This window comes from Poromitra crassiceps (assembly GCF_964638095.1).
Source record: "Poromitra crassiceps genome assembly, chromosome: 21".
Lineage (NCBI taxonomy): Eukaryota > Metazoa > Chordata > Actinopteri > Beryciformes > Melamphaidae > Poromitra > Poromitra crassiceps.
This window is the reverse complement of record NC_139638.1, coordinates 11,949,538-12,212,309: the sequence shown is the minus strand read 5'-3', so window position 1 is coordinate 12,212,309 and position 262,772 is coordinate 11,949,538. Positions and strand designations below refer to the sequence as shown.

The following is a 262,772-nucleotide window of genomic DNA, read 5'->3' as shown; positions in this document are numbered from 1 at the left end:
AATGTCTGTTTTGCTATAGTAACTGACTGATTATTTGTCAGCCATGTTGTTTTGCTATAGTAACTGACTGATTATTTGTCAGCCATGTTGTTTTGCTATAGTAACTGACTGATTATTTGTCAGCCATGTTTGATCACCTGACTTTAGGCCTGCAACTAATGATTATTTTCATTATTGATTAATCTGTCTTATTATTTTGTGGAGTAATCGATTAGTCGTTTGGTCAATAAAATGTGTCAAAATGGTGAAAAATGTCGATCACACCCAAAGCCCAAGATGACATCCTCAAGTGTCTTCTTTTGTTCTGAACAACAGTTCACAACCCAAAGAGAATCAGTTGAAAGGTCCTTGCACAAACACCCCTCCACCCCTCCCCACCCCACCCCTCCTCACCCCTCCACCCCTCCCCACCCCACCCCTCCTCACCCCTCCCCACCCCACCCCTCCACCCCTCCCCACCCCTCCTCACCCCTCCTGACCCCTCCACCCCTCCTCATCCCTCCCCACCCCACCCCTCCTCACCCCTCCCCACCCCTCCTCACCCCTCCACCCCTCCCCACCCCACCCCTCCTCACCCCTCCCATAAAAAATAGAAACCATAAAATATTCACATTTAACTCATTGAGTGCCAGCCACTTTTGGAGAACGGACGCTCCCAGTGCCAGAGTTTTCAGAGCGTTTTCAGTGATTTCTCGAGGCCCACAGAATATTGTGTGATATTACTATGTAAACACTGAACACGCACAAAGAACGAACTGGCTCTATTGTAGGGGTCGACCGATTATCGGTTTGGCCGATTATTATGGCCGATATTCAACATTTTGCCGATTATCTGTATCGGCATTTTCATTGGCTGTTTGCCGATATAATAATTTAATAAAAAAATGCGCTAATTTGCAGCTGCTGCGGCTGGAAGGAGCCTCTCCTACAGTACTGTAGTTCCCTCTGTGTGATCTGGAGCAATGTCCCTCCCACAGCGCTATCTGATTGGTTACACATCGAGCAATAGCCTATCAGAGCGCTGCTCAGAGATTAAATCTGACACCTCAGTGCTCCAGCCTGCACAGAGGCAGGCCGTCTGAGCTGTGCTGCCTCTGTGGAGCGGACTTGACTAGTTGGCTGTTGCGACTGTGTGACAGTCACAGTGTTAAGGTAAAGCTGCAGATATTGCCATGCCGAAGTTGTACTAAAGTTAATATACATAATAATTACCTACGCTGACATTTCAAAAACACCACGATCTTATGAGCGATTCGTATGAAGCGCAGCCTCGCACAGTGCAAAGTGTGTGGAGATAGGTCTGTCTATAAGTGAGAGAGATGAAGCAGTATCATTGAAAATGCGCGCATGCACTTTGTTGCAGTGATAACGATAAGATAACAGAGATTATTTGTGTACTGATAGCATATATCTTTGAGTAACGTTGGTGCCTGCTGTGCAAGTGCAACTCAAACTTATCACCGTCCACCGCTGTTGAAGAGGGCAAAATAGCCTAGTAACCTCACAAAGCAGTGTATGGGGCACTAGTTTTTAATTCCATAGTAGCGTGCGTGTCCACGGTGTAGCGTCGCTCTTTTTGAATCAAATGGCCATGGTTGTCAGTAGCGAAGCTGTTTTATTGATCCAGTCGCACTGCATGTCCGAAAAATACATTGGCAGGCAGGCATGTCTGGGCAAGCAGAGCGGACTTTTTTTCTGCTCTCTCTGACTCTCTCTCTGCTTGGAACAAGGAACCGAATAAACTAGGACGAGACATTTCGTCAGTGGACTCTAGAATGAAACAAGGAACCGAATAAACGAGGATGAGACATTACATCAGCGGATGCACGGATGAACGTGTTTGTTTCAGTATTCTCCTTTGAGAGCCTGGGGGTGAGGTTAGTGTCAGGTGTAAGCGGAGGGAAACCCTCTATTATTTTGTTACTGTAGTGAGTCGGTGTTAGTTTGTTAAAAGTATAAGTCCACAGCTTTATCTTGATATTATGCCCAAGTCTCCACTAGATTGAACACACACACACACACACACACACACACACACACACACACACCACTTTGCTTAATGTTAATAGTTGACTATTTTCAATTAATATTGCAGTTGGATAAACTGAAGAAAATGCATTTTAACAATGGGTCGTGTTATTCAAAATTTTGACACCAAGATTTTCAATTTTACCGCAAATGTATATCGGTTCCAAAATATCGGTTATCGGTCTGCTTGACTCGCGATAATCGTATCGGTATCGGCCATGAAAAACCCATATCGGTCGACCCCTGCTCTATTGTATCATCAGCAAAAAAATGTTTATTGATACCATTTTCCGTTCTTTAGTTATGAGCCGGAGAAGATAGGTCGTTTTGAGCAAATACAGGCGTTTCAAATTATTAGCTGAGATATTCCGCCTTTTGTGAAATGCAGCATTTCAAGCACATTCACTGAGTCTGAAGATAATATTTTCTGATGTAGTAACGTGGTGTAGTTGTGTGATGCCCTGCGTGCCCCACCCCCCTCTCCCCCCCCCTCCCCTCCTCAGCTGCAAACTCCTCCCCACACTACACAGCCTCACGCACCCACTCTATTTTCGGAGTGCTCCGTTTGTGTGTGCCGGGCGGCTCCCAGCGCAATAGGGAAGAGCCAAACCGGACTGCTGAATGGTTTGGCGTCGGGTGCTGCTTTTATGGTGGCTAATCGTGTGGAGAAACTATACAGACAGACAGACAGAGACAGAGGGGCTCAGTTGTGTGTGCGGATTGACTCCTGTTCGCAGCCAACGTCAGCTCCAGACAGAGCGATCTATATGGCTCTGGCTGCAGCATGCATCGGTTTCTCTTTGATCACGGCTTTTTCCTCCTGTTTCTCAGGACCTGTCTCTAATCTGGAGAGCACTGTCGCCACCTAATGGGTTTGTAAAATAGGTTATAGACCTCCAATAGCTACAATATTTGTACAGGAGATGCAGAAGGCTTTGATCGACGTCCCACCGTCAAAAAACGCATTGGACGTCGAAAGACGTCCTTGGCACTCTACGTCACTATTTAATTGGACGTCGAAAGACGTCCATGGCACTCAATGAGTTAAGAAGCTGGAATGAGAGAATTCTAATAATTTTCTCTGAAAAGTTAGTCCAAACAATTAATCGATTATAAAAATAGTTGGTGATTAATTTTCTGACGATCGACTTCGACTAATCCATTAATCAACTAATCGTTGCAGCTCTACCTGAGTTCAACAATGTGGTCGTCACAGTACAACTTTTACTCTGTGTGTGTGTGTGTGTGTGTGTGTGTGTGTATGTGTGTCAGGTGAGGCTCAGCACCAAGCGGACTCCCTCCTACATGTTAGATCCCTACAACAGCAAACCGCTAAGCCACGCCCGCTGCCTGGATCTGGCCAATCACTGTTTGGGATTCAATGGCTGGTCCACACGCATTATTACTGTAAGAAACATTGTGTTTGTTGTCATGGAAATCGTGAGGAAGATGGTAAAGGTGATGATGATGAATGGAATCTGGCCAGCTTTACCTGATACTAAAGAACAATACCAGCTTCCATTGTAGAAAGACCAAAGAATTTGGTAACACTTTCTATGAAGGTTATGCCTATAATGCATGATTCATAAGATAGAATGCATTTATAAGGCTTCATAAAACGGTATAAATGTTTATAACAAGGTTTATAAAGTATAAGTGGTGGACCATAATGTATTATAATAAACATCAATAATATGCTATAGCACGATTTTGTGAACTTTAAGTAAAATTACAGCACTAGATTATTAGCAATTGTATGATACCAGGAACCAGGAAGTGCAGTGACTTCTGGGTAAGACCACAAAAAGACATCATCCCTGCGGTACTCCATTACCTTGTCGTTTTTAAGTAACATTAGAGGAATTAGGTCATTTAAGTGATAACCATGTTGCAGTCCTTCAATGTAGGATTTGAATCTAACTGAACACACATGCCATGGTCTCTACTCTCTTGCCAGGGTATTATAATACATACTTTTTTGTTATTAAACTTAGTATTTCTATCTAATTCAAAATTCAGGCATTGTGACAATACCACTCCTTAATAGGTTGAGGCGATGTCTCGTCATAGCTGGCTCAGCCTGGCTGGGGGCGTGGTCAGGGTGGGGTAAATCCTCCCATCCTATCCATTCAGCAGAGGAAGTATTTAGATGCTAGCCCAGCCCAGGCAGACACGATCAGGGATTTAACCCCCGCAGTAAACGCACATCTGAACAGACGTCTATGTACCTGCTCTAGAATCCCCAGTCCTGTAGTGTAGAGCCGCAGCACCGTCCTTTGGTGAGTCAGCCCATTGAGATATATGGGTGGTTTTACCCCACTCGCGCGCCAGCCGTATAACATTCTGTGGGCGTTCCCACACATGCGGACTGTCTCTATGGGAGAGATCCTTGTCTTCCTTTTTGATTGATTGATTGAGTTCTTTATTGATAATGAATACACAGTATATACAATATACATATATACATACACAGGCCCACCATTATCAAAAGGATAAAAACGCAATAAAGCTGACAGCTTATTTCCATTGCGGTCCTCATGATGACTGTTATAAAATGTGTACTGTTGTGTGTATGTCTGGATGTGTGTAAGTGTGTGATAGTGTGAGTGCCACAAGCACTTGTCAGAGTCTGAGGGTAATGCGTGGGTGTGCCTGCCACGCAGGGGGGAGAATGATATGGGAAAGTGGGGCACAGTGAATAACCAATAAAAATAAGCATAAAATAAGATAAAAGACAATTTGTGCTATTAAAAAATAAACCCATCAAATCCTAATAAAAACATACATTAAAAAATAATCAAATAAAATAAATAAAATAAAATGAGATCTAATAACATATAGGGTCGAGTGAGACACCGGCTCAGTTACTGGCTGGCCGACAACAGGTCGCCCCCCACCTCAGACACCTTGGCTACCATCAAATCCATCCTACATGTACCTATACTGGACAATATTTTATAATATACTATAGCATTACATATCATTACCATACAATATTATATACTATATAATAATATAGATATAATATAATATATAATATAATAATATAATACCACAATATAACACAACACATTAAGTCCAGGTTCTGTTTCTCCTGATCCAGTTCTTGACTTTACCTTTGAAGGAGGGATAGGGGCTGATTGTCTTAATCTCAGCTGGGAGACTGTTCCAGGCTACTGCCGCTGAATAAAGAAAGGAATTTTGGCCGATGCATCTTTTACATTTTACTGGGACCAAATCCTCAAGTCCTCAAGGACGCTGAAGCAGGGTCAGGGTTGAACCTGGCTGGTCTGGTTTCTCCTCCTCAGCTGAAGGAGCTCCCCAGTGAGGAGCAGGAAGAGGAGGGGCTCCCCAGTGAGGAGCAGGAAGAGGAGGGGAGGGGAGAGACGAGGCTGCATTATGGCTGCCTGCTGGAGCTGTCCTTCCCTCTGCATGGACACACAGCCAGAGGAGCAGCTGTGGTGGAGGAGACCTTCACTCATACTGCTGAGGAAGGCAAGTTGGTACCTGATGTTTCTCTGCTCCAGTTACAGTCATCTCCTATCTGTCTGCCTGACTACCTGTCCGTCTGCCTGTTTGTCTGACTACCTGTCTGTCTGCCTGACTACCTGTCTGTCTGTAGGTCCAGAGGTTCTTCTACAGAAACGGTGTAAACTCCAGAGGTTGGTCAGAGAAAAAGCCTTGATGCAGGCATTCAGCCGAGTGCTACTGATACTACTGGGTAATACTACTACAACTACTACTGCTGTTGTTATGCCTCTTGGCGACAGCCGGGCCGGAGGCATTTTCTGATGTTCATTAACGTCATCTAGTTATCTGAGGTACGCCTTGACGGAATTTCTTAAAATTTACCTCAACCGCCCAGTTGGACTGAAGGATGAACTGATGAATGGGCAAGGGGAAATGTGTAAGAGTCTGGACAGACATGGATGTTGACTGCACTTGTTGGCGGAGGCATATATTTGCGGTGCGATCGTTCTAGTTATTACTATCACTACTGCTACAGGTGCTAATACTGCTATTGTTATTACTTTCACTATCACAACTACTGCTACAGGTGCTACTACCTGCTGCTTTATCAACAGTCTTCCCAACATCTGTCAGAACATCTACACCCTGATGTCTGCGGATGATGTGGTGATCTTCACTGAGGCCAAAAACCTCAGGGAGGTCTCCCATGGTCCTCACATCTGCAATGTCACGACATTCAGAACTGGCTGACTGAATCTTGTCTCCTATTGAATGCCAAAAAAAAGTTTGTATGATGTTTAGCAAACGTCCCCAAAATGTAACACACTCCAGTGTCTTCTTAAACGGTGAAGAGCTTGATATCGTGACAAGGTTCAAATCTCTTGGGGTCACTCTTGACTCCACTTTGACCTTTAAGAGTCACATAAAAAAGATGTCAAACTCCATCAAATAACCTTCAGAATTTCAGGCACATCTGGAATAATCTGACAGAGGATGAAGCTAGGCTGTTCCTGGTGTCGATGATTTTCTCACGTATAGAATATTGTCTAACTAGCTGGTCTCTAGCCGGAGATACAACTATCAAAATCATAGAGTCTCTGTACAAGAAAGCCCTGAAAGTCTTTGACAAAAAAAAAAAAAAATCCTTCCATCACTGACATCTTGACAAAACACAAGTTCCTAAGCCTAGAGAACCTAATACATTTTAAAAATGCCTGTGTCATATTTAAGATCCTATACGGCCTAGCACCGCCCCCATTAGATTACCATATTAGACGGTTAACCAACAGTACCGCCAGGGCCACCAGGGCCTCTGCTAGAGGGGACTGCACGATCCCCTACAGGCGTAAAACCTTTGGTCTGACTGTTCTATCAATACAGACATACAACATTTGGTCTGACTGTTCTATCAATAAAGGGTGGCAACTTTTGGAACAGTTTGCCACATGAAATGAGAGAATGCCCCACTCTTAGCACCTTTCAAACACTACTAAAGGAATGGCTCGCGACAAAACAAACCTGCACACATTCATAGTTGAGCAGCATGTGTTATGTCTTATGCTTTGATGTTTTATGGATAGCAGTGAAATAATTACTGTAATACTGTAATGTATTTTATATCATGCATTCAAGCATTATTGTGATTTGTACATGCATGTATTTTCCCCCCATTATGCAATATGCTTTTGCTATTGCTAGTACTATATTAATTTGCTATTAGCACTACTGTCATAGTTAGTTAATCAAATCAATCAATAATTAATCAAATGTTTGTATGTCTTTAGATGTTTTATGATTCCAGGTAACATCTTCTAAGGGACAACAGGGAAACTAGCCTTGGCTATAATCTGGCTTGTTTACAAGCTGTTTTGTAATACATTGCTGTAATGCATTGGAGTCTTGTTCATTAACTTGCACTGTCCCTTCGCAAATAAACAAATCAAATCAAATACACTATAACCAATAATACTACAGAGATGTGTAACTCTGCCTGTCTCTCTCTGTCTGTAGGTAATGGTAAAGTGGTGGTAGAGGTGAGAGAGGATGGAGACCAGTTCCAACCTGAACAGATAGAAGGACTCGTCCAGGTAAACTGGACTAAACTAGACTGGACAGGACAGCATGTTTTAACTTTTTTGCATGGATCATAATGGCAGACTCAGTTTTCTGTCGGCTTTGCTCAACTAGAGACTGAGGCCATGTTTAGACGACAACACTCTCTGCATAAAACGGCAAACTGCCATTGTTGCGTTCCGCGTTACACACAGCGTTTGTGATAACGATTAATGTGCTGAAGCCGCAAAGGTCAGCACCGCAACTCGGATCAGTTTCAAGTGAGACAGAATGAAACGGAAACTTCTGCTTACAACCTTCACAATGGCAATTAAATAAAGTAATAGTGTAGCTCCACGTTGCAACATTTTTGTGTGTGATCCGAAATACACAGAACACAGACATTTAAAAGTACATTTAACCCCTTAGTGAGTCGACTGTTCTGTTTTTTATTTACCAAGTAATAAATTATTGCTTTTATTTTGAAGGGAAAAACGCCTAGCTTCCAGTATTCTGTCTATTTCTAGCAGGATTGATGCAACCTTAGGACTAAACTTTAACCACATCATAGAGTGACACAGATGGTTACAGTACAGAATAAAAACCCAGTAAAGCCCTATAAAAAGGCATGTTTTCTTTCCAGTCCTTGGCACTTGAGGAAATCGATGCATCTGGCCATGAGTTGTAGGGTTGTGTAATTAATTAGTAATGATTTGCGCAAACAATTAATTAATATGCGTGAACGTTAAGAGTGGGCAGTTATCACCCATGTAGTTTTTGCAACTCGTTATCAGATTTTCAGGCCCCAAGAACGCCGTTGCCATCTAAAAGGAAGGCCCAAACGTAAAAAAGGTTTGCCGTTTTATGCCGTGTAAACATGAGAACTTTCTCGCAGCTTTCATGTTAAGACTGGGTGGAAACTATTCCTGCATTGCAGGAAAAAAGTCATTTGCTTGTAAACGGATAAAACAGATAATAAATCAAATAATGTAACGTTGCTCGGGACATCCATTTTCCTGCCGTCGTCGATGATGGTAATTATGGGTAATGCATTGCAGTAACAAAAAGAAATGACTACCTAACCAATCCCAAAAGCAGCAGGTCAGAAAACAAGGAGGCTTGGTACTAACATATGAGCAAATATACTTATCAAACAGAGGCAATTAGAAATAACTAATTAAAGGAAACTGTACTGCCACAATTCCCAACAGTCTTTCTGCTTGTCGGTCTGTCACTGTGTGTGTGTGTGTGTGTGTCTGTCTCTCTGTCCCCACCTCTCCATCTCTCTGCCCCCTCTCTCTCTTTGTCCCTACCTCTCCCGCTCTCTGACCCTCTAACTCTCTCTTCATGTCTCTCTCTCCCAGGTGAATGAGCTGTCCTGGAGTGAGCTTGTCCCTGAGGAAGAGGAGGAGGAAGAGTGGGACCTGACTGTATCCTAGAGACAGAGAGAATTATGGGTGTTTGGAGATAATTGATGAAATGGGAGTCACGTTGGAGTCATCCACCAGCAACAGTACACTAGAGGGCGCTCATTACTGGGGTTGTGGTTACCATGGTGATGTCAGCAACCAATGGATTGTCGTGGTTGAAAAGCATCTTTGACCAATCAGATTGCTTGGTGGACACTACCTGTTGTATAATCTGTGGACCAGGCGGCAAACTTGGGGTTGGACAGATGCAGCCTATGCTGAAGTGATACTAAAAGCTCTAGTTCCTAGAATGGCCACTTGAGGCGGCCTCCAAAAGGGAGTCGTTTCCCGTTCACCGCCATGTTAAGAATCCTGACTTTACAACAGGATTAAACATGTTTAGAGCCTTGTTCAAAACACACTTTTTGTCTATATAGCTAATTTCACAACTGTACGGGGAATGAATTTTATATACCTCACCCTTTTAGATTAAAATAGATGATAGAAAACACTATGTTTTGGGTATGATTGACAGGTGGCCTGTCCAGTGATCGCGCAGCTTGCCGATCACGGACCAATAGCATGTGGAGCTGCGGCTCTGGGAAACCCCTGGTCTTGTGCCGTCACGTGTGAGCTGCGCAAGAACCTCAAGATGGCAATGGCTTCAAAAACATATGGGTGACGTCATTGGTGACTACGTCCATATTTTTGATACGGTCTATGGACAGGCCAACAGCACTTTGTATACATCAGCGGTTCCCAACTTTTTCAACTCAGGGCCCACTTGAAAATCTCAAAACGTTTCGCAGCCCACCTCCGACCCCATGAAAAATACACAGGCCAAATAATGCTTTCTCAAAGCCCTCTTTATTTTCCACAGTCACTAACACAGCATCTAAAACATGTTGCAGCATTTTCAGTGTTAGGCCCAATTCAGATACAAGCCGTAGAAACGTATAGTCGTCCGGCTGTAGTACGTCTATAGTATAGTATACGTACAGTAGTCCGGCTGTAGAAACGTATAGTAGTCCGGCTGTAGTACGTCTATAGTATAGTATACGTACAGTAGTCCGGCTGTAGAAACGTATAGTCGTCCGGCTGTAGTACGTCTATAGTATAGTATACGTACAGTAGTCCGGCTGTAGAAACGTATAGTAGTCCGGCTGTAGTACGTCTGGGCTGGGCGGATCTCACTTCACCTTCTCCCCTTCAAAACAAGCATGTGTGCGAGTGAACCAGGAAAAGACGAGTGCTGAGGCAGGCAGGCTGTCATTGACAAACTAACCAGAGCATTTTTATTGTGAAGAGAACAGATAAGCTATAGAGCCGCGATGTTTTGAGGGAGAAGAGAAGAGAAGAGTGAAAGTGTGTGTGTGTTTGGGGGGGGGGGGGGGGGGGCGTCTAGATTGGCCAGCAGAGCGTGACGTAGGGCTGCATCCCCCAAAAGTGGGATCGCTCTGAGTACGACCTCTGCGTGTTTTTCACGGATACCCCTGCATCGCCCACTGCCGGAGCCTATCGGACTACCCCCATTGACTATGAATGGAGCGCGGGGGGCCAATGCGAGCAGGGTACCTTACCCTAACCCTAACCCGCATCGGATTGTGTCTGAAAGGGCCCTTAGATTTCAAGAACCTGTCCATCAAGCTGTTTTCCCCCTTCTTTTTTTTACTACAGTGTAATGATTTGGCAGCCCGCTTGCAATACCTCCGCAGACCATACAGTAGTTTGGGAATCCCTGGTATACATGTTACAGTGGAACATAACAGCTGTCAATCAAAGTGTCCTGCCCCTAGTCCAGGTTGACATGATTGTGAGTCAGCTCTTCAGCTCATTTTTCACTTAATGATGTTTTGTATTTTATCAAATCATATATCTTGGTTGGTTTGTATTTGATCAAATCATATTTTGGTTAGTTTATTCTCTATGCTGAATGTATTTTTTCTAAACATTAGACTGCATCGCTTTGTGACCGTAAACAGTGTTGTTTTCCTGTTTGTTGTTTTGATGTTAAAACTGGGCTGAGAGAGCTTTTCAGTGGTGCTTATTTTGTTTTAAATGTGGACATGGAGTTTACTTTCTACTGTTTCTCCTTATTAAATCAAAGAGCCTATAGTTTGATCTGTCTTGCCATTCTTTTTACACTGCATGGAAAATATTTTAACTGTTTTTGTTCATCAGTAAACTTTATTATGGAGTACAGCAGTAATTTTTACTTCTACTCATAATGTACAATGTATTATGGATTGCAAAATGATAGTATGATGCACACATTATATAATGTGGTGGTGGTCTGGGAATGAATGCATATTGAATTTATTTTCATGTCTACTGTCTAGTCATTTACATGACCCCTCCCTCATGGGATTATTCAGACACATTATTATTATTGTTCTTTTTGCATGTTTTTTTGGGGGGTTCCTATCTGGAGGCAAACTCCAGACAGAAAGGCCCTTTTGACAAGCCCACCTGGGGAGCACTGAGGACATGGGGATGGGGACACACCCTCAGCATCCCAGCCAGGAATCAAACCCATGACCTTCTTGCTGTGAAGCCACAGCCATCTGGGAGAACCCTTCACATGTTGCTGCTCCACATTGTTGGCAATGAGCGATAAAGTATGTCAAAAACGAGTTTTGCAGGTATTTAGTTATTTCTTTGGTTACTTTAATCTCTGTAGTACATCACACAGTGAATAATTATTTTCATAAAACAAAAGGAACTATATATTTATTTGTATATGGATTTCTAGAAAATATGTGGAATGTTTAAAGCCATTTTTCTCACGTTTTACTTTTAGACACACAACAGGTTAAAATACTCATAACCTTTGATATGAGAGAGCAATCTCAGACATTCACAAAGTTAGGTGGGGGAAGGGTTCCAAATTTAATGGAAATGTGCAAAAAACAAAATGTCAACTTTTCAGGGGTTTTGCAGGCCACCCCACACATATTATGCCACTTACTTTCATGGTGGTGCTTTTTGTTATGAATAGTAACTACTTGTGGATTCTCTGTTTCTGCCACAATATATAAATATGCCAATCTACTGTATTCTTGTAACCTGTTATATTCATGTAGCCCTCCAAAATCAAAAATTTAATCAAAAACAGCACTCACAGATGTCTATAAAGTTTAAACTTTTAATGCGCACAGCAGCAGTAGTACAATGGACGCGTTTCAGCCTCACAGGCTTTCCTCAGCGTTGCTACAAACAGTGGGTGTGACCCTATAGAAGCCAGGGCCATGCTGAATGAAACCAGCTGTTAAAAATGCATGCATCAATCAATCAATCAATCAATCTCAAACATTAGGGTATATCTAGAACAGACAGAGTGGTCAAAAACATACATAACAAATAAATAAGATGACCACACAGCTAATCAGAATACATCGACATGACTATTAAATCACTCACAGATCCTAAAATAAATAAATCTGTGAACAGGTATTCAAGTATAAAGACAAATATAAAAAAGAAGTAGCCTAGATAAATATGGACAATTGTAGATATACAAGTGTCAATCTGTATAAATGGTATCTGCCACAACGATATAAGTAATACCAAAAACACATTAGAAGTAGCCTATGAGAAAAATATAAGAAAAATTTAAGAAAGCCCCTCAGTCTAAACCTGCTTGACTGCCCTCCAAAATCAATCTGATCCTGGTGGATTGCAAAACAAAATATCTAATTCAAATCTGGTTTACAATTTCAAAAAAACGGCCCATGGAATCCAACCGTAATCCAGCCTGGACCAGACTAATGGAATCTTCTTCACACATCGTGTTGACTACTACAGCACAAAACTCCTGGATAATCGCCTCTTCTCATTGACAATGACACGCTGAACAGCCAATAGCTGATCAAAACGATGACGCTGATCCACCAATCGCAGCCGCCACACGCGGAGGAGGGTGCGCAGAGTAGCGCAGAGCGCATTTCATTTCAGCACTGGGAGCTCTCCGTCTGCACGATCCTGCCTTCCTCCAGCCAGCCCCACTCCACACACAGCCTAGGCGACTGACGGTAAGAAGAACACAGCACAGACCACACAGTCACTGCGACACATCAACCACTATAGCAGATAGAATATTAAAACAAAACAATTAATTGTAGGTTAATTGTGATCTCAACACCCACCAGCGATGGATTATATCTGCGACGCCGAGGCGTCACTTCAGTTTGGCTTCCTGAAACCTGTTGACATCCTTGAAATGGGATTAGAATGTCATTCAGGGAAATAAAGCCAGGACACAGGCTAATCGTCTCGGCTTATACTATAGCGATGACAGCGAATGTGTAGCGTTAACGTGTTGGCCAGACATAACACTGCTGGTGTAGGCGTTGTTTTCAATCGTATTAACGTGAATTAACAAGGCAATGAATCCGCTGTTATCTGCCCTCAGATAGATAACCATGATTATGTTGTACTGTATGTAGCCTAGTCGTTTAATTGGGAGCTACTAGATATCAATAACGTATAAACTAGCCTGGCTGGCAGGAGACCTGTCATGTTCGTGTCACTTGCTTACTAGACTCTGGAAGGAGAGTCTAGCAAGCAAGTGAGACGAACATAGCACAGTTCCGAAAGGGGCTGGCAAGAGACCTGTGTCAGGTTAATTATCATTAGTTAGCTACAGTAGCACTGCAGCTAGCATCACTGCCTTATCTGACTGGCTGCAGTAACATTGTAGCTAAAAGGCTCCTGCATAAATATTTGTAGGCTATTTGGCTGTTTTATCTTTTAAATCTCTTCTTAAAAAGCACTTATATCGCCAGGCCGTTGTATAATTTACTCTTATTTGTATTTATTTTTTACAGTAGGCTATGTTCTTGTTTTCTATCTAGCCTACCTATCAGTTTTTAACTTGAGAACAAAAACATTCTAAATTGAACCCCATCTCACTTTCTGTTGCAGTGTTTGCTATGGACAGAAAAGGAAAAAAACAACATTAAGGTGGAGGAGTGAGTGACCATTCCGTGAAAACCATCTATACGAGGGATCAGCCGAGCAGCATTTTGGTAAACAAACCTGGGTGGCAACGGCAATGGAACCCTATGGAGCCTGAGTTTGAGCGTCTGACTCTAGGCTGACCCTGTTTACATTTTAAAAACTGCGACAGGTCACACAACTTTAACATTCTACTCAATTCTACTCTCACTCAGAATGTCAAAATATAGCCCAAGCGATGTGATGTATAGTTTTTGAGATATTAACATTTGTTTGGCACAACTCATACTAGTTAACTGCCGCAGGGTTCCGCATTTCTGGGTGGCAAGTGACGTCACGCTGATTTGTCCTATAGTAACCTTGCAAGCAAGCTGGATTCTCTCGCAAGATCTAAAATCCCGCGAGATAATCCATCTTGGCATCAAGCTCGGCCTTAGCGTGAGTGGCTGAAGCCGCCGAACACCTAGCCTCAACGCCAGACTCGTCATCAGTCATTCTTCCTTCAGAGTCTCGGGTCCGGACCCCCTATATCCACTGCAAGCCCGGCTAAATGGCTGCACGCGATATACACATTATCAATCACAATAAAACTGTACTCACCCACAATGTTGTTATCCAAGATTTGGGTGCCATAACACTCCCAAATAGTGCATAGTTTCCAATACCAAGCCCTTTATTGACATGCCGGAGCCGATGCTCAAAATTGTTGACTGCAGTACACCCTCCCAACCACTGATCATCATCAGGTCGAGTGGGTTCCTCGGGCAATGATGGATCGCTATTCCTCCCTCGCCTGCATACAAGTCCCAATAGACTACATGCACAACTTCTTTACTTCCTGAAATTAGTACAGCTTCTTTATTTCCTGTCCTACACTATTGGATGAACTGATTAATCAGTTGTGCCTGATCATTATTGTGACTGCAGCACACCTGACATTAATCAGTTCATCCAATAGTGATGACAGGAAATAAAGAAGCTGTACTAATTTCAGGAAGTAGTGGAGTTGTGCATGTAGCCCATTTCTCCTGCAGGGACGCAAGACAAATTTCTGACTTTGTCCGACAATAAAGTGAAATCTAATCTAATAATCTAATCTAAAACAAACTAAAATCTCCAAAAGATCCCAGGCTACACTTTTGGGTAGTGGTCACACCACTACACCACCAGGTCCGCTTGTTCTTGGCTTTTGTAGATAGGGAAAGCTACATGGTGATGGTCTCATTTAGTGCAAAATTCAAATTTTCACATCTTGGTAAGAATGACGAAATCAAAAACATATGGAGGTATTAGATCATTTACAATTTGTCTTTATTATTATTATTATTATTATTATTATTACTATTATTATTATTATTATTATATAAGTCAAACTTTATATCAGTGGGATGATGTAGTCTGGGGTGCAAGGAGGGAGAACAGTGTAAGATGATTCCTGTGGAATTGGGGGCGGGGCGATCTATTATGTAAAATCACCAGTATGTGAAAATTTTACAAAGAATTGGCATGCTTTCTACAGATGTAGGTAGTAGTTATTTGCGATGTGATGGATTAATACAGTTAGAAGTTTCTGCTCTATTCCCTTTCCATTGGCGTGAATAGTGATACCGGCCCATTTGTGGAGGTCCTCCCTGGGCCAAAACAAATGGAAATGGCTAAGGAAACCATAACCCATAGCTTAAAGTCGAGCTTTGATTGATTGATTGATAACTTTATTGAAACAATAATGGCTGAGTTTCCCAACAAAGAAGCTTCTTAAGAGTTAAGAAGCTTCTTAAGGAGTTAAGAAGCTTCTTAAGGAGTTAAGAAGGCTCCAAAGAAGTGTTTCCCAAACGCCTTCTTAACAGAAGAGAAAAATAAAAAAAATAGAAGGCTCTTAACACTTTCAGTGCCACGGCCCTTGGGCAAAAGGTTGCTTGCTGTGCCACATAGGCCGCAATGCATTTTAAAACAGTCATATAATTTCTTTAATAATTACTATGTAAACACTGAACACGCACAAATAACGATGAGACTCTCTTCTATCACCTGCAAAAAAAAGTTTATTGATCCCATTTTCCGTTCTTTAGTTATGAGCCGGAGAAGATAGCTTGATCGAACGAAAAACAGAGCTTTTTTTCTACGAGCTGAGATAATGAGCCTTTTGTGAAATTAAACATTTCAAGCACATCACTGACTCTGAAGCTAATTTTCTGATGTAGTCACACCTCAAAAATAATTTCCTTCAATAAAACAGTGAAGGCAAGGGAATTTTGTTTGGAAGAATAATATTTTTAGCTGAAACCAGCAGCGCTGGCGCCTGCATGCGCTGCTGGTTGCAGCTTCTTGCTGATCTTTTGCTGCTGGTGGGCATCGGATATTCTGGCTTGCGTTTGCCAACCCTGTCCTGCTGTCTGGGTCTGTGTTGTGTACTTGGCTCTGCGTGCCCACCTCCCCCCCTCCTCCTCCCCCCCCCCCCCCCCCCCCGTTGTGGGAGGAGTAGTGTCTCTCTGCTCTGCTGTTTTCTCGTTTTCTCTGCCTGTGCTCAGCACTGAAAAAGTCAGCTAGATCCTGCTTTTTTACAGCCGCGTGTACCAGCTCCCATGCTTCGAGTTGAGAATAATAACAAATCCACGGCTGATCATGTGTTGCAGCGGACACGGAGGCTGTTGCAGCGGACATCGAGGTGCTCAATTGTGATAGCAGATTGGCTGCTGCAGGGGCACAGCTAAACGTTGCTTCAATGAAGCCGCTGCATACGGACGGATGCGATGCGATTTCCTTCCCCCCAATGACTTCTTCTGTGTGTTTCACTCCACGTTCTCTCATCTGGAGAGCGCTGTCGCCACCTAAGGGTTCTGTAAAATAGGTTAGACACATTCAATACCTCTGAATATTGTAAGAGGCGATGTAAGAGGCATAGATCGACACCCCCCGTCAAAAAAAAAAAATCGAGTTATGACGCCATTTGGCGTCGCTGGCACTGTACGGTAAATTTCTAATGACGCCATATGGCGTCGCTGGCACTGAATGTGTTAAGAAGCATCTTAACTGGAGCGGCTCACTAGATGGCACTCTGAGCCCACCAGTGGGCCACGACTCAGTGGTTGAGAAACACTGTTGTAGAATAACCTAATCATGGTCATGTTAAACTTTATTAAACATTATTTATTTCAGACATGGACTGCAGTTAAAATTGCTTTATATACACAGCATACAACAAAACAGAGAAACACTACAGAATTTAAGCGACCTTGGGTTCTGTGAAAGGTGCTATATAAATCCACAACATTATAAAAGGAATCCATTCTGATTAGAGGAATATAGCCTACGGTAAAACATTTAAAACACAAGTAACCATACATACAGGGAAGATTTTCAAGTGTTCCCTAATTTTAAACACTAAAGGGTGCATGAAAGAAAGGAAAAAGGGAAAAACACAAGAGGAACAGTGGACACAAGTATCTCCTTTTGCCTGACGCGGCTGGATCTGCCAGTGTTTTGTCATTAAGAAGGTGTTAAGAATGCCCCAGACCCTTCTTACAAAACCTTCTTAACGAAAGATCATCTTAGCGCTAAGAAGCTTTTGGGAAACGCAGCCTTCTTAACGGAAGATAATTGGAAGATAATTTTAGGCTAAGAAGCAATCGGGAAACACGTTGGCTTCGTTGGCTTCTTACGGGAGCCTTAAGAAGGGTCAAAGAAGCTTCTTAGCGCTAAGAAGCTTTTGGGAAACGCATGCCTTCGTAAAAAAGCAATTGGGAAACGCGTTTGCTTCTTAAGGCGGCCTTAAGAAGGGTTAAATTAGCTTCTTAGCGCAAAGAAGCTTTTGGGAAACCCAGCCAATAGCAGAATTGTACAAGACAATACGACAAAAACTATTGATCAAAAGGAATAAAACACAATAAAGCCCAAGGGCTTGTTTCCATTGTGGTCCTTAGTGTGGGACAAGTGGAGTGAATATGTATGCAGGTAAGAGCGCGTGTGTGCAACACAAACAATGAAAACATTTTACACACAACCATACATTCAATGATAGATTAGTCATTGACTGAATGGTTATTTACATAACAACCAAAAAATGCATCAATCAATAAATAAAAAGATAGAGACCAGCTCATATAATAAAACAAAGACCTACCTAGGGTTTAAAACATACGGGAGATAAAAGAAAAAAAAGAAAAGGTTAGGAACCCAATTGGGGGCCAACCAGCCATTTTTTCAAGGCAAGCTTAAAAGAGAACCTGGAATTAAGGGTCTTTATACTCTCAGGGAGTTTGTTCCATAAAATAGCTGCTGAGTAAGAAAAGGTACATTTACCCTTTAAGTTTTAAATTTGGGGAACAATGTTGGAGGTGCTTCCTCTTGTGGAGTAGCCATGTACCTCACTGACTTTACAAAAGTAGTCAGAGAGGTAGCGAGGAGCCTCCCGTTTAAAAATCCTGAAAACCATGCACAGTTTGATCTGGGAAACCCTCTCCTCCACTCTGAGCCACCTAAGGCTAAGGAAGTGAGAGGGGAGGAGATGGTCTCTGGGATGCAGTTTCAGAATAACCCGTATTAATTTATTCTGGGAGGTCTGAAGCCTGTTTTTAAGTTTAATGGTGATTCCCGTGAACCAGGAGGAGCAAGCATAGTCGAAGTGACATTGAATCAGAGCATTTGCCAAGGTTTCAAGGGCTGAACCCAAAGATGACTTTTCTTTTCTTTTAGTTCAAATACCTGGGTATGCAGTGCACCTATTTAATAATGTATGCAAAGAAAATCACAAAAATCTAATTTCTTTAGTTTTTCACACTTTTTCACAGCAAAAGTTCATTTTTCAAGATTTCATTGATAACAGTAATGTACAGTTTGCTGACGTCACCTAGTACTATAATGAAAGAAGGGCTTTCCGCACACTTAAATTTGCACTAAAATTCACATTTATTGTGAGCTTTCGGTCAGCAAGACCTTCATCAGAGCATACAGAACAATCAATGACAGGCTAAGAACAGGATCAGGATTCACACTATTGAGAAGATTAACAAAATCAGTCAGCTCATTACTGGTCCCTTGGAAAATGCAAAAGACATCGTCAAGATATCTAAACCATTTGAGGATTTTGTAAAAGAAGGGGTTTCTGTTAATGTCAGAAACAAAGACAGCCCTAATATATATATATATATATATATATATATATACACTGAATATTGTGCAAAAGAAATTCCTTTGGGGCTTTATCCACTTTTTCTTGAATTCAAACATTGTGTGTGTGTGCTTCTGTGTGTGTGTGTGTGTGTGTGTGTGTGTGTGTGTGTGTGTGTGTGTGTGTGTGTGTGTGTGTGTGTGTGTGTGTGTGTGTGTGTGTGTGTGTGTGTGTAGGTGAATATGTCCCAGGTGAAGCAGGTGGGCTTGCTGGCAGCAGGCTGTCAGCCCTGGAATAAAGACGTGTGTGCTGCTAGTGGCGACCGCTTCGCCTACTGTGCTACTCTGGCCATTTACATCTATCAGGTGAAGTGTGTGTGTGTGTGTGCGCGCACGCGTGCATAGGACTGTATATGTGTGTGTTGGATGTTTTTGTTGTAAACATGTAAAAAAATATTTACATGTTTGTTTTTTACTTGGGGGTTGAGAAAACTCTTCGACCTCGTGGGTTTCTGAAAGCAAAAGAAAATCCACACGAGAGTGAAAAAAGTATTGTGATCACGGTAAAACCAGACTGTTTGTCTTGTTTGTTTTGGGTCCTACATTTTGAGAGCTGTGGCTCTGTGTCAAACGCCTGGGGCCCTATTCTCCCACAGGCCTTCGGCGCTAAAACGGGCCTTAAACGCAAAAAAACGTGCCTTGCGCCTGCCTCGGGAAGATATCAACATGACTTTAGGCTGCCAAATGCGCTTTAGGCAGAATGGGCGTGGCGCACTCCCTGAATGGGCGAGAATGGGCGTTTCGGCCTTAAATACCGGCCTAATGATATCTTCCCACCTGGCGTAAATTTAGCGCTTTGCGCTTTTGAAAACCAGGCCTATTCAGTGCGCCAGTTGCGCGGAGCGCTCCTCTGCCTCTCCTCTGTCACCATTCTCTGTGTCACTCCCTCTCTCTCCTCAGTCTGACAGGCACAATACGACTCTCTCTCTCTGACTCCCTCGCTCAGACAGACACAACACACGTCCCATAGGAAAAATAAGTTGTAAGTTCACTGCCTGGCATGTGAAATGTCCCAGCATGCATTGGGCTACTCCATTTCGCTACTAAATAGCAACCAAATGAGCCGAAATAGATATAAAGGTAGATCTAAATAATGTGTAATGGTAACACAACCTGCAATTGTAGAACATTTCAATATTGGACCAAATAAAACATCGAAATGAAAACACCACCCTATGTGAAACATATATGTCATATTGGGGCTATATATATCCCTTGTAGATTTAACGTGATTTAGATGAGTGACAGTGTAACGCGGTTCTACTGTCATGTCCTACTGTGATGTCCGCTCCAATAAATTGGCTCTACTTCACATTTTAGTTTTACAATAAAAACACATTTATGCAATGACTTTACATAATGTAGGCTATATTTATGTGCATCATCCTACCTGCAGCAGGGGAGAAAAAACGATATCTTTCTGGACAAACTTTCACCAATCTAATTAATCTCATCATATAGGCTATATTTTTCTAGCTGATGCGTTTAGAACATTCTTTTCACTTTCATCTTGCTATAGTGTAGCGTATTTACATGCTTGCAGTATTTAAACTGCAGTTAGATTGGTTTGAGAAGCATAATAATATGGAATAATAGCCTATATATGGAGACAGACAGATGGGATGAAGGTAGGGGGGGGGGAGCAGAGCGCTTGGCTTGTCTGGTTTTACTGGATTTCTCCGTGGAATTGGAGCTTAAAAGGCAAGCTTGTGACTCTTTACTGCACTTCTCCAATGAGCAGATGGTGCATAATTTTACACTTAAAAGGCGTGGTTATAATGCTTGAGGCCGCGTGTAGCGCCGACACCAAGATATCGAGTGCGCTGGTCCACACCCACTAATCTGGGCTGCGCCAGGCCCTAAACGTAGTTTCTACGCCGATGCAACGATAGGGCCCCTGGTCTCACGCAGTCTCCTGCGAGCTGCAGAAGAACCCCAAGATGGCGACGGCCACACTTCCATACTCTAGGCTTAAAAACAGGAGTCCAAAAACCAATGGTCACATGACACTGACTGTGATGTCACTGTCTTTCTATGGTTTAAGCACCATGATTGGCTCGAAGGTCCAAGCACCGCCCAGCCAGGAAACTAGAGGTGGCACTCATGTTACTTGACTATGCATGACACAATATACATGATAATAATAATGTAATATAATACGTAGTACAAAAGACTATAATAATACATGACATGTCCTCGGCTACACCGTAGAGAGAGAGAGAGAGAGAGAGAGAGAGATCAAATTCTTAAGTACTTATTATTATTATATTTATAAATTATTATTATTATTATTATTATTAGACGCATTTACATACTGATGACATCGTCCATCACCCCAACCCTAATTGCATACGCCCATACAACACAAAATTTCAATATGAGATTATACTTCCTGTTTATGGTCATGCCTTCCTGTAACCTTTTCATAGTGGGAACACACAACTCTTTATACACAGCGTACATATTTTAACAACTGTGCAATACCTGATATCTGATGTATGTATACAGCTTATTTATACGTAGCTAGCTTATTTATGCATATTTACATTCATATACTGTACATAATTTCCTTTCATACACATATTCAAAATATACTTTTCTTTCCATACACTTATTATTATTTAATTGTATATAGTAGTAATGTAAATGTTTAGCTATCCTTTGTTATTCTTGTTTGTTTTAGGATGACCATACATTTTTCTTTTGTGTGTGAGTACATTGAGAGTTAAGCGAACCGGAGCCTATTTCCTTCATCCTTCACATACTTGGCCAATAACGCTGATTCTGATAGCATAACGCAAGCATTTTGCGGGGACACACCTGGTTTGGCATGGTGGAAAAACCGGCGCAAAAGTGGCTGCTATCGTGGCCAGACCGCAAAATGGCAGTCTGCACTTGTCCGACGATAGCATAGACTGACTGACGGCACACAAACCGGCCTGCAAGCGCAAAAAGCAGATAGCGCTTGACGACGACAGGGCCTATAATCTACTTTTGACCCTTAATCTCCAACCCACCACCAATTACAACACATTACCTCACTAATGAACTGCGTTCTCACTGGCTATTGGTCTCCACTCACCTCACCCTTAACTGGGCTCTCATTGGCTATTGGTGGTATTTGATTCACACATACTGTACCCAGTGGTGTAGTCTACCTTTTTTCAGAGGGTATACTGACTCTGACCCCCCCCACCCACCCCCACCCCCCCATCCTGTCGGGGGCCGTGGTTTCGGACGGAAGTGGGCGGAAGTTCGACCAATTTTTGGTTGTTGTTGTTCCTCCCCAAATTTACAGAATAGCTTCAGCTAGTGTCCTCTAGAGAGAGAGTGGCGTCAGCGGAGGACCATAATGCAAGACTCATTAGCCAATGAACAGCCAGGAATGGGTCTCGCGCTACTTTTGCATGCTAAAATAAAGCTGATAATGTACAATTTGATTCAAGGGATGAAAAACCCTTTCAAAGTACAACACAAACTGTCTATTTTGCTGCAACTCGACAGTGCTGCTGCTTTTACTCAAGAGTTCCAGGACCTTACTTCCTGGAAAAAAACTGATCCATTGCCCCACGTGATAGCCACCCGTCAAGCTCTCTCTCTCTGCTCAATGCTGTAACACCATTTTATTTTGAAATTCAGTTGACTTTGCCATTTCCCACGGATATTATCGCGTTTTTCTTTCATGGCTTGACAGAAAAGTCTGCCTTCACACGCCTAGTCGGCTTGAAAATAGAACTCACGTAAAAATCGGCGCAGCTCAGGCGAGGCGTGGGTACACGGAAGGTTCACGTTGAGGCGCCCTGTGTACACAGCCTCATTGACTAAAAAGGACGCCTATTTAAAAGCGTGGGTAAAGGCAAGGCTTGGGTGCTGTGTGTGAACGTAGGGTAACACACAGAGCGCACAGGGTGAATTTTATGAATGGAAATTGAAAACGATACGTATCATAGCGCATTTCCCAGTGCGCATACGCAAATCTGAGTCATTTCGCAGTGTGTATACTGCGTATACCTGCGTAGCACGTAGACAACACCACTGACTGTACCACAAGTAACACGTCCTCATACCGAAACGACAGAATAGGTATATTTGCACTGACTCCCAAAACTATTATGCTCGAATCAACACAGCTACTTCCTGGTTAGGGGAGCACTGAGTCAGCATTAAAAACAGAACACGCCAGGAGCCCAACCCGCTTCTCTCACTTGCCGCCAGAGGTCGCCGCTACTTCTTGGTTACAGCTCACGACTCTGGCACTGCACACATGCATTTACTCACACGGCACAAGAGGTCACAAATGGCAACATTGTTCATTTTAACACCCTGGGAAATTGACCAATATTGTTGTTTTTCTTACAAGGATGGTCTGACCACTGGACTTACTCAAGACCTTGCAGATGTTGGGTCATCGAGAGCCAACATGCCAGCTCAGATCAGTCTACTCTGTACATATTTAATCTGTAAACTCCTCACACTAAGAGATCATCCTTGCTGACCGGTCATTGATTCCAACCAAGCAAGATATGCCCTTTTCCATCCATCTATCGTCATGGAAACATGAGGTCACTGGCAAACAAGATGGATCTTTGCCTTTGTCAGTAGAGGGAATATTGTGAAAGCAACCTAATGTGTTTCACAGAGACATGGCTACAGTACTATTACAGTACTACAGTACTACAGTGCTACAGTACTACAATACTACAGTACAAGGCAATACACTTAAGTCATTCAAGTTGATGTACGTTACATGAACATGAGTAAAGGAAAAAGTATCGGCTACATCAGGGGTTCCCAAACTTAAAGGATGGCTTTACCGATGTTGTGCTCGTTATTTGGGTGAATTTAGTTAGGTAAAATAAAATATTAATAATCCAAAAATTATTAACACATTGACTGCCAGCCGTTTTTTTTTGCTGTAGGTAGCTTCTGCCAAGCCGTTTTTTGAGGATTCTGGCTCATTTTACAAGAGCCGAGGATTATTTTCTGCTTGGAGTTTGTGAACATACAATATCTCAAAAGTACTAATAGAATGTGTACTTTCTCTGTCTAAAAGAGTTAGTTTGTAGAGTTAGTAGTTATGTAAGCATTAGCAATTGAATACAGCATGGTTTTAGCGTCAGAAAAAATATTCAGAGATAAACGGCTTTTTGTGAAATTCGATCACTTTAACCATTCATTTTTGGCATCAGTAAGACCTAAACAATAGTTTTGAACAGTAATTTCCTCCATAACAGCAGGAAACTCCCCTCTGCTCAACTCCTCCCTCCGTGGGCGTTATTCTTGGCTGCAGCGCCCTGTCACAAGCACTTTCCTACCTGTGCAAATGCACTTTCTCATACTCTCGACCTCTCAAATAAATTTCTGAATAGAAATTAAATTACTCTAAATTAGAGCGAAAAAGAAACAAAAAAGAATGGGTTGAAAATCCCATTCTAAAAGCCTTTTATGGCTGTTTCCAATTTGCAAAATAGCCTGCTGCACCACAAGCGTGTCACCAGTCTCACTGCCCCGCTGCCGCTGTGCGGCTGTGCCTGGCTGTGCCTGTCTGCGTGGCCGCTCCCCGAGGAAGCCCGGCTGGACTCGCCCGCCTCCCGGAGCCCTGGCCGAGAGCTCCGATGAAGCCCCTGCGACTCTGGTCATATTTACGCTGCGTGCCTCAAAGTGTGCTCCATCCGCAATCCACCATGCACGTTTGCAATCCCGCACCGCCAGCAATCAGCGCGGAAACGAAAGCGCCTCCGCCAATCCATTTTCATGAGAATGGAATCCATTTTCATGAGATGGAAATGGATCACACTGCTTTTTGCTTGCCTTCCTACTTCCTTGTCGCCACTTAGTGGGTCGGTGGAATGGGTTGTACACGTTGTACACGTCCAATACTTATATAAGATATGTAAAAGGGTTAGATGCACAACCCCCCGTTAAAAAAAAAAAATCGATGCCAAAAACGTGTTTACACGTTGTTGGCAGTCAACAGCTGGATTCTGAAAACGTGTTTACACGTTGTTGGCAGTGAATGTGTTAATATTTCATAAAATTATTAAAATATCAAAATATGTAATCCTTGATAAGGATTAACCTAGGGGCACCACCTGCGTTGCAGGACCTAACCTGAATCACCTTTAGTCTTATCTGAAGTGGGGGAGTTTCTAATCCTTAAGCAACAGTTCACCACAGCTATCACAAAATCACTCTGAAACAGTTGAATTCTATCAAAAGTTGACACTATTTATTATATATAAAATAATAGAGAGGTATTAGCAATACAGTCAATGAATTTCAGTTATAACTAAGTTATATTCTAAAACACTTCGATGCATTGGGGGAGAAAGCGTGATGTTATGAGAATTTGTCTGCAGGGAAAGTGTAAGGCACCGGTTGGACACTAGGGGGAGGCAGAGTGTGTGTGTGTAAGTGGGTGCGTGGCTGTGAAACTATGCCGATCTCTACCCAAAATGGCGGACCTGGAGTGGTACGCCCGACACAAAATGGATGACAAAGGGGTGTGTGTTCGACCCCAAGATGGACGACACAGGAGTGGGTGTGTTCGACACAAAATGGAGGGCACAGGAGTGTAAGCTCGGCACAAAATGGAGGTCAGCCGACCAGTAGCTATGTGTGTGTTTTTATAGGGGAAAGGTTCGTGCACGCGCTTACGCACGTGCCCGTGAGGGAGAACTAACGCTGTTTAGATGGAAAAAGGCCGCGAGGTGCTCACTTCACCACGGTTAGGTTTAACCAACGTTTAACTGGTGAAATGAGTTCCCCTCGGCTCATAGGCTATCTTAGACCCGCTTCAGCGGCTCGGTGAAGAGTTAGATGGCTAGCGTTTAAACACTCGGATTCAGTAATGCATGTATGAGCACAATTACAGTCAGACACAACAGTCACAGATTAATTTACAGTATCATATCAGTCAATCATGTATATCTATAGATATATATCGTCTAACTCTAAACAATTCTAAGCCCTGACTTGAGTGATCAATTCAGTCTCTTACTTGGCGTGCGCGCTCAGTCCTGCACACGCGTGTGCAGTGGTTTGTTATGGTCGGTCTCGCAAGGTTCCTCCGGCGCGGAGGGGGGGATGCTCGTCTAGCGTGCGTCCGCTGTCCCGTGAAGGAAGGAGTGGAGGAGTGAGAGCAGGCAGTCGAACTCAGCTGGCCACGTTGGGTTCTTGGATCTGCTGTCGTCTCGGTGGAGAAAAGGGGGATCTCACAGCTCGCTTCTTCGGGTTGAAGGCACTCGCCTGGTCGAGGCGATGCGGGTCGGGTTCAGGATATCAAAGCTAGCTTAGCTCTGATGTAGGTTTCGTCAGGCCTGGTTGCGGCCTTGCTGCTCAGCTGCGAGGAGGGGGGAAGGGCGGTTTGTCTCGAGTTAAACCACACGTCCTGCCGTAGCGATGTGCCACTTAGAACTTCTTAACAGAGAGAAGGGGGTTTGAGACCCGGTCTCTCTGGGTTACATGAGATCCTGTCTGCAGCTGAGGCCACGTAGGAACTGAAGATTTTCGGCTTCAAACCTGTATATAATGTGATATGCAGGGCGTGTCTTTGCTGTAGTTGAGGCACACCGATTGGCTCATCTTATCTCACTGCGGGGGAACAAAAGAGTCGGCTCGGTCCCCTGTAGTTTTATCAGAGGTGTGTTATTCAACTAGCCCAAGCACATGGGCAGTGTTTACCTTCTCTCTCCGTTTGTAATATAAGCACATGGGCAGTGTTTACCTTCTCTCTCTGTTTGTAATATAAGCACATGGGCAGTGTTTACCTTTCTGTTTACCTGAAAATCTTCCGGGGCCCACCCAACCCTTTAATCATAACTCTGAATTTGCCGCCAATAGTCCTGATGGTGGCGGTACAGCGACCGTCTAAAGTTTAAAACTTTGAAAATTCATAACAAATCAGTCATATGTGCTACGGCTTTGCAACTTTCACTGAAATGTGGGCCCAAGTGAGGAGAAACCTTTGTACACTGCAACCTATAGCCAATTATGAAGTCCAAAGACTGCAGATTATAGAACGCTCATCCATAAGAGACTTGAGACTTGACTTGGACTTGTGACCAAAGACTTGAGACTTGACTTTGACTCTAGCTCAAAGACTTGAAACTTGACTTGGACTTGACGTGAGCATCTCTGTCAGTGCCCGGCCACGACCTATTGCTGCACAGCAGCTATAATTTTATATTATATTTTTTTATTTCATTCACACAGAGCATGTAAACTTGGGCATAAGGAACATTAATCATCCGTCCACATACAAAAACATTTTGGCAAAATACCCAAAAGCAGATTGCCAACCTTTTCTCCGCCTTTACTCATCAGAAGTATTTGCATGCATAACACATTTCTTGAGACCAAATGTGATGAGCAACAACAGAAGAAATCAATCCACAAACTATTAATGCTAGGCTGTGAAACATGCTACCTTATCTGTAAAGGGGAGACTGGTGGGTACCAATTGAACCAATTTTCATTCAGATAAATTGAGCTGAGAGGTCAAGGGACCCTTTTCAAATAGTTTTCCCTTGCCAAAATTGTTTGTTTGGAGCATTATTTATTCCGCTTCCCGACAAGCTAGCATATTATGCTTGATACCAATGGATGCCTTCTTAGGTCTTCTAGTTTATTCTGTTAACAGGATCTCCACTGTAGCTTTAAAAATGACCCTGCTACAGCCATTTGTTTGCCGTGAAAATCGGGAGTGTTGGCAGACCACTCGCTGCCCACCTGCAGTACCTCCATGGCCCACTAGTGGGCCGCGGCACACACTTTGGGAATCACTGGACATTATTATATTTTTTATGGTTATACTCTTTGCCTTATGATTATCATGTCTAAAAGTCATAGTCCACCAATCATTTTATTTAGCAGAACACCACTGCATAGCGGTTTCATAAAACTATGCCATTCCAGAACTGTTCTTTATCTCTCTACTTTTTGTCTTTTGCCTTCCTTCTCTCTCTCTGATTCCCTCTCTGTCTTCTCATAGTTGGACCAGCAGTACAATGAGTTTAAATTGAGATCCATCATGTCAGAACATAAGAAGACCATCACAGCCATCAGCTGGTGTCCTGACAACCCTGACTTGTTTGCCTCAGCCTCCGCTGATAACCTGCTCATCATATGGAACGTCGCAGAACAAAAGGCCATAGCAAGACTGGACAATACCAAAGGTAGGTGATGACAGATAGATCAACTAATGACAGATGCACAAATACATCTTCACTATAACATCTTTTGTTTAATGTATAACTAAAATGTGAACAGAAATCTTTGAAATTGGTGCAATATTGACCAAGATCTTGCATCAGACCGCTACAATTAGGCTATGCGATAATTCCCATAGATTTACATCCCAGGTGTTATACACATTAGCATAGCTGCAGCATAGACTTACAATGGAGACCTAGGCATTTAGATACATGTAGGGCCCTATTCTCCCACAGGCCTTCGGCGCAAAAACTGGCCTTAAACGCAAAAAACGTGCCTTGCGCCTGCCTCGGGAAGATAGCAACATGGCTTTAGGCCCTGAAATGCGCTTTACGCGAAATAGGCGTGGCGCAGTCCCAGAATGGGCGAGAATGGGCGTTTCGGCCTTAAATACCAGCCTAATGATATCTTCCCTCCTGGCGTTAATTTAGCGCTTTGCGCTTTTGAAAACCAGGCCTATTCAGTGCGCCGGTTGCGCGGAGCGCTCCTCTGCCTCTCCTCTGTCGCCCTTCTCTGTGTCATTCCCTCTCTCTTGCTCATCAGTCTGACAGGCACAATACGACTGCTTGAAAAAAAGTTTGCCGGTTCTCTCTCTCTCTGACTCCCTCGCTCAGACAGACACAACACAAGTCCGATAGAAATGCAACAGCCACACATGTGAAATCTCCCAGCATGCATTGGGCTAATCCATTTCGCTAATAAATAGCAACCAAATGAGCCGAAATAGATAGAAAGGTAGATCTAAATAATGTGTAATGGTAACACAACCTGCAATTGTAGAACATTTCAATATTGGACCAAATAAAACATTGAAATGAAAACACCACCCTATGTGAAACATATATGTCATATTGGGGATATATATATCCCTTGCAGATTTAACGTGATTTAGATGAGTGACAGTGTAACGCGGTTCTACTGTCATGTCCTACTGTGATGTCCGCTCCAATAAATTGGCTCTACTTCACATTTTAGTTTTACAATAAAAACACATTTATGCAATGACTTTACATAATGTAGGCTATATTTATGTGCATCATCCTACCTGTGCAGCAGGGGAGAAGAAAAGGTAGCAAAACGATATCATTCTGGACAAACTGTCACCAATCTAATCTCATCATAGGGATAGGCTATATTTTTCTAGCTGATGCGTTTAGAACATTCTTTTCACTTTGATCTTGCTATAGTGTAGCGTATTTACATCCTTGCAGTATTTAAACTGCAGTTAGATTGGTTTGAGAATAATATGGAATAATAGCCTATATATGGAGACAGACAGAGGGGATAAAAGGGAGGGGGGGAGATCAGAGCCCTCAGCTTTTCTGAAGCCGGACTGGATCGCTCCGTGGAATTGGAGCTGAAAAGTGAAGCATGTGATTCGTTTACTGCACTTCCCCAAGGAGCAGAGAGTGCATAATTATCTGCATAAAATAAAATACAGCTCAGCATTCAACACCATAGTACCCTCCAGGCTGGTAAGCAAACTCAAGCATCTGGGACTAAGCACAGCGATGTGTGACTGGATCCTGGACTTTCTAACAGACCGCCGCCAGGTGGTGAAAGTGGGCAACCTCACTTCCTCCCCACTGACCATCAGCATAGGCGCACCACAGGGGTGCGTCTCCAGCCCCTTCTGGTATGACCTCTACACCCACGACTGCGTGGCGACTCAAACTTCAAACACCATCGTGAAGTTTGCAGACGACACGGCGGTCGTGGGGCGGATCTCCAGGAGCGACGAGACGGCCTACAGAGAGGAGGTGGAGGCCCTGGAACAATGGTGCCAGGACAACCACCTCTCTATGAACGTCTCCAAGACAAAGGAGGTCATTGTAGACTACAGAAGGGCGGGGGGGGGGGGGGGGGGGGGGGCGCACACCCCCCAATCACCATCAACGGCACAGTGGTGGAAAGGGTGGACAGCTTCAAGTACCTGGGAGTCAATATCCACCAGGACCTGACATGGGCCAACCACACCGCCACTGTTGTCAAAAAGGCCTAACAGCGACTACACGGACGCAGGCGCCTGAAGAAATTCGGGCTGAGGCCAAAAATCCTCAGGGACTTCTACAGAGGCACCATTGAAAGCCTGCTGACTGGCTGCTTCACCACCTGGTATGGGAACTGCACCACCATGGACTGCAGGGCGCTAAGAAGGGTGAGGCGCGCGGCCCAGCACGTAACAGGATGTGAGCTGCCAAAACTACAAGATCTGTACAACCAGCGGTGCCTCAGGAGGTCCCTGAAGATCATCAAAGACACAAACCATCCCCACAACAGTCTGTTCTCCCTGCTACCCTCAGGGAGGAGATACAGGGTCCCAAGAGCACGCACAAATCGCTTGAGGGACAGTTTCTTCTCACAGGCCACGAGACTCCTTAACATATACAAATAGTGTAGTAGCCGTACTGTACCGCACTGTAGATGCTACCATTATGTATGACTAATGTTCAATAGTATGTTTAATTAGGTATACGCTATTTGCACCTAACAGAATGTTATTATGTTTAATTATGTTTAAAGTATGTTCATGCCATTTGCACTATGGGCAGTGAACATGCCACTGTCTGTGGCGTGTCTTACTGCTTTATTGCTTGTTGCCTCTTGTTTTTTATTTATATATCTTTTATTTTTTGCACTATGTTGTAACGGAGCCTACAGCACAAGAATTTCACACGTGATACTTGTACTACGGAGTGACAATAAAAATCTTGAATCTTGAATCTTGAATTTTACACTTAAAAGGCGTGGTTGTAATGCTTAACTCATTGAGTGCCAGCCACTTTTGGAGAACGGACGCTCCCAGTGCCAGAGTTTTCAGAGCGTTTTCAGTGATTTCTCGAGGCCCACAGAATATTGTGTGATATTACTATGTAAACACTGAACATGCAAAAAGAACAAGGAGACTCTATTGTATCATCAGCAAAAAAAAGTTTATTGATACCATTTTCCGTTCTTTAGTTATCAGCCGGAGAAGATGGGTTGATTTGAGGAAAAACAGCCGTTTCAACTTAGAAGCTGAGATAATCACACTTTTGTGAAAGGAAACATTTCAAGCACATCACTGACTCTGAACCTAATATTTTCTGATTTAGTGACACCTAAAACATTTGAACAGTCATTTCCTTCAATAAAACAGCAAAAACAAAGGAATTTTCATAGCAAAATATTATTTTTTAGCTGCAACAGCAGCTCTGTGGGATCGTCACTTTGGCTGTTTCCAAAGTTTTTATTGAATAATTCAAAAACCCCTTCACCAAAAAATATAAAAATTTACATACGGCAAGTAGAGACCATGAGTGACTATGCCAGAAAGAATGGGCAGGATTCATCCATAGGTGGCGCTATACACGTGTGTACAACATGTGTAAGCATTTCAAAATGCACAACTTTCTTGAATAATTCAAATTCAAATCCCCTTGACCAAAAATGTTCAAAGAACAGTTCAAATGGTAACAGAGGCCGCCGGTCCCATCTGTTTACCAGTAGTACCATGGTCTTCATCGATTACTCTACGCTGAGAGGAAAAGCACGCCGTGCTAACAGAGGCCGCCGGTCCCATCTGTTTACCAGTAGTACCATGGTCTTCATCAATCACTCTACGCTGAGGAAAAGCACGCCGTGCTAACAGAGGCCGCCGGTCCCATCTGTTTACCAGTAGTACCATGGTCTTCATCAATCACTCCACGCTGAGAGGAAAAGCACGCCGTGCTAACAGAGGCCGCCGGTCCCATCTGTTTACCAGTAGTACCATGGTCTTCATCGAACAGTTCAAATGTTCAAAGTACAGTTCAGTTATTTTGAGAAAAAAAGAAAATAAATTTGTACAGTTATGTATGTACTATGGGATGCTGCAACGATGCAAGTCCAGTTCAAAGTTATTGTTATGATGTACAGTTATGGATGTGAGTAGTCCAGCTGAGTGTGGTAAGCTATGAAACACACTCCTGAGTGCAAGGCGACATCACAGGTCTTGCACCTTATTTTGGTCTCGCTGCGCTTGCCCCTGCTTGTGCAGACCTTACACCTTCTTGCTGGTCTTGCCTTGCTGGTGGGCCGCAGGTAATCCAGAATGTGTTTGCCAATCGGGATATTGAGCCTGCAGTCTGGGTCGGTCCTGTATGGTGCCCTGCGTGCCTCACCCCCCTCAACTGCAACTTCCTCCTCCTCCTCCTCCTCCTCCACAGGTAGCTTTGAGGTCCATGACTTCACCACCCTCCGCATGAACTCCAAGAGGGTTTTACACTCCCCTGGGTTCCTGGCTTTGTAGAGGATGTAGGCGTTGAACATGCACACTTGGAACAGATATGCTACAAACTTCTTGGGCCAGTTCAGTGTCTTCCGGATGAAGGGGTAGTAGGCTATGTTTTGGTCCAACCTATCCACCCCATTCATGGAGGAGTTGTATGCTACAACACACTCTGGCTTGAGCTGAGCCACTTTGCTTGTCTGTCCCTTCTGCCACACGTCCACGCTCTGCATGGTGTCTTTGTGGCACGTTGTCACCATCTTCACCAGCCGTTTGTCCTGCCAAGCTAAAACCATCACCCTCTCATTGTGACGCACAACTTTTCCCCCCACCCCCAGCTCAGCCTTTGTCACCTCCCTGATGATCGGAGGTTCCCCCCTATTTTTCCTCAGCGTTCCACACACATTAGTTTGTGCTCCCAGTAAACGCTCACACAGTGCAACAGAGTTGTAAAAGTTGTCCATGTAGAGCGTGTAACCATGACCTGGCAGGCGATCGAGGAGCGAGAACACAGTGTCTGGCAGAGTGTTAGGTACCCCAACATAAGGCTGCATGTTGAAGCAGTACCCTGTGGCAGAGTCACACAGTATATACGATTTGATGCCATACTTTACCGGCTTCTGTGGGTTATACACCTTGAAAGACAGACGGCCCCTCCACAGCATCATACCCTCATCAATACAAATGTTTTGACCTGGTTGGTACAGCTCCTTGAACTTGTTGACTAAATAGTTCAACACAGGACGGACTTTAGTCATTTTGTCTGTCGCATCCTGTGCTGCACTGTCACTGTAGTGAAGGAAGCGCCAGATCAGTTGGAACCGGTTCCTTGCCATTGTCTTGTTGAAATAGGGAGTTGCATCTATTTCGTCAGTACTCCAATACAATGCAATGCTTGGTTTCTTTATGTAACCAGTGATGAACGTGAGTCCAAAAAATGTTTTCAGTTCTAGGACTGACACTGGTTTCCAAGCATTACCCCTGCTATGTGGCAGACTGTCCGGGTGTGCTTGGAAATACTGAGTGGCAAAATTGTTTGTCTGGTCCACAATGTGCTGGAGCAGCTCATCGGTCAGGAACAGCTCCAGGAAGTCAGCTGGCAGGCCGGAATCCAGCTCCGCAGCAGCATTCTGGGGTCCACGCGTTGCACTGAAGGGGATCGGGTTTGGTTCCCAGTCTGCCTGCTGCCAGCCTGCATCTTCCCCACCTCTGCTCGATGCAACTGTAAATGATTGAAATATATATAATTATCAAATACATTTTTTATTGCTTGGTTATGTGTATATATATATATATATATATATATATATGTATATATTTTTTTACCTTTCTTCCTTCTACTGCATGTGGGAGTGGGAGTGGGTGTTCTCCTCGATGTAGGAGCTGTAAATTATTAAAATATATATATAAATTATCATAAATACATTTCATTATTGCTTGGTTTTATGATGTGTAGGATATATATATATATATATTACCTGTCTTCCTTGCACTGCCCGTGGAAGCCGTGGGAGTGTCTCTGCTCGATCCACAGTCTGTAGAAATATATAGGCTACAATTATCAACCACAATTGACCACAGTTTTATTGCTGTAGTTTTACTGACTATAATGCCTGAACCTGCTCAATCCATGATCTGTGGAAATATATCTACCATAAATATACATTGTGTTATTGCAATGTTATGGCTATTTAGAAAAAAAGTTTTACCTGCTCTGCTGCGTGTGTCAGGCGACGAATCTCTGCTACCTCCGTCAGGCGACGAATCTCTGCTACCTGCAGATCCATAATCAGGCAACCACTCGTCGGATGAATCTGGATCCGGCTCACTGAATTCATCCGAAGTATCTGAAGTTTCAGTTGTTTGCTGAGATGAAAATATGTCCGATTCTTGACCAGTATCGTCTTCTTCATCTCTTTCTTCTGCACGCTGAGAGGAAGCGCGCACTCCACCATGCTTCACTGTGGTGGGTGGAGAGCTAACGCTACGCTGAGAGGAAGAGCACCCCGGTCTAACGGCTCTGGTGTCTACATCGATCACTTGTTCTTCTGCACGCTGAGAGGGATAACGCACCCGCCTACTCCTAGCTCTCCCACGCTCTGTGGTGGTGGTAACAGAGGCCGCCGGTCCCATCTGTGAAGAGCGCCCAGATCTAACGTTAGCTCTGGTGGTGGGTGCCGTGGCAGTAAAAGAGGCCGCCGGTCTAACGTTACCTCTGGTGGTGGGTGCCGTGGTAGCAACAGAGGCAGCCAGTCCCATCTGTGCATCGATCACTCTACGGGGTGCCGTGGTAGCACTAGCAACAGAGGCAGCCAGTCCCATCTGTGCATCGATACGCTGAGAGGAAGAGCGTCCAGGTCTAACGTTACCTCTGGTGGTGGGTGCCGTGATAGCAACAGAGGCAGCCAGTCCCATCTGTGCATCGATCACTCTACGGGGTGCCGTGGTAGCACTAGCAACAGAGGCAGCCAGTCCCATCTGTGCATCGATCACTCTACGGGGTGCCGTGGTAGCACTAGCAACAGAGGCAGCCAGTCCCATCTGTGCATCGATACGCTGAGAGGAAGAGCGTCCAGGTCTAACGTTACCTCTGGTGGTGGGTGCCGTGATAGCAACAGAGGCAGCCAGTCCCATCTGTGCATCGATCACTCTACGGGGTGCCGTGGTAGCACTAGCAACAGAGGCAGCCAGTCCCATCTGTGCATCGATCACTATACGGGGTGCCGTGGTAGCACTAGCAACAGAGGCAGCCAGTCCCATCTGTGCATCGATCACTATACGCTGAGAGGAAGAGCGCGCTGGGCTACCGTTAGCTCCACCAAGCTGCACCGTGGTTTCTGCAGTGGGAAAAGTTTTTTCCTGGTCGCCACCAGAAGTGGTGGCACCGGTATCACCACTAGTGCCTTCTCCAGCGATCGCCACACGTTTAGGCACAGAATACAAGCTCTCTTGCAGAGTAAGCTGCTTGTACTTCTCGGGTTTCCTCTTACGCTTTGCCATGTCTGCCTCATCAAAGGATCGCCGCTCACTACAAAGGACCACCGCGTTTCCGTTTCCCCAAACGACTTCTTCTGTGTTTCTACTCCACTTTATCTCATCGGGAGAGCACTGTCGCCACCTAATGGGTTTGTAAAATAGGTTATAGACCTCCAATACCTACAATAATTGTACAGGAGATGCAGGAGGCTTTGATCGACGCCCCACCGTCAAAAAACGCATTGGACGTCGAAAGACGTCCATGGCACTCAATGAGTTAAGGCTGCGTGTAGCGCCGATACCAAAATATCGAGTGCGCTGGTCCATGCCCACTACTCTGGGCTGCGTCTGGCGTTATGCGCAGTTCATAGGCCGATGCAACGATAGAGCCCGTAGTGTAGCAGTAATGTTGGGATAATGTACATTGCCTGCTAGTGTACAGTAAATGACACCTGTGCTACAGCTATGCTACACTAGATTGACTTTATAACTTATTTACGTCATTGGACACATCGGGACAAGTGCAAATGCCTGACTTGAAAAATAGCATAACGCACCAAGCTTGCCTAGACCGGAAGGTTTACCAAGCTTGTCAAGACCAAAAGGAAAGTTTCCAATGCAATAAAGAGCCAAAGTAACGACTTGCCTGACTGGTATCTCGTGGACCCATTGCGTGAGATTGCATGTCGCATGCATGTTCCTTACAAGCACATAAACACTTTGTGTGGTTAGTAGCACCACGTTGTATTATCGAATGTCTAATATACCGGTATATGTATCCACTGTTTTGTTTTTCTTTGTTGTTGTTTGTTTTTTCTTTCCTTTTCTTTTCCGGTATCTGAGCCTGTTCCGTATTGTAAAAAAAAAAGAAAGAAAATAAAATATTGGAAAAAAAAGAGAGCGAAAGTAACGTCACTTCCTGCTTTTCTCTGTTTGTGTGTGTGTGTGTGTGTGTGTGTGTGTGTGTGTGTGTGTGTGTGTGTGTGTGTGTGTGTGTGTGTGTGTGTGTGTGTGTGTGTGTGTGTGTGTGTGTGTGTGCGTGCGCATGCATGCTTATTTCCCTCTGTCTCATTCCCTGATATGCTTAACATGAAGAGTTGTTTAAGGTTAGAGTAACGTGAGCATCTCTCTCCTCTTCTTCAGGTATCCCTGCATCTGTCAGTTGGTGCTGGAACTCAGCTGATGGAGTGGCCTTTGCCTCGCATCGCGGGCCCCTGTATATCTGGCTCTATGGAGCTCCTGACCCAGGGCTCACAATACATAAAGAAGCCCACTCCTTCCTTTCTGATATTTCTCTGTTCAGATGGCACCCCACCAAGAAGGGCAAACTGGTGTTTGGGCACACGGACGGGAGTTTGTCAATATTTCAGCCAGGTATGTGGACATATAAACAGATGGGAGGCAGGGAAACAAAGGAAGACAGACAAACAGACAAAGAAACAAACAGGCACTAAGACAGACAAAGAAACAAACAGGCACTAAGACAGACAGACAAACAGGCACTAAGACAGACAAACAGACAAAGAAACAAACAGGCACCAAGACAGACAGACAAACAGGCACTAAGACAGACAGACAAACAGGCACTAAGACAGACAGACAAACAGGCACTAAGACAGACAAACAGACAAGAAACAAACAGGCACTAAGACAGACAGACAAACAGGCACTAAGACAAACAGACAAACAGGCACTAAGACAGACAAAGAAACAATAAACAACACTACTCAGAAGCCAGATGCTTTGGTTTAAAGCTGAAAACATGTGTTTTGGGGCATTGTTACCCTTTAAACAGGTACTAAAATGTTGTGTGCTGCATTCGGTCCTTAATAAAAACATGATGTGATTGAAACCCATGAACACACACACACACACACACACACACACACACACACACTCACTCACTCACTCACTCACTCAGACACTCATTAGCCTGCCTGTCCTGTGTGTGTAGGGTTGAAGAGTCAGAAGCATGTGTTGCGTCCAGAGTCGCTGGAGGGGACAGATGAGGAGGACCCGGTCACCGCTCTGGAGTGGGACCCTTTGTCCACTGATTATTTGCTGGGTAGGACATGGTATTAACTATGAATATGTCTTTATTTAGCTTGGTTCAGTGGTTATGAATATGTCTTTATTTAGCTTGGTTCAGTGGTTATGAATATGTCTTTATTTAGCTTGGTTCAGTGGTTATGAATATGTCTTTATTTAGCTTGGTTCAGTGGTTGTCGAACCTTTTCTGTCATACCCCCCTTTGGAGGAAGACAACTTTTCATGGCCCTGCCCTGACAAAATGGGCAAGTTTAACTTTATTGAAATAACATCAAGATCATGACCATTCCTTTCACCTTTCTTTCAGTAATGTATGTTGTGCAAATACAAGAGCAGCTTCCACTTCAACTTTATCAAACCACTTTTTATGTAAATGGCAAATAAACTTGACATTTGTGAGTAGATGCTCCATCACGCTGTGTGCCTTTTCCAAAATTGAGGACAAATCAGAATCTGAATCAGAATCAGAAAGACTTTAATGATCCCCGGGGGGAAATTGGGACAATGAAAATGTGCAATTACTTTGCTGGAACCAAGGGTCTGCGGGAGGTCCTACAAGGACATCAGGACATTTACAATTGTATCCTACTTTTGATTTTGAGCTCAAATGCATATTTGATAGAGAAATTGATCTACTTTTCCTCATCTCTCCCTAGTGTTTAACCTCCATAAAGGTATAAGGCTGGCAGGTTGAAGCATTAGCCAAATATGTCTCCTCCTCTCTTCTCTGCTCCTCTCACCTCCTCTCTCTCCAGTGTCTAACCTCCATAACGCCTCCTCTCTCCAGTGTAGAGGGGTGCACGGAACTGTTTTTTAATCCCGCTCCCGCTGGATTTCTGACCATTACCACCTGCTCCCGCAATGTGTGTGTCACTGACCACCCCTTAACACGACCGCCTGCTCCCATCCGCTATTAAAAAAAAGCAGGGTCTCGCAGTACTTAATTGAACTGGGCTCTCTCAAACATCACATCATGTTTTCCTATGTAGCGCTGTTCAAACGCTGTTGCTTTAACAGCCTCATATTTCTTCTTATCTGCCTCAGATGCTGGTTAAACTGCTGAAACATCATCAGCTGCATCTCCAATCCCATCACATAGAAGAGTGAGTTCACCTGATCTTCCTCTCCTTGAGTCATGAGGCGATCTGAAATCTGTCAACTCTTCTTATCCAGCATGGCCATTCTGCTGGCTTTGAACAGTTCAATGTCTCTGGGTGTAACTGAACAGCCCTCGCTGCCGTCTCCAATTTTATTCCCTCGTTTCACGCTGAGTAAAAACTTTTTGTTCTCCTCTCACATGCTGCCTAGCTGTGCTGCTCAGTGCAAAGGGGACAGGGTTGCCTAGCAACTTACAGGCTGGGCAGTGCTCGCACTGATCGTCTATGTCCGAGATGATGACTTACTCGGCAGTAAACGAGGAGAGACTGCAATCGGGGGACCTGCTGTTTATTTTTTGACCGCCCGTTACCGCCCACGCCAACGTGATTACCGCCCGCCCCCGCGAGATTTACGTTGAGTCCCGCGCAACTCCCGTCCCGTTGCACCCCTCTCCTCCCGTGTCTAATCTCCATAATGCCTCCTCTGTCCTCCTCTCGCCTCCTCTGTCCTCCTCTCTCCTCCTCTCCAGTGTCTAACCTCCATAATGCCTCCTCTCTCTCCAGTGTCTAACCTCCATAATGCCTCCTCTGTCCTACTCTCTCTCCAGTGCCTAACCTCCATAATGCCTCCTCTCTCTCCAGTGTCTAACCTCCATAATGCCTCCTCTCTCCTCCTCTCTCTCCAGTGTCTAACCTCCATAATGCCTCCTCTCTCCTGCTCTCTCTCCAGTGTCTAACCTCCATAATGCCTCCTCTCTCCTCCTCTCTCTCCAGTGTCTAACCTCCATAATCCCTCCTCTGTCCTCCTCTCTCTCCAGTGTCTAACCTCCATAATGCCTCCTCTCTCCTCCTCTCTCTCCAGTGTCTAACCTCCATAATCCCTCCTCTGTCCTCCTCTCTTTCCAGTGTCTAACCTCCATAATCCCTCCTCTGTCCTCCTCTCTCTCCAGTGTCTAACCTCCATAATGCCTCCTCTGTCCTCTCTCTCCAGTGTCTAACCTCCATAATGCCTCCTCTCTCCTCCTCTTTCTCCAGTGTCTAACCTCCATAATCCCTCCTCTGTCCTCCTCTCTCTCCAGTGTCTAACCTCCATAATGCCTCCTCTGTCCTCTCTCTCCAGTGTCTAACCTCCATAATGCCTCCTCTCTCCTCCTCTCTCTCCAGTGTCTAACCTCCATAATGCCTCCTCTCTCCTCCTCTCTCTCCAGTGTCTAACCTCCATAATCCCTCCTCTGTCCTCCTCTCTCTCCAGTGTCTAACCTCCATAATCACTCCTCTGTCCTCCTCTCTCTCCAGTGTCTAACCTCCATAATGCCTCCTCTGTCCTCTCTCTCCAGTGTCTAACCTCCATAATGCCTCCTCTCTCTCCAGTGTCTAACCTCCATAATGCCTCCTCTCTCCTCCTCTCTCTCCAGTGTCTAACCTCCATAATGCCTCCTCTCTCTCCAGTGTCTAACCTCCATAACACCTCCTCTCTATCCAGTGTCTAACCTCCATAACACCTCCTCTCTCTCCAGTGTCTAACCTCCATAATGCCTCCTCTCTCCTCCTCTCTCTCTCTCCAGTGTCTAACCTCCATAATGCCTCCTCTCTCTCCAGTGTCTAACCTCCATAACACCTCCTCTCTCCTCCTCTCTCTCTCCCCAGTGTCTAACCTCCACAATGCCTCCTCTGTCCTCCTCTCTCTCCAGTGTCTAACCTCCATAATGCCTCCTCTGTCCTCTCTCTCCAGTGTCTAACCTCCATGATGCCTCCTCTCTCTCCAGTGTCTAACCTCCATAATGCCTCCTCTCTCTCCAGTGTCTAACCTCCATAATGCCTCCTCTGTCGTCCTCTCTTTCCAGTGCCTAACCTCCATAATGCCTCCTCTGTCGTCCTCTCTTTCCAGTGCCTAACCCCCATAATGCCTCCTCTGTCCTCTCTCTCCAGTGTCTAACCTCCATAATGCCTCCTCTGTCCTCCTCTCTCTCCAGTGTCTAACCTCCATAATGCCTCCTCTGTCCTCTCTTTCCAGTGTCTAACCTCCATAATGCCTCCTCTGTCGTCCTCTCTTTCCAGTGTCTAACCTCCATAATGCCTCCTCTGTCCTCTCTTTCCAGTGTCTAACCTCCATAATGCCTCCTCTGTCGTCCTCTCTTTCCAGTGCCTAACCCCCATAATGCCTCCTCTGTCCTCTCTCTCCAGTGTCTAACCTCCATAATGCCTCCTCTGTCCTCCTCTCTCTCCAGTGTCTAACCTCCATAATGCCTCCTCTGTCGTCCTCTCTTTCCAGTGCCTAACCTCCTCTCCACCTCTCACCTCCTCTCTCTCCAGTGTCTAACCTCCATAATGCCTCCTCTGTCGTCCTCTCTTTCCAGTGCCTAACCTCCATAATGCCTCCTCTGTCCTCTCTCTCCAGTGTCTAACCTCCATAATGCCTCCTCTGTCCTCTCTCTCCAGTGTCTAACCTCCATAATGCCTCCTCTGTCATCCTCTCTTTCCAGTGCCTAACCTCCATAATGCCTCCTCTGTCCTCTCTCTCCAGTGTCTAACCTCCATAATGCCTCCTCTGTCCTCTCTTTCCACTGTCTAACCTCCATAATGCCTCCTCTGTCGTCCTCTCTTTCCAGTGCCTAACCTCCATAATGCCTCCTCTGTCCTCTCTCTCCAGTGTCTAACCTCCATAATGCCTCCTCTGTCGTCCTCTCTTTCCAGTGCCTAACCTCCATAATGCCTCCTCTGTCCTCTCTCTCCAGTGTCTAACCTCCATAATGCCTCCTCTGTCCTCTCTTTCCAGTGTCTAACCTCCATAATGCCTCCTCTGTCGTCCTCTCTTTCCAGTGCCTAACCTCCATAATGCCTCCTCTGTCGTCCTCTCTTTCCAGTGTCTAACCCCCATAATGCCTCCTCTGTCCTCTCTCTCCAGTGTCTAACCTCCATAATGCCTCCTCTGTCCTCCTCTCTCTCCAGTGTCTAACCTCCATAATGCCTCCTCTGTCGTCCTCTCTTTCCAGTGCCTAACCTCCTCTCCACCTCTCACCTCCTCTCTCTCCAGTGTCTAACCTCCATAATGCCTCCTCTGTCGTCCTCTCTTTCCAGTGCCTAACCTCCATAATGCCTCCTCTGTCCTCTCTCTCCAGTGTCTAACCTCCATAATGCCTCCTCTGTCCTCTCTCTCCAGTGCCTAACCTCCATAATGCCTCCTCTGTCCTCTCTCTCCAGTGTCTAACCTCCATAATGCCTCCTCTGTCGTCCTCTCTTTCGAGTGCCTAACCTCCTCTCCACCTCTCACCTCCTCTCTCTCCAGTGTCTAACCTCCACAATGGCATCAGGCTGGTGGACAGCGAGGCATTGGGCTGTATCACCTCTTTCTGCTTTCCTTCGGCTGCTGCATCCGTTCAGTGTCTCGCCTGGGTCCCATCTGCGCCAGGCATGTTCATCACTGGTGGTAAGGAGTGTGTGTGTGTGTGTGTGTGCGGGGGGGGGCGTGATGTGTGATCACAATAACTGACAGACAACACATGATAGACTTAATTTGGAGCCCCTTGCTGCATAAATGTGGATATATATTTAAAGTCCTGGGGCCGGATTCACCAATGTGTTCTTAACACTTTGAGTGCCACGGCCCTTGGGCAAAAGGTGCTGTACTGTGCCACATAGGCCGCAATGCATTTTAAAACAGTCATATAATTTCTTTAATAATTACTATGTAAACACTGAACACGCACAAATAACGATGAGACTCTCTTCTATCACCTGCAAAAAAAAGTTTATTGATCCCATTTTCCGTTCTTTAGTTATGAGCCGGAGAAGATAGCTTGATTAGACCAAAAACAGCCCTTTTTTTCTACGAGCTGAGATAATGACCCTTTTGTGAAAGGAAGCATTTCAAGCACATCATTGACTCATTGCTAATATTTTCTGATGTAATGCTGCAGCTGCCTGGGTCTGTTGTATACTGTAGTGTCCTGCGTGCCCCACCTCCCCCCCCCCCCCCCCCCCCCCCCCCGTTGTGGGAGGAGTATCTCTCTGCTCGGCTCGGCTCTGCTGTGAGTGCGTTTGCTCTGCATGTGCTCAGCAGTGAAAAGTCCGCTCCGCTAGATCCAGCTTTTTTACACCCGCGTGTATGTCACCATGCTTCCAGTTGAGAACTCCACGGCTGATCATGCGAATGGATTGTTGCAGCGGACACGAGGTGCTCAATTGTGACAGCAGATTGGCTGCTGCAGGGGCACAGCTACGTTATGCTTCAATGAAGCAGCTGCATACGGACGGATGCGATGCGATTTCCTCTTCCCAAACGACTTCTTCTGTGTGTTTTACTCTATGGTTTTACTCCACTTTCTCTCATCTGGAGTGCGCTGTCGCCACCTAAGGGTTCTGTAAAATAGGTTAGACACATTCAATAGCTATCATATTGTAAGAGGCGATGTAAGAGGCATAGATCGACACCCCCCCGTCAAAAAAACAATTTCGAGTTACTGACGCCATTTGGCGTCGCTGGCAGCCTACGGTAAATTTCTAATGACGCCATATGGCGTCGCTGGCACTCAATGTGTTAAGATAGATCTTAAGAAATTACATAAGAGGAAAATTTAGGAAGTTCCTAAGAAGGCTCTTAAGTGCAATTCCTCAATATTTTCTTAGGAACAGTCTTATTTCTTACGAACTTCTTACATTTTTCTACTTAAGAACTTCTTAAGATAGGGTCTAACTTAATAAACTTTTTGAGGCTAGGAGATGAGGCTATAGGAGGCAACACAAAGTGCTTACATCTACAGTACTGTACCTATTTACAGGTACAGTAGGACAACTATAGGGCAAAGATTTAAACATTTGCTGGTGTTTGTTGTCTGTCATGTCTGTTGTAAATAAGCCTCTCGCTAATTGTCTTTGCTAGCTTATTGCTAGCAAAGACAATTAGCTAGATAGGCAGTATTATATTTCTCAACAGTAACTACAACTTCTACAACATAAATAAACAAACGGAAACTATTCTAAAACTTAAATGGTCTTTACTGAATGTTCTCAGTCATTACAGCATTACAGCAGTAACAGAGGCTTGCTGTCTCATCTTACGTTGTTCTTCTTCGTTGGTTTTATTCTTCTTCTACTGAACATGTAGGCATTCTGACGTTAATTTAAGAAATACTGCCACCTAGTGGCCGCTTTTAGATAAAAACAAATACAACAGACAGAGTGACCCAACACCAAATAAAGATGTACAATACATGTTCATCTTAATGTTAGGTGTAGCTGTGTAGACTTTGAACTAGAACCTACTTGTCTAAAATGTGTTTAAATATGATATTAGAGGCTTAACTTTTCACTGTAGGAATTTTAAGACAGGGGAAGGACTGTCTTAAAGTTAAGAAAAAAATCAAGAACAAATCAGAGAACTTTTATTTCAAGAATACCATTCTTAAGTTTTTTCTTGGGAAGAAACATAAGAAGAAAGTTAAGAAAATACATACGAACATTTTTTGAGAATAGCATTTTATCCTATTTTTTTTCTTAACACGTTGAGTGCCATGGACGAGATATCTCGGCTTACATAATCCAACCGTTGAGTGCCAAGGACGAGATATCTCGGCTTACATAAACATTTATTTTTTTTGACGGTGGGACATCGATCAACCCCTTTTACGTCTCCTACACCAGAATTGGAGGTATTGAATGTGTATAATCTATTTTACCGACCAGCTAGGTGGCGACGGTCCTCTCCCGACAGAGAGAAAGTCAACCAAAAGCAGCCGCCTCCCGCGGCTGCTTCCTCCATTCTCAAGGAAATGGCTTGGCGATTTTACAGTCAGAAACGAACGAGCCTCATTCTCATACTGTAGGCGGGGACGCTTTCGCGCTGCTGCGGTGGGGGGTTCCAGAAATGGACTGGGTGGGCAGCATAAAGCCTAGAGTCGCACGGGGCTTCATCGGGGCTCTCAAACCCAAGAGACGAGTGAGCCCTATCCACACTTGCTGCCAGGGAGGGAGGCTGCTCAAACTCGCTGCCAGGGAGGGAGGCTGCTCAAACTCGCAGCAGCAGCAGCAGAGCACTCGCTTGTGACAAACGCAGGCTGAAAGCCACTAGACACGCCCACGGAGGGAGGAGTTGAAGGAGAGGGCGTTCGGAACTATATTGTTTGGATGTCTGATCTCTCACTGATGCCAAAAATAAATGGTTAAAGTGACTGTTCTGCCTGTTTGATTGAATTTCACAAAACTGCGATTATCTCAGCTTTCAGTCTCAGACGCTAAAACCATGCTGTACTCAACGGCTAATATCTACATAACTACTAACTCTACAAACTAACTCTTTTAGACAGAGAAAGCACACATTCTATTAGTACTTTTGTGAACTTTGTGTTGACAAACTCCAAGCAGAAAAGAATCCTCGGCTCTTGTAAAATGAGCCAGAATCCTCAAAAAACGGCTTGGCAAAAGCTACCTACAGCAAAAAAAAAAACGGCTGGCAGTCAATGTGTTAAGACCAAAGTTAAGAAAGAAATGGCACTTGAGAAGATTTTCTTTCTTAAGAAGGTTTTGTGAATCTGGCCCCAGGGTTTGATTCCTGCCTGGGTCACTGTTGACACTGGGGGTATCTCCCCATACCTTCAGTGCCTGGTGCCCAGGTGGACTATTTCGTGAGAAAGAGCCTTTCTTGTGGAGTTTGCATGTTCTCCCCGTGCTCCACTGGGGATTCCTCCATATACTGTATAACCCCCCACTAAAAGCAGAAGTCTGACTAGCGGCGGTTGGAAGAAGTTGGTCCCCGGGCGCTCCACTGCTCCTAGCCTGACCGTAATGTCATCAGTAATGTCACGTATCATCGGCAGGGTCACTTATGGCATCAGACATGATATAAGTTCTAGTTTCGGCTATAAATACAACCAGGGAACATGGGACAAGCGGCCTTACATTAAGATGTCCATGTCCGGACAGATCAACTCGCCTGTCTGTATTAACTATTCATTTTTTATTTGGTCTTTGTCTCTCTCAGACTCCCAGGTTGGAGTACTGAGGATATGGAACGTCTCTCGCTCCACTCCTCTGGACAACTTTAAACTGAAGAAGACTGGATTTCATGCTCTGCACGTCCTCAACTCCCCTCCTGCCAAGAAAGGTAACATTTAGCCATCATGAGAGGTGTTATTCATTTCAAAGGCTCACCAAACTGGAGGGGGGGGTCTACACTCATTGCCTTTATTTTAGAAGCAGCACTTTGACCAATTATAGATACGTCATCCTTCTGTTAAATTTTTTTCGATTATAGAATGATCCCTCACTTGGATAAGCTAGTTTACCCCTTTATGCCTTCAACCCATGACACACTTGGGACCACCAGGAGGTTGTTACCCATCGTTTGATTTGTTTAGTATGTGAAAACTGTCTTCACAACATGAGAGTGTACATTTAGTGAATTCAAGGTTTCTCTAAAAATGGAGGATGTAACCTTAACTCTCAAATCAGGAAATGTTTAATTCTGTGCAATCCCAACAACCCCAAACATAAAAAGTCATTGTGCCAATGTGCCCTGGCTAAATTCCCACACAGGCCTCCCTTCAGTCACCCGTTCTTAATTGGCACATTGGTAAATGGCCTGCATTTATATAGCGCTTTTATCCAAAGCGCTTTACAATCAGTAGATAGTCTACATTCACCCATTCATACACTGATGGCGGCAGGCTGCCACGCAGGGTGCCTACACACCATCGGGAGCAAGGAGGGTTGAAGGCCGGCTTTACCGTGGGGAATATGAATATATATTAATTCTTAAAAAATCTTAAATTTCGAATCCGTTGAAATTTAAGATTTTTTAAGAATTAATATATATTCATATTCCCCACGGTAAAGCCGGCCTTTAAGTGTCTTGCCCAAGGACACAACGACAGCAGCTGGGAGGGAGCGGGGATCGAACCGCCAACCCTTGCGTCATTGGCCGACCCGCTCTACCTCCTGAGCTAAAGCCGCCCCATGTCCACACTAACTCAAATTAATAACTCATTAACTAGGGGTGTCACGATATTTCGTCGCACGATATATCGCGATATCGAAACGTCACGATATGCGTATCGTCAGAAAAAAATTATATCGTAAAAAAAAAAAAAAAAAAAATTGCTCCTGAATAATAATAGAACAAATTTAGCAGAATCAACACGCATGAGTGAGGGGGTAGACTACTACTGGCATGGCAAAACAGCTCAAGGGGTACATAAGATTACATAAGTTTAGGGACCATTGCATGAGTTATTTAAGAAATAGATTGTATACTTTATTTTTCTTTCACCATGCAACAAACATTTAGTTTGTGACAGTGTGACACATTCTATTGCAAGAGAAGCATTATCTTCCATGTTGTTTTCTAGTTATTATAATAACAATTTCCAAAAACAGCATTTGTTTTGTATTTTGTGTATTTCAAATGAAAGACTATTTTTCCAGTATTTTCCCAGGGCTCCCTTGAAAAGAGGTTTCGATTTCAACGGGACTCACATGGTTAAATAAATGATAAATAAATACATAAAAATAATTTACTTTTGTTAAAAAAAATATTGTTAAAATATCGTATCGTATCGTTATCGTGAACCCAATATTGTGTATCGTATCGTATCGTGAAATTTGTGTATCGTGACACCCCTATCATTAACTCAAATCAACTCTCAATAATTGTCAAACTAGATGAATGATGAATAGTTTGACAGTTATTGAGAGTTGATTTGAGTTAATGAGTTATTAATTTGAGTTAGTGTGGACCAGTGACATCACTGGTCCACACTTTAACACTCAATAACTGTCAAATGAAATGACAGACTTCAAAACCGTTTACAGTTTTCTGATATAATACTGATGTTCTAATGATACAAAGCTGGTTGAAAATGGGCGGAGTGTTCCTTTAAGTTTACCCCCCCCTTCCCCCGATATCTAGAAAGGTGCTATATAAATGCAATAAATTATTATTATTATTATTATTATTATTAATATTATGAATGCTAAGCAACCCATAGGCGTCTGACTTCACATCATATTGTACCATATTGTATCATATTGTACTCATATTGTACTGTATGCCAACACAAGTACTGTACTGTATGATTGAGACTCAAGAAATGTCAGGGTTTCTGTGATGTGAAATCACTTGTCTAATAAAAATAAATGTCACAACATCCTGAATTCCCTCCTTTTTTTTACTCTCTTAGCTCTTAGTTCCTGTTCTCCTAGTAAGAGTCAGTATACCAGTTCCACCAGTGAGGCAGTGCCCCCACCAACGCTTTCCCAGAACCAGTCGTTCTCTCTGCCCCCGGGCCATGCTGTCTGCTGCTTCATGGATGGAGGGGTCGGACTCTACGACATGGGGGCCAAGAAATGGGACTTCCTAAGAGACTTGGTATATTTTAATATCCTTTATCTTGTTATGTTAATAGATGCTTCTTCTTATGTTGATGATATCATTCTTATAATTGTTATTAGTATTATTATTATTATCATCACAATTAGTAGCAGGGCTGTAGTACTCAAGACCATTTTCTGACAGTAATGGTCTCATTTCAGACTCATAGTTAATATGACTCGGCCTTGAATCAGTCTCGGATGAATTAACGTTACATAATGTTATTGTTTGTGTAATTGTAATCTCCTCTAATGGCCCATTTCCACCGCTGGTATCAGCGCGGCCCCGCCCAGCTCGTCTCGCTTTTTTGTCTCATTCCACCGTCAAAAACCTGGCCAGCCCGGGTCGAGTCGGGGTTGAGTCGTGCTAGTTTTGGTCCCTGCTTTGTTGAGGTTCTAGCGCTGTGGACCCGGTACCATACGGTGATGTGAAAACACTGCAGACGACTGATTGGTCAGGCAGAATCGTGTCTACTCTATCTACTGTCAATGCTGGATACCAGTTTAGTGGGGATTACCTTCTCTTCTGTTATTTCCATCAGTCTTTTGTGTTGCTGCCTTCGGCTCTGGTGAAATAAAAGCGATCTCCTTACTCAGCTTAACATGATGGTGGTTTTCAATTGTTTTATAAGAGAAAAAAATCCGCTTCTCAGGAAGCCCTTTGTAGCTGTCTGCAGCGTCGGCTCCGCTAGGCCGCAGGCGGGGCTTTGGTGAAGCCGCGGTCTTGCCAGGTGAGAGGCCGCCGGGGTAGAGGCTTCACTCTGTAGCGCAACCCCCATCCCTCGTGCCCGTCCCTCGCGCAGCGCATATGAGTTTGACTAACAACAAAGTGATATCCATTCTCCTGGCCGATTGTCACATTTGCCCATGTACACTGTAGGTCATTTAGAGGCACCAGTATTTCATAAACAGTTTAAAAGTTCTGTGGATGGATTTAATTGTAACGTTATATGTTATAGCCTACTTCGGAATATGGGCGGAGGGCAGATATGCGGTCGCTATGATGACCAGGTGTGGGCGGGGGCAGATGACCAGCGGTGGAAGCAAAACGTCCATCGGGTTGAAACAAGTAGAGCCGAGTCGTGACGAGCTGTGCAGGGCTGTAGAATGTGGTGGAAATGAGCCATAAGAAAGTAACCCAGGGCCGGCTCACCCTACAGGCAAAACAGCCTCCTGCAGGGCCGGCTCACCCTACAGGCGACACAGCCTCCTGCCTGGGGCCGGCTCACCCTACAGGCGAAACAGCCTCCTGCCTGAGGCGCCAGTTCAGCTAGGGCGTGTAGCCCCTCACAAAACAACAACAACAAACAAACAGGGCCCGCCCCTCCTTTTCTGCACAATCAGTGCCTGAAATTGGCCGCAGGATTGCGGGAATCCCGCATCTGTTGTCACCGATGTCTATTATATTAGCCATGGTGCAGAATGCTGCATGCGATTGTTGGACAAACGGCTTGTGGCTTGTCACAGACAGGATCCAGGCGCAGCGTTAGTACAGCTGCAACAGCTGAGTACGTCGGGGGTGGTGAGTGTCTGAGTTTCACTTCACCTGCCTTCTTCTCTCAAAAGTGAACGAGGAAATTACATTTTTAAAAGGCTGTATACGCTGCTTTAATTTAGTTAACCAATTTTATTAGTTTTGTTTCTGTTTGACATCTGCTAGACTAGCGTTTAACTCATTGAGTGCCAATGACGTCGATCGGCGTCAAAGTAAATAGTAACGTTCAGTGCCAATGACGTCGATCGGCGTCAAATGCGTTTTTTGACGGTGGGACGTGAATCAAAGCCTCATGCATCTCCTGTACAAATATTGTAGCTATTGAAGGTGTATAACCTATTTTACGGACCCATTAGGTGGCGACAGTGCTCTCCAGATTAGAGAAAGGTCAGGAAAGCAGCAGGAAAAAGCCGTGATGAAAGAGAAACCGATGCATGCTGCAGCCAGAGCTATATAGATTGCTCTGTCTGGAGCTGACGTTGGCTGCGAACAGCAGTCAATCCGCGCCCACAACTGAGCCCCTCTGTCTCTGCTGCATAGTTTCTCCACACGATTAGCCGCCAGAAAAGCAGCACCCGACGCCGAAGGGCCAAACCATTCTCAGCAGTCCGGTTTGGCTTTTCCGTGTCGCGCTGGGAGCCAGCGCACAAAAATGGAGGCTCCGAAAATAGACGCTGGGTGCGTGAGGCTGTGTGTTAGTGTGGGGAGGAGTTTGCAGCTGAGGGGGGGGAGAGGGGGGTGGGGCATGCAGGGCACCACACAACTACACCACGTCACTACATCAGAAAAGATTAGCTTCAGAGTCAGTGAATGTGCTTGAAATGCTTCATTTCACAAAAGGCTGAATATCTCAGCTTCTAATTTGAAACGTGTGTTTTGCTGAAAACAACCTATCTTCTCCGGCTCATAACTAAAGAACGGAAAATGGTATCAATAAACTTTTTTTTGCTGATGATACAATAGAGTCTCCTCGTTCTTTGTGCGTGTTCGGTGTTTACATAGTAATATCACACAATATTCTGTGGGCCTCGAGAAATCACTGAAAACGCTCTGAAACTCTGGCACTGGGAGCGTCCGTTCTCCAAAAGTGGCTGGCACTCAATGAGTTAATGCTGATTGCTTTCAGTCGTCTGGAGCCTTGTTTAAACATTTCTTGATGACTGCTGATTCAGATAAGGTGAGCTTTCATTGACAAAACACTCGGACGATTTTTAATGTGAAGAGAGGGCGAGAGAGAGAGAGCAGATGGTGGGAGTTCAAACATGCAAGTGAGGAGCTTCTGCTGCTGTGATCCAGAGATGTGCACAGACCGTTTAGGGGCAAAAAGGGGCACCCCCTCATATTTATTTATAAAAAATAAAGTGACATACAAGTCAGGCCCGGATAAACACAGAGTAAGTGACACACTGCTCCCCTGCTACCAATTTACATGTAAAAAAATAAATAAGTAAATGGATAAATAAATAAAAATCTCTTTATTTTCACACAATTTTAAATAACACAATTGATCAATGAAATACTGCAATTTATAGATTCATTATGCTATAACTTATTTGTACTGATATTTATGCTTATGTTAACCCAGTGGCACTCATATTCTGGTTTATTTCAAGGAAAACATTTTGGCTAGTGGAAATTCTAATTGGCTGGTAACTTTAAAATCTAGCAGCCATATTGGCTGGTATTGCCAAATCAAGTCTCGGCTACGGCACCAATATGACTAGAGCCGGCCCTGAAGTAACCAGCAGCGAATGATAAAGTTTTCACAATTGATAAAGTTATGTGTTCACCGAAAGCTTTAGTGACTACTTATTGTAGATATTGCCAACTACGCCATCAATGATTTTGTTTTGATGAAATAAATAAATAATAAAAATCACCATCTGTCCTTCTCTCTTTTTTGTCAGTACTGTACACAACCAGATGGACTGTTAAAGTGCTGAGTGCTATGCAGTTTTAGTATGACATAAGATTATTTCAATAATATGATCTCACTACTATATATAAGGCGAGGGCCAAGGCGTGCTGCTCGTGGCGCCATACACAATTGCAGGCAAGCATGCGAGGCACGCTAGAAATGAGCACGCAATATTTCTAGTTAAATTTAAATGTCATGCCAAGTAAGAATATTGTCAGTCAAGCAATGATGAGAGCAGCATATGGCTGTGGAGCAATATGAAAAAGTAGGTGCAATAGATGAATCCACCTCTAGTTCAGTAAAGATGCAACTACTGTACATTATGAACATAAATAAGCTGCCTACAATTATTGTTGTCCTCAAAACATGCTAACTTTGTTTAAATGGTTTTAGAAACCTCCCTTCTATTTTAGGCAATAAACAAAGATATGCTATTTTAGTCAATAAATACAATGAATAGCCTTGGATAACACAATGCGATGGTATTGCTGTCGAATTGGACTAAAAGTTTTGTGGTCCTGGGGCCCTATTCTCCAACAGGCCTTAGGCGCAAAAACTGGCGTTAAACGCAAAAAAACGTGCCTTGCGCCTGCCTCGGGAAGATAGCAACATGGTTTTAAGCCCCGAAATGCGCTTTACGCCAAAGAGGCGTGGCGCAGTGCCAGAATAGGCCAGAATGGGCGTTTCGGCCTTATATACCGGCCTAACGATATCTTCCGCCCTGGCGTTAATTTGGCGCTAATCGCTTTTCAAAACCAGGCCTATTCAGTGCGCCAGTTGATGACTGATGGAAAAAAGTTTGCCGGTTCTATTATTGTGCGTAATTGCGCGGCCTCTCCTCTGCCATCTCACTCTCTGTCCCCCCTCTCTCTCTCTCACTCCCTCGCGCATCAGACAGCAGACAGGCACAAAGCCACACATGTGAAATCTCCCAGCATGCATTGGGCTAATACATTTCGATAATAAATAGCAACCAAATGAGCCTAAATAGATAGAAAGGTAGATAGAAATAATGTGTAATGTTAACACAACATGCAATTGTAGAACATTTCAATATTGGACAAAATAAAATCTTGAAATCATAACACAACCCTATGTGAAACATATAGGTCATCATGGTGGTATATATATCCCTCGCAGATTTAACGTAATTTAGGAGATGAGTGACAGCCGTAACACGGTTCTACTGTGACTTCCTACTGTGATGTCGCTCCAATAAGACGACCTACTTCACATTTTCTTTTACAATAAAAACACATTTATGCAATTACTTTACATAATGTAGGCTATATTTATGTGCATCATCCTACCTGTGCAGCAGGGGAGAGAAAACGATATCATTCTGAACAAACTTTCACCAATCTAATCTCATCATGACATAGGGATAGGCTATATTTTTCTAGCCAATGCGTTTAGAACATTCTTTTCACTTTGATCTTGCTATAGTGTAACGTATTTACATGCTTGCAGTATTTAAACTGCAGTTAGATTGGTTTGAGAAGCATAATAATATGGAATAATAGCCTATATATGGAGACAGACAGACGGGGATGAAAGGGAGGGGGGGAGCAGAGCGCTTGGCTTTCTGACCGGACTGGATCGCTCCGTGGAATTGGAGCTTAAAGGGAAACTTATGATTTGTTTACTGCACTTCCCCAATGAGCAGATTGTGCATAATTTTACGCTTAAAAGGCGTGGTTATAATCCTTAAGGCCACCTGTAGCGCCGACACCAAAATATCGAGTGCGCTGGTCCACACCCACTAATCTGCGCTGCGCCTGGCACTAAGCGCAGTTTATAGGCCGTTGCAACGATAGAGCCCCTGGTCTCAACTCGGATTCAGTCTTGGCCTTGAGTCAGACTCAATTAACCAATGACTCGATCTGGACTCGACTACAGCCCTGATTAGTAGTCGTAGTAGTATCATCATTATTATCATTAGAATGAGCCTTTATATAACGACTAATAAATGGTTAATTAATCACGACTTAATATCCATTAATTATCACTTAATGGTTGATGTCCTATAACGACAAATTGATTCATTTGCTGTATTTTTTATTATTAATGAATAATGTGTATTGTTTAAACCTGAATTAATGACATGTTAATATATCAATTAATTTATGTACTGTATCATTTTAGTATTCTTAAGACATTCTAAGATTCCCATTAATTTGTTATTATTCACTTAATTACTGAAGTATTTGTAAATGCTTAACACATGATGTGTAAAGTATAAAGTTGTTTACTTAAAGGGTTAACAAGTGACATTAATGAAGACTGTTAACCATTGAGTAGTAATGGTAGTACAGTATTTGTAGTAGTATTCTGTATTAGTATTATTAGAACATTACAAGATAATAAATCATTATGCCTTTGTGACATATTAGTCAATACATATGACTTCTAGCAAAACCTCTTACAGTTTATTTATCCATGAGATACGGCCTACAATAACATCCTTAATATATGTTTTTATCTATTTTGTATTCAGGGTCATGTAGAGACCACCTTAACTCATTCACCGCCAAAGACGTCTTTGACGTGTTATCAGAAATAGCCCTCCCCGCCAATGACGTGTTTGACGTGTTTTTGGTTTTATTACTGCAGCGCTTAGTTCAAACACTTACCCAGCCTGTGACACAGACACAGGTCCCTAACCTCAAAGTCAAGCCGACAGCACGTTATCAAACACATACCGCAGCTGTTGTTTGAAACCAGAAAGAAGGAGGAAAGGAGGAAAAACAGAGAAACGCGCTTCCTTGTACAGAGGAAAAAACGCCATTGAAACGCCTCTCGGCGCGCTGCACTGCTGCCTTGCTGCAGGGCGAACCTGGATTGCCTAGTCAAACCCGTGACGAACATGATCGATCCGGTTCCAGCAGCGCCTGGTCCCAAAGCCAAGCCGCGGACCCGTTCCTGTGTCGTGTCGCAGCATTCGTCCCAGCCCGAACGAGAGGAGGAAAACGAGCAGCAGAGGAGGCAAAACGCTGATGGGGAAGGAGGGGGAAGGAGGTGCGATCTAGCAGCAGCTGTGGACAGAACTCTCTCTCTGTGTGTGTGTGTGTGTGTGTGTGTGTGTGTGTGTGTGTGTGTCTGTCTGTCTGTCTGTCTGTCTGTCTGTCTGTCTGTCTGTGTGTCTGTCTGTACACTCACTCACACTGAGCAAACTGTATTGTTGAATGTAAAAAAAGCACTTCATATATATATATATATATATATATTTTTTTTTTTGTCATTTGTGTCATAATGAATAATATTTACATGTCTGATGTCAATACAGTTCAAAATAAAAGAATTGAGAGCGAGTTCTGCCTGATATTGTGTGCTGTACATAAATGCCATTTTCTGCAATTTCTTTTCTCAGAGAGACCTTTTGGGTGAAAACAGGGTGTATATAAATGGCTATAAGTAGAGTACAGAACATGCTAAAAGCTCACTTTTTTTTCCCTGGTGAACCCAGAGACGTACATCTTCATTTTGAGGTATTGCAAATCACTCTGGTGCTAATAGATAATTTACTGTGGGTCTTGAAAGATGACCAACAATTATGAAAATCTTTGGCCTGTGCTAAATATTGGCAGTCCTAAACTGGCGGTGAATGAGTTAATATATGTTTTTATCTATTTTGTATTCAGGGTCATGTAGAGACCACCTTAATATATGTCTTTATCTATTTTGTATTCAGGGTCATGTAGAGACCATCTTAATATATGTCTTTATGTATTTTGTATTCAGGGTCATGTAGAGACCATCTTAATATGTCTTTATTTTGTATTCAGGGTCATGTAGAGACCATCTTAATGTCTTTATTTTGTATTCAGGGTCATGTACAGACCATCTTAATATGTCTTTATTTTGTATTCAGGGTCATGTAAAAACCATCTTAATATGTCTTTAATTTGTATTCAGGGTCATGTAGAGACCTTCTTAATGTCTTATTTTGTATTCAGGGTCATGTAGAGACCATCTTAATATATGTCTTTATGTATTTTGTATTCAGGGTCATGTAGAGACCATCTTAATGTCTTTATTTTGTATTCAGGGTCATGTAGAGACCATCTTAATATGTCTTTATTTTGTATTCAGGGTCATGTAGAAACCATCTAAATACAGTATATGTCTTTATGTATTTTGTATTCAGGGTCATGTAGAGACCATCTTTGACTGTAAGTTTAAACCAGATGATCCCAACCTGCTGGCCACGGCTAGTTTTGACGGGACCATCAAAGTCTGGGACACGAACACATTAACAGCCGTCTACACCTCTCCAGGCAATGAAGGAGTGGTCTACTCCCTCTCTTGGGCTCCTGGTGGGATATACACAAACACTCTCTCTCTCTCTCTCTCTCTCTCTATCTCTCTATCTCTCTCTCTCTCTCTCTCTCTCTCTCACACTCACTCACTCACTCACTCACACACACACACACACACACACACACACACACACACACACACACACACACACATAGTTGGACCTCTTTGTTTTTGTTTCGTTTTTTAGTTTTTCTGAATCCCCCCCCATTTTCTCCCCAATTGTGCCGCTGCTCCACCCTCTGCCGATCTGGGGAGAGCTGTAGACTAGCACAGTTTACCAACCGCTTTTGTGGTGGGGACATTTATTTCACTCAATTTCACGCAGAAAACTTTGTGAGACTAGGCTGCCAATATTACAGCAGTATCAGACTTTTATGTAAGAATCCACCCATCCCTTGTAGCTGATGAGATTGTAGATCCCCATTTGAATCGTAATTGTGCATGTGCCCCAGAGACTTTCGCCAACCAAGCCGGATAACTTCCAGGTAGCCCTCTGCTAGCTGGAATGTGGATAAAATAATTAAATCGACTTTACAAATGTTATCGGATGGAATGGATCAAATTCTGATCGTGATTAATCGAGTAATTTCACAGGGGTTGTGTGACACTTACAACAATTTATCCACTCTTTTACAGCCGCAACAGTTGTGGCGGAGTAGGCTACGGCTAAGCTATGACAAATGCCGCATTCACGTGTTCCTCGGATGGTCTCATTTCCTAAGTTGGGAAGTCATTCTTGCGACTTCGGTGTGTTCATGAGCTTTTAAGTGGTAATGTGGAAACAACATGAACGCTCCAAAGACGATGTGCTTTTTTTATATTTCTTTTTATTAAGAAAAATACATAAGAAAGAAAACCACAAAAAAGAAGAATGACTGAAAAAATAAAACGTTAGGGTTGTGCTACAACCCGGGTTTTACGAGTGAGAACGAGAGCTCTCACTAGTGCCTAAAATGCTGCAACGCAGCCCTATGGAAGACTGTCATTTTGCTCCAAAATTACTTATCATTAAAACCTGACCACCCACCCGTAGGTGGCGTGGTACCCCCTGGGGCTGACACAGATCCACGTGACTACGTCACGTCCTGTCAGCCCAGGGCTAATCACTCTAATTTCTTCCAGCCCGCTGAGATCCGACGCACCCCGTGACGCATCGACACAGCAAGGCTGGGTAGTGAGAGCTCTCGTTCTCACTCGTAAAACCCGGGTTGTAGCACAACCCTAACGTTTTACTTCGTTTCGAACTCAAGCTCTCACTAGTGCCTCAATTCAACCGACCTTGCTGCCGGGAGCACCCAAAGGGCGACCCGAAAGGCACCGGTGAACCACGGCCATATGGCAACGTTTATGCCTAACCGAATGACATATTAGAGTGGCAACGATACTACTTTCTTGCCACCGACAGCACCGCGTGCGCGAACTGCGAACCGGACACGTCGAGACTATAGTACCTGACAAAAGTGTGATGAGAGGACCATGAGGCCACGGCACACATGTCCTCCACCGACACACCACGCAACAACGCAGAGGATGTCGCAACACCTCGCGTAGAATGCGCCTTGATACCCTCTGGGGGAACCTTGCCCACGGCAGAGTATGCCAACGCGATCGCCTCCACTATCCAGTGTGATAAGCGATCCTTGGAAAGGGGTCCGCCCTGGGCCCTTTGCCCAAAGCAAACCAACAGCTGATCTGTAATGCGTAATGAACGCGTCCTGGCCACATAGGCCGAGAGCGCCCTTACGGGGCACAGCATGAGCAAACGTCTCTCCTCACCCGTCTCTAACTGAACGGCGGGGGACAGAATGCTGATAAGTCTATGACCATAGACCTAAAGCTGACATTAATATTCTTAGGTTGGTAAGCCGGGTTAGGTCGCAATGTAACCCTGCGCCCATCATTCCCAAAACCACACAGGCCTGCTGCACCGAGAGGGCAATCAGGTCACCAACTCTCTTTCCTGACGACAAGGCCAGCAGCAGCGCGGTCTTTAAAGACAGAACCCTTAAATCGGCGGAGTCCAAGGGCTCAAACGGATGACCCGTTAGCCCGTCCAGCACCGTAACCAGGTCCGATTTGGGAAAAAACGCACCGCCTGGGCCAAACAGACTAAAACGAGCCGGAGGCGCTGTTCCCTCACCCTGTCCAACACCTGACGGATCAGGGGGGGTCGGGGGAAACGCATAGAGCCCCTCCCTCGGCCACGCGTGCGCTTTTAGCGCGTCATGACCTAACGGGGGCTGTCCTCCTGGATCGAGAACCACAGTGGGCAGTGTGTCGCGCGCCGCGATGCGAGAGATTGACGCAGGCGCGACCAACCCTGGCCCAAACCTGTTCCATCACCCGAGGGTGGAGGCACCACTCCGTATAACGGGGATTGCCTCGAGACAGCAGGCCGGTCGTAACTCCGCCGTCCTGGCAGATAGACCGCTGACACTGAAAGGAGACGGGGATACACCCACAGGTGAATCCCCGCTATGGTTCAGCGCCCCCGACCGCACACCGCCCTGTTTGTTCAGGTGGGCGATCGCTGCCCTATTGTCCGAGCGAATCAGCACATGGTGCCCATGTGTGAGCCGCTGGAAGTGTTACCTCCGCAGGCCGGGGGGACTGCGGAGGCAACGTTCTCTTTCGAGTCTGGCCGCACGCGGACTTGTCCGGCAGTGCGGTCCCCAAGAGAGCTCCCAACCAACAATGGGCCCACGGCGCCATTGATGGTGGGCTTGTCCTGAAGCAGAGCCCGGCGAATCGCCTTCAGCTCTAGCACGTTTATGTGGCGAAGCTCCTGAGCCTCCCACCGGCCGTTCGCCGAAAAATGCCCGCAAATCGCACCCCCTCCCCAGAGGGAGGCGTCTGTGCGAATCACCATCCTGAGCGGGACAGGGCCCCACCGAGTACCTCTCGAGAGGTAACGGGGGTCCGCCCATATAGCCAGCGCCTGCCAGGCCTGATCTGTCAGAGGAACCCTGCGATGACGGTCCCCGGCCGAGTCCAGGCGAAGCCTGAGAACCATATTTGGACCACGAGAGCATGTGTAGCCTCCCTAGCGGGAGCACATGCAGTGCTGAGGCCATCAGGCCCAACATCACTGTGCACTGATGCACTGACACCGAGGGCACAGACCTAACGTCCTTGGCTTGCTGTCCGAACCGTGCGAGCCTGTCGCTCTGGCGAAAGGCGCGCAGGAAGTATAGCTCGAGCCCCAGGAAGGTCGCCGCCTGCGCTGGGACGAGGCAACTCTTCTGCCAGTTCACCAAAAAAAACCAAGCCAAAGGCTGGCACTGAGCCCAGACCTTGGCGAGCTGTAAGCCCTGCTGGACGCGAAGCGCCAGCAAGGAGCGGTACGTCTATTGTAGCGGAGGTAGCTCGCGCCCAATGTACTTAGCACACAGATACTAACTGCACGGGTGCACGCCAGCTATCTGCAAATACTATCGTTCTGTGCTAAACAGTACTAAATATTGCTATATGCACGCTATATGCTGCTATATGCACTATATAGCAGGCTCCCGCAGGGCGCACCCTATTAGCGGGAGTACTGCTTAAGCAAGCTAGCAGGCTAGCAAGAAGCACAGGCTAGACAGTAAGCAACCCGGAGGCTAGCGAACGTGCGCGTGCAATGGTAACGTAAGCGGCAATAGCCCATCCCGAAGGGGAGGCACCAATACCCACAACCTGTTAACCCGAGAGAACAGGCGTGGAAGCCACTAGCTAAGCTAGCATAAGCACTGAGAGACAAGCGTGCGCTAACACAAGCCTGCGCACAAGCCGGTGCAGCGAGTCTCTACCCTGAGTAACACGGGGAAGCAAGCGTGACCGCAAGCAGAGGCCAGCGGCCCGCGAAGCTAGTCAATCTCAGAAGAAACTCCTCAGAGGGAGTTACAATCTAGTAGATGCACGAGGCAAGCAACACTTAGCAGACAAGCAAGCTGGCTAAGATGGCGTAAGTACTGAGAGAAGCGGCCCACACAACGGGGCGAGCTCACCTAGCTAGCGTAATTGCCCAGCTAATATCTCAGAGTGCCCCCTTCGGGGCCGACGCCAGTAAAGCTACACTACATTGATGTAGGTCCCAGCAACGCCTGTGCGGCGTGCTCCTGCCCTTAGGCATGCACACATTAAATTAATTGTGCCGGTCGTAACCGGCCAGCGTAGCCTCACAGCTAATACAGCACCTAGCTGTTCCCCCCCTCTCTCTGCTAACAGGAATAACGGGGTTACCGTGCAAGCTAAAGCCTGCAACGGTAAGATAGCTGGAGTGCTACACAACGCTAGATACTGGCTTGCACGGGAGCAAGCTAGCTATCTAGCTAACTGAAGAGCATGGCTTCTAGCTACTACTCTCGCTTAACGCGCGCCCTACACAGAGGTAGCTGGCGCAAAATACTTAGCACACAGACACTAACTGCACGTGTGCACGTTAGCTATCTGCCACAAAACCGGGTGCGTTACCCTGTCTGGGGACGCAGCCAGATAGCTGGAGTGCTACAAGGTAGTCCAAGCTAGCTGCACTGAGCAAACTAGCTAACTATCTAACGCGCGCGCTCTAAAGCCGGCGTGCTACAAGCTAGCTGCTAGCTGCACGAGACACTTAGCTAGCTAACTATCTAACGTTACTCCAGCCGGAGTAACGCGCGCGCTCTAACGCTAGTAGCTGGCGCCTAAAGTACCTAGCAAACAGAAGCAACCGCACGGATGCAAAGCTATCTATCTGTGACAACTGTGCTAATTAGCCTGTTGTTCTAGTGCTAACGGTACAAGCTATTCTGCACGTATGCAACCTAGCTAAGAGTTTTGAGTGCAGACCTGAGTCAGCGCCCAAGCCTACACAACGTTACCCCAGCCGGGGAAAACGTTCACATGAGCTGCACGGCGGCAGCTAAACAACAGTTAACTAAGGAAGATACTCTTAGCTTAAGATGACTTGTTCCGACGCCGCAGGGTGAAGGGTACAGGGTCGGGTCCCCGAAGCCTGCTTTATCCCGTCCACGCAACCTCTTGAGGTGGGCAAATCAGCCGGAACGAGCCTAGTATCTAAGCTATGTAAAAGAGCTAACTCAAAGTTAACCGCGGAGCATTTAGAAACACGTCTTCTTCAGCGGGTGGAAGAAACGGAAAGTGATTAGCCCTGGGCTGACAGGACGTGACGTAGTCACGTGGATCCGTGTCAGCCCCAGGGGGTACCACGCCACCTACGGGTGGGTGGTCAGGTTTTAATGATAAGTAATTTTGGAGCAAAATGACAGTCTTCCATAGGGCTGCGTTGCAGCGTTTTAGGCACTAGTGAGAGCTTGAGTTCGAAACGAAGTAAAACCTATACATACACAGGCACATTCTCTCAAAACATCCCCTCCCCACAGGACCCACAAACCCACAAAGATATTAGCTCGCAGTAATATATATGCCCTACAGCAAAGAAAACACACAAATGCAACCTAGCTATCATGGCGACGTCCATGGTCCCCACGCAGGGCTTTAATAAATGCATTCCACGCCGTCATATTTTCTACTTTAGCGCCATGCATACGGGCCACCAACATCTCCATGACAGCCAGGTCCACAGCTGAATATGCCAATTGTTCAAAAGGCAGAGTATTAGTCAGGTTCCCAATGTTCTGATTTCAACCTTCGTTCAAAATTTTTGGAGAGTTTGTAAACTATACATTTTTGGAAAGCTTAGAGTGTGACGAAACCCAAAACCAATGTTGCCATTTTTTTCAAAGTCTCTATGGTCGCCATCTTGGCCTTTCAAAATGGCGACCACCGAAATTAAACGCCTGCACTGGAAACCCTTATATGGCCCAGCAATGTTATTTCCTATTATCTTTTATGACTGAAATGTCATCTATAGGCCTTGTGGATTAAATTAAAAGTGGTTTCTAAATTTGCATCTTGAGCAATTTGAGTAATTAGCATAATGAGCTAATTAATCGCCAAATCGCTATAATTTTGCTTCAAGTTAACCTAGAAAGGCGATCTAAGAGTCCAAGTCCATGTTTGCCATGTCCAGAAATGCATCTATTACCATAGTGCAGACATGCAACATTTCCTAATTTGCATTATTTGCATAAGGTATGTAAAAATTAGGTCACAATTAGGAAATAGCTAGATCTTTCACTTTTAGTCATCTTAGAATGATCTTTCTTTGATATTGGGTCACCATATACTGATACGCTTGGACAACACTGCCACGGTGGCGTATATCAATCGCCAGGGCGGTGTCCGGTCGCAGGCCTTGAACGTACTAGCGACGGACATCCACGAGTGGGCTCGTGTTCACCTGCTATCCCTGTCGGCGGCCCACATTCGGGGCCACCTCAACCTGGGCGCAGACTTGTTGTCGCAGGGCAACCTGCACAACTCTGAATGGGTTCTCCACCCACAGGTGGTGGAACAAATTTGGGCCAAGTTCGGTCAAGCCGGCGTTGATCTTTTCGCATCGCGGCTCGCACACCATTGCCCCCAGTGGTTCTCTGTCCTCGGGGACGACCCACCATTGGGCCACGACGCGCTGGCGCACGTCTGGCCGGGGAAGGCCCTCTACGCGTTCCCCCCAATCCCCCTGATCCCACAGGTGCTAGCCAGGGTGAGGCAGCAGGGCCTGCAGCTCATTCTGGTAGCCCCACATTGGCCGTCACAGATCTGGTTCGCAGACCTGATTGCTCTGGCGCAGGAGGCTCCGTGGCTGTTGCCACGTCGAGTGGACCTTTTTACCATTATTTATACAGGGAGAGTCTCACTGAGAGCAATGCTCTCTTTTTCAGGAGTGCCCTGTTCACATTCTCACACACATTCATACCTGGAAGCTGACCAGTACAACCACAGTCTGATCTGCTGGCCACTGATCAGCTCCACTGGAGCAGTTGGGGTTAAGGGCCTTGCTCAAGGGCACCTCAGTGGTGGTAATGAGGGAGGGGCAAGCACTGCCTTTTCACTTTCCCCACCCAGATTTATCCTGCCGGTCCCGGGGATTGAACCGACGACCTTCCGGTCACAAGCTCGCTTCTCTAACCATTGGGTCACCACTGCCCCTACTGTCGCAGGCGGGCGGGGAGATTCTGCACCCTTCCCCACACAAGTGGAAGTTGGCAGCTTGGTTCCTGAAGGGGAACGGTTGTTAGCCCAGGGCCTACCGATGAACGTGGTACAGACCATACAGAGCGCTAGAGCTAGCTCCACTCGTGCACAGTATACTCACAAGTGGCGGTCCTTTGCGCGCTGGTGTGCGGAAAAGGACCTGGATCCAGTATATTGTGGCATACAGTGGATTCTCTGCTTCCTCCAAGGCAAGTGGGCCAGTCACCACAGTCCCTCAAAGTATACATGGTTGCAATCTCTGCCTGCTACATAGAGATTGAGGGCAAGACAGTGGGAAGCCTGTCTTTGGTTTCTCGCTTTATGAAGGGCGTCCGCAAGCTTCGGCCCCATATGAGGAGCGTCTTCCCTAAATGGGACTTGGTTACGGTGTTGGAGGGTCTCTCGGGACCTCCCTTCGAACCGATTGACACAATCAGTCTGAAACACCTTTCGCTGAAGACGGCATTGCTGCTAGCTTTGTCTTCCGGCAAGAGTTGGTGACTTGATTGCCCTGTCGGTGCAACAGTCATGCATGGTGTTCTCTGATGATGAGCGCAGGGTCACGCTTCGCCCCAACCCCACTTACCAGCCCAAGAACATTAGGGCCGGGTTCAGGTCTATGACCATAGATCTGGTAGCGTTTAACCCTCCTTACTCGGATCCAATGGAGGAGACTCCAGGCGCTTTGCCCCGTACGGGCGCTTCTAGCCTATGTGAATATGACGTGCACATTACGCACTTCTAACCAGCTCTTGGTATGCCATGTAGCTCAGGCTTTAGGTAAGCCTCTGTCCAAGGAGCGCTTGTCGCATTGGATAGTTGAGGCCATTACTCTAACCTACTCTGCCGTTGGGAAGATTCCACCGGAGGGCATTAAAGCTCACTCTCTGCGGGGTGTTGCTTCATCTTGGGCGCTATTGTGCGGTGTATCGGTAGAGGACATGTGTGCTGCGGCATCATGGTCAACCCATGACACCTTTGTGAGGTATTATAGCTTGGACGTGGTAGGCACGACGTTCGCTCACACCGTCTTATCTTCTTCCCGTGCGCTATGCCATGACGGCCCTTTTTCGTCCGAAGGTCGCACCGCGGTGCTTCGTTGCAGCAAGGACGGTTGTAGGTAGCATTAGTGAGAGCTCGAGCTGAAGCGAAGTAAAACGTAGGGGTTGTGCAACAAAGGTTTTACGAGTGAAAGCGAGAGCTCTCACTATCCAGCCTTGCTGTCCGGGTATATACTTGGCTCAATGTTGAATGCTTGGAGTGGGGTTCCCTGTCTGGCAGGCCGCTACAAAATGGCTTACGGTCGCGTCCAATCACAGACAGGGATCGGCCAGGTGATCCCTTCAGGTGCGGCTGCGGTGTTCCACGTCACCGTCATGTCACCTGGGTGGTTCGAAAGGTTAACTTTTATGGAATAAAAGGTAAGAGCATTCAAGTCTGTGCACTATGCGTGCTAAAGTACAGAAGCTTTCAGATGACTCCAGAGTAACGGAGGAACGACAGAAATGCTTGGCTAGGTTTGTGTGTGCTGCCTACTGCCCAAAAGGGATAAACATTAAGAAACATTCCAGAGCTGCGGTGGCACATGTTCTGCAAGTATATGGCAGAGAGTTAAAGGCTACCACCTACAGAGGGTGCCTTGGAAAAGCACATTGCTAGGGTACATGTGCAAGCTCATGTTTGGGGACAGGCAAGCGTTGAGCAGCAAGTACCTTTAAATCCTCTCAAAAATGGCTACTTCAAGGCTGATAAAGGCCAGTTAAGACCCACTACCACTGATGTGCTACCAGCTCCTGAGTCCATCATTGAAATGGTGAGATGCCGCTGCAAAGGAGATTGTTCAACACAAAGATGCTCCTGTAGGAAGAGAAACTTACAATGCACTGACCTTTGCCTTTGCAGTACACAATGTGAGAACGATGAGGACTCAAGATCTGAAAACCGGGATTCAGATGGCAGTGATGCTGAAGATCTTGAATGAGATGGGTTTTTAACTAACAGAAGTTAGTTATAATTGCAAATGATGAATTTCAATATGCCTTGACGTACAGAGATTTTTGTTACAATCCATTTGTTATGGATGCTTGAATTCAAATTATAAATATATTTACTTTATATTATATCCAATTGATTTTCCTTCCCTTTTTCCTTAAAGTGTTTTGAACATTTGTCGTTTTTAAAATCCAAAATGGAATTGACTAAAGCCAAAATATAGATGTCCATTTCAGCCTAATTATATAATTTATGCTAATTATGCTAATGAACAAAGGTTGCATGATTTAGTTATGGCAAGACATTAATTTCTAGACATCAAAACATAGACTTAGACTCTAAGATAATCGTTCTAAGTTGCCCAAAACAGAAGATTTCCCGATTGTTACCTTTTTTTAACCAAATTTATACTAATTATGCTAATTAGGAAAGGTTGCATGACTGCACTATGGTAATAGATGAATTCCTCCACATAACAAACATGGAGTTAGACTCTTAGATCATCTTTCTAAGTTAACTGGAAGCAAAATTATAGCCATTTTCCAGTTTTCGGCAATTAATTGGCTCATTATGCGAATTACTCAAATTGCTCAACATGCAACTCTTAGCAACCAAGTTCAATTTCATCCACTAGGCCTATAGATGACATTCCATTCATAAAAGCTCATAGGAAACTACATTGCTGGGTCATATAGGGATTTCCAGTGCAGGTGTTTAATTTTGGTGGTCGCCATTTTGAAAGGCCAAGATGGCCACCATAGTGACTTTGAAAAAAATGGCAACATTGGTTTTGGGTTTCGTCACACTCTAAGCTTTCCAAAAATGTATAGTTTACAAACTCTCCAAAACTTTTGAACGAAAATACATAAGGACCTGGACTATATGGGGAGCCTTCCATCTATGAGCTACTTTTTTTTGCGGCAGTAAGGGGCTGTTCACGCCATACGCCGAAGCAACGCTCAACCTACGCTGAACCCACAAGTTTCATTTAGGCATCCTTGTTAACAGGCGAAGCCGTTCACACAAGCCGCATGCGTCATGCTCAAGGCATGCTCAAGCCTTGCTGATGCCTTGCTCACGTGATCGTTCAGGATTCAGGTCATTTTTCAAGCGTGACGCGTGAAGCTTGAAGCTGCCATATATATATATATATATTTTTATAGAGTAGCTCAAATTCAATGCAAGGCGACAGTAAACGCACAACCACACACATGGAGGCACTAACTGAAATGACTAGTCCATGGTCTTGTCTGATTATGGCTTGGATGTAACCATAATCAGTCTATTAGAAAAGACTTGGTTGGTTCATATCGTCGCTGTCGGGTGGAAGCCTTGTATCTCCAAAACCACAACTTTTCAGGAAATGAAAAAAAACCTGTGTTCTTAAAATAACTGAAGACCACGTCATCAAAGTTGGCACGATGTCTTCATTATGATCCCTTACTCGCTGGATGTGTCATTACATTATTAATATCTTACCTGAATAAGCTCAAATGGTGTTACAGGATTATCATTCCGACTTCGAGGCACTTTCTCCGGAGCGAGCAGCCTTGCGTAGCTGCAACCTTTCTGGAGCACACAGCCGTGCGCAGATACCTCCAGCAGCCAGCTCAAGCCTGCTCCCATGCCGACTGAGAGGCACCGTCTCGGGGGAACACAACCTCTCACTAACACTAACATTAGTCTCGTCAGAAACCACTTTGATCTGCATAGTTTAAATGAGTTTGCAGCCTAGGGATAATTTGAAAACATTGTATTGATCTATTTACATTAGACGAAGCCAGAAATAAACAAAATGAAGTCAGAAACAAATGGCGCCGTTGAGTTCTGGTTTAACATCTCTGCTTTCCGGGTATTTTCCTCCTGCCTGGGGGTCTTGAGATGGAGGCAGGGGCGGAGGTTTGAGGGACAGTTTGAGGGTGAGTTACGAGACTTAGTTACAAGATCATTTTAATGCTTTTCCACTGGCATTGATTTATGACAAAAACATAAAAACGTGAAAAAATTGATGTATGGGTCTCCGCCCGAGAGCGATGAAATTGTTAATCTCTGTGTACTCTGTGTGTTTTGAAGGAGGGGCTAATCTCTCTGTGTACTCTGTGTGTTTTCAAGGAGGGGCTAATCTCTCTGTGTACTCTGTGTGTTTTCAAGGAGACCTGAACTGCATTGCAGGGGCTACATCTCGTAATGGCGGCTTCATCTGGGACGTCAAGAAAGGAAAGATGATCACTCGCTTTAATGAGGTTACTTTAACTGTTTCACTACCTGACTCTTAGTTAGGGGAGAGGGGCTGTTTCACTACCTGAATCTTAGTAAGGGAAGAGGGGCTGTTTCACTACCTGACTCTTAGTAAGGGAAGAGGGGCTGTTTCACTACCTGAATCTTAGTAAGGGAAGAGGGGCTGTTTCACTACCTGACTCTTAGTAAGGGAAGAGGGGCTGTTTCACTACCTGACTCTTAGTAAGGGGAGAGGGGCTGTTTCACTACCTGACTCTTAGTAAGGGGAGAGGGGCTGTTTCACTACCTGAATCTTAGTAAGGGAAGAGGGGCTGTTTCACTACCTGACTCTTAGTAAGGGAAGAGGGGCTGTTTCACTACCTGACTCTTAGTAAGGGGAGAGGGGCTGTTTCACTACCTGAATCTTAGTAAGGGAAGAGGGGCTGTTTCACTACCTGACTCTTAGTAAGGGAAGAGGGGCTGTTTCACTACCTGACTCTTAGTAAGGGAAGAGGGGCTGTTTCACTACCTGACTCTTAGTAAGGGAAGAGGGGCTGTTTCACTACCTGAATCTTAGTAAGGGAAGAGGGGCTGTTTCACTACCTGACTCTTAAGCCTGGATTATGCTTGACGCTTTGGCCGGCCACGGAATCCGACGAGGAAACGTGTGGAGCTTGTATACTCTGTGTGGGTTTCTGCAGGCGGAATTGAGCGCGAGTCTTGAAAACTCCACTTTGTCCGCCCGTCCGCGTCCGCGTAGTTACAAATTTCGGCGTGCGCACGGCCGCTCGAAAACCGTCCGCACGGAGCCTTGCGGAGGGGCGTGTCTGCTGATTTGACGTCACTTTTCCGCGCGGACACTCGCGTTCCTCGCTGATGCGGAAAGCATAATGAGACCTTTAGTAAGGGAAGAGGGGCTGTTTCACTACCTGACTCTTAGTAAGGGAAGAGGGGCTGTTTCACTACCTGACTCTTAGTAAGGGAAGAGGGGCTGTTTCACTACCTGACCAAATAATTGTTGAATCTTTCATATTGATCAACAGCCTCATCGATACCTATCATACCTATCATCGGCTGCAGATACAGTACATTCTAATCTTTCCGTGTTGTGGGGCAGTAAAAAGCTTATGTATTTGACCTTTAATTTACCTTTTAGTGATGACAAGATGCTGTGATTATACATGTCTTTATTTCCATATGAGTTTAATATCATAATTATTAGCAACATTTGTTCCACAATAGCTGAAAAATATAAATACAAATAAGTGTAAAAACTTGTTTTTTCCTCCCTCACTCTCTCTCCCTCCCTCTCCCCCCTCTCCCTCTCTCTAGCATGGTAAGAATGGTATATTCTGTATATCATGGAGCCATAAGGACTCTAAGAGGATTGCTACCTGTAGTGGAGATGGATTCTGGTCAGTGCGTCTTCCCCAACACACCTGTACCTCTTCCCAAACACACCTGTACCTCTTCCCCAACACACCTGCATATTGTGAACAATTGTTCCATTACGGGGGGGAAATAGTACATTTGTCTTTCAATCAGCGTGGGTTGCAGTCTGTGTGTTTGATATTGTTTTGACTACAGCATCACCAGTCTGTGTGTTTGATATTGTTTTTACAGTACTACAACATCACCAGTCTGTGTGCTTGATGTTTTGACTACAGCATCACCAGTCTGTGTTTTTGATATTGTTTGACTACAGCATCACCAGTCTGTGTTTTTGATATTGTTTGACTACAGCATCACCAGTGTGTGTGTTTGATATTGTTTTGACTACAGCATCACCAGTCTGTGTGTTTGATATTGTTTTAACTACAGCATCACCAGTATGTGTGTTTGACATTGTTTTAACTACAGCATCACCAGTCTGTGTGTTTGATATTGTTTTGACTACAGCATCACCAGTCTGTGTGTTTGATATTGTTTTGACTACAGCATCACCAGTGTGTGTGTTTGATATTGTTTTGACTACAGCATCACCAGTCTGTGTGTTTGATATTGTTTTGACTACAGCATCACCAGTCTGTGTGCTTGATATTGTTTTGACTACAGCATCACCAGTCTGTGTGTTTGATATTGTTTTGACTACAGCATCACCAGTCTGTGTGTTTGATATTGTTTTGACTACAGCATCACCAGTCTGTGTGTTTGATATTGTTTTGACTACAGCATCACCAGTCTGTGTGTTTGATATTGTTTTGACTACAGCATCATCAGTCTGTGTGTTTGATGTTTTGACTACAGCATCACCAGTCTGTGTGTTTGATATTGTTTTGACTACAGCATCATCAGTCTGTGTGTTTGATATTGTTTTGACTACAGCATCACCAGTCTGTGTGTTTGATATTGTTTTGAATACAGCATCACCAGTCTGTGTGTTTGATATTGTTTTAACTACAGCATCACCAGTCTGTGTGTTTGATATTGTTTTGACTACAGCATCATCAGTCTGTGTGTTTGATATTGTTTTGACTACAGCATCATCAGTCTATGTGTTTGATGGTTTGACTACAGCATCATCAGTCTATGCGTTTGATGGTTTGACTACAGCATCACCAGTCTGTGTGTTTGATATTGTTTTGACTACAGCATCACCAGTCTGTGTGTTTGATATTGTTTTGACTACAGCATCATCAGTCTATGTGTTTGATGGTTTGACTACAGCATCACCAGTCTGTGTGTTTGATGTTTTGACTACAGCATCATCCGGACCATCGATGGGAACATCCTCCACAAGTACAAACATCCTGCTGCTGTATTTGGCTGTGATTGGAGCCAGAACAACAAGTAAGACAAGGCTAATCAATTCAATTCAATTGGGCCAGATTTTAAAACTAGGATTATGTAGAAATATTTTTTTAAAGCTTTTGGTAATGACACACTTGACACAAATGCAAACGAATGCAGTACAAAAAATTGCAATGTTTATTGTTTCACTTTTGACAAATCAAATAATAATAATAATATAATTCCGGTAGCCGTGCGGACCTGATGGCCCTTTGAGTCTCGAGCTCTCCAACAGCGTCCCACTAATTACATACATTTCAATCATTTAAACACCAAGCACATTCGTCTGGCATCCTATTTATGAGCTGCAAGTTAACGATGACTCCGAAGGGTATGAAAACTCTGAAAGACGAAGATATTCAGTCAATCGCCGAAGTGGTGAGAACCTTGCTACGTGAGGAGCTAGATGCTACCATGCAGCAGTGTAATCGCAAGCAGGTATCCAGCAGGCTTGATACCATGCAATCAGAGCTAGCAACAGTGACCACAAGGATCCTTTCAGCTGAAGGGGAACTGGCTACGCTGAAAACCAGCACCAAGAAAGACTCCTCTTTCCTTTCTACCGTTCAAGAAAAGCTGGTGGGTTTTGAGTTTACGGGCTACCAGAGGACACGGAGAAGGACGCTCCAGTGCAATTTCTGGAGTCGATGATTCCAACTTGGTTTCCTGCCCTGAAGCAACTACACCCAGAGATTGAGCGAGCCCACAGGATTTACAGAGCTGGTGGCCCCCCGAAAGATGGAGAACGACCCCGAGCTTTCATATTTTGCTGTCTTCGTTTCGCCACATGGCAGCCATCCTCGGCGAGGAAACATCCCCCCTCTATCGGTAACCGGGTGCTTCGGTTTGCCGCTGACTTCAGTGACTATACCGGTAATCGCCGCAGATCTTTCTCACGAGCCATGGCATTTGCACGTGAAAAGGGGACTGATTATTTTCTTCTATATCCAGCTACCTTCAAAATCAGACTGGGACAGGACACCCACCTCTTCTCCTCACCAGCGGAGGCGGAGCACTTTTTGGAGTGGCGCTACTCAGCGAGACACATCGTAGCCCTGGAGGATACAACAGCGGATGGACCCACTCCACCGATAGATTACTGGCGGAGGCGGAGCGTTTTTGGAACATGGCTCTTCACCTAGACACGTCAATGCCCTGGAGGGGGTTGTGGTGGATGAACGTACGCGCCTCAGCCTCGCCAATGCCCAACCGTCCAACTAGCCTCTTAAACACCTAGCTTTGTTTAGCTGCTAGCCGGCCAGTTGCTGCTACAGTCCTTGTTGAGGCTTGGGCAGGCCTCCAGTTTTGTCCTGTCTCCCTGCTGCTGCTGTGGCAGGGAGGTGGGAGGAGCAGGGGACATGCTGGCTCCAGGCAGGTCTCACCCCCTTCAAGTAATTCTGAAGACTGAAAAAGACACTACTCTTGACAGTTTTGTTGAACTGGGAAGGATTTTAACAAAGGGTTCTCATTGGCCCATCACGTGTCTTTGGTGATGGTTCTGGCCAATAATAGTGTTTTGGAGTTGAAATGGGCTCAACCCACTCTCGAGTTTCAGTCCCAAGGGGCATTGCCCTCTATCGTTGCAACGGCCTAAAAACTGCACTTAGTGCCAGGCGCAGCGCAGATTAGTGGGTGTGGACCAGCGCACTCGATATTTTGATGTCGGCGCTACATGCGGCCTTAAGCATTATAACCACGCCTTTTAAGTGTAAAATTATGCACAATCTGCTCATTGGAGAAGTGCAGTAAACAAATCACAAGCTTCCCTTTTAAGCTCCAATTCCACGGAGCGATCCAGTCTGGTCAGAAAAGCCGACCAAAGCGCTCTGAGCTCCCCCCCCTCCCTTTCATCCCCGTCTGTCTCCATATATATTATTCCATATTATTATTAGGGATGGGGCCGATCCGATCCAATATCGGTATCGGGTGCCGATATTGGCACTAATTCACGGATCGGATTGGATTGAGAGAAAAAAATCCGATCCAATTTTATTTTATTTTTTTCCCCTTCTTTGCCTTATATATTTTCTTAATTTTGTCTGCTTTTTGCAAGGTATATATATATATTTTTTTTTAAATTGGCCAAATCTTTGCCTATACTGTATATTCAAGAAAAATATTGGTATCGGCATAATATCGGTATCGGCAGATATCCAAATTCAGGTATCGGAATCGGATCGGAAGTGAAAAAAGTGGATCGGTGCATCCCTAATTATTATGCTTCTCAAACCAATCTCACTGCAGTTTAAATACTGCAAGCATGTAAATACGCTACACTATAGCAAGATCAAAGTGAAAAGAATGTTCTAAACGCATTGGCTAGAAAAATATAGCCTATCCCTATGTGGCCTATGTCATGATGAGATTAGATTGGTGAAAGTTTGTCCAGATTAGAATGATATCATTTTCTCTCTACCTTTTCTTCTCCAGTGCTGCAGATGATGCACATAAATATAGCCTACATTATGTAAAGTAATTGCATAAATGTGTTTTTATTGTAAAAGTAAATGTGAAGTAAGCCAAGTCTTATGGAGCAGACATCACAGTAGGACATCACAGTAGAACCGTGTTACGGCTGTCACTCATTTAAACCACGTTAAATCTGCGAGGGATATATATACCCCCTGGATTACATATATGTTTCACATAGGGTTGTGTTTGGATTTCTGTTTTACATATATGTTTCACATAGGGTTGTGTTTGGATTTCTGTTTTATTTTGGCCAATATTGAAATGTTCGAGAATTGCATGTTGTGTGAACAGAAACATTATTTCTATCTACCACTTTAGGCAATTTAGGCTGATTTGGTTGATATTTCTTGTTGAAATGTATTAGCCTCAATGCATGCTGGGAGATTTCACATGTGGCTCAACAGCCTCTGAATGACAGGGGCTCAAAACTATGATATAACAACTTTTTTTCCATCTGTCTTTGTGCCTGTCTGACGCGCGAGAGAGAGGGGGAGAGAGAGAGAGAGGGGGGGAGAAAGTGTGAGATCGGCAGAGGAGAGCTGTGGGGAGAGAGTGTGAGATCGGCAGAGGAGAGCTGTGACAGGGGCTCATGCCTGTCTGACGCGTGAGGGAGAGGGAGAGAGAGAGAGAGAGAGAGAGGGGGAGAGAGTGTGAAATCAGCAGAGGAGAGCTGTGCGTAAATACGCACAGTAATATCCGTGGCGCACTGAATAAGGCCTGGTTTTGAAAAGCGCTAAGCGCTAAATTAACGCCAGGGGGGAAGATAAGATTAGGCCGGTATTTAAGGCCGAAACGCCCATTCTGGCCTATTCTGGCACTGCGCCACGCCTCTAAGGCGTAAAGCGCATTTCGGGGCCTAAAACCATGTTGCCGAGGCAGGCGCAAGGCGCGTTTTTTTGCGTTTAATGCCAGTTTTTGCGCCTAAGGCCAGTGGGAAGATAGGGCCCATTGTCTCTATTTTGTTTACCATCTGGCTCTGGGACAATGCTTGACCAAAGATAACCATTATGAACTTTTACAACAGACTACACTTGCTTTGAAGCTGGTCGAGGTGTCACCCCCTGCTGTCTTCAAGGAGTGACTGTTCTGTGGAGACAGTCATAAAATGATCAGGAATGTAGAGGTTTCAGGCTAGAGAGGAAAGCATGTTAAGTCATGGAATGTTCAGTTCACATATTGTCACTCATTATGTACAGCCCAATCGGTGTAGCACAACAGGCCAGGGCAAGCTCGTTTCAATACCTGAATAACTGGAACCGGAACTCAACTCGCCCGGCCATGCCCCATTATTAGGAGCGCTATTATCCCAATTTTCTTCCACAATGCTGACCAATTGTCATGAAAATTGAAAGTCTGTCTTGAGAGATTAGTATTAATTGAACACATTTGTTCCCAACAGAGCTCTCTGTAAGTGGCTGGAATCTCTTACATTGAAGTATTCCTTATATGTATGTTAGTATTCCTTTTGTTATGAGAGTTAATAATAATAATAATAATACATGGGACTTATATAATGCTTTTCAAGGACTCAAAGATGCTTTACACTATACACTAAACACAAGCATGGGGGGACTCGAGAAGGTGGCGGAGAAGAGATGGGTCTTGAGGCGGGATTGAAAGTCGAGTTCAGTTGTTGACTAATGTATATTTTAAGATTGAATCAACATATTGTTGAATGTGATAAATCAGACATGTACAGAATCTTTTTTCTCAAAAGGTTTGTCTATATTTTGGGGGACTGAGAGAGAAAGGAGAGAGGGTGACAATTTCACCCATCACATATCTCCTTATCTTTTTCTCTCTCTCTCCCAGGGATATGATAGCTACGGGCTGTGAGGATAAAAATGTCCGTGTCTACTACCTGGCCACCAGCTCAGAGCAGCCTCTCAAGGTGTTCACTGGTCACCTAGCTAAAGTATTCCACGTCCGCTGGTCTCCACTCCGAGAGGGAATACTGTGCTCTGGTTCAGACGATGGGTGAGTATAGTCACAAAGAGGTAGATATTAAAGGTATGTATATTTCCTTAGATTAAATGAAATTATAATTGGAAACTAGGTCGCTCAGTAGCAAATAATAATACTATGTGCAGATTAGAAAGTGTGCTGTACAAACTGATTTACTGTACAGTATAGCTTAATCCAGAGCACAGCAGTATGTGCATTAATGGGAACATTTGTGAGTGAAGAGAGAAACTTTCCCTGAACTTCTATATCTTGTTAACCAATGGGTGGGCGGGGGCGTCCGGGTAGTGTAGCGGTAGATTCCCTGCCTACCAACACGAGGGTCACAGGTTTGCGCCCCCATGTTACCTCCGGCTTGGTCGGGCATCCATATAGGCACGGTTGGGATTGGCTGTGTCTGCGGGTGGGAAGCCAGATTGAGGGTATGTGTCCTGGTCGCTGCACTAGCGCCCCCTCTGGTCGGTCGTGGCGCCTGATCAGGGTGGAAGGGAACTGGTTGGGAATAGCGGGATCCTGCCACGTGCTACGTCCTGCCAGTGAAGCTCCCGCTGTCAGGTGAAAAGAAGCGTCTGGCAACTGCGCATGTGTCAGAGGAAGCATGGTGCTAGTCTACGGCTCTCCCCAGATCGGCAGAGGGTGGAGCAGTGACCGGGGCAGCAGGGGGAATATAAATACATAAATAAAAAACAACGGGTGGGCTTCTGGTTTGTCATGTGACCACATCCTCTGTTCCTGTATGGCTCAAACTATGTGTTAGTAAAAAGTTTGCGTTTTCTCTGCTTGTTCAGCCATGGCGAAATCTCATTGTATCTCTTTGTTGATGTTGTCCTTTGTCATGATCTTATGTCTCCGTTTCTGTGCAGTACTGTTCATATATGGGACTATACCCAGGATGCATGTATTCATGTCTCTTATGTCTCTCCGGTTCTGTTCAGTACTGTTCGCATATGGGACTATACCCAGGATGCATGTATTAATGTTTCTTATGTCTCTCCGGTTCTGTTCAGTACTGTTCATATATGGTACTATACCCAGGATGCATGTATTAATGTTTCTTATGTCTCTCCGGTTCTGTTCAGTACTGTTCGTATATGGGACTATACCCAGGATGCATGTATTAATGTTTCTTATGTCTCTCCGGTTCTGTTCAGTACTGTTCATATATGGTACTATACCCAGGATGCATGTATTAATGTTTCTTATGTCTCTCCGGTTCTGTTCAGTACTGTTCGTATATGGGACTATACCCAGGATGCATGTATTAATGTTTCTTATGTCTCTCCAGTTCTGTTCAGTACTGTTCGTATATGGGACTATACCCAGGATGCATGTATTAATGTTTCTTATGTCTCTCCGGTTGTGTTCAGTACTGTTCGTATATGGGACTATACCCAGGATGCATGTATCAATGTTTTGAGTGGGCATACAGCTCCAGTCAGAGGCTTGTTGTGGAACACAGAGGTGCCTTACCTCCTCACCTCAGGTACATTTAAAGCATAAAACATCACATTTTCAACATGTTCCCCCTTCATGTTTTTTTTCCCTCGAGCTTACAACAAGCATGTGCCATTAAATGCCTACTACTGTAATTTGTAAAATCAATTTTTAAGGGCAGATTTTTTTTTTTATCTTGTGAAGACAAGTGCATTTTTTCCCCTATTGTAAATTATATTCATGAGACTGTTAGTTATATGGGATCCATTGTTGTAATGAAATGTATTATACTATGTTACATTGAATTGTAATATCTTATATGGTGTTGAATTTTAGGTTTGCACTATTAGTGTTGTAATGCATGGAACTGTATGATATTGATAGTGTATGATATATGACATACAGTATATTATGATATTGTATGCTTTTGTAGGTTCTTGGGATTATACGATCAGAGTGTGGGATACAAGGGATGGAACATGTCTAGACACAGTCTACGACCATGGAGCTGATGTCTATGGTAAGACTGTAACATATGTAGAACAATTCTCCTGTGACTGGCCTGTGTGTATTTAGTAACACCAATTAACTTTCATTATGGGCTCATAAGTTGCTATAGTCATTCATGGTGCTTTCTCACTGGGAGCGATTGCTTTCATTCCCTGCCGAGTACGATTGCCCCCCTCCCCTCTCCTCTGCTAGTCAGCTTTCACATTATAAAATGTATTCCGCGCTTGCTTGCAGAGTACACTTGCGTCATCACCTAGGCCTGGAATGTATCCTCACCCGTGTGTTGTCTATGTGGTTCGGTACGTTTGGCGTTTACATTCGCAGGTTTTCCGTCCCCGGGCACGTCCAAGCGTTCGCAGACCACCTTTTCAAGTGGACCCTGTCACGGTTTGCTGTTCCGCACCCGGGTACGGAACACAACGTTCACACTCATGAAACGAACCGCACCTGGGGTCAATTTGGGGACAAGTGTGCTCAGAAACGTCCCGGGTCCCCAACACCTTTAGTCATACACATCTAAATTATTGATGTTTCCTAATGATGCTTTATAGCTGTTTTCCTGTTGTACTGAGGGCCTTGCACTGGTCACACACATTGTCTGATACATCAAGTCACTTAAGCCTCACACCCTGCAACATTTCTCTATAACATCTTGCACTACAACTTTGCCATTTTCTCACACAAAGAGAATGGAATGGCAAGTAAATTTACATGGCTAATTGTGTGAGTTAATTGGGTGGGACATGAGGCTTGTTTACATGTACAATTGCAAGTTGATTGGGGTTTCTAAAGTGTGTGATGGAATCTATGCACATTTTGTGCAATGTATATTAGGGCTGCTCGATTATGGCAAAAATCATAATCACGATTATTTTGATTGATATTGAGATCGCGATTATTTAACACGATTACTCATTGACATTGAGAACATCATGAATTTATTGAACATCTTTTTAACATTGGATGTCTTTGGATTTTAGATATAATTGAAAATAAATAAATAAGTGAAAATAAATAATGAAAGTGCAAAGATTTAGAAATAAAATAAAAACCAAAATAAATATACAGTGTAGGCCTACTATGTTGCAGTGAACTGCCACAACCAACTGCAACTATTAATCTACATTCAATATGTTGGTAAACATCTGAACTAGTAGTCCTTAAACCTCACACTAGCCAAAATAGTGTCCAGAAAATGACGTGTGATCTGTGATCAATCAGTGAAAACGGTATTTATTTACCGTTGTTTAATTAAGTAGAATGAAAACAGTCGGGACATTTGTTGCAGACAGCAAATTAGTGCTTTCATATTTCATCAAAACTAACCAAATGAGAACGCTATTGAGTAACATTCGTTTACATTACATTAAATTACTCATTTGGCAGATGCTTTTATCCAAAGCGACTTACAATAACATGTTTAGGTTCATAATAGTGCGGCTATTGTTAATGTTTATCTGTGAGCTCGTTAGCTGTTGAATATGCGGTCGCATTGTAAAGAGTGTCCTGAATCGATGACTGTGTTGTGGTGGCAGGAGTAACTAGATGGGGCTTTGTCTTTTTGTTCGTTTAGCGTTTATTGCTTGGTCATAGACAACTTTGTGAGTGGATTTCAAGTGATTAAACAAAGAGGGAGAGCGGTCGTCTTGCGGGGTGCAGCCGCGACCGCGCATATCTTACATACTGTGTTTGGTTTGTTCCAAGTCTGACTCGGCGAAAATAGTGTTTCCACAACGCATACGTTATTTTACCTCTCTTCTCGACCAGCGGCTCTCTTTCTGTGACTTCTGTCATCTTATTCTTGTGCTAACAAGGAAATAGGCGGGGAGGAGAAACGTGCCGTGGCTCTTCACCATGACAGGCATTCACAACTCGAGCTGAAACAAAACGGTGTGCTTTGGGCTTTGGGGGAGGGGCCGAGCAAAGGAAGGGGTGCGCTTGATTTACAACACAAGACAGAACGAGAGTGACAAGAGCCGCAAAATCGTTTCATGTCGATTATCTTGTTTTCATAATCGTGGAAAGCCCAAATCGTAATCATGATTAAAATTCGATTAATCGCCCAGCCCTAATGTATATGTATTTTGATAATAAAAAAATACTATATCACAATCGCACCATTGTGACGAAAAGAGAGCTGAGCCAGAAGGCAAAGCTCTCGATCTACCGGTCCATCTTTGTTCCTACCCTCAACTATGGTCATGAAGGATGGGTCATGATCGAAAGAACAAGATTGCGGATACAAGCACCAAAATGGGTGGCTGGCATCTCCTTTAGGAATAAGGTGAGAAGCTCATTCGATCGTGAGGGTCTCGGAGTAGAGCCGCTGCTCCTTTGCATAGAAATAAGCCAGTTGACGTGGTTCAGGCATCTGGTAAGGATGCCACCTGGTCGCCTCCCGAGGGAGGTGCTCCAAGCACGTTCAGCTGGGAGGAGATCACGGGGCAGACCGAGGGCTAGGTGGAGAGATTATGGGCCCTATCTTCGCAAAAGCGGTAATCTAGCGCTTGTGTGTGTTTAACACCGGGCGCAGCACAAATTGGAGGCGTGCCCAAGCACACTGCTATCCTCCCTGCCCCGCAAAATGCCTGTGCGCTCCCCGCTAAAGCAGAAAATGGGTGTGCTTATGGGAAGATTTATGCAGGCCACACTGATTGTTTTGACTGACTTACATCAATCAAACCAATCATATTGCCTCTCTCACTCCCTTTATACCGTTTGCGGGTGGGGAGAACCCAACACATATTCATCATAAAATTAAAAAAAATCACCTCATAATTTTCACATAAATCACCCAAATAGTTATTTTTCAATGTACACTTAACGGAATATCAAACAGGTGTTGTCTATTAATTTTAAGAATGGTATTTAACTGTTTCTGCAAATGAATTTGAATTAATTTGCGCAGTGCATGCTGTAATCTCCATGCATAATTTGGACATCTCAACACCATCGCATCATATACCAATAACACTTTATCAAATGAAATACTCTGGTTAATCTATTTTGTTAAACTTTTATCCTTCCAAAATCATTCATCAAAAATAGTTTGCCCTTAAACCTGCTGCTTGCTTCGCTCCCCTGGTCAGCGCAGCATCTTCCCCTATGCTTGCTCTCTCTCCCTCTTTCACTCACACACACATACACACCACACCACATAAGGGTGGAAGTGAGAATGCTGTCTGAAAAAAATTGATATTCAATTCTCAATTCTCGAATGAATTGTTGGACTGTTGCGGAGAACAGGCGATATACCGTAACAACATGAAAGCATGGAAAACATTATGGTAGTAACACACACACACACACACACACAAACACACACATTGTTCCCATTGTATTTGAGCCGCGCCGACATGAATTGCACACTTTCCCCCCTTTCTTTTAAGAAAGGGGGACGGCACGGTGGCTCAGTGGTTAACACTGTTGCCTCACAGCAAGAAGGTCCCGGGTTCGAACCCCGGTCCGTCCCAGGTCCTTTCTGTGTGGAGTTTGCATGTTCTCCCCGTGTCCGTGTGGGTTTTCTCCGGGTGCTCCGGTTTCCTCCCACGATCAAAGAAAGACATGTATGTTAGGGTTAATACTCCTGTCAGTGCCCCTGGCCAAGGTACTGGCAAAAAGAACTGGAGTTGGTCCCCGGGCGCTGCACAGTGGCTGCCCACTGCTCATAGTTCTAGGAAGGTTCCTAGTAGAGGATGGGTCAAATGCAGAGGATGAATTTCCCCCAAGGGGATAAATAAAGGATAACTTAACTTAACTTTTCATAATGTCCTAAAACAAAAATTGGTTGGGTTGGTCTGACAACACGGGCGTCTTTTCTTTTCTTTTCTTTTCTTTTCTTTTCTTTTCTTTTCTTTTCTTCTCTTCTCTTCTCTATTCTCCCCTCCTCCTGGTTAAAGGAATTCAGTGGTTTGTGGGTTGGGTTGGGTTAGATATTTTTGGACTGTTGAGAAGTCCAAAAAAGTGTGTGTCCTGGACGCAGGCAAAGATACTGGTTCACTCTTGGTCAGCGGAGCCTTATTTTTGTGCTTAGAGGTGCTTATCAGAAGTCTTAGCGAAAAGTCTTAGCATAACACAAGCATTTTGCGGGGACACACTCACATTGCGTTGGCGCACAGACCCCAACGCAAAACTGGATGATATCATGGCCGTTGCGCAATTTGACAATTGCACGAGGCGGACCATGGCATAAGACGCATGGAAGATAGCATAAGACACGCATTACGGTGCACAAACCGGCCGGCAAGAGCAAAAAGCAAATATCGCTTGTACGAAGATAGGGCCCATATATCTCCATGCTGGCCTGGAAACGCCTCGGGATTCCCCAGTCAGAGCTGGCTAATAAGGCCAGGGAAAGGACTGTTTGGGGTCCCCTGCTGGATCTGCTACCTCCACGACCCCATCCTGGATAAGAGGTTGAAGATGGATGGATGGATGGAAATAGTATATCAATACGGATATTAAAGGATATGATTTTTCGCAATAATAATGTGCTCCTCCATCTCCCTGTAGGGCAGTGTTCCCAAACTGGGGTACGTACCCCTAGGGGTATGTGGATGTACTACAGGGGGTACTTAAAAGAAAGGGGGGAAATGAAAACATGTAAGAATAAATCAGGAAAATAAATTAAATTTTAAAATAAATCTGCTCAGGAGGCACTAATTGCAACTATTTCACTCCATTTCTTATATTGTAATGTTATATTATTCAAACGGTGGGTTATCATCCATTCATTGCTATATATATGCTAAAGTTTTATCTTCTCTTGCCGTTTTCTAAGCAAAATGTAGTCAGGTAAAGGGGGTACTTGGATTCAGAAGTCAGAGAAAGGGGTACTGAAGCCCAAAAAGTTTGAGAACCACTGATTGGGGATGGGGGAGTGAAAGTAAGTAAGTAAGTTTTATTTGACAATTTTTTAAAGCACACATAATACTGTTTCACAGAAGACAGACATTATGAGAACACACACAAAAAACTGCAGAGGATAAAAACACAACAAAGCCACAGGCTTTTTCTATTGTGGTCCTCTGGGGGAAAAGGAAGGGGGATGGCTGACAGGATTGTCAGGTGCAAATACAATACTTACGACTCACAATACATAAATACAAACCTACATATAGCAATTAACATAAAATACATAGTTATCAAATACAATACACATTCTCGCCCTGATACAGTACCTACCTATTCTACGAGAGTGGATGCCAACCATTTTTTAATAGCCGTTTTAAAACTGCTCTGTGCCTCAATAAGTTTCAGTGATGCCGGAACTTTGTTCCATTCAATGGCAGCAGAGTACAGAAAAGTGTACTTACCTACTAGAGTCCTAAATTTGAAAAGTCTGTTGTGCTGCCTCTGGTGCCATAGCTGTGGATGTCCCTAAAACGGTTAAAGTAGTTGTAAAGATATTTGGGAGTGGTTCCCATACGGTAGGGGAATCACCCCCCTTGCTGCTCTATCATCATTATTTCATCTACTTATCCAACTCTCTCTCTCTGTGTCTCTAGGTTTAACATGTCATCCGAGCCGTCCATTCACCATGGCCAGCTGTAGCAGAGACAGCACAGTTCGTCTATGGTCTCTCACACCTCTCATTTCTCCACTGCTGCTCAACATCCTTACTGACCAGCCATGGGACAAGGTCATAGGAAACACTGGTAAGGACATTCTATTATATTCTATTCTATTCTATTCTATTCTATTCTATTCTATTATATGCTATGCTGTTCTATTCTATTCTATTCTATTCCTGAGCCTTATTTAACTAGGCAGATTGTCTCTCCAGACAGAGCTATGGTTCCTGGCGCGCCCCCTCTGCTCTGTGGTAAAGTGTCCAGAGACATCAAACAGGAGTTGGACAAACTGAGTTCAGACATCAGGGTCAAGAAGCTACGCTGGTTTTCTGAGTGCTTTTCGGTAACTACATTTCAAACACTCTTTTATCATTAGAGAGCAAATGCCAATAGATTGGCCATCATTATCATTAGTGGTGTTATCTATATCTATCTACACTACACTAATGCCGGCACTGTCTGTCTCTTTCTCTATCCTTCGCATATCTCGAGAACCTTTGGTGTGATCGACTTGAAACTCAGGGAGTGCACTTAGTGGGAGTGGACTGAGTGCAGAGCACTGTTTTTGTGCAATGTGGACGCGAAACACGTTCAATAATATATTTGTGTTCAATTCTGCCCCACCCGCATTAACAACGAAATGAGCGTTCCCTCAGTCACAGCTCTGGAGGTGGGCGGAGCGACCAGGGCACAGCAGCAGTCTCTCAGAGGAGAGGTCAAGTATGCCGACTCGAGCACCTATAGCAAGGAAATCATGCTGTAGCCTATCATCTCTAAATCTAAAGTAGTTCTCTAAATAAATCATAAATAATAATCTCTACATGTTGGCTGCTCTAAACACTGCGGTGAGTGACTGTAAGTGGTTCAGAGCAAGGCTGACTGTACTGTATGGCTGGCTTGGCTGCCTGGCGTTTCATTTCTTAAAACACTACTGGACATGCTATGATCATATCATTCCATGAGTTTTTCCAAATGTATGCTTCAAAAGCTCATGTTATCAGAATTCCAACACATGAAGTTTGAAAAATGGATGTTTGCATTTTTCTACTTGAAACACACACCTGCAATTTGCAAAAAGGGCGGCTGTAGCTCAGGAGGTAGAGCGGGTCGTCCACTAATCCCTTTGGATAAAAGAGGTCGGTGGTTCGATTCTCGGCTCCTCCAGTCTGCATGTCGAAGCAAGGGAGCTGGAAGGTGGGTGCTGAGGGTACTGCAGCACCCCCTGGTGGCAAGAGATGGGATTTTAGAAATTGTTGGATTTGGCTGTCTTGTGTTTATACCAACAAAATGCATTAAAAAACAGTTTGTGCTTCCCAGCTCTAATCTTATTTCATACACTCTCTCTTCAAAAGTGTTTGATTTTCATCATAATCTGGTTTTCCATAATAATAAGTTCAGTGTTTATGCCTATGTTGCTGTCTGTTGTAGTGTAAAAACGACTAAAGGGAGAGCAGGTGCTTACATGAAAGTGAGTGAGAAAAGGAGAAGATACTGAATAATTACATCACAACAGTCTAATCCTAATGTTTTTTTGTTTTCTTGAATATATATATATTTTTTACAGTTGTGTGTTAATACATAGACAATGTGAGACAAAGAGGGAAAGAAAACAAAATCATAAAAACCATGGAAATTAGACAGTGACAACAACAAAAACAAGACAAATCAAGACAAAAGAAAACAGGAGGCTACCAGACATATTATGCCTTTTTTTAGATATGCGGTATCTTTTCAAAAGTCTAATCCTAATGTTAATTTAAAATTAAATATTCTTCTAAATATGGATGAAAGTCCAAAAAACGTTGAATTTTCTTCGACGCTGCCCGCACAGCACCCCCTACTTAATAATAGTTCCAGCGCGGCTGTGTCGAAGTGTCCTTGGGCAAGACACTGAACCCTAAATTGCTCCCGTTGGTGCACCCTGCGTGGTAACCTGCCGCCATCGGTGTGTGAATGGGTGAATGTACCTACTGACTGTAAAGCGCTTTGGATAAAAGCGCTATATAAATGCAGGCCATTTACCAGTTACCATTTGTATTGCAGGTGTGTATATATAAGGCTATATATAAGGCTGCAGCAGGCAGCAGGTGATAGACAGATAAAGTCTCTCGCTCCTTTTCCCATTTCACGTTTTCACGCCGGACGTTTCAAAGAAATCTTTGGGCTGTGAGAGTGTTGACTGATCTGTGGGCTGTGACAGTGTTGACTGATCATTGTGGATGGAGCAGACAGTAGCATGAGAGGAAGCAGCCTGCGTATGTTCCCAATTCATGAACATACATCTATATTTGACATTGTTATTCATGCTATTTCCTTTATATTCTAAGATTGGCTATAGCCTACTGTTATGGAAATTAATTTCTCACTCCTCATCCCGCATAAACAACATTTTCAGCCAATAAGAAAACGATGACCAATTATTTGATTGAAGCCAGGAGTCGGGAAGTTGTCTTAAAATAATGTATTAGCCATAACATATACTCTTGTAAACTTCATTACAGGAGGACTGCGATCTTCTCAGTATACATGATGTATGGAATACAGAAGGTCATAGAATGCAGTGAAGATTCGACAGTTGTCATGTAGCTCTTATACAGTAGGCTGAGAGGTGAGAGAAGAGCAGGGAGGGATGAGCTGAAGCACACACGACAGCACATTGTGTGGTGTGTGTGTTTCTGTGTGTGTGTGGCAGCAAGGTCAGCCACGTGTGACATGACATGTTGCTGTGGGCAGAGGGTGAAATCTGCTTGTAGCCCCCGTTCACACAGTACGCCAAAGCAACCCTCAACCGAAGCTCTACCTACGCTGAACCCACAAGTTTAATTTAGGCGTCCTTGTTAACAGGCGAAGCCGTTCACACCACCTGCGCGCATGCCAATGCTGACGCCTTGCCGAAGCCACGCTCACGCCACGCTGAAGCAAACGCCAATTTTCCAAGCATGAAGCCGCGCCGCCGCAGGCATGAAGTCAATGGGAGTTGTGGGCGGCTTCAAGGCGCTGAGAGGAAAAGACAAGGCTTCTTGTGTGAACAACAAGGCGTATGTTCAGCTTGTGCCTGCTTCAAGCTTCAGTTCTACTTACGTTCGGCGTCCTGTGTGAACAAGGGCTTGTATGCAGAAGCAACAGATACGCTGTCTGTAGATGGTGTCTGCCTATTTCCTGTCCATATGACGTGCATTTATCTAATAACTCATACCAATAATTATATGTATGCAATTATAGCTTTATTGAATTATGTAATGACTTAAATTCTATAACACCTACTGAACTTCTTTTGGCAGTGTGCCTGTAATTAATAGTAGACTGCAAATAAAATGTAAATAATAATAATAATAATAATAATAATAATAATAAAATGCGGTGATGACGGTAATGACTCATGAGGTAATGATTTTGGGACAGTTCCCGGGACAATGGTGAAAAAAAGGTAGTTTCAAGCCCTCGGCTCATAGTCTCTTTTCTGATCAATTCCATTATTTGTTTTGTTCTCATCCAGGTACATTCTTCTGTTATCTCACATCACTAAACCATCTCACAGGACACCTAAAGAAGGAGTTTGCAGTCATCTGACTACAAACTCCTTCTTTAGGGCTTATAAGTATTGTCTTGGCTGAACATCACTCCAACATTAATGTTAGGAAATTCCCCTTAACAGTTTAGTGTGTGTGTGTGTGTGCGTGTGTGTGTGTGTGTGTGTGTGTGTGTGTGTGTGTGTGTGTGTGTGTGTGTGTGTGTGTGTGTGTGTGTGTGTGTGTCTGCATGCGCCTGTGTCTGTGTTTACACTCCACCAGCCTCCAGGCGGCAGTAGTAACATGTGGGACGGTGTCAGTAATCAACGGACATGACGACTCACTGCTGCCACCCAGCTACAGCAAGGGAGTCATGCACATGAAACACCTGCTGAGATTCAAAACGGTAAGTCACTCTGATTCCCCGAGGCTCTGTTAGAAATGTAGGGGATGGTATGTGAAGAAGCTTCTCATCTACCCTCATCATCCATTGGGATCCCGGCTGAGCCAGTCACATTTGCCGCATAGCAATGACCCCTCTATTTCAGGCGTTCCCAACCTTTTTTGGCTTGTGACCCCACTTTGACGCTAGAGACCCCAGACATTTTGGTACAACATAATATAATATAATATAATTATATAATATAATCAGTGACAGCATCACTGACATAATCAGTGACATCATCAAGATGTCACATGTAACAGTACTTTGACTTTTTTCTCAGAATTCTGATTTTTGATCTGAGAATTCTGACTTTAATCTCAGAATTCTGACATTAAACTCAGAATTCTGACTTTAATCTCAGAATTCTGACATTAAACTCAGAATTCTGACTTTTTTCTCAGAATTCTACCATTAAAATCAGAATGCGCAGCTCCAAATTGACAGCTGCGAGGGGGAGGATACCACATGACGGCCGCAAGAAGGGTCGCAGGCGGAAACTCTATAGCGTGGGGCAGTCGGTAGAGCCCTAAGAGTTTTGTACACAATTAAAAGATCTTAACTTAATTCTAAAGGAGGGGCTTAGGGTACAGGCTTCAGACATCTCACCCTAAGTGACGCAACTTCAATCTTTTGCACAGCATCAGTCTTCCCAACCTGTGGTACCTTCCATGAGTCCCTGTCACAAGTAATAAATACTGGTAATTAGGGATGTCACAATATATCGTCCCACAATATATCGCAATATCAAAACGTGACAATATGTATCGTTGAGATGAAATCTCATATCGCGAGAAAAAGAAGCTGAACATGGTGGCACTGATCTGCATCTGATTGCATGCTCGCTCTCCTTTTCATTGCTTTGTTTGAACAGACGAGGGACGTTACAGACACGGAGGATGAAAATGGTGAAATTACTCAAATTAGCATGGAGGATGCCCCCTCAACTTACAAATCGATCGCAAAAAAGTATTGTTAAAATATCGTATCGTATCATTATCGTGAACCCAATATCGTGTATCCTATCGTATCGTGAACTGAGTGTATCGTGACACCCCTACTGGTAATACATAATAATAAAAAGTGCTCTGAGAATGCATTATTTGGCCTCCGTACTGTTTACGTTCAGATGTGGGCCAGAAACATTTTTGAGATTTTCAAGTGGGGCAGAAAAGGTTGTGCACCTCTGCTCTAGAAATTACATGGCTTGGATGAAAAATCACCCAGCAGTGTGTTTTTACATCACACCCCAAACACACCTGAAGCGTATGCGACACTGAAGCAATGCCTCGCGGAGGCAGTTTCAATTTGGCATCCTTGTTAACAGGGGAGACTGATCACACCAGCTGGTCTCATATCCTGCAGTGACAGTTTCGGCGTTGCATCTATTTTTGACGCGTGACACGAGCAGCCGTGTGCAGCCAGGCATGAAGTAAGTACAAGTTGTGACCGGCGTGGAGCAAAACAGAGCAAGGCACGGAGCAAAACAGAGTGAGGCACGCAGCAAAACAGAGCGAGGCACAGAGCAAAACAGAGCGAGGCACGCAGCAAAACAGAGCGAGGCACGGAGCAAAACAGAGCGAGGCACGCAGCAAAACAGAGCGAGGCACGGAGCAAAACAGAGCGAGGCACGGAGCAAAACAGAGCGAGGCACGCAGCAAAACAGAGCGAGGCACGGAGCAAAACAGAGCGAGGCACGCAGCAAAACAGAGCGAGGCACGCAGCAAAACAGAGCGAGGCACGGAGCAAAACAGAGCGAGGCACGCAGCAAAACAGAGCGAGGCACAGAGCAAAACAGAGCGAGGCATGGAGCAAAACAGAGCGAGGCACGCAGCAAAACAGAGCGAGGCACGCAGCAAAACAGAGCGAGGCACGCAGCAAAACAGAGCGAGGCACGGAGCAAAACAGAGCGAGGCACAGAGCAAAACAGAGCGAGGCACGGAGCAGAACAGAGCAAGGCACGGAGCAAAACAGAGCGCTTCTGGTGTGAATGGCCAGGCTTCTACTCAACCCTTCCTTGACGGGCTGCTTCGGAGACGCTTCTGGTGTGTCCCAGCCGTCTCTCATGCCTGTCTGTAGAATAGATGCCCGCTGTACACAGCACAGAATCACAGAAGTAGCTTGTAGAAGATCTCTCATTTAGGGCAGTTATCTCATTGACTATCTTCATAGACTACATGAATATGAATGATTCATTTGTTCTATTCTATTCTCTTGTAGTCTGAGGCCCAAGAACTTACTATAGTGAAGATGTCTAAGTTTGGCGGAGGTATTGGAGCTCCCAGTGCAGAGGAGAGGCTGAAAGAGGCAGCAGAAATCCATCTGAGACTGGGACAGATCCAACGATACTGTGAATTAATGGTGGAGCTGGGACAGGTAGGTGTGTGCATGTGTAATTTTACCCCTCTCTCATCTCGCATGTGTCCTAATATCTAACAGCCCAAATACAAACTAGTGAGGTTTCTGACCAAATTTCAATCAGGAAGGCCGCCATATTCACGTTACCTGATCAGCCCGTGACATCAGTCAATAATAATAATAATAATTCATTTATTTTATATAGCGCTTTTTCCAGACCCAAAGACGCTTTACAGAGAACAAGAGACAAGCAACAGGGAACAGAAACAGACAACAGATACAGGTAACAGGCAACAGTTACAGGGAACAGATACAAATGACAGTGGCGGTTCAGGGCAAGGTAGTATGGAGAAGCAGAGGGGGGGAAGATAACAGGAGGGAGGAAGAGGGGGGGGGATGGGGGGGCGGAGGGTGATGGTTTGGAGGAGGTGGTCAGGGGTAGGGGAGGTTGTAAGCTTGGGAGAACAGGTAGGTTTTAAGTCGGGTTTTGAAAGTGGGGAGTGAGGGAGAGTCTCGGACGGTCTGGGGGAGGGAGTTCCAAAGTCGGGGTGCGGCACGGGAGAAAGCACGGTCACCGAAGGTTTTGAGTCTGGATGGGGGGATGATGAGGCTGGCAGTAGAAGAGGAACGGAGTGTACGGGAGGGGCGATGGGGGATGAGGAGGTCAGTCAGGTAGGGGGGGGGGCTAGGCTGTGGAGGGCTTTGAAGGTGAGGAGGAGTAATTTGAAGTCGATGCGTTGCTTAACGGGGAGCCAGTGGAGAGAGTGGAGGACAGGGGTGATGTGATCACGGGACCGGGTGTGAGTGAGCAGGCGGGCAGCTGAGTTTTGGACCATCTGGAGTCTATGGAGGGAACGGGAGGTGATGCCAGTGAGGAGGGAGTTGCAATAGTCCAGGCGGGAGGAGATGAAGGCATGGATGAGGGATTGAGCAGCAGGGGGGGAGAGGCAGTGTCTGACTTTGGCGATGTTACGGAGATGAAAATATGAGGTTTTGACAACGGAGCTGACATGGGGATCAAAGGAGAGGGTGGGGTCCAGGATGAAACCAAGGTTGCGTGCCAGGGGGGAGGGGGTGATGGTGGAGTCGTCAATGGTGAGGGTGATGGGTCCGGTTTTATTGAGGGTGGATTTGGTGCCAATGAGGAGGAGTTCAGTTTTATCGCTATTGAGTTGGAGGAAGTTGTGGGTTAGCCAGGTTTTTATTGCGGATATGCAGTTTTCGATGTGGGTGAGGGGTGGGTTCTGGAGGGATTTGGTGGTGATGTAGAGCTGAGTGTCGTCGGCGTAGCAGTGGAAGTCCAGGTTGAATTGGCGGATGATGAGACCAAGGGGGAGTATATAACAGAGGAAGAGCAGGGGGCCGAGGACTGAGCCCTGGGGGACCCCCTGCTAAACAGAGGAGAGGGTGGAGGAATGACCGGAGAGGGAGATGAATTGTTGTCTGTCGGTGAGGTATGAGGTGAGCCAGTCCAGTGCGGTGCCCTCAACACCCAGTTGGCGCAGCCTTTGGAGGAGGATGGAGTGGTTCACAGTGTCAAAGGCTGCGCTCAGATCAAGTAGAACTAGGATGCTGAGGGCACCGGAGTCAGCGGAGGTGAGGAGGTCATTGATGACTTTGGAGAGGGTGGTTTCGGTGCTGTGGTAGGGACGGAAGCCAGACTGTAGGGGTTCGTAGAGGTTGTGGGAGTGAAGGTGGGAGTGAAGTTGGGTGGCGACGATGCGCTCGAGGGTTTTGGAGAGGAATGGTAGGTTGGAGATGGGGCGGTAGTTGAAGAGGTTAGCAGGGTCGAGGGTGGGTTTTTTGAGGATGGGGGTGACAGCGGCGAGTTTGTAGACAGAGGGGACGTGACCTTGGGAGAGTGACTGATTGAAAAGGGCAGTGAGGTGGGGGATGAGGGCGGGGAGGCAAGCCTTGGTCAGGGGGGTGGGGAGGGGGTCGAGGGAGCAGGTGGTAGACTTGGAGGCGGTGATAATGTCGGTGATGAGGGAGGAGTCAACAGGGGAGAAGGCAGCGAGGGAGGGGGGAGGTCAGGGGGAGGGAAGGTGATAGTGGGGGGAGGAGGGGCAGAGGGGTTGGCGATGGAGGCAGTCAGGGAGGAGTGGATTCTGGAGATTTTGCTGTTGAAGGCGTGGAGAAATGAGTTGCAGAGTTCAGGGAGGGAGAGTGTGTTATTGTCCGGGGGTTGGAGGAGCTTTTTGACAGTGGAGAAGAGAGTGCGGGGGTTCCTGTTGGTGGTGTTGATGAGGGTGGAGAAGTGGGCAGATTTGGCGGCTAGGAGTGCATCACGGTAGGAGGAGAGGTGCTGTTTGAGGAGTTCCGCGTCAAGCCCAAGCATGACGTCAGTTGTCGTCAGTTCATCCCGTGCAGTATGACGTCAGTTGTGACGTCAGTCATCGTCAGTTTATCCTAGTATATATAGTGAGGGTTCTACGTCACCCTCCACTCTGGCGGATCATAGCAGCAGTTGGCCTCATGGCAGCTCGGGGGACGAGCCATCCTCCGAAGCTGCCGTTTCACTATTCTATTTTTCACTATTCTTTCGCTGCTTCTATCCTGTTCTTAAGTCGCCATTAATTCATGGGTTCACTCAGCGTTGACTTTCACTGTCAGCATGTCGGGATTGGGAGATGAGCAGGATGGAAGAACGGGCAGGAGGAAATAGAGCAGTTCGTGGATGAAGACGAGTATTTTTGACGATGATAGCCTACTCTGTTCCTGCTCGGGAACGCTGGCATTCATTCGTTTCCGCGGCTGAGAGGCTCTCAGCTGGCAGACCCGAGCAACGGCCCAGGACACATCTCAGATGGTCACGAGGAGACTGAAGAAGGGCCCAGAAGCAGGAAGCAGAAAAGGAGGCGACCCGGCCTCCCGTGGACGCACAAGGGCGAGGAAAGGAAGTGAGCCGCACACCGCTCCTCAATTAATTTATTAATATCGGTTCGGGTTTGAATTTACAGGCCTGTTAAACAGCAATAAAACACAAAAAACAAGCAGCAAATGTATTTATTATAGTGAATGAACTCTTCACAATCTTTGCGACCCGGACAGGTTGTTATATTCCGTCCTATAGACACGTTTCCTGGGCACTTCCGGTTTGCTTCCGGACTCGGCCGCGAGATGTATTTCTCTTCCGGTCTTTGTGAATACAAAGAAGCGTAACGTACTAGCGTAGTAGCCATAGTGACCGCCGAAAAAATGCAAACTTGGGATCATTCTCCGAGTCTCCTGTCTAACGAAAGAGTGTCTATCCCACAACCGTTGACAGTGGACACATGAGAAGATAATATGTGTAAATGTCCGAACGTAACTACAGGCAGGATTATAGCGTATTTTGAGGAATCAATGGAGGTGGACGGCAACGCGATGAACAATCTCAAAAGCTCCGAAGCGTCAGCCAGACTAACGTTAGGTAAGGTTGCAGTCCTCTCCTCTGTCACAGTCAGTCAGACTAACGTTAGGCTACAGTCCTCTCCTCTGTCACAGTCAGTCAGACTAATGTTAGGTTACAGTGACAGTACTCTCCTCTCTCACAGTCAGACTAACGTTAGGTTACAGTCCTCTCCTCTCTCACAGTCAGCCAGACTAACATTAGGTTACTGTCCTCTCCTCTGTCACAGTCAGTCAGACTAACATTAGGTTACAGTCCTCTCCTCTGTCACAGTCAGCCAGACTAACGTTAGGTCTCTCTCCATTCAAAAACAACACAGTTTGCCTTTGTAACCAGGGCACGAAGGCCCGGACAAATAGTATGCAGACAACGCCACTCTGGGAATTTCACCCAGAGAATATCACATCAATGAGTCAAAGAGAATACCCAACATCAGGTTTCATAAAAGGAATGGAGCAGAGACGTGCATTTCCAGGTTCAACAAAATATGTTTTTATTTATTTTGTTGTTCAGATGACCTGCCAATTAAATGTTTCAAATCAGCTGCAGATTTGTTCAGGCAACATGCCAAGTAAATGTTTCATAAGCAGCTGCAAGAGAAGAGTAGAATTAAAACAATTTCTTTATTATAAATCAGATTAAAAATGATCAAAATAGACTAAAATTACCAGTACAGCAGGGGGTGCCAATGGAGTCCACAGGTGGAAGGGGGGGTGAGTGAGGGGGAAGAGGGTCAGGGGATTGCACCACCACCAATAAACCAATAAGGCACACTCACTGCAAAGCAAAACACAGGTTAGAACGCAAAACAAAACACCACAAATTATAACATGCACTAAGGGGACCCAGGATAAGCCCACACCCAGTGACCAACCACCTGCAGAACCATGGCGCCCTCCATGCTGTAACTGGCAAGATGAAATCTCTAAAATAATGATCAATTGGGTTAAACAAAATAAACAATCAAAATCAAATAAACAAACAACTGAAAAGAACAAAAACTACAGGACAAAAACAGCAATTGCAGAGCCTCTCCTCCACCAAGTGCAGCAGTCTAAGCCATGTGGAAGGCCACCCAATCGTCAGGCCCCTTATTCCATGGCCTACGAGCTACGGAAACCAAACCACATTCATGGTGCTGCACGAGGTGCATGGAGACTGGCTCATGTCCGGCTCATGTCACAGTAGCTCCTAACAAGACAGACATACAGTTAGTCATTACTACTAATAATAAATTAAAACCAAGGACATTACAGGCAGTCGCCGTACCTTCATTCACTACAGTAGCACGCACCAGTCGGTGCCGCACGTCTCCCTGCGCTGCCACTGTGTGAAGAAAGATCCGCCCGCCACACGCCTGCAAAATGTCAAACATTAACACCAGCCCACACATCTCAAAAGAAATACATTCTTAAAAGCACATACCATATGATCTGGTTCTCCCTCCCTCAGCAACATCAAGCAAGCCTGCCATTGTCAAGCCATGTCTCCCTTTTAAATGGGCTGGTTGATTAGTGTTAAGGTGGCTCACCTGTGTGGCTCACCTAACGAGGGATCATTAGGGGTGTGGCAGAACTGCAGGGGAAGCCTAAGCCTACCCCACTACAATCTACCCCCCCAACTTCTATCGGTGTCCCACCGATAAAACAAAAACAGGGACATAAGGAAATCAATTCCAGGTCCTAAACAGCAAAAAGATCCTATTACCAGACCCAGGGAACCAAGAGGTTGCAGCAAGCTCCTGAGCAGGTTTTCCTTCAGTCCAAAGATGTATCACTAGGTCCCACTCTTGATCCTCCAGACCCATGGCAGAAGTCCAGAGCGCGATGCAGAATCTTCCCCAGAAGAGGTCGCTCTTCTGAGTGGAATCCCAGGCCAACTGCTGTTTTTGTCCTTCATTCACTACAGTAGCACGCACCAGTCGGTGCCGCACGTCTCCCTGCGCTGCCACTGTGTGAAGAAAGATCCGCCCGCCACACGCCTGCAAAATGTCAAACATTAACACCAGCCCACACATCTCAAAAGAAATACATTCTTAAAAGCACATACCATATGATCTGGTTCTCCCTCCCTCAGCAACATCAAGCAAGCCTGCCATTGTCAAGCCATGTCTCCCTTTTAAATGGGCTGGTTGATTAGTGTTAAGGTGGCTCACCTGTGTGGCTCACCTAACGAGGGATCATTAGGGGTGTGGCAGAACTGCAGGGGAAGCCTAAGCCTACCCCACTACACCTTGATCACTGCAAAACATGACATGCCGTGTGTAGCCTCCACACAATGGGGCTACACACGGTAAATCATGGTAAATACGCAGCACAATACCTGCCGTGGTAAACAGAAGAAGACTGGGATATTAACTTTAAGGCGACTCACTTCTAGACTTTAATGAAATTGTATTCACTTACTATCTGCTCAGTGGATTACCATTTTACAATTTTGGAGCCGAAATTGTAACATAGCAACGTTGGTCCACAAACGTTGCTATTTTAACTTTTTTTTTTTTTTTTTTTTTTTTTTTTACCTTTATTTATACAGGGGGAGTCTCACTGAGAGCAATGCTCTCTTTTTCAGGAGTGCCCTGTTCACATTCACACACACATTCATACCTGGAAGCTGACTAGTACAACCACAGTCTGATCTGCTGGCCACTGATCAACTCCACTGGAGCAACTTAATTAATTAAACTTAATTAATAACGTTAGATGTGTTTAACAGAGCTGTATATCGGGTCTAGCAGCTGATCAGCAGCTCAGACAGCCTCAAACACGAGGTGATTGACAGCTCTATAATTAGCAAAATATCAGTGGGTGCATTTTATTTTGCCGACTTTCTGAAAATTAGATTAAAAGTTGCAATACATTTGGATGGAAACCCAGTCACACAATCTAGTTGCTGCAACTTGAGATGGTATTGGATATGCATCGTGTGCTGATGCTCAAAACACTGTCGATCCAACCACTCTTTCAGGCGTTTCTGTGTATTGTGACAGCCACGCACTGCACAATGTGTTCCAGAATAACCCATTGTTAATAACGTCTGCTAACGTTAGTGTAGCTGTTGTTAGCGATCGTTGTAAAAAAGTTCGGATATTTCGGCTGCTGCCTTCTGATATATCCAACTCGCATTCAGAACGGTCTCAATAGCCTACTTCTCATCATGGGAATATTTGCTTTACTTTTAACTGAGGGGCAGAGGTAGGAGCGTTAGCCTCAAGTACTTGTCATGCATGCCATTTGCTAAATAAAGTCTCTTGTTAAACTTTACCGACCGGTCTCGCATGATTGAAATACAAACATGTGTCCTAATATCTAACAGCCCAAATACAAACAAATGCAAGTCAAGTCAAGTCAAGTCAAGTTTATTTGTATAGCACATTTCATACACAGAGGCAATTCAAAGTGCTTCACATAAAATGGTTGACAGGAAAATAAAAGAAAAGAAGAGAGTAAAATGGACATTTAAAAGCATCACAACAAAACTTTAAAAAAAGAGTATAAAAAGTGCATTAAGCAACTTCATTAAGCACATAGAATGGTTGACAGGAAAATAAACAAAAAGAAGAAATAAAATGGACATTTAAAAGTATCACAACAAAACTTTAAAAAAAGAGTATAAAAAGTGCAATAAGCAACAGGCGCAGCAGTTGCAGAAAGAGCTAAAACTTATAGAGGACTCATTGGGTTTGCATAGTAGCTGTCAGCAGTTAAAAGCGACGGTAAACATAAAAGTCTTTAGTCTATTTTTAAAAGTAAGTAAGGTTGGGGCAGATCTGAGGTTTTCAGGCAATTTGTTCCAGCTAGCAGAAGCATAGTGGGTAAATGCAGCCTTCCCGTGATTTGATTTGATCCTAGGGACAGTTAATAAGCTGGACCCTGTTGACCTAAGAGTTCTAGACGGTTCGTAGCGTGGGAGCAATTCAGCTATGTATTTTGGGCCTAGGCCATTAAGTGATTTATAGACTAATAACAGTATTTTAAAATCTATTCTCTGACACACTGGCAACCAGTGTAAGGACTTAAGAACTGGAGTGATATGATCAGCTTTCTTAGTCTTCGTTAGAACTCTAGCAGCAGCATTCTGAATGAGTTGAAGTTGCCTAAGTTCTTTTTTGGAGACACCAGAAAAAAGGCTATTGCAGTAGTCTAACCTACTATAAATGGAGGCGTGAATTAGTTTTTCTAGATCCTGTCTGGACATGTATCCCCTAATTCTTGCTATATTTTTAAGATGATAAAAAGCTGATTTTCTAATTGACTTAATGTGGGAGTTAAAGTTGAGATCGGAATCAATAATAACTCCAAGATTTTTGACTTGATCCTTAGGCTTCAGGGATAGAGACTCAAGGCGTACAGTGATTTTAAGCCTTTGTTCTTTGGGGCCAAACACGATCACCTCAGTTTTGTCTTTGTTTAGCTGTAGGAAATTCTGGCACATCCAGTTATTTATTTGATCAATGCACTGGCACAATGATTCTATGGGGGCATAGTCAGCTGAGGAAAGAGTTATATACAACTGAGTGTCGTCTGCATAGTTATGATAGGCTACTTTGTTTTTTTGCATAATTAGGCCTAGAGGGAGCATATAAAGGTTGAGGAGAACGGGCCCCATAATGGATCCTTGAGGCATCCCACAAGTCATCCTAGTTAGGTCAGATGTGTAATTGCCAATGGAGATGAAGTACTTGCTGTCTTGAAGATAGGACTTGAACCACTGGAGGACCGTACCCGATAGCCCAACCCAGTTTTCCAGTCTGTCCAATAAAATTGAGTGGTCAACAGTGTCAAATGCAGCGCTAAGATCCAGTAGCACTAGAATTGAATTTTTGCCTGAGTCTGTGTTCATTCTGATGTCATTTATGACTTTGCAAACATGTTTTCTTGTTTGTGCATACGTCTAACAGCATTTCAGACAACTGGGAAACCTGCAGGCGTGCAAATGGGAAGGATAGTCCTGTTAATCTGAACCTGTCTAGTCTGTTGTTATTGGACATGCTTACTATTGTCCATAACAAAAATAATTACAATGGATTAGTTATGCACATCCAGGAACCATTCCAGGCAGGTGCTGGATCCAGAAGCAATGTAATAGCTAAGAAAGAAAGTATGCAATGCATGTGTAGTGGGGTAGGCTTAGGCTTCCCCTGCAGTTCTGCCACACCCCTAATGATCCCTCGTTAGGTGAGCCACACAGGTGAGCCACCTTAACACTAATCAACCAGCCCATTTAAAAGGGAGACATGGCTTGACAATGGCAGGCTTGCTTGATGTTGCTGAGGGAGGGAGAACCAGATCATATGGCGTGTGGCGGGCGGATCTTTCTTCACACAGTGGCAGCGCAGGGAGACGTGCGGCACCGACTGGTGCGTGCTACTGTAGTGAATGAAGGAGCTACTGTGACATGAGCCGGACATGAGCCAGTCTCCATGCACCTCGTGCAGCACCATGAATGTGGTTTGGTTTCCGTAGCTCGTAGGCCATGGAATAAGGGGCCTGACGATTGGGTGGCCTTCCACATGGCTTAGACTGCTGCACTTGGTGGAGGAGAGGCTCTGCAATTGCTGTTTTTGTCCTGTAGTTTTTGTTCTTTTCAAAACACAGTATAACAACAAAAATACATATGGTAGAAAAAAAACAAAGTAAACCAACTGACCGAAAAATACCAGAATGACACGTCTCTGCTTTACAAATCCTGCCGACTAACGCCAGATTGTAACCAGGGCACGAAGGCCCGGACAAATAGTATGCAGACAACGCCACTCTGGGAATTTCACCCAGAGAATATCACATCAATGAGTCAAAGAGAATACCCAACATCAGGTTTCATAAAAGGAATGGAGCAGAGACGTGCATTTCCAGGTTCAACAAAATATGTTTTTATTTATTTTGTTGTTCAGATGACCTGCCAATTAAATGTTTCAAATCAGCTGCAGATTTGTTCAGGCAACATGCCAAGTAAATGTTTCATAAGCAGCTGCAAGAGAAGAGTAGAATTAAAACAATTTCTTTATTATAAATCAGATTAAAAATGATCAAAATAGACTTAAATTACCAGTACAGCAGGGGGTGCCAATGGAGTCCACAGGTGGAAGGGGGGGGTGAGTGAGGGGGAAGAGGGTCAGGGGATTGCACCACCACCAATAAACCAATAAGGCACACTCACTGCAAAGCAAAACACAGGTTAGAACGCAAAACAAAACACCACAAATTATAACATGCACTAAGGGGACCCAGGATAAGCCCACACCCAGTGACCAACCACCTGCAGAACCATGGCGCCCTCCATGCTGTAACTGGCAAGATGAAATCTCTAAAATAATGATCAATTGGGTTAAACAAAATAAACAATCAAAATCAAATAAACAAACAACTGAAAAGAACAAAAACTACAGGACAAAAACAGCAATTGCAGAGCCTCTCCTCCACCAAGTGCAGCAGTCTAAGCCATGTGGAAGGCCACCCAATCGTCAGGCCCCTTATTCCATGGCCTACGAGCTACGGAAACCAAACCACATTCATGGTGCTGCACGAGGTGCATGGAGACTGGCTCATGTCCGGCTCATGTCACAGTAGCTCCTAACAAGACAGACATACAGTTAGTCATTACTACTAATAATAAATTAAAACCAAGGACATTACAGGCAGTCGCCGTACCTTCATTCACTACAGTAGCACGCACCAGTCGGTGCCGCACGTCTCCCTGCGCTGCCACTGTGTGAAGAAAGATCCGCCCGCCACACGCCTGCAAAATGTCAAACATTAACACCAGCCCACACATCTCAAAAGAAATACATTCTTAAAAGCACATACCATATGATCTGGTTCTCCCTCCCTCAGCAACATCAAGCAAGCCTGCCATTGTCAAGCCATGTCTCCCTTTTAAATGGGCTGGTTGATTAGTGTTAAGGTGGCTCACCTGTGTGGCTCACCTAACGAGGGATCATTAGGGGTGTGGCAGAACTGCAGGGGAAGCCTAAGCCTACCCCACTACACATGCATGACTGAAGAAGAGCAGTGGTGCTTGAAGCACCACATTATGCTGCTATACAATAATGCAATAAAAGGGAGCTAGATTGTATACTTTCTTTCTTAGCTAATGTCGACTACAAACATAATGTTTGAGCATGGAGAGGATTATATGTGTACATTATAACATTGCTCATTTGGCCGTTGATGGATTTTGGACTTGTTTGAGACCTGAGGCAAAATTTTCTGGACATCTGCTGATGGATCTGCATCTGGTGGATCAGATGGATCCACCAGGATCAGATGGCAGGGAAGGCTGCCACACAGACCTGGTAAACCCAAAGAGATTCTCGCAAACCATTCAGTGTTCTTAGCTTTAGTTATAATAAATGATAGCCATAATATTTAGCATTGTTAACATAAATATTCAAAGATCAGGCAGTTGAAACACAGGTGAAGTCTGTCCATATACAACATTGTTGTTGCCAGCTTGCCAGGTTGCCAGCCTGCCAGGTTGCCAGCATAACTGGAGGGAAAACCAGTCTCCATTGAGGTCAGTGAATGGAGACTGTGCCATCTCATGCTGGACATGCTCTGAAGTTGAAACTGTAGAGCATGTTGGCCTTCTGGCCACATCACAATCAGTGATGTCAGAGCAGGTAGTTTGCCTTTGACAGATGATGCCAAACACCCACTTCTACATAACTGATTGGGATGTGAACTGTCAGAACTGCCACATGCTTTACACTGTAAAGTTTACAGTTTTAACCCATAGAGAGTTTTCTGCACTATGCCATTTAATGTTGATTTACTGATTAGTGAGACATTGAAATGGTCCCTTACACATCATCCTGACAATATAGTTTTTTGTTAGTTCATGACCTACATAGTGAATATTCCAAAAAAATATATATACAGTATTCTAATTGTATTGGTGTTGCCTGTGTCCAGACCTTCCAGTCCGCCCACTCCACACAGTTGGCTGCTTGGTCTGGCTTCGTCATATGAAAATGCCTTTTTTTTGGTTGACAGAATGATTCATTAGCCAATCAGCATCAATTGGGTGCCAACACCCATAGTGCCTCCACCCATAATAATACAATAGGGTTCCAGTAAGTGGATGGAGTAGACGCACTACGTCTAGCTCCTGCATCTCTTCTTGTTTAAACCTTTAAACACCCAACAACTTCAACTCGACATCAAGTGGAGGCCTTCACATAGTGGTCATATAGCATAAACATGCCACTAAAAAAAGCATCCAAAGACGTTACAACCGACCCTCCTGGGGAAACCAGTAGCGAGGTGAGCATGGCATCTATTGCCAATCTCTCATCGACAAGCCCTCTCCACTGACTTTAAGTCAACTATTTCTGCACTGGAGATCAAGCTGGACCGCATTCACACCACAGTATCAGACCACGCTTTGAAGATTACTGCTCTCGAAGTCAACGCTAATTCACAAGACGAATGCCTGCTAGCACTTGAAACAAGCTGTGCTTCACTGACAGAGAACAATGCTAAATTCGACACAACAATATCAGAGTCATCGGCTTGCCCGAATCAATTGAGTGTCCCCATCCCACCTCTTCTCTGAGCTGCTGGCGAAGGTCTTCGGGGGTGACCTGGACACTCGGCCTGAGTGCGACAGGGCCCAATGGTCACTCAACACCAAACCGATGCCGGAGCAGAGACCAAGGCCCATCACCATTCAGTATCAGCTTAAGGAGAAGATCATCCGTGAAGCCCGGACCAGAAGAGGCAAACTACTCTATCGAGGGACCCCCATCACCGTCTATGAAGACTACACTTCGGAGGTCATGCAGCAATGCTCCAGCTATTGAGAGGTGATGTCAGAACTCTACAACCGAGGCTTCGGAGGAACTTGGCATTGAATTATCTGATATTATATGGGATAGGAGTCTGTCTGTGATACAACTCTGCTCAGTTAGTAGTAGACACCAACTGATCCAATGTGAGGTCACTCACCATCTTCACTATTCTAACCGTAAGTTGCACAGGATTTATCCATCTGTCTCACCACTATGTGTCAGGTGTCATGTGTCAAAGAGCACTCTGTCTCATGCTTTCTGGTTCTGCCCTTCACTGACCGGATTCTGGGCCAGGGTATTTGACTGGTACTCTAAGGCCTACAAAATAACCCTTCAGCCAGAGGCAAAACTTGCCATCTTCGGCTGCTCGGAGTCCTCTTTGGACTTCCCTACGGCTGTGCAACAGTCTCTGACACAGGGGACAATCGTTACCAAGAAACTCATCCTGCAGGAGTGGAAGTCCCCCTCTCCACCCTCTTTTCAGCTGTGGCTGACGGACATGCTCTCTGTTATACGGATGGAGAGACTCAGCTTCCTGACTTGGGAGATTTCTAGTTGTTTGGGACCCGTTTCTGGCCTACCTCGACGAGGTCACGGGCGATGGGTGATATGCCCGGCTGGTCTCTCATAGACCCCTTCTTGTGCAGGATCCCATGCAATATATACAGTATATACATATATACTTACATATATTGTAAAAAAAACATTCACCACGCTGTAATATTGGAGTGTGTGTGTTTGTTTTTGTTTTTGTTTTCTGTTCGAGTTTGTTCGTTTTTGTGTGTTGGTGTTAAATAAAGGGAGAAAAGAAAACTGAAACTGATCTTTTTGTTGCATATTATCATTACTTGTTCTTGTAAAATATATATATATAATGATTGCTTGACTACTCACCCATGTACAATTGCACCTTGCTTTGCAATAAAAATATTCTTAAAAAAAATACAATAGGGTTCCAGCACCCACAGTGCCTGGACGGGCCTGGACCCATAATAATTGTATTGATGTTTATATAAATAGGATAGTATGGAGAATCAAAATGACTCTCTTTCTTCTCTTTCAGTGGGATAAAGCATTATCAGTGGCGCCAGGTGTCTCCATGAAATATTGGAAGAAACTCATGCAGAGGTAAGTCCAGTTTCATGTATCTCATTTTCAGCTTTTTCTAATAAGATGCATATTTAACAAATAGCATACACTGTTTTTAAAGCACAAGGGTTATGGTTAGGGTTACGGTTACACATTTCCATTGCTTAACCAGGGGTCAAAGTCTGAGACTGTGGGCCTTCCCTCAGAAAAGGCTTGGAAAAATGTGACCCCCCCCCCCCCCCCATCCCATCGCATAGACACTCAAGTCAACAATTGAGCCAAGATAGCCTGACATACTTCAGACTACACCAAATACATTCGTCTGTCTGAAGGCATTTCTCGGTTCTGACTCTGGGAAAGTGGGAAAAACAGTCAAATTCCCCCAAATTATCTCTGAACTATCTCTTTAACAGAATCACACACATTTAACCATTTCTAGACATGAACTCTGGACTATGTCCGTTGAATCAGGTCGGGACATTCCCCAGAGTTACCCTTCCAGACAAGAGGCATTGTTGTTTCCAGTCACAGCAGAAAAAGCCACCACACAAAAAAGTCCTTTCAAAGGTTTAATACCTGTTGTCTGGGTAGGGCAGCAGCACAGCAACAAACAGTTTCGGCACACAGGCCTTCCTCAGTGTTGATGTGTTGTTTTCTCACATCAGGAAAATCATCTGGTGTAGAATAGAGAGAGAGAGTGTGTGTGTGTGTGTGTGTGTGTGTGTGTGTGTGTGTGTGTGTGGGTGTGGGGTCTGACGTAGTGTGCTGCAGGAATCACAGTGTTAATGGGAGACAGACTTTTAATTAAATTTTTCAATGTAGACTACATCAGAAATCTATTAGACTACACCAGAGATATATTTCAGAAAGCAATTCTCCACTCCATCAATGCATTATTCAGGTGATAACGTGGGGAGGCAAAAAGTGAGCGCCTATTCTATGCTGTTTACACATCGCCCAAAACCTGGAGGTCAAATAGTGGTCACACTTACATTACAAACGGTGGAAAAGGTGATTTTACAACTGGCATTCATTTATTTCTCCCCACAAAAGTCGTCTCCCATTTTATTTTGGCGATAGGGTTACGATGTGCCAAAAAGTGAGCGCCTGTTTGCACATCGCGCAAAAGTCAGCTGTCAATAGTGATCGCGGTAACATTAAAACGCTGGAAAATGCGATTTTACAAGTGGCATTCAATCATATCCGACCCGTTTTCAATTTATTTCTCCCAATAAAATATATGTCTCGAATATAGCCTAATGCAGCACTATAATTTTCTTGTTGCATTTGCACGATTCAAACTGGCATATGGAGGAAAAGAAACAATGAAACTTTTACTTGTTTAGGGGCTGTGCACACTGGATGTGTGTATTTCAGATCAGAACACTTTGGAAATCATCTTGAGAGCGCTTCCAATGCGCACAGACAGTTTTTCTTGTTTTGTTTGTTTTGTTTTCCCCTGCCGTCGCGTGCAGTACAGTTCAGGACGCTACGATCACACGGACGGTAGCTAGCTAGTTTCGTCTGTTGTTGTTGATTGTTCGCACTGTAAACATGAAAGGGGTAGGGTCTACTCGCCAACACACAGCAACTAAAATCCACCAGAAAGCAAGATGACAAAAGTTAGGCACACAGTGAGATCCTTCTGAAGACAAAAATTGTCAGACATTCAAAAATATTTGTTAACCTATGAAAGGACATTTGGAGTGCTGGCTTTTTCTCTCTTTAATTAACTCTTTGCTTGCTTGCCCTGCACCCAGTGAGTTTTTTATCCATTTTGAGTGTGCTCGCTACCGGTGAGTTTTCTATGGGAATTATGTAACCTAATAAAACCATGACAAACAAATTCTCATTTTCAAATCAAGGTGTGTTCTTTTTTCAATGTAGGCTATAGTTGAAAATAAATGTGGCATTCTAAAGAGGCGGGGGATGAGTGTGTGCACGCGTGAGGTCGTGAGGTTTTGGAGAGAGAGGGACATCCATGCCTTGCATAATGTATCCAAGTGCGGATTTCCTGCACTGCGCAGAGAATACTGTGTGCGCACAAGCGCAGTGGCGTAAAAATTGAGAGCACCCAAGAACATTTTTTCAAACCCCTCTAGAACGCTTATTTTGGCACGGGCAATGCCCAAACCCGTGTTTACGTTCGGAACATGGCGATGGTACCTTCGCCAGAGTGCAAAATGACACTTGCTGGAGGCAGATGATAGGCTAAGAGATGCGCAAAGGCCAGTATTTAGCATGGACACGCCTGGGCCACGCGTACACCTGTGTATGCGCTTAGATTCCAGCGCAAAACTGGATGGTGGAGGCAAACGATAGCTTAAGACGCAGAGAAGATAGCAATAAGAGGCGCGCTGAGCAAACAATATCATTGTACGACGATAGGGCCCTACAGGTGCAGGCTCAACATTTGGAGGGACAATAAAGATTTGACGTGAAATTAACTAAATCACAGATGAGATGACTCATCCTTGTATTACATGAGATGGGGTCTTGAACTAAATCAGAGATGACTCATCAGAGATGGGGACAGGGGCTCGGCCAGGGATTTTGGGCCCCATGAAAGGGTACCGTATCGGGCCCACGGTTGAAAAATTTTGGCCATTTGAAGCCCAATTTGGAGGAATATCTCATTTTAAATTAATATTCAGATTAGACTATTGTAATGTCATTATTTACCCTTTCTCACTCACCTCCATATCATCTATACCTGCTCTCCTTGCCCTGTTGAATTATCATGCTCTCTGTTTATCTCTCCCTCTTTGCTCTGACTACCCCAGAGTGAACAAAGAAATACTATCGGTAAACTAATGACTTAGAAAGAATATTGATACACATATGGAGTCCAACAGGAGTCTGTTATTATAGACTGTTGTAGGCCAGGGACAACTGATTTAGTATGAATGGCTTGAATTTTTTTTTAAATCCCTGCATTGATTAAATATTGGCTAGAAGAGGAGCGAAATGTAAACACTCCAAAATTTCTGTGAAGTAACAGCCTATTTCACTATGGACTAACCGCTTAATTTCCAGTAGGATATACAAAAGTTGAATAACATTCACTAGGACGGTTAGGATAAGACAAGAGTATCACTATAAACTCTCAGATCCTGTAAGTCCACTGAGTAGGAAATTATTATGTAGGACTAGTATAGTATAGCCATCACAGGAAAAAATAAAAGGCTTCTTGCAGATTTGGACAATATCACAGCATCATGTTCGATTTAACATACATTATCTTTAATATCACAATCAAATTCATTCATATCCATAATGTTTATTACTCTTATGGAGCACAGGAACGTTTTGGAGAGTAGATGGAGAACGGAGATGTCATGTCAGATCCAAAGAGATTGCAAACTGGTTTGTAACTAATTGAATTACTACTTATTTTTCATTCTCAGGCTTTCATATATTTCTGCTTACTTGTAAAGTGGAAAGCCCTCCTTCTTATAAACAGAATAAGGTATAGCACTCCATGGTTTTGTAGAAATGTGATTATCTAAACAGCTGTTCTAATCATTCTGATTGTGATTCCATATAGCACAAACGTTACACGCGGCCAGGAAACCGCATCAAACTATTTGGAAATACTTGGTCGGGGGAGGGGGTGAAATACCTTAAATGTCATGGCTGAGTTTCAGAATTTAAGCGACCTTAGGTTCTGTGAAAGGTGCTATATAAATCCACAACATTCTTATTATAAAAGGAATCCATTCTGATTAGAGGAATATAGCCTACGGTAAAACATTTAAAACACAAGTAACCATACATACAGGGGAGATTTTCAAGTGTTCCCCAATTTTAAACACTAAAGGGTGCATGAAAGAAAGGAAAAAGGGAAAAACACAAGAGGAACAGTGGACACAAGTATCTCCTTTTGCCTGACGCGGCTGGATCTGCCAGTGTTTCGTCATTAAGAAGGTGTTAAGAATGCCCCAGACCCTTCTTACAAAACCTTCTTAACGAAAGATCATCTTAGCGCTAAGAAGCTTTTGGGAAACGCAGCCTTCTTAACGGAAGATCATTTTAGGCTAAGAAGCAATCGGGAAACGCGTTGGCTTCGTTGGCTTCTTACGGGAGCCTTAAGAAGGGTCAAAGAAGCTTCTTAGCGCTGAGAAGCTTTTGGGAAACACATGCCTTCGTAACGAAAGATCATCTTAGGCTAAGAAGCAATTGGTAAACGCGTTTGCTTCTTAAGGGGGCCTTAACCCTAGAACACTAACGTGATTTAAAGTCACACCATCACTAACGTCGGGTGTATTTCACCCGATGCAATATACCCCATAAAACATACTTCTCATCAAAATATCTTAAAGTACAACAATACATGGCAAATTGAGGTAGCCTACTCTTCTTTTGTTTTTAAATGTGAAATATCACAAAAAACACAAAAAAGTTTATTATGGGGGACACTATAAAAAATATGTCAAATTCGGGAAAAATGAGGTAATCGTTATAAAAAAATCCCCCCCCCCCAAAAAAAAAACAGGAGCTCCCAACTTCTCCTTCGGTCCACCCATTCATGGGACTTGTGTGGTGAAAAAAAAAAAAAGTCACCACAATACCATTGTAACTAACGCGAAGATATTTTACCCTCTATCACTAACGTCGGGTGAAAATCACCCGAACACGTAGCCGGTAGAAAAAACCATGAATGGGAGCAGGGAAACAAACCTACATTCAATGACGTTAGTGAGCATCCTGAAGGTACCTAAGGACCCGCCCACCTCAGACAGCAGCAAGACAATGAAAATCACGTGAATTCAATTGTCCGGGTGAAAATCACCCGACGTTAGTGTTCTAGGGTTAAGAAGGGTTAAAGAAGCTTCTTATCGCTAAGAAGCTTTTGGGAAACCCAGCCAATGACAACTTTGACCATTTCATTTGTTTAATTGGCTCTCTTGCCTTATTTAGACATGATGATGCTGCTGCTGCCATGATGCATTTCTGATAGAATAAAATATTATATTAATGACGATAGGTTAATAATTTAATACTGTAAACAATTCCAGAGTCTTCAATGTTTTTAGGGCCCCTGTCAGGGCCCCTGTCAGTCAAGGGCCCTTGGAATCGTCCACAGTTTCCGATACAATCCTGCCCCACTGGATGGGGCATACGACTTGGTCACACTTAAGTCGCACACTGACTTGAGACTCATCCTCAAAAGTCTTGAGACTCAACTCGGAGATTTGGGACTGGTGAACAATCACTATTATTTATTTATTTTGGTGCATTAACATTAAGGAATTGTCTACTAATCAATGCTGATACTGTATGCTAATAGAGGGAGTGAGGATAATACAGTTCTTGCTATGCAGTGTTCTCAGCAGACCGGATTGCATGCAGCAGATGATAGCAGGCTCATTACAACTTGGATTTGTGACCAAAGACTTGAGAGACTTGACTTGGACTTGCCCCTCAAAGATTTGAGACTTGACTTGGACTCTCGCTCAAAGATTTAAGACTTGACTTGGACTCTAGCTCAAAGATTTGAGAATTGACTTGGACTTGCAAAAAACAACAACTTGTGAGCATTAATGAGGATTCATGAATGTGTCATACAACTATACAACTGTTCTTGGGTTAGGTATGTGTTGTATGGGAGTTCATGTAACATAACGTGTTCTTTAACGGTATCTGTTAGGTATGTGTTGTATGGGAGTTCATGTAACAGAACATGTTCTTTAACGGTATCTGTTGAATTATAACCTGCTTATGTCCCAGGAGAGCTGAGCAGCTGATGGCTGAAGATAATGATGATGCTATCCCCTACTGCATTGCCACAGGAGACATCAGAAAACTAGTGACTTTCTTCACTGGCAGAGGACAACTTAACGAGGCATTGCTAGTAGCACAGGTATAAGAGGGAGGGAAGGATTTAATACGTTGGTGGGGTAATGAGATACACAGTAATAGTGTTTATTGTTGGGAGGAAATCTATATATTTTCTTTAAATACTAGCTGAGCAAAGCACAAATCCATAGACTTGTTTTTTACATTCAAATTGGTCAAAGTATGGAAGTCCAATGGAGGTTTTCGGGATTTTTTTTTGGTCTTTTTAAACAAGAATCAACTTTGTCAACCAAGGACCAATTGGGGGTCCAGGTAGTGCAGCGGCAGATGCCTTGCATACCAACACAAGGGTCGCAGGTTCGAGCCCCTGTGTTACCTCCAGCTTTGTCAAGCGTCCATACAGTGCACATTTGGCCGTGTCTGTGGGTGGAAGCTAGATTAAGGGTATGGGTCCTGCTCGCTGCACTCCTCGCTGTCAGGTATTTTACAACTCTCCCCAGATCGGTAGAGGGGGGTGGACCAATGACTGGGACAGCAGGGGAATTGGCCAAGTACAATTCTAGAGGGGGAAAAACAGTAAAAAAAATGTGTCTACCAATTAAGGCATGATAAACACACACACACACACACACACAGTTTTGACAGTTTGCGCAGCAAATGCTGTCTTTCTAACAAAAAAAACATGGGGAATACTGGTGATAAAAAATCATGATGGCTGTAGTGATCAATCAATTTTATATTTATATATAGTGCCAAATCACAAGCGTGATCTCAAGGCGCTTAAATAACAACGATGATGTTGTCTATGTTGATTTTGCTTATTCCTAGGGAGCGTGTGAAGGGAACATCCATGCACCTCAAAGCTCCTCCATCATCCACACAAGCAATGATGTGGACAACAGACAACAATACCAGGGGTACGTAAACACACACACACACACACACACACACACAAAATTTGTGTAAAGTGTTAGAATACATAGAATAAGCTTCCCTCGTTGTTTACAGTCCGACGACGTCTCATATGCAGTTATGTTTATAGAGATTAGACAAATTGTTGTCTGGACCTAAAACACCTACAATCTAAAACACCTACAATCTAAAACACCTACAATCTAAAACACCTACAATCGATTAACTCAACTCACTCAATTTTTGCGTCAATCGGACTGTAAACGATGACCGCGGTGTACAGACTCTACACCGGAAACCCCAAAATATCATCCTTCTGGACTGGACTTGAAACTATAGGGCTACCAATATGGGTTTCACTGAATTGGTATCAGTATACAATATTTTTGCTGATCTTCAATATCTTAAGTGTGTTCAACTGTGCAATAACGGCCTCAATTGATGCGCAAGATGGCGCACACTGGCGTGTAAAGCAGAGGTTTAGTTCTCGTTTCTTTTGCAAAGTGTAACAAGAACGTCTATTTTTGTGCAGTTTTGTAAACGCCTAAATGTGCGTAATTTTAGAGCCGAAGAACTCTTTGCTTCAGAGCTTTGGAACTCTCTAGTGGTAATGCCCGTATGCGACTGTGAACGTTGCTGCCTGGATACGCTAGCCGGTAGGTGGCTAGGTTAGCCTTCGCTCAAACGAACGGAGTGAGTGGACGTTTACAACACTAGAGCCTCGGAAAGAGTGGACTTTCCGGCGAGAGTGGCCAAGAACTCTCTGTTATCCAGAGCTTGGACCCTACATCCTCCCTGCTTCATCTCACACCTGCTAACCTGGCTGGGTCTGTCTGGGCTCGGTTAGCCCGGTGACAGTCTGCCTCCCCTCAGCTAGCTGGATAGCTTGCTAGCTAGCCACCAGCTAGCCGCCCGGTCGGATGGCTCCCCGGGCTCGAGTGAAGCCGGAGATATACACCACCGTCGATGGCAAGGTTATTGTGGAGGATGAACTACTTAATTTCCTTGCTGTTAAAATCAAGACGCTAAGTCAGGATGAAATTGTTCTCCTGACTACTAAAACCTTTGGCTCTGAAGGGATAGAGGCATCTAAGAAAGTGCTGTTTGAGCTGTGCCCTAACTCTCCGGTATGTTATGTTGCTCATAAAGGAGCTCAAAGGGACGCGAACAACATAAAAAGTTGCCTCAAACTATTGAACGAGTTTGGGGAGAAAATACCCAGATTTGTTTCCCACTACTTGGATGAGTTGCCTCCGGTAACTTTTTCTAACATGGATGTCTCGAGCCTACTCGGGAAAATGGAGCAGATGTATACTGAGGCGTGCGCTTTGAAATGGGTGGTGCAGCTTCAGGCGGACGTCAGTGAAGAGTTTCGAGCCATCACCGTGGAGATCAATAACCGAGTGGGTGCACTGGAGTGCCCCACTGACCGGCTGGCTGACCCGGGGCGGGATGGAGGTCCAGCTGAGATTGCGGACTGGGTACCTGGAGCTAGTGTGAGCATTGAGGCTGCGGGCTTGAATGGCGTTGCTACGGAGAAGAATGCTGCTACGGCGGGGGGCCCCGGCCTGGATGCAGGTATAAGAGCTGTGCCGGTCTGTGCTCAGGATCAGCGAGGATCAGAGAGGAATGGTCCTGGTGGGCTGGCGCCACTGCCAGTTTCACTGAAATGGGCCAGTGTTGTGAGGAACGGCCGACGCCAGCTGGGCTCGGAGAAGGCTGCTGTTCGGGGTAGGCTGAGCACCGCCCCCCCCCCCCGGTCGGAGAAAGAGGCCCAATGCGGTTCCAATCGTAGGCACTGGTACTGTGAGTAACATTAAAACTGTTAAAACTAGACTGGTGAGTGTCTTTGCCAGCAGGTTCTCGCCTGACCTAGACGCAAACGTCCTATCTGCACATCTTGGACATACTGGGCCGTGAGGTCACTTGCTGTAAGATCGACACTTTTCACAGTAGATTCAGCTCAGTCAAAGTCTCGGCTGAATGTAATGAGATTGGGGATATGTACAATCCAGAGCTGTGGCCAGATGGGGTGCTGGTGCGTCGCTACTACGAGCCCCGTAAGACCAGAGTCCTAGGATTGGGCACTACACCTGCTGCGGGGGGTTCTGGCGTCCAAGAGGGTGCTCTGACCTCATCTTGATTCTTGTTAATATGCGTGTTGGACCATACAATTGTCGGGGGCTACGCCTTAGCAGTGGGGCTGGAGACATAGCAAGACGCTCTGTAGTTGACAACTTGCTACAAGAATGTGACATTTTATGTTTACAGGAAACCTTTTTACCCAGGCAGGACCTGGGTAAACTGAATGCTTTAATGATAACTTTTACGGGGCTGGGGAATCCACAACTGACCACAACTCCTGTTCTGATAATGTTAAGATCACACTCTTTAGGGCTTACTGTACCCCTATTTATACTGCCCCCTTGTGGGTAAAGTTTAAGAAGGCGAGCATGCATAAACTTCAGGTTGCCTATAATGACTGCATGCACATCTTGCTGAAAAAGCCCAGGTGGAGCAGTGCTAGTGACCTGTTCTGTAAGGCGGGGGTGGCCACTTTCCAGGCGCTCCTGAGAAATCTGAGGTACAGGTTCATCTGTAGATTGAACGTGTCTCAGAATGCCATTATTAAGTTGCTCACTGATCCTGGGCTAAGCACTGTGAGATACCAGTCACATATGTGGAAATTCTGGTATGATTCTCTTTTTTAATGTTTCTTTGTTCTTTTGTTGTGCTCTTGCGTGCTTTTTGTAATTGTGTATGTGACATCTATGGACCAAGTGTCTGTCAATAAAGGTTTGATTGATTGATTGATTGATTGATTGATTGATTGATTGATTGAATGTTTCACTTATATAGATCGGTACACAACTGTACAATATCTGACTTATAGCCTTGTTTACAATCGAGTGTGGTTTACGTATACAGTACTTATATTGTACATTATACACATATTTATAACAGACACTTTACATCACACTTAGTAGTGCAACTATATCCTTTATTCCTAATGCAATTAATGTAGTCTATAAACTACAGTAATGTGAACAGGGGACATGAGAATAGAGGAGTGCAATACTGACTAATCTATGATATGATGTGTTGTCACTAGGCTGTTGATGTTCCCTTCTGTAGACATGTCTGTGGTTTTTGTGGCTTTTATGTAATTTTTGTAAACATGTTTGTGTTTGTACGTAATTGGGTGAGACCAATGACACATTTCCTGCCTTGGCTGGACAATAAAGTTTTTTCTATTTCTATTTCGATTGTAAATAGCAGTTAATTTGTTTAAATGTACCTCTGTCAACTCACTGTTCTTGTCTGTTTAGCTTGTATGCCAAAAATACCAAAAAGGCCAAGTGTTCAGTGTTTCCCCAGGAACCTCCAGTTGACCACACTCATTCATATTCTCATTCCCAGACAGAGGTGACCTCACTGACACTGACTGAGCAATGTGCCATTTTTAACAGCCACAGCACCGCCGCTGGCTATGGGTGCCCTGAGCATAGTTGCTTCCTCCCAAGAACAACACACAAATACAATCTTCTTTAATAAAGTGAAGATAGATACAGTGGGGAGAACAAGTATTTGATACACTGCCGATTTTGCAGGTTTTCCCACTTACAAAGCATGTAGAGGTCTAATTTTTATCATAGGTACACTTCAACTGTGAGAGATGGAATCTAAAACAAAAATCCAGAAAATCACATTGTATGATTTTTAAGTAATTAATTTGCATTTTATTGCATGAAATAAGTCAGAAGTCAGAAAAACAGAACTTAATATTTGGTAAAGAAACCTTAGTTTGCAATTACAGAGATCAGACGTTTCGTGTAGTTCTTGACCAGGTTTGCACACACTGCAGCAGGGATTTTGGCCCACTCCTCCATACAGCTCCCTCCAAGATTTTCTATTGGGTTCAGGTCTGGAGACTGGCTAGCAGTGTTGGGAGTAACTAGTTACTAAGTAACTAGTTACTGTAACTTAACTACTTCTTGCAGTAACTAGTAATGTAACTAATTACTTTTAAAATGTAGTAACTCAGTTACAGTTACTACAATAGTAACTGGGCTAGTTACTTTAGGACATGAAAATAATGGACAACTTCCTGAATCCTTCACTTCAGGATTATCCCGTTTCTGATCCTCAGACCTCGTCCAGGGAGAGAGCTGCAGCTGCAGCCAGAGTCCCAGAGGCTAATGACCTTGATAGGCTATAAGCCTCCCCAATAAGTGAATGTTCAATGCCAGACTGTGGCACAGCAACACTAACATAATGTGTGCATTAATAACAATCGAAGCAGACTTTGTGCAGACTAGTAACTTTAAGGTAATTAAATTACTTTTTGAGAGAAGTAACTAGTAACTGTAACTAATTACCAATTTTCAGTAACTTGCCCAACACTGCTGGCTAGGCCACTCCAGGACCTTGAGATGCTTCTTATGGAGCCACTCCTTAGTTGCCCTGGCTGTGTGTTTCGGGTCGTCATGCTGGAAGACCCAGCCACGACCCATCTTCAATGCTCTTATTGAGGGAAGGAGGTTGTTGGCCAAGATCTCGCGATACATGGCCCGATCCATCCTCCCCTCAATACAGTGCATTCGTCCTGTCCCCTTTGCAGAAAAGCATCCCCAAAGAAGGCTGTTTCCACCTCCATGCTTCACGGTTGGGATAGTGTTCTTGGGGTTGTACTCATCCTTCTTCTTCCTCCAAACACGGCGAGTGGAGTTTATGCCACAAAGCTCTATTTTGGTCTCATCAGAGCACATGACCTCCTCTGGATCATCCAGATGGTCATTGGCAAACCTCAGATGGGCCTGGACATGCGCTGGCTTGAGCAGGGGGACAGTGCGTGCGCTGCAGGACTTTAATCCATTACGGAGTAGTGTGTTACTAATGGTTTTCTTTGAGACTGTGGTCCCAGCTCTCTTCAGGTCATTGACCAGGTCCTGCCGTGTAGTTCTGGGCTGATCCCTCACCTTTCTCATGCAAATTAATTACTTAAAAATCATACAATGTGATTTTCTGGATTTTTTTTTAGATTCCATCTGTCACAGTTGAAGTGTACCTATGATCTACATCCTTTGTAAGTGGGAAAACCTGCAAAATCGGCAGTGTATCAAATACTTGTTCTCCCCACTGTAGATAGATAGATAGATAGATAGATAGACTCTTGTTTGGCCAGTCTCCTCCACAGGGTCTGTGAGTCTGTGATGGTGATGCCTGTATGAACACAGACCCAGGCTGAAGTAGCTCTTGTTCTGTCCAGTATCCTCCACAGGGTCTGTGAGCAACTGGCCGAGTGCTACTTCCAAGATGGCCGCTCTGTCCTGGCAGCATGCTGCCACTTAGCTATAGACAACATTAAGGTACATACGTGTGTGAGTGTGCGCGTGTGTGAGTGTGCGTGCGCATGTGTGTGTAAGTGTGTGTGAGTGTGAGCGTGTGTGAGTGCGCGTGCACATGTGTGTGTAAGTGTATGTTTCAGTAGTGTGTGAGTGTGTGCGCATGTGAGGGCGCGTGCACATGTGTGTGTAAGTATGTTTCAGTAGTGTGTGTGAGTGTGCGCGTGTGTGAGTGCGCGTGCACATGTGTCTGTAAGTGTATGTTTCAGTAGTGTGTGTGTGCGCGCGTGTGTGAGTGCGCGTGCACATGTGGGTGTAAGTATGTTTCAGTCGTGTGTGTGAGTGTGCGTGTGTGTGAGTGCGCGTGCACATGTGTCTGTAAGTGTATGTTTCAGTAGTGTGTGCGTGTGCGCGCGTGTGTGAGTGCGCGTGCACATGTGTGTGTAAGTGTATGTTTCAGTAGTGTGTGTGAGTGCGCGCGTGCACATGTGTGTGTAAGTGTATGTTTCAGTAGTGTGTGTGTCTCTGTGTGAGTGCGCGTGCACGTGTTTGTAAGTGTATGTTTCAGTAGTGTGAGTGTGTGCGTGTGTGAGGGAGCGTGCACGTGTGTGTAAGTGTATGTTTCAGTAGTGTGTGTGTGTCTGTGTGAGTGCGCGTGCACGTGTTTGTAAGTGTATGTTTCAGTAGTGTGAGTGTGCGCGTGTGTGAGTGAACGTGCACATGTGTGTGTAAGTGTATGTTTCAGTAGTGCGTGTGTGAGTGCGCGTGCACATGTGTGTGTAAGGTCGTTTTCACATATAAGCTGTTTAGTCCGCTTTAACCGCGCCAGAGTTCATTTCCTCGGATAGTGTGGTTCGTTTGGGATGGTGTGAAAGCGCAAACGAACTCTGTGGCGGAACAAACAAACGAACTCTGGTCCGCTTGAAAACGTGGGTCTCGGTTCGCTTCCAAGTGAACCCTGGCGCGGTTCGTTTGTTGTGTGAAAGCAAAACGGACTAAACACAAGAGCGCCAGTGCATCTCATGCACTCATGCAGTGCATCATGAGTAGAAGACGGTAGAAGGGAGCAAAACAAACACTGCGGCGTGCACACACGTGTACAGTACCTGCACGCCGCGTCGTGACGTACGTCGTCATAACAACATCATGCATTTAGGTATTGTATTGTAATGTAATACAGATCCAAATCCAAAACCTGTGTGTATCTGTTGTGTTCTCAGTTAGCCTTGTCTAGTCTGATCCGTGGTAATGAGCTGGAGTTGGCCGTATGTGTAGGCGTTGCCCTAGGAGAGCCAGCCAATCAGAGCACAGCTTACTGCCTGGAACTCTTGGCCAGGAAGTACATGGCCACACCTACCTGGTGAGTCCCCATCCAATCAGAAAAATTAAAGTGCCACTTTGCCGATTTTCAACCAGCTTTGTATCATTACGATCGACTCGTTTGAGATGATTCAAGATTCAAGAGATTCAAGATTCAAGATTTTTTTTTATTGTCACTCCGTAGTACAAGTATCACGTGTGAAATTATTGTGCTGTAGGCTCCGTTACAACATAGTGCAAATAACAGTATAACAGTGCAAAAACAGGGCATATAGATGCAGTAAAACAAGAGAACAACAAGCAATAACAGTAAACTTTTCCTTTTCTTTTCTAGCGTAGACCCCTTAAAACATGATTAAACATTCTGTTTGCACAGGTGCAAATAACATAGGCATAATTATCATATGTAATGGTAGCAGCTGCTACATGATTGTTTATTTGTGTGTGTTAAGGAGTCTTGTGGTCTGCGGGAAGAAACTGTCCCTCAGGCGATTTGTTCGTGCTTTTGGGACCCTGTATCTCCTCCCTGAGGGTAACAGGGAGAACAGGCTGTTGTGGGGGTGGTATGTGTCCTTGATGATCTTCAGGGACCTCCTGAGGCACCACTGATTGTACAGTTCCTGCAGTTCTGGTAGCTCACATCCTGTTACGTACTGGGCCGCGCGCCCGTGAGCAAGTTCTGCGCAGATTCGACCAGCGCCTTTTACATTACATTACATTACATTACGTCATTTGGCAGACGCTTTTATCCAAAGCGACTTACAATAACACATTTTTGTCAGCAATAGAGCAATCAACTATGGAGCACAGTCTATGACAACTACAACTTCTGAAGGAACAGTGGTACAAGTTTAGGTTAGTGGTACAAGTTTAGGTTAGTAGTTTTTTTTTTTTTTGAAAGAGAGAGAAAGAAGTTAGATCAAGAAGGGCCCAGATGGAGCCTGAAAAGGTGTCTTTAGTCTTTTCCGAAAGATCGGCAGTGATTCAGCTGTCCTGACCGAAGGTGGAAGCTCGTTCCCCCATTGAGGTGCCAGGGACGAGAAGAGTCGAGAACGGGATGAGCGACTTTTGAGCCCCCGTAGCGAAGGAGGGGCGAGGCGACCTGCACTGGTGGAGGAGCGAAGGGAGCACTGAGAGGTTTGGAACCTGACCATAGATTGCAGGTACAGGGGAGCTGACTGGTGTACTGCCCTGTAGGCCAGTACCAGTGTCTTGAATTTGATGCGGGCCGAGATGGGAAGCCAGTGGAGGTCCTGGAAGAGGGGAGTGACATGAGAGACATGAGCCTTGCTTGCCCCGTTGCATGATGGTTAGAAAGGTTGTCCGACTTGCTCCGCCTGCCCGACTGCGTGAGCCACGAGACTCTCGTGAGAGCGAGGCGGGCGCAGATTTGGAGCGAGGCGCAGCAGTTGCCCCCCACCAACTGCTCGACTGCACAGCTCAGAGGATGATGAGAAAGCTGAGCGCCCATTGGTTCAACACAGGTGCATCACAAACCCACAGTGAAGTGTAGAAACTTAAATTTTATATCTATTCCAAGCTGTCACTCTACATTTTACATAAATACCACCTGTAATGCCTACATTAAAATTAAAATAAGTCATCTGAAAGGGCTGGGTCGTGTGCTGCGGGGGTGTTCAACTTGTTGATGCCTCGCCTGACTGCGCTTGGCTGCTCTCGTCTGCTTTCCAGGCAGTCAACTCAAACAAGCCTATTGTCGGTAATATTGAGATCCAAAGTCACGCCTACTTTCTGCTTCAGAAGAGACACATTCAGATAGACTCCATCGAGACGTAGTGGCCGCTGAGTAGTCTGGCTGTAGTAGTCTGGGGTGGGCGGATCTCACTTCACCCCCCCCCCCCTTTCTGCCTTCTCCCCTTCAAAACAAGCATGTGTGCGAGCGAACCAGGAACATACTTTTTAAAAGGCTGTAGGATATTTTGTAGCTTTAGTTTAATTTCTTTCTTTTTTCGTTTTGTCTCCGTTTGATATCTGCTATTTCATGCTCATCACTTTCACGTGTATGGAGCGTGTTGAAACATTGAAACATTTCTGCTGAGTGCTGAGGCAGGCAGGCTTTCATTGACAAACTAACTAGAGGATTTGTATTGTGAAGAATAGACATACAGCTACGACTTTTAAGAGAAGAGAAGAGACGAGTGAAACCAAGCAGAGCTGTGTGTGGCATCTAGATGGGCCAGCTGCAGTGTGCAGTGTAGGGTTGGATCATCTAGATGGGCCAGCTGCAGTGTGCAGTGTAGGGTTGGATCATCTAGATGGGCCAGCTGCAGTGTGCAGTGTAGGGTTGGATCGCCCTGAGTACGATCTCTGTATGTTTTTCACACATCTCGGTTCTGACAGAGCCTGCAGAGCCGTAGTCAGCAGATGTTTAAGGGGACAGGCAGCGTACACTATTTCATCATGATCTTATGATTTTGGTATAGTGCTAACTGGGAGAGATGTCATTACAACAGTAGAAGTTGAAGAAAAGGCACCGTGAGGCTATAGAGAGGGGTGGGGTCCTTTTAATGTGACAAATACACATCTTTTAGATCATTAGAATGATAATAATAATTGATTTGTTTTATATAGCGCCTTTCTAGATCCCAGGGCACCGGGGTTACACCCTCCAGGGCACCGGGGTTACTCCCCCAGGGCACCGGGGTTACACCCTCCAGGGCACTGGGGTTACACCCCCCAGGCAGGGCCGGCCCGCCCTATATGCGAACTAAGCGGCTGCCTAGAGCCCCGGGAGTTGCCAGGGGCCCCCTAATTCTTTTTTTTTTTTTTTTTTTTTTTAAATAAACATAGGCTATAATATTATAGGCTGTGTGTGGTAGTTAAAACATAGGTTGACGTTTATTTATGTTTGTAGTTTAAACAAAAACATAAATACTGTAGGCTACATACAGTACAACACAAAAGGCTGTTATTTACCCTTTGTCGCCACCTGGTGAGTAAATATATATGTAACTAAAACCATTAAAATTGACAACCGGTCCTGCATGTATCTACCGGTCCTTGGCACAAAAAAGGTTGGGAACCCCTGGTTTAACTGACCTGGCAACCCCTATGGCTGCTGGGTTCTACACGCTTGCTTGACACTGATAGGGCTACAAACGAGCGTCATCATCGTCACGTTTGTTTGTTTTAAATATTCCTCTAAATATGGCTAAAAGTCCAAAAAACGTCAATTTTTCTTCGGCCCTGCCCTGGCGGGCAGCACCGAGATTCCCCGCCTTACAGCACCCCTTACTTAAAAGTACTTCCAGCGCGGATGCCCCCAAACCCCCGGGGCCCCTAATCTATATCCTGCTTAGGGCCCCCAGATGGATAGGGCCGGCCCTGCCCCCAGGGCACCGGGGTTACTCCCCCCAGGGCACCGGGGTTACACCCCCCAGGGCACCGGGGTTACTCCCCCCAGGGCACCGGGGTTACACCCCCCAGGGCACCGGGGTTACTCCCCCAGGGCACCGGGGTGACACCCCTACTCTTGTGAAGAGTGCAGATGGGATATTTAATGACCACAGAGAGTCAGGACCTCGGTTTAATGTCTCATCCGAAGGACGGTGCTCACTTACAGCATGAGGGCATTGGGGAGATTATTCATCAGATCAGATTATTCATCAGACCATTCGGACCAGAGGGGAAGAGCACCGCCTACTGGTCCTCCAACACCACTTCCAGCACCAGTCTCCCATCCAAGGAGTATCCTAGGCCAGACCTGCTTAGCTTCCCAAGGAAAGCCAGTAATGTAATGCAGGAGCCACTGGTGCTGACAATTCACACACACACACACACACACACACACACACACACACACACACACACACACACACACACACACACACACACACACACACACACACACACACACACACACACACACACACACACACACACACACACACACACACACACACACACACACACACACACACACACACACACACACACTTAACAAAGTTATAGGGTTAGGGTTAGGTATATGAATGCGAGTATTATAATAAAATGTTTTATTATATTCAAGTACATAATTACATAATCCCTTTCATGGGCTTTCTTACCATAGTGATTTTCCATTATATCCTTCATACTTTTGCCACTAACAGCCCTTCCCATTAACAATGCCGCTGCCTGCTACAGCCAACAGGCTCGTCAATGCTTTTCTGCGCTGGTCCTAGGTTTCACCTAGCCTTGTTAATTTGTACCTTTGACTTGAATGTTCTAATGGTCTTTTGCGTGCCAAATTACCACAACCCTAAGATGCTAGGAAAAGAAAATATTAAATATGAAGCGACTTCATTATTCATCTCACTTAAGGAGATGTTGAACTTTGATAGTGCCTTGGGTTGTGTAGCTTCCTGGCCATGATATAACCCCACAATCGGCAATTCTCTGTTATTTGTTGCTCTGGGACTCCGGAGGACACTTACAGAATTGCATTTTTTTCTCTCTCTCTCCATTCACTGTTATTGTGGTGAAACAGGTCTGAAAATCACACATAAACGAATAGGAACAAAGCAGATTCTGACATTAAAATGAATCATTCTGCTGAATTGTGGTTAAAGGGATATGCCACTTTTTCAGGAGTTTAGCTCATTTGCCATATCCCCCCAACATAACCAAGGTACACCATGCCTTTACCGTCACTGTCTGAGCAGTATACAGTGAGCTACAGTATATACGATATTTTTTGGGTTTGATACACCCAACCTAGAGGCTTCTATCAATGGGCCACCCATAGTCTCAATCACCATTGTGTTAACTCAGCTGGCGATAGATTGTGACTTAACAGAAATGTATTCACATGAAAATATTTGAAATTATAATTTTAAAGTAAGCCGCTGTCATGAAACCAAAAGGTCAGGGTTACGATCAAAGTGAGCTTTGTGAGCTCTTGCTTTGTGAGATCTTTTCATCCTTGCTGTGTTTACAACCAGGGAGCTATCAGCTGACCTGCTCCACATGATTCCTGACAAGAAGCTTCTATTGGCCAAGCTCTGTGCATTTTACCCAGGAAGTACTGCTAAAATCAACCAATTACATGAGAGGGTGAGTCAGCATCAATCACTTAAATATAAATTTAGTTTTTGTATTCAATGGAATGACTCTTCTATGTTTTCTGCTGATGCGTTATGATATATATATATATATATACCGTAAAACTTCCAATAAGGGCCCGGGCGTTTATTATGCTAAATCGAGTTTGACCCCAGGCGTTTAAAGGAGAAGCCCACAAGCTTCGCTACAATCGCGAAACTTGTCAGATATATCAAGGAGGATGTCCTAGTCAAAATCAGAAGTTTTGTCATCATTGGTGAAAGTGGGCGGGGTCGATTGTGTAAGCATGTAATAGCGGTAAATCAAGTCCATTCGCATAATCAGTTGCAAACTTCTCAGCCTCATCTGGAATGGCATTTCTGACATGCTATTTCGCAATTTGACAAAAAGGGGGCGCCGCAGATGTAAAAAGTGGGCGTGGCCTAACGCAAAATATGCCATAACTTCACACCCGTTTGTAACTCCCAGGCTGTTTCTCCAATTTTCAAGCAACTTTTTTCCACATGTTCACCTGAACGTGCTCTACAAATTTGCCTCAAGGACTATTAGGTGTTCAATTTGCGCAAGGCTTGAACCCCTGCCATTGCCACTTGCGGCTATATTTGTGTGTATTTTTTTAAATAAAACTTATTTTCAATTTTTATAGAACAATATATGACAAGACAGGCTCAGACATAGGAAAAGAAAGAAAAGGAAAAAAACTAAAACAATGGGAGGTTGCCTGGGCTTGCTCCGCGAGAGCAAGTCCGCCCCGAAGTTCAGCCAGCCCGGCAAGTATGCCGCTGACAGGGAGAGCAGGCGGATGTGCGCCCATCGGTGTATCTCTGCCGCTAACTGGTTCAAGGCCTTCGACTGTACACCGCCCTGGTTGTTCAAGTAGGCGATTGTGGCCATGTTGTCCGAATGAATCAGAACGTGGTGACCTGTGATCTGATGTCGGAAGTGGCGTAGAGCCCGGCGAATATCAAGAAATATAATCTACTAAGTTTTGACAGTTTTGACGGCTTATCATTTTTTTAAACTGATTTTTAAATGTGTGAACAGTCTTGCTCCAGAGATACTCTGCCAGTTAGTAAACAAACAAGACGGTGGTATTAGAACTAGGGGTGCAGCAAGCGGGAACTGTAGAACAGCGAAACGCAGAACAACATTCGGACATCCTTCTCGGTAATAGGTACCAAATTATGGAACACATTACCACCTGAAATAAAAACATTGACAGAACTCACCGTTTTTAACACACAAGCAAAACAATGGCTGAAACTGAAACAAGCCTGTGAACATTGACTTTTACATAGTATTGTACTATTTTAGTTTTCTGTCTTTATCTGTTTTGTGTTTTTTTTTGTCTTTATTTTGTTCTGTTTTATATGGTTCATTTTTAACGTTTTGGTACTGTTTTAACCTTTCTCTTGAACTTTTGTTTTAATAGTAAAGGCCTAAGGGACCGTTCGTTATTTAGAAGGGGGTTCACTGGAGGGATTTGGTGTGCTCTGAAATAAAAAGCTGTGCCCCTTCTCTGATCAAAATATATTTTTCCTTGACCCTCCCCAAGTGATTTGAAAAATATGATTGACCCTCCCCAAACAATATGCTATTTAGCTAGAAAAGAACTCTCAATTGCTGCTGTCCCATCATTGAGAATAATAAATTGTTGACCTGCTTTAGTCCTATAGATTAAAACAGGGATGCCGAGTGATTGGTTTAACAGGCAATCCTGAAACCATTCTATTTGAATGTGTTCACGTTCAAAAAAAGAAGAAAACAACTCAAACGCAAAACTGAAATTAAGCCATCCACACGGTTTGTCGCCGTTGTTATGAGGCAGCAGTAACTCTTCCAGCACTCGTTTGATTCCTCTCAGTTTGTTGTCCTCCTTTTTGTCCAAAGCATCTTCAAATTTGACAAGAACATCGACAGCAGAGAGAGACTGCAGCGAAATCCTTAATCTTCTGTGCAGATAGCTGGTTTTACGGACATTCGTCCTCTCTATATTTTTTGATGCCATGTCTGTTTGTTTGCGCGACTTTGTTCCAGTGGGTTATTCGCGCTGGAAATGTACTTCCGTATTATCACCAGAAAAGCACCACTGATTCGCCAGATACTGTACACGCCTACTGTCTGGATAGGCCAAGCACAAAGATCGACAGATAGGACCGCCAAAGAGAAACAATGCACCGGGACATACCAAACAGTCTGGACAGGACGGGTGTAAATGAAGGGTCCATCCAGATAAGCAGCGTCCGTCACGCCAGACTCATCAAAGACACTTTGCGATGATGGTCCCTGTCCGGATCGAGGTGGTGACTGAGGAACCTTGACAATGATGATGTAGGACACGGCCAAGTCATTGACGACTTCGTTTCTTGGTGCGAAAACGCTTCCTTACAACTCAACGTTTCCAAAACGAAAGAGGTTTGTATTGATTTTAGACGTTCCCCCCCTGTTCCCCAGAGCAGTTTTGTCAACGGTCAGCCTGTCGATATAGTGACAGACTACAAATATCTGGGTACGGTAATTGACAGCAAGCTGAAGTTTGATCTGAATACCGACATGCTGTGTAAGAAAGGTCAGCAGCGCCTTTTCTGCCTTAGGAAGCTGGCCAAATATCAGGTTGATAAAACTCTGATGAAAATGTTCTATAGTGCGTTTGTGGAGTCTGTCATTTCATTTTCCATAATCTGCTGGTATGGTAATCTTTGTACTAAAGACAAGAACTCCCTGGGGAGAATAGTGAAGGTGGCTTCGAAAATAGCCGGAACCCAGTTCAGAAGCCTGGACCAGATCTGTAATAACCAGGTGCTGAAAAAAGCTGTGTCCATCCGATCAGATGATGCCCACCCTCTGAGGTTCGAATATGAGCTGCTTCCTTCCGGGCTCCGCCTTCGTGCCCCCATAGTTAAAAAGAACAGATACAGAAATTCCTTTGTGCCTGTCTCTATCAGAGCGTTGAACGCTGCTGTCCCCTCATCTGCCGTTGCTGTTATTTTGTTATTTATTTATTTTATCCTTTTATTCTTTTATTCTTTTATCTTTATTTATTCTTAGGGGTACAGTACAGTATATCTGTATTATATACTTTGTCTGCCCTTTGGTCTGGACCAAGGTTTTTTTCTTTTGTGCTTTAATACAATGATACATTGTAGCTCTTGTGATATAAATGTGCTGCTGTGAGCGAACTGCACTTTGCTACTATGCACTTTATATCTCTACTGTGCACTTTAGATCGTTGCTACTGTTGTCATTTGCACTTTAACTATTGTGTTGCACTTTAAACTGCTGCTCTAGACTGTTTTTACAATGTTTTTTTTGTCTTATTTGTTTTTATGTATGTACTTTGTACTACGCTTTTTGCAATCCAATTTGCCCTTTTAGGGCACTTAATAAATCTTGAATCTTGAATCTTGAACCAGATCTGGAATGGACGCATGCGTAGTCGTCCCAGCGGGAGCATGGCAACCGCCGCAGCCCTATTACCCAGGAATACAGTGCACTGATGCACCGACGCTGTGCGCCCCGCACGCAGGGCTTTGGCTAACCGCACAATGCGCCCCCGCCTGAAGCTGCGCCGTCATCGCCAAGGAGCTCAACTCCAGCCCCAGGAAGGTGGTCACCTGAGCCGGGGCGAGGCAACTCTTCTGCCAGTTTATCAAAAACCCCAGGGTCTGCAGGTAGTCCATCAATGCCCTGGTATACGCGATGGCGAGGTCCCTTGAGTCCGCCGCTATGAGCATGTTGTCGAGGTAGACGTAGACGCGTATCCCCTTCGCACCGAGGGGAGCCAGCACCGTGTTCACGCAGACGCTGAATGTCTGCGACTCAAGTACAGGCCGAAGGGGAGGCCACAGAACTCGTAGGCCACCCCCTGGAAGCAAAACCTGAGGTATATCCTGTGCCTCTCCACCACCCCGCGAGGAGGGGAGTAACACGCTCTGCAGCGCGCGCGAAGGCTCAGCCCATGGTGGGTAAGCCACTAGGAGGTAGCTCCTCGCGGACGGCAGCGGCCCGGTAGCGACGTGCCAACATGAGGAGGGCGGCACACTTACGACAGAAGTGTGGGTCCGCTAATGGCCCCAGACAGAACATGCACAGATCGTGCGGGTCGTCCGAAGCTATCTTGGCACGGCACCGAGACAGAGTGGCCACTTCCCGTCCATAGCTTAGCGAGGCGGGTCTGAAAACACAGCCTGACTAGCACAGGGAAAACTCGCTGACCCGTCCGGGATGCGAGTGAGGCAAGCCGAACGGTGCCAAGCAACAGTTGGCAACCTAGCGAAGAGTTAGCTAACCTACAGCTAACGGTGCACAGCAACAGTTACAGTAAAGGTAGTGTAACAATTCTACCCTGATAGGGCAAGCTAGGTTAATGGCTGGCAAGATCGCTACGTTAGCAACTAGCTAACAACAACACTCCCCGGCTGGGGAGAATTAGCAATCAAGCTAGTCGGGGCTAGCGTAACAATACTACTACACCAGCTACCCCATGCCACGAGGCTGGTTAGCAAGAGACTGCCGGAGCTAGCGGTTAAACTAACAAGAGAAATACTCTAAGCTTTCATAGCAGGTTCCGCCGTTCCTAGCGAAGAGAACTGGGTCGATGAAAAACCTCCCACAGTCTCGTCCGCCGCTCCCGTGTCGGTTTGTGGAACTCAAGGGGACAGGTATCCGCTACTGGCCAAGAGCTAACCGTTGCTAGCAAAAAGGTCAAGAGAGGACATTCTATCCAGGTCGCTGGAAAAGCAAAAAGAGTGAGAGTTCTGGCCACAGGCACGGACGTGACGTGGCGGTCACGGGGGCGGAGCGGGTGGCGGTGTCATTGCCAGTCGCCAAGACGCCTTCAGACGTAATGGGTGGTTTTATAGGGGTTGATTTTTTTAGAAAAATTTACATTTATCCAGTAGGATTGCTGCAGGGAGCAGCTTGGCATAATGTGAGAATCCGAAGTTCGAAACGAAGTAAAACGCTACGTGAGAAGTCACGAAGTAACACGAGTAGAGCAAACACATTGTTGATTTTGTTATTTTCATATGATTTGTTGATGGTAAGGGACCGTTTGTTATTTAGGGAAGGATCCACTGGAGGAAAATAGGGGAGGGTCATCTTGTTTTAAATTTAGTCTGGGGGAGGGTACACTCTCTTTAATTTGAGTCCAGGGGAGGGGTATACAATTTTGATTCAATAAAAATATATAAACTTTTTTTGTGTGTGTAATGTTTGCTTTTCGGACTTCAACAACTACTGAGTTGCTTCATTTACACCCCTCCTGTCCAAACTGTTTGGTATGTCCCGGTGCATTGTTTCTCTTTGGCGGTCCTATCTGTCGATCTTTGTGGTTGGCCTATCCAGACAGTAGGCGTGTACAGTATCTGGCGAATCAGTGGCGCTTTTCTGGTGATAATATGGAAGTACATTTACAGCCGATCTTGCGGCAGCGCAGATAAGTCTCTTAGGAAGTCACAGTAGAACCGAGTTACGCTCACTAATCTCCTAAATTACGTTAAGTCTGCAAGGGATATTTATACCACCGGGATGACATATATGTTTCACATAGGGTTGTGTTTTGATTTCGAGATTTTATTTTGTCCAATATTGAAATGTTCTACAATTGCATGTTGTGTAATACACATTATTTCTATCGAGCTTTCTATCTATTTAGGCTCATTTGGATGCTATTTATTATCCACATGTATTTGCCCAATGCATGCTGGGAGATTGGCTCTGCGCAATTACGCACAATAATAGAACCGGTGAACTTTTTTTCCATCAGTCATTGACCGCTATTTAAACACAAATATTGATATACACAGACTGAAGATTGTTTCACAAGCGAAAATAGCATTATGTAGCGACCGGAGGAGGCGGTCGCTCTGATTGGTGACAGTTCTGCTTTAAGAAGCGCAAAGGATTATGGGAGTTCATGTTCTTGTGGGAAGCTTGTTGCTGTTACAGTTAAAAACGTGCTTTAGTGATGTTGTGCTCATGTTTTGATTGCATTATGTGGTAATGGCAATGTTTGGTGTGGCCAGGATAATGTTTAGTTTTACTATCAATGTAGCCACCACGACTGAGACTGTTAGTGTGTTTGATCACCTCTGGCCAGAGTTTCTGCAAATGGTGAATGATTCCGATGTGGAATAAATAGCACCCCTGCTGTCACGCGGTTTATGAGGCGCAGGAGTGGTTAAAAGTAACATCTCTGTGTCAGTCTGCATTCTTCCACGCAAGCTCGCCACAATATTGTTTGGGGAGGGTCAATCATATTTTTCAAATCGCTTGGGGAGGGTCAAGGAAAAATATATTTTGATCAGGGAAGGGGCACAGCTTTTTATTTCAGAGCACACCAAATCCCTCTAGTGACCCCCCTTCTAAATAACGAATGGTCCCTAAGCAATGCATTCAAAAACACCAGTGCTTGGAGCGTGGTGACGTCAAAACAATTTCACTGACCCCCTCGAAATTGAAAATAACTTGCTTTGTTTTGACTTTTATTGCAAGAAGAATAGCCGAGGGTAATTTCATGGACATTGAAATAAGGAAACTTATCGAAATGTACAGCCAGCATAGGGGGATACTGACAGCAAAGCAGTATAATGTAGTAACGAATAAGAGGAAGAAGACTATATGGGCAGAAATAGCGGAGGCGATTAATGTGTGTTCAGACTCGGGCACAATTCGCACAGAGGAAGATATGAAAAAGAAATGAAAGGATTTACTGAGCAAGGCGAAGAAGGACGCATCAGCCAAAAATAATCATCCTACTGGTGGCGGTTCTCCCCCGAAAGTGTCACTATATAGTGACATAATTGTTGATGTGTTTGGGGAGCATTCCCCTGCATTCACTGGCTTGGAGGGTGCTGAGAGCGGCGGGACGGAGGAAGACGTGGCGGAGGAGAGCCAGGCCGAGCCAGAGGATGTCTGTGAGGAGAGCGGTGTTTGGGAAGGTGTGTGGATTTTACATAAAACTCCACATTTGTTTTAAAACAAATATATGGTAAATAAGTCTAAAATGTATAATGGTGGGCCTAATTAGTTATTTTATTTCAGATACACCCGATGCCACACAGCCTTCAGGCAGCAGCGGCAGCAGCCATGCACCACCACCCCCTCAAAAGAAAAGGAAGAGAGATCGGGAGGAACTTCAACAGGTGCTGCTGGAGAAGGACATAGTGAGGGTTGAAATGGAGACCAAAAAATCCACACAGAACGAGAGAAGTTGGAGTTGGAGAAGGAGAAGATAAAGCTGCAAATTCTGCTGCTCCAGCAACAGCTTGCTAGGCCAGTGACTGTGTCCCTCATTGACGAGGAAGGGCAGAGCATCACTCTGAACCCGCTGTAGTTGTAGCCTATAGGCTATATTGTTATATTTATATTTTTCGGTTTATTTCTATGTTCGTTATGTTGTATAGGCTATATTGTTATATATATATATTGTTCTATATATTATATTACCCGGGAGCAGTATGGGTTAGGGCCCCAGCCTGTGTCTTCCGTGAGGAAGAAGCCCAACAAATCCACGAGAGGCCTTTTAGGAGGGCCATTCAAGCCGCAAGTGGAGCCTGCAGTACCACCACGGCCCAAGAAACATCATACCGGAATGAAATGTTGAAAAGGCGAGACAGTGTACGAGCTTCTGTTCTTTCAATCACAATTTAAAAAAGACAAACATACGTGGCACAACATAGGCTAATGCCTGCGTGAAAAGTATAGGCTACTATTAAGAATGAAAGAATCGACCACATCAGTGTACTGTTAACAATAGAATATTTATTTAATCTTCTAGCCTATGCCTATTTATTTTTTCTTTTTGACTTGTGTAAACAAGTAAAAAAAACAATGTTTTCAAGACAATGAGCAGACATTTAGATGGGAATTATGCAATTGGGAAAGAAGCAATACATTGGAAATGGTCAAATGACAAAGAGCTGATTAAGAGGTTTCGATTATGTAGGAGAGATCTTTTTGAACTTAATGAAGAGCTGTCAACGGATTTACAGTATATGCCAGACGCGGGAATGCAGCGCTACCACCGGCTTTTGAAACAAGAGGAGTCCGAATCTATTAGCTATAGCCTATAACATGTTCACAATCCGTGTGCGGCTAGTCGGCCAGCGATGTCCCCGTGGGCTGCTGCTGGGGCCGCGGGCTGCACATCTTCCTCCTCCTGCACCGGCTGATGGTCATGCCTGGGGAGAGGGATCCTCTTGCTGACGCAGATGTTATGGAGGACCGTGCATGTAGCCACCACAGTGCAGGCTCTCCCAGGATGCATCCTGATCTCCCCGTGAAGACAGTGAAACCTAAAGTGAAGATTATATTAGGGTATTTTATCAATGAGTTTATTGTTCATTATTATATAGCCTACACACACACACACATATATATATATATATATATATATATATATATATTAGGGCTGTCCGCGTTAATGCGTTAATCGTGATGCGATTAAGGGCCCACCATAACGCGTTCTTTTTTTTTTAATCGCGTTAATTGCATGCCACTATTTTGTCCCTTCGTCGCACCCGACTACAAGCCGAATGGCTTGTAGTCAAGCCATTCGGTTTCCTGTCTCCTGCTTGTGTAGGCAAGCATGGAAGAGAACGACAGCAATACGCTTCTAAATGGCTCGTTTTACTTAAAAAAAACTCCCCAAGTGGCACAGTGGACAAGTCAAGAGCCGTAGTTTGCACCTTGTGTAAAACAAAAATTATAATATCACCGAAGTACATCGAGTTTGAGGCGAGCGATCACCTAAAAGTATCTAGTGGCCAGCTAGCAGCCATCTAGCTAGCGCGAGACTCATCCCTCATTCTTCCTTCAGATTCTCGGATGCGCGGGTCCTCTAACCACTGGGAGGTCGGCTCCAATGGCTTCACGCGATATACACGTTATCAATACACAGTTTCCAATACCGAGCCATTATTCACATGGAAGTGCCAAAGTTTTTAGCTCAGACACAGCCTTCTTCGGCTGTGTCATTTTGGGTTTCTTATGTAGTTATTGTTGGAAGGGGGAATGGTGTAACTGTCTAATTGTCTAAATGTATCAATGTCCTGTTTCCATGTTATGTCGGAGCTACAACATCATGTACTGAAACTAAATACCACCAACCTTGCTTGGCAATAAAAGTATCTGAATCTGAATCAATGCAGCCCACGATCCCCGGGATGCCGGAGGCCTGGCGAAAACGCTGCTTCATGACCGCAGCCTCTGCTTCAGTGGGAAGGTGAACATGAGCAGCAAGGCGGTGGTTCAGTGCCAGTGAAACCCGGCAGATGGCACGACAGGCAGTGGACTTGTGGACTTGAATCATGTCCCCAACAGTGTTCTGGAAAGCCCCGTTTGCAAAAAAACGAAGCGCAATTGCACTTGCAAAGCCGGTGGTAGAGCTGCATTGCGGTCTGACACATACTGTAAATCGTTAGGGTTGTGCTACAACCCAGGTTTTACGAGTGAGAACGAGAGCTCTCACTAGTGCCTTAAACGCTGCAACGCAGCCCTATGGAAGACTGTTATTTTGCTCCAAAATTACTTTTCATTAAAACCTGACCACCCACCCGTAGGTGGCGTGGTACCCCCTGGGACTGACACGGATCCACGTGACTACGTCACGTCCTGTCCGCCCAGGGATAAGCACTCTAATTTCTTCCAGCCCGCTGAGATCCGACGCACCCCGTGACGCATCGACACAGCAAGGCTGGGTAGTGAGAGCTCTCGTTCTCACTCGTAAAACCTGGGTTGTAGCACAACCCTAATGTTTTACTTCGTTTCGAACTCAAGCTCTCACTAGTGCCTCCATTCAACCGACCTTGCTGCCGGGAGCACCCCACAGGGCGACCCGAAAGGCACCGGTGAACCACGGCCATATGGCAACGTTTATGCCTAACCAAATGACATATTAGAGTGGCAACTACTACTACTTTCTTGCCACCGACAGCACCGCGTGCGCGAACTGCGAACCGGACACGTCGAGACCGTAGTACCTGACAAAAGTGTGATGAGAGGACCATGAGGCCACGGCACACATGTCCTCCACCGACACACCACGCAACAACGCAGAGGATGTCGCAACACCTCGCGTAGAATGCGCCTTGATACCCTCTGGGGGAACCTTGCCCACGGCAGAGTATGCCAACGCGATCGCCTCCACTATCCAGTGTGATAAGCGATCCTTGGAAAGGGGTCCGCCCTGGGCCCTTTGCCCAAAGCAAACCAACAGCTGATCTGTAATGCGTAAAGAACGCGTCCTGGCCACATAGGCCGAGAGCGCCCTTACGGGGCACAGCATGAGCAAACGTCTCTCCTCACCCGTCTCTAACTGAACGGCGGGGGACAGAATGCTGATAAGTCTATGACCATAGACCTAAAGCTGACATTAATAATCTTAGGTTGGTAAGCCGGGTTAGGTCGCAACGTAACCCTGCGCCCATCATTCCCAAAACCACACAGGCCTGCTGCACCGAGAGGGCAATCAGGTCACCAACTCTCTTTCCTGACGACAAGGCCAGCAGCAGCGCGGTCTTTAAAGACAGAACCCTTAAATCGGCGGAGTCCAAGGGCTCAAACGGATGACCCGTTAGCCCGTCCAGCACCGTAACCAGGTCAGATTTGGGGAAAAAACGCACCGCGACGGCGGGCGCAGTTTACGCGCCCCCTTCATGAAGCGCAAGACCAAAGGGTACGCCCCCACGGGGCTCCCTTCAATTCCCCTATGGCAAGCAGAATCGCGGCTACGTACACCTTAAACGACTGCGGGGACTGACCCGCGTCAAGCAGGCTCTGAAGGAAACAGAGAACTGGTCGCACACTGCAGTTCACTGGATCCACGCCCTTACTTGCTGCATAGTGCATCCCACATTATCAGGCAAGCCCTGGGCTAGCAACTGGTCCGGTTCAGGAGCCAGACCGCTAGCTTCCACCTGCCTTGGGAGGGGTGGAACACCTCCCCCTCCGCCTGGGATAGGAGATCGGCCCGTACCGGCAATGCCCAGGGCGGATCTTGCGCCAGGGAGACCAGGTCCGCAAACCATGTCTGCCTGAGCCAAACAGACTAAAACGAGCCGGAGGCGCTGTTCCCTCACCCTGTCCAACACCTGACGGATCAGGGGGGGTCGAGGGAAACGCATAGAGCCCCTCCCTCGGCCACGCGTGCGCTTTTAGCGCGTCATGACCTAACGGGGGCTGTCCTCCTGGATCGAGAACCACAGTGGGCATTGTGTCGCACGCCGCGATGCGAGAGATCGACGCAGGCGCGACCAACCCTGGCCCAAACCTGTTCCATCACCCGAGGGTGGAGGCACCACTCCGTATAACGGGGATTGCCTCGAGACAGCAGGCCGGTCGTAACTCCGCCGTCCCGGCAGATAGACCGCTGACACTGAAAGGAGACGGGGATACACCCACAGGTGAATCCCCGCTATGGTTCAGCGCCCCCGACTGCACATTCAGGTGGGCGATCGCTGCCCTATTGTCCGAGCGAATCAGCACATGGTGCCCATGTGTGAGCCGCTGGAAATGTTACCTCTGCAGGCCGGGGGGACTGCGGAGGCAACGTTCTCTTTCGAGTCTGGCCGCACGCGGACTTGTCCGGCAGTGCGGTCCCCAAGAGAGCTCCCAACCAACAATGGGCCCACGGCGCCATTGATGGTGGGCTTGTCCTGAAGCAGAGCCCGGCGAATCGCCTTCAGCTCTAGCACGTTTATGTGGCGAAGCTCCTGAGCCTCCCACCGGCCGTTCGCCGAAAAATACCCGCAAATCGCACCCCCTCCCCAGAGGGAGGCGTCTGTGCGAATCACCATCCTGAGCGGGACAGGGCCCCACCGAGTACCTCTCGAGAGGTAACGGGGGTCCGCCCATATAGCCAGCACCTGCCAGGCCTGACCTGTCAGAGGAACCCTGCGATGACGGTCCCCGGCAGAGTCCAGGCGAAGCCTGAGAACCATATTTGGACCACGAGAGCATGTGTAGCCTCCTTAGCGGGAGCACATGCAGTGCTGAGGCCATCAGGCCCAACATCACTGTGCACTGATGCACTGACACCGAGGGCACAGACCTAACGTCCTTGGCTTGCTGTCCGAACCGTGCGAGCCTGTCGCTCTGGCGAAAGGCTCGCAGGAAGTAAAGCTCGAGCCCCAGGAAGGTCGCCGCCTGCGCTGGGACGAGGCAACTCTTCTGCCAGTTCACCAAAAACCCTAAGGTTCGCCGGTGATCGGTCACCACCTTGGTATGTTCCGCGGCACGGACCCTCGAGTCGGCCGCTAAGAGAACGTCGTCGAGATATAGGGAGACGCGGATCCCCCTCGCGCGGAGGGGAGCCACGGCTGCCTCCACGCACACCGTGAGGGTTCGCGGGCTCAAAGACATGCCGAATGGCAAGACACAGAACTCGTAAGCCTTCCCCAGTAAGGAGAACCTCAGGTATTTCCTGTGTCTCCTGACCATGTGGACATGGAAGAACGCACCTTCCAGATCCCCGGAAGTAAGAAATCCCCCTGTCTCAACTCGTTGAACAGGCGGGGAAGAGAGCATTCGGAACGGGACTTCCTCAGCGTCTTGTTGAGACGCCGAAGGTCCAAATTTGGACGCATGGAGCCGTCCATGGCCTCCTCCTTCACGGCCAGATCGGGGGTCCCGTCGAACGTGGGTGGGCAAACTGTAGCGCGTATCCCCTCTGGAGGGTGCGCCGTAATGGGGACGGGGAACATAGATGCTCCCAGGCATCAAGCCTGTTGGTATTGGTGGGCACCGGGACCTTTTGATCCGGTGCCCTGATGGGGGGGCGGGACGTGAGAGGCTACGCCCCCCCGCCGCATGGACAGTTCCGTAGAAGCTGTGCATGCTGGGGGAGAAGTTCTTACGCAAGCTCCGCCAACTGACGCGCTGTTGTATCGAAGTAACCCCCCCCCCCCCCCTGCCGTGCGCCTTTCGCAGGCTGGGGGGACTGCGGAGGTAACATTCTTTCTCGAGACCGGCCGCACGTGGACTTGTCCGACAGTGCGGCCCCCAGGCGAGCTCCCGACCAGCAAGAGCCGTCGGTGCCATTGATGGTGGGCTGTCCTAGAAGCCTCTAGCCGAGGCCAGGCCGTAGCCATGGACCAAGGCGAGCCTAGATGATGGGTATGAGACCCTGGGCGAGCTCCCGACCGAACTCGGGCCTTGGGCACTGAGGACGGTGGGTCTAAAGCTACAAGCCGCAGGCTGGAACTAAGCCCAGCCTTGGTGAGCCAACCGGTGGGCTTGACCTGGGTGCTGCCAACCGAGGCCAGGCCGTGGCCATGGACCAAGGTGCGCTGTGCCCCCAGCCAGGCTCCCTGCACTTGCAGGGGGCGCCCCAACAAGGGAGTGCGACCCATGGAGAGCTCCCAACCACCCCGGGCCTTGGGCACCAAGGGCGGTGGGCTTGTCCTTAGAGCTACAAGCCAAAGGCTGGCACTGAGCCCAGACCTTGGCGAGCTGTAAGCCCTGCTGGACGCGTAGCGCCAGCAAGGAGCAGTATGTCTATTGTAGCGGAGGTAGCTCGCGCCCAATGTACTTAGCACACAGATACTAACTGCACGGGTGCACGCCAGCTATCTGCAAAAAACTATCGTTCTGTGCTAAACAGTACTAAATATTGCTAGACCAAGGTGCGCTGTGCCCCCAGCCAGGCTCCCTGCACTTGCAGGGGGCGCCTAACAAGGGAGTGCGACCCATGGAGAGCTCCCAACCACCCCGGGCCTTGGGCACCAAGGGCGGTGGGCTTGTCCTTAGAGCTACAAGCCAAAGGCTGGCACTGAGCCCAGACCTTGGCGAGCTGTAAGCCCTGCTGGACGCGTAGCGTATGCAAGGCAAGCTAGCTTCCACACCTCTTTGAGAGCGGACCTTGGTCCGCTCTCAAGAGCTTAGCTGCGGACAAGACCGAGGGTTCAAGGCGCCTGTGCAGCGTGCTCGTGCCCAAGGCAGAACACGCACTTAACGTGCCGATTCATACTCGGCCAAAGTAGTTTTACACACGGCCCATCCCCTCCCTGACCTTCCCTGCTCAGTAGCAAGAGGAAGCAGGAAGCTAACCACTAATAGCAAGCTCCCGCAGGGCACACCCTAATAGCTAGCTTAAGCAAGCTAGCAGGTTAGCAAGAAGCACAGGCTAGACAGTAAGCAACCCGGAGGCTAGCGAACGTGCGCGTGCAATGGTAACGTAAGTGGCAATAGCCCATCCCGAAGGGGGGGCACCAATACCCACAACCTGTTAACCCGAGAGAACAGACGTGGAAGCCACTAGCTAAGCTAGCATAAGCACTGAGAGACAAGCCTGCGCTAACACAAGCCTGCGCACAAGCCGGTGCAGCGAGTCTCTACCCTGAGTAACACGGGGAAGCAAGCGTGACCGCAAGCAAAGGTCAGCGGCCCGCGAAGCTAGTCAATCTCAGAAGAAACTCCTCAGAGGGAGTTACAATCTAGTAGATGCTATTTGCACGAGGCAAGCAACACTTAGCAGACAAGCAAGCTGGCTAAGATGGCGTAAGTACTGAGAGAAGCGGCCCACACAACATGCGGGGCGAGCTCACCTAGCTAGCGAATCGCCTAGCTAAAATCTCAGAGTGCCCCCTTCGGGGCCGAAGCCAGTAAAAGCTACACTACATTTATGTAGGTCCCAGCAACGCCTGAGCGGCGTGCTCCTGCCCTTAGGCATGCACACATCAAATTAATTGTGCCGGTCGTAACCGGCCAGCGTAGCCTCACAGCTAATACAGCACCTAGCTGTTCCCCCCTCTCTCTGCTAACAGGAATAACGGGGTTAACGTGCAAGCTAAGCCTGCAACGGTAAGAGCTGGAGTGCTACACATCACTAGATGGCTGCACGGGAGCAAGCTAGCTATCTAGCTAACTGAAGAGCATGGCTTCTAGCTACTACTCTCGCTTAAGGCGCGCCCTACACAGGGGTAGCTGGCGCGAAGTACTTAGCACACAGACATTAACTGCACGTGTGCACGTTAACTATCTGCTACAAGGTAGTCCAAGCTAGCTGCACTGAGCAAACTAGCTAACTATCTAACGCGCGCGCTCTAAAGCCGGCGCCTAAAGTACCTAGCACACGAAAGCTACCCGCACGGGTGCCAAGGTAGCTATCTGTAAGAACTGGGCTAATTAGCCTCTTTGTTCCTGTGCTACGTGGTACAAGCTATTTGCACGTATGCAAAGCTTAACAGTTTGAGCGCGGACCTAAATCGGCCCTCAAACGAAAACGCTGCCCCAGCCAGGGGAGCGAAGCAAAGCTACACAGCGGCAGCAATAACCACTACACGGCGGTAGCTAGCAGAGCTACACGGCGGTAGCAATAAACAGTTAACTAAGGAAGATACTCTTAGCTTAGATGACTTGTTCCGACGCCGCAGGGTGAAGGGTACAGGGTCGGGTCCCCGAAGCCTGCTTTATCCCGTCCACGCGAACCTCTTGAGGTGAGCAAATCAGACGGAACGAGCCTAGTATCTAAAGCTATGTAAAAGAGCTAACTCATAGTTAACCGTTTGGAGCTTTTAGTAAACACGTCTTCTTCAGCGGCTGGAAGAAAGCGGAAGTGATTATCCCTGGGCGGACAGGACGTGACGTAGTCACGTGGATCCGTGTCAGTCCCAGGGGGTACCACGCCACCTACGGGTGGGTGGTCAGGTTTTAATGAAAAGTAATTTTGGAGCAAAATAACAGTCTTCCATAGGGCTGCGTTGCAGCGTTTAAGGCACTAGTGAGAGCTTGAGTTCGAAACGAAGTAAAACCGGTGACAGCTCTTCAATAAGTTCAAAAAGATCTCTCCGACAGAACTGAAACTTCTCAATCAGCTCCTCGTCATTATACAAGTCCAATGGGTTGCTTCTGTCCCTAATTACTCTCTCCCGTCTAAATGCCCGCTCGTTGTCAAGATGGTGGACAAGACGACGTGCCATTGTTGTCAAATTTCACGCCGTCACTGTGCCACTACGCTCTAATATACAGTCTATGGCCACTACTGTATGTAGTACACTACACCCTCCTACAACAATGGCAAATCCCACCCTCCCTCCTCCTGTGGAAGCTCCGGGGGAAAATGGCGGCAAATGAGTGCCAGGCAGTCTGAATGAAATTGAATGTAACGTTCCCAATTCTATGTATTAAATTTAAAAAAACTAATGTCAACTGGGCTTATACCCAGTCTTAAGCCCTGTTGGTGCAACTGGCCCCTGGAGTCTAAACTTGACTCCCAACAACCCAAAACATCTTTGGACAGGACTCCACGCTGCTTCCGATTTCAAGGTGCTGAAACAACACACCCCAAACACCTCACCCACCCTGCCGGACAAACTCAACGCATTCCATGCAAGGTTCCATCCCTTTGCCAGAGCACCCACCTCCCCACCTTTACACCCACGACTGCATGGCGACACAGACCTCAAACACCATCGTGAAGTTTGCAGACGACACAGCAGTTGTAGGGCTGATCTTGAATGGCGATGAGATGGCCTACAGGAAGGAGGTGGATACCCTGGAACAGTGATGCCAGGTCACCCACCTCTCCCTGAACGTCTCCAAGACCAAGGAGGTTATTGTGGATTACAGGAAGGGGAGGGAGACTCACCCCCCAGTGACCATCAACGGCACAGTGGTGGGAAGGGTGGAAAGCTTCAAGTACCTGGGAGTCAACATCCACCAGGACCTGACGTGGGCCAGCCACACCGCCACAGTCGTAAAAAAGGCCCAACAGCGACTACACGGACTCAGACGCCTAAAGAAATTTGGACTTCATGGACTTCTACAGAGGCACCATCGAAAGCCTGCTGACCGGCTGTTTCACCACCTGGTACGGGAACTGTACCACCATGGACTGCAAGGCGCTGAGAAGGGTGAGGCGCGCAGCCCAGCACGTGACAGGATGTGAGCTGCATGCCAAAACGACAGGAACTGTACAATCAGCGGTGCCTCAGAGGTCCCGGACGATCATCAAGGACACGAACCACCGACATAACAGCCTGTTCGCACAAGCACGCACAAGCCGCTTGCGGGACAGTTTCTTTTCGCATGCCACGAGACTCCTCAATAAATAAACCCTCTATAAACCCGGATTATTGACATTTGCACACCTCTCTGCACACCTGGACACTTTTTTAAATACATTCCATCTCATTATCTTTAATATTTAATACCTTACTACCTATATATTACCCTTCGTATTTTAGTGTTGCCACAACTGCCTTACTAGTTAACTATATTGCCTATTGTTGCTGCTGTGATTGTGTTTGCTGTTGTGATTTTGCACCTATTTAAATCTGCACCTTGTTTGTAACGGAGCCTACAGCAACAGGCAACCAGTGTTCCTCATGGTACACTGGCAGGGCCGCCGCACCCTATACGCAGAGTACGCAGACTGCGTAGGGCATCATGTGACTGAGGGCACCCAATTTTTTTTTTTTTTTTTTTTTTTTTGTGCCCTCAGTCAGGCCACTCACTGAACAGCAGGCCAGGCGCCGCATACTGGTTTACTAGTGGTTTTATTACTTTATTCAGGGTTAAAGTGGGTGCATCTCATTGTAAAATTGGACTCGGCCCAAATTGGGCTTCAAACGGCCCAAATTGGGCTTCAACCGGCCCAAATCGGGCTTCAAACGACCCAAATCGGGCTTCAAACAGCCCAACTCTCGCTTCAAACAGCCCAAATTGGGCTTCAAACGGCCCAAATTGGGCTTCAAACGGCCCAAATTTTTCGCCGCCGCCCTTCAGACGCCGGCACGCACATCGGCCCGTATCGGCCTGGCCTGCTTGGTATCTAATGCCCGGCCTGAATTATGATCCCAGTCCGCCCCTGCTTGCATGTACAGTTTAACAATCGCTTGTTTGCTGACATGTACAGTAATTCTAACAATTGTTTGTTTGCCACATGTAATGTAATGTGAGATACACTCAGGGCCGTAACTAGGGTTTCCGAAATAGGGGAGGTCCAGCAAGGGAAGGCGGCGGGCGCCGCCGAAAAAAATTTGAGGTTTTTTTTCCCCCTTTTTTAGCCATATTTAGAGTAATATATCATTTTAAATCAACATTAGGATTATACTGTTGTGATGTCATTATTCAGTATATTCTCTTTCATGTCACCACCTGCTCAGCTCTCCTGTCAACATAATTGTAACTAACAAACACAAACTGTTTTAGCCAAATTCATATCAAAATGACACCTACAAACACAGGTACACAACCCAAGCCGTACACAACACACAAAGTCATCATCGATAATAAAAAAAAACATACAGAGGGACATTTATTTATTCCTGATAGGAACGATTGAAAAATAAAATAAAATATATTATGTTGTTTTTAACTTTACACCACCTCTTTTTGTTACTTATTGGGTCATGAAACTGAAACCATGCATATAGCCACCTGCATACCTGACTTCGGGAGCTTGGCAATTGGCATCATGCATGATTAGCCAGTAGCATCCCAACGTGTCACACAGGTAACATTACTTAAGAGACAGACTAGACACTTACTTTCTTGGTTGTTGCTAAAAAATCTGTCAGTGTCACTCGCTGTCTGTCGTTCACTCGCTCACTGTCTCGCAGCTCGCTCACCTTTAATTATCTCGCCAGGCAGACAGACAGTCATCACTCACCACCATGCTGCTGCTCTCTCGGAATCAAGTTACAGCGGACGCGGCGTCAGATGACTTCCTGCCTGACCTGCCTTTCGTTTTCCAAAATAAAAGCGATCCCGTGTTTTTCATGCTTTTCCATGCAGATTGTTTTATAATAAAAAAAAAAAAAAAAAAAAAAATTCTCTGAAATATTAGGGGAGGTCCGGACCTCCCCGTCCTCATAGCTAGTTACGGCCATGATACTAACACGATACTAGTGTTAGTATCGTTCATAATTAATGATTTTGCAGTCTTTCGTTTGACAGTTATTGAAAGTTTTGGGGGGGTGGGGGGCACCACAAAACAATTACGCTTAGGGCACCCAAATGGCCAGCAGGGTGCTGCATCACTGCAGCACTGAAAAGTAGGTTGCAGACAGCTCAGAACAAATTGGTCAGACTCATCCTGCAGCTTCATCCCAGGACTCACCTTTTACAGTCTCATTTTGACATCCTCAAGTGGCTCGGGGTAGAAGAGAGCATAGCTCAAATCAAACTGTGCATGGTACACAAGATAATTAAAAATGTTGTCCCACGATACCTCAGTGGCTACTTCACCAGGGTTTCCAGCTAGATTTAAAAGAGTAATAGGCCAAAACACATTCCTTTACTCGGCAGCAGTCCTATGGAATAGCCTTCCAATGGAACTGAAGTCCATAAACCCCTTCTTCTCTTTTAAATCATCAGTAAAGAGCTGGATCAGGAGAAGCAGGAGCTGGGTCTAGTTGCCGTCTTATTGGATTTTATTATTTTATTTTATTTATTTTACTGGATTTTTATTATTTTATTTGATTCTAACTACTTTACTGGATTTTATTATTGGGATTATTGAATGTATTTTATTTTCCCTATGTTCTCCCCCCCCTGCGTGGTGTGCTCACCCACGCATACCCACAGGCTCTGACAATGGTATTCTTACCATACATGTACACTCTTACATACATTACACGCACCCACGTCATCCACGCACCAGTACATATTCCACACAGTCATTATTATTAAGGACTGCAATGGAAACAAGCTATCAGCTTTTTTGCGTTAATCCTTTTGTTAATGGTGGGCTGATGTATATAATGTTGGTATTGTATAATTTTCAATCAAATAATCAATAAGTAGGTCAATAGATACAGTAGTTTGGATTTGCAGGGATTTAGCTTCCTACCCAGACTCAGAAGAACTTGTGGATAAATTTGTTTATGCACGCAGTTAGCATAGCTGGAAGACTACGGGATCAAATAGCAGCACCTCTCAAAAGTTTAATCCGCCTCTAACAAATATGGGTCTAAAACCTATTCGAATTGAAGAAACAATCACAATTTTCAAACATACCAATTGCTATTTTGATGAGTCAAATCATCCAGCTTTAGATAGCAGTTGTAAACTGTAAGTTCACATAACCTACTGTATATAACCTACTGTATATCATCACTGTCTTTTGCCTATATAAAGCTCTGATCAATCAGGAACTCTCTCTGATATCCCACCTCCTCAGAACAGCTGAGTGGATCTGATTGGACGGTGGATTGTGTCCAGCCAATTCTAGACCTGCTGAGCTACATCAGAACTGACTGCCTCATCATGGCCAAGTTGACTGAGTAAAATTATTATTATTATTATTATTATTATTATTATTATTATTATTGTTATTGTTATTATTCGGTAGTAGTAGTAGTATTTTAATTATAATCATCATCATCATATTGACCCATACCATTGCCATCAGGCGCTGCCTTGTGGAGTTCATGATGTCGTGAAGTGTGCTATGATGCGGTGTGATGTAGGGATGCGTGATTATATAGGTATGTCATCGGCTGATAAATGATTTAAAATGAAATATCGGCATCGACCTGAAACCAACATTTCAGCTGATATGACAGGTCGATACAATGACACTTTAATTATGCCCAAATGCTTGATTCTTGACTTGAGATTACATTATTTGTTTTACAACTTGTGAAATAGGTCAATTGTCCCCGGTTGTGGTGGCTATGGTCAGGATTGTCTCAAGGAGAGCATCGTCCAAGCCTGTTTAAGTAGGATGAATCTTACAGTTTGTGAAGTAGTTTTCTTATTTTGACCAGTGAAAGACATGCACATGTATGTGAACATTTTGAGAAACGTATTTCTCTCTGCATCTGCCACTGCCATAAGAGGAGGCATATTAATCTGCCACTGGGCCATCACCATAAGAGGAGGCATATTAATCTGCCACTGGGCCATCACCATAAGAGGAGGCATATTAATGTGTTAATTCCACTATAGAAGAGACTTGATGTTCTCTGAAATTAGGGGGGGGGTGCGCATATATCGGTATTGGTAATTGGCCAAAAGAGTTATAAAGTATGTGCATATTATTGGATATTGGCAATTGTTGTGTATTGTGCATCCCTCATCTGATATACATCTCTCTCTTCACCTCACCTCATGAATCAGGATCATTCAATTTACTCAACACATACATGACAATATAAAGTTAAATTAAAAATACTAAGATTTCCATACAGCAACAATGTTAGTATATTATGGAAAATGTTTGTACTTTACATCATTATCTGTGTGTGTGCGCGTGTGCCTGTGTGTGCGCACGTGTGTGCGTGTGTATGTGTGCGTGTGCGTGCGTGTGTGTGCCTGTGTGTGCGTAGAGCCCGCAGTGAGCTGTTGATCCTGTGTGGCTATATTGGAGCTCTGCTGGCCATTAGAAGACAATACTCCAGCATCATACCTGCACTCTATGAATACACAAGGTATGTATGTGGAATTAGCTGGACTGGAGTTGGCTAACAAGCCACCAGTGTCTTGTTGTTCATGATTTTGGTGACACCTAATGGTGATAAGCAGTCATTGCTTTGGTCCTTTGCCCTCAACTGTAGGCACTGGCCAAACGTACTGTAATAAAGACACTCAGTGGTGTCTGTGGCTTCATACAAAAGCCAAGATCACAACTTCATTACCTGGAGATACCAAACTTCATCAGTTATTTGTGTGAGATGAGTTTGGTTCAGGATTTATTTAGCGATTGTTGCTGTAATCAGATTAAGATTGGATTATTTAAGTAGATGTAGCCACTGTGTACTTTTCTATGTTTGTCAGTCAGCTGTTGAAGCGGAGAGAGGTGTGTGTTCCTCTGAAGATCGAGCAGCTGACTGTGGAGCTGGACGCCTGGCGGGCCTGCACACAAACTAACAGCAAGTAGGTTATGCACGCGCACGCACGCACGCACGCACACACGCACACACACACGCACACGCACACACAGTCATGAGAGGTGAGAAATGGCATCTTAAGAGCATGTCTAGCTAACTAAATTGTGCCACCACAACATCATGGCTAGGTTGGTAATCAGACCAAAGTTTTGTTGAATGCTTAACCAAGTTGTTTTAACCAGACTTAATTTTTTTTATCATGAAATTTGTATTCTTTTTCACAGATTACATCATCATTATTCATTTAGAACAAAAAGAGAAACTAGTATGCCTATGGGAAGGTCATCAATTTTTGTCTTGGATATCCAACTTAGATCTTTGTGGATCTAAGATCTTTGTGGATCTAGCACCCCTGATTTGGGAGGGAGGCCCAAAAAAACTACCCTGGATCTAAGCAAATAACACATTCTAGAATTGAACTCAACTTCTTTGTTATGCACACCCAGAATCTGGCTATTTTCGGACATTCCCAAAGACAATGTATATAATTTCCATCTGCCACTTTACATTTGGTACAAAGGGGGCATCTGCTTGGGTCAATTTTATTTAGGAATTGAGGCGTTCTATGTTGCCTGTGTAATATTCTATATTGCATCTCCTTGAATCTATTAGAGAAAAACAGACAATTACAGGCTCTAATAGCTTCCCCCCAGCTCTTTTTGTCATATTCAATTTGAAGATCCTTTTCCCATCTTGCTGTCACTTTATCTATATTCTGATCATTATCGTTTAGGAAGTCATCATAAAAATACGAGATCAAGCCTTTGTTCAATGTACAGTGGATAATAGCTTCCTCCATATGTCCAAGAAGGGTCTTATCCTGTGGTAACTTAGGGACCGTTCGTTATTTAGAAGGGGGGTCACTGGAGGGATTTGGTGTGCTCTGAAATAAAAAGCTGGTGAACGGAGTGTAGTTGATTGCCAAAACTAAACCTTATGTTTCAGTTTCAGTACAAACTGCTACTTTCTTGACATGCATAGTTATCTTTTAAATTGACAAAATGTAACTTGTACCCCATTGCACAATTCCAACGGGATCTTAAAAGTAATGTACAGGTATCTCTCCGTTCACCACCATTCATATTTTTTCACATGCTCGTACAGGGAGAAAAGCAGGAAGTGACCTTCACTTTGGCTCTCTATAGATATAGAAGTATTTTTTATTCCATGTTGATGTCTGCTTGGCATGATGCCGGGCAATGATGGCAACATTGGCATCAATGATATTTTTGCAATTATATAAACTACTTGAATTCAGGGATGTCTGTCTGCCTGCTTGCCTGCCTGTTTGTCCGCCTGCCTGCGTGTCTGTCTGTGCTGTCTCTCTGTCTGTGTGTGTGTCTGTCTGTCCATCCGTCTGCCTGTCTGCCTGTGTGTGTGTCTGTCTGGTCTATCAGGTCTATATATGATGTCCCTAACAGTCCTCCATCAGAGTATCAAAAAGAAGAGTTCATCTGCCTAGAGAAGAGAATCCAGCCAACAGACTGTGGTAAAGAAAGAAAAAATACTCATAATAACACTACCATGTTTTAAACTAAGTGATATATGGTTGTGATTATGAATGGCATGTTTGACAATATTCAGTGAGAACTTCCATCTATCTAATGACTGAATACATACTGTATTAAATTAAATAATTTGAAAAGGGGTTTGGTACCTCCCCTAGCGGCGCTAGTCCTGTATGGGCCAGACTATGTGACAGGCTCCAATCTACCCAGCCACTCAGATGTTCAACTTTCCTGTTTCACTGGCCACAGAATACAGGTCAGTGATTTGTTTGACTACTGGACACAGAATACAGGCCAGTGCTTTGTTTGACTAGCTTTTGTATAGACACTTTTAGCTTAACATAAACATTCTAAATTTCCACTAGCTTACTTCCTGTTGCAGTCTTTGCTAATACAATAGCTTACACAAAATAAGCTAGGATTCAAACATCACTGTAAACCACAGCCTCACACAATTCCGTGAAAACCGTCTATAACTACCCTAAAGAAATGTCTGCACAGCTGACGACATGTTCATGTTTTTTCTTGTCATGTGCAGGGTCCAGTGTTTCTGCTGGACGGTAAATCCGCCATCTCCCTCAATGATGCTCTTATGTGGGCTAAAGTCAACCCCTTCTCCCCACTGGGGACAGGACTCCGCATCAACCCCTTCTAACACGCACGCACGCACGCGCACACACACACACACACACACACACACACACACACACACACACACACAGTAGCCTCTCTGGGACAAGAGTGGGTCTGTAATAGAAGGGAGGAGGTAGGGAGCAAGAGCCAAAGAGTGAAGGAATGGAAGAAAACAAGAAGAAAATTGACTGAAAATAATATCTTACTCTATGTTATAGTTTATTTGACAAATTTACTGAAAACAAATAAACTAATATAATAAGGCAAGTCAAGTTTATTTGTATAGCATTAATTCACAAGCATGTCTCAGAGATGTCTTCACAGAAAATATGTCAAGCTGATTCTAGCTGACACAACAGTAGCAAATTACAGTAGTAACACATTGAACAATCATATGATGGAGAAATATAGGAAATATAGAATAGAATGGTGCCATGCTTTAGGGTAGAATGGGTGCCATGCTTTAGAATAGTGGGGGAGGAGAGATCAGGAAAGGGAGAGGGTGCAGGGGAGGGAGAGCAGGGGGAATGTGAGAGAGGAGAGAGCAGGAAAGTGATGAGGTGGGGAGGGAATGGGAAATGTTGAGGAGGAGAGGGGGTGGAGAAGGAGCAGGGGAAGGGGGAAAGAGGAGAGTGCAGGAGAAGGGAGGGAGAGCAGGGGGAATGTGAGAGAGGAGAGAGCAGGAAAGTGATGAGGTGGGGAGGGAATGGGAAATGTTGAGCAGGAGAGGAGGTGGAGAAGGAGCAGGGGAAGGGAGAAAGAGGAGAGTACAGGAGAAGGGAGGGGGGAGGGAAAGCGTGGGGATGTGGGGGAGGAGAGAGCAGGCAAAGGGAGGAGGTGGGGAGGGAATGGGAAATGTGGGGGAGGAGAGAGCAGGGGAGGAGAGGTGGGGAAGGGGGAGAGAGAAAGAGAATCGGTGTCATGCTTTAGAATAGAATGGATGGGGAGGAGGTTGGGAGGGAGAGCAGGGGGAGTATGAGAGAGAGTATCATCAGACGTAGCACCCCAACCTCCGGGCGGGTGCCGCCCGTGCCGGGAGCCCCCTTCCCGGCCGCGAGCACACAGCACAGCCACTGCCCATGCCAAGAGCCCCTCGCGTGGGCGGGTGGCTGCCCTGGGTGTCCGCGGCCTGAGAGGGGCTCCCGGCACGGGCGGCAGCCGCCCGAAGGCCGGGGCGGCTGCTAGCTAGTTGTGGATTGCTGCTGCCAAGCTAACTCGCAAATGTTGCTAACGTTAGCGTAACATCAGTTAATCCAATCAGTTACATTTAACGTGCAAAATGGCCTAGGGGGGGAGAGAAAGAGAAAGAGAAAGAGAGCAGACATCTGCAGTCAGACATCTGCAGTTATTCTTCTTTCTTTTGGCAAATTGAATAGTCAATGGTTGCACCTAATATTCACCTTACAAAAACAGCAAAAATCTCCGACTTCCATGCTAACTATTTAGCAATTGTAGTCCTAGCTGTTTGTGTTGACCAGGCGCTGCCGCTGCTACGTCATGAAGGGAAGTCGATCTGATTGGTTGGCGTTGGCAAGCCCAGACGGTGACAGACAGACGGTCCTGCCTAGTAGCTTGAAAAAAGTGACCGCCCTCTTGGCCGAACCCAGATGGATGTTGGTTGTGAAACAAATGTGAACGAACTCATCCATGTGGCAGCATCAGGTTAGCTCTGTGGTGGGAGTGTGTGGCTCTTCATTGCCATCTGGTGGCTGTATTGAAGTTCTGACACCAATGAGCCTTATACCATTTGACTCGTCTGACTGTGCTGAAATCTGCCTGAATAGACTGGAGCTCTTCAGTCATAAGTTGGTTGTAAGATGGCTATACAGAAATAAATAATGTTTAGAAGTAAAACTCCCACTCGCCACAGGAAGTGAGCAGGGGCCAGCGAGGGGCAGCTGGCCACGAGGCGCCAGGCCGCGAGCCACAGGGTGACCCACAGCCAGAGTCCGGATCGATTCAGCTCCAACACTGGAGGTTTCTGTAAATATGATGTGATGCAGCAGCTGTCTCAAGACAATACAAAATATATATCAATGACATGCTAATAAAAGTACAATAAAATCCATGTTCTGTGCCTTTATGTTCACTTTGAATGGTATGCTATCTCTCTCACTCTCTCTATCTATCTATCTATCTATCTATCTATCTATCTATCTATCTATCTACATATTATTAGTAATTGTGAATGACATTGTGAATGGCTAACCCTAACCCTATCTTACAAGATACCATTAATTCATGCAAAAGTCAGTACCATAGTGTAACATATACTGTAGGCTTGCAACAACAACCTTATCATCATCGTCGTCGTGAAATGGGTGGGAGGAAGAATTAGGCAGTTACTGTACAATGAAGGCAAACACATTATTATGGCTCCAAATGCCTTGAAATGATCTGAAAAGATGTTTCCTGCAGTTTCACAGCACTGGGAAGCTGAATTAGGCACACTGTAAAAAAAACTTCCTGTAAAATTTACAGTAAATAACTGGCAAAAGAGTTACCAATCATTTGTTATAATTTGCTGTAAAAGAGGATTACAGGAAATATCTGTATATCAATTTACAGCAAATTGTTGTGGAAAAAAAGCACAATGTTTTTCTACAGTAACTATATTGATATTGTAAACCAGTTTACAGTTATTTCCTGTAATATGAATTACAGTAATTACCTGGCAACTCGAGTTGCTAATAAAGACCTGTAAATTTCCCAGAATACAAGATGTTGCTGTAAAACATTTACCATGCAGAATGACACTGCAGTGACCCCTCACATGCTGGCAGAATGACACTGCAGTAACCCCTCACATGCTGGCAGAATGACACTGCAGTGACCCCTCACATGCAGAATGACACTGCAGTGACCCCTCACATGCTGGCAGAATGACACTGCAGTGACCCCTCACATGCTGGCAGAATGACACTGCAGTGACCCCTCACATGCAGAATAGTGTCTCCCCAGGGGGGCTCCAAACCGTTTCAGGGGAGGCTCAGTGAATGGAAGTGAAAATATATTACTTTAGTTATCAAAATGAGATCACATAGAATGGCCTAAATGTGTTTGATTTGGTTAAAGAGATGGTTCAAAGAGGTTTGAGGGTTTTTTACTGTTGTTCCTACTTTCCCAGAATCAGAAATAAATAAATGCCTTCAGACAGACCTGTGTAGTCTGAAGTATGTCAAACAGCAATATCATATATAATATAATATTGTCTCAATTGTGGAGTGTCTATGGGATCAAATCCCATAGGCATCCATGAATCTATGGAAACTATGTTAAGCGAGTAAACTGGGGAGGGGGTGCGGGGGGCTTTGTCTGGGGGGAGGCCCACAGTCTCACACTTTGAAAACCCTGCTCTAGAGAAATTGTTCATTTTCTAGCACAGACCAGTTCCCAGCAACTCAATGTGGTAACTGTCGTAACTCATTACAAAAGTAACATATTACATGTAATATATTACTGTTAGCAGTAACTCAGTAATATAACTTATTACCAATAAGGTTTGAGTAATATTATACCAGTTACTTTGTCAAGTAACACAAGTTACAAATTGAGTTACATACTTTTTATCAAAGCACATTTAAATAAAGATACATCCATTTCCTAATCAAATTGTGTTCGTATGCAAATAACCACTATAGATGACAATAGCAAAGGAAAAGGATAACATTTAGAAATTTGGACAGTTTACACTGACTTCAAGACGGTTGAAATTCAGGATGGTTCCAGGTGGCGATGTCATTCTGTTGCTACTGCTGTTATTTTGGTGAAAGTAATGTAAAACTACTGTAATAAGTAATGAGTTACTCTACACAGACAGTAATATTGTAAAGTAACTTATTACTCTCAAATGAAAGTAACTAGTGATATGTAGTATATTACATTTTGAAAGTAACTTGCCCAACACTGGTGACAATAAAGTAGGCTTATTGGATCTTCAAATGAGGACATGCTCTGAGGACGGGGATCCTCTCGATTTACAGCACAAGTCTAAATGTAGGACAATGCTGTTCTCTAATGAGCCTTATAGTCATTAGTGATGAATGCTGTATATAAAATGCAATGTTCAAAATGACAAACAGCCACTGGAAAGGTGTGAAGGAAGCCGTCCAGCTATGAAGAGGAGACTGACCTTCCTCCTGCTCCTCACAGGTCAGTATATCACCCCCTCTACAATGTAAAATCTCACCCACTAGATATGGTCTAGATGCAAGAGCTTGAACACCTACAGTACATGTGTGTAGATGTAAGCGCCTGAACACCTACAGTACATGTGTGTAGATGTAAGCGCCTGAACACCTACAGTACATGTGTCTAGATGCAAGCACTTGAACACCTACAGTACATGTGTCTAGATGCAAGCACTTGAACACCTACAGTACATGTGTCTAGATGTAAGCACTTGAACACCTACAGTACATGTGTCTAGATGCAAGCGCCTGAACACCTACAGTACATGTGTCTAGATGCAAGCACTTGAACACCTACAGTACATGTGTCTAGATGCAAGCGCTTGAACACCTACAGTACATGTGTCTAGATGTAAGCACTTGAACACCTACAGTACATGTGTGTAGATGTAAGCACTTGAACACCTACAGTACATGTGTGTAGATGCAAGCACTTGAACACCTACAGTACATGTGTCTAGATGTAAGCGCCTGAACACCTACAGTACATGTGTGTAGATGCAAGCACTCGAACACCTACGGTACATGTGTCTAGATGCAAGCACTTGAACACCTACAGTACATGTGTCTAGATGCAAGCGCTTGAACACCTACAGTACATGTGTCTAGATGTAAGCACTTGAACACCTACAGTACATGTGTGTAGATGTAAGCACTTGAACACCTACAGTACATGTGTGTAGATGCAAGCACTTGAACACCTACAGTACATGTGTCTAGATGTAAGCGCCTGAACACCTACAGTACATGTGTGTAGATGCAAGCGCTTGAACACCTACAGTACATGTGTCTAGATGCAAGCACTTGAACACCTACAGTACATGTGTCTAGATGTAAGCGCCTGAACACCTACAGTACATGTGTGTAGATGCAAGCGCTTGAACACCTACAGTACATGTGTCTAGATGCAAGCACTTGAACACCTACAGTACATGTGTCTAGATGCAAGCACTTGAACACCTACAGTACATGTGTCTATGCAAGCGCTTGAACACCTACAGTACATGTGTCTAGATGCAAGCGCTTAATGTCGCTGTGTGGTTAGGGACTGTTCGTTATTTAGAAAGGGGGGGGGGTCTGAATTAAAAAGCTGTGACCACTGACCAAAATATATTTTTCCTTGAACCTCCACAAGTGATTAGAAAAACATGATTGACACAAAATGTTATACATGACTGAAGCTCATGGAAATTGGAAACCCTCATTAGTGTTTTGCTTCCACTTGTGTTTTACCCTGCCTTTTTGACACAAAATGGCCCCCGTGAGAAGGGTCTATTGGAACTACTTTCACTGCGTTCCGATCGGCTAGCAGTTCCCTGTGAAGTGGACTGCACAGGGTATTGAGCCATATTACTTAAAATGGCTGAATACCCTGTGCAGTCCACTGTGCAGTAACTATTAGCAGATATTGCTAGTAGTTAAATAACCCTTAGTTAAATTGGCTAATAAATAGTTAAATAATAGCCTAAATAGTTAAATAAATAGGCTAAATTAAACTTAATAAATAGTTAAATAACCCTAACCCTTAAATATGTTTTCCTTAAAATGTTTAACCTTATGGAGAAGATTTAAGGGTGTTTTGTGCAGCTGATTCTATTTTATGGACACCTTAACTCTGACTCTAAGGGAAATCTTAACCTAAGGTGCTTTGTGCAACTGGGCCCAGGCTCTTTCTTAATAACCTCTCACCTAACTAATTCATGCTTTTATCTCCTAGGCCAGTGGTTCTCAATGTAGGTTCCGGGGACCACCCAGGGGTCTTTGAAGGGATTCCAGAGGTCTCCAGCAAATCGATGAATTGCTAGACTTCACCATTACAATTCCTACATCAACTTCACACAATTAGAAAATATTGTAGCATTGTCATAAACCAGGCGGAGTCCGGATATAGTTACCGCACTTTATTCCGTTAACACAGACAGGAACTACTGTTGGCCGTAGCCCACGCCAAAACAAACCCGAGCAATAATCCGTCTCCAAAACCACACAAGGCCCAATTATACTCCATTTTCATCCGTAAATAAGGGTGTCCGTTTCAAACGGTGTAATCGTCACTGCCCACATACTTCCATGCGTCTTTCACGTTGGTATCATGTTAAGCAATACATCCACCAGTGGGCAGTAGAGAGTCAAATGCATGAGTGTGTATGTGGTTTTCCTCCGTTTCATGCGTATCCGTAAATGCCCAATTAAGGCCCAATTATACTCAACGCTAAAGACGGAGACGGAGACGGACAGAGCCTTCTGTCCGTACTCTGCGTTCATTTCGTCCGTTTTCTGTCCGTCATCTGAAAGCTTACGGATACGCATGAAACGGAGGAAAACTACACACACACTCATACATTTGACTCTCTACTGCCCACTGGTGGATGTATTGCTTAACATGATACCAACGTGAAAGACGCATGGAAGTATGTGGGCAGTGACGATTACACTGTTTGAAACGGACGCCCTTATTTACGGATGAAAATGGAGTATAATTGGGCCTTTAGCTTTCAGATGACGGACAGAAAACGGACGAAATGAACGCAGAGTACGGACAGAAGGCTCTGTCCGTCTCCGTCTCCATCTTAAACGTTGAGTATAATTGGGCCTACAGCCGTCTCTCCCAACTCTCTCCAGCCCTCTCCCGCTTCCTCATTCAGCACACCAAAAACAATCCCTCCCTCTATAGTCTTAGCCAATCACCGGCGGGCTCCTTCCCGCGACTCGCTCTCATAGGTGCTAACATGACTGACAGGCCTCTCAGCCTCTAGTTTACAGTTAATCCCCGTAACGTTCAAGTCCCTCCGAAACTCGTAATAAAGTGCATGCACAGAACATTGCATTAACAGTGTCAGACTTAACCATAACAGTTATCCCATAACTCAGTCCGTTACAATATAGAGGCATGACTGCTTTGATGTTACACTGTTACCTCTGAAGTTCAAAATCACTCATAAGACAAGCTAGGAAGATCATTGCTGACCCCTCTCATGTCTTGTATTCAGAATACGAACTGCTTCCATCTGGCAGGCGTTACAGAGTCCCAATCAAGAACAAAAAAAGACACCTCAACAGATACAAATACTCTTTCATCCCCATATCAGTCAGTCTCCTAAACTCAGGTCATAGGTAATGTATTGTTGATTGTACTGTAAATTATTGATGTTTGCACTTTGGTTGTGTGTTTGCACATGTCGGCACTGGTGTGCTATGCACTATTGTTTTTTGTTGTTGTTTTTGTTATGGCACTGTGTACCTATGTGGCAGCCTGTATGTCCAAGACAAATTTCCCTCGGGACAAATTAAAATAATCTTGAAATCTTGAAATAATCTTGAATCTTATTAGGCAAATCCTTCAACTAGGCAACACCACGAGACAGACTGAACAGGACTCCCTCGTATGATATGAGATGATCTTTGCGGTTGGTGTAAACTTAGAGGCCATCTGATGAAGTGCATCACCTCACACCTCCTGACAGACTGAGCTGAATCAGTTGTACACCGGGGCAGATAACCCGCTTGTTGTGTTGTGTAAACGGGTGAATCATGGAAGTTGGAAACCCTCATTAGTGTTATGCTTGCCCCTGTGTTTACCCTGCCTTTTTGACACAAAATGGCCCCCGTGAAAAGGGTGTATTGGAGCCAACGAGTCAGAGAGATAACATTAGCGTCCCTTACTTAGCCTCTCAGCTGTAATAAACCTTTGCGAGTGACTGTGTATGTAGCCTGCCTGCATGTATGTGATTACATCACGGGTGACGGGTCGGGCTCTTATATTAACGCGGCTAACAGCTAACGGCTAACGGCTAACGATGTGACAACACAGTCTGTTGAGTGGGGAACAGAACAGACAAGATGGTGTCCCAGTACCTGGACAAAGACAGTGAAGAAGATGACGGTGATGATGGCGGTGAGGAACATGTCTCTCATGGGGAAATGGTCCTTGTCCAGCAGGTAGCACAGGGAGAAGGCGATGGCTCCTCGCAGGCCACCGTAGGCTATAATGAACTGGTCCTTGGTGGTCAGCTTGACGATGTGGAACTTGTTGATAACGTAGACCAGAGCAACCACACCTGGGAAGGACAATGTCATGAGAAACTGGGTTTGAGTGTGTGTGTAACAGATTTGGGTCAAATACTGTAATATTTGCTATTTTTTTTGCCTATTTAGTTGCCAGAGTTGACCATTTAGGGCCATAGAATGGGGCTGTATCATAAAACTTACTGGCAGGTTTAGAGTAACGTTAGGGGCAGATACCGTCACGGTAGGGTGCTTCAAAATGCGAAATATTGGGAAGCGATTTGCAAATTTTGCATGACCCGTTTTCTCCATTCTTCCACTCATTTTGGTCACGGTCTATTGTAAAAATGAACGTTAACTAATGAAAATGATCATTTTGAAAAAGAGAAGATGACCATACACGTCACATAAACGTTTTAGCAGGTGCTGGAGTGTAGCAGAGATAAAGTAGCCTAAAGAGAAGGCTGCTGCCACCAATGCTCCTATATATTTATCTTACAGAGCATTGATAGGTCTTCATCAGGTGATGATCACCACTGACCAATTCATAATCTCAGTCAGTGACATCATAAACATTTGGTTTACCATGCCCAACATCATCTGCCATTCTAACATGTCTCTGCTGCCCATTGACAGATACAGACTCAGAGGCAGACTGTTGCATATGTCAAGCTTAATTAACATGTTGGTTGTGATTGGCTGTGATCACCTGTGTTGCAGCTGACTAATAACTAATGTGGATCCATCATGGTATTCACAATCATAATTCATAATTTTATGAATTGGGGTAAATTACCGTGGTGCAGATTTTGCGTGCTGCTGTTCTGTCACTGCAGAGTTTTATGAATTAGCCCTAATAAAAGTCAAATGACTTTTCTCTCTGATTGTGTGTTTTAATAAGCTACTCTATGTGAGATGGCTCCGTAGGCACTGAAGTGACCACAAACCCACTGACCGCTACAACTTAAAAACGGTTTTCCATCACAAGCTCTCCCATCACATGATGTGTGTGGCAGTATCATGTGATGAGCTCGTGACTCTTGGCAACAACCAATGAAGTCACAGACAGACAGTATATCATCAAAAAAATCACTACAAGAGTGACGGTAGCAGCACGCCAAAAATTGAGATGCAAGACTTCAGATTTCCACTTTCTTTTTTTATTGAGGGTCAACGCGTTTCGGCATATGTGCCTTCATCAGAGCATGCTCTGCTCTGATGAAGGCACATATGCCGAAACGCGTTTAAATGCAAATTAAAACACCCTGGCCTTTTTATCTCTCTTATTCTTTTGAGCGGAGTGGAGCGGTGAGTGCGAGCGGGTGAAATCTGTATCGAGCGGGGAGCGGTCTGGAGCGGCCGTGAGCGCTGGAGCGGGTGGAAAGGACCGCTCTGGGAGCGAGGAGCGGTAATTATCACCGCTCCGCTACCCTAACCCTCTGGTGTATATATATGTATATATATATATATATATATATATATATATATATATATATATATGCTCTGCTCATTGCTTAACATATTATGTACAGTACTTGCTCTATAGTGAACTTTGTGACAAACGTGTTTCATAAGAAGCTATTCACTTGACTTGTGCATAGATTATCAACGGCAGTCCACCATGACATCATGCATAGTTGTTTCCGTTTGAATGTATATCTTAACACACCCCCGCCTGCCATCACATATACGTTCAAAACGTTTGGAAACCACTACAGTAGAGCTGACCTATGACCCGTGCCACCAGACACAGGATGACAGTGACCGTGACGAAGGTCCAGTTCCAGGAGTGCTGTCCGTCCACCGTGGCCACGCCCAGGAAGATGAAGATGAGCGTCTCGCTGACGCTGCTCCACATCTTCAGGAAGTACTTGATGGTGGTGTGGGACTTGTGGGATATGTTGGCCTCCACGTAGGGTCGCATCACTGCCCCGCATGCTATCAACCTGTAAGGACAAGGGACAAGATGCTAATGCCTTTTGCATCAGTTGAATGGATAATAAAGTGAGTGAACATTTGATTGTTTTATGAGATTTGAATAGTTTCCTAACTCCTCAGAAAATGTTCGCTCTTCTTTCTGAATCTAGCTTTGATGGTCTTAGTATAAAAGCAAACATTATCAAATCACTGATTATTGCTTCTGAGAATAATATGGGAACAGCAGTGTTTCCCCTAGAAAAATTTCAGGCCTGGAGGGATTTCGAAATGTACCCCGACCGCAACGATGGGGGCCCTCACTGGCGACACTAAACTTTTAGCTAACCTGTTCGCATCCATGTACGCAATGGCATCCCAAGTATCATCATACTATTATGGGATGCGATGCGAACAGTTGTATTATGGGATGTGCGTTTCCCAGGCAACGACACACGTTGACACGTTTTGGAACAGCGCTGCACGCTGGCACAATGCTCCTAAAAGCAAAATGCTTATTGTTTTAATGATTTGGCATCTTCTATTACTGTCAACACTGTCAACACCAGCATTGTTGTATTGTAATAATATGCCATAAAGGTTTATTGAAATTTTGGGGAAAGCAGAAATAAAAAATCTATCTTTTTTCTGGCCTGGCGGGGGCGCCGTTGGCCTGGAACACACTCGAACAGGCAATCTGAACAAAATAGCATTTTCAACTCTTCTCCAGCAACAAAGGGGAACAGTGATGTCAGAGGTTACTGCATAACAAATTGCTCCAATTTCCAGCCTAAGTTCCATTCTGATGAGAAAACACACACGACAGCCAGAGAGAGACGTCCCCATCCCAGTCTGGTAACCACTTCTACTATCATGTCAAAGATGCATTCTGATCAGGAAAACACACACGACAGCCAGAGAGAGATGTCCCCATCCCAGTCTGGTAACCACTTCTCTATCATGTCAAAGATGCATTCTGATCAGAAAACACACACGACAGCCAGAGAGAGACGTCCCCATCCCAGTCTGGTAACCACTTCTCCATCATGTCAAAGATGCATTCTGATCAGAAAACACACACGACAGCCAGAGAGAGATGTCCCCACCCCAGTCTGGTAACCACTTCTACTATCATGTCAAAGATACATTCTGATCAGGAAAACACACACGACAGCCAGAGAGAGATGTCCCCATCCCAGTCTGGTAACCACTTCTACTATCATGTCAAAGATGCAGAGGCCAAAAAACTAATGTCATCCAAGTTGCATAAGGCACTACAGCTGCTCATCATTCCACCTCTACAGCAATATTGGAATGCCTCAGGAGGTCCCTGAAGACCATCAAGGACACAAACCACCCCCACATGTGAACCACATGTTCTCCCTGTTACCCTCAGGGAGGAGATACACTGTCCCAAAAGCACGCACAAATCGCTTGAGGAACAGTTTCTTCCTGCAGGCCACGAGACTCCTTAACATACACAAATAAACTCCCAACAATCATGTAGTAGCTGTACTGCAGCTGCTACCATTACGTATGTTTAATTCTAATTAGGTCTATGCTATTTGCACCTGTGCAAACAGAATGTTTAATTATTAAACATTATTATAATTATGTTTAAATTATGTCTATACTATTTGCACCTATGTGCAGTGAATATGTCACTGTTTTTTGGCTTGTTTTATTGCTTGTTGTGTCTCTTGTTGTTTTTGCACTCATATGCCCTGCTATTTTGCACTATGTTGTAACGGAGTCTACAGCACAAGAATTTCACACGTGATACTTGTACTACGGAGTGACAATACAAATCTTGAATCTTGGATTGGCTATAAGGGCATGAGGGAGGGGTGAGAAAAGGAATTGACACTGGGAAGCTGTTTCATGACTCTTATATCAGGGGCTCAGGGGCTCCTGGCCTTTCAACAGACTGTCCTTGACTGAGCGTCTCCGAGGTGCTCTTTTAAGAGAGGCATTAAATAGACCAATGGCCACAGGCAGGAATGATTTCCTGTGCCTCTCCGTATTGCATCTAGGTGGAATCAGTCTCTCACTGAACGTACTCCTGTGTTTGACTAGCACGCCGTGGAGTGGGTGTGAGTCGTTGCTCATGATGGAGCGTAGCCTGGACAACGTTCTCTTCTCTGACACCGCAGTCAGAGAGCCCAGATCCAGCCCCACAATGTCCCTGGCCTTACGGATCAGTTTGTTGAGTCTGTTGGCGTCCGCTGCCTTCAGCCTGCTGCCCCAGCACACAATAGCATACAGTGCTTCCCCACCTGGTTCTTCAAGTCCTGGATCTCCCGCTGATGTTTCTCATCCTTGATTTTGGAGATGAGCTCTTGGGTCAGCATCCACTCCTTCGCCCCCTGCTCACTGCAGAGGTCAAAGTAGTGGATTCTCTCCTCCTTCAGGCGTGTTGTCAACCTAAAAGAGACAGGCGAGCAGTGAAACTGTGGGTCAGGCAATTTATACATGAATGAATAAAAACAGCTTCATCAGAAGTCCTGTCGTTTTTTCTGAGTCACAAATGAGAAATGGTCTCTTGTCGTACAACCAGCACTCATGAAAATAACTGAAAAAAGAAGAGAGACTCACATTCCCTTCAAGTGTTTTGAGTCCTTAGGTGCTTACCTGTTGATCTCTAGCTCCTGTTCCTCATGCTGTCCTTTCAGCTTCTCCAGACTGCGTTTCAACTGGATGTTCTCAGTCTGTATAGATAGATGGTTACAGAGTGAGATGAGAAACAGTAAATGTACAGTATGAAATAGGCCACGCCCATCACGGGGGAAAAGCACCGTTCATTTCCACACACCAGTGTCATTTTCCTTGAATTAAACATAGCTAAAAGCTGTTGTGTGGTGGGCTGCGCAGACAACAAATGTAAAAAAAAATCGCCAGTTAACATATTTTTGTACTCCCAAGGAAAACAAGGAAGCCATTGAGAATTGGCAAGAAGAAAAATGTGGATGTTGCTGTCAATGAAGTAAGTTGGAGTGTTCATCTTCCGCATATACGATATTTTTGTGCAACACCCGACCATGCACGCGACATAGGAGGAACGCCAGGATTGGAGGGGAGATTGTGTTTTCCCCCGTTTTGGGCGTGGTTTCTGAATGATGGCACGCTCCGCAGTGTCTCTATGAGGGGGAGGTAGGTGGAGTTTAACAGTTTATGAAAACTCATTCAAATTCATGTGTGCTTCTTCATGCTCTACCTTGCTGTTCCAGCTGCTTGGTCAGCACGGCCACATCCTGCTCCATCCGCCAGTTGCTGCAGGCATCGGTCATGAGCAGAAGGTCATGGAGAGGAGACCAGCTGCCACTGGAATGAAGGCAAATTAAAGTATTACATTGTAATGCCAAATATTGTTCCAACTGTAGGGCTGTCCCAAATACTAATTTACCTCTGGATTCAAATGCTAGCCCTACATTACGCCCTTTGAAGACATTTGATAAATCACACAAGCTTTCAGATCAAGTCCAGAATTATACCTGGTTGAAGGAGAAGGCACTGTTTCACAGAACCATGTTGCTGGGCGGTGGGCTGGGAGCTCTGGCTTGTTTGTTAACTGTAAAAAGATTGAAACAAAGTCATGACATTTAGTCTAAAGACAGGTAGGTAATTTTTTATTTATTTATTTCAGGGACAGTGCAACATTAATGAACATTTGCATGTAAATGTGCCGGATTATAGCCTTAGCTAATTTCCATCCGTAGTCCCTCGACAGGTGAGGTACAAAAAAGTTTAAAAAGAAGAAATAGAAAAATTAGTGCATACATAGGGCAACTGACAGGGGTGCAATGTAGGTGACACATACATACACATAGGGTAAAAAGGAGAGGAGACATACATATACATGAAGGAGGCATTTAACTTTGCAATTCAAGTGGGCACATACAGACCTTCAATTCCGGTATGTAATACAAATAAAACAAAAACAGGAAACATTAGGGACATTGACCAAGGTAGACATAGGACTTACAAGGATATATATATACAAAAACAACACATGAAACAAAAGGGTTTAGATATGGTCGCAGTTTTGATTTGATCTGAGCCATGACTTTAACAGCCCCTTAAAGGTGTGAAAACTGCTACTCTCTCTGACTGACATTGGTAGGCTATTCCACAGTTTGCTACCCCTGTAGGACAAAACATTTTGTCCGACAGAGGACCGTCTCAGAGGTAGTTCACAGTCACCTCTCGACGAGCTTCGCGTGGTGTTCTGGGTAGCTCTCCGTTTGATAAAGCATTCTAAAGGAGGTGGTGCTAGCCCATGAAGGATTTTATAAATCATACAGGCAATTTTTAATTTTTTATAATTGTCAAAGCTGAGGAGCTTGTACTTTAGAAGTATATTGCAATGATGGCAAGATATAGGTTTCTTATCTAAAATTTTCAGGGCCTTTTTATATAGAGACTCGATGGGCTTCAAGGTGGTTCCCCCTGTGAAGGAGCAGCTGGTAAGGCAGTAATCTATATGTGCAAAAATCATTGAATGGAGAAAGGTTAGAGCCGCACTGTCAGTCAGAGATGCTCTAATCTGCCTAAAATTGCAGAGATTGAATTTTAGAGTGTTCGATACCTTTTTTATATGACTCTTGAAAGAGAGTCATATAATAACAGCTCGTAAAATAACAGGTTAGTGATGTGAGTGACCCACTTACCCAGCTGTGAAGTGACTTCAGGCCCATGGCCACGTTAATTAGCATGGCTGCCATTTTCCAGTTGAACTGATGAGTTGTAGGAGTTCACTTGTTGGTTTGCAACCTGGCAATGTAAAAAAATATTTAATTATAATTAATGTGAAAATCAACTTTTCTCAATCAGATATAGATCAACACATAAGCACAGTGAAACTATAAAAGGCACTTATAGGAACATGTCCACATATATGTGAGTCCCAGCACTAAAACCAGGGTTAGTCAGCAGCATGATAATCGCATTCTGAGAAACATTCAGTCAACAAATGAACTACGGTAACTACATCAGATTTCTCAAGACAGCCTGACACGCCCACACAGTCCGCGGGAGAAAATACACTCTAAAAACTAATTGATTCTCATGACTTTTGCCATGACTGTCAAACCTAAATTTATATACTTTGCGACGTTCATCATCGTTCAAATTTGGCTGGTGGCTTATTAACATAGGGTCCTGTGATGTGATGAACTCAAAATGCTAAATAATAAAGAAATATTTCTGGTTTCCAGGGACTTTAAATATCAACAACTAGCCAACAGATATTATTAAAGCTGGTGGGCTTCATGGAAAGAGTGTGACTCGGTTGACCGTTATATCAAACTGGTAATTCAGTGTCGTTTTATTGCCACACAACTAACGTTATTAGCTCACAACTAACAACTATGTTCCAGGTCATCTCAAAAACAATGCAACGGACACAGCGTAGCGTTACATTAGGCCTTGGCCACACTGATCCATGGTGTCTGTCCGTGTGCGTTCATTTCTCTGTTCACTTCCATTCATTTTCAATGACAGCTGTCCGACTGTCCGTGGAGTACTCAGAAGCGTACGTATCCAGAAGATTTGCATACGTTTTGATGGACAGAAAGTTGAAGAGGGATGAACTTTTTCTGGATAGACGTATCGGATGGTCAGATAGTCACTGTCCGTTTAGCCAATCAGAGTCGAGGTCTCGAGAGGAGGCGTTCCGAGATTTGTTTCAACTTTTCACAGAAGATGGCGGCCGAGGCGGTGAAGGAGGCTATAATTAATGCTGTGTACACCATCCCGCTGTTGTCCAACGTGCCACATTGCTCTTAAAGGGCTCGCGCCGCATTAACTACAGTAATAATCACATGGGGGGAAAAAACACATTTTCACATGAGTGGGGCACGCGCAAATACCACCGTGACGTCACGATGTACCAAATCGCCCATTCATTTGAGGGCACAAAAAAAAGCAGGTTTGAACCCATAGAGGGAACTTATGCTGCTGAAATGATAGGGGTTTGTACAATTTTAACAGATTGGTCACAGATGTGGAGATTTTGACCAGAATCCTTCACATACCACCCCAAAAGCCATATATATTGGTTAAAAGCTGAAAAAGGTGTTTGGGGGTTTAGTCCTGCTTTAACTATACTAACTAGTTTCAACTACATTTGCTGGGCAGTCATTATTGGTGTCTACAAAAACAACATTTTGATTGAGTTAAAGGCTACAATGTAACAATGAGAACAATTAGGCTACCATAACCTGAACATTACTGAATTTAGTTCATTGATACACAAATTTCAAACCAACTCACTAAGTTAATTTGAACCCAAGTAGCTGCCAAAATAATGGAAGCATTCAAGTAATTGAGGGATGCATTATTATAGAAAGCAGGCTAAATTGGCACCCCCCCCCCCCCCCCCCCAATGTGTGACTGTTTCTCTCTTGACATACAGTAACAGGCTTTATTTTGAAAATCGACAGGATGTTTTATTTTATTATTCTCGTGAATTCCTGCCCAGCTTGATCTGCTCTGTGCTGCTTGACGTGACTCTTGAGAGAAGCTAAAATACACAGGCTGATTTGTGGAGCAGAGTGGAGAGCCGCTTCGGGGACGCCTCTGGTGGACACAAGTATTCACAAGACAGGCTACATCCGCCTCATCTCGCCGTCGTAATGCAACGTTTCCTGGTGGAATCTCAATCTGCCCGGCTGCCCGGCAGAGACTTTAGTCCCAAAAGAGAAAAAAAACTTGAATGGATTTGCATCAAAGGAGATTTAGAAGTGAGTAGACGCAAATCCGTCTGAAGAATAAGTAAGTAGACGCGTCTACCTGCGTTTAACCTCCACTACACCTCACATTCAAAGCACTTCATACTCCCAGAGCTGGCGTAAGCCATATAAAAACCCTCTGGCTTTACCCAAAATTAAAACGTCCAGAGTTTGTGTCTTTGAAAACAAACTGCTAAAGCTGCGTTCACACCGACCTATTAAAATTTTTCGCTGGCATCGAGTTTACATACAAAGTCAATGCAAACGAGCAATTGAGCGTATATTCGCCCGGGAGAAAAATCGCTGGGCGTCCGAGCGACAGAGACAGAACGATAGGGCGAAAATACGCCCGAGATGAAATATCCCAACTCGAGCGAAATTACGCTGGCATCAGTCGCTCGCTGTTCAACGCTGATTGGCTGCCGTGTGAGAGTGAGTCAAGGATCACACTGGCTTGGAACAAACCGCTGGTTTATTGTGTGGCAACAAACCGCATTGACAGCTGATTGACAGGCTGACAGCTGACATGAAGTGAAGTCTGTACTACCGGTATAGAGCTCGCGTTAGGAGCACGCTGATAGGCTTAGCTTGTAAACAACTACGGTGGCTCGGCCTCGTAGTGGACAAACATCATGACATTGCGTAACGTTATAGCCCCCATATGTCCGTCAATTATTGTGCCTGTTGACGAGCAATTTAAACAGAGCGACAGAGCGATTCCAAAGGGTTGAATCGAGCGACAGAGAGAAAAATAAATATCTCGGTGTGAACACAGCTTAACACATTCACTGCCAGCCGTTTTTTTTTTACTGTAGGTAGCTTCTGCCAGAGGGGTTTTTGAGGATTCTGGCTCATCTTTCAAGACCCGAGGATTCTTTTCTGCTAAGATTTTGTGAACACAAAATATCTCAAAAGAATTAATAGAATGTGTGCTTTCTCTGTCTAAAAGAGTTAGTTTGTAGAGTTAGTAGTTATGTAGGCATTAGCACTTGAATACAGCATGGTTTCAGCGTCTGAAAATTTAAGCTGAGATAAATAGCTTTTTGTGAAATTCGATAGAACAGTCACTTTAACCATTCATTTTTGGCATCAGTAAGACGTCAGACATCTAAACAATAGTTTTGAACAGTAATTTCCTCCATAACAGCAGGAAACACCCCTCTCCTTCAAACTCCTCCCTCCGTGTGTGTTCTTCTTGGCTGCAGCGGGCGTGTCACAAGCTCGTTTCTGCTGCTGCTGTAACCTCGCGTCACCAGGCTCACTGCTTTGCTGCTGCTCCTGTCTGCTGGCGGCCGCTGGGCAAGTCTGGATGGGCTCGCTCGTTTCTTGGAGTTTCGGTTGAGAGCTTTGATGAAGCTTTTGCGATTCTGGTCTTATTTATGCTGCGTGTTTCAAAGTGTGTTCCACCCGTAATCTATTATGCAAATTTGCAATCCCTCACCGCCAGCAATCAGCGCGAAAGCGAAAGCGTTTTCGCCAATCCATTCTACAGTATGAGAATGGTTTCATCGCGCGTTCCCCTGCAGTTTTGGCTCTGCTTTTTCTAGTCTGGGAGAGCACTGTCGCCACTTAGTGGGTCGGTGGAATGGGTTGTACACGTTCGGTGGCTCCAATATTTATATAAGAGATGTAAAAGGGTTAGATGCACATCCCACGGTCAAAAAAAAAATAATCTTTTTTTTGACGTATTAACCATTGACAGTACATAATATGGACCACCTTAGCTATATGTTTTTGACACAGCAAAATGAAGCTCACTTCCCGATATTGTTTGATTTCGTTTGATTGGATGAATGGATTTTCCTGTTGCATTGTGGGAAATCTGTTCAAACCTGGAGCCGGGAAAACAGGAAAGGGCGTGAGCGTGGACGGGACTCGGGGGAGGGTTTCCTCCGCCACGGCATCCATCTTGTTCATGTTATTTTCCCTGCTAGCCGTTAGCTTGGCTAACAAATGTTGCTAACGTTAGTTGCTATTGCTAGCCTTGCTCCATTGCTCTCACATTGAATACAATAGCCCGAAGAAAAACCAGAGTATTATTTCCTCCAGACCTCGCGCGGCGTCACCAGCCTGCCGCTTGCATCTTCCACAAAATCGAGGTAATCTTATTTTCTAACGTAACGCTAATTACATAGCATGACATTAACGCTAGCTACGTTAGACTAGAGTAGCATAAGTTAACGTTATACAACGTTAAACAGTATTGCATGCTGCACAGATTCGGACGTAGACAGAAAACAAACGCAGTTCTGTTTACCTAGGTTACCTCTTTGAGATGAGGCAGACTCAAAGCATACTCATGATCTACCAGCTATAGCGTTATATATCTAGCTAACGTTAGATCAACTATCAATCAATGAGAGGGAACAAGGGGGTTAAACTCCTCTGGATAGTTTATCCACCTCTGCATTTACAGTATTTACCAATTGCACGTAGTGTTGGTTAAGCAAACGTTAACGTTATACAGTGATTAACAGTGTCTAGTATTGCATGCTGCACAGATTCGGACGTAGACAGAAAACAAACGCAGTTCTGTTTACCTAGGTTACCTCTTTGAGATGAGGCAGACTCAAAGCATACTCATATGATCTACCAGCTATAGCGTTATATATCTAGCTAACGTTAGATCAACTATCAATCAATGAGGGGGAACAAGGGGGTTAAACTCCTCTGGATACTTTATCCACCTCTGCATTTACAGTATTTACCAATCGCACGTAGTGTTGGGTAAGCAGACATTAACGTTATACAGTGATTAACAGTGTCTAATTCGTTTCTTCCAGGGGTAGGCGCCGTCCAGTACCGATGGGACACACAACAGAGGATTATGATTTGTGACGATCAAAGCTATAATATTCTGTTCTCCTGAGATTAACGCTAAACTACATGTTACTGCTGATCAGTTGTTTCAACATAGGAAATTGCCATAACACACAAGCCAAATGCTGACATGAGAGATTTGCTTTGAACAAGTTGTAGCCTATCTGCCAGTGACCGGAGAATATTGTTATATTTGCTTGTTTTAATGCTTTTGTCAATAAACATTGTCAACAAAGATAGCCTTGTTGTATATTATCATGTATCTGAATGTCGCAAATATGATCGCGCAGAACGATCCATTAGTTGTCTGGTCAGAGGCAGGTTGGATAAAATGATCAGATGTGATATAAAGATTGTTGATGTCGAGTGAACACGAACTACGAACCGAAGATTGGACCATGAGGACATGACGACGGAGAAACAAGCGATCAGCAGTCTGCTTCAATCAACGAATGCTTTATATTTATTGAAATGAAATATGGTGATATCTGGTGGTCTGAAATTACTCTCTCTAGCTAGGCTAACTGGCTCATATTATGTCATATTATTGTAACGTCTGAATCAGCGTTTCATAACTTTATAATAGCCTAACGTTACTGTATAGCCTGGATGACAAATGCTACCCATCCTTCCATTGGTGTATGCTGCCTTTAGCTTGTGGTATTATGGTACAGTAATATTGTCTAGCTATAGACAGACAAGTTTATCTGAAATCAGGGTGACAAGATCCCTGCTGCTAGCTCGTCTGCCTTTCTGTGTCACAGAGTATCTATGTTTACAGTATCTTAACAGACTGCATTACATGCTACACCATGCAAATATATTTCGATATAATTCAAACAATGGTTCCAATCCTTAACCATACCATGGTGGGCTGGACTGTGTATTGCTGTGAAAAAGTTAAATTTGATTGTTTCAAGTGTTACACGTGGTTACACGTTATATTTTTAATTGAGCTTTGCGGAATACCTCAACACAATTGTGTATCAGCTTTAAATGTCCAATATATACAGCATTAAACAAACGACCAGCAGCATTCAAATGTGCAAAAACGTTATATTTATTGAAATGTGGTGATCATGTCACAAGTCACATTACATAACGATATAGCGTTAGGTGTTCTTTTGATCAACAGACCTCGGGGGCTCTATACTGTTGCTACGTTGCTAGCTAGCTAGCCGCAGATCAGCTCTGAAGCCCCAACTTCAGAGCTGCCCGTCCACTAAAACCCGATTTCGATATAGCGTTTTAGGTGTTCTTTTGATCAACATACCTCATAACGGGGATCTATACTATTACGTGTGTCTACTAACATCATTAAAATATCATAAGGGTAACGCTGTTTCTGTTATTTTACTTTTAATCTCTGGCTACGTTGCTAGCTAGCTAGCTAGCCTGCCTTGGCAACTGGTTGGAATCATCTGGTTTCCTGTGGCTGGTGTAAATCAAAGAAAATCCCGCCCCCAAAGTTATAATTTTTATCGGCTCTTTTACTCGAAATGGGACCATAATTTAGAAAACGGAGCCCAGGAGAGCATGAAAAAGACTTGAAATTGTTTATTCAGACCATAAGCTCATTCGGAAAATGTTTATTTAAGACACAGAACGAGAGAGAAGTCGGCTCATTTTTACATTGGAGCCAATGTACGTGTCGTCACTTCCGGACCTGACGTGCGCCCCCCGGCGGGATTTTCGAATTAATGGAATTCCAGAACTGGCTTCATACATTCCCTAGTTGACTTGCCCACTGGTATTAACACATTCACTGCCAGCCGTTTTTTTTTTTTTACTGTAGGTAGCTTCTGCCAGAGGGGTTTTTTGAGGATTCTGGCTCATTTTACAAGAGCCGAGGATTATTTTCTGCTTGGACTTTGTGAACACAAATTTCACAAAAGTACTAATAGAATGTGTGCTTTCTCTGTCTAAAAGAGTTAGTTTGTAGAGTTAGTAGTTATGTAGATATTAGCCGTTGAGTACAGCATGGTTTCAGCATCTGAGACTGAAAGCTGAGATAATCGCAGTTTTGTGAAATTCAATCAAACAGGCAGAACAGTCACTTTAACCATTTATTTTTGGCATCAGTGAGAGATCAGACATCTAAACAATATAGTTCTGAACGCCCTCTCCTTCAAACTCCTCCCTCCGTGGGCGTGTCTGGTGGCTTTCAGCAGCATTTGTCACAAGCAGTTTCTACTGCCTGTCTGAGCAGTGAGCAGCCTCCCTCCCTGGGAGTGTGGATGGGGCTCACTCGTTTCTTGGGTTTGAGAGCTTTGATGAAGCTTTGTGCGATTCTAGGCTTTATGCTGCGTGTTTCAAAGTGTGTTTTCCACCCAGTCTATTTTTGGAACCCCCCACCGTTGTGCGCCCGTGTGCACCAGCGTGAAAGCGCTTTCGCCTACAGTATGAGAATGAGGCTCGTTCGTTTCTGGGTTTTCGGTTGAGAAACCCCAAGAAACGGGGTTTCTTTTGCGATTGTGGTCTTATTTATGCTGCGTGTTTCAAAGTGTGTTGCACCCATAATCTATTATGCAAATTTGCAATCCCTCACCGCCAGCAATCAGCGCGAAAGCGAAAGCGTTTTCGCCAATCCATTTTACAGTAGGAGAATGGTTTCATCGCGCGTTCCCCTGCAGTTTTGGCTCGACTTTTTCTAGAATAGAGAGCACTGTCGCCACTTAGTGGGTCGGTGGAATGGGTTGTACACGTTCGGTGGCTCCAATATTTTTATAGGAGATGTGGGGAGCGTTGATCCACGTCCCACCGTCAATTTTTTTTTTTTTTGACGACTCAACTCGTCATTGGCAGTCAACCGTTGGATTTTTTTTGACGATTCAACTCGTCATTGGCAGTGAACGTGTTAACACGTCATTGGCAGTCAACCGTTGGATTTTTTTTTACGTATTAACACGTCATTGGCAGTGAACGTGTTAACCAAGGCCAAGACAATAAGCACGTTTCCTTCACAACAACTGGCCAGGTGGCACAATTTCATCTGTTTTCCTCTAGGAGGCAGCCAAACTTCATTTGTCTGAAACATCAAAGCGCTATAATGAAGAAAATGTGAGTTAAGGTTAAGTTCTGGTCCCACACCGGCCCGCCCAGTTGTTTAGTGGTGGAAAAAGCTGAGTGGACTTTCTAGCGGTCTGCAGAGGGAGTGTGTTTTACCCGCATTTCTTCTTCTGGGTGTGTCTTGCTTTGATGAGGGCCAGGATGGCTGCTTCATCATAGTGGTGGTTGCACTTCTTATTCTTCATGGGATTCACCATATCCACCTTGAGAAGCATAATAATGCAATTAGTAAGATAGAACCTAACGAGTGGTTGTCAACATGGGGTCTGGGGACCATCAGGGGGTCCCCAGTAAGCTGGTGATTTGTTAAAGTTAAACATTTCATTGACAGGGTGGGTCTGGGTAGTGTAGAGGTATAATAAGCACTCGCCTACCACCACGGAGACCCGGGTTCAATTCCCGGGCAGCTGTATTTTCGGCGTGCTCAAGACGTTCCTACAGACACAATTGCCCGTGTCTGTCGGTGGGAAGCCAGCGGCGTATGAGTCCTGGTCGCTGCACTAGCACCTCCTCTGGTCAGTTGGGGCGCCTGTTCGGGGGGAGGGGAACAAGCTAGTTCACACGATTTCATCATCTGTCAATAATGCCCCGACCCACCTCATCAGGTAGGACTATGTGAACATGGGTGAAAAGACGAGGGTAGTAAACATTATCCAGCTGTTTGGGTGTGTTATCGTCAAAAACCCAGTCTAGCATCATCTCTGTTGAATTTTTACTTCCAGGCAGGGGGGGGGTATTTAGTGATTTGGGGGCAAGTGCAGCAGACAGATAGTGTCTTGCTTTATTTGTATTTTGCTTTCCCTAGCTGAATGTTGGTATTGGCAGTGGTAGGAGATTTAAATTCTTATATAATGCTGGATATTTAAATTAATAATAAAAACGCACCCATTAAGATTTTGCACCTTTTTTTCTTTCTCCAACTCTCTTTCTTATAGTATATAAATAATCTGATGCAAAAAACAATCGGGACACCCTCCACGTGAACATGCAAAACGGAGGGTTAAGGGCCAAGGGGTGACTTATCATTATGAGAACATGAAGTAGCTATGTAACGAACCTCCCGTGCTGCCGACAGCCTGCTCTGTTTGCTGTCCGAGTGTCCGTCACATAGATAACATCTCCCGCTTTATCTCCCGCTGCTGTTTGTAATTGATATATGGCCTTATTCCATACAAGCAGCAATTGAATTGAATCGTCCATAATCTTGAAATCAGATCATATCTCTATGCTAAGATAGGCTGCTACGCTACACAACACATGGAGTCAACTCTGACCTGCCCCGGATGTGCTTCATGAGAAGCGAGAAGCGCTTCTGTTTGGTAACAGAATAAGAAGAGAAAACCACAGAAGAAGAACATAAGCACATCTGAGGTTCATTACATAGCTAATTCATGTTCCCATAATTATATAACAACCATAATGAACCGCGAGGTGACAGAAAATATGTTCTTTACAGTGTGAACGACATATGCCCCATTTACGACTGTTTTGGCCAGTTCCAGGACTCTACTTGGATCTGAATATCTTCTAGGGGGATCAGAATGAAACCAAAGTTATTTGGGTGAGTAAAACATATTTTAAGCTGGAAATAAGGTCTGGGGTGTAAAAAACAGGATTTCTCCTTTAAGAATGAACAATAGAGCGACTTGTCAGTGGGACGACAAAGACGAGAGGACGTTCACCCAAGCCTTAAGTGGGGGGTTGAGTCAGTCAGGGGGCGAGTTCCTCCATGGCTCCTCCTCGCAAGGCGCTGGACATGGCCCTATTGCGGGCCAGCCTGGAGTTGGAGGGAGGAGAGAGCCTCATGGAGCAGACCAGGGCTTCCACCTCCTCCTGCTGATCGTCGTGCTGGAGCCTCATGGAGCAGACCAGGGCTCCCACCTCCTCCTGCTTCTCATCGTGCTGGAGCCTCATGGAGCAGACCAGGGCTTCCACCTCCTCCTGCTTCTTGTCGTGCTGGAGCCTCATGGAGCAGACCAGGGCTTCCACCTCCTCCTGCTTCTTGTTGTGCTGGAGCCTCATGGAGCAGACCAGGGCTTCCACCTCCTCCTGCTTCTTGTCATGCTGGGACAGCTGCCGGTTGAAGGCGATAGCGTGCGCAGCGAACTGGGTCAAGTCTTTGGTGCTGCTGTTCCTGTCAGGAGAGAGAAGGGAGAAGAGCATCTGTAAGATCATGGATGACTGTCTTTAACTACCGTAAATTTCGGACTATAAGCCGCGGCTTTTTCCCCGTTTTTTGGCCCTGCGGCTTATATAACGGTGCGGCTTATCTATGGATTTTATCAGCTAACGGCCGCTCCGGGACCTCCAAAATCTATCGATGTTGGTATGAGGCAGAACGAGAGCAAGACAGACATTACGAGAGCGAGACCCTGATTGGATGATGTTGCAAAAAATGTGCCTCGCGACCTGATTGGAGCACTGTGCCACTACGCTCTCTCAGCCACTACAGTAAAACACCCTCCCTCCTCCCTCGCTCCGGGGGGAAAATGGCAGCGATTGAGCCTGAAAGACAGTCTGAATGAAATTGAATGTAACATTCCCAATTCTATGTATTACATTCTAAAAAACTAACGGCAACATTTTGGAAGGCTAAGCCACACAACTAGCTCGTTGTAATCTAACATCATGCTTCAAAAGATGGAGAACTGGCTGTGTTACGACGATGGCGGCGAGAAGAAGAAGGAAAGAAGGAAATCGAGCAGCAGCATGTAACCTTGGCATCAGGGTGTTGACACAGAGAGCAGACGGCCGAGGTGTGTCCACCGTTCAGATCCGACTGAAGGCCAAAACAGTCGCCACCGAAATGAAAATTGAAAATTTTAGAGGTGGACCATCCTGGTGTTTCAGATTTATGAGACGAAAGGGACTGTCCGTCAGGGCGCGGACGACTGTGTGTCAGCAACTCCCTCCCGACTACCAGGAGAAAATTACAAACTTCGGCGAATTCACACAAAGAAAGATCAAGGAATATTGGTATGGTGTTTATTCTTAATCCCCGAGGGGAAACATAGTTTGCCACCAGAGCGAGTACAGATACATACAAGAAACAGTAACATACAGCACAATAACAATAATACAGTAGAGAGAGAGAGAGAGCCTCACAATACAGAGCTAGCAGTGTTCATTAAAGAATTTTACAGAAGCAGGAACAAAAGATCTTCTAAATCGCTCAGTAGAGCACCGAGGCATCAGAAGCCTATTGCTAAATGAACTGCGCAGGGCATTAAATACAATAAACAAAGGATGGCCTTCAAAAGAAAGAATAGAGTTCAGTTTTCTCCTTGTTCTCTTGGCTATAATCATCTCCAAGGAATCAGGGGGAAGGCCAATCACTGAGCCAGCTTTTTTAATCATTTTGTTTATCCTATTTCTGTCCATGACTGTGAGGCTGCCCCCCCAGCACAGCACAGCATAGAAAAGGACACTAGCTAGGATACCTTGGTAGAACACATGAAGAAGTGACCTGCTGATGTCAAACGATCTAAGCTTCCTCAAGTGGAAAAGTCTAGACTGGGCCTTCTTGAACACAGAATCTGTGTTCTTCTTCCAGTCCAGCTTACTGTCCAGGTGGACACCGAGATACTTGTAGGACTGGACTATTTCTACCTCCAACCCTTTAATTATGACAGGGGAGACTTCTGCCTTCTTCCTCCCAAAATCAATAACTAGCTCTTTTTATTCCATCGGACCGGAGCAGATCATAAATATGGATGAAGTGCCTTTGACGTTCGACCTGCCTCTCACTAGGACTGTTAACAAGAAAGGTGAATCGTCCATCACGTTGAGAACCACAGGTCACGAGAGAACGAATTTCACTTGTGTTCTTGGCTGCACAGCATCTGGAGTAAAGCTCCCGCCGATGGTGATTTTTAAGCGTCTCACAATGCCAAAAGAAAAGATCCCCAGCGGCATATGCTTGTTTTGTTGAAATGTTAATAAATGGGAGCTTCCCCAAACAGCCATCTCTTTCCCGACAATCCCCTCTGTGCACGAACCCTTACATATGGTAATTAAACATCAAAACACCCGCGGCTTATAGTCCGGTGCGGCTTATATATGTAACAAACAGGCAATTTTGCTGCTGCGGCTTATACTCAGGTGCGCCTTATAGTGCGGAAATTACGGTAACTCTTCTGGTCCGAAAACGCCTACTGTCCGTTTGGAGTAGGGATGTTCATCAATTATCGAAAATCGATAATTGATCGTTAAGGATTGGAATCGATCCTGTGGCATTTGGATCGATTTTTTAATTATAAAAAAAAAAAAAAAAAAAAAAAAAATTGGACTAGGTTTGGGTGGAATTCGTTCCTCCTCGCCCCACTCCATTGCACAGCCGACTAACGTGAGGTGGAGCTTCATATAGTCTCTAGTTTTCTGGCTGGGCACGGGCCTTTGTGCCAACAAAACTGTTTTAAACATGGGAAATTCACACCGGCATGTGCCGGGGACAGCAGTGTTGGAGAGGAGACACATTGAAATAAAGAGTTCATTGAGGAGAACACGTTGTCTTTCGTATTTTCTGCCATAGGCATTCATTTTGTAAAAAAAAAAAAAGAAAAAAAAAAGAAAAAAAGAAATTGAAAATTTTCTAAGTATTAATATGATCGATAATCGATAATTGATCGTTAATTTTCACCGATTAAAGGATTTTGGAAAATTTTCAAAATGAACATCCCTAGTTTGGAGTATGAAGACAAACAGTTTTTGGGACTCCAGAACGGGAGAACTCTCACACACACGCACGCACGCACACACCTACACACACACACACCTAAACACACCCACACACACCCACACACACACACACACACACACACACACGGTTGAATGCTCTCATTTAGGACACTTCATGCCCAAAAGAACATGTGGGACCAAGTAAAAGTTAGCTTTCCTGCTCAGGACTAGACAGGAAGTGGTGCGATTTTGCTGCGTCAAGTTACCTACTGTATGAGTTAACCAGGGTGAGACAGGAAGTAGAGCGATTTTGCCTTCAGAGTAAAAGCTTAGATTGTGAAACTTTTTTCAGATTTCCCCTCCATTTGTACTTGGCCAATTTCCCCCTGCTCTGCTGCCCACCCTCTGCCAATCTGGGGAGAGCCGTAGACTAGCACCATGCTTCCTCCAAGACATGCCAGCCGCTTCAGGACACATACCCTTAATCTGGCTTCCCACCCGCAGACCCATTGCCCGACACCCGACTAAGCCGGAGGTAATCCGGGGGCGCGAACCTGCGACCCTCGTGTTGGTAGGCAGGGAATCTACCGCTACACTACCTGGACGGCCTAGATTGTGAAACTTTTGAGAAAAGTTGGAAAATAAAGCTGGGCTGTGCAGAGCAACAGAAATCGTTTGAGAGGTATAAAAGTATAATGTAATAGTATAAACGCACCATACATTGTCCAGTCTTCAGAAAGTAATACAATTATTTATGTATTAATTATTAATTAAATTAATTAATTAAAATGTATTTATTAATGTCCTTTGTTGCTCTGTAAAGCACTTTGCACAAAGCACTGACACTTGTTTAAAGGTCTTTAGAGATGAATTTGACATAGTTTTCAAAGCTATCTGCTTTTACCTTTGGCGAAAATGAGGAGTTGGAAGATCTCTTTCTGGAGCATTCTGGGGACACATAATAGTGTCTATTAAAATACGGGGCTGCCATAGGCGTACCTAAAATGGCGTCTGCCTCGGCCCTCAAGAGGTCAGTCTGGTACGCACAGCCACATCACCTGTGGACAGTTAATATTAGTGTCTGTCTCATTTTGCTTTGCTTTGTCACGTCTGTCCGGTCTCGTGTTTATGGGACGTCTTTGATCACGTGGGGACGGTCCTGGATCCCCTCACATAGGATGCTTCTGGAGGCCACATCAGCTAAAGCCTCCAACCTACAGTATAGCAGACTCCAAACTAATTCAACCCTACTCAACACATGCCTACATTCACCCATTCACACACACATTCATACACCAGTGGCGGCAAGCTACCATGCAGGGTGCTGGCACAGTGGCACAGCCATCGGGAGCAATTTGGGGTTCAGTGCCTTGCACAAGGACACTTCGACATGTGGACTGGAGGAGCCGGGGATCGAACCACCAACCTTCTGATTAGTGGACGACCCGCTCTACCTCCTGAGCCACAGCTGCCTACATAATATGTTATCTAGACAGAAAGAAAAGTTTTCTGTCAATAGATGAGTTCTATTTAGAAAACGTTCTATTTGGAAAGGAACATTTCCCCCCCACAAAGACACACTACCGTCTAACTGTGCAAACACACTGGAAATGGAAACGTGGATAGTTTCATTTCGGCGTCCTTGTTAACGGAGTAGACGGACCACACCGGCCGTGGCGTGGCACGGGGCGGGACCACACCGGCCGTGGCGTGGCATGGGGCGGGACCACAACGGCCGTGGTGTGGCACGGGGCGGGACCACACCGGCCGTGGCGTGGCACGGGGCGGGCGGCTCCTGCCCTGCAGCGAGCGTTTCTGCGTCTGGCCTATTTTTGACACGAGCGGTCACGTGCAGCCAGGCATGAAGTCAGTACAAGTTGTGACATTCATCATCGTTTTCAAAGACTCGAGTCACGTATGCCCCTGGGTTTCTGTTGCAGTAGAGTGGGAGGGGGCTGTTACAGGAATAAGTGATTTATTTTTCATTGTTATTTTTCATCTTTTTGTTGCTTTTCCTTTGTATAAGATGTCTTATACCTAACTGTACATGCAATGTTGCCTCTATGCATAGGCACTTTATCTATCTTAATTCATGTGCACTTTAATTATCTTGCACTTTAAAACTTGAGCTGGTGAACTCGGTTCTATCCAATATGCACTTGTCTCTTCTTATCTTTTTAAAATTTTAACCTTTTTATTCCTTTTATTCTTTTTACATGGTATCTAAATGTTTTTATATGCTGTCCTGTGATTTGTTATGTATGTTTTTAAGCTCCTAGCACCCCAATTCCAATGCAGTCCCTACTGTAAATGGCAAATAAAGTGACTTGACTTGACTTGACTTGTAGCTATGTAGCTAGAAATATAACCATAAAGCAGTGGTTTATTTTGGCCTTGAAGGCAATAATAAGCTGAAACATAATTTAAATGTAATGTAACACCCATCTATGTTTTACTATCATTACCATCCATTTGCAGATTGTGGGTTTGAATACAACGTTTCTAATTCTAACCAATAAAGACTTGTTTGGATTAACAAGAACTGTGACAGTTTAAAAAGCTGACCACCAAAGATCAAATGTATACCAACCCACCTACTACTCTTCACCTCTTAAAATGTTATAGACTTGGGAATGTTGTTCCTGTTTTTAATTTAAGAGCAATTCTTATGCTTAGGAATAGGGATGCACCGATCCACATTTTTCACTTCCGATTCGATTCCGATACCTGAATTTGGATATCTGCCGATACCGATATTATTCCGATACCGTTATTCTTCTTGAATATACAGCATAGGCAAAGATTTGGCCAATTAAAAGATTTTTTTTTTTAAATATACCTTGCAAAAAGCAGACAAAATTAAGAAAATATACAAGGCAAAGAAGGATACCATTATACATGGGCAAATTACGGCCAGCGCCCCCGCGCTGGAATTGCAAAAAACAACAAAACAAAAATTCCAATCCAATTCCGATCCGTGAATTATGTTGGTATCGATATTGGATCGGATCGGCCCCATCCCTACTTAGGAAGCTTTGTGAAGAACAGCCTCAAATCTGATGGCCAGTGCTGCCTCACAGTGAGCTAATCCCCCCCAAGTCAACCTGTAACTGAGCCATGTAAGCCTGATTCCTCCCTCACCTCTGAGGAAGTAGAGGAGGATCTCTTTGAGCATGGCTTTGTGGATCTCTGGGTGAGTGATGGAGTTCAGCAGCTTCCTCTTTTCCTCACTGGCGAAGATGAGCTGCCCCAGCTTCTGCCTGTCGATCTCCCCGCTCTCCAGCAGGATCTCTGGGCCGAAGTGGTCGACGATGCGGCAGTAGGCAGCACTGTGGGGCTCCACCACTGTTACCGAGGCACAGGCAGTGAGAAGTTGGTGCTTAACAAATGCCACTTGACATCATACATGTCACATAATTACACACTAACTAAACCCAACCTCCCAACTCAAGGTAAACTGCTGTACTGTTGTACTGTCTTGTCTTCTTAATCACCTAATGTCTAGTTTTAACTAGGGATGCACCGATGTATCGGTCGCACATCGGCATTGGCCGATATGGGCCTTGTTGACTGCAATCGGCCATCGGTGAAAAAGGCCCATGTTCACCGATTGCAGTGGCCGATGTTTAGAACATCAGTTTTGTCAGGTTGCGCCACCTAATTTCTGCCTGGCTACCCTACAGCAGCCACTGATTGACACAACCCACATATCAAACACTCTGGTTCACTTGAAGAAGTAGGCGGTGCCATTTGCCCCAGTGTGTGGTTTTCAAAGAGAAACAAAATGTCCTGCGTCTGGCAGTTTTTCCAGATCTCAGCGAAAGACCCGCGTTTTGCAGTTTGTAGGACCTGTGGCCTTGACATTTCCAGAGGAGGGACTAGTGTCAAGAATTTCAACACAACAAATCTCAGCGGACATTTAAAAAATAGACATGTTGACGAGTATAATGCATACCTCGCAGCTGACAGAAAAAGGAGAGCTGAACTCGACGCAAGGAAACAAGCCACCAGCACCAGCGGCAGCAATGCTGGGTCGACACAGACAATAGCCGCAGCTTTTGAGAAGGGGAAACAATACCCCGCGGACAGCACCAAAGCAAAGGGGATCACTAAGAAAGTGATGGAGTTCATCGCGTTAGATGATCAACCTTTCTCCGTTGTGGCAGACGTGGGTTTCCGAAGCTTAATGGACCACCTGGAGCCTCGTTACACACTGCCCAGTCGGCGCCATTTCGCAGACGTGTGTCTCCCTGAACTCTACAACGTTGTTGCAAAACACATTCATGAGCTGCTGGCTGGTGACATACCTGCAATCAGTTTTACGACTGATATATGGAGTTCGGATGCTAGCCCTGTGAGCATGCTTAGCCTCACGGCACAGTGGATTGACAAGGACTTTAACTTGGTGAAAGCCGTGTTACACTCCCAAGAATTCTCCGGGTCCCATAACGCACCTGCTATCTCGAGTGCGTTTGACAGCATGTTTGAAACGTGGAATATCGACAAATCCAAAGTGCATGTTGTCGTAAGAGACAACGCCAGAAACATGGATAAAGCTATGCGAGACAGTAGGCTGGCCAGCTTTGGCTGCATGGCACACACGCTGCAGCTGGCTGTGCATGACGGCGTCCTGAGCCAGCGGAGCATCGCGGATGTGGTGAAGATTGGCCGAAAAATAGTTGGACACTTTAAACATTCACCCCTTGCCTACTCACGCCTGCAGGATGCGCAGAGCCAGCTTCAGATGAAACACAAACGGCTGCAGCAAGATGTTTCCACTCGCTGGAACAGCACATTTTATATGCTGGAGAGCCTTTTGGAGCAAAAGCGCGCAATTGCACAATATGCCGCAGAATACGAGCTCCCTGCAACTCTCACTGTCCATCAGTGGGGATTAATGGAAAACGTTGTCACACTTCTCTCCCCGTTTGAAGTACTGACAAGAGAAATCAGCAGTGCAGAGGCATCGGCGGCTGACGTTATCCCCTCGGTGAGAGCCCTGAGACGTCTATTAAGCAAGGAGGTTGACACAGATCATGGTGTTAAAACTACCAAAACCACCTTATTAGAGGCTATAGATACACGCTTCAGCCGAATCGAGTATGAGCCCCTGTACTGCATCGCAACGTCACTCGATCCCAGATACAAGGACCGCTACTTTGATGACAAGCAGCGCGTACGAGCCACACTTGACGCGCTCCTGGAGACGCCTGACGCTGGAGATGTGCCCAGGACGCACGGTGGAGAGAGAGCGGGTGTCGGAGAGAGAGATGGTGATGATCGACAGAGCAAGAGGGCACGAGCTGATGGGGAACAGTCCACTCTGCATGACATGTTTGATGAGATTCTGGAGGAAGAGCGACCAGAAACAGAAACGCCAAGACGCAGGGCAGCATCACAGCAACTGGACGTTTTCTTTGTAGAGGCCCCCATTCCCAGAAAAGAGAATGCACTCGGATATTGGAGAGAGAATCACCTGCGTTTTCCCGCACTGGCACAAATGGCACGCAAATACCTGTGTGCTCCGTGCGCCTCCACCGACAGTGAGCGGCTGTTCAGCTGTGCCTCTCACATCTTGGATGAGAAGAGAAATAGACTGAACTGTGACAAGGTGGAGATGCTCATGTTTGTCAAGAAGAACATGCATCTCACTAAGAAGTAGCCTAATGAGGTAGGCCTACCCGGCCATATCCGTGGTTTAATTTTAGGCTATAGTAAAAGGACACTTTTTGTTTCATGAAAAATAATTAATCACACAGGCCTCTTCTTTGTGATTATATTTATTTTATTGTATTATTTATGCTGCTATTAGGCCTACTATAAGCTAGAAGGCTTTTCCTAAAAGAGGGAAACTTTTTGTTTCATAAGAAGAGGCCTGTGTGATTAGATTTATTTTATTATTTATGCTGCAGTGCTATTCCGCCCACTATAAGCTATATACCAGGAAGGCTTTTGAGTTTTCATAGTAAAGGAAGTGTTTTTGTTTCATAAAGAAGAGGCCTGTGAGACTTGATTTTCTTATTTATTTAATTTTAATATTCAGCCATACTATATGCAGGGAAGGTTTTTATTTTGTTTTCAAATTTATTTTATTAAGAAGGCCTACTATGTAATCCATTTGCACTATATATGAGGTCCACTAAGGCTTTTCTAGTTTTCTTAGTAAGAGGCATTTGTTTGTTTTATAAAGAAGAACAGGCCTGTGAACAGATGTGATTTTATTTATTTTTCAATTTATTTCATCTTTGATATTGAGAAGAGGAGGCCCGCAGGGTGGTTTTCCTACTAAAAGCCTCAATGTGTTTACGCAAGATGCCCCATTCAAGTCCAGCTTGTTCCACAAGAGGGCAGTCTCGCTCTGGAGTATGGACAGAAAGTAAATTAATTACTGTTGTAGCAAATTACATCTTGATTGTTCCGATCATAATGTATAAAGTTGAGGTATTGATGTATCTCTGTCTGTCTGTCTGTCTGTCTGTCTGTCTGTCTGTCTGTGTCTGTCTGTCTGTCTGTCTGTCTGTCTGTCTCTCTGTCTGTCTGTCTGTCTGTCTGTCTGTCTCTCTGTCTGCCTGTCTGTCTGCCTGTCTGTGTGTCTGTCTGTCTGTCTGTCTGTCTGTCTGTCTGTCTGTCTGTCTGTCTGTGTCTGTCTCTCTGTCTTTTGTTAAATATTATTCCCATGTTCAGTTCAGCATCTATTGAGTCAAATGGAGATAAGTATTGTTTTGAATTGAAGACTCAGTCAGAAATCTTTTTATTTTTTATTTTTTTTATTTTTCAAAAAATAAGTGTCAACAATCAATCACCCATTGAATAGGTTCATGAACTTCATGGCACTAGTCAAGTTTTGACAAAAGAAAAAGGTAATACCACCAAGGTCACGTTCTGTGTGGAAAAATCAAATGTTTAAGGCAGCAAAATATTTTTTGTTGGGCTTAAAGTACTACACAGTACTGTTAGATGTTGCACTGTAAGATGTTAACATCTTTAAGGTTAATGTAAAAAAAACTCATGTGACAGCAAGGTTATATTAAAGATTGGTTGTTTCATAATTACATTTGTATGATTGATTTTGTGTTCAAAGTCAAAGATATTGTGTGAAACTGGACTGAAAGACTTCAAAACAGTTGAGTTACTTATTTCTCATTTAATATAATGAAGATTTCTTGGCTTCCCTGTCAAACAATCGATATCGGTATATATCGGTATCGGACAGATTGTTTATTTCAAATATCGGTATCGGTAGCGGCCCAGAATTTTGATATCGGTGCATCCCTAGTTTTAACACTGCCCAATTGTCCTATGTCTTTTTGCTGTTATGTTGTATTGCACACTAGAGATGTAACGGTATGAAAATTTCACATCACGATTATCGTGACCAAAATTATCACGGTTATCGTCATTATCGAGACTCACTGAAATCATTTTACGACGTTTTATATTGAAAACTCAGACCCAAAAAGGAGTGATAAACTCACTGAAATCATTTCTCCAAGGCTGCACATTTGCATCTGGGAGAAGGTTGCCAACTTTGGTTGATAATGGACAGTATTTACCATGTTTTTCAACACACTGTAATCACGGTACCACGGTTTTAACGATAATGAAAATTTGAAACGGTACGGTATCATAAGGAATTTTATCATGGTTATCATTAAAACCGGTTATCGTTACATCCCTATTTTATCCCTATATTATATATATTCTCTATTAGTGTTGTCACGGTTTTCGGTACTTCGGTACTAAAGGCTGAATTATGCTCACCCTGCCATGAAGGGCGCGGGGGTGGAGCGAGGGCCGGGCGCGTCAAATGACGTAAATTTGTTGGGCGTGGTTATTTGCTAGCTCCGTCTGGCGCTCGCCTTGTGCCTGATTTTTTTTCTAACAGCGCGAGCAGCGCACGGCTTCTCTCCAAACATGTCCGCTTTCAAGCCACTGAACCCTGAACACTGAGCTGTGTTTTCGCCACATTTCTTGACCCATGTGGTAGGCTATAAACTTTGATTTGCAACTGTTCGTTTTTAGTAATTTCACCAAGTAAATGTGTTGTGTTGAGAGCATTATTGAGAGAGATTAAAAGCAGCACAGAGTAGGCTATCAGGGCTGAGAAGTAAAACGGCTTTCAGTAAAAACAAGTTTGGTGATTTGATTCCTTCATGTGCTGATGTGCGGTCGTTTGAGAGTGAAAGCGCACTCAGTACTGCACATAATAGCGTTTCATTGCGACTTTTCACGGGCTGTTCTCACCATTGTACAATACATGCTGATCACTTTCTGAGTATAATGGCATCTGCCCCAGCGCGAGGTCTGCACGGAGACTCGCAGGGCCCCACCCCACGGAGCTTTGCTCGAGTATAAGAGCACCTTTAGTCAGTACTACATTGTTTTCGGTACTTCGGTACCTGTTTTTGCATGGTACCGAGCGTATCGTTTTGTTTTTTTAATTCAATAAACAATACTTGAGGGCTACATGCCACTGGTGTTGCACTGTCTGCTCTCACTGCCATACAGAGTTGAATATAAGAAGTAAGCAGAAGCACATTGTTTTGTTTTAAAGTTGAAGGCTACATGCCATTTGTTCATTGGAAATGGTTGCATACTTTAATAAAAGAGAATATGTTGAAGAAATATCAGTCTGTTTTTTTTACCGTGGTACCGAAATTGGTACCGAGTACCGTGGAAATTCACTAGTACCGGTACCGACTACTGAATTATTGGTACCGTGACAACACTAATTCTCTACAGTATCTCTATACAGTATATTCATTCTGTGAACCGGAAGAGGTTGCACTGGAAAGGACCGGCAGAGAGAGAGGGCATGGCCTAAAGGACCAGCAGAGAGAGAGGGAGTGGCCTACCTTTCCTGGCCACCACATCAGCATCAATGATGGGGCATCCGAGCTCCCGCAGCATTGAAGACACTGTGCTCTTCCCTGAGGCGATACCGCCGGTCAGTCCCACCAAAAACATCTGGAGGCAAAGGTCAAAGGTCAGGATGTTACCAGAATCACTATCCATATTTACGGTCGGTGGTTCAAAGCCAAAGCCACACAAAAAACTGGAAAAATATTGTCTAATTTGTTGTATTATTAAAAACATAATAGCCTCAACCTGAGAGAGAAAAAAGTCAGAGCATGGTTAACTTGAACAGATTAAAAATACCTGCATACAAGAAAAATACACATCTGCAGATTAACAGGTTGTGCATTTGATGTATATAAAAAAAATAGATCCACACATAATAGTGTCTATTAAAAGCAAATGAAAGGGGATACATTTACAAAAACAGAGTATGGGAAATAAGTAAAAAATCTGTGCAAAAGGGTCTGTTGTACTGCTGTGGTAAGGCTTTAATAATAAGAAGATATAAAACAAGAGCGGCTCAAAGCCATATATAACTTAATTGGGGGCTAGTGGACTGGACTGGTACATTAATTTCTAGAACATCTAGTTAGATGACATGATACTGCAGCTAGCCGAGGAGCTGAGACCTGTGTTGGAGAGACCGACTAGGCGACACGGGGCTCTTGCACTTTTTTTTGCGAAGGGAGATTTTCAAACTGAAGTGGCCGACATATCCAAAATATCTCAACCTGCTATGTCACGTAATTTAACTGAGGTAGCAACAGCCATCAGCAATTTGGCTCCTCGGTACATACAGTTTCCAAGGGGGGAGGAACAACAACACACATCGTTAGCCTACTAGCGCTCCTACTTCCCCCGCGAGTTGAGAAAGGAGGAGGTGTCTGTTGCTAGTGGTTGCTAGGGTAACAGACAGAAAAGTTGATAACCGATGCTGGATGAGTATTTAGGATTTCCTAACAAGACATAAGATAGGATTTAGCAAGATAAGATAGGATTCCTAAAGTTAGTTAGGATTTGCTTCTGTAATACCAAATCAGAAAAAATCCTACCTTAAACTAGTCCTATCCTAACTTAAGACATAAGATAGGGAGTTTCTGTAATGTGGCCCCTGTAGTATAACTATTTATTTTCTTTTCATTATCCCCCCCCCCCCCCCCCCCCCCCTTCCCCGAGCATTTATCCGTGTCACAAGAGCATATAGTATAGCGGATTAGCACCCAAAAATAAGAGAATTGTGCACTTTTGGAATACCATAAGGACTATTTTCTGATGTGGAGGGAAGTCAGATTTGACCTCAAATCCAAGATGGCTGGCATTTCCCCAAGTCTTATGTACAAATGTGCAAGTGTGCACTTCTTCAAAGAAGCATGAACTGTCCCACATAGTGAGTGAATACCATAAGGTTTATTGACAGATATGGAGGGAAGTCAGATTTGACCTCAAATCCCAGATGGACGCCATTTTCCCAATTTACATTAGATTTGGGAAAATGGTAGCCATCTTGTTTTTTTTTGGTCAAATCTTACTTCCCTCCATCTTACTGACCCTTATGGTCACTTAGTATGTGAGAAATGTCATGCTTCTTTGAAGAAGTGCACAATTGTTATAAGCACATTTGTACATTAATCTTGGGGAAATGGCAGCCAACTTGGATTTGAGGTCAAATCTGACTTCCTTCCACATCTGAAAATAAACCTTAGTGTTCATTCACTTTGTGAGAGAGTTCGTGCTTTTCTCAAAAAATGTACAATTGTTATAAGCAGATTTGTACATTTTACACCAGAAAATGGTGGCCATCTTGGAGTTGAGGTCAAATCAGACTTCCCTCCACATCTGAAAATAATCCTTGTGGTATTCACTCACTATGTGAGGAATTACATGCTTTTCTCAAAAAGTGCACAATTATTCTGCTAATCCGCTCTACTAATAACTAATCATCTCACCTGCATATTTCCTGACCAGGCCACACATGAACTTGCGCTCCACATTGAGGTTAAAGATGTTGTCTAACACCTCCATGGCTCGCTTCTCCATTGCTGAAAAGAGGAACGCCTGGGCCTGAGGGGAGGTGAGCGACCACCTCTGCTCCACGTGGTTCTTCTTTTCTAGAGCACAGATCTTTCTCTGCGCCCTAATACACACCCGCACACACACAGACACAACATATGAAAGACATGTTACAATGATTCCATGAAGTCATTTATGCAAGAGGCCATTCTTATAGCACACTCTTAAATGTCCATGCCTGTCTACCTATCTACCCCACACCCAACTGGGCAGTGGTATTCCTGGCTGCTAAAATCACAGCAAAATGATTACTTTAATTTGTTTTGACATTATGACGCCTACTTTTCCGTTCTCGAGATCAAATCCACAACTTGAGCTCCTCCTTGAGATGTTGTAAGTTGCCATCTAAGAAAAGAGAGAAGTAAAAAAGGGGTGGGGGGGGGTATAGCATAGGTTTACTGCAAAACCAAGGAGGCAAGAAAATCTTCAAGCAATGGGTCTTCGGAAAAAACTTTTTTAATAGTCTAAATTGTTGTTGTTAACATTGATGTGTTATAAAAAATAAAAAATAAATTACATTACATTTTTATATAACCCAATAAAGCATTGACTTACTGTCCCCTCTGAAACTGGTAGAGATTTTCGACATAAGTCTCCTCCCAGGAAAAGGAAACCTCTTGCTTCTTCAGAGAAGCCTCCAGATCCTTCCCCCAACTCCTGATGTCTTCAACAGTGGTACCTTGAAAATAGCATGTAAAAACAAAACATAGATTAGCTTAGTGTTTCTCCAACAGTGGTGGTTAGAGGTCAATGGTTCAATTATTAGATAAAAAAAAAAAAGGCAAACTTTAAATGAAAAACCATGGAAAAAGGATACGGATGCTGAGACAAGGATTGAGACGCAAGGAGTTCTCCTACCTACTGTATCAATGACTGCACGGTGTATGGGGGCTCTGATATTAAACATGTTTAATCTCCATAGAACTGTATTCAAGGTAATAGATCATATGTAAGGGTTCATGCGCGATGAAGTGTCCATTCTCAGAAATTAATGGACAATGCAGAGGCGCAGTCCATTAATTTCTGATAATGGACACCTCCAAGTGCATTAACCCGCTTATACCATAGTCACTAACCAAAGAAACAAAACAAGTCCATTCATTTCATTCATTCATTTTCATGCATTTTGCAATCTAAATCTAGTTGTCATAACTTTGAGAACCGGAGACAAAATCCCCTAGGCTGCTCAAGATTTTCACAGGATGAAATAGACTCAGACGGCCGCAGCATGTGGCTGATCGCTCATAGGCTACAGTATCAGTAAGTTCATAGGGGCAGTCGGCATCCTGTGGAATGCAGCCTTTTAGGCTAAGATAATTCAGATTTTCGTTTGTTTATGACAGGTGACTGCTTCCTTGTTGTTGTTATGGTTGCGCTCGAGCGCTTCGGTCAGCTGACAAATGTAAACGTCAGATCTCCGTAAATGCCCGTCATTTTGATCAACTGAGCACACAAGGGTAACCCAAATGGTTACTTTGACCTTTTTTTTCTTCTAAATTTATGAAAGTGACATATTAACACTGAACGGTGGTATAGAGCTCAAACGGCTCTGCTGAGGACATGGCACATGGATATGAATTGTGAACAGACGTTTGCCAGGACTTAGCTAGGTTTACATTATAACAAAATAATGGACACGCTACAGCAAATCAGAATCGAGTATTCACCCAGACCATGGTATAAGCTGGCTTATAAAACGGCTCTCTCAAATCAAGCAATCTGATTGGTTCACAGCCATTGTATAAATCCAATAACCGAGTCCAATAACCCATGGCCATGGGTTATTGGACTCGGTTATTGGTTGCCATGGCAACTCTCTTACTAAAAGCCTTTGGTTTAAAAAAAAACAAATGGCGGAGACAGCTGTCAGATCCTTGTGAATCGATCTTCGCTTATAACTTTACTAATACTTCGCAGAAAATGATGTTTTGTACAAGAATAGATGCGGGCTAATGTCTTCTTTGCAAAAGAAAGGCTGTTAACCCCGCATTTAACTCCGCATTTAACCCCGTAACGTTAGTTGGTGTCAGCTTTGCAGAGAGCATTCAGCTTCTCAACAAGCGCTGAGAATGCAGCGCTGCGGCTCGAGCTGCCTGTCGGGGTTTCCAGAAAAATCTCAGCTACTCAGAAAGCGCCAGGATTGGCCAATGTCAACTTCAGTCTCCAGAACGATCCAATCAAATCACCCGCACGTTCTTGCGGTCCCGCCTTACAGTAGTGTTTCAACTGACTCTATCAGAATGACATGCCAGTCGGAGTCGGACTTATAGTATTATTATTATTATTATATTATCATACTTGGAAACCGTTTTATAAAAGCAATATAGCACTCGAGCAGCGTGTGTTGTGGAATATATCCTGCTGATAAACTGTTATCCCACTCGGCCTGCGGCCTCGTGGGATAACAGTTTATCAGCAGGATATATTCACCACAACACACTTGCTCTCGTGATATATTGCTTAATTATGTCTTACTCTAGATAAAGTGTGTTAATACTAGTACGGGTCGATAAAGCAAAAATATCATCACAGTATTTGTCTTAGTTCTGAAAATATAACAGAATTTGGAATTATTTAGTTATCCAGTGCTTTTAAATATGCCAAATGTTGTTAGTCAGTGAGTAAGTGAACACTCAAGAGGTTATGAAGGTGCTCCTTGCAAGCAGTTAATTCATATTAGAACACGGCTCTCTCGAATACTCGATTCTGATTGGTCAATCAACAATATTCACCGGTCATTATTTCTCGACGACCGACCGCTGCTCTGCCACACCTGGTATTAATCAGTTGATAAGAGCCTTTTGTCAGCAACCACTAGCCTACTAATTAGGCCAACCAGTTGCAGCTGTGGTGTCTTGTGTGCCAATTACGAATGAAACCACTTTGTGTTGAAAACGCTATTAAAATATTTGAATAATTATTTTTGTCAGATTATTGAATGATTTAGTTGTAGGCCGTGTTCTAAGCGGGATAATGTATACTGAGCCAGTATCAACAGCCAGGGTTTTTCTGCATCTAGAGCAAATGTACATATTTATTCACAATAATCTTCAGGACTGTTGATGGGAGATTTGATACAGGAATCAACGCCTATAGGCTTGCCTGGGGAAGTAAAGTGCCACATCAGTAAATACCGCAACTCGCCCGTAGGTGCATATACAGTATACAGTATACGGCACTTTCTTGATATTATAGGGCTTTGTTTATATGACAGCTTATTTTACTAGTGGTCATCAATTAGCTATTCATCTCTGTACTAGTAAAAGACTCTCCCACCTTTCGCTCAAACAGAGAAGTCCCCTTAGCGCATGTTGAGGGAAGCAACTGTAACTTCATCGTGGCTAAACAGGTTTCAACAAGCACGCTATTGCAAAAGTTAGTGAGTTAACAAACCCCCACCCATAGTACTGTAGGAAACTCAAAAACATTTTTTATAGGGGTAAGTAAAAGAAACACTCAGGGAAAGTTGATTTCTAACCAAATACAAGTAGAGAGAATATCCCTTGTCCCATCGGATTACTTACTGTCAGTGTTGGGGGTAACTCATTACAAAAGTAACATATTACATGTAATATATTACTTTTAGCAGTAACTCAGTAATATAACTTATTACTTATAGGATTTCAGTAGTATTATACCAGTTACTTTGTCAAGTAACTCAAGTTACAATTTGAGTTACATTTGATTCAATCAAAGCACATATTTAAAAAAAGATACAATCATTTCCTAATCAAACTGTGTTTTTATGCAAAAAACCACTATAGATGATAATAACAAAGGAAAAGAATAAAATTTAGAATTTTGCATTGTTTACACTGACTTCAAGGCGGTTGAAATTATTTTTCGGGATGGTTCCGGGGCAGCGATGTCATTCTGCTACTGCTGTTATTTTGGTGAAAGTAATGCAAAAGTAGTGTAATAAGTAACAAGTTACTCTACACAGAAAGTAATATTGTAAAGTAACTTATTACTTTCAAATGAAAGTAACTAGTAATATGTAGTCTATTACATTTTGAAAGTAACTGCCCAACACTGCTTACTGTAACTGTGTTACAACTGTGTTAACCCTCTAGCTCCTATGCACTTTCATCCTTATGCACTTTTATCTCTTCTCTCTTCTATCTTGCTATCCTCCTATTCTTCTCATCCGCACGTCTATTGTCTGTAAATATGTTCTAATTTAATTGCCGTTTATACATTTTTTCGTTTAAAACTTTTATTAATTTTTTCTTGTTATTGCTGTACTGTTTTAACCTGGTTGTATGTCGCTTTGGATAAAGGCGTCTGCCAAATATAAATAAAGTAAAGTAAAAGTAAAGTAACTAACCCCTCTTAATCTACCCCCCCCCCACCCAAAAAAATTGAAGAAAAAAACTCTGAAAAACGAATGCTACTCTTACTAATGCTACTTTATTGCTTCAAAAGTGGAACTGTTGTAGATGGTGTTGCATAGCAGAATGTGATATTGTAAGTCGCTTTGGATAAAAGCATTTGCTAAATGACATAATGTAAATGAGAGAACATGTTACGGAGTACAGGAGTATACAGTATATCAAACCAAAAATGAATTGCCATGTAAAAAGACACCCATAGAAGTACAGTGTGAAGATAATAATTGCATGACAATAATTAACACAAAATGAAGACATAGTTTAAATACCTGGCAAAGACTTCATGAGGTTTGTCAACTCTTTCTTTGACTCCTCCTTTATTTTCTCGGCCTTCAGAAGTCGCTGAGGAATGCCTGTTACTACAAAAAGAGAAATACAGTGCTAAGATTTAACCAAAGACAGAGGCTGGATTATTGACTTTTCTATGTAGAGCAGTGGTTCCCAAAGCGGGGTACGCATATGTAGAGCTACTACAGGGGGTACTTGAGAGCAAGGGGGGAAATTATTGGCAAATTCACTTTCCCATATCTTCGGGACACTTTCAGTCTCATTATCCAAATCCCCATAAGTATTCCGACAGCTTTCCTAGGGCCCAAACGGTTAATTTAACTTATTTTGGATTTTTACACTGAAGCTGTTCCAAATGCATCGCTTGGCCCCTGTTGAATCTCTGCTTAAAGAAACGTAGTCTTTTTTTCAGAGATGTGTTGACACTGCTTATAAATGCATCCCTGAGGCATTTTTTCGGCATTTTAGAAATTTATTTTCAGTAGTTCTTACATCAGCCCATAATGGATTTAATTCACAGTTCCAAAAAGCTTTACCTTTTAGTTGATGTCCTAGACTTGTAGGTAAGCCAGAAGTCTTAGTGGAAGAGTGTCTATCTATCTCTGCATAGAGAACACTGCACAGTGAACTGTAGCAGAGATCCACATCCTCCTGATTATCCCAACAACCCATATGTCTGATAATTTCTAGTAAAACAGTGCAACACAACTCTGATGAAAGAAAGTTATCAGGGAAGACTCTAGGTCGCCTACTTTTATTTAGATCAACTGGGGGCTGAACTGTAGGGTACCTTTGAGCATTGGCTTTAAATTTAGGAAATGGTCAGGCACTTTACACCGATCCCCCAAGTCCCTTCCCCGTGCAGCGCCTTCGGGTGATAGGTAGCATGAAAAAGTAACAAAAAAATATTGTGAAACTCGGTGTTCAAATCTTAAAGCAAAAATATCATCTACTGCCTTATCAACAATGTTAACCTTGAAATACTGAAGTAACTCATCCTTAACAAAATACCAACCCCACCCGAGGCTTTAATATGCAGATTCCTATTTTGTCAAGTCCAGCCGTCCAAAGCAATTATAGTGTGTATCACACACACACACACACACACACACACACACACACACACACACACACACACACACACACACACACACACACACACACACACACACACAACAACTCACTTTGCTTCTGTTGCACTTTGGCAGAGTAGTGCAGGAGAGCATCTGTAAGGAGGTCTGTGCGATGAGATGGGGTCATCTCCTTTGTGATTTTTCCAAATTTTCGCAGGTAGGACCACAAGCGCTCACTCTGCTCCCCATCAGCCAGTCCTGTTCCCTTGTGGAATCGAGTGTTGAACTGGAACTGTAAACACGACATAAAACATCTGTAAAATATTAATCATGCTTAGTTGGTGTATTCATGTCCTCCTCAACGACTTGCCCGATCATGATCAGGAAATTTCAGGGAGCCAACACGGCATAGTTAGAGACATGGATCAAGGTTAATTACTGTTACAACTATGAAGAAATTATGATGAGAACTAGCAGGCTCACAGACAATTAAAAAGAGAGAGGCTTGAATGTGTGAACACTTCTCAACTGTGCTGTGGTCTCTTACCTTCTCTTATGCAATACAGCAAAAAAAAAGTACTGTGGAGACACAATGCTACCCTAAATTCAAGCACCTTCAATGTCTATTTCCACAAACTTTTAAGGCATAGATTTCAATGATTTTAAGGACCCGTGGGGACCCCGAGTCTAGTGCGGTAGTTTTTTGTACTTATTAAAGCACAGTCTATGGAAAATAGACTGTGCATCAGGCTCAACTAGCAAACATCTACTTTCTGATCCAGGTAGAAAATGTTCCTAACCTGACATGCAAGATTGTGCCCATAAGAATGGAACACTGACCTTGTTGTTCATCAGGTCAGGATAGTGGCGCTAAAGAAATGGCAGAAAAAGTAAAGAAAACACAACTTTAATTCATAACTACACATAGTCAATTGACTGATCCCACACCCTCTTGACCCCAGCAAAGACATTTTTGACTTATCCCCCAGCTCTGTAACAAAAACAAGGTTGCATTTGGTTCCAGGTAAAATGCTTTATTACCTGCTTCCATCAAATCAAGGGGGAAATCCGGAAGTAGGACACAGACAGACAGAGGCAGACAGACAGTCAGTTACAGATAAGCAGGCAGACAGAGAGACAGACACAGACAGAGGGAGAGAGACAGACCGAGACAGACACACAGAGATAGAGACAGACAGAGATGCAGAAATTAGATGGATATATAGATAGATAGATATAGATGCAATGATTTTAAAACCTTTCACATTTGCTCTGCAATAGTACCGTAACTTAAATATGTAGTGTTACCTGTAGGTGGGGTTTGAGTTTGCACGCGATGTCGTACATGAAAACCATTTTCAGCTGGCGCTCCTCCTGCTCTCTACTGAATTCCTTCAGCAAGAGGACAGCATTTGACAGTCTGAAGAAATTAAGCAAAAAGAGTTAGATTCACACTGCTCCTAGTTCTAGGAAGGTTCCTAGTAGAGGATGGGTCAAATGCAGAGGATGAATTTCCCCATGGGGATAAATAAAGGATAACTTAACTTAAATCAAATAAATGATGTATTTAAGCATATATTTAGCATTAGTTCTTGCAAAAATCAAATACCTTTCTCCAGATTTCAAGTTTAGAAACTTGACTGGATGCTCATGCCTGCAGGTGAGCCCGAATACGCCAGTTTCATCCAGCTTTTTGAACCTGACTCTTGACCGGATTGCACTCCCAGCATGGAATCCAGGACACCCCCCCTTTGAGGGGAAAAGACAGAATCCTTTCATCACTAAGCATGTTACATTGATTTGACATGAGTAACAAAGCAGATCGCTTTCTTAAAACTATCACATGTAGGTGGAATTCTTCTCTCAAATGAAACTATAGTCCTACCTCTGGTTGAGGGTTTGCATGTTCAACAAAACTGTCCACTTCACTCTGATTGAGGAAAAATCTATCTTCATGTTTTGGAGGCTCAAAACTTTCCCCTGACGACTTTTTCCGTGGAAGTCCAAACAGCGCGTCGGCAGCCACACAGAGGGTTCCATTTTCCTAATATAATACAAGCAATGATTAAATATACGCACATGAAATAATAATGCACATCCAGACATGCCATAACAATTATTACTGTACCTTTGGACACATGGGACAGCTGGCTCCATCAGTCAGTCTTGGTGCCAAAACAGAGCAGGCCATCTGCTGGAACTGCCAGTGCCTGAACTCTTCATAGCATTCCTTCACCAAAATGCTATACAGTTCAAGCAGCTAAAACGCAACAAAATAGGAATTTGAAGATTAATAAGATGCCAATAATGTGAGCCCTGCTAATGTGGTAGAAAAGGAATTCCATATTCATAACATAAGATCCACCTGAGTTGAAGGAAAGGCTTCCTGGATCGCTGAAATGATTCCCCTCATGGAGACCCCACATTCCAGTTGGAGAAGAGAAATTAGTCTCATCAGACTCAAGGATATGGCTGTTTGTGGGCGTCTGGGTGAAGCTGGCCACAACCCCAAACGGATAGGAGTTGCATGTTCTGATTCGCACATACAGAATGTGCAAACAACAACATGCATTCTTGCTGCAACAAAAAGGATTTTACAAATGATTAATCTTTCAGGGGGCTGTGTTTTTATAATTAGTGTGTTAGATTAATTGTTCCGACTGCACATTATGATGCTCTGTGATGCTACATACTGTATCTTGCTGTATACAAAATATAAACATTGTTCACACTGTAGAAATCATAGAATCAAGCACTTTTGTCCAGAAAATCTGGTATTATATGGAATATTGACAAAGAACAGCCAATAACTGTGTATTTTCTATGAAAATACATGTTCCTTACATAAACTAGACCCTGCATGTCTCTGCTTCCACAGCATAGCTTAGTATCAAATAGTGGTCCAGAGTTCTAAACGTATGCTTTAAGTTGTAGTTTTAAACACTGATCAGAACACCTTTTTTTAAAACACACATTTGCAGTATTCTGAATAGGTTCTGCCATGGAACACCAAAACGGAATACCTTTCTGATCAAATACATGCAGCTGTCGTTTGTAGGATGTCATGCAGGTGTGTCCATCATGCCTTTTCCAATCCCACCTGAAGCCATTTGGCACCCTCTTCACGTATGCGTTACCCTATAGTAAATATACCATAAAGAGCTGACATGTTAATATTTACTTCAATAGAGACAGTCTGCATGTTTGGGAACGCCCATACAGGCTCTAGGAACGCCCACAATAGACGCTGGGTTAGCTGGTTCAGCCTTGCTGGGGGCGTGGTCAGGGTGGGGTAAATTCCCCCGTTCTATCCATTCAGCAAAGTTATAATTTAGCTGATAGCCCAGCCCAGGCAGACACGATCGGGGATTTAACCACCGAAGTAAACGCACATCTGAGCAGACGTCTTGTGTTCTGCTCTAGAACCCCCAAACATGTAGTTTAGAGCCACAGCACCGTCTTTTGGTGAGTCAGCCCATGAGATATATTGGCGGTTTTACCCCACTCGCGCACCAGCCGTTTAACATTTTGTGGGCGTTCCCAGACATGCGGACTGTCTCTATAGAGGGTATGCATGTGATGTCACAGAGGCAGAAGTCACTGTGGGGTCACGCCCACTGAGTCACAGCAAGACTGAGCTTGAATGCAGTAATCAGCCTAGATAACTGACACCTGCTGCTCAGGGAGGAACTTGACACTCATTTTGACACTAATGCCTACCCCACACTACAGGATAATTTGCAAGATTATGGCCAAGATTGCCCCCTCCCGATTTTCTCGGGGGTGCTCCCGATTTGATGCGCGTCGGGCAGATAATCTTCCCAAATGATCCTGTAGTGTGTGGGGTTCAAAGATTCACAATCGGGAAGACTGCCTCTTCCCGATTGTGAATCGGGCATATCTAACATGTTAGATATTTACAACCCGACAGGCGATTGCATCTTGAGCAGAGAGCCAGTAGTAGCTGCGTTTCCATTAGTTTTTCGCAAAATAATCTGGTCCGCGTTCGCCCGCAGCCCCGCACAGAAACAAAGAACGAGGAAATTGTCATCGAGGTGAAATACCCGTGCGTCTTTGAACGGGACGGAAAACTAATGCCATACTGCAAAGCATGTAGCCTACAACAAGCGCTTAGGTCTCATGCTTCCCGCATCGGCGAGTGTCCGCACGGAAAAGTGAGTCAAATCAGCAGACGCGCCCCTCCACACAAGGCACCTGTGCAGACGGTTTTCGCCTGGCCGTGCACAGTAGGCCCACACCCCGAATGGACGCGGCTGTCCGCGCAAATATTAGTTAAACAAATCCTTTCAGTGCAAATGCATTATAAAAACAAAAAATAAGATTTGTTTAGAAAACGAAATGACACAAATGTATTATTATTATTATCATTATTACTACTACTACACCCGGTGCGCACACTGAATAGGCATTTTAAAAGTTAACGTCGAGCCCTGCTTCCAAGGTGAATCTTCGGCATAATCTTCTAGTGTGTGGGGTTGCGTTTGAACAGACGCGATTGTGTGTGTGTCCCAAGATTGAAATGTTAAAAAATTGGCTCTCTCTGTCCTGTAGTGTGTGGGCTCTCAATATTTTTATAATCTTCAAGGATTTGAAAATCCTGTAGTGTGGGGTAGGCATAATTCCCCATGGAACACCTCGTGCTGAGTAACATGCATTGAGTCATTGATTAATTGCTTGATAGTTTAGAAAAAGTCCCCTTCCCCTTTGCTCTTTTCTGCAAAACAATGGTTTCTTGGAAGATTTGAGCTTCTATAATTTGTAACATAGTGGTAGAAAATGGAAAATACTTACATCCCACATCTCCATTTCATGCACAAGGTTGAATTTGCTGTGTTCTCTAATGGTGCAGGGGGTGCAGAGTACAGCCTGATTGTCACAATCACCACATTTCCAGATTTCTTCCTTTAAAGCACACTGACATATGTGGCAGCATGGACTTAGGGGTGGGCAGAGGGACTCCACAGCTGGCACATGCAGACTGGGCCGGATTTCAATCCATGCCTGCAGATAGGGATGCAAATTGTGATCAATTCTCGTAATCGATGATTAATCGATGAATCATTAGATTGAAAAAAAAAAAACGCTTTTGACATGCTAAATAGAAAATACAAAATGCAGGGTTTTACACCTGTCTTTAGGCCGACCCAAAAAGTCGATCAACCAACTAAACTTCATTGATGCTGGTGCTGCTCGATCGCCGCCTGGACATCCTCCTATCTCCTCCATAGAGCTGGTAGGAGACTGGAGGATGTTGTGCCTCCTTACCGACTTCATGGTTCTCCCCTGGTCCACCACACAGCTTCTCCATTTGACATAAATTTTTTTCTTTACTTTAACCATCTTTCTGCAAGAAATAACATGAGAAATATAAAATATTGTGTTAGAGAGAGCAAGTGAGAGAACTTGTGTGAATGAGGAAGAAAAAGTAAGAATTTTGCATATTTTGATATGTAGTCACTTAAATGCTCAATTTTTGGATAACATTTTTACTAGTTTGCATCCCTGAAGCTTGTTCTTAATATAGGAAGACAGAAATCAAGGTTCTTGGCTCCACTAGAAGAAAGCCCGAAGAGATGTTCAAGATGTGGTTACAAAGGCAAAAATATGTAACAATTTATGGTGAAGCCAGTTATCTTAGTTTCCTCACATTTGCCACTTACCTAAGAACATTATTGGTACTGCTTTACTGACAAAGAGGATACCTCATTTCTTTGTGATAGTGTAAGAAGAGTTCAAAGGGTGCAAACTAAGGCAGCAAGAATGTTATTGTATGACACTAAAGCTAATGGAAGACATTTTGAAATCACAATCCATTCATGGCATTCCCTTTTAAGCACATGCACTGTGGAACGTTTGGTGACGTCACAATAAAGTATCCCCCTTTTTGCTGGGGACTGCCTGGAAGGCCCTCAAGGACCCCTGGCATCTCTGGAGTCCACTTTGAGAACGCCGTGATCTGTAATCGACTGGTTTTCCTGTCCCCTGCCTTGGAGGCGTAATTATGGATTGCACCGCGGTTTTAGGCAGACCATGCCCTGTGCCCGCCTATGCAGCAGTCAAGCGTCAGGATTGGCCAGGAGCGAGCCTTTGTTCCCCTGCTTTTGACAGATCAAATCTCCCACACCAGACACTCCATGTAATATAGCAATCGGAAACCTAAATGAACATAAGTGGTAGTTATCGCCCTAAAGGGGGCATACATATATATATAAATATTTATACCATGGTCTGGGTGAATACTCAATTCTGATTGGCTGCAGGGTGTCCATTATTATCTGATAATGTGCACCTAGTAAAGTCAGTACCACTCACTCCCAATATACCACAGTTAGAGCCGGCACTGTATCCCTCTGCCTCTGAGAAAACAAATGGTAGCCTTAAGGCCTAAACATGGTCATCCGTCCGCCTCGAATTGGAGCCGTCTCGCCGCCTGGCGGCGCCAGCTAGCCCTACATGCTCGGACGCCACTATGCCCTCCCTCCTTCCACCCTCCCTCCTCCTGTGGAAGCTCCGTGTGAAAATGGCGGAGATTGTCTGCCAGGCAGTCTGAATGAAATTGAATGTAACGTTCCCAATTCTATGTATTAAATTCTAAAAAACGACCCTCAACATTTGGGAAGGCTAAGCCACACAACTAGTTCGTTATAATCTAACGTCATGCTTTGAAAGGCGACTTTACGACGATGAGCCAAGGCAACGACCAGTCACAACTCTCGTCAGCGCTGAGTCACATTCGCCCCCTCCCCGTAGGACGGGGCTCCACCCGCCGTCATACGGGGAGGGCGGGGCGAGGCTCTGACTGACGACCATGTTTAGGCCGTTAGCCTAACAAGGGTAGTGAGCCCCTCTAGAGTGCTCGCCCCCCCCCCGACTCGCTATAAAACACAGAGACAACATCTACGTCACATCTCTAAGCCCGTGTGCCACTCCCACTTATTTCAGTGTCTGCCCCTGGGACTTTGATTATGAGATCACTGATGACGACATCATCACCAGCGGGGACTGATGACATCATCACCAGTGACATCACTGACATAATCACCAGCGGGACAGACAGAAACACCAAACAGACAGAGCCGGCTCCCTTTTATTATGTCCATTATATATCTATTTTTTACATGCATTCACCAGGGATCCTAACTGCATCCTAATGTATGTAGGAGTAGTTATTTTACATTATGTTACCTATGGATGGAATTATAGTGAGAACCCCGTGATCTGTAATTGATTGGTTTTCCTGTCCCCTGCCTTGAAGCTATAGAGAGCCGCAGTAACGAGTCCGGAAATCATCGATGCTAACAGCCCTGGTTCAACACAGTTTTCGCCTATGGGAGTTTTGAATGGGTTTTTGGCGCGATGCTTCTAATAATCTCTCTGGGCAACGCTGGCTTAATCAAACGCGAACCAGTGTTTAGTAACATCATCTTCACACACGAGGACCACTTTTACGAGTTTTGAAGCTTTTACTTGCCGTTAAAAGGACGGCTAGCTAGCAAACGGCTAAATGAGACTACACTTTTGAGTCGATGGGGATATATACGTCAATAACGTCAGCCACTTCAAAGGGCGAACACGGAAATTCTCTTTCCCTCACCTGGTTCAGCCCGTTCATCCCGGGGTAATCAGTGCACACATCAACAACAGTCCAGGTTGAGTGCTGACGTGACGTGGAAGCCTATGCGACAGTGTGTAGTTCTGGATTAGCTTAGCTGGAGCATTTTACTTCTAGGGCTCGCATTTACGCTTCAAAACTCATGAAAGTGGTCCTCATGTGTGAAGATTATCCCGCTGAACCTTGGTTCGCGTTTGATTAAACTTGCGTTGCCCAGAGACCTTATTTGAAGCATCACGCCAAAAACCCATTCAAAAATCCCATAGACAGAAACAGTGTTGAACCAGGAAGTTCGGGACTTCCGCATTCAGCCTACAAAAATACGTCATCCCTGCGGCTCTCTATTTCAGAAGCCTTTTAAAGCTAGGTTTTGGCTCTTTCAATTAACACACATGTGACATTAGCTTACCTTTAAAAAGCTAAGACGTGTATTAATGTTAACGCATGTGTGTGAGTGTGACAGCACCAAGCAACACTGAAAACAACATTAGCTTTGCTTCTAAAAGCTAAGCAAGCCTGTCATCCCTGGTCATCCCTTTACTAGCGCTAGCATGAGCTAACCACAGCAGAAGGTAAATAAACCGGAGTTGATCATCTAACATAACATTAGCGTTAGTTTCTAAAAGTGACGGTAGCCTGTTGATGGAAGCAGAAGGTTAGCCTGGCTAGCAGAAGCTAGGTAAACACACTCGCCTGGAGTTTAATGTGACATTAGCTTGTTCTTCTAGGATTAGCATGCTAGTAAAACCACTCACCTTGAGTTTGCTAAGCTGACGGGCAGCTAGCGACCACAAAGCTGTTTTATACGCCAGTGCAATGCATTGAATGGGAAAATGAATCCAACCCGCATAACCTGCGCTTTGCGCATGCGTAGTAGTGTCTGCAGAGGTGTGCGGTGTGCTTAGTAGAACCGCGCATGCGTAGTAGTGTCTGCAGGGGTGGGCGTGGTGCTCGAGAGAACAGCCAATGGCGAGTCTGAACCATTCCATGGGCTTTTCACAGTAACCTCGGCAACCCGGCTAAACTGGGTTGTAGAGATTGTACAACTCCTCTCCATTCGATGGGGGCATTTGAATGCAATTCCTTTCCATTCAATGAGGTGATAGTAGATCGGGTGTCTTCTTCTATTGTTTTATGGCGCTTGGCAAACAGCTTTTTGTGCATTACTGCCACCTACTGGTCCGTCTATTGCCAAAGGGAAGTTTCTTCTTCTTCTGACAGCTTTCCGGCAGACTAGATGCCTTACGGCACAAATGTATGTCACAAGTTGAAAAATTATATTAAATCATATTATATTATAGAACACATAAAATAATAATAAGATAGATAGATAGATAGATAGATAGATAGATAGATAGATAGATAGATAGATAGATACATACATACATACATACATACATACATATACATACTGTTGGAGCCAAATTCTACTTTTGTCTGTTTGTGATCTGACTGTGTGTGTGTACATGCAATCCTGACATTGGACACTGGGTGGAGCATGGTATGGGAGAGAAAAGTGCATATAGGGATGCTCCCAGGTGAGGGAAATCAGGTGCTGATTGGGAAAGCACACAGTTTTCGACCGTGCTGCAGTGTTTGGTGCTGCTCCATGCCTTTCACTATTACCGTGTTTGTTCATTTTCTCCGTGTTATCAGTATTATGTGAAGTCATGAGTTTGGTTACTGGGCATCATAGCGTGACTGTTGCTGTTGGACTATGCTGTACATATGGTGAGCAATGACAAACATGCATTGCCAAATAAATGGAGGGTCGGTGAGACATCCAATTATAACAGTGAATGGACATTGATTTCTTGGACTTGAACACGCGTCTGAAACTACTCCCAATTCGCCCCTCAGTGGCTTTATTATTTTGGTTTAATTTAGCCTCTACATTAGTCGAAAACTGGCTTTATTTTTGACTCGTATTGGACCGTTGTTCGGGATCAACCAGCCATATACAGCACTGGAGTGTGTTTGGCTGGAGCTGCAGGTGCATAGTGGCAGAGTGCGCCTGCTGTCATAAGCTGCGGAGACCAGGTGACGGGAGACTACAGCCATCGGCCCGGGACAATCTACTCAGCGTGTCGTGCACGAAGAGGGATCCACATTTCATCACAGCCAGCTAAGCGGTACCGATCTGTGCGAGGCCACAGGCAGCTCATCGCAGAGGGCCACGGGTTCAGCGGGATCCACATCACAGCCTATTCCTCGCCGGTTCTTGCCGGTGTGGAAAAAACAACCTGTGAATCACACTCACACGCTCATTGCCGATCAGGAACGGCAACTCACCAGCGCTGACGTCACAGCCGCTCTTTCCACTGGGACGGGACACAATCTGCTCTGCCAACGCAATGAAGAGGTATGTGTAGCGCGCTACCAACATGACATGGCCATTAGATGGTGTGCACACATTAGCCTATAAATCCAATGCATTGGTTCCATTGTCACAATCACCACATTTCCAGATTTCTTCCTTTAAAGCACACTGACATATGTGGCAGCATGGACTTAGGGGTGGGCAGAGGGACTCCACAGCTGGCACATGCAGACTGGGCCGGATTTCAATCCATGCCTGCAGATAGGGATGCAAATTGTGATCAATTCTCGTAATCGATTAAATGGTCATGTTAACAATTGATTAATCGATGAATCATTAGATTGAAAAAAAACAAACGCTTTTGACATGCTAAATAGAAACTACAAAATGCAGGGTTTTACACCTGTCTTTAGGCCGACCCAAAAAGTCGATCAACCAACTAAACTTCCTGCGTTAGCTGTCATTGTGCTTGTGGACGTGACATATTTCAACATTGTATTACAATGATTACTGTTGTCTTTTGCGGGGTAATTCTCCCACACTGGACTTTCTGTCTGCTAGCTTGGCTTTCTTCTTCCTCTGTATGAGCAGTGAAAGTTAAATTTCACCCTCGTGGTGTTAAATCATTTCAGCAAAGAAAATAAAAATTAGAAATTAGCACATAGCCTACATTGTAGATTAATCTGTTAACATAATATTTGAATGATCTAATTATGTACGATCGATTAATCAATTGTCGATAAACCATTAACATCCCTACCTGCACATCCTCGAGCTTACGAAGTTTGGAAGGTGGTGGAAGAGCACCGCCCTCAGGTTCTAGAGGGGCTTCAGCCATTGATGCTGGTGCTGCTCGATCGCCGCCTGGACATCCTCCTATCTCCTCCATAGAGCTGGTAGGAGACTGGAGGATGTTGTGCCTCCTTACCGACTTCATGGTTCTCCCCTGGTCCACCACACAGCTTCTCCATTTGACATAAAAATTTTTCTTTACTTTAACCATCTTTCTGCAAGAAATAACATGAGAAATATAAAATATTGTGTTAGAGAGAGCAAGTGAGAGAACTTGTGTGAATGAGGAAGAAAAAGTAAGAATTTTGCATATTTTGATATGTAGTCACTTAAATGCTCAATTTTTGGATAACATTTTTACTAGTTTGCATCCCTGAAGCTTGTTCTTAATATAGGAAGACAGAAATCAAGGTTCTTGGCTCCACTAGAAGAAAGCCCGAAGAGATGTTCAAGATGTGGTTACAAAGGCAAAAATATGTAACAATTTATGGTGAAGCCAGTTATCTTAGTTTCCTCACATTTGCCACTTACCTAAGAACATTATTGGTACTGCTTTACTGACAAAGAGGATACCTCATTTCTTTGTGATAGTGTAAGAAGAGTTCAAAGGGTGCAAACTAAGGCAGCAAGAATGTTATTGTATGACACTAAAGCTAATGGAAGACATTTTGAAATCACAATCCATTCATGGCATTCCCTTTTAAGCACATGCACTGTGGAACGTTTGGTGACGTCACAATAAAGTATCCCCCTTTTTGCTGGGGACTGCCTGGAAGGCCCTCAAGGACCCCTGGCATCTCTGGAGTCCACTTTGAGAACGCCGTGATCTGTAATCGACTGGTTTTCCTGTCCCCTGCCTTGGAGGCGTAATTATGGATTGCACCGCGGTTTTAGGCAGACCACGCCCTGTGCCCGCCTATGCAGCAGTCAAGCGTCAGGATTGGCCAGGAGCGAGCCTTTGTTCCCCTGCTTTTGACAGATCAAATCTCCCACACCAGACACTCCATGTAATATAGCAATCGGAAACCTAAATGAACATAAGTGGTAGTTATCGCCCTAAAGGGGGCATACATATATATATAAATATTTATACCATGGTCTGGGTGAATACTCAATTCTGATTGGCTGCAGGGTGTCCATTATTATCTGATAATGTGCACCTAGTAAAGTCAGTACCACTCACTCCCAATATACCACAGTTAGAGCCGGCACTGTATCCCTCTGCCTCTGAGAAAACAAATGGTAGCCTTAAGGCCTAAACATGGTCATCCGTCCGCCTCGAATTGGAGCCGTCTCGCCGCCTGGCGGCGCCAGCTAGCCCTACATGCTCGGACGCCACTATGCCCTCCCTCCTTCCACCCTCCCTCCTCCTGTGGAAGCTCCGTGTGAAAATGGCGGAGATTGTCTGCCAGGCAGTCTGAATGAAATTGAATGTAACGTTCCCAATTCTATGTATTAAATTCTAAAAAACGACCCTCAACATTTGGGAAGGCTAAGCCACACAACTAGTTCGTTATAATCTAACGTCATGCTTTGAAAGGCGACTTTACGACGATGAGCCAAGGCAACGACCAGTCACAACTCTCGTCAGCGCTGAGTCACATTCGCCCCCTCCCCGTAGGACGGGGCTCCACCCGCCGTCATACGGGGAGGGCGGGGCGAGGCTCTGACTGACGACCATGTTTAGGCCGTTAGCCTAACAAGGGTAGTGAGCCCCTCTAGAGTGCTCGCCCCCCCCCCGACTCGCTATAAAACACAGAGACAACATCTACGTCACATCTCTAAGCCCGTGTGCCACTCCCACTTATTTCAGTGTCTGCCCCTGGGACTTTGATTATGAGATCACTGATGACGACATCATCACCAGCGGGGACTGATGACATCATCACCAGTGACATCACTGACATAATCACCAGCGGGACAGACAGAAACACCAAACAGACAGAGCCGGCTCCCTTTTATTATGTCCATTATATATCTATTTTTTACATGCATTCACCAGGGATCCTAACTGCATCCTAATGTATGTAGGAGTAGTTATTTTACATTATGTTACCTATGGATGGAATTATAGTGAGAACCCCGTGATCTGTAATTGATTGGTTTTCCTGTCCCCTGCCTTGAAGCTATTTCAGAAGCCTTTTAAAGCTAGGTTTTGGCTCTTTCAATTAACACACATGTGACATTAGCTTACCTTTAAAAAGCTAAGACGTGTATTAATGTTAACGCATGTGTGTGAGTGTGACAGCACCAAGCAACACTGAAAACAACATTAGCTTTGCTTCTAAAAGCTAAGCAAGCCTGTCATCCCTGGTCATCCCTTTACTAGCGCTAGCATGAGCTAACCACAGCAGAAGGTAAATAAACCGGAGTTGATCATCTAACATAACATTAGCGTTAGTTTCTAAAAGTGACGGTAGCCTGTTGATGGAAGCAGAAGGTTAGCCTGGCTAGCAGAAGCTAGGTAAACACACTCGCCTGGAGTTTAATGTGACATTAGCTTGTTCTTCTAGGATTAGCATGCTAGTAAAACCACTCACCTTGAGTTTGCTAAGCTGACGGGCAGCTAGCGACCACAAAGCTGTTTTATACGCCAGTGCAATGCATTGAATGGGAAAATGAATCCAACCCGCATAACCTGCGCTTTGCGCATGCGTAGTAGTGTCTGCAGAGGTGTGCGGTGTGCTTAGTAGAACCGCGCATGCGTAGTAGTGTCTGCAGGGGTGGGCGTGGTGCTCGAGAGAACAGCCAATGGCGAGTCTGAACCATTCCATGGGCTTTTCACAGTAACCTCGGCAACCCGGCTAAACTGGGTTGTAGAGATTGTACAACTCCTCTCCATTCGATGGGGGCATTTGAATGCAATTCCTTTCCATTCAATGAGGTGATTCATAGTAGATCGGGTGTCTTCTTCTATTGTTTTATGGCGCTTGGCAAACAGCTTTTTGTGCATTACTGCCACCTACTGGTCCGTCTATTGCCAAAGGGAAGTTTCTTCTTCTTCTGACAGCTTTCCGGCAGACTAGATGCCTTACGGCACAAATGTATGTCACAAGTTGAAAAATTATATTAAATCATATTATATTATAGAACACATAAAATAATAATTAGATAGATAGATAGATAGATACATACATACATACATACATACATACATACATATACATACTGTTGGAGCCAAATTCTACTTTTGTCTGTTTGTGATCTGACTGTGTGTGTGTACATGCAATCCTGACATTGGACACTGGGTGGAGCATGGTATGGGAGAGAAAAGTGCATATAGGTATGCTCCCAGGTGAGGGGAATCAGGTGCTGATTGGGAAAGCACACAGTTTTCGACCGTGCTGCAGTGTTTGGTGCTGCTCCATGCCTTTCACTATTACCGTGTTTGTTCATTTTCTCCGTGTTATCAGTATTATGTGAAGTCATGAGTTTGGTTACTGGGCATCATAGCGTGACTGTTGCTGTTGGACTATGCTGTACATATGGTGAGCAATGACAAACATGCATTGCCAAATAAATGGAGGGTCGGTGAGACATCCAATTATAACAGTGAATGGACATTGATTTCTTAGACTTGAACACGCGTCTGAAACTACTCCCAATTCGCCCCTCAGTGGCTTTATTATTTTGGTTTAATTTAGCCTCTACACATACGGTCTCAGCACTCTGTCTGATTTTGGATTTTTTTTTTTTTTTTTCCAAAAATCAGACAGAGTGTTGACACCAGAGAGGCTGAATACCGCACTGAGTCAATGCGGTCTTAGCCTCTCTGGTGTCAACACTCTGTCTGATTTTTGATTTTTGATTTTTTTTTTTCAAAAATCAGACTTGACACCAGAGAGGCTGAATACTGCACTGAGTCAATGCGGTCTTAGCCTCTCTGGTGTCAACACTCTGTCTGATTTTGGATTTTTTTTTTTTTTTTTTTTTCCAAAATCTGACTTGACACCAGAGAGGCTGAATACCGCACTGAGTCAATGCGGTCTTAGCCTCTCTGGTGTCAACACTCTGTCTGATTTTGGATTTTTTTTTTTTTTTTTCCCAAAATCAGACTTGACACCAGAGAGGCTGAATACTGCACTGAGTCAATGCGGTCTTAGCCTCTCTGGTGTCAACACTCTGTCTGATTTTGGATTTTTTTTTTTTTTTTTCCCAAAATCAGACTTGACACCAGAGAGGCTGAATACCGCACTGAGTCAATGCGGTCTTAGCCTCTCTGGTCTCAACACTCTGTCTGATTTTGGATTTTTTTTTTCTCCAAAATCAGACTTGACACCTGTTATGTGACCAGCTCTCCTCCTCCTCCTCTTCTTCTCTCTCTCTCTCTGATCTCAACTACTCTCTCTCTCTCTCCCCCCTCCCTCTGGTGTTTCTGCTCTAATCACCTGAGCAGGAACACCTGGAGTTGATCAGCCCTGCAGGGTTAAATGGAGGCTGGAGTAGAGAGCAGGCAGATCTCTCTCTGACCCACACATGCTCACAGCAGCTCCTGGAGAGGAATCTCTTCTCTCCAGTGGTGACTTTTCTTTGTTACTTTCTTTGTTATTTTGGTTTAGGCTGGAGTCCCCGGTAGTCCTGTTTTCGGTTTAGTTATAGGTTAGCTCTTCTTGTTTTTAGGTTTATACTGGCTCCAACGGCCCAAAGGGGTTGGCCCAGGCCCTTTTTGATGAGTTTGGCCGGATCTCCAGTCTGTTTGGTTTGTATTATTTGTGACTTGAATATTTTTGGGTTTATTTAAATAAATATTCTTTACCAATTTGCAACCTTGTCTGGCGTCCTTAATATGTTTTGGTCTTCTGTTGAGCCATTTGTTGACATGATTTGAAGACCGTAACATATTATGGGGGCTCGTCCAAACTTTTTTGTGATCCATGCGTAATCCCATTGTTTCATCTTTTTAGGGAGCGCTGTTTTTCCGTGCTGGCGTTGTGCGGTTTTTGTGCTGGTGGCTCTGATTCCTTGGGCCTCGGTGCTGTAGCTGATTTTGCGGTGGGTACTGTGATTGCAAGCTGTGTCAGTAACTTTTTTTCCATGTGTCTGGTATGACATGTGTGTGTTGCTGGGCACTTTGTTTTTTTCACTAAAGTACCTTACAGGCACGCAGTTACTTTTTGTTCACAATTTGTGTTAAAGCAATTATTTTTCCTCCACATATTGAGCGTTATGTGTGTTAACAGTGTGGAGTGTTGCTTGAACAGTTGGTAGGCTATTGGTGCGCTATTTTTTCGGCTTTAGTGCCTGTTGCTTGTTTGGCAAGCTGTTGCGCGCACGCGTGGCGGACGCCGCTCATATTGCTGCTGTGTGTGGGCAGTGATTTTTTATTTTGTGTGCTGCTATTTTTGAGCTGTGTGGAGTATCAGGCTTATTTACACCTGGTTTTTGGAGCTGACGGGGACACAATTTTTGAAGTCTAGTCCAGATAATGGGAGACTTTGATTTAGAGGAGTTTGTGGGACAACCAACACTTGGGGTTTTTCATAAGTGCAAAAAAGTTGATTTGATTGCTATCGCCGAACATTTCGGCATCACTGTTTCAAAGCAATCAAACAAGCAAGCGATCAAAACAGAGCTGTTTTCCATGTTAACTAAGAAGGAGCTTTTGCCTTGTGCGTCGCCAGAGGATAAGCAGTCTCCGGCGGGGGTGCATGGCCCAGGGGAAGCGATCCGAATTAAGGAATTAGATCTTGAGATGCGCCGTTTAGCATTGCAGGAGATGGAGATGAATTTGGAACTTCGGAGGATGGAGGAGGAAACTAAAAGTCAGCAGTTACGCGTACAGGAGCTTGAATTGCAGCGGGCTTCCTCCTCCACTACATCCGAACACCGGTCAGAATCTCGTCGATCTGATGAGTTTGATGTGAATCGCTGCATTCGCATGGTTCCTCCTTTTAGTGGGAAAGATGTGGATAAGTATTTCGTCCTGTTTGAGCGTGTTGCAGTAACATTAAAATGGCCCAAACACATCTGGCCTCTGCTTCTCCAGTGCGTGCTTACCGGTAAAGCGCAGGAGGCGTATGCATCCTTGTCTCCTGAATCAAGTCTTGACTATGAACATGTCAAGGTCGCTGTGCTTCGAGCGTATGAGTTGGTTCCTGAGGCGTATCGGCAGAAATTTCGCCGGTTCAAGAAAATGGAAAACCAAACATATGTTGAGTTTGGTCGTGAGAAAGAAGCTCTGTTTGATCGCTGGTGCCACTCTAAAAATGTAACTGATTTTGACAAACTCCGTGATCTGTTACTGCTGGAGGAGTTTAGAAACTGTTTACCAGATAAAATTGCTACTTATATCAATGAGCAGAAAGTTTCCAAACTGTCTGAGGCAGCTGTCCTTGCAGATGAGTATGTACTCACTCACAGGGAGACGTTTGAGAGGGGTCATTCCTCCTCTGAGCGTAATGTCCAGATGTCCAAATCTTCTTTTTTCCCAGCTAGGCAAAGTGGAGAGTGGGAAGGAAGGCCTAGTGGTAAAGAGGGAGTGGGGGCTAAGGACAGGCCTGTTTGCGCTTACTGTAAGAAGCGGGGTCACACCATGAGTACTTGTTTTGCCCTGGACAGTAAGAACAGAAATAAATCCTCAAAAGCAATTGTTCTGATGAAAACAGAATTCCCACCCAGAGCAGTGACAGCAGTGAAAGTTGAAACCCCGCCCAGTCTACCTGTTCCAGTGAGTGCTGATCCAGTGTTTGCTCCTTTCATCATGAAGGGGTGTGTTTCTCTGATGGATGGAGGGCCCACAATGCCTGTCACCATCTTGAGAGACACTGCAGCTTCCCAGTCAGTCATTTTGGGGAATGTATTGCCGTTCTCAGAGAAATCCTCTGTCAGGTCTGAGGCTTTAGTCCAGGGGTTTGGGATGGAGTTTGTGGGGGTTCCCCTGCATTTCATTTACCTGGATTCAGACCTAGTTAAGGGGCGCGTGAAGGTGGGGGTTCGTTCTGAGTTCCCAATAGAAGGCGTGTCTTTTATTTTGGGCAACGATTTGGCTGGGGGTAAAGTGCTTGTTAATCCTGAGGTTACGGCTGTGCCTCTGTCTGAGCATCCAGATGAGTTGGAACTCAAATTTCCAAAAGTCTTTCCTGTCTGTGCTGTGACCCGTGCGATGGCAAAAAAGCAGAAAGAGGATTTATCTGGGATGGAGGAGGAAGTGGAGTTGACTGATAGCTTCATGGCTAGTTTTGATCAGCTCACTTCACCTCCTGTTTCTCCTCCGGTTCAGAGTGCCTCTCCGGTGTCTTCTAATTCACCTCCGGTTGTTTTTCCTCCTCCTGTGAGTAAGCCAGGCTCGGACATACACATGTCACAGGAACAGCTTGTTGTTGAGCAAAAACGAGATCCGTCTCTAACCCCACTTTTTGAGGCTGTTGTTCCAGTGGATGATGTAGAGAAAATGCCCACTGGTTATTTTTTGAAAGGGGAGGTGCTCATGCGTAAATGGACACCGTTGCGCATATCCACAGAGGATGACTGGGGTATTGTGAACCAAATTGTAGTCCCACAGACCTGTCACGGGGTGACTGTGTGTGGGTGTGGGTCATCTCTCCTTCACTGCACTCTGTATGAATGCACCCATCCAATTCCGTCCCTCACCTGGTGATTAGTGTAAATGTTTCCACCTGGGGTGATTGGCGCACCTGGGGTGAGCTGTGGGTTTTCTTGGCCACACAAACTGCCATATATACAGGTGGAGAGTGGAGAGAAGACAGAGCAAACCGGCAGAGCAAACCGGCACGAGCAAGTGACAGATGGGCTTGGACGGGACGGAGACAGGACAGCCAGGGCCATGAGTGGTACGAGAGCTGGTGACGAGGCCATGAGTGGTACGAGAGCTGGTGACGAGGCGGTGCGTGGGACAGCACGGCGGACCGGATTGAGGAAAAGAGAGAGGACGCCCTGTGGAAATGGTAGAGGGGTGAAGTACGCTTCACTCCTCTCTGAGCTAAGTACCTCTCTATAAATCTACAAGTTGATACACGTCATTGGAACTCATTGTGGCACTGCTGTATGTGCTTGGGACAACTAGTTATTTTTGGCTTAAATAAGTTTGGTTTGCTGTGGCCTCATATTTGGAGTTGTTTTGAGTTTGGAGGAGTATTGGCCTCGTACTTTCGTTTATTTCGTTTATTTATTGAAAACATTAGTTTACTAGCTGTCCCAACACACGCGACTCTACTTCGCCTATGAGGCTGAATATTCGCCTATTGCCTCTAATTGACATGTTTGGTCGTAGGCTTTCCTGAACGCTGGACCCGCCGACAAAGGAAGCTGCCCTCCGACGATCCGTGCTGCAAAACCCCTGCTGCGGGTTGGACTGAGTTTAAAGACTTTTAGCCGGGACTCTTTTTATCTTTTTAACTGTCAAAATAAATGCCTCTTGAGAACTTTGAACCTGTGTCTGCGTGCTGGTTTGGACAGAGTGCTCCCCAGTAAAGAGGAATATTGAACAACTGAGGGGTTTCTCCCCCTGGTTAGAGACCTACAGAAGTGAAATTCTGAAATTGGCTCATGATAATCCACTTGCTGGCCATTTGGGGGTAAACAAAACTTTTGATCGTGTCTTGCGATGTTTTTTCTGGCCGGGGCTAAAAGGGGACGTGAGGCAACATTGTAAAACATGTCATATCTGCCAGGTCGCTGGTAAACCAAATCAAGCCATCCCTCCGTACCCGCTCTATCCAATACCAGTTGTTGGTGAGCCGTTTGAACGCGTAATTGTGGACTGTGTTGGGCCACTTCCCCGCACAAAGAGTGGTAACCAGTTCCTTTTAACAATTATGTGTTCTGCGACTCGTTTTCCTGAAGCCATTCCTTTGCGTAAGATTACTGCCCCTGTGATCGTGAAGGCTTTGGTGAATTTATTTTCAATGTTTGGGTTACCCAAAGTGATACAAACTGATCAAGGCTCAAATATCATGTCGCGAGTTTTTGCGCAGGTTATGAAGCAACTTGATGTCACTCACAGGTCAAGCGCATACCTCCCAGAAAGTCAGGGGGCGATTGAACGCTTTCACCAGACTTTAAAGTCTATGCTTCGGGCTTACTGTCTGGAGTTTGAAAAGGACTGGGACGAGGGGGTTCACCTACTCCTTTTTGCGTCTCGTGAGGTGGTGCAGGAGTCCTTGGGCTTCAGTCCGGCGGAGCTCGTGTTTGCACATACGGTGCGCGGGCCTCTTAAACTCTTGCAAGAGAAGTGGCTGGGTGACAGTGAACCGCAAAACTTGCTTGACTATGTTTGTAATTTCCGCTTCAAACTTCATCGTGCTTGCGAATTGGCAAGGCAGAACATGGCTGTCGCGCAGTCCAGAATGAAGAGATGGGTCCAGAATGAAGAGATGGTTTGACAAAAACGCTAAAACCAGGAGTTTTGCTCCAGGAGATAAGGTTTTGGTGTTGTTGCCCATACTTGGTTCTGCACTGCAGGCACGTTACACTGGTCCTTATCTTGTCAAAGAGAATATTAATGACCGAGACTACATTATTGCCACTCCGGAGCGCAGGCGGCGAAAGAGGCTATGTCATATTAACATGCTGAAACCTTATCTGGACAGGGAGGCTGACCTGTCATGTCCTGTCGGGGCTGAGGAGCTGTCCAGTGCTGAAAGTCAAAAGACCGGGGTGGTTCTGGCGCTGTCCAGCGCGGAACGGCCTGAATCCCAGGCTGATTCACTGTTGCCTGATGTCGAAACCGATGACGTGGCTGGTTTGTCCAGTGCTGTTGTTCATGGACGACTGAAAAATTCCGAAAGGTTGACTAAACTTGATAACTGTTTTGCACATTTGATTCCATGTCAGCGCGAGGATGTGGTCAGTCTAATTGAATCTCATTTGTCTCTGTTTTCAGACGTGCCGAGCCAAACCCATGTATTACAACATGACATTGATGTGGGGGATTCACCGCCGATAAAACAACATGCGTATAGGGTGAATCCTGATAAACGTGTCCGTCTGCAGAAGCAGGTGAATTATATGCTGGAGAACGGCATAGCCGTACCGAGCTTGAGTTCTTGGAGTTCACCGTGCCTCTTAGCTGACAAAGCTGATGGCTCAGACCGATTTTGCACCGATTTTCGTAAAGTAAATGGAGTCACAAAGCCTGATTGTTTTCCACTTCCCCGGGTCGAGGATTGTGTAGACCATGTCGGCAGTGCCAGTTATGTCACAAAACTGGACATGTTAAAAGGATATTGGCAGGTGCCGCTCACTCCCCGGGCAAAAGAGATTTGTGCATTTGTGACTCCTGATGCTTTCCTTGAGTATACGGTAATGCCTTTTGGCGTGCGTAATGCCCCCGCTACATTTCAACGCTTGGTCAACACAGTCTTGTCAGGGTTGCCAGGCTGTGAAGCTTATCTGGACGACATTGTGGTTTTTTCCACATCTTGGGATGACCACATTCAGCAGCTTCATGCTGTGTTTGGGAGGCTGCGCGACGCCAATCTCACACTTAACCTTGCAAAGTGTGAGTTTGGTCAGGCTACTGTGACGTACTTGGGCAAAATTGTGGGTCGAGGCCAAGTTAAACCGGTGTACTCCAAGGTTGAGGCTGTTGTGTCGTTCCCTGCTCCTGTTTCTAGACGCAGTCTGATGCGTTTTTTGGGCATGGCAGGCTACTACAGGGGTTTTTGTAAAAACTTTTCGACCGTAGCGGCTCCGCTCACTGATATGTTAAGCCCAAAGGTGCGTTATCAATGGTCTCCATCTTGTCAGTCTTCATTTGAGAGTGTGAAGGCTTTGCTGATAAATGCACCTGTGCTTGCGGCGCCTGTGTTTGAGCGGCCGTTTAAACTTGCTGTTGATGCAAGTGATGTAGGAGCCGGTGCTGTCCTCCTGCAAGATGGAGATGATGGCGTGGAGCACCCGGTTTCGTACTACTCCAAGAAATTTAACCGGCATCAACGGGGGTACGCTGTATCAGACTTGACACCAGAGAGGCTGAATACCGCACTGAGTCAATGCGGTCTTAGCCTCTCTGGTGTCAACACTCTGTCTGATTTTGGATTTTTTTTTTTTTTTTTTCCAAAATCAGACTTGACACCAGAGAGGCTGAATACCGCACTGAGTCAATGCAGTCTTAGCCTCTCTGGTCTCAACACTCTGTCTGATTTTGGATTTTTTTTTTTTTTCCAAAATCAGACTTGACACCAGAGAGGCTGAATACCGCACTGAGTCAATGCGGTATTAGCCTCTCTGGTGTCAACACTCTGTCTGATTTTGGATTTTTTTTTCCTTCTCCAAAATCAGACTTGACACCAGAGAGGCTGAATACTGCACTGAGTCAATGCGGTCTTAGCCTCTCTGGTGTCAACACTCTGTCTGATTTTGGATTTTGGATTTTTTTTTCCAAAATCAGACTTGACACCAGAGAGGCTGAATACCGCACTGAGTCAATGCGGTCTTAGCCTCTCTGGTGTCAACACTCTGTCTGATTTTGGATTTTTTTTTTTTTTTTTTCCAAAATCAGACTTGACACCAGAAGGGGCTGAATACCGCACTGAGTCAATCCGGTATTAGCCTCTCTGGTCTCAACACTCTGTCTGATTTTGGATTTTTTTTTCTTTCTCCAAAATCAGACTTGACACCAGAGAGGCTGAATACCGCACTGAGTCAATCCGGTCTTAGCCTCTCTGGTGTCAACACTCTGTCTGATTTTGGATTTTTTTTCTTTCTCCAAAATCAGACTTGACACCAGAGAGGCTGAATACCGCACTGAGTCAATGCGGTATTAGCCTCTCTGGTCTCAACACTCTGTCTGATTTTGGATTTTTTTTTTCTTTCTCCAAAATCAGACTTGACACCAGAGAGGCTGAATACCGCACTGAGTCAATGCGGTCTTAGCCTCTCTGGTCTCAACACTCTGTCTGATTTTGGATTTTTTTTTTTTTTTTTCCAAAATCAGACTTGACACCAGAGAGGCTGAATACCGCACTGAGTCAATGCGGTCTTAGCCTCTCTGGTGTCAACACTCTGTCTGATTTTGGATTTTGGATTTTTTTTTCCAAAATCAGACTTGACACCAGAGAGGCTGAATACCGCACTGAGTCAATCCGGTCTTAGCCTCTCTGGTGTCAACACTCTGTCTGATTTTGGATTTTTTTTCTTTCTCCAAAATCAGACTTGACACCAGAGAGGCTGAATACCGCACTGAGTCAATGCGGTATTAGCCTCTCTGGTCTCAACACTCTGTCTGATTTTGGATTTTTTTTTTCTTTCTCCAAAATCAGACTTGACACCAGAGAGGCTGAATACCGCACTGAGTCAATGCGGTCTTAGCCTCTCTGGTCTCAACACTCTGTCTGATTTTGGATTTTTTTTTTTTTTTTTCCAAAATCAGACTTGACACCAGAGAGGCTGAATACCGCACTGAGTCAATGCGGTCTTAGCCTCTCTGGTGTCAACACTCTGTCTGATTTTGGATTTTGGATTTTTTTTTCCAAAATCAGACTTGACACCAGAGAGGCTGAATACCGCACTGAGTCAATGCGGTATTAGCCTCTCTGGTCTCAACACTCTGTCTGATTTTGGATTTTTTTTTCTTTCTCCAAAATCAGACTTGACACCAGAGAGGCTGAATACCGCACTGAGTCAATCCGGTCTTAGCCTCTCTGGTCTCAACACTCTGTCTGATTTTGGATTTTTTTTTTTTTTTCCAAAATCAGACTTGACACCAGAGAGGCTGAATACCGCACTGAGTCAATGCGGTCTTAGCCTCTCTGGTGTCAACACTCTGTCTGATTTTGGATTTTTTTTTTTTTTTTTCCAAAATCAGACTTGACACCAGAGAGGCTGAATACTGCACTGAGTCAATGCGGTCTTAGCCTCTCTGGTGTCAACACTCTGTCTGATTTTGGATTTTTTTTTTTTTTTTTCCAAAATCAGACTTGACACCAGAGAGGCTGAATACTGCACTGAGTCAATGCGGTCTTAGCCTCTGTGGTGTCAACACTGTCTGATTTTGGATTTTTTTTTTTTTTTTTTCCCAAAATCAGACTTGACACCAGAGAGGCTGAATACCGCACTGAGTCAATGCGGTCTTAGCCTCTCTGGTGTCAACACTCTGTCTGATTTTGGATTTTTTTTTTTTTTTTTCCAAAATCAGACTTGACACCAGAGAGGCTGAATACCGCACTGAGTCAATGCGGTCTTAGCCTCTCTGGTGTCAACACTCTGTCTGATTTTGGATTTTTTTTTCCTTCTCCAAAATCAGACTTGACACCAGAGAGGCTGAATACTGCACTGAGTCAATGCGGTCTTAGCCTCTCTGGTGTCAACACTCTGTCTGATTTTGGATTTTGGATTTTTTTTTTCCAAAATCAGACTTGACACCAGAGAGGCTGAATACCGCACTGAGTCAATGCGGTCTTAGCCTCTCTGGTGTCAACACTCTGTCTGATTTTGGATTTTTTTTTTTTTTTTTTCCAAAATCAGACTTGACACCAGAAGGGGCTGAATACCGCACTGAGTCAATCCGGTATTAGCCTCTCTGGTCTCAACACTCTGTCTGATTTTGGATTTTTTTTTCTTTCTCCAAAATCAGACTTGACACCAGAGAGGCTGAATACCGCACTGAGTCAATCCGGTCTTAGCCTCTCTGGTGTCAACACTCTGTCTGATTTTGGATTTTTTTTCTTTCTCCAAAATCAGACTTGACACCAGAGAGGCTGAATACCGCACTGAGTCAATGCGGTATTAGCCTCTCTGGTCTCAACACTCTGTCTGATTTTGGATTTTTTTTTTCTTTCTCCAAAATCAGACTTGACACCAGAGAGGCTGAATACCGCACTGAGTCAATGCGGTCTTAGCCTCTCTGGTCTCAACACTCTGTCTGATTTTGGATTTTTTTTTTTTTTTTTCCAAAATCAGACTTGACACCAGAGAGGCTGAATACCGCACTGAGTCAATGCGGTCTTAGCCTCTCTGGTGTCAACACTCTGTCTGATTTTGGATTTTGGATTTTTTTTTCCAAAATCAGACTTGACACCAGAGAGGCTGAATACCGCACTGAGTCAATGCGGTATTAGCCTCTCTGGTCTCAACACTCTGTCTGATTTTGGATTTTTTTTTCTTTCTCCAAAATCAGACTTGACACCAGAGAGGCTGAATACCGCACTGAGTCAATGCGGTATTAGCCTCTCTGGTCTCAACACTCTGTCTGATTTTGGATTTTTTTTTTTTTTTCCAAAATCAGACTTGACACCAGAGAGGCTGAATACCGCACTGAGTCAATGCGGTCTTTGCCTCTCTGGTGTCAACACTCTGTCTGATTTTGGATTTTTTTTTTTTTTTTTCCAAAATCAGACTTGACACCAGAGAGGCTGAATACTGCACTGAGTCAATGCGGTCTTAGCCTCTCTGGTGTCAACACTCTGTCTGATTTTGGATTTTTTTTTTTTTTTTTTCCAAAATCAGACTTGACACCAGAGAGGCTGAATACTGCACTGAGTCAATGCGGTCTTAGCCTCTGTGGTGTCAACACTGTCTGATTTTGGATTTTTTTTTTTTTTTTCCCAAAATCAGACTTGACACCAGAGAGGCTGAATACCGCACTGAGTCAATGCGGTCTTAGCCTCTCTGGTGTCAACACTCTGTCTGATTTTGGATTTTTTTTTTTTTTTTTCCAAAATCAGACTTGACACCAGAGAGGCTGAATACCGCACTGAGTCAATGCGGTCTTAGCCTCTCTGGTGTCAACACTCTGTCTGATTTTGGATTTTTTTTTTCTTCTCCAAAATCAGACTTGACACCAGAGAGGCTGAATACCGCACTGAGTCAATGCGGTCTTAGCCTCTCTGGTGTCAACACTCTGTCTGATTTTGGATTTTTTTTTTTCTTCTCCAAAATCAGACTTGACACCAGAGAGGCTGAATACCGCACTGAGTCAATGCGGTCTTAGCCTCTCTGGTGTCAACACTCTGTCTGATTTTGGATTTTCTTTTTTTTTTTTCCAAAATCAGACTTGACACCAGAGAGGCTGAATACCGCACTGAGTCAATGCGGTCTTAGCCTCTCTGGTGTCAACACTCTGTCTGATTTTGGATTTTTTTTCTTTCTCCAAAATCAGACTTGACACCAGAGAGGCTGAATACCGCACTGAGTCAATGCGGTATTAGCCTCTCTGGTCTCAACACTCTGTCTGATTTTGGATTTTTTTTTTCTTTCTCCAAAATCAGACTTGACACCAGAGAGGCTGAATACCGCACTGAGTCAATGCGGTATTAGCCTCTCTGGTGTCAACACTCTGTCTGATTTTGGATTTTTTTTCTTTCTCCAAAATCAGACTTGACACCAGAGAGGCTGAATACCGCACTGAGTCAATGCGGTATTAGCCTCTCTGGTCTCAACACTCTGTCTGATTTTGGATTTTTTTTTTCTTTCTCCAAAATCAGACTTGACACCAGAGAGGCTGAATACTGCACTGAGTCAATGCGGTCTTAGCCTCTCTGGTGTCAACACTCTGTCTGATTTCGGATTTTCTTTTTTTTTTTTCCAAAATCAGACTTGACACCAGAGAGGCTGAATACCGCACTGAGTCAATGCGGTCTTAGCCTCTCTGGTGTCAACACTCTGTCTGATTTTGGATTTTTTTTCTTTCTCCAAAATCAGACTTGACACCAGAGAGGCTGAATACCGCACTGAGTCAATGCGGTATTAGCCTCTCTGGTCTCAACACTCTGTCTGATTTTGGATTTTTTTTTTCTTTCTCCAAAATCAGACTTGACACCAGAGAGGCTGAATACCGCACTGAGTCAATGCGGTCTTAGCCTCTCTGGTGTCAACACTCTGTCTGATTTTGGATTTTTTTTTCCTTCTCCAAAATCAGACTTGACACCAGAGAGGCTGAATACTGCACTGAGTCAATGCGGTCTTAGCCTCTCTGGTGTCAACACTCTGTCTGATTTTGGATTTTGGATTTTTTTTTTCCAAAATCAGACTTGACACCAGAGAGGCTGAATACCGCACTGAGTCAATGCGGTCTTAGCCTCTCTGGTGTCAACACTCTGTCTGATTTTGGATTTTTTTTTTTTTTTTTTCCAAAATCAGACTTGACACCAGAAGGGGCTGAATACCGCACTGAGTCAATCCGGTATTAGCCTCTCTGGTCTCAACACTCTGTCTGATTTTGGATTTTTTTTTCTTTCTCCAAAATCAGACTTGACACCAGAGAGGCTGAATACCGCACTGAGTCAATCCGGTCTTAGCCTCTCTGGTGTCAACACTCTGTCTGATTTTGGATTTTTTTTCTTTCTCCAAAATCAGACTTGACACCAGAGAGGCTGAATACCGCACTGAGTCAATGCGGTATTAGCCTCTCTGGTCTCAACACTCTGTCTGATTTTGGATTTTTTTTTTCTTTCTCCAAAATCAGACTTGACACCAGAGAGGCTGAATACCGCACTGAGTCAATGCGGTCTTAGCCTCTCTGGTCTCAACACTCTGTCTGATTTTGGATTTTTTTTTTTTTTTTTCCAAAATCAGACTTGACACCAGAGAGGCTGAATACCGCACTGAGTCAATGCGGTCTTAGCCTCTCTGGTGTCAACACTCTGTCTGATTTTGGATTTTGGATTTTTTTTTCCAAAATCAGACTTGACACCAGAGAGGCTGAATACCGCACTGAGTCAATGCGGTATTAGCCTCTCTGGTCTCAACACTCTGTCTGATTTTGGATTTTTTTTTCTTTCTCCAAAATCAGACTTGACACCAGAGAGGCTGAATACCGCACTGAGTCAATCCGGTCTTAGCCTCTCTGGTCTCAACACTCTGTCTGATTTTGGATTTTTTTTTTTTTTTCCAAAATCAGACTTGACACCAGAGAGGCTGAATACCGCACTGAGTCAATGCGGTCTTTGCCTCTCTGGTGTCAACACTCTGTCTGATTTTGGATTTTTTTTTTTTTTTTTCCAAAATCAGACTTGACACCAGAGAGGCTGAATACTGCACTGAGTCAATGCGGTCTTAGCCTCTCTGGTGTCAACACTCTGTCTGATTTTGGATTTTTTTTTTTTTTTTTTCCAAAATCAGACTTGACACCAGAGAGGCTGAATACTGCACTGAGTCAATGCGGTCTTAGCCTCTGTGGTGTCAACACTGTCTGATTTTGGATTTTTTTTTTTTTTTTTCCCAAAATCAGACTTGACACCAGAGAGGCTGAATACCGCACTGAGTCAATGCGGTCTTAGCCTCTCTGGTGTCAACACTCTGTCTGATTTTGGATTTTTTTTTTTTTTTTTCCAAAATCAGACTTGACACCAGAGAGGCTGAATACCGCACTGAGTCAATGCGGTCTTAGCCTCTCTGGTGTCAACACTCTGTCTGATTTTGGATTTTTTTTTTCTTCTCCAAAATCAGACTTGACACCAGAGAGGCTGAATACCGCACTGAGTCAATGCGGTCTTAGCCTCTCTGGTGTCAACACTCTGTCTGATTTTGGATTTTTTTTTTTCTTCTCCAAAATCAGACTTGACACCAGAGAGGCTGAATACCGCACTGAGTCAATGCGGTCTTAGCCTCTCTGGTGTCAACACTCTGTCTGATTTTGGATTTTCTTTTTTTTTTTTTTCCAAAATCAGACTTGACACCAGAGAGGCTGAATACCGCACTGAGTCAATGCGGTCTTAGCCTCTCTGGTGTCAACACTCTGTCTGATTTTGGATTTTTTTTCTTTCTCCAAAATCAGACTTGACACCAGAGAGGCTGAATACCGCACTGAGTCAATGCGGTATTAGCCTCTCTGGTCTCAACACTCTGTCTGATTTTGGATTTTTTTTTTCTTTCTCCAAAATCAGACTTGACACCAGAGAGGCTGAATACCGCACTGAGTCAATGCGGTCTTAGCCTCTCTGGTGTCAACACTCTGTCTGATTTTGGATTTTTTTTTTTCTTCTCCAAAATCAGACTTGACACCAGAGAGGCTGAATACTGCACTGAGTCAATGCGGTCTTAGCCTCTCTGGTGTCAACACTGTCTGATTTTGGATTTTCTTTTTTTTTTTTCCAAAATCAGACTTGACACCAGAGAGGCTGAATACCGCACTGAGTCAATGCGGTCTTAGCCTCTCTGGTGTCAACACTCTGTCTGATTTTGGATTTTTTTTCTTTCTCCAAAATCAGACTTGACACCAGAGAGGCTGAATACCGCACTGAGTCAATGCGGTATTAGCCTCTCTGGTCTCAACACTCTGTCTGATTTTGGATTTTTTTTTTTTTTTTTTCCAAAATCAGACTTGACACCAGAGAGGCTGAATACCGCACTGAGTCAATGCGGTCTTAGCCTCTCTGGTGTCAACACTCTGTCTGATTTTGGATTTTTTTTTTTTTTTCCAAAATCAGACTTGACACCAGAGAGGCTGAATACCGCACTGAGTCAATGCGGTCTTAGCCTCTCTGGTCTCAACACTCTGTCTGATTTTGGATTTTTTTTTTCTTCTCCAAAATCAGACTTGACACCAGAGAGGCTGAATACCGCACTGAGTCAATGCGGTCTTAGCCTCTCTGGTGTCAACACTCTGTCTGATTTTGGATTTTTTTTTTTTTTTTTCCAAAATCAGACTTGACACCAGAGAGGCTGAATACCGCACTGAGTCAATGCGGTCTTAGCCTCTCTGGTCTCAACACTCTGTCTGATTTTGGATTTTTTTTTTCTTCTCCAAAATCAGACTTGACACCAGAGAGGCTGAATACCGCACTGAGTCAATGCGGTCTTAGCCTCTCTGGTGTCAACACTCTGTCTGATTTTGGATTTTTTTTTTCTTCTCCAAAATCAGACTTGACACCAGAGAGGCTGAATACCGCACTGAGTCAATGCGGTATTAGCCTCTCTGGTCTCAACACTGTCTGATTTTGGATTTTTTTTTTTTTTTTTTCCAAAATCAGACTTGACACCGGAGAGGCTGAATACCGCACTGAGTCAATGCAGTCTTAGCCTCTCTGGTCTCAACACTCTGTCTGATTTTGGATTTTTTTTTTTTTTTTCCAAAATCAGACTTGACACCAGAGAGGCTGAATACCACACTGAGTCAATGCGGTCTTAGCCTCTCTGGTGTCAACACTCTGTCTGATTTTGATTTTTTTTTTTTTTTTTTTCCAAAATCAGACTTGACACCAGAGAGGCTGAATACCGCACTGAGTCAATGCGGTATTAGCCTCTCTGGTCTCAACCCTCTGTCTGATTTTGGATTTTTTTTTTCTTTCTCCAAAATCAGACTTGACACCAGAGAGGCTGAATACCGCACTGAGTCAATGCGGTCTTAGCCTCTCTGGTGTCAACACTCTGTCTGATTTTGGATTTTTTTTCTTTCTCCAAAATCAGACTTGACACCAGAGAGGCTGAATACCGCACTGAGTCAATGCGGTATTAGCCTCTCTGGTCTCAACACTCTGTCTGATTTTGGATTTTTTTTTTCTTTCTCCAAAATCAGACTTGACACCAGAGAGGCTGAATACCGCACTGAGTCAATGCGGTCTTAGCCTCTCTGGTCTCAACACTCTGTCTGATTTTGGATTTTTTTTTTTTTTTTTTCCAAAATCAGACTTGACACCAGAGAGGCTGAATACCGCACTGAGTCAATGCGGTCTTAGCCTCTCTGGTGTCAACACTCTGTCTGATTTTGGATTTTGGATTTTTTTTTCCAAAATCAGACTTGACACCAGAGAGGCTGAATACCGCACTGAGTCAATGCGGTATTAGCCTCTCTGGTCTCAACACTCTGTCTGATTTTGGATTTTTTTTTCTTTCTCCAAAATCAGACTTGACACCAGAGAGGCTGAATACCGCACTGAGTCAATCCGGTCTTAGCCTCTCTGGTCTCAACACTCTGTCTGATTTTGGATTTTTTTTTTTTTTTCCAAAATCAGACTTGACACCAGAGAGGCTGAATACCGCACTGAGTCAATGCGGTCTTTGCCTCTCTGGTGTCAACACTCTGTCTGATTTTGGATTTTTTTTTTTTTTTTTCCAAAATCAGACTTGACACCAGAGAGGCTGAATACTGCACTGAGTCAATGCGGTCTTAGCCTCTCTGGTGTCAACACTCTGTCTGATTTTGGATTTTTTTTTTTTTTTTTTCCAAAATCAGACTTGACACCAGAGAGGCTGAATACTGCACTGAGTCAATGCGGTCTTAGCCTCTGTGGTGTCAACACTGTCTGATTTTGGATTTTTTTTTTTTTTTTTCCCAAAATCAGACTTGACACCAGAGAGGCTGAATACCGCACTGAGTCAATGCGGTCTTAGCCTCTCTGGTGTCAACACTCTGTCTGATTTTGGATTTTTTTTTTTTTTTTTCCAAAATCAGACTTGACACCAGAGAGGCTGAATACCGCACTGAGTCAATGCGGTCTTAGCCTCTCTGGTGTCAACACTCTGTCTGATTTTGGATTTTTTTTTTCTTCTCCAAAATCAGACTTGACACCAGAGAGGCTGAATACCGCACTGAGTCAATGCGGTCTTAGCCTCTCTGGTGTCAACACTCTGTCTGATTTTGGATTTTTTTTTTTCTTCTCCAAAATCAGACTTGACACCAGAGAGGCTGAATACCGCACTGAGTCAATGCGGTCTTAGCCTCTCTGGTGTCAACACTCTGTCTGATTTTGGATTTTCTTTTTTTTTTTTTTCCAAAATCAGACTTGACACCAGAGAGGCTGAATACCGCACTGAGTCAATGCGGTCTTAGCCTCTCTGGTGTCAACACTCTGTCTGATTTTGGATTTTTTTTCTTTCTCCAAAATCAGACTTGACACCAGAGAGGCTGAATACCGCACTGAGTCAATGCGGTATTAGCCTCTCTGGTCTCAACACTCTGTCTGATTTTGGATTTTTTTTTTCTTTCTCCAAAATCAGACTTGACACCAGAGAGGCTGAATACCGCACTGAGTCAATGCGGTCTTAGCCTCTCTGGTGTCAACACTCTGTCTGATTTTGGATTTTTTTTTTTCTTCTCCAAAATCAGACTTGACACCAGAGAGGCTGAATACTGCACTGAGTCAATGCGGTCTTAGCCTCTCTGGTGTCAACACTGTCTGATTTTGGATTTTCTTTTTTTTTTTTCCAAAATCAGACTTGACACCAGAGAGGCTGAATACCGCACTGAGTCAATGCGGTCTTAGCCTCTCTGGTGTCAACACTCTGTCTGATTTTGGATTTTTTTTCTTTCTCCAAAATCAGACTTGACACCAGAGAGGCTGAATACCGCACTGAGTCAATGCGGTATTAGCCTCTCTGGTCTCAACACTCTGTCTGATTTTGGATTTTTTTTTTTTTTTTTTCCAAAATCAGACTTGACACCAGAGAGGCTGAATACCGCACTGAGTCAATGCGGTCTTAGCCTCTCTGGTGTCAACACTCTGTCTGATTTTGGATTTTTTTTTTTTTTTCCAAAATCAGACTTGACACCAGAGAGGCTGAATACCGCACTGAGTCAATGCGGTCTTAGCCTCTCTGGTCTCAACACTCTGTCTGATTTTGGATTTTTTTTTTCTTCTCCAAAATCAGACTTGACACCAGAGAGGCTGAATACCGCACTGAGTCAATGCGGTCTTAGCCTCTCTGGTGTCAACACTCTGTCTGATTTTGGATTTTTTTTTTTTTTTTTCCAAAATCAGACTTGACACCAGAGAGGCTGAATACCGCACTGAGTCAATGCGGTCTTAGCCTCTCTGGTCTCAACACTCTGTCTGATTTTGGATTTTTTTTTTCTTCTCCAAAATCAGACTTGACACCAGAGAGGCTGAATACCGCACTGAGTCAATGCGGTCTTAGCCTCTCTGGTGTCAACACTCTGTCTGATTTTGGATTTTTTTTTTCTTCTCCAAAATCAGACTTGACACCAGAGAGGCTGAATACCGCACTGAGTCAATGCGGTATTAGCCTCTCTGGTCTCAACACTGTCTGATTTTGGATTTTTTTTTTTTTTTTTTCCAAAATCAGACTTGACACCGGAGAGGCTGAATACCGCACTGAGTCAATGCAGTCTTAGCCTCTCTGGTCTCAACACTCTGTCTGATTTTGGATTTTTTTTTTTTTTTTCCAAAATCAGACTTGACACCAGAGAGGCTGAATACCACACTGAGTCAATGCGGTCTTAGCCTCTCTGGTGTCAACACTCTGTCTGATTTTGATTTTTTTTTTTTTTTTTTTCCAAAATCAGACTTGACACCAGAGAGGCTGAATACCGCACTGAGTCAATGCGGTATTAGCCTCTCTGGTCTCAACCCTCTGTCTGATTTTGGATTTTTTTTTTCTTTCTCCAAAATCAGACTTGACACCAGAGAGGCTGAATACCGCACTGAGTCAATGCGGTCTTAGCCTCTCTGGTGTCAACACTCTGTCTGATTTTGGAATTTTTTTTTCTTCTCCAAAATCAGACTTGACACCAGAGAGGCTGAATACCGCACTGAGTCAATGCGGTATTAGCCTCTCTGGTCTCAACACTCTGTCTGATTTTGGATTTTTTTTTTTTTTTTCCAAAATCAGACTTGACACAAGAGAGGCTGAATACCGCACTGAGTCAATGCGGTCTTAGCCTCTCTGGTGTCAACACTCTGTCTGATTTTGGATTTTTATTTTTTTTTTCCAAAATCAGACTTGACACCAGAGAGGCTGAATACCGCACTGAGTCAATGCGGTCTTAGCCTCTCTGGTGTCAACACTCTGTCTGATTTTGGATTTTGGATTTTTTTTCCAAAATCAGACTTGACACCAGAGAGGCTGAATACCGCACTGAGTCAATGCAGTCTTAGCCTCTCTGGTCTCAACACTCTGTCTGATTTTGGATTTTCTTTTTTTTTTTTCCAAAATCAGACTTGACACCAGAGAGGCTGAATACCGCACTGAGTCAATGCGGTCTTAGCCTCTCTGGTGTCAACACTCTGTCTGATTTTGGATTTTTTTTCTTTCTCCAAAATCAGACTTGACACCAGAGAGGCTGAATACCGCACTGAGTCAATGCGGTATTAGCCTCTCTGGTCTCAACACTCTGTCTGATTTTGGATTTTTTTTTCTTTCTCCAAAATCAGACTTGACACCAGAGAGGCTGAATACCGCACTGAGTCAATGCGGTATTAGCCTCTCTGGTCTCAACACTCTGTCTGATTTTGGATTTTTTTTTTTCTTCTCCAAAATCAGACTTGACACCAGAGAGGCTGAATACTGCACTGAGTCAATGCGGTCTTAGCCTCTCTGGTGTCAACACTGTCTGATTTTGGATTTTTTTTTTTTTTTTCCAAAATCAGACTTGACACCAGAGAGGCTGAATACCGCACTGAGTCAATGCGGTCTTAGCCTCTCTGGTGTCAACACTCTGTCTGATTTTGGATTTTTTTTTTTTTTTCCAAAATCAGACTTGACACCAGAGAGGCTGAATACCGCACTGAGTCAATGCGGTCTTAGCCTCTCTGGTCTCAACACTCTGTCTGATTTTGGATTTTTTTTTTCTTCTCCAAAATCAGACTTGACACCAGAGAGGCTGAATACCGCACTGAGTCAATGCGGTCTTAGCCTCTCTGGTCTCAACACTCTGTCTGATTTTGGATTTTTTTTTTCTTCTCCAAAATCAGACTTGACACCAGAGAGGCTGAATACCGCACTGAGTCAATGCGGTCTTAGCCTCTCTGGTGTCAACACTCTGTCTGATTTTGGATTTTGGATTTTTTTCCAAAATCAGACTTGACACCAGAGAGGCTGAATACCGCACTGAGTCAATGCGGTCTTAGCCTCTCTGGTGTCAACACTCTGTCTGATTTTGGATTTTGGATTTTTTTTCCAAAATCAGACTTGACACCAGAGAGGCTGAATACCGCACTGAGTCAATGCAGTCTTAGCCTCTCTGGTCTCAACACTCTGTCTGATTTTGGATTTTCTTTTTTTTTTTTCCAAAATCAGACTTGACACCAGAGAGGCTGAATACCGCACTGAGTCAATGCGGTCTTAGCCTCTCTGGTGTCAACACTCTGTCTGATTTTGGATTTTTTTTCTTTCTCCAAAATCAGACTTGACACCAGAGAGGCTGAATACCGCACTGAGTCAATGCGGTATTAGCCTCTCTGGTCTCAACACTCTGTCTGATTTTGGATTTTTTTTTCTTTCTCCAAAATCAGACTTGACACCAGAGAGGCTGAATACCGCACTGAGTCAATGCGGTATTAGCCTCTCTGGTCTCAACACTCTGTCTGATTTTGGATTTTTTTTCTTTCTCCAAAATCAGACTTGACACCAGAGAGGCTGAATACCGCACTGAGTCAATGCGGTATTAGCCTCTCTGGTCTCAACACTCTGTCTGATTTTGGATTTTTTTTTCTTTCTCCAAAATCAGACTTGACACCAGAGAGGCTGAATACCGCACTGAGTCAATGCGGTATTAGCCTCTCTGGTCTCAACACTCTGTCTGATTTTGGATTTTTTTTTTTCTTCTCCAAAATCAGACTTGACACCAGAGAGGCTGAATACTGCACTGAGTCAATGCGGTCTTAGCCTCTCTGGTGTCAACACTGTCTGATTTTGGATTTTTTTTTTTTTTTTCCAAAATCAGACTTGACACCAGAGAGGCTGAATACCGCACTGAGTCAATGCGGTCTTAGCCTCTCTGGTGTCAACACTCTGTCTGATTTTGGATTTTTTTTTTTTTTTCCAAAATCAGACTTGACACCAGAGAGGCTGAATACCGCACTGAGTCAATGCGGTCTTAGCCTCTCTGGTCTCAACACTCTGTCTGATTTTGGATTTTTTTTTTCTTCTCCAAAATCAGACTTGACACCAGAGAGGCTGAATACCGCACTGAGTCAATGCGGTCTTAGCCTCTCTGGTGTCAACACTCTGTCTGATTTTGGATTTTGGATTTTTTTTCTCCAAAATCAGACTTGACACCAGAGAGGCTGAATACCGCACTGAGTCAATGCGGTATTAGCCTCTCTGGTCTCAACACTCTGTCTGATTTTGGATTTTTTTTTCTTTCTCCAAAATCAGACTTGACACCAGAGAGGCTGAATACCGCACTGAGTCAATGCGGTCTTAGCCTCTCTGGTGTCAACACTCTGTCTGATTTTGGATTTTTTTTTTTTTTTTCCAAAATCAGACTTGACACCAGAGAGGCTGAATACCGCACTGAGTCAATGCGGTCTTAGCCTCTCTGGTCTCAACACTCTGTCTGATTTTGGATTTTTTTTTTCTTCTCCAAAATCAGACTTGACACCAGAGAGGCTGAATACTGCACTGAGTCAATGCGGTCTTAGCCTCTCTGGTGTCAACACTGTCTGATTTTTGATTTTTTTTTTTTTTCCAAAATCAGACTTGACACCAGAGAGGCTGAATACCGCACTGAGTCAATGCGGTCTTAGCCTCTCTGGTGTCAACACTCTGTCTGATTTTGGATTTTGGATTTTTTTCCAAAATCAGACTTGACACCAGAGAGGCTGAATACCGCACTGAGTCAATGCGGTCTTAGCCTCTCTGGTGTCAACACTCTGTCTGATTTTGGATTTTGGATTTTTTTTCCAAAATCAGACTTGACACCAGAGAGGCTGAATACCGCACTGAGTCAATGCAGTCTTAGCCTCTCTGGTCTCAACACTCTGTCTGATTTTGGATTTTCTTTTTTTTTTTTCCAAAATCAGACTTGACACCAGAGAGGCTGAATACCGCACTGAGTCAATGCGGTCTTAGCCTCTCTGGTGTCAACACTCTGTCTGATTTTGGATTTTTTTTCTTTCTCCAAAATCAGACTTGACACCAGAGAGGCTGAATACCGCACTGAGTCAATGCGGTATTAGCCTCTCTGGTCTCAACACTCTGTCTGATTTTGGATTTTTTTTTCTTTCTCCAAAATCAGACTTGACACCAGAGAGGCTGAATACCGCACTGAGTCAATGCGGTATTAGCCTCTCTGGTCTCAACACTCTGTCTGATTTTGGATTTTTTTTTTTCTTCTCCAAAATCAGACTTGACACCAGAGAGGCTGAATACTGCACTGAGTCAATGCGGTCTTAGCCTCTCTGGTGTCAACACTGTCTGATTTTGGATTTTTTTTTTTTTTTTCCAAAATCAGACTTGACACCAGAGAGGCTGAATACCGCACTGAGTCAATGCGGTCTTAGCCTCTCTGGTGTCAACACTCTGTCTGATTTTGGATTTTTTTTTTTTTTTCCAAAATCAGACTTGACACCAGAGAGGCTGAATACCGCACTGAGTCAATGCGGTCTTAGCCTCTCTGGTCTCAACACTCTGTCTGATTTTGGATTTTTTTTTTCTTCTCCAAAATCAGACTTGACACCAGAGAGGCTGAATACCGCACTGAGTCAATGCGGTCTTAGCCTCTCTGGTGTCAAGTCTGATTTTGGAAAAAAAAAAAAAAAATCCAAAATCAGACAGAGTGTTGACACCAGAGAGGCTAAGACCGCATTGACTCAGTGCGGTATTCAGCCTCTCTGGTGTCAAGTCTGATTTTGGAAAAAAAAAAATCCAAAATCCAAAATCAGACAGAGTGTTGAGACCAGAGAGGCTAAGACCGCATTGACTGAGTGCGGTATTCAGCCTCTCTGGTGTCAAGTCTGATTTTGGAAAAAAAAAAAAAAAATCCAAAATCAGACAGAGTGTTGAGACCAGAGAGGCTAATACCGCATTGACTCAGTGCGGTATTCAGCCTTTCTGGTGTCAAGTCTGATTTTGGAGAAGAAAAAAAAAATCCAAAATCAGACAGAGTGTTGACACCAGAGAGGCTAAGACCGCATTGACTCAGTGCGGTATTCAGCCTCTCTGGTGTCAAGTCTGATTTTGGAAAAAAAAAAAAAAAAATCAAAATCAGACAGAGTGTTGACACCAGAGAGGCTAAGACCGCATTGACTCAGTGCGGTATTCAGCCTCTCTGGTGTCAAGTCTGATTTTGGAAAAAAAAAAAAAAATCAAAAATCAGACAGTGTTGACACCAGAGAGGCTAAGACCGCATTGACTCAGTGCAGTATTCAGCCTCTCTGGTGTCAAGTCTGATTTTGGAGAAGAAAAAAAAAAAATCCAAAATCAGACAGAGTGTTGACACCAGAGAGGCTAATACCGCATTGACTCAGTGCGGTATTCAGCCTCTCTGGTGTCAAGTCTGATTTTGGAAAAAAAAAAAAAAAATCCAAAATCAGACAGAGTGTTGAGACCAGAGAGGCTAAGACTGCATTGACTCAGTGCGGTATTCAGCCTCTCTGGTGTCAAGTCTGATTTTGGAAAAAAAAAAAAAAAAAAAATCCAAAATCAGACAGAGTGTTGAGACCAGAGAGGCTAAGACCGCATTGACTCAGTGCGGTATTCAGCCTCTCTGGTGTCAAGTCTGATTTTGGAGAAAGAAAAAAAAAAATCCAAAATCAGACAGAGTGTTGAGACCAGAGAGGCTAATACCGCATTGACTCAGTGCGGTCTTAGCCTCTCTGGTGTCAACACTGTCTGATTTTTGATTTTTTTTTTTTTTCCAAAATCAGACTTGACACCAGAGAGGCTGAATACCGCACTGAGTCAATGCGGTCTTAGCCTCTCTGGTGTCAACACTCTGTCTGATTTTGATTTTTTTTTTTTTTTTTTTCCAAAATCAGACTTGACACCAGAGAGGCTGAATACCGCACTGAGTCAATGCGGTCTTAGCCTCTCTGGTGTCAACACACTGTCTGATTTTGGATTTTTTTTTTTCTTCTCCAAAATCAGACTTGACACCAGAGAGGCTGAATACCGCACTGAGTCAATGCGGTATTAGCCTCTCTGGTCTCAACACTCTGTCTGATTTTGGATTTTTTTTTTTTTTTTTCCAAAATCAGACTTGACACCAGAGAGGCTGAATACCGCACTGAGTCAATGCGGTCTTAGCCTCTCTGGTGTCAACACTCTGTCTGATTTTGGATTTTGGATTTTTTTTCTCCAAAATCAGACTTGACACCAGAGAGGCTGAATACCGCACTGAGTCAATGCGGTATTAGCCTCTCTGGTCTCAACACTCTGTCTGATTTTGGATTTTTTTTTCTTTCTCCAAAATCAGACTTGACACCAGAGAGGCTGAATACCGCACTGAGTCAATGCGGTCTTAGCCTCTCTGGTGTCAACACTCTGTCTGATTTTGGATTTTTTTTTTTTTTTCCAAAATCAGACTTGACACCAGAGAGGCTGAATACCGCACTGAGTCAATGCGGTCTTAGCCTCTCTGGTCTCAACACTCTGTCTGATTTTGGATTTTTTTTTTCTTCTCCAAAATCAGACTTGACACCAGAGAGGCTGAATACTGCACTGAGTCAATGCGGTCTTAGCCTCTCTGGTGTCAACACTGTCTGATTTTTGATTTTTTTTTTTTTTCCAAAATCAGACTTGACACCAGAGAGGCTGAATACCGCACTGAGTCAATGCGGTCTTAGCCTCTCTGGTGTCAACACTCTGTCTGATTTTGATTTTTTTTTTTTTTTTTTCCAAAATCAGACTTGACACCAGAGAGGCTGAATACCGCACTGAGTCAATGCGGTCTTAGCCTCTCTGGTCTCAACACTCTGTCTGATTTTGGATTTTTTTTTTCTTCTCCAAAATCAGACTTGACACCAGAGAGGCTGAATACCGCACTGAGTCAATGCGGTCTTAGCCTCTCTGGGGTCAACACTCTGTCTGATTTTGGATTTTTTTTTCTTCTCCAAAATCAGACTTGACACCAGAGAGGCTGAATACTGCACTGAGTCAATGCGGTCTTAGCCTCTCTGGTGTCAACACTGTCTGATTTTTGATTTTTTTTTTTTTTCCAAAATCAGACTTGACACCAGAGAGGCTGAATACCGCACTGAGTCAATGCGGTCTTAGCCTCTCTGGTGTCAACACTCTGTCTGATTTTGATTTTTTTTTTTTTTTTTTCCAAAATCAGACTTGACACCAGAGAGGCTGAATACCGCACTGAGTCAATGCGGTCTTAGCCTCTTTGGTGTCAACACTCTGTCTGATTTTGGATTTTTTTTTTTTTTTTCCAAAATCAGACTTGACACCAGAGAGGCTGAATACCGCACTGAGTCAATGCAGTCTTAGCCTCTCTGGTCTCAACACTCTGTCTGATTTTGGATTTTTTTTTTTTTTTTTCCAAAATCAGACTTGACACCAGAGAGGCTGAATACCGCACTGAGTCAATGCGGTCTTAGCCTCTCTGGTGTCAACACTCTGTCTGATTTTGGATTTTTTTTCTTTCTCCAAAATCAGACTTGACACCAGAGAGGCTGAATACCGCACTGAGTCAATGCGGTATTAGCCTCTCTGGTCTCAACACTCTGTCTGATTTTGGATTTTTTTTTCTTTCTCCAAAATCAGACTTGACACCAGAGAGGCTGAATACCGCACTGAGTCAATGCGGTCTTAGCCTCTCTGGTGTCAACACTCTGTCTGATTTTGGATTTTTTTTTTTCTTCTCCAAAATCAGACTTGACACCAGAGAGGCTGAATACTGCACTGAGTCAATGCGGTCTTAGCCTCTCTGGTGTCAACACTGTCTGATTTTGGATTTTTTTTTTTTTTTTCCAAAATCAGACTTGACACCAGAGAGGCTGAATACCGCACTGAGTCAATGCGGTCTTAGCCTCTCTGGTGTCAACACTCTGTCTGATTTTGGATTTTTTTTTTTTTTTTTCCAAAATCAGACTTGACACCAGAGAGGCTGAATACCGCACTGAGTCAATGCGGTCTTAGCCTCTCTGGTCTCAACACTCTGTCTGATTTTGGATTTTTTTTTTCTTCTCCAAAATCAGACTTGACACCAGAGAGGCTGAATACCGCACTGAGTCAATGCGGTCTTAGCCTCTCTGGTGTCAAGTCTGATTTTGGAAAAAAAAAAAAAAAATCCAAAATCAGACAGAGTGTTGACACCAGAGAGGCTAAGACCGCATTGACTCAGTGCGGTATTCAGCCTCTCTGGTGTCAAGTCTGATTTTGGAAAAAAAAAAATCCAAAATCCAAAATCAGACAGAGTGTTGAGACCAGAGAGGCTAAGACCGCATTGACTCAGTGCGGTATTCAGCCTCTCTGGTGTCAAGTCTGATTTTGGAGAAAGAAAAAAAAATCCAAAATCAGACAGAGTGTTGAGACCAGAGAGGCTAATACCGCATTGACTCAGTGCGGTATTCAGCCTTTCTGGTGTCAAGTCTGATTTTGGAGAAGAAAAAAAAAATCCAAAATCAGACAGAGTGTTGACACCAGAGAGGCTAAGACCGCATTGACTCAGTGCGGTATTCAGCCTCTCTGGTGTCAAGTCTGATTTTGGAAAAAAAAAAAAAAAATCAAAATCAGACAGAGTGTTGACACCAGAGAGGCTAAGACCGCATTGACTCAGTGCGGTATTCAGCCTCTCTGGTGTCAAGTCTGATTTTGGAAAAAAAAAAAAAAAATCAAAAATCAGACAGTGTTGACACCAGAGAGGCTAAGACCGCATTGACTCAGTGCAGTATTCAGCCTCTCTGGTGTCAAGTCTGATTTTGGAGAAGAAAAAAAAAAAAATCCAAAATCAGACAGAGTGTTGACACCAGAGAGGCTAATACCGCATTGACTCAGTGCGGTATTCAGCCTCTCTGGTGTCAAGTCTGATTTTGGAAAAAAAAAAAAAAATCCAAAATCAGACAGAGTGTTGAGACCAGAGAGGCTAAGACTGCATTGACTCAGTGCGGTATTCAGCCTCTCTGGTGTCAAGTCTGATTTTGGAAAAAAAAAAAAAAAAAAAATCCAAAATCAGACAGAGTGTTGAGACCAGAGAGGCTAAGACCGCATTGACTCAGTGCGGTATTCAGCCTCTCTGGTGTCAAGTCTGATTTTGGAGAAAGAAAAAAAAAAATCCAAAATCAGACAGAGTGTTGAGACCAGAGAGGCTAATACCGCATTGACTCAGTGCGGTCTTAGCCTCTCTGGTGTCAACACTGTCTGATTTTTGATTTTTTTTTTTTTTCCAAAATCAGACTTGACACCAGAGAGGCTGAATACCGCACTGAGTCAATGCGGTCTTAGCCTCTCTGGTGTCAACACTCTGTCTGATTTTGATTTTTTTTTTTTTTTTTTCCAAAATCAGACTTGACACCAGAGAGGCTGAATACCGCACTGAGTCAATGCGGTCTTAGCCTCTCTGGTGTCAACACACTGTCTGATTTTGGATTTTTTTTTTCTTCTCCAAAATCAGACTTGACACCAGAGAGGCTGAATACCGCACTGAGTCAATGCGGTATTAGCCTCTCTGGTCTCAACACTCTGTCTGATTTTGGATTTTTTTTTTTTTTTTCCAAAATCAGACTTGACACCAGAGAGGCTGAATACCGCACTGAGTCAATGCGGTCTTAGCCTCTCTGGTGTCAACACTCTGTCTGATTTTGGATTTTGGATTTTTTTTTCCAAAATCAGACTTGACACCAGAGAGGCTGAATACCGCACTGAGTCAATGCGGTATTAGCCTCTCTGGTCTCAACACTCTGTCTGATTTTGGATTTTTTTTTCTTTCTCCAAAATCAGACTTGACACCAGAGAGGCTGAATACCGCACTGAGTCAATGCGGTCTTAGCCTCTCTGGTGTCAACACTCTGTCTGATTTTGGATTTTTTTTTTTTTTTTCCAAAATCAGACTTGACACCAGAGAGGCTGAATACCGCACTGAGTCAATGCGGTCTTAGCCTCTCTGGTCTCAACACTCTGTCTGATTTTGGATTTTTTTTTTCTTCTCCAAAATCAGACTTGACACCAGAGAGGCTGAATACCGCACTGAGTCAATGCGGTCTTAGCCTCTCTGGTGTCAACACTCTGTCTGATTTTGGATTTTTTTTTCTTCTCCAAAATCAGACTTGACACCAGAGAGGCTGAATACTGCACTGAGTCAATGCGGTCTTAGCCTCTCTGGTGTCAACACTGTCTGATTTTTGATTTTTTTTTTTTTTTCCAAAATCAGACTTGACACCAGAGAGGCTGAATACCGCACTGAGTCAATGCGGTCTTAGCCTCTCTGGTGTCAACACTCTGTCTGATTTTGATTTTTTTTTTTTTTTTTTCCAAAATCAGACTTGACACCAGAGAGGCTGAATACCGCACTGAGTCAATGCGGTCTTAGCCTCTTTGGTGTCAACACTCTGTCTGATTTTGGATTTTTTTTTTTTTTTTCCAAAATTAGACTTGACACCAGAGAGGCTGAATACCGCACTGAGTCAATGCGGTCTTAGCCTCTCTGGTGTCAACACTCTGTCTGATTTTGGATTTTTTTTTTCTTCTCCAAAATCAGACTTGACACCAGAGAGGCTGAATACCGCACTGAGTCAATGCGGTCTTAGCCTCTCTGGTGTCAACACTCTGTCTGATTTTGGATTTTGGATTTTTTTTTCCAAAATCAGACTTGACACCAGAGAGGCTGAATACCGCACTGAGTCAATGCGGTATTAGCCTCTCTGGTGTCAACACTCTGTCTGATTTTGGATTTTTTTTTTTCTTCTCCAAAATCAGACTTGACACCAGAGAGGCTGAATACCGCACTGAGTCAATGCGGTATTAGCCTCTCTGGTCTCAACACTCTGTCTGATTTTGGATTTTTTTTTTTTCTTTCTCCAAAATCAGACTTGACACCAGAGAGGCTGAATACCGCACTGAGTCAATGCGGTATTAGCCTCTCTGGTCTCAACACTCTGTCTGATTTTGGATTTTTTTTTTCTTTCTCCAAAATCAGACTTGACACCAGAGAGGCTGAATACCGCACTGAGTCAATGCGGTCTTAGCCTCTCTGGTCTCAACACTCTGTCTGATTTTGGATTTTGGATTTTTTTTTTTCCAAAATCAGACTTGACACCAGAGAGGCTGAATACCGCACTGAGTCAATGCGGTCTTAGCCTCTCTGGTGTCAACACTCTGTCTGATTTTGGATTTTCTTTTTTTTTTTCCAAAATCAGACTTGACACCAGAGAGGCTGAATACCGCACTGAGTCAATGCGGTCTTAGCCTCTCTGGTGTCAACACTCTGTCTGATTTTGGATTTTCTTTTTTTTTTTTTCCAAAATCAGACTTGACACCAGAGAGGCTGAATACCGCACTGAGTCAATGCAGTCTTAGCCTCTCTGGTCTCAACACTCTGTCTGATTTTGGATTTTTTTTTTTTTTCCAAAATCAGACTTGACACCAGAGAGGCTGAATACCGCACTGAGTCAATGCGGTCTTAGCCTCTCTGGTGTCAAGTCTGATTTTGGAAAAAAAAAAAAAAAAATCCAAAATCAGACAGAGTGTTGACACCAGAGAGGCTAAGACCGCATTGACTCAGTGCGGTATTCAGCCTCTCTGGTGTCAAGTCTGATTTTGGAAAAAAAAAAATCCAAAATCCAAAATCAGACAGAGTGTTGAGACCAGAGAGGCTAAGACCGCATTGACTCAGTGCGGTATTCAGCCTCTCTGGTGTCAAGTCTGATTTTGGAGAAAGAAAAAAAAATCCAAAATCAGACAGAGTGTTGACACCAGAGAGGCTAAGACCGCATTGACTCAGTGCGGTATTCAGCCTCTCTGGTGTCAAGTCTGATTTTGGAAAAAAAAATCCAAAATCCAAAATCAGACAGAGTGTTGAGACCAGAGAGGCTAATACCGCATTGACTCAGTGCGGTATTCAGCCTTTCTGGTGTCAAGTCTGATTTTGGAAAAAAAAAAAAAAAAAATCAAAATCAGACAGAGTGTTGACACCAGAGAGGCTAAGACCGCATTGACTCAGTGCGGTATTCAGCCTCTCTGGTGTCAAGTCTGATTTTGGAAAAAAAAAAAAAAAAAATCAAAATCAGACAGAGTGTTGACACCAGAGAGGCTAAGACCGCATTGACTCAGTGCGGTATTCAGCCTCTCTGGTGTCAAGTCTGATTTTGGAAAAAAAAAAAAATCAAAAATCAGACAGTGTTGACACCAGAGAGGCTAAGACCGCATTGACTCAGTGCAGTATTCAGCCTCTCTGGTGTCAAGTCTGATTTTGGAGAAGAAAGAAAAAAATCCAAAATCAGACAGAGTGTTGAGACCAGAGAGGCTAATACCGCATTGACTCAGTGCGGTCTTAGCCTCTCTGGTGTCAACACTGTCTGATTTTTGATTTTTTTTTTTTTTTCCAAAATCAGACTTGACACCAGAGAGGCTGAATACCGCACTGAGTCAATGCGGTCTTAGCCTCTCTGGTGTCAACACTCTGTCTGATTTTGATTTTTTTTTTTTTTTTTTTCCAAAATCAGACTTGACACCAGAGAGGCTGAATACCGCACTGAGTCAATGCGGTCTTAGCCTCTCTGGTGTCAACACACTGTCTGATTTTGGATTTTTTTTTTCTTCTCCAAAATCAGACTTGACACCAGAGAGGCTGAATACCGCACTGAGTCAATGCGGTATTAGCCTCTCTGGTCTCAACACTCTGTCTGATTTTGGATTTTTTTTTTTTTTTTCCAAAATCAGACTTGACACCAGAGAGGCTGAATACCGCACTGAGTCAATGCAGTCTTAGCCTCTCTGGTCTCAACACTCTGTCTGATTTTGGATTTTTTTTTTTTTTTTCCAAAATCAGACTTGACACCAGAGAGGCTGAATACCGCACTGAGTCAATGCGGTCTTAGCCTCTCTGGTGTCAACACTCTGTCTGATTTTGGATTTTTTTTTCTTCTCCAAAATCAGACTTGACACCAGAGAGGCTGAATACTGCACTGAGTCAATGCGGTCTTAGCCTCTCTGGTGTCAACACTCTGTCTGATTTTGGATTTTCTTTTTTTTTTTTTCCAAAATCAGACTTGACACCAGAGAGGCTGAATACCGCACTGAGTCAATGCAGTCTTAGCCTCTCTGGTCTCAACACTCTGTCTGATTTTGGATTTTTTTTTTTTTTCCAAAATCAGACTTGACACCAGAGAGGCTGAATACCGCACTGAGTCAATGCGGTCTTAGCCTCTCTGGTGTCAAGTCTGATTTTGGAAAAAAAAAAAAAAAAAAATCCAAAATCAGACAGAGTGTTGACACCAGAGAGGCTAAGACCGCATTGACTCAGTGCGGTATTCAGCCTCTCTGGTGTCAAGTCTGATTTTGGAAAAAAAAAAATCCAAAATCCAAAATCAGACAGTGTTGACACCAGAGAGGCTAAGACCGCATTGACTCAGTGCGGTATTCAGCCTCTCTGGTGTCAAGTCTGATTTTGGAGAAAGAAAAAAAAATCAAAAATCAGACAGTGTTGACACCAGAGAGGCTAAGACCGCATTGACTCAGTGCAGTATTCAGCCTCTCTGGTGTCAAGTCTGATTTTGGAAAAAAAAAAAAAAAATCCAAAATCAGACAGAGTGTTGACACCAGAGAGGCTAAGACCGCATTGACTCAGTGCGGTATTCAGCCTCTCTGGTGTCAAGTCTGATTTTGGAAAGAAAAAAAAAATCCAAAATCAGACAGAGTGTTGAGACCAGAGAGGCTAAGACCGCATTGACTCAGTGCGGTATTCAGCCTCTCTGGTGTCAAGTCTGATTTTGGAAAAAAAAAAAAAAAATCCAAAATCAGACAGAGTGTTGACACCAGAGAGGCTAAGACCGCATTGACTCAGTGCGGTATTCAGCCTCTCTGGTGTCAAGTCTGATTTTGGAGAAAGAAAAAAAAATCCAAAATCAGACAGAGTGTTGAGACCAGAGAGGCTAATACCGCATTGACTCAGTGCGGTATTCAGCCTCTCTGGTGTCAAGTCTGATTTTGGAAAAAAAAATCCAAAATCCAAAATCAGACAGAGTGTTGACACCAGAGAGGCTAAGACCGCATTGACTCAGTGCGGTATTCAGCCTCTCTGGTGTCAAGTCTGATTTTGGAAAAAAAAAAAAAAAAAATCCAAAATCAGACAGAGTGTTGAGACCAGAGAGGCTAATACCGCATTGACTCAGTGCGGTATTCAGCCTCTCTGGTGTCAAGTCTGATTTTGGAGAAGAAAAAAAAAAATCCAAAATCAGACAGTGTGTTGACACCAGAGAGGCTAAGACCGCATTGACTCAGTGCGGTATTCAGCCTCTCTGGTGTCAAGTCTGATTTTGGAAAAAAAAAAAAAAAAAAATCAAAATCAGACAGAGTGTTGACACCAGAGAGGCTAAGACCGCATTGACTCAGTGCGGTATTCAGCCTCTCTGGTGTCAAGTCTGATTTTGGAAAAAAAAAAAAAATCAAAAATCAGACAGTGTTGACACCAGAGAGGCTAAGACCGCACTGAGTCAATGCGGTATTAGCCTCTCTGGTGTCAACACTCTGTCTGATTTTGATTTTTTTTTTTTTTTTTTCCAAAATCAGACTTGACACCAGAGAGGCTGAATACCGCACTGAGTCAATGCGGTCTTAGCCTCTCTGGTGTCAAGTCTGATTTTGGAAAAAAAAAAAAAAAAAAATCCAAAATCAGACAGAGTGTTGACACCAGAGAGGCTAAGACCGCATTGACTCAGTGCGGTATTCAGCCTCTCTGGTGTCAAGTCTGATTTTGGAAAAAAAAAAAAAAAAAAAATCCAAAATCAGACAGAGTGTTGACACCAGAGAGGCTAAGACCGCATTGACTCAGTGCGGTATTCAGCCTCTCTGGTGTCAAGTCTGATTTTGGAAAAAAAAAAATCCAAAATCCAAAATCAGACAGAGTGTTGAGACCAGAGAGGCTAAGACCGCATTGACTCAGTGCGGTATTCAGCCTCTCTGGTGTCAAGTCTGATTTTGGAGAAAGAAAAAAAAATCCAAAATCAGACAGAGTGTTGAGACCAGAGAGGCTAATACCGCATTGACTCAGTGCGGTATTCAGCCTCTCTGGTGTCAAGTCTGATTTTGGAAAAAAAAAAAAAAAAAATCCAAAATCAGACAGAGTGTTGACACCAGAGAGGCTGAATACCGCACTGAGTCAATGCGGTATTAGCCTCTCTGGTCTCAACACTCTGTCTGATTTTGGATTTTTTTTTCTTTCTCCAAAATCAGACTTGACACCAGAGAGGCTGAATACCGCACTGAGTCAATGCAGTCTTAGCCTCTCTGGTCTCAACACTCTGTCTGATTTTGGATTTTTTTTTTTTTTTTCCAAAATCAGACTTGACACCAGAGAGGCTGAATACCGCACTGAGTCAATGCGGTCTTAGCCTCTCTGGTGTCAACACTCTGTCTGATTTTGGATTTTTTTTTTTTTTTTCCAAAATCAGACTTGACACCAGAGAGGCTGAATACCGCACTGAGTCAATGCGGTCTTAGCCTCTCTGGTCTCAACACTCTGTCTGATTTTGGATTTTTTTTTTCTTCTCCAAAATCAGACTTGACACCAGAGAGGCTGAATACCGCACTGAGTCAATGCGGTCTTAGCCTCTCTGGTGTCAACACTCTGTCTGATTTTGGATTTTTTTTTTTCTTTCTCCAAAATCAGACTTGACACCAGAGAGGCTGAATACCGCACTGAGTCAATGCGGTCTTAGCCTCTCTGGTGTCAACACTCTGTCTGATTTTGATTTTTTTTTTTTTTTTTTCCAAAATCAGACTTGACACCAGAGAGGCTGAATACCGCACTGAGTCAATGCAGTCTTAGCCTCTCTGGTCTCAACACTCTGTCTGATTTTGGATTTTTTTTTTTTTTTCCAAAATCAGACTTGACACCAGAGAGGCTGAATACCGCACTGAGTCAATGCGGTCTTAGCCTCTCTGGTGTCAACACTCTGTCTGATTTTGGATTTTTTTTTTTTTTTTTCCAAAATCAGACTTGACACCAGAGAGGCTGAATACCGCACTGAGTCAATGCGGTCTTAGCCTCTCTGGTGTCAACACTCTGTCTGATTTTGGATTTTTTTTCTTCTCCAAAATCAGACTTGACACCAGAGAGGCTGAATACTGCACTGAGTCAATGCGGTCTTAGCCTCTCTGGTGTCAACACTGTCTGATTTTTGATTTTTTTTTTTTTTTCCAAAATCAGACTTGACACCAGAGAGGCTGAATACCGCACTGAGTCAATGCGGTCTTAGCCTCTCTGGTGTCAACACTCTGTCTGATTTTGATTTTTTTTTTTTTTTTTCCAAAATCAGACTTGACACCAGAGAGGCTGAATACCGCACTGAGTCAATGCGGTCTTAGCCTCTCTGGTGTCAAGTCTGATTTTGGAAAAAAAAAAAAAAAAAAATCCAAAATCAGACAGAGTGTTGACACCAGAGAGGCTAAGACCGCATTGACTCAGTGCGGTATTCAGCCTCTCTGGTGTCAAGTCTGATTTTGGAAAAAAAAAAAAAAAAAAAATCCAAAATCAGACAGAGTGTTGACACCAGAGAGGCTAAGACCGCATTGACTCAGTGCGGTATTCAGCCTCTCTGGTGTCAAGTCTGATTTTGGAAAAAAAAAAATCCAAAATCCAAAATCAGACAGAGTGTTGAGACCAGAGAGGCTAAGACCGCATTGACTCAGTGCGGTATTCAGCCTCTCTGGTGTCAAGTCTGATTTTGGAGAAAGAAAAAAAAATCCAAAATCAGACAGAGTGTTGAGACCAGAGAGGCTAATACCGCATTGACTCAGTGCGGTATTCAGCCTCTCTGGTGTCAAGTCTGATTTTGGAAAAAAAAAAAAAAAAAATCCAAAATCAGACAGAGTGTTGACACCAGAGAGGCTGAATACCGCACTGAGTCAATGCGGTATTAGCCTCTCTGGTCTCAACACTCTGTCTGATTTTGGATTTTTTTTTCTTTCTCCAAAATCAGACTTGACACCAGAGAGGCTGAATACCGCACTGAGTCAATGCGGTATTAGCCTCTCTGGTCTCAACACTCTGTCTGATTTTGGATTTTTTTTTTTCTTTCTCCAAAATCAGACTTGACACCAGAGAGGCTGAATACCGCACTGAGTCAATGCGGTCTTAGCCTCTCTGGTGTCAACACTCTGTCTGATTTTGGATTTTCTTTTTTTTTTTCCAAAATCAGACTTGACACCAGAGAGGCTGAATACCGCACTGAGTCAATGCGGTCTTAGCCTCTCTGGTGTCAACACTCTGTCTGATTTTGGATTTTTTTTTTTTTTTTCCAAAATCAGACTTGACACCAGAGAGGCTGAATACCGCACTGAGTCAATGCGGTCTTAGCCTCTCTGGTCTCAACACTCTGTCTGATTTTGGATTTTTTTTTTCTTCTCCAAAATCAGACTTGACACCAGAGAGGCTGAATACCGCACTGAGTCAATGCGGTCTTAGCCTCTCTGGTGTCAACACTCTGTCTGATTTTGGATTTTTTTTTCTTCTCCAAAATCAGACTTGACACCAGAGAGGCTGAATACTGCACTGAGTCAATGCGGTCTTAGCCTCTCTGGTGTCAACACTGTCTGATTTTTGATTTTTTTTTTTTTCCAAAATCAGACTTGACACCAGAGAGGCTGAATACCGCACTGAGTCAATGCGGTCTTAGCCTCTCTGGTGTCAACACTCTGTCTGATTTTGGATTTTTTTTTTTTTTTTCCAAAATTAGACTTGACACCAGAGAGGCTGAATACCGCACTGAGTCAATGCGGTCTTAGCCTCTCTGGTGTCAACACTCTGTCTGATTTTGATTTTTTTTTTTTTTTTTCCAAAATCAGACTTGACACCAGAGAGGCTGAATACCGCACTGAGTCAATGCGGTCTTAGCCTCTCTGGTGTCAACACTCTGTCTGATTTTGGATTTTGGATTTTTTTTTTCCAAAATCAGACTTGACACCAGAGAGGCTGAATACCGCACTGAGTCAATGCAGTCTTAGCCTCTCTGGTCTCAACACTCTGTCTGATTTTGGATTTTTTTTTCTTCTCCAAAATCAGACTTGACACCAGAGAGGCTGAATACTGCACTGAGTCAATGCGGTCTTAGCCTCTCTGGTGTCAACACTGTCTGATTTTTGATTTTTTTTTTTTTTTCCAAAATCAGACTTGACACCAGAGAGGCTGAATACCGCACTGAGTCAATGCGGTCTTAGCCTCTCTGGTCTCAACACTCTGTCTGATTTTGGATTTTTTTTTCTTTCTCCAAAATCAGACTTGACACCAGAGAGGCTGAATACCGCACTGAGTCAATGCAGTCTTAGCCTCTCTGGTCTCAACACTCTGTCTGATTTTGGATTTTTTTTTCTTTCTCCAAAATCAGACTTGACACCAGAGAGGCTGAATACCGCACTGAGTCAATGCGGTATTAGCCTCTCTGGTCTCAACACTCTGTCTGATTTTGGATTTTTTTTTTTCTTTCTCCAAAATCAGACTTGACACCAGAGAGGCTGAATACCGCACTGAGTCAATGCGGTCTTAGCCTCTCTGGTGTCAACACTCTGTCTGATTTTGGATTTTCTTTTTTTTTTTCCAAAATCAGACTTGACACCAGAGAGGCTGAATACCGCACTGAGTCAATGCGGTCTTAGCCTCTCTGGTGTCAACACTCTGTCTGATTTTGGATTTTTTTTTTTTTTTTCCAAAATCAGACTTGACACCAGAGAGGCTGAATACCGCACTGAGTCAATGCGGTCTTAGCCTCTCTGGTCTCAACACTCTGTCTGATTTTGGATTTTTTTTTTCTTCTCCAAAATCAGACTTGACACCAGAGAGGCTGAATACCGCACTGAGTCAATGCGGTCTTAGCCTCTCTGGTGTCAACACTCTGTCTGATTTTGGATTTTTTTTTCTTCTCCAAAATCAGACTTGACACCAGAGAGGCTGAATACTGCACTGAGTCAATGCGGTCTTAGCCTCTCTGGTGTCAACACTGTCTGATTTTTGATTTTTTTTTTTTTTCCAAAATCAGACTTGACACCAGAGAGGCTGAATACCGCACTGAGTCAATGCGGTCTTAGCCTCTCTGGTGTCAACACTCTGTCTGATTTTGGATTTTTTTTTTTTTTTTCCAAAATTAGACTTGACACCAGAGAGGCTGAATACCGCACTGAGTCAATGCGGTCTTAGCCTCTCTGGTGTCAACACTCTGTCTGATTTTGATTTTTTTTTTTTTTTTTCCAAAATCAGACTTGACACCAGAGAGGCTGAATACCGCACTGAGTCAATGCGGTCTTAGCCTCTCTGGTGTCAACACTCTGTCTGATTTTGGATTTTGGATTTTTTTTTTCCAAAATCAGACTTGACACCAGAGAGGCTGAATACCGCACTGAGTCAATGCAGTCTTAGCCTCTCTGGTCTCAACACTCTGTCTGATTTTGGATTTTTTTTTCTTCTCCAAAATCAGACTTGACACCAGAGAGGCTGAATACTGCACTGAGTCAATGCGGTCTTAGCCTCTCTGGTGTCAACACTGTCTGATTTTTGATTTTTTTTTTTTTTTCCAAAATCAGACTTGACACCAGAGAGGCTGAATACCGCACTGAGTCAATGCGGTCTTAGCCTCTCTGGTCTCAACACTCTGTCTGATTTTGGATTTTTTTTTCTTTCTCCAAAATCAGACTTGACACCAGAGAGGCTGAATACCGCACTGAGTCAATGCAGTCTTAGCCTCTCTGGTCTCAACACTCTGTCTGATTTTGGATTTTTTTTTTTTTTTTCCAAAATCAGACTTGACACCAGAGAGGCTGAATACCGCACTGAGTCAATGCGGTCTTAGCCTCTCTGGTGTCAACACTCTGTCTGATTTTGGATTTTTTTTTTTTTTTTCCAAAATCAGACTTGACACCAGAGAGGCTGAATACCGCACTGAGTCAATGCGGTCTTAGCCTCTCTGGTCTCAACACTCTGTCTGATTTTGGATTTTTTTTTTCTTCTCCAAAATCAGACTTGACACCAGAGAGGCTGAATACCGCACTGAGTCAATGCGGTCTTAGCCTCTCTGGTGTCAACACTCTGTCTGATTTTGGATTTTTTTTTTTCTTTCTCCAAAATCAGACTTGACACCAGAGAGGCTGAATACCGCACTGAGTCAATGCGGTCTTAGCCTCTCTGGTGTCAACACTCTGTCTGATTTTGATTTTTTTTTTTTTTTTTTCCAAAATCAGACTTGACACCAGAGGCTGAATACCGCACTGAGTCAATGCGGTCTTAGCCTCTCTGGTGTCAACACTCTGTCTGATTTTGGATTTTTTTTTCTTTCTCCAAAATCAGACTTGACACCAGAGAGGCTGAATACCGCACTGAGTCAATGCAGTCTTAGCCTCTCTGGTCTCAACACTCTGTCTGATTTTGGATTTTTTTTTCTTTCTCCAAAATCAGACTTGACACCAGAGAGGCTGAATACCGCACTGAGTCAATGCGGTATTAGCCTCTCTGGTCTCAACACTCTGTCTGATTTTGGATTTTTTTTTTTCTTTCTCCAAAATCAGACTTGACACCAGAGAGGCTGAATACCGCACTGAGTCAATGCGGTCTTAGCCTCTCTGGTGTCAACACTCTGTCTGATTTTGGATTTTCTTTTTTTTTTTCCAAAATCAGACTTGACACCAGAGAGGCTGAATACCGCACTGAGTCAATGCGGTCTTAGCCTCTCTGGTGTCAACACTCTGTCTGATTTTGGATTTTTTTTTTTTTTTTCCAAAATCAGACTTGACACCAGAGAGGCTGAATACCGCACTGAGTCAATGCGGTCTTAGCCTCTCTGGTCTCAACACTCTGTCTGATTTTGGATTTTTTTTTTCTTCTCCAAAATCAGACTTGACACCAGAGAGGCTGAATACCGCACTGAGTCAATGCGGTCTTAGCCTCTCTGGTGTCAACACTCTGTCTGATTTTGGATTTTTTTTTCTTCTCCAAAATCAGACTTGACACCAGAGAGGCTGAATACTGCACTGAGTCAATGCGGTCTTAGCCTCTCTGGTGTCAACACTGTCTGATTTTTGATTTTTTTTTTTTTTCCAAAATCAGACTTGACACCAGAGAGGCTGAATACCGCACTGAGTCAATGCGGTCTTAGCCTCTCTGGTGTCAACACTCTGTCTGATTTTGGATTTTTTTTTTTTTTTTCCAAAATTAGACTTGACACCAGAGAGGCTGAATACCGCACTGAGTCAATGCGGTCTTAGCCTCTCTGGTGTCAACACTCTGTCTGATTTTGATTTTTTTTTTTTTTTTTCCAAAATCAGACTTGACACCAGAGAGGCTGAATACCGCACTGAGTCAATGCGGTCTTAGCCTCTCTGGTGTCAACACTCTGTCTGATTTTGGATTTTGGATTTTTTTTTTCCAAAATCAGACTTGACACCAGAGAGGCTGAATACCGCACTGAGTCAATGCAGTCTTAGCCTCTCTGGTCTCAACACTCTGTCTGATTTTGGATTTTTTTTTCTTCTCCAAAATCAGACTTGACACCAGAGAGGCTGAATACTGCACTGAGTCAATGCGGTCTTAGCCTCTCTGGTGTCAACACTGTCTGATTTTTGATTTTTTTTTTTTTTTCCAAAATCAGACTTGACACCAGAGAGGCTGAATACCGCACTGAGTCAATGCGGTCTTAGCCTCTCTGGTCTCAACACTCTGTCTGATTTTGGATTTTTTTTTCTTTCTCCAAAATCAGACTTGACACCAGAGAGGCTGAATACCGCACTGAGTCAATGCAGTCTTAGCCTCTCTGGTCTCAACACTCTGTCTGATTTTGGATTTTTTTTTTTTTTTTCCAAAATCAGACTTGACACCAGAGAGGCTGAATACCGCACTGAGTCAATGCGGTCTTAGCCTCTCTGGTGTCAACACTCTGTCTGATTTTGGATTTTTTTTTTTTTTTTCCAAAATCAGACTTGACACCAGAGAGGCTGAATACCGCACTGAGTCAATGCGGTCTTAGCCTCTCTGGTCTCAACACTCTGTCTGATTTTGGATTTTTTTTTTCTTCTCCAAAATCAGACTTGACACCAGAGAGGCTGAATACCGCACTGAGTCAATGCGGTCTTAGCCTCTCTGGTGTCAACACTCTGTCTGATTTTGGATTTTTTTTTTTCTTTCTCCAAAATCAGACTTGACACCAGAGAGGCTGAATACCGCACTGAGTCAATGCGGTCTTAGCCTCTCTGGTGTCAACACTCTGTCTGATTTTGATTTTTTTTTTTTTTTTTTCCAAAATCAGACTTGACACCAGAGGCTGAATACCGCACTGAGTCAATGCGGTCTTAGCCTCTCTGGTGTCAACACTCTGTCTGATTTTGGATTTTTTTTTTTTTTCCAAAATTAGACTTGACACCAGAGAGGCTGAATACCGCACTGAGTCAATGCGGTCTTAGCCTCTCTGGTGTCAACACTCTGTCTGATTTTGATTTTTTTTTTTTTTTTTCCAAAATCAGACTTGACACCAGAGAGGCTGAATACCGCACTGAGTCAATGCGGTCTTAGCCTCTCTGGTGTCAACACTCTGTCTGATTTTGGATTTTGGATTTTTTTTTTCCAAAATCAGACTTGACACCAGAGAGGCTGAATACCGCACTGAGTCAATGCAGTCTTAGCCTCTCTGGTCTCAACACTCTGTCTGATTTTGGATTTTTTTTTCTTCTCCAAAATCAGACTTGACACCAGAGAGGCTGAATACTGCACTGAGTCAATGCGGTCTTAGCCTCTCTGGTGTCAACACTGTCTGATTTTTGATTTTTTTTTTTTTTTCCAAAATCAGACTTGACACCAGAGAGGCTGAATACCGCACTGAGTCAATGCGGTCTTAGCCTCTCTGGTGTCAACACTCTGTCTGATTTTGATTTTTTTTTTTTTTTTCCAAAATCAGACTTGACACCAGAGAGGCTGAATACCGCACTGAGTCAATGCGGTCTTAGCCTCTCTGGTGTCAAGTCTGATTTTGGAAAAAAAAAAAAAAAAAATCCAAAATCAGACAGAGTGTTGACACCAGAGAGGCTAAGACCGCATTGACTCAGTGCGGTATTCAGCCTCTCTGGTGTCAAGTCTGATTTTGGAAAAAAAAAAAAAAAAAAATCCAAAATCAGACAGAGTGTTGACACCAGAGAGGCTAAGACCGCATTGACTCAGTGCGGTATTCAGCCTCTCTGGTGTCAAGTCTGATTTTGGAAAAAAAAAAATCCAAAATCCAAAATCAGACAGAGTGTTGAGACCAGAGAGGCTACCGCATTGACTCAGTGCGGTATTCAGCCTCTCTGGTGTCAAGTCTGATTTTGGAGAAAGAAAAAAAAATCCAAAATCAGACAGAGTGTTGAGACCAGAGAGGCTAATACCGCATTGACTCAGTGCGGTATTCAGCCTCTCTGGTGTCAAGTCTGATTTTGGAAAAAAAAAAAAAAAAAATCCAAAATCAGACAGAGTGTTGACACCAGAGAGGCTGAATACCGCACTGAGTCAATGCGGTATTAGCCTCTCTGGTCTCAACACTCTGTCTGATTTTGGATTTTTTTTTCTTTCTCCAAAATCAGACTTGACACCAGAGAGGCTGAATACCGCACTGAGTCAATGCGGTCTTAGCCTCTCTGGTGTCAACACTCTGTCTGATTTTGGATTTTCTTTTTTTTTTTCCAAAATCAGACTTGACACCAGAGAGGCTGAATACCGCACTGAGTCAATGCAGTCTTAGCCTCTCTGGTCTCAACACTCTGTCTGATTTTGGATTTTTTTTTTTTTTTCCAAAATCAGACTTGACACCAGAGAGGCTGAATACCGCACTGAGTCAATGCGGTCTTAGCCTCTCTGGTGTCAACACTCTGTCTGATTTTGGATTTTTTTTTTTCTTTTTCCAAAATCAGACTTGACACCAGAGAGGCTGAATACCGCACTGAGTCAATGCGGTCTTAGCCTCTCTGGTCTCAACACTCTGTCTGATTTTGGATTTTTTTTTTCTTCTCCAAAATCAGACTTGACACCAGAGAGGCTGAATACCGCACTGAGTCAATGCGGTCTTAGCCTCTCTGGTCTCAACACTCTGTCTGATTTTGGATTTTTTTTTCTTCTCCAAAATCAGACTTGACACCAGAGAGGCTGAATACTGCACTGAGTCAATGCGGTCTTAGCCTCTCTGGTGTCAACACTGTCTGATTTTTGATTTTTTTTTTTTTTCCAAAATCAGACTTGACACCAGAGAGGCTGAATACCGCACTGAGTCAATGCGGTCTTAGCCTCTCTGGTGTCAACACTCTGTCTGATTTTGATTTTTTTTTTTTTTTTTTCCAAAATCAGACTTGACACCAGAGAGGCTGAATACTGCACTGAGTCAATGCGGTCTTAGCCTCTCTGGTGTCAACACTGTCTGATTTTTGATTTTTTTTTTTTTTTCCAAAATCAGACTTGACACCAGAGAGGCTGAATACCGCACTGAGTCAATGCGGTCTTAGCCTCTCTGGTGTCAACACTCTGTCTGATTTTGATTTTTTTTTTTTTTTTTCCAAAATCAGACTTGACACCAGAGAGGCTGAATACCGCACTGAGTCAATGCGATCTTAGCCTCTCTGGTGTCAACACTCTGTCTGATTTTGGATTTTGGATTTTTTTTTTCCAAAATCAGACTTGACACCAGAGAGGCTGAATACCGCACTGAGTCAATGCAGTCTTAGCCTCTCTGGTCTCAACACTCTGTCTGATTTTGGATTTTTTTTTCTTCTCCAAAATCAGACTTGACACCAGAGAGGCTGAATACTGCACTGAGTCAATGCGGTCTTAGCCTCTCTGGTGTCAACACTGTCTGATTTTTGATTTTTTTTTTTTTTTCCAAAATCAGACTTGACACCAGAGAGGCTGAATACCGCACTGAGTCAATGCGGTCTTAGCCTCTCTGGTGTCAACACTCTGTCTGATTTTGATTTTTTTTTTTTTTTTTTCCAAAATCAGACTTGACACCAGAGAGGCTGAATACCGCACTGAGTCAATGCGGTCTTAGCCTCTCTGGTGTCAAGTCTGATTTTGGAAAAAAAAAAAAAAAAAAATCCAAAATCAGACAGAGTGTTGACACCAGAGAGGCTAAGACCGCATTGACTCAGTGCGGTATTCAGCCTCTCTGGTGTCAAGTCTGATTTTGGAAAAAAAAAAAAAAAAAATCCAAAATCAGACAGAGTGTTGACACCAGAGAGGCTGAATACCGCACTGAGTCAATGCGGTATTAGCCTCTCTGGTCTCAACACTCTGTCTGATTTTGGATTTTTTTTTCTTTCTCCAAAATCAGACTTGACACCAGAGAGGCTGAATACCGCACTGAGTCAATGCGGTATTAGCCTCTCTGGTCTCAACACTCTGTCTGATTTTGGATTTTTTTTTTTCTTTCTCCAAAATCAGACTTGACACCAGAGAGGCTGAATACCGCACTGAGTCAATGCGGTCTTAGCCTCTCTGGTGTCAACACTCTGTCTGATTTTGGATTTTCTTTTTTTTTTTCCAAAATCAGACTTGACACCAGAGAGGCTGAATACCGCACTGAGTCAATGCAGTCTTAGCCTCTCTGGTCTCAACACTCTGTCTGATTTTGGATTTTTTTTTTTTTTTCCAAAATCAGACTTGACACCAGAGAGGCTGAATACCGCACTGAGTCAATGCGGTCTTAGCCTCTCTGGTGTCAACACTCTGTCTGATTTTGGATTTTTTTTTTTTTTTTTCCAAAATCAGACTTGACACCAGAGAGGCTGAATACCGCACTGAGTCAATGCGGTCTTAGCCTCTCTGGTCTCAACACTCTGTCTGATTTTGGATTTTTTTTTTCTTCTCCAAAATCAGACTTGACACCAGAGAGGCTGAATACCGCACTGAGTCAATGCGGTCTTAGCCTCTCTGGTGTCAACACTCTGTCTGATTTTGATTTTTTTTTTTTTTTTCCAAAATCAGACTTGACACCAGAGAGGCTGAATACCGCACTGAGTCAATGCGGTCTTAGCCTCTCTGGTCTCAACACTCTGTCTGATTTTGGATTTTTTTTTCTTCTCCAAAATCAGACTTGACACCAGAGAGGCTGAATACCGCACTGAGTCAATGCAGTCTTAGCCTCTCTGGTCTCAACACTCTGTCTGATTTTGGATTTTTTTTTTCTTCTCCAAAATCAGACTTGACACCAGAGAGGCTGAATACTGCACTGAGTCAATGCGGTCTTAGCCTCTCTGGTGTCAACACTGTCTGATTTTTGATTTTTTTTTTTTTTTTCCAAAATCAGACTTGACACCAGAGAGGCTGAATACCGCACTGAGTCAATGCGGTCTTAGCCTCTCTGGTGTCAACACTCTGTCTGATTTTGATTTTTTTTTTTTTTTTCCAAAATCAGACTTGACACCAGAGAGGCTGAATACCGCACTGAGTCAATGCGGTCTTAGCCTCTCTGGTGTCAAGTCTGATTTTGGAAAAAAAAAAAAAAAAAAATCCAAAATCAGACAGAGTGTTGACACCAGAGAGGCTAAGACCGCATTGACTCAGTGCGGTATTCAGCCTCTCTGGTGTCAAGTCTGATTTTGGAAAAAAAAAAAAAAAAAAAAAAAATCCAAAATCAGACAATGTGTTGACACCAGAGAGGCTAAGACCGCATTGACTCAGTGCGGTATTCAGCCTCTCTGGTGTCAAGTCTGATTTTGGAAAAAAAAAAATCCAAAATCCAAAATCAGACAGAGTGTTGAGACCAGAGAGGCTAAGACCGCATTGACTCAGTGCGGTATTCAGCCTCTCTGGTGTCAAGTCTGATTTTGGAGAAAGAAAAAAAAATCCAAAATCAGACAGAGTGTTGAGACCAGAGAGGCTAATACCGCATTGACTCAGTGCGGTATTCAGCCTATCTGGTGTCAAGTCTGATTTTGGAAAAAAAAAAAAAAAAAATCCAAAATCAGACAGAGTGTTGACACCAGAGAGGCTGAATACCGCACTGAGTCAATGCGGTATTAGCCTCTCTGGTCTCAACACTCTGTCTGATTTTGGATTTTTTTTTCTTTCTCCAAAATCAGACTTGACACCAGAGAGGCTGAATACCGCACTGAGTCAATGCGGTATTAGCCTCTCTGGTCTCAACACTCTGTCTGATTTTGGATTTTTTTTTTTCTTTCTCCAAAATCAGACTTGACACCAGAGAGGCTGAATACCGCACTGAGTCAATGCGGTCTTAGCCTCTCTGGTCTCAACACTCTGTCTGATTTTGGATTTTGGATTTTTTTTTTTCCAAAATCAGACTTGACACCAGAGAGGCTGAATACCGCACTGAGTCAATGCGGTCTTAGCCTCTCTGGTGTCAACACTCTGTCTGATTTTGGATTTTGGATTTTTTTTTCCAAAATCAGACTTGACACCAGAGAGGCTGAATACCGCACTGAGTCAATGCGGTCTTAGCCTCTCTGGTCTCAACACTCTGTCTGATTTTGGATTTTTTTTTTTTTTTTTCCAAAATCAGACTTGACACCAGAGAGGCTGAATACCGCACTGAGTCAATGCGGTCTTAGCCTCTCTGGTCTCAACACTCTGTCTGATTTTGGATTTTTTTTTTTTTTTTTTCCAAAATCAGACTTGACACCAGAGAGGCTGAATACCGCACTGAGTCAATGCAGTCTTAGCCTCTCTGGTGTCAACACTCTGTCTGATTTTGGATTTTTTTTTTTTTTTTTTTTTTTCCAAAATCAGACTTGACACCAGAGAGGCTGAATACCGCACTGAGTCAATGCGGTCTTAGCCTCTCTGGTGTCAACACTCTGTCTGATTTTGGATTTTTTTTTTTTTTTTTTTCCAAAATCAGACTTGACACCAGAGAGGCTAAGACCGCATTGACTCAGTGCGGTATTCAGCCTCTCTGGTGTCAAGTCTGATTTTGGAAAAAAAAAAAAAAAAATCAAAATCAGACAGAGTGTTGACACCAGAGAGGCTAAGACCGCATTGACTCAGTGCGGTATTCAGCCTCTCTGGTGTCAAGTCTGATTTTGGAAAAAAAAAAAAAAAATCAAAAATCAGACAGTGTTGACACCAGAGAGGCTAAGACCGCATTGACTCAGTGCAGTATTCAGCCTCTCTGGTGTCAAGTCTGATTTTGGAGAAGAAAAAAAAAATCCAAAATCAGACAGAGTGTTGAGACCAGAGAGGCTAAGACTGCATTGACTCAGTGCGGTATTCAGCCTCTCTGGTGTCAAGTCTGATTTTGGAGAAGAAAAAAAAATCCAAAATCAGACAGAGTGTTGAGACCAGAGAGGCTAAGACCGCATTGACTCAGTGCGGTATTCAGCCTCTCTGGTGTCAAGTCTGATTTTGGAAAAAAAAAAAAAAATCAAAATCAGACAGAGTGTTGACACCAGAGAGGCTAAGACCGCATTGACTCAGTGCGGTATTCAGCCTCTCTGGTGTCAAGTCTGATTTTGGAAAAAAAAAAAAAAAAAAAAAAATCCAAAATCAGACAGAGTGTTGACACCAGAGAGGCTAAGACCGCATTGACTCAGTGCGGTATTCAGCCTCTCTGGTGTCAAGTCTGATTTTGGAAAAAAAAAAATCCAAAATCCAAAATCAGACAGAGTGTTGAGACCAGAGAGGCTAAGACCGCATTGACTCAGTGCGGTATTCAGCCTCTCTGGTGTCAAGTCTGATTTTGGAGAAAGAAAAAAAAATCCAAATCAGACAGAGTGTTGACACCAGAGAGGCTAAGACCGCATTGACTCAGTGCGGTATTCAGCCTCTCTGGTGTCAAGTCTGATTTTGGAAAAAAAAAAAAAAAAAAAAAAATCCAAAATCAGACAGAGTGTTGACACCAGAGAGGCTAAGACCGCATTGACTCAGTGCGGTATTCAGCCTCTCTGGTGTCAAGTCTGATTTTGGAAAAAAAAAAATCCAAAATCCAAAATCAGACAGAGTGTTGAGACCAGAGAGGCTAAGACCGCATTGACTCAGTGCGGTATTCAGCCTCTCTGGTGTCAAGTCTGATTTTGGAAAAAAAAAAAAAAAAAAAAAAAATCCAAAATCAGACAGAGTGTTGACACCAGAGAGGCTAAGACCGCATTGACTCAGTGCGGTATTCAGCCTCTCTGGTGTCAAGTCTGATTTTGGAAAAAAAAAAATCCAAAATCCAAAATCAGACAGAGTGTTGAGACCAGAGAGGCTAAGACCGCATTGACTCAGTGCGGTATTCAGCCTCTCTGGTGTCAAGTCTGATTTTGGAGAAAGAAAAAAAAATCCAAAATCAGACAGAGTGTTGAGACCAGAGAGGCTAATACCGCATTGACTCAGTGCGGTATTCAGCCTATCTGGTGTCAAGTCTGATTTTGGAAAAAAAAAAAAAAAAAATCCAAAATCAGACAGAGTGTTGACACCAGAGAGGCTGAATACCGCACTGAGTCAATGCGGTATTAGCCTCTCTGGTCTCAACACTCTGTCTGATTTTGGATTTTTTTTTCTTTCTCCAAAATCAGACTTGACACCAGAGAGGCTGAATACCGCACTGAGTCAATGCGGTATTAGCCTCTCTGGTCTCAACACTCTGTCTGATTTTGGATTTTTTTTTTTCTTTCTCCAAAATCAGACTTGACACCAGAGAGGCTGAATACCGCACTGAGTCAATGCGGTCTTAGCCTCTCTGGTCTCAACACTCTGTCTGATTTTGGATTTTGGATTTTTTTTTTTCCAAAATCAGACTTGACACCAGAGAGGCTGAATACCGCACTGAGTCAATGCGGTCTTAGCCTCTCTGGTGTCAACACTCTGTCTGATTTTGGATTTTGGATTTTTTTTTCCAAAATCAGACTTGACACCAGAGAGGCTGAATACCGCACTGAGTCAATGCGGTCTTAGCCTCTCTGGTCTCAACACTCTGTCTGATTTTGGATTTTTTTTTTTTTTTTTCCAAAATCAGACTTGACACCAGAGAGGCTGAATACCGCACTGAGTCAATGCGGTCTTAGCCTCTCTGGTCTCAACACTCTGTCTGATTTTGGATTTTTTTTTTTTTTTTTTCCAAAATCAGACTTGACACCAGAGAGGCTGAATACCGCACTGAGTCAATGCAGTCTTAGCCTCTCTGGTCTCAACACTCTGTCTGATTTTGGATTTTTTTTTTTTTTTTCCAAAATCAGACTTGACTCCAGAGAGGCTGAATACCGCACTGAGTCAATGCGGTATTAGCCTCTCTGGTGTCAACACTCTGTCTGATTTTGGATTTTTTTTTTTCTTCTCCAAAATCAGACTTGACACCAGAGAGGCTGAATACTGCACTGAGTCAATGCGGTCTTAGCCTCTCTGGTGTCAACACTGTCTGATTTTTGATTTTTTTTTTTTTTTTCCAAAATCAGACTTGACACCAGAGATGCTGAATACCGCACTGAGTCAATGCGGTCTTAGCCTCTCTGGTGTCAACACTCTGTCTGATTTTGGATTTTTTTTTTTTTTTTTTTCCAAAATCAGACTTGACACCAGAGAGGCTGAATACCGCACTGAGTCAATGCAGTCTTAGCCTCTCTGGTCTCAACACTCAGTCTGATTTTGGATTTTTTTTTTTTTTTCCAAAATCAGACTTGACACCAGAGAGGCTGAATACCGCACTGAGTCAATGCGGTATTAGCCTCTCTGGTGTCAACACTCTGTCTGATTTTGGATTTTTTTTTTCTTCTCCAAAATCAGACTTGACACCAGAGAGGCTGAATACTGCACTGAGTCAATGCGGTCTTAGCCTCTCTGGTGTCAACACTGTCTGATTTTTGATTTTTTTTTTTTTTTCCAAAATCAGACTTGACACCAGAGAGGCTGAATACCGCACTGAGTCAATGCGGTCTTAGCCTCTCTGGTGTCAACACTCTGTCTGATTTTGATTTTTTTTTTTTTTTCCAAAATCAGACTTGACACCAGAGAGGCTGAATACCGCACTGAGTCAATGCGGTCTTAGCCTCTCTGGTCTCAACACTCTGTCTGATTTTGGATTTTTTTTTTCTTCTCCAAAATCAGACTTGACACCAGAGAGGCTGAATACCGCACTGAGTCAATGCGGTCTTAGCCTCTCTGGTCTCAACACTGTCTGATTTTGGATTTTTTTTTTTTTTTTTTTCCAAAATCAGACTTGACACCAGAGAGGCTGAATACCGCACTGAGTCAATGCAGTCTTAGCCTCTCTGGTCTCAACACTCTGTCTGATTTTGGATTTTTTTTTTTTTTTTCCAAAATCAGACTTGACACCAGAGAGGCTGAATACCGCACTGAGTCAATGCGGTATTCGCCTCTCTGGTGTCAACACTCTGTCTGATTTTGGATTTTTTTTTTTCTTCTCCAAAATCAGACTTGACACCAGAGAGGCTGAATACTGCACTGAGTCAATGCGGTCTTAGCCTCTCTGGTGTCAACACTGTCTGATTTTTGATTTTTTTTTTTTTTTCCAAAATCAGACTTGACACCAGAGAGGCTGAATACCGCACTGAGTCAATGCGGTCTTAGCCTCTCTGGTGTCAACACTCTGTCTGATTTTGATTTTTTTTTTTTTTTTTTTCCAAAATCAGACTTGACACCAGAGAGGCTGAATACCGCACTGAGTCAATGCGGTCTTAGCCTCTCTGGTGTCAAGTCTGATTTTGGGAAAAAAAAAAAAAAAAAAATCAAAAATCAGACAGAGTGTTGACACCAGAGAGGCTAAGACCGCATTGACTCAGTGCGGTATTCAGCCTCTCTGGTGTCAAGTCTGATTTTGGAAAAAAAAAAAAAAAAAAAAAATCCAAAATCAGACAGAGTCTTGACACCAGAGAGGCTAAGACCGCATTGACTCAGTGCGGTCTTAGCCTCTCTGGTGTCAACACTCTGTCTGATTTTGGATTTTGGATTTTTTTTTTCCAAAATCAGACTTGACACCAGAGAGGCTGAATACCGCACTGAGTCAATGCAGTCTTAGCCTCTCTGGTCTCAACACTCTGTCTGATTTTGGATTTTTTTTTTCTTCTCCAAAATCAGACTTGACACCAGAGAGGCTGAATACCGCACTGAGTCAATGCGGTCTTAGCCTCTCTGGTGTCAACACTCTGTCTGATTTTGATTTTTTTTTTTTTTTTCCAAAATCAGACTTGACACCAGAGAGGCTGAATACCGCACTGAGTCAATGCGGTCTTAGCCTCTCTGGTGTCAACACTCTGTCTGATTTTGATTTTTTTTTTTTTTTTTTCCAAAATCAGACTTGACACCAGAGAGGCTGAATACCGCACTGAGTCAATGCGGTCTTAGCCTCTCTGGTGTCAACACTCTGTCTGATTTTGGATTTTTTTTTTTTCTTTCTCCAAAATCAGACTTGACACCAGAGAGGCTGAATACCGCACTGAGTCAATGCGGTCTTAGCCTCTCTGGTCTCAACACTCTGTCTGATTTTGGATTTTTTTTTTTTTTTTTTTTCCAAAATCAGACTTGACACCAGAGAGGCTGAATACCGCACTGAGTCAATGCAGTCTTAGCCTCTCTGGTCTCAACACTCTGTCTGATTTTGGATTTTTTTTTTTTTTTTCCAAAATCAGACTTGACACCAGAGAGGCTGAATACCGCACTGAGTCAATGCGGTATTAGCCTCTCTGGTGTCAACACTCTGTCTGATTTTGGATTTTTTTTTTTCTTCTCCAAAATCAGACTTGACACCAGAGAGGCTGAATACTGCACTGAGTCAATGCGGTCTTAGCCTCTCTGGTGTCAACACTGTCTTATTTTTGATTTTTTTTTTTTTTCCAAAATCAGACTTGACACCAGAGAGGCTGAATACCGCACTGAGTCAATGCGGTCTTAGCCTCTCTGGTCTCAACACTCTGTCTGATTTTGGATTTTTTTTTTTTTTTTTTCCAAAATCAGACTTGACACCAGAGAGGCTGAATACCGCACTGAGTCAATGCGGTCTTAGCCTCTCTGGTCTCAACACTCTGTCTGATTTTGGATTTTTTTTTTTTTTTTCCAAAATCAGACTTGACACCAGAGAGGCTGAATACCGCACTGAGTCAATGCGGTCTTAGCCTCTCTGGTGTCAACACTCTGTCTGATTTTGGATTTTGGATTTTTTTTTCCAAAATCAGACTTGACACCAGAGAGGCTGAATACCGCACTGAGTCAATGCGGTATTAGCCTCTCTGGTCTCAACACTCTGTCTGATTTTGGATTTTTTTTTCTTTCTCCAAAATCAGACTTGACACCAGAGAGGCTGAATACCGCACTGAGGCAATGCGGTCTTAGCCTCTCTGGTCTCAACACTCTGTCTGATTTTGGATTTTGGATTTTTTTTTTTCCAAAATCAGACTTGACACCAGAGAGGCTGAATACCGCACTGAGTCAATGCGGTATTAGCCTCTCTGGTGTCAACACTCTGTCTGATTTTGGATTTTTTTTTTTCTTCTCCAAAATCAGACTTGACACCAGAGAGGCTGAATACTGCACTGAGTCAATGCGGTCTTAGCCTCTCTGGTGTCAACACTGTCTGATTTTTGATTTTTTTTTTTTTTTTCCAAAATCAGACTTGACACCAGAGAGGCTGAATACCGCACTGAGTCAATGCGGTCTTAGCCTCTCTGGTGTCAACACTCTGTCTGATTTTGATTTTTTTTTTTTTTTCCAAAATCAGACTTGACACCAGAGAGGCTGAATACCGCACTGAGTCAGTGCGGTCTTAGCCTCTCTGGTCTCAACACTCTGTCTGATTTTGGATTTTTTTTTTCTTCTCCAAAATCAGACTTGACACCAGAGAGGCTGAATACCGCACTGAGTCAATGCGGTCTTAGCCTCTCTGGTCTCAACACTCTGTCTGATTTTGGATTTTTTTTTTTTTTTTTTTTCAAAATCAGACTTGCCACCAGAGAGGCTGAATACCGCACTGAGTCAATGCAGTCTTAGCCTCTCTGGTCTCAACACTCTGTCTGATTTTGGATTTTTTTTTTTTTTTTCCAAAATCAGACTTGACACCAGAGAGGCTGAATACCGCACTGAGTCAATGCGGTATTAGCCTCTCTGGTGTCAACACTCTGTCTGATTTTGGATTTTTTTTTTTCTTCTCCAAAATCAGACTTGACACCAGAGAGGCTGAATACTGCACTGAGTCAATGCGGTCTTAGCCTCTCTGGTGTCAACACTGTCTGATTTTTGATTTTTTTTTTTTTTTCCAAAATCAGACTTGACACCAGAGAGGCTGAATACCGCACTGAGTCAATGCGGTCTTAGCCTCTCTGGTGTCAACACTCTGTCTGATTTTGATTTTTTTTTTTTTTTTTTTCCAAAATCAGACTTGACACCAGAGAGGCTGAATACCGCACTGAGTCAATGCGGTCTTAGCCTCTCTGGTGTCAAGTCTGATTTTGGGAAAAAAAAAAAAAAAAAAAATCCAAAATCAGACAGAGTGTTGACACCAGAGAGGCTAAGACCGCATTGACTCAGTGCGGTATTCAGCCTCTCTGGTGTCAAGTCTGATTTTGGAAAAAAAAAAAAAAAAAAAAAAATCCAAAATCAGACAGAGTCTTGACACCAGAGAGGCTAAGACCGCATTGACTCAGTGCGGTCTTAGCCTCTCTGGTGTCAACACTCTGTCTGATTTTGGATTTTGGATTTTTTTTTTCCAAAATCAGACTTGACACCAGAGAGGCTGAATACCGCACTGAGTCAATGCAGTCTTAGCCTCTCTGGTCTCAACACTCTGTCTGATTTTGGATTTTTTTTTTCTTCTCCAAAATCAGACTTGACACCAGAGAGGCTGAATACCGCACTGAGTCAATGCGGTCTTAGCCTCTCTGGTGTCAACACTCTGTCTGATTTTGTTTTTTTTTTTTTTTTTCCAAAATCAGACTTGACACCAGAGAGGCTGAATACCGCACTGAGTCAATGCGGTCTTAGCCTCTCTGGTGTCAACACTCTGTCTGATTTTGATTTTTTTTTTTTTTTTTCCAAAATCAGACTTGACACCAGAGAGGCTGAATACCGCACTGAGTCAATGCGGTCTTAGCCTCTCTGGTGTCAACACTCTGTCTGATTTTGGATTTTTTTTTTTTCTTTCTCCAAAATCAGACTTGACACCAGAGAGGCTGAATACCGCACTGAGTCAATGCGGTCTTAGCCTCTCTGGTCTCAACACTCTGTCTGATTTTGGATTTTTTTTTTTTTTTTTTTCCAAAATCAGACTTGACACCAGAGAGGCTGAATACCGCACTGAGTCAATGCAGTCTTAGCCTCTCTGGTCTCAACACTCTGTCTGATTTTGGATTTTTTTTTTTTTTTTCCAAAATCAGACTTGACACCAGAGAGGCTGAATACCGCACTGAGTCAATGCGGTATTAGCCTCTCTGGTGTCAACACTCTGTCTGATTTTGGATTTTTTTTTTTCTTCTCCAAAATCAGACTTGACACCAGAGAGGCTGAATACTGCACTGAGTCAATGCGGTCTTAGCCTCTCTGGTGTCAACACTGTCTGATTTTTGATTTTTTTTTTTTTTCCAAAATCAGACTTGACACCAGAGAGGCTGAATACCGCACTGAGTCAATGCGGTCTTAGCCTCTCTGGTCTCAACACTCTGTCTGATTTTGGATTTTTTTTTTTTTTTTTTCCAAAATCAGACTTGACACCAGAGAGGCTGAATACCGCACTGAGTCAATGCAGTCTTAGCCTCTCTGGTCTCAACACTCTGTCTGATTTTGGATTTTTTTTTTTTTTTTCCAAAATCAGACTTGACACCAGAGAGGCTGAATACCGCACTGAGTCAATGCGGTCTTAGCCTCTCTGGTGTCAACACTCTGTCTGATTTTGATTTTTTTTTTTTTTTCCAAAATCAGACTTGACACCAGAGAGGCTGAATACCGCACTGAGTCAATGCGGTCTTAGCCTCTCTGGTCTCAACACTCTGTCTGATTTTGGATTTTTTTTTTCTTCTCCAAAATCAGACTTGACACCAGAGAGGCTGAATACCGCACTGAGTCAATGCGGTCTTAGCCTCTCTGGTCTCAACACTCTGTCTGATTTTGGATTTTTTTTTTTTTTTTTTTCCAAAATCAGACTTGACACCAGAGAGGCTGAATACCGCACTGAGTCAATGCAGTCTTAGCCTCTCTGGTCTCAACACTCTGTCTGATTTTGGATTTTTTTTTTTTTTTTCCAAAATCAGACTTGACACCAGAGAGGCTGAATACCGCACTGAGTCAATGCGGTATTCGCCTCTCTGGTGTCAACACTCTGTCTGATTTTGGATTTTTTTTTTTCTTCTCCAAAATCAGACTTGACACCAGAGAGGCTGAATACTGCACTGAGTCAATGCGGTCTTAGCCTCTCTGGTGTCAACACTGTCTGATTTTTGATTTTTTTTTTTTTTTCCAAAATCAGACTTGACACCAGAGAGGCTGAATACCGCACTGAGTCAATGCGGTCTTAGCCTCTCTGGTGTCAACACTCTGTCTGATTTTGATTTTGATTTTTTTTTTTTCCAAAATCAGACTTGACACCAGAGAGGCTGAATACCGCACTGAGTCAATGCGGTCTTAGCCTCTCTGGTGTCAAGTCTGATTTTGGGAAAAAAAAAAAAAAAAAAATCAAAAATCAGACAGAGTGTTGACACCAGAGAGGCTAAGACCGCATTGACTCAGTGCGGTATTCAGCCTCTCTGGTGTCAAGTCTGATTTTGGAAAAAAAAAAAAAAAAAAAAAATCCAAAATCAGACAGAGTCTTGACACCAGAGAGGCTAAGACCGCATTGACTCAGTGCGGTCTTAGCCTCTCTGGTGTCAACACTCTGTCTGATTTTGGATTTTGGATTTTTTTTTTCCAAAATCAGACTTGACACCAGAGAGGCTGAATACCGCACTGAGTCAATGCAGTCTTAGCCTCTCTGGTCTCAACACTCTGTCTGATTTTGGATTTTTTTTTTCTTCTCCAAAATCAGACTTGACACCAGAGAGGCTGAATACCGCACTGAGTCAATGCGGTCTTAGCCTCTCTGGTGTCAACACTCTGTCTGATTTTGATTTTTTTTTTTTTTTTCCAAAATCAGACTTGACACCAGAGAGGCTGAATACCGCACTGAGTCAATGCGGTCTTAGCCTCTCTGGTGTCAACACTCTGTCTGATTTTGATTTTTTTTTTTTTTTTTTCCAAAATCAGACTTGACACCAGAGAGGCTGAATACCGCACTGAGTCAATGCGGTCTTAGCCTCTCTGGTGTCAACACTCTGTCTGATTTTGGATTTTTTTTTTTTCTTTCTCCAAAATCAGACTTGACACCAGAGAGGCTGAATACCGCACTGAGTCAATGCGGTCTTAGCCTCTCTGGTCTCAACACTCTGTCTGATTTTGGATTTTTTTTTTTTTTTTTTTTCCAAAATCAGACTTGACACCAGAGAGGCTGAATACCGCACTGAGTCAATGCAGTCTTAGCCTCTCTGGTCTCAACACTCTGTCTGATTTTGGATTTTTTTTTTTTTTTTCCAAAATCAGACTTGACACCAGAGAGGCTGAATACCGCACTGAGTCAATGCGGTATTAGCCTCTCTGGTGTCAACACTCTGTCTGATTTTGGATTTTTTTTTTTCTTCTCCAAAATCAGACTTGACACCAGAGAGGCTGAATACTGCACTGAGTCAATGCGGTCTTAGCCTCTCTGGTGTCAACACTGTCTTATTTTTGATTTTTTTTTTTTTTCCAAAATCAGACTTGACACCAGAGAGGCTGAATACCGCACTGAGTCAATGCGGTCTTAGCCTCTCTGGTCTCAACACTCTGTCTGATTTTGGATTTTTTTTTTTTTTTTTTCCAAAATCAGACTTGACACCAGAGAGGCTGAATACCGCACTGAGTCAATGCGGTCTTAGCCTCTCTGGTCTCAACACTCTGTCTGATTTTTGATTTTTTTTTTTTTTTTCCAAAATCAGACTTGACACCAGAGAGGCTGAATACCGCACTGAGTCAATGCGGTCTTAGCCTCTCTGGTGTCAACACTCTGTCTGATTTTGGATTTTGGATTTTTTTTTCCAAAATCAGACTTGACACCAGAGAGGCTGAATACCGCACTGAGTCAATGCGGTATTAGCCTCTCTGGTCTCAACACTCTGTCTGATTTTGGATTTTTTTTTCTTTCTCCAAAATCAGACTTGACACCAGAGAGGCTGAATACCGCACTGAGGCAATGCGGTCTTAGCCTCTCTGGTCTCAACACTCTGTCTGATTTTGGATTTTGGATTTTTTTTTTTCCAAAATCAGACTTGACACCAGAGAGGCTGAATACCGCACTGAGTCAATGCGGTATTAGCCTCTCTGGTGTCAACACTCTGTCTGATTTTGGATTTTTTTTTTCTTCTCCAAAATCAGACTTGACACCAGAGAGGCTGAATACTGCACTGAGTCAATGCGGTCTTAGCCTCTCTGGTGTCAACACTGTCTGATTTTTGATTTTTTTTTTTTTTTTCCAAAATCAGACTTGACACCAGAGAGGCTGAATACCGCACTGAGTCAATGCGGTCTTAGCCTCTCTGGTGTCAACACTCTGTCTGATTTTGATTTTTTTTTTTTTTTCCAAAATCAGACTTGACACCAGAGAGGCTGAATACCGCACTGAGTCAGTGCGGTCTTAGCCTCTCTGGTCTCAACACTCTGTCTGATTTTGGATTTTTTTTTTCTTCTCCAAAATCAGACTTGACACCAGAGAGGCTGAATACCGCACTGAGTCAATGCGGTCTTAGCCTCTCTGGTCTCAACACTCTGTCTGATTTTGGATTTTTTTTTTTTTTTTTTTTCAAAATCAGACTTGCCACCAGAGAGGCTGAATACCGCACTGAGTCAATGCAGTCTTAGCCTCTCTGGTCTCAACACTCTGTCTGATTTTGGATTTTTTTTTTTTTTTTCCAAAATCAGACTTGACACCAGAGAGGCTGAATACCGCACTGAGTCAATGCGGTATTAGCCTCTCTGGTGTCAACACTCTGTCTGATTTTGGATTTTTTTTTTTCTTCTCCAAAATCAGACTTGACACCAGAGAGGCTGAATACTGCACTGAGTCAATGCGGTCTTAGCCTCTCTGGTGTCAACACTGTCTGATTTTTGATTTTTTTTTTTTTTTCCAAAATCAGACTTGACACCAGAGAGGCTGAATACCGCACTGAGTCAATGCGGTCTTAGCCTCTCTGGTGTCAACACTCTGTCTGATTTTGATTTTTTTTTTTTTTTTTTTCCAAAATCAGACTTGACACCAGAGAGGCTGAATACCGCACTGAGTCAATGCGGTCTTAGCCTCTCTGGTGTCAAGTCTGATTTTGGGAAAAAAAAAAAAAAAAAAAATCCAAAATCAGACAGAGTGTTGACACCAGAGAGGCTAAGACCGCATTGACTCAGTGCGGTATTCAGCCTCTCTGGTGTCAAGTCTGATTTTGGAAAAAAAAAAAAAAAAAAAAAATCCAAAATCAGACAGAGTCTTGACACCAGAGAGGCTAAGACCGCATTGACTCAGTGCGGTCTTAGCCTCTCTGGTGTCAACACTCTGTCTGATTTTGGATTTTGGATTTTTTTTTTCCAAAATCAGACTTGACACCAGAGAGGCTGAATACCGCACTGAGTCAATGCAGTCTTAGCCTCTCTGGTCTCAACACTCTGTCTGATTTTGGATTTTTTTTTTCTTCTCCAAAATCAGACTTGACACCAGAGAGGCTGAATACCGCACTGAGTCAATGCGGTCTTAGCCTCTCTGGTGTCAACACTCTGTCTGATTTTGTTTTTTTTTTTTTTTTTTCCAAAATCAGACTTGACACCAGAGAGGCTGAATACCGCACTGAGTCAATGCGGTCTTAGCCTCTCTGGTGTCAACACTCTGTCTGATTTTGATTTTTTTTTTTTTTTTTCCAAAATCAGACTTGACACCAGAGAGGCTGAATACCGCACTGAGTCAATGCGGTCTTAGCCTCTCTGGTGTCAACACTCTGTCTGATTTTGGATTTTTTTTTTTTCTTTCTCCAAAATCAGACTTGACACCAGAGAGGCTGAATACCGCACTGAGTCAATGCGGTCTTAGCCTCTCTGGTCTCAACACTCTGTCTGATTTTGGATTTTTTTTTTTTTTTTTTTCCAAAATCAGACTTGACACCAGAGAGGCTGAATACCGCACTGAGTCAATGCAGTCTTAGCCTCTCTGGTCTCAACACTCTGTCTGATTTTGGATTTTTTTTTTTTTTTTCCAAAATCAGACTTGACACCAGAGAGGCTGAATACCGCACTGAGTCAATGCGGTATTAGCCTCTCTGGTGTCAACACTCTGTCTGATTTTGGATTTTTTTTTTTCTTCTCCAAAATCAGACTTGACACCAGAGAGGCTGAATACTGCACTGAGTCAATGCGGTCTTAGCCTCTCTGGTGTCAACACTGTCTGATTTTTGATTTTTTTTTTTTTTCCAAAATCAGACTTGACACCAGAGAGGCTGAATACCGCACTGAGTCAATGCGGTCTTAGCCTCTCTGGTCTCAACACTCTGTCTGATTTTGGATTTTTTTTTTTTTTTTTTCCAAAATCAGACTTGACACCAGAGAGGCTGAATACCGCACTGAGTCAATGCAGTCTTAGCCTCTCTGGTCTCAACACTCTGTCTGATTTTGGATTTTTTTTTTTTTTTTCCAAAATCAGACTTGACACCAGAGAGGCTGAATACCGCACTGAGTCAATGCGGTCTTAGCCTCTCTGGTGTCAACACTCTGTCTGATTTTGATTTTTTTTTTTTTTTCCAAAATCAGACTTGACACCAGAGAGGCTGAATACCGCACTGAGTCAATGCGGTCTTAGCCTCTCTGGTCTCAACACTCTGTCTGATTTTGGATTTTTTTTTTCTTCTCCAAAATCAGACTTGACACCAGAGAGGCTGAATACCGCACTGAGTCAATGCGGTCTTAGCCTCTCTGGTCTCAACACTCTGTCTGATTTTGGATTTTTTTTTTTTTTTTTTTCCAAAATCAGACTTGACACCAGAGAGGCTGAATACCGCACTGAGTCAATGCAGTCTTAGCCTCTCTGGTCTCAACACTCTGTCTGATTTTGGATTTTTTTTTTTTTTTTCCAAAATCAGACTTGACACCAGAGAGGCTGAATACCGCACTGAGTCAATGCGGTATTCGCCTCTCTGGTGTCAACACTCTGTCTGATTTTGGATTTTTTTTTTTCTTCTCCAAAATCAGACTTGACACCAGAGAGGCTGAATACTGCACTGAGTCAATGCGGTCTTAGCCTCTCTGGTGTCAACACTGTCTGATTTTTGATTTTTTTTTTTTTTTCCAAAATCAGACTTGACACCAGAGAGGCTGAATACCGCACTGAGTCAATGCGGTCTTAGCCTCTCTGGTGTCAACACTCTGTCTGATTTTGATTTTTTTTTTTTTTTTTTCCAAAATCAGACTTGACACCAGAGAGGCTGAATACCGCACTGAGTCAATGCGGTCTTAGCCTCTCTGGTGTCAAGTCTGATTTTGGGAAAAAAAAAAAAAAAAAAATCAAAAATCAGACAGAGTGTTGACACCAGAGAGGCTAAGACCGCATTGACTCAGTGCGGTATTCAGCCTCTCTGGTGTCAAGTCTGATTTTGGAAAAAAAAAAAAAAAAAAAAAATCCAAAATCAGACAGAGTCTTGACACCAGAGAGGCTAAGACCGCATTGACTCAATGCGGTCTTAGCCTCTCTGGTGTCAACACTCTGTCTGATTTTGGATTTTGGATTTTTTTTTCCAAAATCAGACTTGACACCAGAGAGGCTGAATACCGCACTGAGTCAATGCGGTATTAGCCTCTCTGGTCTCAACACTCTGTCTGATTTTGGATTTTTTTTTCTTTCTCCAAAATCAGACTTGACACCAGAGAGGCTGAATACCGCACTGAGGCAATGCGGTCTTAGCCTCTCTGGTCTCAACACTCTGTCTGATTTTGGATTTTGGATTTTTTTTTTTCCAAAATCAGACTTGACACCAGAGAGGCTGAATACCGCACTGAGTCAATGCGGTATTAGCCTCTCTGGTGTCAACACTCTGTCTGATTTTGGATTTTTTTTTTTCTTCTCCAAAATCAGACTTGACACCAGAGAGGCTGAATACTGCACTGAGTCAATGCGGTCTTAGCCTCTCTGGTGTCAACACTGTCTGATTTTTGATTTTTTTTTTTTTTTTCCAAAATCAGACTTGACACCAGAGAGGCTGAATACCGCACTGAGTCAATGCGGTCTTAGCCTCTCTGGTGTCAACACTCTGTCTGATTTTGATTTTTTTTTTTTTTTCCAAAATCAGACTTGACACCAGAGAGGCTGAATACCGCACTGAGTCAGTGCGGTCTTAGCCTCTCTGGTCTCAACACTCTGTCTGATTTTGGATTTTTTTTTTCTTCTCCAAAATCAGACTTGACACCAGAGAGGCTGAATACCGCACTGAGTCAATGCGGTCTTAGCCTCTCTGGTCTC

At 44.1% G+C, this 262,772-nt stretch overlaps 5 protein-coding genes across 7 annotated transcripts in view; 3 read left to right on the top strand and 2 right to left on the bottom strand.

The window, feature by feature from the left end:
* LOC310795473 (RAD52 motif-containing protein 1-like) overlaps positions 1–11,320 on the top strand; it is a 21,591-nt gene extending 10,271 nt beyond the window's left edge. Inside the window, exons 4-8 of one of the 2 annotated variants that reach the window (XM_083657525.1) lie at positions 3,301–3,435; positions 5,337–5,523; positions 5,651–5,749; positions 7,510–7,586; positions 8,916–11,320. In XM_083657525.1, the coding sequence (XP_083513651.1) occupies positions 3,301–3,435; positions 5,337–5,523; positions 5,651–5,749; positions 7,510–7,586; positions 8,916–8,990 (573 nt within the window). In that variant the 3' untranslated portion in view covers positions 8,991–11,320. The remainder of the gene's footprint in view (positions 1–3,300; positions 3,436–5,336; positions 5,524–5,650; positions 5,750–7,509; positions 7,587–8,915) is intronic. The other variant, XM_083657526.1, reaches the window with a different exon arrangement.
* A 7,945-nt stretch (positions 11,321–19,265) lies between these two features.
* LOC310795251 (WD repeat-containing protein 17-like) lies at positions 19,266–143,808 on the top strand (the record flags this gene model as incomplete). Its single annotated transcript, XM_083657311.1, is given in 34 exon segments — positions 19,266–19,388; positions 28,075–28,258; positions 36,664–36,894; positions 37,475–37,585; positions 41,953–42,093; positions 45,643–45,765; positions 47,840–48,027; positions 55,590–55,758; positions 66,983–67,074; positions 68,381–68,463; positions 69,752–69,838; positions 74,123–74,287; positions 75,640–75,755; positions 76,140–76,226; positions 81,724–81,873; positions 82,002–82,132; positions 85,581–85,609; positions 85,611–85,704; positions 87,961–88,116; positions 101,344–101,408; positions 107,100–107,232; positions 107,997–108,085; positions 113,350–113,449; positions 114,646–114,785; positions 119,689–119,800; positions 126,633–126,750; positions 126,854–126,975; positions 127,911–128,037; positions 139,935–140,037; positions 141,085–141,186; positions 141,533–141,631; positions 143,043–143,134; positions 143,312–143,409; positions 143,692–143,808. Coding segments are annotated over 34 exon segments (4,077 nt in total).
* Positions 143,809–150,483: 6,675 nt separating this feature from the next.
* On the bottom strand, positions 150,484–168,408 carry LOC310795502 (sodium/hydrogen exchanger 1-like). Of its 2 annotated transcripts, XM_083657559.1 has the most exons (10): positions 168,195–168,408; positions 166,887–167,041; positions 166,609–166,715; positions 158,563–158,665; positions 157,387–157,463; positions 157,110–157,216; positions 156,527–156,603; positions 156,172–156,319; positions 153,710–153,927; positions 150,484–152,034 (listed from the first exon to the last, which is right to left on the bottom strand). In XM_083657559.1, exons 9-10 carry the CDS (start codon positions 153,903–153,905, stop codon positions 151,754–151,756), a joined length of 477 nt encoding a protein of 158 aa, XP_083513685.1. In that variant the 5' UTR covers positions 153,906–153,927; positions 156,172–156,319; positions 156,527–156,603; positions 157,110–157,216; positions 157,387–157,463; positions 158,563–158,665; positions 166,609–166,715; positions 166,887–167,041; positions 168,195–168,408; the 3' UTR covers positions 150,484–151,753. The 2 variants fall into 2 exon arrangements, 1 of the variants encoding a protein (XP_083513685.1); XR_014553624.1 differs by lacking the exon at positions 166,887–167,041 and having other exon boundaries at positions 168,195–168,228.
* Positions 168,409–174,423: 6,015 nt separating this feature from the next.
* Positions 174,424–192,808, bottom strand: LOC310795610 (uncharacterized protein). Its single transcript, XM_083657683.1, has 15 exons — positions 192,683–192,808; positions 190,894–191,008; positions 190,236–190,447; positions 189,999–190,130; positions 189,756–189,914; positions 189,480–189,619; positions 189,179–189,290; positions 188,711–188,740; positions 187,982–188,162; positions 186,779–186,868; positions 182,674–182,797; positions 182,401–182,463; positions 181,995–182,182; positions 180,045–180,156; positions 174,424–174,534 (listed from the first exon to the last, which is right to left on the bottom strand). Exons 1-14 carry the CDS (start codon positions 192,695–192,697, stop codon positions 180,068–180,070), a joined length of 1,650 nt encoding a protein of 549 aa, XP_083513809.1. The 5' UTR covers positions 192,698–192,808; the 3' UTR covers positions 174,424–174,534; positions 180,045–180,067.
* On the top strand, positions 174,974–176,851 carry LOC310795250 (zinc finger BED domain-containing protein 4-like; the record flags this gene model as incomplete). Its single annotated transcript, XM_083657310.1, has 1 exon — positions 174,974–176,851. One exon carries the CDS (start codon positions 174,974–174,976, stop codon positions 176,849–176,851), a length of 1,878 nt encoding a protein of 625 aa, XP_083513436.1.
* Positions 192,809–262,772: the final 69,964 nt, after the last annotated feature.

Bases quoted from the DNA above. Each gene is read 5' to 3' on its own strand.
- LOC310795502 (XM_083657559.1), bottom strand. From the start codon at position 153,905: ATGCGACCCTACGTGGAGGCCAACATATCCCACAAGTCCCACACCACC. The intron at 152,035-153,709 runs GTCAGCTCTACT...TGTCCTTCCCAG, and splicing joins TCTGGTGGCACGGGTCATAG to GTGTGGTTGCTCTGGTCTAC.
- LOC310795610 (XM_083657683.1), bottom strand. The intron at 189,291-189,479 runs GTATTTGATTTT...TAATTTCTTCAG, and splicing joins AACTTGAAATCTGGAGAAAG to ACTGTCAAATGCTGTCCTCT. The intron at 182,798-186,778 runs GTATTTAAACTA...GCTATTTTCAAG, and splicing joins CCTCATGAAGTCTTTGCCAG to GTACCACTGTTGAAGACATC.